The sequence below is a fragment of the Carcharodon carcharias genome, chromosome 10, assembly GCF_017639515.1.
Source record: "Carcharodon carcharias isolate sCarCar2 chromosome 10, sCarCar2.pri, whole genome shotgun sequence".
Lineage (NCBI taxonomy): Eukaryota > Metazoa > Chordata > Chondrichthyes > Lamniformes > Lamnidae > Carcharodon > Carcharodon carcharias.
Genome location: NC_054476.1, coordinates 83,664,522 through 83,908,314, shown reverse-complemented (window position 1 = coordinate 83,908,314; position 243,793 = coordinate 83,664,522). Strand labels below are relative to the sequence as shown.

Genomic DNA, 243,793 nt, shown 5'->3' with positions numbered 1-243,793 from the left:
AGAGGGTAGTGGGCCTGGGAGAGAGAGAGCACAGTGAGAGGGGAGAGGGCCTGGGAGAGATAGGAAGTGAGAGGGGAATGGGCCTGGGATAGAGAGCACAGTGAGAGGAGAGTGGGTCTGGGAGAGAGAGGATAGTGAGGGGGGAGTGATCCTGGGATAGAGAGCACAGTGAGAGGGGAGTGGGCCTGGGGGAGAGGGCAGTGAGAGGGGAGTGTGTCTGGGGGAGAGGGCAGTGAGAGGGGAGTGTGTCTGGGGGAGAGAGCAGTAAGAGGGCAGTGGGCCTGGGAGAGAGAGGGCACAGTGAGGGGGGAGTGACCCTGGGAGAGAGCGGATAGTGAGAGGGGAGTGGTTCTAGGAGAGAGAGCACAGTGAGAGGGGAGTGGGCCTGGGGGAGTGGGCACAGTGAGAGGGGAGAGGGCTTGGGGGGGAGAGCGCAGTGAGAGGGGAGTGGACCTGGGAGAGAGAGGATAGTGAGAGGGGAATGAGCCTGGGGGAGAGAGGATAGTGAGAGGGCACAGTGAGAGGGGAGTGGGTCTGGGAGAGAGAGCACAGTGAGAGGGGAGTGATCCGGGAATAGAGAGCACAGTGAGAGGGGAGTGGGTCTAGGAGAGAGAGGAAGTGAGAGGGGAGTGACCCTGGGAGAGAGACGATAGTAAGACGGGAGTGGGCCTGGGAGAGAGAGCACAGTGAGAGGGGAGTGGGTCTGGGAGAGAGAGCACAGTGACAGGGGAGTGGGTCTGGGAGAGAGAGAGCACAGTGAGAGCGGAGTTGGTCTGGGAGAGAGACGATAGTGAGAGGGGAGAGGGCCTGGGAGAGAGAACACAGTGATAAGGGAGTGGGCCTGGGAGATCAAAGTGAGAGGGGAGTGGCCCTGGGAGAGAGGGGGCAAAGTGAGTGGGTAGTGGGCTTGGGAGAGCGAGGATAGTGAGAGGGGAGTGATCCTGGGATAGAGAGCACAGTGAGAGGGGAGTGATCCTGGGATAGAGAGCGCAGTGAGAGGGGAGTGGGCCTGGGAGAGAGACGAAAGTGAGAGGGGAGTGGGCCTGGGAGAGAGAGGGCACAGTGAGGGGGGAGTGGGTCTGGGAGAGACAGGATAGTGAGAGGAGAGTGGGTCTGGGAGAGAGAGCACAGTGAGAGGGGAGTGGGTCTGGGAGAGAGAGAGCACTGTGAGAGGGGAGTGGGCCTGGGAGATCAAAGTGAGAGGAGTGTGGACCTGGGAGAAAGAGCACAGTGAGAGGGGAGTGGGCCTGGGGGAGAGGGCACAGTGAGAAGGGAGTGGGCCTGGGGGAGAGATCACAGTGAGAGGGGAGTGGGCCTGGGGGAGAGATCACAGTGAGAGGGGAGTGGGCCTGGGGGAGAGATCACAGTGACAGGGCAGTGGGCCTGGGGGAGAGAGGATAGTGAGAGCAGAGTGGGTCGGGGAGAGAGAGCACAGTGAGGGGGGAGTGACCCTGGGAGTTAGAGCACAGTGAGAGGGGAGTGGTTCTGGGAGAGAGAGCACAGTGAGAAGGGAGTGGGCCTGGGACAGAGAGCGCAGTGAGAGGGGAGAGGGCCTGGGGGAAAGAGCACAGTGAGAGGGGAGTGGGTCGGGGAGAGAGAGCACAGTGACAGGGGAGTGGGTCTGGGAGAGAGACGATAATGAGAGGGGAGTGGGTCTGGGAGAGAGAGGATAGTGAGAGTGGGTGGGCCTGGGAGAGAGACGATAGTGAGAGGGCAGTGGGCCTGGGAGAGAGAGCACAGTGAGAGGGGAGTGGGTCTAGGAGAGAGAGCACAGTGATAAGGGAGTGGTCTTGGGAGAGAGGGCACATTGAGAGGGGAGTGGGTCTAGGAGAGAGAGGAAGTGAGAGGGCAGTGGGCCTGGGATAGAGAGCACAGTGAGAGGGGAGTGACCCTGGGAGAGAGAGGTTGGTGAGAGGGGAGTGGGCTTTGGAGAGAGACGATAGTGAGAGGGGAGTGGGCCAGGGAGAGAGGGCACAGTGAGGGGGGAGTGGTTCTGGGAGAGACAGGATAGTGAGAGGGGAGTGGGCCTGGGAGAGAGAGCACAGTGACAGGGGAGTGGGCCTGGGAGAGAGAGAGCACAGTGACAGGGGAGTGGGCCTGGGAAAGAGAGAACAGTGACAGGGGAGTGGCCCTGGGAGAGAGAGCACAATCATAGGGGAGTGGGCCTGGGGGAGAGGGCACAGTGAGGGGGGAGTGGTTCTGGGAGAGACAGGATAGTGAGGGGGGAGTGGTTCTGGGAGAGAGAGCACAGTGAGAGGGGAGTGGGTCTAGGAGAGAGAGGAAGTGAGAGGGGAATGGGCCTGGGAGAGAGAGAGCACAGTGAGAGGGGAGTGGTTCTGGGAGAGACAGGATAGTGAGCGGGGAGTGGGTCTGGGAGAGAGAGCACAGTGAGAGGGGAGAGACCCTGGGAGAGAGAGGATAGTGAGAGGGGAGTGGGCCTGGGGGAGAGAGGACACAGTGAAAGGGGAGTGGGTCTGGGAGAGAGAGGACACAGTGAAAGGGGAGTGGGTCTGGGGGAGAGAGGATAGTGAGAGGGGAGTGTGCCTGGGGGAGCGGGCACAGTGAGAGGGGAGTGGGTCTGGGAGAGAGAGAATAGTGAGAGGGCAGTGGGCCTGGGAGAGAGAGCACAGTGAGAGGAGAGTTGGTCTAGGAGAGAGAGGAAGTGAGAGGGGAATGGGCCTGGGATAGAGAGCACAGTGAGAGGGGAATGGGCCTGGGATAGAGAGCACAGTGAGAGGGGAGTGGTTCTGGGAGAGAGAGCACAGTGAGAGGGGAGAGACCCTGGGAGAGAGAGGATAGTGAGAGGGTAGTGAGCCTGGGAGGGAGAGCACAGTGAGAGGGGAGTGGGTCTGGGAGAGAGACGATAGTGAGAGGGGAGTGGGCCTGGGAGAGAGAGCACAGTGAGAGGGGAGTGGGCCTGGGAGAAAGAGCACAGTGAGAGTAGAGTGGGTCTGGGAGAGAGAGCACAGTGAGAGGGGAGTGGGCCTGGGGTAGAGGGCACAGTGAGAGGGGAGTGGGTCTGGGAGAGAGAGCACAGTGAGAGGGGAGTGGGTCTGGGAGAGAGATCACAGTGAGAGGGGAGTGGGCCTGGGAGAGAGAGGATAGTGAGAGGGGAGTGACCCTGGGAGAGAGAGGATAGTGAGAGCATAGTGGGCCTGGGGGAGAGGGCACAGTGAGAGGGGAGTGGGCCTGGGGGAGAGGGCACAGTGAGAGGGGAGTGGGTCTGGGAGAGAGAGGATAGTGAGAGGGAAATGGGTCTGGGAGAGAGAGCACAGTGAGAGGGGAGAGGGCGTGGGAGAGAGAGCACAATCATAGGGGAGTGGCCCAGGTGAAGAGGGGGCACAGTGAGTGGGGAGTGGGCTTGGGAGAGGATAGTGAGAGAGGAGTAGGTCTGGGAGAGAGAGCGCAGTGAGAGTGGAGTGGGCCTGGGGGAGAGGGCACAGTGAGAGAGGAGTGGGTCTCGGAGAGAGACGATAGTGAGAAGGGAGTGGGCCTGGGGGAGAGGGCACAGTGAGGGGGCAGTGGGCCTGGGGGAGAGAGCACAGTGAGGGGGGAGTTGGCCTGGGGGAGAGAACACAGTGAGAGGGGAGTTGGCCTGGGGGAGAGGGCACAGTGAGGGGGCAGTGGGCCTGGGGGAGAGAACACAGTGAGAGGGGAGTGGGCCTGGGAGAGAGAGGATAGTGAGAGGGGAGTGGGCCTGGGGGAGAGGGCACAGTGAGAGGGGAGTGGGTCTGGGGGAGAGAGCACAGTGAGAGGAGAGTGGGACTGGGAGAGAGAGGATAGTGAGAGGGGAGTGGGCCTGGGGGAGAGGGCACAGTGAGAGGGGAGTGGGTCTGGGGGAGAGAGCACAGTGAGAGGAGAGTGGGACTGGGAGAGAGAGCACAGTGAGAGGAGAGTGGGACTGGGAGAGCACAGTGAGAGGGGAGTGGGTCTGGGAGAGAGAGCACAGTGAGAGGGGAGTGGGCCTGAGGGAGAGGGCACAGTGAGAGGAGAGTGGGCCTGGGAGAGAGAGCACAGTGAGAGGGGAGTAGGTCTGGGAGAGAGAGGAAGTGAGAGGGAAATGGGTCTGGGAGAGAGGGCACAGTGAGAGGGGAGTGGGCCTGGGGGAGAGAGGATAGTGAGAGGGGAGTGACCCTGGGAGAGAGAGGTTGGTGAGAGGGGAGTGGGCCTGGGAGAGAGAGCACAGTGAGAGGGGAGTGGGCCTGGGAGAGAGAGCACAGTGAGAGGGGAGTGGGTCTAGGAGAGAGAGCACAGTGAGAGGGGAGTGGGTCTAGGAGAGAGAGGCCACAGCGAAAGGGGAGTGGGCCTGGGAGAGAGAGGATAGTGAGAGGGAAATGGGTCTGGGAGAGAGGGCACAGTGGGAGGGGAGTGGGCCTGGGGGAGAGGGCACAGTGAGAGGGGAGTGACCCTGGGAGAGAGACGATAGTGAGAGGGGAGTGGGCCTGGGAGAGAGACGATAGTGAGAGGGGAGTGGGCCTGGGAGAGAGAGGGCACAGTGAGGGGGGAGTGGGCCTGGGAGAGAGACGATAGTGAGAGGGGAGTGGGCCTCGGAGAGAGACGATAATGAGAGGGGAGTGGGCCTGGGAGAGAGGGCACAGTGAGAGGGGAGTGGGCCTGGGAGAGAGAGGATAGTGAGAGGGGAGTGGGCCTGGGAGAGAGGGCACAGTGAGAGGGGAGTGGGTCTGGGAGAGAGAGGAAGTGAGAGGGGAGTGGGCCTGGGGGAGAGGGCACAGTGAGAGGGGAGTGGGTCTGTGGAGTGGGTCTGGGAGAGAGAGGATAGTGAGAGGGGAATGGGCCTGGGATAGAGAGCACAGCGAGAGGGGAATGGGCCTGGGATAGAGAGCACAGTGAGGGGGGAGTGGTTCTGGGAGAGAGACGATAGTGAGAGGGCAGTGGGCCTGGGAGAGAGAGCACAGTGAGAGGGGAGTGGGTCTAGGAGAGAGAGCACAGTGATAAGGGAGTGGTCCTGGGAGAGAGGGCACATTGAGAGGGGAGTGGGTCTAGGAGAGAGAGGAAGTGAGAGGGCAGTGGGCCTGGGATAGAGAGCACAGTGAGAGGGGAGTGACCCTGGGAGAGAGAGGTTGGTGAGAGGGCAGTGGGCCTTGGAGAGAGACGATAGTGAGAGGGGAGTGGGCCAGGGAGAGAGGGCACAGTGAGGGGGGAGTGGTTCTGGGAGAGACAGGATAGTGAGAGGGGAGTGGGCCTGGGAGAGAGAGCACAGTGACAGGGGAGTGGGCCTGGGAGAGAGAGAGCACAGTGACAGGGGAGTGGGCCTGGGAAAGAGAGAACAGTGACAGGGGAGTGGGCCTGGGAGAGAGAGCACAATCATAGGGGAGTGGGCCTGGGGGAGAAGGCACAGTGAGGGGGGAGTGGTTCTGGGAGAGACAGGATAGTGAGGGGGGAGTGGTTCTGGGAGAGAGAGCACAGTGAGAGGGGAGTGGGTCTAGGAGAGAGAGGAAGTGAGAGGGGAATGGGCCTGGGAGAGAGAGAGCACAGTGAGAGGGGAGTGGTTCTGGGAGAGACAGGATAGTGAGCGGGGAGTGGGTCTGGGAGAGAGAGCACAGTGAGAGGGGAGAGACCCTGGGAGAGAGAGGATAGTGAGAGGGGAGTAGGCCTGGGGGAGAGAGGACACAGTGAAAGGGGAGTGGGTCTGGGAGAGAGAGGACATAGTGAAAGGGGAGTGGGTCTGGGGGAGAGAGGATAGTGAGAGGGGAGTGTGCCTGGGGGAGCGGGCACAGTGAGAGGGGAGTGGGTCTGGGAGAGAGAGGATAGTGAGAGGGCAGTGGGCCTGGGAGAGAGAGCACAGTGAGAGGAGAGTTGGTCTAGGAGAGAGAGGAAGTGAGAGGGGAATGGGCCTGGGATAGAGAGCAAAGTGAGAGGGGAATGGGCCTGGGATAGAGAGCACAGTGAGAGGGGAGTGGTTCTGGGAGAGAGAGCACAGTGAGAGGGGAGAGACCCTGGGAGAGAGAGGATAGTGAGAGGGTAGTGGGCCTGGGAGAGAGAGCACAGTGAGAGGGGAGTGGGTCTGGGAGAGAGACGATAGTGAGAGGGGAGTGGGCCTGTGAGAGAGAGCACAGTGAGAGGGGAGTGGGCCTGGGAGAAAGAGCACAGTGAGAGTAGAGTGGGTCTGGGAGAGAGACGATAGTGAGAAGGGAGTGGGCCTGGGGGAGAGGGCACAGTGAGGGGGCAGTGGGCCTGGGGGAGAGAGCACAGTGAGGGGGGAGTTGGCCTGGGGGAGAGAACACAGTGAGAGGGGAGTTGGCCTGGGGGAGAGGGCACAGTGAGGGGGCAGTGGGCCTGGGGGAGAGAACACAGTGAGAGGGGAGTGGGCCTGGGAGAGGGAGGATAGTGAGAGGGGAGTGGGCCTGGGGGAGAGGGCACAGTGAGAGGGGAGTGGGTCTGGGGGAGAGAGCACAGTGAGAGGAGAGTGGGACTGGGAGAGAGAGGATAGTGAGAGGGGAGTGGGCCTGGGGGAGAGGGCACAGTGAGAGGGGAGTGGGTCTGGGGGAGAGAGCACAGTGAGAGGAGAGTGGGACTGGGAGAGAGAGCACAGTGAGAGGAGAGTGGGACTGGGAGAGCACAGTGAGAGGGGAGTGGGTCTGGGAGAGAGAGCACAGTGAGAGGGGAGTGGGCCTGAGGGAGAGGGCACAGTGAGAGGAGAGTGGGCCTGGGAGAGAGAGCACAGTGAGAGGGGAGTGGGTCTAGGAGAGAGAGGCCACAGCGAAAGGGGAGTGGGCCTGGGAGAGAGAGGATAGTGAGAGGGAAATGGGTCTGGGAGAGAGGGCACAGTGGGAGGGGAGTGGGCCTGGGGGAGAGGGCACAGTGAGAGGGGAGTGACCCTGGGAGAGAGACGATAGTGAGAGGGGAGTGGGCCTGGGAGAGAGACGATAGTGAGAGGGGAGTGGGCCTGGGAGAGAGAGGGCACAGTGAGGGGGGAGTGGGCCTGGGAGAGAGACGATAGTGAGAGGAGAGTGGGCCTCGGAGAGAGACGATAGTGAGAGGGGAGTGGGCCTGGGAGAGAGGGCACAGTGAGAGGGGAGTGGGCCTGGGAGAGAGAGGATAGTGGGAGGGGAGTGGGCCTGGGAGAGAGGGCACAGTGAGAGCGTGTGGGCCTCGGAGAGAGACGATAGTGAGAGGGGAGTGGGCCTGGGAGAGAGGGCACAGTGGGAGCGTGTGGGCCTCGGAGAGAGACGATAGTGAGAGGGGAGTGGGCCTGGGGGAGAGGGCACAGTGAGAGGGGAGTGTGTCTGGGAGAGAGAGCACAGTGAGAGGGGAGTGGGCCTGGGAGAGAGGGCACAGTGAGAGGGGAGTGGGTCTGGGAGAGAGAGGAAGTGAGAGGGGAGTGGGCCTGGGGGAGAGGGCACAGTGAGAGGGGAGTGGGTCTGGGGAGTGGGTCTGGGAGAGAGAGGATAGTGAGAGGGGAATGGGCCTGGGATAGAGAGCACAGCGAGAGGGGAATGGGCCTGGGATAGAGAGCACAGTGAGGGGGGAGTGGTTCTGGGAGAGAGACGATAGTGAGAGGGCAGTGGGCCTGGGAGAGAGAGAGCACAGTGAGAGGGGAGTGACCCTGGGAGAGAGAGGATAGTGAGAGGGTAGTGGGCCTGGGAGAGAGAGCGCAGTGAGAGGGGAGTGGGTCTTGGAGAGAGAGAGCACAGTGAGAGCAGAGTCGGTCTGGGAGAGAGAGCACAGTGAGAGGGGAGTGGTCCTGGGGGAGAGAGAGCACAGTGAGAGCAGAGTCGGTCTGGGAGAGAGAGCACAGTGAGAGGGGAGTGGTCCTGGGGGAGAGAGCACAGTGAGAGCAGAGTCGGACTGGGAGAGAGAGCACAGTGAGAGGGGAGTGGGCCTGGGGGAGAGAGCACAGTGATGAGGGGAGTGTGTCTGGGAGAGAGAGAGCGCAGTGAGAGGGGAGTGGGCCTGGGGGAGAGGGCACAGGGAGAGGGGACTGGACCTGGGGGAGAGGGCACAGTGAGAGGGGAGTGGGTCTGGGAGAGAGATCACAGTGAGAGGGGAGTGGGCCTGGGGGAGAGAGGATAGTGAGAGGGGAGTGGGCCTGGGAGAGAGATGATAGTGAGAGGGCAGTGGGCCTAGAAGAGGCAGTCTGAGGATTCCGAGCTGACTGACTATGTTCAAAAGGAAGTCAAAATATAATCTCACATGAAAATACGGAAGGGATTATTGGGTATTTTTATCTTTTCTCTCTCTAAATCATTGCTTTTATTTCAAATTAGGAGCTGGAATTGAAAATTTCAATTAGGGTTAGCATATCAGTAACTGATTATAAGCACAAAGCAGGTTTATGTATTAACTAAATAGCTCAAACAGGGCATTCGCTAGGTTGTTAAAGAGAGAATAGTGATTTTTATTTTGATCATAGGTGGGCAGCTGAGACCCGTTGCAATTCCTGTGCTATGTGGGAACTTCAGGATGCTTCCTGTGTCTTCAGTGACCATGTGTGTAGGAAGTGTCTCCAGCTGCTTGAGTTCAACTCAGGATTTCTGAGCTTGAGCGGCAGCTGGAGTCACTGCAGAGCATCAGGGAGGATGAAAATTTTCTGGACCATATGTTCCAGGAGGTGGCCACCCCACAGGCAGTAAGAGTTCAGGTTAGTGGGTGGGTGGATATCCAAAGTGTAGGAAGAGGCAGGAAACATAGGAGTCTTCAGGGTGTGTGCCACTCTCAAACAGATACTCAGTATTGGAGCCTGCTGGGAATGAAGATATCCTGAAGGAGTACAGTCCAGGCCATAGCATTAATGAGCAAGGGACTGTACAGGGAAAAACAGCAAAGAGTAGAAACGCAGTTGTTATCAGATAATCCACAGTCTGGGGACAGGTCAGCATTTCTGTAACCATCATTCTGAGTCCTACATGATGTGTTGCATCTCTGGTGCTGGAGTAAAGGGCATCATGGAGAGGGTGCAGAATATTCTTCAGCAGGGTGGGAATTAGCCAGAAGTTGCAGTACATGTTGGTCCCAATGACATAGAGGAGACAGGCATCGAGGTTCTTTGGTCAGGTTTTCAGGAGCTAGGGGAGAATTTAAAAAGTAGGATTACTCCCAGTATCACATGCTGGACGGAGTGAAAATAGAAAGGAAGTGAGGGTCAATACGTGGGCTTGAATCGTGGTGCAGGAGGGAGGGGTTCAGGTTCCTGGGGCTTTGGGACCAGTTTGGCACAAAAGGCACCAATTCACAAGGGACAGTTTAAACCTCAACAGGACTCAGGGAGGGGGGGGGGAGGGCAGGTGGTGTTAATGTCCTCATGGGGAGGTTCACTAGTGTGGGTGGGGGCAGGGTGTTAATCTAAATTCACAGGGGGTGGGCAGCAGCACAGAGAAGTCAAAAAGAGGAATAAGGTGCATAAAGGGACAGTGCTGGAGACACTAGAGAAGAGAGTAGTACCATATTTCATAGGAGGGGACAAAGAACTATGAGGGATGCAGTGATAGGATTACAATTCATGTGTGTAAACACACAAATTGTGGTGAACAAGTTTGGTGGGCTACCAGCATAGGGATGTGATGCAGTGGCAATAGTGGAAACATGGCTTAAAATAGTGAGGACTGGGTGCTTAATGTACAAGAATATAAAGTATGAGGAAAAGATAGAGGAGAAAAGGGAGATGGGCTGGCTGTACTGATTGGGGAAGGCATTGTAGTGTTAGAAAGAGGGGTTGCACTTGAGGCTGCAAAGAAAGATCCCTTTTGATTAGAATTGAGAAATAAAACGAGTTTGATCACTCTACTGGCGGTATTATATAGGCCTTCAAATAGTGAGAGATGGAGGAGGAAATCAGCAGGGAAATCACAGAAATGCAAGAACCATTGAGCGGTAGCACTGGGCTGGGCTTTAATTACCCAGATAACAATTGGATTAACGTTAGAGTAAAGAGAAATGGAGGGACTTGCTGAATTGTGTTCAGGAGAACATTCTCGATCAAAATGTTGTCAGTCCAGCCAGAAAGGAGGCATTGCTGGAATTGGTGCTGGGGAATGAGGTGGGCCAAGGGTGGTGTTCAATGTCCTCCCCCATGGCTAGTGTGGTGACGGGGACATATCAGCAGGTGGGAGGGTGATGGGTGGGGGGGACCCACCAGTTCCCGATTCCACGCCAATTAAGTCTGCAGCTTCTACAGTATATAAAAAGGAGAAGAGTAGCTAAAGTATGTGTTAGTTATTTAGAGGTAGGAATTAAAACAAGGAAATGGCAGAGGCTTTGAGTAAGCTTTTGTATCTGACTTCACAGTAGAAGACGTAGAACACACCCAAGAATAGCAGAAAATCAAGAGGCAAAAGGGAGGAACTTAAAACCATCCCAATCACTAGAGAAAAAATACTGGGGAAACTAACATGACTAAAGGCTGACAGTCGCCTGGACCTGATGGCCTGAATCCGAGGGCCTCAAAAGAAGTTGCTGCAGAGATAGTGAAAAAATCGGTTGTAAAAATTCCTGGGATTCTGGGAGGGTGCCAGGAGATTGGAAAACCACAAATTTAACCATTTTTTAAAGAAAGGAGGGAGACAAGAAGAAGGAAACTTTAGGCCAGTTGGTCAAACATCTGACATTGGGAAAATGCTAGAATCCATGATTAAGAGGGTAACAGCTGGACATTTAGAAGATCATAATATAACCAGGCAGAGTCAACATGGTTTTGTGAAAGGGAAATTGTGTTTGACAAATTTATTAGAGTTCTTTGAGGATGTAACAGGCAGGGTGGATAAAGGGGAACCGGTAGATGTAGTGTATTTGGATTTCTAAAAGGCATTCAATAAGATGCCACACAAAAAGTTATTACACAAGATAAGGGCCCATGCTATAAAACAGAAAGTGCTAGAAAAACTCAGCAGGTCTGGCAGCTTGTGGCAAGAGAGAAACAGAATTAATGGCCTGTAACTTCCGAGCTCCCCAGCGCCGGATTTGGGGGGTACTCCAAAGACGCTCTGGGGAATCCCTCCGGCAAGTTCCCAGGTAAGGGTTTGCACAGCAATTTCCCAGAAGTGTTAACTACCTCTGGACAATTACACTGCGCTGGGAACCATCCAAAAATGTGATTTAAATCGCAAACTTCGATGGTTCCCAGAAAATAGTTACCCAGAAAAAGTTAAAAAGAATTAAAACCTCTTCTAACTTCTGAGTAATTATTGTAAAGACCCAGACCGACCCCATTGGACTCCACCTAACCTCCAACAGCCCCCAACCCCCCGACCACCAACACAGTCAAACCCACCCCCCACTTCCAAACCCCCACCCCCGATCACTCCTCCTCCGACCTCCGAGCCCCCACCCCCAACCTCTGACACCTGCCAATCCCCCGGCCCTCACTCCCCCAAACTCCGACATCCCCCCCCCACCCAACTTCTGATACAACCCACCACCCTCCCAGGCCTCGGACCCTCCTTCGACTGACTTCCACCACCGACCTTGGACCCACACCCTGCCACCCCCCCCAACCACCCAACTGGACATCCAACTGACCCGCCCAACCCTCCTGTACCTTCGACAGACCACCCTCCCCACCGCCCCCCCCACCCCCACACCATCCCTGGATCTCCAACAACCCCTACTCCCCTGACCTTCGTCATGTCCCACCACGCCCCTGGCCCGCGGATTTCTGAAGCCCTATCACTCCAAACCCCACCCCAGGACCTTTGACTTACCTCCGCCGCTAACCTTGGATCCCACCTCCCCGTGACCCCACTGAGCCTCCAACCCCCTACCCCCAATGTCTCTAACCCTGACCTCAGACCACACCCCACTTCCTATGGACCACTGACCTCCTCCCAACCTCAGCAGCCCCCCACCCACGAGCCCCCTAGGACCTCCGACTCCCACCCACCGAACCTCGGAGCATCACCCCCACCGACAACCACCCCCACCCTGGACCTTGGACCCCCACCTCTGCACAACCACTTCCAGACCTCACACACCCCACCCCCCCGACCCCTCCAGATAGCAGATCCCCCCCCCACCACACCCCTTGGTCCTTGGACCTCTTTCACAACCGTCCCAGATTTCTGACCACCTCCCCACGATCCCTGGACCTCCAACTGATCTCTGCCCCCCCCACCTAACCCGGACCCCCAACATGGACCTCCGATCCCATCCGCTCCCCCCCACCAGCCCTAGACCTCCAACTGAACTCCCCTGGACATCTGACCCACCCCCTCCCCCGAATTGCCCCCGACACCCTTAACTCCCAAATCCTATTCGCTTACCTTAGACACTGACCTTCTCCCCGGCCTGTCAACTTCTCTGGCCCTGTAAACGTACCTGCTTTACGGCAGCAAGTGTCATAAAAATGGGGGCAGGGCCTTGTTGAATCTGCTGGATCTGGACTTTACTGGGGCCTGTGAGGAGCCTTTCGATGTAGGCCCCAGGCAGCTCCAGCAAATGGAAGTTTCAACGTTATATTCAAGACCAGGTAAGTAGGTGTTTATTTCTTCTTGCTCAGACACAACAAGTAATTAGGAAGGCAAATAGAAGGACAGAGTATAAAAGTGGAGAAATCTAGCTGTACAGGGAGGGTATTGGTGAGACAAGCACATGGAGTATTTTGTACCGTTTTGGCATCCTTATTTAAGGAGGGATATACTTGCATTGGAAGCAGTTCAGAGAAAGTTCACGAGGTTGATTCCTGGGACGAAAGGGTTTTCTTCTGAGGAGAGGTTGAGCAAGTTGGGCCTGTACTCATTGCAGGTTAGAAGAATGAGAGGTGATCTTATTGAAACATCTAAGATTTTAAGGGGGCTTGACAGAGTAAATGCTGAGAGGATGTTGCTTATGGCCATTCTTTTCTGAATATCTGATCTTTGAAGCTAAGTAGACTTAAGCTTGGTTAGTGCACAGCTGGGAGTCTGGATGGGATTACCAGGTACAGCAGTCTTTAAGTAGCCTGGTTAACTTGATTGAAAAATAATATCAGAGATTATGAGCTCAAATCCTATTTTGGGCAATAAACATTTAAAGGCAATTTGATAGCTCAATTTGATAGTGCAGCAGCCTTGTAAACCTGTTTAGCTCAGCTTTTACAAGACCCGAAGGGAACTTGAAAAGTAGTTTCACCATGTGGGAGAGATTATAAATTGGGTACACAGTTTAAAAATGAGGGGTCTCCTTTTTAAGGTGAAGCTGAGGTGAAATATTTTTTCCCTCAGAGGGGAACTCTCTTTCCTGGAAACCGATCCAGGCTGGGTCTTGAATGTTTTTAAGGCCAAGTTAGATAGATTCTTGATTGACAATGGGGTCAAAGGTTATAAAGGGTAGGCAGGAATGTGGAGTTAAGGCCACAATCAGATCAGCCATGATCTTAATGAATGGCGGAGCAGGCTCAAGGGGCTGAATGGCCTACTCCTGCTCCTAATTCGTATGTTCGCATGAATGTTTCTTCTCCTGGGGAGATTTAGAACTAGGGGGTGTCCTATATAAGATAGGGATGGGAAAGAATTTCTTCTCTCAAGGATCGTTAGTCTGTGGAATTCTGTTCCCAGAGCATTGGAAGCTGGATCATTAAATATATTCAAGGCAGAGTTAGACAGAGTTTTGATCGACAATGGGGTCAAGGGTTATGGGGGAGAGGCAGAAAATGGAGTTAAGGCCACAGATCATCCATCATCTTATCAAATAGCAGAGCAGAGCAGGCTGAATGGTCTGAATGGCCTACTCCTATTTCTCTTCCTTATGATTCAGTAAGTGAAAGTTCCTACATACAAACAGCCGAGATAGAAAGACTGTGAGATTGTGTGTGGTGCCACATTTGTGCAGGAAATGATGCGAGTGCTTGTAACTACATGAGGCCTATTGTTGTAGCGACTATTTCAAGTTAATGAAAGTTTGATTGATGTTGATTTTGGTTGGTTTGTTACAGTAACAGTTTAAGAAGTGAAATTGTGTTCATTGGTTTTCCTTCTCTTGGCACCTTGGAAAGTCCTTGTTTTTATAAGAAGTTGTCAATCTCTATGGGGACCGGAACAAGGCCCACACTAACTGCTTTGCTGGCCGCAGCTTCGATGCTGAAACATTCCACACCAGAGGTCGCATCACAAATTTATTGGTCATCGTGAGGTAATGAATCCAATATTGTCAAACTGCTGCTGCACATACACAGGGGACAGGGGCAGGGATACAAGAATGTCCTCTCAATACAACAGACCTGGAAAGGCACAAGTCCGACTGATAGAAACAGAACAAGATCATGTGGATTACAAAAAAAAACATTTCCAGGACAATCTGTCACTTTCCAGTCACACGACTGGGAGCTCTCCAGCGTGCAGCCCACTCCCACCAAACAGACACCACTCATTCCGCCAATCCTCACACTTTCTTCGGCTTCCGGCCAACTTGGTAATAGAAGTAGACACTGATGAGGAGGAAGAACCCTCGGCTCAGTTGCAGTAATATTGCGCCCTGTGGTAATGCTCCCTTTTCAAACAATGGCACGATTGTAACTGGAAGAGGGTGGAAAATGTCATTGTAAAAGTTAGAAAGAAGGAATCGCTGGGCTTATTAGTAAGGATTCGAATCATTAACCGTTACTTTCTAATGTGAAGGAGAGCCAGGCCAGCATTCATTGCTGACAATGTCAAATATGAGTCCATGCATCATGGACAATGGTTTAATGTCAAACACGAGAGGATATCTGACACATTAAAAAGTGATAGAGCTGGTGTAATTGTGAACAAAAGAAGTGGGGCTTTCTAACCCGGTCTCACAGTCATTAAACCGATGTCTCTCACACCAACAGTGACAAGCAGATGGTGCTGGGGTCCTGCTGTTTGGGAGGTGGGCGGAGGGGGTGAGGGGGTGGTGGCTATGGAGCTATGGGGCTGAGTTTTCAATTGCTGGTGGGGTTGGAGACAATCTGTAAATTGCATTTCCCAAGGGCAGCACTGGATCTCGTCACCTCCAGAACAAGATGTGATTTTCAAAGAGAGGGGGATTCTGCCACTTGCGAGGCTCCAGTTAAGTGTTTGTTGAGCTCATTGATGAGCAGGCCTCAGGGATGGGGATCGCCCAGTGTCTGGGACACATCAGGGTATAGGTCTATACACAGCAGGGAGACATGTGGGCCAATGGATAAATTGGTCAACTCATTTAACAGAGGGTGAACAAAGCTTGGCTGCACAGCCAGTGACACAGAGTTGTCATCATTGGTGCTGAGAGGCGTATACTTCTCACTAGTGAGAAGTTGGAATCCTGATAGGGGCACAGGCTGCTGACATTGCTTGGGCATTAGAGACTGGCAGAGGGAAACCCTGCTGAACAAAGGAGTGCCAGCTGAAGGAGTGGGGCAGGTTACTTGGAAAATGGACCAAGTATCGAGCAAGAGTTTCAGCAGAGATATCCTCCTGGTCAGCTGAAGGCCAGTAGAGCATCGAGAGAGGCTGCAGAGGAGGAAGGTGTCACCCGAGACATCAGGGGCACAGCCCAAGAGTCAGTACCTTCAAATGACAGGGTTCCAGTGCTGTAGGGAGGCTGCGTCTCTCCAGGCAGTTAGTCTTGGACATTTGTGCTCTGGTCCACAATGACCTTCATCAATGCCTCAGGAGAGGAATCGGGAAACTATGGCACTACCTGTGGATGCCTGCCCCTGCCAGCTATGCCCAGTAACCACCCTTCTGCAACAGCAAACAGCACTGACCCAATGACCACCACAGCAAGCCCTGTGATGTCTGCCACGCACCTTTTCAAAAGACCCGCTGACGAGGTGCCAAACCCACCCCCAGGCCAATTTTATGTTTTAAATTTGAAAATAGCATTGGGCAGGGTCAGGAGCTGGAAATTATCCAGGCATCAAGTTCCCATCCCCAGATGGACAACCCTGCCCCACGATATGAATGGGAGGGTTAAGCTGGTGTTTGGGAGGAATAGAAAGGAAGGAGGGAGCTGGAATGTTAGAACAATGAAAGCGGGAGGTTTCCAGGGTGATTGGGGCTTTGGTCTGTTGGAGATAAGTGCCTAACTGAGCCATCTATATTTATAATATACTATATAATCCTGAAGAGGCAGGGGTTCGAGCCTTTGAGGTCAAGATCCAGGAGTATTATGTTCAATAAAAGACGATATAATAAATACTATTTATTCTTAGAAAAGTACCTGATCAAATTGAATCACCTGAATCTAGTCACACAACAAATTCAATTGCAGTGTTGTGCCTGATTTTCATGTTGCCACATGTGGACACCAGGCAAGACAGGTTTGGGCTAACTCTGATGCTCCTTGCAGCCAAATAACCTTCTGATTTTCACAGTTGTGGATCACACTGCTGCAGGGTTACAGGCTGCCTGCCTGTTCAGTCTGCAGTAAATACTGGGCACTGCTGCCACCATGTGGCCACCCTCTGCTACAGCAACATGAGAATCCATTCCTCACCGAGGACCAGCTCACTCATCCTCCCTCAGAAGCAATGGCTCTCCCCATCACAACATCCTGTGAAATTCTGCAGAGCTCTTGTCTCCAGCACTTAACGAAGAATCCCGCTCCAGGGATCAATCACATTGCCTCACACCCTGATCTCGGAATTTTCTGACTTGTTCCCTTTCTCCCTGGGCACGGGGTTAACTGATTTTATTCCATTTGACAGCACATTTCCCTCGAGCAGATTTCTCCTACTCGCCTCCCTCTCTGGCTGATGTTCCTTTCCTCATGTTCTCAACCCTTTTGCAAAGTTGCCTCCTGGCCTCGGATGATCCCCTATTGCTGAAGGTGAGCTCCGAGTGCAGCAGAGCTGAGTGTCCACACTGACCCATTCATTGGGGTTGGCACTGAGCCCAGCAGCCTGCAGCCAACTGTGACTCTGCAATGGCAATCGTCTCCTGACCATGGCCAGCCTCTCCCGCCACCCCCCCCCCCTCCCCCCCACCCATCCCCATACTCAGCAAAGCTTTATTCTCAGTGGTCAATGTGTTACCGAGTTTCATCTCCGGCTGATTTAACAATGCTGCAGGAAACTCCTCCTCAGCATACTCCGAGCTGCCCACAATGCCATTCCTCCCCTTGGCAGCAGCAGCAGCAGCAGGCAGAGTGAACAAGCGGCTGGCTGGAGAGCAGGGCACCCATGGCAGAATCGGCTCCGGCCGTTGTTCGGAAACCTCAGCAACAAACACACATCAAGGAACCAGTGAAGCCCACGCCTTCACTGGGGTTCTCGGACACACCTCGACTAACTCAAGCAGAGATTCCAACAGGTCACAATGACCCAGCTCTCCCCCATCTCCAAGATCTCCGATAACTGCAGCTGGTTACTGTGCACTGCCAAAGAGGGGAAAAACCGGGCAGGTGAGCAACAGGAGGGGCAACAAGACCCTGGGCTGGAACGGGAGGGGCAGCGGGACCCTGGGGAGGAACGTGAGGGGCAATGGGATCCTGGGGAGGAACAGGAGGGGTAGCAGGATCCTGGGGAGGAACAGGAGCGGCAGCGGGACCCTGGGGAGGAACAGGAGCAGCAGCGGGACCCTGGGGAGGAACAGGAGCAGCAGCGGGACCCTGGGGAGGAACGGGAGGGGCAGTAGGACCCTGGGGAGGAACAGAGTTTGAAGCAGGACCCTGGGGAAGAACCGGAACGGCAGCGGGACCCTGGGGAGGAACGGGAGGGGCAGCGGGACCCTGGGGAGGAACGTGAGGGGCAGCGGGACCCTGGGGAGGAACAGGAGGGGTAGCAGGACCCTGGGGAAGAACAGGAGCGGCAGCGGGACCCTGGGGAGGAACGTGAGGGGCAGCGGGACCCTAGGGTGGAACTGGAGGGGTAGCGGGACCCTAGGGTGGAACTGGAGGGGTAGCGGGACCCTGGGGAGGATCGGGAGGGGTAGCGGGACCCTGGGGAGGAACGGGAGGGGTAGCGGGACCCTGGGTGGTTATGGGAGGATTTGGTCACGTGCTGAAATTGATTCTTCATTGTTAACCCACCTAAAAACTGCACTGTAAAATAGAACGCTTCTGTGAGCAGTGTCCATTGGATGACGCTCTTTTCCGCTGTATATAAAGCATGCCACATGATCACCGAAATACCTGGAGCAGAATGGAGAAGAGAGTGAAACATCAGGGTGCTTCTCTGAGACAGGGTTTTCGATACAGGGCACTCAGGTGCCTCACTACACACAAACCGTGAACTTCTTCCACTGCCCGGACACGGAGCCTGACCAGGCCGGCTGGGGGTGGGTGCGGGGGACAAAGTCTCAACATGACTTGGATTAATATAGAGCCTGGCTATAAAGTGTTCTTAGAGAAATCAGACACAGGAGAGAGACAGGAGGATCCTATAAAGGGAGGGAGAAATTTCGAAGCAGACATTTAGGAGAAGGAATTTCAGAGTTTAAAGCAGGTGAAGGGCATGGTCACGAATGATGGGCTGAGGGCAGTGCGGACACACACCAGATGAGCTGAGGGAGGAACAGAGATGGGAGGAGTCGCAGAGATGGAATTAGGCAGTGTCGGTGACAGAGGATATAGGTTCAGAAAGTCAGCATGGATGTGCCAACTTTGCCACCTACTGCAGCTTCAATCACTGGGCACTGATGGTTTGATGTGAGGGGTGGCAGAGGGAGGCTTGGGGCAGATTGCGCCAAAAACAATGGTTGTGGAGTTCCCAGTGTTTAACTCGAGGACATGGACACTGATCTAGGACTGGATTTTGGACAAATAGTCTGGAGAGGTGAAGAGAGGCGGTGGAGAAGCCAAAACTGCATCCTGTCAGTGTACATCACAATGCACATTGGCTATGTGTGTAATGGGTTTAAGGTGGACTGCTCCCTGTCCTGTGTGTAATGGGTTTAAGGTGGACTGCTCCCTGTCCTGTGTGTAATGGGTTTAAGGTGGACTGCTCCCTGTCCTGTGTGTAATGGGTTTAAGGTGGACTGCTCCCTGTACAAAAATAAAAACAAAAAAACTGCGGATGCTGGAAATCCAAAACAAAAACAGAATTACCTGGAAAAACTCAGCAGGTCTGGCAGCATCGGCGGAGAAGAAAAGAGTTGACGTTTCGAGTCCTCATGACCCTTTGACAGAACTGTCGAAGGGTCATGAGGACTCGAAACGTCAACTCTTTTCTTCTTCGCCGATGCTGTCAGACCTGCTGAGTTTTTCCAGGTAATTCTGTTTTTGTTTTGCCCCCTGTACAATGTGTGTAATGACTTTAAGGTGGACTGCTCCCTGTACTGTGTGTGTAATGGGTTTAAGGTGGACTGCTCCCTGTAGTCTGTAATGACTTTAAGGTGGACTGCTCCCTGTACTGTGTGCGTAATGGGTTTAAGGTGGACTGCTCCCTGTCCTGTGTGTAATGGGTTTAAGGTGGACTGCTCCCTGTAGTCTGTAATGACTTAAAGGTGGACTGCTCCCTGTACTGTGTGTGTAATGGGTTTAAGGTGGACTGCTCCCTGTACAATGTGTGTAATGGGTTTATGGTGGACTGCTCCCTGTACTGTGTGCTTAATGGGTTTAAGGTGGACTGCTCCCTGTCCTGTGTGTAATGGGTTTAAGGTGGACTGCTCCCTGTACTGTGCGTAATGGGTTTAAGGTGGATTGCTCCCTGTACTGTGTGCGTAATGGGTTTAAGGTGGACTGCTCCCTGTACTGTGTGTGTAATGGGTTTAAGGTGGACTGCTCCCTGTAGTCTGTAATGACTTTAAGGTGGACTGCTCCCTGTCCTGTGTGTGTAATGGGTTTAAGGTGGACTGCTCCCTGTAGTCTGTAATGACTTTAAGGTGGACTGCTCCCTGTACTGTGTGCGTAATGGGTTTAAGGTGGACTGCTCCCTGTCCTGTGTGTGTAATGGGTTTAAGGTGGACTGCTCCCTGTAGTCTGTAATGACTTCAAGGTGGACTGCTCCCTGTACTGTGCGTAATGGGTTTAAGGTGGATTGCTCCCTGTACTGTGTGCGTAATGGGTTTAAGGTGGACTGCTCCCTGTACTGTGTGTGTAATGGGTTTAAGGTGGACTGCTCCCTGTAGTCTGTAATGACTTTAAGGTGGACTGCTCCCTGTCCTGTGTGTGTAATGGGTTTAAGGTGGACTGCTCCCTGTAGTCTGCAATGACTTTAAGGTGGACTGCTCCCTGTCCTGTGTGTGTGTAATGGGTTTAAGGTGGACTGCTCCCTGTAGTCTGTAATGACTTTAAGGTGGACTGCTTCCTGTACTGTGTGCGTAATGGGTTTAAGGTGGACTGCTCCCTGTCCTGTGTGTGTAATGGGTTTAAGGTGGACTGCTCCCTGTAGTCTGTAATGACTTTAAGGTGGACTGCTCCCTGTACTGTGTGTAATAGGTTTAATGTGGATTGCTCCCTGTACTGTGTGTGTAATGGGTTTAAGGTGGACTGCTCCCTGTAGTCTGTAATGACTTTAAAGTGGACTGCTCCCTGTACTGTGTGTAATGGGTTTAAGGTGGACTGCTCCCTGTACTGTGTGTGTAATGGGTTTAAGGTGAACTGCTCCCTGTCCTGTGTGTGTAATGGGTTTAAGGTGGACTGCTCCCTGTAGTCTGTAATGACTTTAAGGTGGACTGCTCCCTGTACTGTGTGCATAATGGGTTTAAGGTGGACTGCTCCCTGTCCTGTGTGCGTAATGGGTTTAAGGTGGATTGCTCCCTGTCCTGTGTGTGTAATGGGTTTAAGGTGGACTGCTCCCTGTATTGTGTGCGTAAGGGGTTTAAGGTGGACTGCTCCCTGTACTGTGTTTGTAATGGGTTTAAGGTGGACTGCTTCCTGTATTGTGTGCATAACAGGTTTAAGGTGGACTGCTCCCCGTACCATGTGTGTAATAGGTTTAAGGTGGACTGCTGCTTGTACCAGGTGCATGATAACTTTCTCCTGGGGTGGATACTTACTGAGAAGGGCCCCTCCATAAAGTCTCACAGACATTTTACTGTTGGATCCCTCTTCTTCAAAGACAGCTTCATAGAGGAGCTTGGGAAATGTGAGAGCCTGGAAACATGAGACACACATCTATTTACTGTTAACATTCAGCACAATGCAAACTATCCCTATACAACACACAGGTAAAATCTGGTGTCTCCTGTACAACACAAACTGTAAAATGGGAAGGTCGCAAGAATGGAGGAGCTCATTCTGCCTGTCAGGAGTTGCTGCATTTAGTACCCCCGGACTCTGTCACCAGAAATGTGGGGTCCCTGCTTCAACCCAAAGAAGCCAGCTCCAAGCAGCACCCAGATTTCCAGGTCATCAGCTTTCAGACAGATCAAACAACAGACCAAGAGAGGAAGGCAGCTGAGCAACTGAGGGAGGGGGGAGGAAAAGAGTGAAATGAGAGAGTTTGTGAGGCACCAAGGGATGGAGGGAGGCAGCGAGGGTGTTAGTGATGCAGCAAGGGAGGGAGGCAGCAGAGTAAGAAAGGGAGGCAAAGAGGCAGCGAAGGAAGAAAAGGGAATGAGGGAGAGAGGGACAGAGGCAGGAAATGACAGAACTGCACAACAGGTGCCATGAACTCAAACAGATACTAAATTATACAAATAGTTCTCAGCAGACAGTTCCCAGAGATGCTCAAACAGATAATACAGCTGAATAACACCAGATATTTTTATTCTACAGTTACCTCCACTCAATTACAAATGCTAATTGGTTAACTCACAGAGACCACAGTACTTACTTCATTGTTCACTTTATAGAAAATTTAATATCAAAATCCTCTAGGAATTGAATGTTCCCATAGTCGCTGTAACATTTAGCAAACAATTCCTTCCAAGTTGGGATTAGCAGCTCCCCATAGGGGGGAGGTGGTGGCACTGGGGTATTGTTACTGGACCAGTAATCCCAGGTACAAATCCCACCATTGCAGAATCCTGCAGTATATTTATTCCCAGTAAATGGAATCCTGCAGATTATTCATTCCCAATGTATGGAATCCTGTAATATATTTATTCCATATATAAGAGATCCTGCAGTATATTTATTCCAAATGTACAGAATCCTGCAAGATATCCATTCCCTGTGTCTGGAATCCTGCCATATATTTATTCCCAGTTGTGGAATCCAGTAGCACTGAAGCTGACTAAATATTGGTCGAAATGGAGATGGTCGAATGCCATAATGAACAAGGTGCAAACTGGTAGGCAGGATGTACTGGGAATGTTGACTGTGCTTAGAGTGGATAAGTCTCCTGATCTAAATGGTTTGAATCCCAGTTTGCTTAAGGAAGTGGGAGTGGAGTTGGCAGAAGGGCTTCCCATAATCTTTCAATTTCCTCTAGAAATGAGGGAGGTGCCGGAGGATTGAAGAGGCAAATGTAACCCCCTTATTCAAGAAAGGTTGTAAAGACAGTCCTAGCAACCACAGGTAGTTTAACATCAGTTCTGGGGAAGGTTTTGGAATCCATAATCAAGGGGAAAAAATCAACAGCAACCTGGTGAGGTTTGAGTTAATGAAGGAGAGCCAACACAAAATTGTAAAAAGTAGCTCTGACAAAGGATCATACGGACTCAAAAATGTCAACTCTGTTTCTCTTTCCACAGTCTCTCTCTCACTGTCAGAACTACTGAGTTTTTCCAGCATTTTCTGTTTTTGTTGTAAAAGGCAGTTTGTGCTCGAATAATCTGCCTTTTCAATGAAGTAACAGAGAAGATTGATGAAGGGAATGCGATGGATGTTGTCTATATGGATTTTAAGAATGTGTTTAACAAGGTACCACATAAAAGGCTGGTTAACAAAACTGAGGCTCACAGACTAGGATTAGTGTCACCTTGGATAAAAAATTGGCCTAAAGACAGAAAACAGCAAGTTGTGGTAAGCAGTAATTGTCCAGACTGGCGGATGGTAGACAGTGGTGATCTCCAAGAGTCAGTGCTGCCAACATGTTTATATATATGCTTTGAATATTGAAATACAGAGTAAAATTTCAAAATTTGCCCATGATAGCACACTTGGAGGTGTAGCTATCAGTGAGGGTGATCCAAACAAATGCAAAAGGACATAGATAGGCCAGCAGAATGGGCAGACAAGTGGCAGATGGAATTTAATACAGAGAAGTGTGAGGTGATGTGTTTTGGCAGAAGGGATAGAAAGAGACAATATAGACTAAATGGCAAGGTTCTAAAGCATGTGTGGGGATGGAGGGATCTGGGGGTGCAGGTGCATCAATTTATGAAGGTGACAGGACATACTGAGAGAGGAGTTAGCAAAGCATATAGGATCTTGGGGCTTCATAAATAGAGGTACTGAGTACAAAAGTGGGGAAGTTATGCTGAATCTTTATAAAGCTCTGGTTAGGCTCCAACTAGAATATTGAATCCAGTTCTGGTCATCACACTTTAGGAAAGGTGTGAAGGTCCTTGAGAGGATGCAGAGGAGGTTTACAAGGATGGTTCCAGGGAGGAGGACTTTAGCTACAAGGCTAGGCTGGAGAAACTGGGGTTGTTCTCCCTGGGGTAAAGGAGATTGAGGAGAGATTTGATAGAGGTGCACAAGATTGTGACAGGTTTGGATCAGGTAGACAAGGACAAACTGTTCCCATTTGCTGATAGCACAAGGACTGAAAGGGCAAGATATTTTGGGGGGGGGGGGAGGGTGTGAGGAAGAGCTTTTATATGCAGTGAGTGGTAATGACCTGAAACTTGCTGCCAACAAGGGTGATAGAGGTGGAGACAGTCAATGATTTCAAAAGGAAATTGGATTGGGGCTTGAGGAAATTAAACCTGCAGGGGCTATAGGGATAGAGCAGGTGAATGGGACAGACCAAATTAATCTACAGAGATGAACTTGATGGGCAGAATGGCCTCCTTCTGCACTGTAATGGCTGCATGATTCTCTGTGTATTTCTCGTATGAGGAATCCTGCAGTTCATTTATTCCCTAGCTTCAATTAGTATCAGTTAGCTGTAGGTACAGGTCGGGAGAATTCTACATTCCCTCTCCTTCCTCCTGTCTTCTTGCAGTATCTGTATCCCAATCGTCTGAAATGTCAGTGTTTGACTGAGGAACTCAAATGCATCAACTGTATTGCAAATTATTCATTAATGGAAATCCCGGAAAAGCAACCCATAAACTGGTGGAAAAAAATCACCCACTCCAAATCCCCTGTAAATCTGAGCAAAGTATTTCTAGCAGTGGTTGGTTTTTCTTGTTAGCATTCCCCATTCTCTGCTGGAAGCACCTATTTTGTAAATTATTAGCTTATGACTCATTAAGTAATTTACTAACCAAGCTAAATCAGACAGTAAACTCGCTCTCCTCCATCCCACACGATGAAAATCACAGCAATCTGAACAGAAATGATACTGCTTTGGTCCCTACCTTTCTCCATCAGCACTGTGATGATGTGTACAATGAGAACTAAGATTGGGACCCTCAGAGAGAAGACTTTGATAAATGACCTGTTTCACAGTCATAGGCCCTTCATCCACTCACTCCTGCATCCTTCTTTCACGTGGTAAATAATGTTAAACAAATGTAAACTTACTATTATGGCAACGAGACTGAACATGATGGCTGACATCAGTTGCCATATCCTAAAGAGAGTTAAACAGATAAATTAGTGCACTCAGCGAGACAGATACAGGTGCAATCTCACATATAGACACCGTGAAAAGTACATACACCCGCACTGACGCATACACAGGCAGTGACACATGCAGTGATACACACACAGACACACACACATGCAGTGATGCACAACACATTCACACACCTGTAGTGATACACATACACATGCAGTGACATACACACATGCATGCACACGTGTAGTGATACACACAGTCACACACACAAAACTCAGTTGCACACATGCAGTGAAAAGCATCTCACACAGTCCCATACAGTGACACACGTGCAGTTACATACACACATGCACATAGTGACACACACAAAGACATGGACAGATGAGTTCACAATCTGGCACAAGTCACAAAATCTCTGTAGATCAAAGTTCACACTGTTAACAGTCTTTTAATAATGAGGCTGATAGATGGATGGACAGAAGTGTAAAAAACACTAAATGCCTGAGCTGGATCCTGGCTTGAGCTGCTGTTTTTGAAGATGGAGCTGGCTGGTGGGGGGGTTGGTTGTCTGATGAGTATCCGGGACTCAGACCTGCAGAGGCAGCAGGCTCCCTATGAGCAAAGTTCCAACATACAACTCACCCTCACTTAACCTGCTTGTTTCAGAAATTGGATTTTGTTTTGAAATGAAGAAGTTTTATTTAAGTTTTTTTTTAACTGCCATACTCGGCTATTATGCCTCTCGTAGTTCAATATCACTCCTAATGTCATTGCCCAAACTTGAAACCAAAGAACACAGCCATGGGCAAAATCCCAGTGAGCTGCTCACACTGACAGCAACTTCCTACAGAACTCAGCGCAAGGCTAGTGGCGCATCCCTACCCTCAGAATGTCCCTCCTCTGCACCCGTTCCTCCTCCTCCTCATTCCTCCTCCTCCTCTTCCTCCTCCTCCTCCTCATTCCTCCTCCTCCTCCTCATTCCTCCTCCCCCTCCTCATTCCTCCTCCTCCTCCTCATTCCTCCTCCTCCTCCCCATTCCTCCTCCTCCTCCTCCGTCTCCTCCTCCTCATTCCTCCTCCTCCTCCTCTTCCTCCCCGTTCCTCCTCCTCCTCCCCGTTCCTCCTCCTCCCCATTCCTCCTCCTCCCCATTCCTCCTCCGCCTCCTCCTCCTCCTCCCCATTCCTCCTCCTCCTCCCTCCGCCTCCTCCTCCTCATTCCTCCTCCTCCTCCTCATTCCTCCTCCTCCTCCTCCGCCCCATTCCTCCTCCTCCTCCGCCCCATACCTCCTCCTCATCATTCCTCCTCCTCCTCCTCATTCCTCTTCCTCATTCCTCCTCCTCATTCCTCCTTCTCCTCCTCATTCCTCCTCCTCCTCATTCCTCCTCCTCCTCATTCCTCCCTCTCCTCCTCCCCACTCCTCCTCCTCCTCATTCCTCCTCCTCCTCATTCCTCCTCCTCCTCCTCCCCATTTCTCCTCCTCCTCCTCCTCCCCATTCCTCCTCCTCCTCCGCCCCATTCCTCCTCCACCTCCTCCTCATTCCTCCTCCACCTCCTCCTCATTCCTCCTCCACCTCCTCCTCCTCATTCCTCCTCCTCCTCCTCCCCATTCCTCCTCCACCTCCTCCTCCTCCTCCTCCGCCCCATTCCTCTTGCTCCTCTGCCCATTCCTTCTCCTCCTCCACCTCCTCTGCTCATTCCTCCTCCTCTGCCCCATTCCTCCTCCTCCTCCTCCTCTTCCACTACCCCTCTCCCTCTTCTGACATGTTTATGTCCTGAGATCCCTTTTGTATGACAGTGAATGATCACCAGAAATGAAGGTGCCTTTCATGACCACCAGATGTCTCAAAGTGCTTTCCAGCCAATGAAGAGATTTTGAAGTGTCGTCTAATTAACTTCCAACAAACTCCCACGAAGAGCAATCTGATAATGAGCTGCTAAACTGTTTCAGTGATGTTGACTGACGGATAAATATTGGCCTGGGCACTGGAGACAGTTTCCTGCTCTTCCTCAAAATGTGTCCACTTGTGAAGGCAGGTGGGGCCTCAGTATAATATCTCATCCAAAAGACGGCACCTCTAACACTTGCTCAGTTCTGCACTGCAGTCTCAGCATTAGTTTATGTGCTCATGTCTCTGAGTGGGACTTGAGTACACAACTGTTTGACTCAGAGGTGAGCGGGCTACCACCCGAGCCACAGCTGGCACCATGAGATATGGACTGTGCTGAACTCTGGCAGCTGGAAACTCTTTCTAGTTGTAACAGACACTCCCATTGGATAACTACTGACACAGGGACAAACTTGGCAAATAGCCGCAGAGGACTCGATAGGAATAATTATCCCAGGTCCAGGCGAGTGGGCATACATCAGTGAACAGAGTGCAAATGTGGAAACACTCCTCACTATCATCGCAGGAACCAAATTGTGCCAGCACTTGCTAAATAATCACATAATACTTTAACACGGTATCCCAGACTCCAACATCACTATCCCTGGTAATGTCCTGTCCCAGTGGCAGGACAGACCCAGTAGAGGTGAGGAAGTTGCTCTGTGGGTTCTCAACATCGAATCCGGACCCCATGATGTTTCATGGTATCAGGTCAAACATGGGCAAGGAAACCTGATTACCACGTACTGTCCTCCCTCAGCTGATGAATCAGTGCTCCTCCATGTTGAACATCACTTGGTGAAAGCACTGAGTATGGCAAGGGTGCAGAATGTTTTCTGGGTGGGGGACTTCAATGTCCGTCACCAAGAGTGGCTCGGTAGCACCACTGCTGACTGAGCTGGCTGAGCCCTAAAGGACATAGCGCTAGACTGGGTCTGCAGCAGGTGGTGAGGGAACCAACAAGAGGGAAAAACATGCTTGACCTCATCCTCACCAACCTGCCTGCCGCAGATGCATCTGTCCATGACAGGATCAGTAGGAGTGATCACCGCACAGACATTGTGGAGACGAAGTCCTGCCTTCACATTGAGGACTCCCTCCATCATGTTGTGTGGCACTATCACACCAATGGCACTATCGTACTAAATGGGATAGATTTCAAACAGATCTAGCAACTCAAGACTGGGCATCCATGAGGCACTGGGGGCTATCAGCAACAGCAGAATTGTACTCAAACACAATCTGTAACCTCATGGCCTGGCATATCCCCCACTCTACCATTACCATCAAGGCAAGGGATCAACCCTGGTTCAATGAAGAGTGCAGGAGGGCATACCAGAATCAGCACCAGGCATACCTAAAAATGAGGTGTCAACCTGGTGAAGCTATAACACAGGACTACTTGCATGCCAAACAGCATTCGTAGCAAGTGATAGACAGAGCAAAGTGATCCCACAACCAATGGATCAGATCTAAGATCTGCAGTCCTGCCATATCCAGTCGTGAATGATGATGGACAGTTAAACAACTCACTGGAGGAGGAGGTTCCACAAATATCCCCATTCTCAATGATGAGAGAGACCAGCACATCAGTGCAAAAGATAAGGCTGAAGCATTTGCTACAATCTTCAGCTAGAAGTGCCGAGTGGATGATCCATCTCGGCCTCGTCCGGAGGTCCCCAGCATCACAGATGCCAGTCTTCAGCCAATTCAATTCATCCCATGTGATATCAAGAAACGGCTGAAGGCACTGGACACTGCAAAGGCTATGGGGCCTGACAATATTCTGGCAATAGTACTGACGACTTGCACTCCAGAACTTGCCATGCCCCTAGCCAAGTTGTTCCAGTACAGCCACAGCACTGGCATCCACCCGGCTATGTGGAAAATTGCCCAGGTATGTCCTGAGCACAAAAAGCAGGACAGATCCAACCCAGCCAATTACCACCCCATCAGTCTACTCTCCATCATCAGTAAAGCAATGGAAGGGGTCATCAACAGTGCTATCAAGCAGCACTTGCTTAGCAATAACCTGCTCACTGATGTCCAATTTGGGTTCTGCCAGGGCCACTCAGCTCCAGACCTCATTACAGCCTTGGTTCAAATTTGGACAAAAGAGCTGAACTCCGAGGTGAGGTGAGAGTGACTGCCCTTGACATCAAGGGAGCATTTGACTGAGTGTGGCATCAAGGAGCCCAGGCAAAACTGGAGTCAATGGGAATCAGGGTGAAAACCTCTGCTGGTTGGAATCATACCTAGCACAAAGGAAGATAGTTGTGGTTGTTGGAGGTCAATAATCTCAGTTCCAGGACATCACTGTAGGAGTTCCTCGGGGTAGTGTCCTAGGCCCAACCATCTTCAGCTGCTTCACCAATAACATTCCTTTCACTATAAGGTCAGAAGTGGGGATGTTCGCTGATGATTGCACAATGTTGAGCACCATTCGTGACTCCTCAGATACTGAAGCAGTCCATGTCCAAATGCAGCAAGACCTGATCAATATCCAGGCTTGGGCTGACAAGTAGCAAGTAACATTCATGCCACACAAGTGCCAGGCAATGACCATCTCCAACAAGAGAGAATTCAACCATCGCATCCTGGGGGTTACCATTGACCAGAAACTGAACTGGACTAGCCATATAAATACTTTGGCTACAAGAGCAGGTCAGAGGCTGGGAATCCTGCGGTGAGTAACTCACCTCCTGATTCCCCAAAGCCTGTCCACTATCTACAAGGCACAAGTCAGGAGTGTGAAGGTATACTCTCCACTTGCCTGGATGAGTGCAGCTCCTACAACACTCAAGAAGCTTGATAACACCCAGGACAAAGCAGCCGCTTGATTGACATCACATCCACAAACATTCACTCCGTCCATCACCGACGCACAGTGAAAGCAGTGTGTATCATCTAGGCAACTGGGGAAAGCCAATAAATGCTGGCCCAGCCAGTGATGCCCACATCCCATGAATGAATAAAAAAACATTAAAGGCTGTACCTGAGACCCAAAGGTTCTCGCATAGCGAACTTCATTTCATTCCCCAGGACTTGGCTGATCTGCAAAAGAAGATATGAGGATAAGACATCTCAGAGCTGTCTGAAGTATTTAACCTTTCCAAGCCGATCTGTCAACCAGTTTCTTTTAGAAATCTTCCTTCCCTTCTCCTTTCTAGGATGGACAGCACTCTGCTTCTGAAGAGGCAAAAGCTTTACAAGTACCAACTCAAGTGATGTTTATTTTAACAAAGTTATGAGATTCTGAATAGGCCAATGGCTTTCCAAATGCCTGTCAAGAGATGTTTGCTTATTTTGACAGACTTCTGAGATTTTCAACAACTTCTGAATGCTCTTATAGGGCATGTAACTTCCCTTTATAAAGCAGATGCTGGGTGACTGGGTGAGGGGAGAGCTGAGTGGATGAGGACAGGTGTGTGGGAGTGGGAGGCAGTTGGGAAGGATGGGGGGGTAAGGCCAAGGGACTGAGGGTGAGAGGGTTTGAGGTGGGCTTGCACTGATCTGTAGGTTTAACTTTATTAGATAAACCACTGATGGTACTGAAGCACTGGGCCAAGGTTTCTGGGAATAAAGGCAGGTATTCTAATCTGGTCACTTCCACACCAGCCGGTTTCCACATTCACAGTCAGTCTGACTGAAGGTCATTCTACTCCATCACACAAGAACATGCTGACAGCCAGCTCTGCCGGAGTCAAAATGGGAGTATGATGTTGGCATTGATTGCACCAGCTGATTCACACTCCAATGAGAAAATTCTGGCCTCAGTGACTACTCAGTGTGTGCTCGAGCATCAGCATTTACTGAGTGTGTGTGATCCAGCATCAGTGTTTACTGAGTGTGTGTGATCGAGCATCAGTGTTTACTGAGTGTGTGTGATTGAGCATCAGTGTTTACTGAGTGTGTGTGATCGAGCATCAGTGTTTACTAAGTGTGTGTGATCGAGCATCAGTGTTTACTGAGTGCGTGTGATTGAGCATCAGTGCTTACTGAGTGTGTGTGATCGAGCTTCAGTGTTTACTGAGTGTGTGTGATCAAGCATCAGTGCTTACTGAGTGTGTGTGATCGAGCATCAGTGTTTACTGAGTGTGTGTGATCGAGCATCAGCATTTACTGAGTGTGTGTGATCGAGCATCAGCATTTACTGAGTGTGTGTGATTGAGCATCAGTGTTTACTGAGTGTGTGATCGAGCATCAGCATTTACTGAGTGTGTGTGATTGAGCATCAGTGTTTACTGAGTGTGTGATCGAGCATCAGCATTTACTGAGTGTGTGATCGAGCATCAGCATTTACTGAGTGTGTGTGATTGAGCATCAGTGTTTACTGAGTGTGTGTGATCGAGCATCAGTGTTTACTAAGTGCGTGTGATTGAGCATCAGTGCTTACTGAGTGTGTGTGATCGAGCTTCAGTGTTTACTGAGTGTGTGTGATCAAGCATCAGTGTTTACTGAGTGTGTGTGATCGAGCATCAGTGTTTACTAAGTGCGTGTGATTGAGCATCAGTGCTTACTGATTGTGTGTGATCGAGCTTCAGTGTTTACTGAGTGTGTGTGATCAAGCATCAGTGCTTACTGAGTGTGTGTGATCAAGCATCAGTGTTTACTGAGTGTGTGTGATCGAGCATCAGCATTTACTGAGTGTGTGTGATTGAGCATCAGTGCTTACTGAGTATGTGAGATCGAGCATCAGTGTTTACTGAGTGTGTCTGATTGAGCATCAGTGTTTACTGAGTGTGTGATTGAGCATCAGTGTTTACTGAGTGTGTGTGATTGAGCATCAGTGTTTACTGAATGTGTGATCGAGCATCAGTGTTTACTGAGTGTGTGTGATCGAGCATCAGTGTTTACTGAGTGTGTGTGATTGAGCATCAACATTTACTGAGTGTGTGTGATTGAGCATCAGTGTTTACTGAGTGTGTGATCGAGCATCAGTGTTTACTGGTTGTGTGTGATGTAGCGTCAGTGTTTACCGAGTGTCTGAGATGGAACATCAGTGTTTACCGAGTGTGATGCAGCGTCAGTGTTTAAAGAGTGTGTGATGCAGCGTCAGTGTTTAAAGAGTGTGTGATGGAGTGTCAGTGTTTACCGAGTGTCTGCGATGGAACGTCAGTATTTACTGGTTGTGTGTGATGGAGTATCAGTGTTTACCGAGCGCCTGTGATGGAGCGTGAGTGTTCGCTGGTTGTGTGTGATGGGGCATCAATTTTTACTGTGTATGAATGATGGAGTGTTAGTTCTTACCAAGTATGGCTCATGTAATGTCTCTTTTTACCGAATGTGTGTGATATAACATCACTGTGTGTGTGTGATGGAGTGCCAGTGTTTACTGAGTGTGTGTGATGGAGTGCCAGTGTTTACTGAGTGTGTGTGATGGAGTGTCAGTGTTTTCTGGGGTGTGTGTTGGAGTGTCAGTGTTTATTGGTTGTGGGTGATGGAGCATTAGTGTTTACCGAGTGTGTGTGATGGAGCGTCAGTGTTTACTAAGTATGTGTGATGGAGCCTCAGTGTTTACTGAGTGTATGATGAAGCATCATTGTTTATTCAGTTTGCCTGTTGGAACATCAGTGTTTAGCGAGGGTGTGATGGTACATCAGTGTTGACTGTGTATGTGTGATGTAACATCAGTGTTTACTGCATTTGTGTGATGGAACATCAGGGTTTACTGAGTCTGTTTGATAGAATGTCAGTATTTCCTGAGTGCGTGTGATGGAGTGTCAGTGTTTACTGAGTGTGTTTGATGGAGCGTCAGTGTTTACTGAGAGTGTGTGTGATGGAGAGTCAGTGTTTACCGAGTGTGTGTGATGGAACCTCAGCGTTTACTGAGTGTGTGTGATGGAGCGTCAGTGTTTACTGAGTGTGTGATGGAGAGTCAGTGTTTACCAAGTGTCTGTGATGGAACGTCAGTGTTTACTGAGCGTGCGTGATGGAACGTCAGTGTTTACCAAGTGTCTGTGATGGAACGTCAGTGTTTACTGAGCGTGTGCGATGGAACGTCAGTGTTTACTGAGTGTGCGTGATGGAACGTCGGTGTTTACCAAGTGTCTGTGATAGAACGTCAGTGTTTACTGAGCGTGTGTGATGGAACGTCAGTGTTTACCAAGTGTCTGTGATGGAACGTCAGTGTTTACTGAGCATGCGTGATGGAACGTCAGTGTTTACCAAGTGTCTGTGATGGACGTCAATGTTTACTGAGCGTGTATAATGGGGCGTCAGTGGTTACCTAGTGTGTGTGATGGAATGTCAGTATTTATTGAGTGTGTGTGATGTAACTTCAGTGTTTACTGAGTGTGTGTGATGGAGAGTCAGTGTTTACCAAGTGTGTTTAATGTGTCATCTATTTTTATTGGGTTTGACATGTTTACTGACTTGCCATCATTGATCTATTGAGTGCAGTAGTTTTGGAATGTGCTATTAATGCTGATTTTGACCTGTTAAGTTTAGGTGTGCTTTGTCGTTTTTTGTTTTTATTTCAGCCGGTGCAAATTATTTCTCTTCTCTGACTAATGCCATTTGTTCTTTAGCAAAAGAAAGTCTGCTGCTGGTTGCTCAGTGCTCCTGCAAAGTGCAGCTGTTTGGCTTCACTCTGTCAGCTTTACAGCATGATTCAGCAGTCAATAAGCAAAGAGCATACGCACCGTCACTCAAATACCCAGGCTCCTGAAAACTTACTGTTCAATTGAATTGTCAACTGGCGTTAAATTCCCATCAATCAAATAAAGAAACTGTTGCGTTAAATTCCTGGTCAATACAAGTCATGTTCTACGCTTACCTTGCAGGAGAAGAACTATTATGCGAGTACACTCAATCCCACTCATTTACTGTCCTCTCCCTTGCTCTCTCTACTCATCACAGTTGCTGGATGGTGAAGAGATATTTTCTCAATGCTGAAATTAGTTTTCTTTTGGTTTTGTTCTATTAATAAGCTTACAAATGGAGGGGTATTAACAAAGATGGAAGTCGGAAAGGCTGCAATGGCCACAAGCTTTGTTGCGATTCAATCAGGATTGTTTCTGTTCGGGATCAATCTGGGAATGTAAATATGGGGTTATAACCACAATGCAGCAGAAACGGTTTTGCTGACATTGTGATAGGATAAGTGGCTCGTGTCCTCTAACCTGATAGCTGTGGCCAATCCTTTCCATTGGAAGATTAACTGAATCTGAATGTTAATGGTCTCAGCAGAGATGATTATGAAGAGAGTATTAAAACAAACAGGTGAGGACATTGCTGATGCATTTGTCATGATTTTCCTGACTGCTCTCCAGATTTGAAAGCCATGCCCTTTGGAACGTATAATTGCAAATGTCACTCCGTTTATTTTTGAAGGGAGAGACCTGTCAGTTGTGTGGAAGTTACTTTAATCTGTTTGAATTCCACGGCGTGCCGGGGTTGGGGGAATTTCTGTAGCCCATGGGAAATCCAGACATAAGCACAACACATCTGTCAGCAGCTGGTTAACCCAGCCATTGCATTGGGATATCATTCCAACGTTTTCCAACCAAAGTGTGAGCGTGCATGATCATGACCTGCGTGAAGCGATTTCAGCTCCAGTATTTAAAGGGACATCGCGAACACAAAATTGAGTCAATTCTGGAGTTGGGAGCACAACAGAAGGAATTGGTGTGTTTGAGCCAGGCATTGAAAGGCTGTACCCCATTCAACTGACAAGCTGTTGGGGCTGTAAGGACCTTCAGGAAGATACTATTCCTAATGATAGGAGGAAGAAACTTCCCAGTGAAACCTAGAAGTTATGGCTGGAGTTTTCCCCTGAGGTCAGCAGCAGGAGTGTGGTATCAAAGTCATGGATTCAACGCCAGGAGTGTTTGAATGACCTAAGCAGAGAAGGAAAGATGAGTACAGTGCCCCATTGGCCTATTGCCTGTCCTGAGTATCACAACAAGCCCCTCACTCTGCCTTCTCAAACCTACTCTAGCACATCACTCCTTGTACCAACTTTCCTTGGACACATTACTCTCTGTCTATTCACTTTTTTACACCCCCTTCTGTCCATCTACCACTGGCATTCACCCACATCTTTATATAACGTCATGTCTCTCCCTCAGATACACTCTCAACAAATGAGCTCCTTTCATCCATTCAACAGATGTCATTGCTCTCACTCATAGACCTCTTCATTCCCTCAATGCAGTATGGAGGACAGAACACGAGGGAAAGGCAGAGAACTGGAGGCAGCCGTTCAGCCATCTTGCAACCAACAGATGCAGCGGAGGAGGTGCTGGACATTAGCAGAATCTCAGTGTGCTTGGCCTTTGGAGATGAGGACCTCATAGCTGCATGGTGACAAATTAAATATCAGACAGCCACATGGCATCCAACACTCACTCATGTTGATTTGATGTTAGCAACAAGTGAAAAGTCCATAATAGCCACTTAAAACATCGTTAACTTGACAGTTTTAATTTACGTCTTTAATCTCCCACAGGTCCTTCAAGTGTCTAACAGGAGGTGGTCCAGGAGGATGACAGCTCCTCAGAGGTCACTCCTTCTGAGGGTGCACTGTCACAAGGCTCATGCAGATCATGCACCAGCTCAAATACACACTCTTCAGTGGGACCAGAAAGGAAGGTAGCTAGGCTTTCACCTGGTGACTCACACATCACAAGTGAGCTTGAGCATATGGCAGAAACAGGGACAGCAGTAGACTCCACATTGAAGGCTGCAGGATGCTCCAAGCTCTGCTCAGCTGGACGCTGTAGCTACACTTCTGGGGCTGTTGACAAACTGACTACTTCCAGTGCAACAACAGAGGCTAAACAATATATGGGCAGTCATTCCAGATGCACTGTGCATGTTTGTAGAGATATGGAGAAGTTTGTCTTAAGCATGAATGGTATGATGTCGCAAGCTTTTGCTAAGATTAAGGAAAGAGGGTTCAGCTACATGGAGCATCAAATATAGCAATCATGCAAGTACATGCAGATATTCATCAATGACTTGCACATTATGAATGCCACCTTAAATAGGATGACCAATACCTTAGCCTTGACCATTCATCACCTCACTGATGTGCAGCAAAGTGTTCTCCAGCTCATTGCTAGCAGAAAGTGCAGTTGGCCATGAGAGGAATAAATGTGAAATGGGAGACTCCACTCAAAGCACTTCCACTTCTCACTCACTGTCCCAGCTAGGTCACTGTTCCACATGCTGTCTTGTGTACCGATTGGCTAAGTCTGCCCTGGACAGGTAGAGGTGGGACAGTTCTTTGACAGCCCCTCAGGGGCTTCAAAACCCAGAGGCTTCCAGCCAAAACCATCTCAGAGCAGGGATTTGAAAAGCTGCCTCGAGCTCTGCAGAAATTAGGGCCATGTAGAAGCGAGAGGAAGAAAAGGACTAAAGATGTGTAATTGCAAATATTAGACTATATCAGATTGTTAAGCTTCAGTTTTACTTTAGAGCTACAAAATAATTATTTCTTTTCACCAAATTCTCATGTTGTCCACTGGTGGTTGCTGCCTGACAAGTGCCCTTTTCACATGTGATGAATGGTAAGGCATGAACCGGCACAGAATAACAGCACGGCTGTGAGAGAGAGGCCTGGCTGTTTGCAGGACCGAAGGACCCTGTTAGTGTCATGGGGAGGTTAGCTGGTTATCAGATCAATGGACTGGTGGAACTTCAGTCACAATAACAGCATCCTAGGGTAGCAATAAGCACCCCTGTTGATGCATTGGCCACAAGATATTCCACCAACCCCTGTGAGGAGGCTCTGAGACCTTGTTCCTCCTCCAGGTTTAATCCTTGCAGCTGTGCAATGTTGTGCAGGGCACAGTACACTAATGATCACTCCGGACAGCCTGGTTCATCAAAGGTCACCGCCAGATCTGCCCAGGCTCCTGAAGCGCATCTTCAGCACACCAATGGACCCATCAATGCCATCTGCTGGTCATATCGCTTGCACTGGAGCACTCCTTGTTGGGGCCCTCATTGGTGTCATGAACCACGTTTTAAATGGGTAACCCTTGTCTCCAAGCAGCCAGCTAGTAAGGCAAAAACAGGTTAGGCAGGGTGGACTGCTACAGGGCAAAACCATCATGGCAACAGCTGTCACCAGCAGGAAGATCTTTCCGAGGTGATGGGCTGAAAAGCCTCCTTCCATGCTGTAACAATTCTGTGATTTGAAGACTGTTTTTTGTTAAGTAAAGGGATAAAAGGATATGAAACAAGGGCAGGCAAATGCAGTTGAAGCACAGATCAGCCATGATCCAGCTGAATGATGGAACAGATTCAAGGACTGAACAGATCCTCAGGCTAGAGGGGCCAAATGGCCTACTCCTGCTCCTAATTCCTATTAAAGGGGCTGAATGGCCTACTCCTGCATGGGAGACCTGGACAATGTGTAAAAGATGATTTGTCAGCTGATTTAATGCGAAGATCACAGCATTGCTTCTTTGAGCTGTTTGACCGATAGTTCTTTATTCAGAGGCATAAATTCCAGACAATGGGTAAAACAGGCAGTACTTCAAGTATTTATGTCACCTGATCCAGATGGTTTGAGTCCCAGGTTGCTAAGGGAAGTAGAGAGAGTGGAAAGGTTTGCTGTAACCTTCCAAGCTTCCTTAGATGCGGTGGAGGTGCCAGAGGATTAGAGAGTGGCAAATGCAGCACACTTGTTCAAGAAAGGGTGCAGAGACTTCTACAGGCTGCTCAGTTTAACATCACTTTGGAAACAGTAATCAGTGAAAAACATTCACAGGTACTTGGAGAGGTTTCAATTAATTAGAGAGAGCCAGCACAGATTTGTAAAGGGGAGATTCTGCGTGATTAATTAAATTGAATTTTTTGGTCAAGTAACAGAGGAGTTTGATGAAGGGAAAGGAATGGATATTCTCTATAAGGATTTTAAAAAGCATCTGCCAAGGGGCCATATGAAGAGCTGGTTAACAAAATGGAGGCTCACGAGGGTCAACAACTGGGATTTAAAAGTTGCCTTCAGGGCAGAAAACAGCAAGTTGTGGTAAATGGCTGTTTTTTATTCCCCAGATTGGAGGATCGTAGACAGTGGTGTTTACATATTAGGGTTTGTAAGGGTTAATGCATGGGACTGTATAATTAGCACCTCCCATAATAATGATGTAATAGAACACATGGCTAGGTGTCAAGGGCGAGATTGTTCATGGCTTCAGCAGTGTAACACCTCATCCTGTATAGCTGGGCATAGTTTAGTTGTATATAATGAACCAGTTGTTGTTTGAACATACCAATGTCTCAGTGATCCTTCCGAAGCTAGACTAATCAATATACAACAAGGTTCTCCAAGGGTCAGTGCTAGGTGCTTGTGCTTGACTATTGATCAAATAACTCAAGGAAGCAATGCTGCACTCTTTACATCAAATCAATTAACAAATGTCTTTACACATTGTCCAGGTCTCCCATATAGGAGTAGGTAACATTCAGCCCCTTCAACAGGAATTAGGAGCAGTAGTAGGCCATTCTGCTCCTCGAGCCTGAAGATCTGTTCAGTACTCAAATCTGTTCCACCATTGTTTTTTTGATATATTAAAAGAAAATCCACGTATATATCTAAGTTTGTTTATCTATACGCACATACATAGATGTAATAAGTGCAAACGGTGAGGATGATTAAAATCAACTGGAACAGGACATGGATACACTAGCAGAATAGGCAGACAAGTGACAGATTGAGGTTGATGCAGAGAAGTGTGTGGTGATGCATTTTGGCGGGAGAGACAATATAGACTAAATGGCACAGTTCCAGAGAATGTACAGGGGCACAGGGACCTGGGGGTTCATGTGCATCAACCTTTGAAGATGGCAGATGGCATATTGAGAGAATAGTTAGCAAAATAAATAGAATTTGCAGCTTCACAGTTGGAGGTATTAAGTTAAAAAGCAGGGAAGTTATGCTGAATCTTTCTAAAGCTTTGGTTAGGTTCCAACTAGTGTTATATCCCGTTCTGGTCACCACACTTTAGGAAGGGTTTGAGGGTGCAAAGGAGTTTTACCAGAATGGTTCCAGGGAGGAGGGATTTTAGCTACAAGGTTAGACTGGAGAAACTGGGGTTGCTCTCCTAGTTAGTCAAAAGAAAGCTGCTCCCATCAGCTGGTGTTACAAGGACTGGGGAACACAATATTAAGAGATAGAATGGGGATGCGAGGAGGAACTTCAATGCGAAGCAAGTGGAAATGAGCTGAAGCTCACTGCCTATGAGGGTGGTGGAAACAGAGATGATGGGTGATTTCAAAAGGAGATTGGATGAGCACCTGTGGGAAATAAACTTGTAGGGTTATGGGGATAGAGCAGGGGACTGGAACTTACTGGTTTATTCTACAAAGAGTTGGCATCGACGCTTATGGGCCAAATGAACACTCTTTGTGCCACTATCACTCAATGGGCCAGAACTTCTGAGCAGTAGTAATCACAGTCAGAATGCCACTCTGCCCCTTTGTATTTACGCTAAAATGGAGCCGTAGCTTTTGCACCTGACTTTCTGACTCAGGCCTGCTCAGGAGCAGTGCAGCAGATTCCCGAGGTCCCTGCCACTTTGAGAAGCCAGGGAGAACGTAAGTGGGTAGAATTGTGGTGGTGGGGGGGTGGGGGGGGGGTTGCGGAGGGCGTAATCAGAGGGAGAAGATTCAGGTGGTCAGTGAGGAGGTTGTAGGGTGTTCAGTGGGGGGCAGATGGTCAGCGGGAGATGGTTCGGGCAAACAGTGGTGGGGGGGGAGAGGGGGGAGTCAGATGGATAGTGATGGGGTGGCTGGATGGCCTTTGGGGGAGTCAATGGTCAGTAGGATGGGGTTCTGGTGGGCAGTGAGGGGGTTGGATCAGGTGGGCAGTGGAGGGAATCGATAGTCAGTGGGATATTGGTCAGGTGGGCAGTGGGGAGGTGGGTCAGATGATCAGTGGAGTGGGTCAGATGATCAGCGGAGGGGAGTAGGATGAGTTCAGTTGGTCAGTGGGTGTGGATTGGATGGTCAGTGGAGAGAGTAGGATGTGTCGGGGGATGTTCAAGGGGTTAGGTGGTCAGTGGAAGGGTAGTCAGTGTGGGTTCCCGTGGGGTGTCAGGGAGAGTGTGGAGTTCAGTAACTTACTTATCCAGGACCAAGAGGTGGAAGTGGTTTTAATTGTTCTAACTTTCCCTGGCTAACTATTCTGGTGAGACAGTTAGAACCATCTGAAGTCTGCGATTTAAATCAGAGTATTGGATGGTTACACGTGCAGGGTAATTGACCAGTGGAAGTTTGAACTTTCTTGGGCAATTCTCATGCAGTCCTTGCATGGGGACTTCAGGTGTGGGGAGGCCCCCAGCACATCTTCTGGGGAGGGGGTACCTCCCGGGTACAACCCCCCACAGAAATCAGAAGTTACGTGTCTGTAACTTTCTTCACACTAAACTGACAATGGTTGGGAAGTCAACGAAAGTCTTATTGCCCCATTGTCTTGCTAGTTATTGGTCCATAAGAAATACATTTGAAAATATTTAGGGGTGAAATTACTCTGCAGCAGCATTATGAAAACAGGTTTGTTGTCAATCAACAGCCGATTTTTCACCATGTCCAATTTCCTCTTCACTGAGATTCACAGAATGATCGCTCAAACTCTGTTTACAGACTCACTTCCTGGTGTCACTGTCCTTTCTCCTTGGATTGAAATTAAAAACCTTGGCAATGTTTCTCCAAGTCCATAGAAAGTGAAACCTGCTGTGATGGTAAGACTGCTGCCCATTTGGTTGCAGGCCCTTTCACACTTCTGCTGTCAGCCAATTACACCCCTTCAACTCATGTGGTCTGATTCAATCTTTTGTGTTTTCCACACACCTTGCAGCTTGTTTTTGTTTCTCTTTAACTATCTCACTTGTAAGTAAGTAGGTCGGTGGTTTCAGTCTGAAATAACAGCATTGCAACATGACAGTGACCATCTTCTGTGCCCACTAGGCATTTCCAGCACACACCAGGGCTCTAAGGCAGCGAGACTCTTAGGCTACTTACCCATTTACAGTTGAAGAATAGGTTGAGTTCAGATCCAAAACCTCTACTCGTTGGTTTTACTGGCTAAAACTGCAAGTGGATGAGCACCAGCTATCCTGAGGGAAACTTCAGGGGCAACCAGCTACTAGATGGTTTGAGTAGTCTTCCACTGCCTATGCACAGGTCTGAGACCAATTTGCACATCAGAGCGTTATGAACTTCCACCAGAGTTTCCCTGGTCCATCCTGCCTGAGCTTTCAACATCATCTATTGTGGTTATGTCAATGGGTGGATATTCCACACGGTGACCAGTGCACTGACAATAATCTGAAAGAGATTTGTGAAACCTTGGCTTCCTATCACACTCATAGCATTCGTAAAGATGTGAGTTTCATTTCATATGGGACTCAGACTCCTTGTAAAAACTCATTCTGCAGAGTGCAAATTAAATTCATTATGATAAAGTCCCAACTGTAAGGGTGGTATTGTCTGCACCTGTGTGTGTATTAACATTATCTGCTGTTTGCGGGAACTTGCTGTGCACAATTTGCTTTTCCTACATTATAACAGTGACTACACTTCAAAAAATACTGTAAAATCAAGAAATTGTGAAAGGCGCTATAACAATATAAATTCTTGCTTTCTTTCACTGGGATCTCTGTTTGAATGGGGCACTGGACTACCGAAGAATTTTTTTTAAAAAATTCATTCATGGGATGTGGGCTTCGCTGGCTGGGCCAGCATTTATTGTCCATCTCTAGTTGCCATTGAGAAGGTGGTGGTGAGCTGCCTTCTTGAACCGCTGCAGTCCATGTGGTGTAGGTACATCCGCAGTGATGTTAGGAAGGGAGTTCCAGGATTTTGACCCAGTAACAGTGAAGGAACGGCGATATATTTCCAAGTCAGGATGGTGAGTTACTTGGAGGAGAACTTCTAGGTGGTGGTGTTCCCATCTAGCTGCTGCCCGTGTCCTTCTAGATGGTAATGGTCTTGGGTTTGGAAGATGATGTCCAAGGAGCCTTGGTGAATTCCTGCAGTGCATCTTGTAGATGGTACACACTGCTGCTACTGTGTGTCGGTGGTGGAGGGAGTGAATGTTTGTGGATGTGGTGCCAATCAAGCGGGCTGCTTTGTCCTGGATAGCGTCGAGCTTCTTGAGTGTTGTGGGAACTGCATTCATCCAGGCAAGTGGAGGGTATTCCATCAAACTCCTGATTTGTGCCTTGTATATGGTGGACAGGCTTTGGGGAGTAAGGAGGTGAGTTACTCATCGAATGATTCCTAGCCTCTGACCTGCCCTTGTAGCCACAGTATTTATATGGCTAGTCCAGTTCTGTTTCTGGTCAATGGTAATCCCCAGGATGTTGATCGTGGGGAGTTTAGTGATGGTAATGCCATTGAACATCAAGGGGCAATGGTTGGATCCTCTCTTGCTGGAGATGGTCATTGCCTGGCACTTGTGTGGCGCGAATGTTACTTGCCACTTGTCAGCCCAAGCCTGGATATTGTCCAGGTCTTGCTACATTTGGACAGAGACTGCTTCAGTATCTGAGGAGTTGCAAATAGTGCTGCACATTGTGTATTAAAACGACACTGTATCTGATTAGGACATTAGGAGGATCCCTGCTTATATTAAAAGAGGGCTCCTTGATCTCTGTGTAAAGCAGCATGTAACAAAGATACATTGTACAGCCACATGTGCTTTAACATTGTTTGGATCATGGTGTATACAAAAGGGGCACTGTACAGACCTATGCCTGTATGAAAAAGGCTTTGTGTGGATTGTGCTGTGGTTTAAAATAGGCATTGTAGGGAAATGTGTGTGTATTAAAAGAGCTGAGAGAGAGTCTGGGCATACAGTGAAGGACATTTTCCAGACTTGTGTGTGCATTAGAGTTAAAATGCATGGAGCTCAACAAGTACTAAACGGGACAGTGTAGTATTGTAGACTCAGGTCCAGGAAAAACCTGCTGCCAAAGCTCTGTGCCAGCACTGGCTGATTGCACACTAGCTGATAAGTGATTCATTCCAGTCAAATGTATGATTCTACTCTTCTCTTGAACTGAAGCTAGTAGAAATGTTGTCGTTGACACCAATTAAGTTAGGAACAGGATCATTCCACTGCCTGGCTGAAAGGCTTGTCAGTTTGGTTACCAGGCCAATAAGGCATCTTTAATGGTCAAACTTTGGAGGTTGCCAGTTCCATACTTTTGGCTTTTACTCTGGGACACTCTAGAATATCCACAGGACAACAGTTTGGGGTTATTTTTGTCATGTAGATCACGGAACAAGTGTTGCCCCTATATTGATCCGTGAAGTTAATGGTATTAAGAGCAAGTTATCGGTGGGATGTGAAGTTACACAGACTCAATGCTGCAATAACAAGTTGTACTTATCTAGCACCTTTGACAAAATAAAACATTCCGAGGCACTTCACAAGGTTGTTATGCAGCAAAATTTGACACCAAGCCACATAAGGAGATATTAGGGCAGGTGATCAAAAGTAATAGGTTTTAAAGAGTGTCTAAAAGGAGGAAAGAGAAGTAGAAAGGCAGGGTGCTCTAAGGAGGGAATTCCAGAGTTTAGGGCCTTGGTAGCTGAAGGCCAATGGTGGAGTAAATAAAATCAGTGATGTGGGCCAGAATTATAGGAGTAATTTAATCACAGAGTGTAGAGGAGATTACAGAGATAGGGGTGAGGTGATGCCATAGAGAGCTTTGAAACCAAGAATGAGAATTTTAAAATTGAGGTGTTGCTCAATTTGCAGCCAGTGTAAGTCAATGAGCACAAGGGTGATAGGTGAATGGGACTTGGCAGCAAAGTTTTAGATGACCTTAACTTTACGGAAGTTAGAATGTGGTTGGCCGGTCTGGAGTACTGAAATAGCCAAGCTGAGGGGTAACAAAGGCACAGATATGGGTTTCAGCAGATGAGCTGAGGCAGGGGTGCAGTGCAGTGATGTTACAGAGGTGAAAATAGGAGGTCTTAGTGATGCCAAGGTCAGAAGCTCATCTTGAGATCAAATATGACACCAAGGTTGCAAACAGACTGGTTCAGCTCAAACAGTTGCCAGGGTGAGGGATGGAGTCAGTAGCTAGGCAATAGAGCTTGTAACTATAGTCAAAGGATTCAGTCTTCTTAGCACTGTATTTAATTCAAGTAAATTTCTGCTCATCCAATACTGGATGTCAGATAGGCAGTTTGATAATTTAGCAACAGTGGAGGAGTAGAGAGAGGCAGTGGTGAGACCAAGCTGGTTTCCATTTCTGATGATGTTGCCGAAAGGCAGCAAGTAAATGAAAGATAGGAGGAAAACAGCAATGGATCTACGGGGGACACCAGGAACAGGAAGAGAAGACATGATATACTCTGGATATGATTAATAGATACGAATGAGGATAGGAAGAACAGTGCCACCCAGCTGGATGACAGTGGAGAGGTGCTGGAGGAGGGCTTGTGCGGTCAATCATGTCAAAGGCTGCAGACAGACTGAGAAGGGGAGGGGATGGGAAGTTTACCTTTGTCATAGTCACATAGGATGTCATTTTGTGATTTTGATGAGAACCATTTTGGTACTGGGATGAGGCAGAAACCTGATTGCAAGGATTCAAACATTGTGTTCGGGCAGGATGGGTGCAGATTTATCAGGTGGCAACACATTCAAGGACTTTGAAGAGCAAAGGGTGGTTGGAGATGGGGCAGTGGTTTACAAGGACATTGGAGTCATGGGTTGGTTTGTTGATGAGAGGAGTGATGATGACAGATCTGAAGGAGGGAGGGACAACCCTGAAGAGAGAGAACTGCTAATGTACAGCTAACATGGGAGCCAGAAGGGGAAGCTGGTTGGTGCGCAGTTTGGTAGGAATAGGGTCAAGACTGCAGGAGGTTGGTCTCATGGGCAAGGTGAACTTGGATAGAGCACGAGAGGAGAGAAACTAGAGAATGATGGGAGTTCAGGGCTAGGGGAGCAGGAAGCTTTCGAGAAAGTTTGGTTCATGAGTCAGGGAAGAGAGAGAAATGGCAGAGGCAGCTGATTGGATGGTCTTGATTTTAGTGACAAAGGAATCCATGAGCTCCTAGCACTTATCGATGGAGGTGAGGGTACAGGAGACAGGAGAGAGGGGTTTAAAACGATGGTTTGCAGTAGAGAAAAGCCAGGAGTTATCCATGCATTCCAGAGAGGATCCTGGAATAGTGAGCAGTTTAGCAAGTTAGAACAGGGCTGTGGTCCAGCCAGATCTGGCAGTGAATGGTTCAGCCATTCTCTGCAGTTCAGAGATGGTTTACTAATCCAGCACCTGAATTGGGCAGGTTGTCTTATGAGGAAAAGTTGGACAAATTAGGTTTGTATCCGCTGGAGTTTAGAAGAGACAACTTCATTGAAACATATAAGATCCTGAGGGGTCTTGACAGGGTGGATGTGGAGAGGAATTTTCCTCGTGTGAGAGAATCTATTACTAGGGGTCACTGTTTAAAAATAATGGATAGCTCATTTAAAACAGAGATGAGGAGAAATTTTTTCTCTGAGGGTCATGAGTCTTTGGAACTCTCTTCCTCAAAAAGCGGTAGAGCAGAGTCTTTGAACATTTTTAAGGCAGAGCTAGATAGATCCTTGATTAATAAGGGGGTGAAAGGTTATTGCGGGTAGGCAGGAATGTGGGGTTGAGGTTACAATCAGATCAGCTATGATCTTTTTGAATGGCAGAGCAGGCTTGAGGTACCACTGCTCCTAATTTGTATGTTCGTATATATGTATGTTCATATGTAACCAATTGTTCACCATAACTGTTCAAGCGCGTCTCTCTTGGACTGAAGGAAGTAGAGATGAGGGCCGTACTGGGGATCAGCTGGGATGAGAGAGAGTAATGGTCTGATTGGACAAAGGTGGAGGCGAAGGTATAGAACAGCCACAGGTTAGATAGTTGGGATTTTGAAAGTACGGTTGTAAGTGAATTGGGGAATAATTCTTCCAAGGGATGGAGGTAGGGTTGGGGTGGAATATGGAGACTGATAGAAGGAAGTGAGCAGAGATGGTTTATCTGCGATTAGTACAATGAGAGTAATGAGTCCACGTGAGATAGCAAGGTCAAGGGGCGGCTGCCCACGGATATGTGCTGTGGAGTTTATATGGAGGGTGAGATGAAGAAAGAATAGTAAGTCGGTGAACTCAGAGGAGAGAGAATGATGAGTTAAGATGGAGATTGAAATCACTTAGGATGAGCAGTAGCTCAGTGCAGAGGCTGAGGGAGAAAAGCAGTGAAGATACCTTGGAGAAGATGTTTATGGGTGGGCAGTAGAAAACAAGGATCCCAAATGTGAGGTGAGAGGGGATGAAAGGAAAGGTGTCAAAAGGAGGAGAAGCAGGAGGTCAGGCTGAGGTGTGATTTGGTGATAAGACTTACTCAGTCACTGTGATGGTGATGGAAGGTAGAGCGAGGCAGGGAGGCTTCATTCCAAAAGAAGATGCCATCAGCTCTCAGCCATGATGATGATGCAATCACCCACAGTAAGATCACGGATGGCAAAGACCTTGTTCGCAAGTGAACAGACATTCTGGAGGGTTGGAGAGAATCCACAGGGTCAGCAGTGGGAGGGGTGAGTTGGACAGAAAGGAGATTGGCAAGATTAGCCCATGCAGGAAATCTGGCGAGAGAGTTGGTGGGGGCAATTGGAGTTGCTTCTCCTAATGAGCCAGCGTGGAGTACCTCGATGAGCCCTTTGGAGAATGCAAAGATAGTTACAGAGGGAAGCTGTAAGCTTATCCAAAACAAATCGAGTCACACACTGGGATAGCAGAGAGAGAGAGCAGGAAAGTTGAGTAGTATTAAAGGGTTAGGGTAGGAAGTCTTGTGGTGCAGTAGGTAGTATCCCTGCCTCTCAGGCAGAAGTTTCGGGTTCAAGCCCCACTCCAGGTGGCCAAGGGAGGTGCTTTCATAACACGGCTAGACAGGTTGACTATTGAGCTGCAAATCCTGGGGAGCCAGTTGGCTCAGTTGGTTGACATGTGGATCAGATTGCTGTCAACAGTGTGGGTTTCAATCCCCGTTCCTGCTGGGGAGGATTCAGGGCCTGCCTCCTTGCCCTACCTGTGGCGAAGTTTACTGCGCTGTGGGTAGGACCCGCCTTTGGACAGAGTACCTGAGAGGGAGAAATCAAAGGACGCACAATGACAGGAGAGAGGGATCAATGAGGGGGTGGAGAGAAAAGAAAAAAAAAACGGAGATTGAAATGATGGGTATATAGAATTAACCAACAGTACATGGAATCAGTGGTGTATAGAGTTATCTAACAGAACTTGGATGCACATTATCACAAGGCTGTAGTGAAGAAATGCTAAATTAAAGCACTATAGCACTCAAAATCTAATGCTCCTCCATTTGTAATTGGAAATCTATGAATGGAGGGGTTCCCAAACTGTGATTCAGGGCCCCTGGTGGGGTTGTATGACAGCAACTATGGTCATGAGCGCCCTCGACTGAGGCAGCATGGTGTCTGTGGATGTTCACTCGGGTGGGGCAGCCCTGACATCGGCTCCGAGGCCCGGTGACTTGTGCACACAGGTTCTTTTTCTTGTCAAGGTTCGGGTGGGCAAGACCTAATGAAATAAGCTCCGAGGCCCGATCACTGCATCCCATAAAGCCTGCAAAATGGTAGGGGTAGAAAACACAGCTGTCTGCTCTCTAATCTCCCACCCACCTGCTCTTACAGCCCTACCACTGGCCATCCCCACAGCTCTCCAGTCACGCCCACCCCTCCCCACAGCTCTACCACCCCCCAACCCCCACAACAGCTCTACCAGTCCCCCCATTCCCTCCCCACAGCTCTCACAGCTCTACCACCCCCCCCCACAACAGCTCTACCAGCCCCCCATGCCCTCCCCAGAGCTCTCACAGCTCTATCACCTCCCCCACATCACTCCCCACAGCTCTACCACACCCCCCATTAATCCCTCAGCTCTCACAGCTCTACCACCCTCACACCCCTCACTACACCCCCCCACAGCTCTACCCCCCTCCCCCCCACACACTCCCAGCTCTACCACCCCCACACCCCTCACCATACCCCCCACAGCTCTACCCCCTTCCCCCCACCCCACACATTCCCAGCTCTACCACCACCGCCCCCATAGCTCTTACAGTTCTACCCCCACCTCTTTCACTCTGGGGTCACGGCAGTTCTCCTGTCTTAAAATGGGGTCTCAGCGGGGAGAAGTTTGGGAAGGTCTTCATTAATGCAACAAGTCTAAAGGAAACCTGATTTTAGAGACAACAACAGGAACAACTTATATTGCGCCATGAACATGATAAAACTTTCTAAGGCAATTCATAGGAGCATTATCAAATGAAATTTGACATTGCTTTTGTCTTCCGCTCTAGTGGGTCAGTCTGACCCCAAACCTTAACTGGGCAAAATAAATTGTAACATGTTGACAGGCCAGGAAACTCAACCAACCAAAAACCAATGGGGAAATAAATAAAACACGTGGCTTGCACAAGTGCAAAGCCTTTCCCAGGTTTACCTTTCAGCAGACATGTGCTGCAGCATCATTCTCACACCATACACACAGAAGATATGGATGTGGCAATGCTAGAGAATATGTTAAAAAGAGACACAGAGAATACAACATCTTCATACAACTAGCCTCATTAACATGCACAGTGGGTCAATCTGAGCTGCTCCCTTCCTTGTGGAAACCAGGCAAGCATTGTGAGGGCAATTAAAATGAAATGGGGTATTTATCCATCCACCTGCAGGCCCAATCTAGCCATTTGCACCTAAAACACATGTTAGGACCCTGATAAAAATGAAAAGACGTCTGCAAAGTCACCTTTATCAATAAACAGTGCATAGCACAGGAAAAAGACACTGCACCAAAACCAGCCCTTTCCCACCCAGAAAATGGGTCCAGCAATGGCAAATTTCTACCTTAGTAGCTTCAAACAAATAGCCCCTGACAAACACATGTTCAAATGACTATAGCAAATTCAGAAGTAACTGCAACGACATCAAACACAACTGCATCATAAATAGACACACACACCCAACTTGCAAAAATGTTGTTGCCCTGCGTGTGGTGTTTAACAAGTGAAATGTTCCCCTACACACATCTATCTAGAAATAGTAATTTTATGTTTCTGCAATGTGGTCTTATTCAAATAAAGACCAGCTGTAGAATGTTCCAGATTTTACCGAGCAATGCACAGAGAAGTCCTGGGTTTGATGAGGGTGAAATAAAATCTGTTAAATAAAGGGCTTTTAACCCATTTGTTGTAGAACTGTTCCATCTCTTTGCAGGATCAGTGTAGCTCCTTGCTCAATGGTTGCTTGTGCTGTGTAGGTGGGTGGAACTGTTTAAATAACTACAGAGAACAGTGTGATCTGAAGCAGACCCCAGCTCTAAGAAGGCAAAGCCAGTGAATTAATTAACTTATTGAAGGCTGAACAAACTCTCATTTCTCGTGCCTGGCTGCATTTTAACCCAATGTTGAAATGGCCGTTCTAGAGGACTTGCATACAAGAGTTTCATCTTCCCTGACCACCCTGAACTCAAACCTGGCTGCCAAAGAATGAAATGATAAAACTGAATATTCTCACTCTATCCCAAAGAGAAAAATTCCCACTCGTATGCCCCCATTAACAATCGACCCAAAAGCTAACCTCTTGTTCCCAATAAATACAGATGGATTAGCCATGGAAAAGTTGGTGTTCAAGTCATTAAAAATTGTGCCAGCACTACAGCAATAATATCAAGTGACTTAATCTAAACTGACTATCGAACAAGTAGCAGCTGTGCTTCCGGACAGAGTACTTAAATGAAAATTACTCCAATAAATCAGCAATTCAGTGTGATTTGGGATTACTCAGTGTGCAATAAAAGCCTATTACACTATCAGTCCTGCAGTTAAACCAGCAGGAACAGTTTCAGCAAGTGTTTATTACATCGCTCGCAACAACTCATCTCAAGATATTGGAGATCAAATTAAATGAAATATCTTTACAAAAATATAGACAGGAAAAAAATCCCACCTCAAAAACTGTATGATCTGTTATCTCATTGCTGACAGGTAAAAGACATGTGGTATGAGAGGTAGCGAGGGAGCATGGTTAGACTTCCCTCAGGCTCCTGGTCCCACCACTCACCTATTCAACTCTGCCAATAACCCACCCTGGGGTGGCTCTAATGATGTGTTTGGTGCAGTTGAAAAGAGGTAAAGCAATTGCTCACTGGATTACCATCTTTCTTGGAAGGGAAAGAAATGAAGTTGCACTGCAGCATTTAAAACTGAGTTAGAGATGGCAGTTTTTCTGCCCTAATGAACATCAGTTGAATCTGATGAGCTTGTACAATAAACCAGCAGGCTAGATAATCATTTCTCTAGGGCTGACCCAGAAATAAACTGATTTATTTTATTCAATTCCACACAGTGCCTTGATGGGATTTGAACTCTAAAATTCTAGATCATGAGTTCAGGGCCATAGCCACCACACAAGAGTCTGCTATAATACGACACAACTAATGCTTTGGTATATTGATGTCATAATGCAGCCAATGATGCGTCAGATGCAGTAACGTGATGGAGCTACGCAGTGACGGATGCTTTTCTGCAACTGACTTCATGTGACTGATACCAAGACATGATTGATGCTCTGGTATGATTGACATGACAACATGATTAATGCTTAAATCCCAGTGTTTTTTTTCCCTTCACGTTACTGTAACCTCCTCCAGTCAACTCTGCCTTTTCAGAATCCTGTTTCTGGTGCCTTCTGTCTCTTCATCTCATCATAGAAGGCTGTGCTTAAGGTCCATGCCCTGTAATTCACTCTCTAAAGCCCCCTACCTCTCTTCATTCAAGCTGCTCTTTAAAATCCACCTCTTCAATGAAACTTTGGCTTCATCTCTTCATTTTTTTCCCTTACAAAATTCCTTGGAATAATTTCCTTTGTTAAAGCTGTATGATAAATTAAAGTTGCTGATGCCACAAATGATGCAGTGATGGAATTGTCTCCTGTAGCAGATATTTTTAACTAAGAAGAGTTGAGAGAGAGCTTTCTATCACATCTGTGCATTCTGAACATGGACAGCTAATGGCTTTGCCCAATGTGCAGCCTGTGCATCAAAGCAAAAGGGTAGAATGCTGCATTCCATCAACTCGTGAGGATGAGATTTTATTTGTTTCAAAGAATTTTTAGAGATATGGGAGATTGAACTCTCAAAGCTAACCCATTAAACTTCAGTGTTTTAAAAGGTATCTTTGGTTTGTTTACTATAGATGGTATAAGCCAATCAAATTTCTAATATTTGGTGCACATAAGGCCTGCAATAAAAGAAAAATGCCGTGGATTCTGGAGATCTGCAATAAAAACAAAGTGCCGGAACAACTCAGCAGGTCTGGCAACATCTGTGGAGAAAGAAAAACCAGAGTTAACATTTTGAGTCCAATATGACTCTTCTTCAGAACTGAAGATAGGCAGAAAAGTGATGGGTTTTATACTGTGGAAAAAGTGGGGAGGGTCAGGTGGAACAAAAAGGAAGATCAGGGATAGGTTAGAGCATGGGGGAGATTAAATGACAAATATATCATGGAACAAATTGCAAGGAGAATGGTAACGATGGGAAATGAAGAAACAAAGCATTGGTCCAAAGTATTAAAAGCAGAATAAAGGTCAGCTCCATCTGAAACCAAAAACATGAGAACGAGATACAGATCTTCATATAAACCTCTGTACTCCTGAGGTGAGACGAGAGTGACTGCCCTTGACGTCAATGCAGCATTTAACCGAGTGTGGCATCAAGCAGCCCTAGTAAAACTGGAGTCAATGGGAATCAGGGGGAAAACTCTTCACTGGTTGGAGTCATACCTAGCACAAGGAAGGTGATTGTGGCAGTTGAAGGTCAATCATCTCAGTTCCAGGACATCACTGCAGAAGTTCCTCAGGGTAGTGTCCTAGGCCTACCCATCCTCAGCTGCTTCATCAATGACTTTCCTTCCATCATAAGGTCAGAAGTGGGGATGTTCGCTGATGATTGCACAATGTTCAGCACCATTCACATCTCCTCAGATACAGAAGCAGCCCATGTCCAAATAGTGCTATGATCCACAGCTGAGGGTACCACTGGACAATCCTGATCCCAGGATGGAACACAGCTGATAGATCCTAACTTTATTTTTATATTTAGACACGTGGAGAGTAACTGAACAGAGTTACAGGAGTTAGCTGATGAACTTTTAACAAAAGAATAAGGCGTTTATTAAACAAGAAAAGGTGAACTATATTACAATACTCCTTCACCTATAACTATTCCTTTACAGATATATACAGATTTGTAAGGATAACACAAGTTAAAAAAGCTATCTTATACTCTAATGTCCACAGCAAGTACACAACCCATGTACCATTAGGTACCCTATGATTAGACACACCACACTCTGAAACCAAGTGACAGATGCCATCTCAACCAGATGCTATGGATCTCTCAACTCCCCTCAGACGTTTGGCACGCCACGAGCCAGCCAGTCTCACTGAACTCCATCTTTCACATGAGGGTTTCCAAATTCCACTCTCCAAAAACTCACTTTAGAATCTTCTCCCAAACCGATGCTTTCTCAGATATTTTCTGCAAGGGTTCACCTCCAGGGTTTTGAACTCTCCTTCCGATGTTCCTCTCCCCGGGTCACCACATGCACTCAAGCTCTCCCTCACTAACTCAGCTGTCAACAGTTCACCACTGCTTCTCCTGCCCATAGCAAAGAGTTACAAATCTTCAGTTGTCTCTTTGGACCTCCTTACCTCTTGCAAGCTGTTCTCGCTTTAAATTTGCTTTCTGCAGCTTTTTTTTGCTAAATCTGATGCTTGGAGCTTTTCTCTCTGCCGTTCACTCTTAACTTCATTAACAGGCCCTTTTCCAGGTTTCTGTCCTTCCTTTGACTAGAACGTCTGGTTGGGACTTTCTCTTGCTCCACTCTGCTGGATTCTTGGGGTTTTCCTTTAGATTGGTACTTGCTCCAGTCTCTCCTGGCAGCAACTTTCAAAAAACCAATTGAATTCCACAGCTTCCAAATCAAAACTGCTGTCTTTCTTCTTCTGTGTGCGCCTGTGGGATAGACTGGTCTGTCTGGCCCTTCTGTTGCTAGGCAACAATCCAATTCTTCTAATCCTGTTTGTTTAACTTCTTAAGTTGTAAACTCTCAGTAGAAATGAAAGCACCTTTTTGAAGTGAAAGTAAAACACCATTTAACCTTAACACACAGATACAGAAATACAAATCAAACTTAAACTTTAAAGCTAAAACTCATTCCTAACAACCAAAAATACAAATATAACTTATTTAAACTATCTCCATTTCCTAAGAGCAGCAAGACCTGGACAATACCCAGTTTGCCCCAAACAAGTGTCAGGCAATGACCATCTCCAACAAGAAAGAATCCAACCATCGCCCCTTGACATTCAATGGCATTACCATCACTGAATCCCCCACTATCAACATCATGGGGGAGGTGGGAGTGGGGTTACCATTGATCAGAAACTGAACTGGACTAGCAATATAAATATTGTGGCTACAAGAACAGGTCAGGGGCTAGGAATCCTGTGTGGGTAACTCACCTCCTGACTCCCCAATGCCTGTCCACCATCTACAAGGCAGCTCCTACAACACTCAAGAAGCTTGACACCATCCACGATAATGCAGCCCACATGATTGGCACCCCATCCACAAACATTCGCTCCCTCCACCACCGACGCACAGTGCAGCAGTGTGTACCATCTACAAGATGCACTGTAGGAATTCATCAAGGCTCCTTAGACAGCACCTTCCAAACACACGACCATTACCATCTAGAAGGACAAGGGCAGCAGGTACATGGGAACACCACGACCTGGAAGTTCCCCTCCAAGTCACTCACCATCCTGACTTGGAAATATATCGCCGTTCCTTCACTGTCGCTGGGTCAAAATCCTGGAACTCCCTCCTAACAGCACTGTAGGTGTACCTACACCACATGGACTGTAGCGGTTCAAGAAGGCAGCTCACGAACACCTTCTCAAGGGCAACTAGGGATGGGCAATAAATGTCGGCCTAGCCAGTGAAGCCCACATCCCCTAAACGCGGTCACCCAGTCTGCGTTTGGTCACCCCAATGCACAGGTGGCGGCACAATGCTATACAGTTGGGAGGGAGTTGCCCTCAACATCGACTCGGAACCCCATGAAGTCTCATGGCATCAGGTCAACTATAGGCAAGAAACCTCCTGCTGATACTGCCCTCCTCAGCTGATGAATCAGTGCTCCTCCATGTTGAATATCACTTGGTGGAAGCGCTAAGGGTGATAAGGGCGCAGAATGTACTCTGGATGGGGGACTTCAATGTACATCACCAAGAGTGGCTCAGTAGCACCACTACTGACTGAGCTGGCCGAGTCCTAATTGACACAGCTGCTAGACTGGGTCTGCGGCAGGTGGTGAGGGAACCAACAAGAGGGAAAAACATGCTTGACCTCATCCTCACCAACCTGCCTGCCGCAGATGCATCTGTCCATGACAGTATCGGTAGGAGTGATCACCACACAGTCATTGTGTGAATTCCACCTTCACATTGAGGATACCCTCCACATGTTGTGTGGCACCATCACCATGCTAAATGGGATAGATTTCAAACTGATCTAGCAACTCAAGACTGGGCATCCATGAGGCACTGTGGGCCATCAGCAGCAGCAGAATTGTACTCAAACACAATCTGTAATCTCATGGCCTGGCATATCCTCCACTCTATCATTACCACCAAGCCAGAGGATCAACCCTGACTCAATGAAGAGTGCAGGAGGGCACCAGGCATACCTAAAAATGAGGTGTCAACCTGGTGCAGCTACAACACAGGACTACTTCTGTGCTAAACCGCATAGGCAGCAAGTGATAAACAGAGCTAAGTGATCCCACAATCAACGGATCAGATCTAAGCTCTGCAGTCCTGCCACATCCAGTCATGAATGGTGGTGGACAATTGAATAACTCACTGGAGGAGGAGGAGGTGCCACAAACATCCCCATCCTCAATGATGGAGGAGCCCAGCACAGCAGTCAAGGAATGATGTATTTGCTACAATTTTCAGCCAGAAGTGCCAAATGGATGTTCCATCTCGGCCTTCTCCGGAGGTCCTCAGTATCATAGGTGCCAGTCTTCAGCTAAATCGAATCATGCCACGTGATATCAAAAAATGGTTAAAGACACTGGATACTGCAAAGGCAATGGACCCTGACAATATTCCAGCAATAATACTGAAGACTTGTGCTCCAGACCTTGCTGCGCCCCAAGCCAAGTTGTTCCAGTACAACTACAAGACTGGCATCCACCCAGCAATGTGGAAAATTGCCCAGGTACGTTCTGTACACAAAAAGCAGGGCAAATCCAACCCAGCCAATTACCACCCCATTAGCCTACTCTCCATCATCAGTAAAGAATGGAAGGGGTCATCAACAGTGCTATCAAGTGGCACTTGCTTAGCAATAAGCTGCTCACTGATGCCCAGTTTGGGTTCCGCCAGGGCCACTCAGCTCCTAACCTCATTACAGCCTTGGTTCAAACATGGACAAAAGAGCTGAATTCCCGAGGTGAGAGCGACTGCCTCGACATCAAGGCCGCATTTGACTGAGTGCGGCATCAACGAGCCCTAGCAAAACTGGAGTTGGTGGGAATCAGGGGAAAACTCTCCGCTGGTTGGAGTCATACCTAGCACAAAGGAAGATGATTGTGGTTGTTGGAGGCCAGTCATTTCAGATCCAGGACATCACCGCAGGAGTTCCTCAGGGTAGTGTCCTAGGCCCAACCATCTTCAGCTGCTTCATCAATGACCTTCCTTCCATCATGAGGTCAGAAGTGGGGATGTTCGCTGATAATTGCACAATATTCAACACCATTTGCGACTCCTCAGGTACTGAAGCAGCCCATGTCCAAATGCAGCAAGACCTGGACAATATTCAAGCTTGGGCTGACAAGTAGCAAGTAACATTTGTGTCACACAAGTGTCAGGTAATGACCGTCTCCAACAAGAGAGAATCTAACCATCGCCCCTTTACGTTTAATGGCACCACCATCACTGAATCCCCCACCATTAACATCCTGGGGCTTACCATTGACCAGAAATGGAACTGGACTAGCCATATAAATACTGTGGCTACAAGAGCAGATCTAAGGCTAGGAATCCTGCATGAAGTAACTCACCTCCCACCTCCCAAAAGCCTGTCCACCATCGACAAGGCACAAGTCAGGAGTGTAATGAAATATTCCCCACTTGCCTGGATGAGTGCAGCTCCCACAATACTTAAAAGCTGGACACCATCCAGGACTAATCAGCCTGCATGATTGGCACCACATCCACAAACATTCACTCCCTCCACCACCGACGCACAGCAGCAGTGTGTACCATCTACAAGATGCATTGCAGCAACTCAGCAAGGCTCCTTTGACATCACCTTCCAAACCCACAACCACTACCATCTAGAAGGACAAGGGCAGCAGATAGATGGGAACACTACCACCTGGAAGTTCTCCTCCAAGCCACTTACCATCCTGACTTGGAAATATATCGCCGTTCCTTCACTGTCGCTGGGTCAAAATCCTGGAATTCCCTTCCTAACAGCACTGTGGGTGTACCTACACCACATGGACTGCAGCGGTTCAAGAAGGCAGCTCACCACAACCTTCTCAAGGGCAACTAGGGATGGGCAATAAATGTTGGCCCAGCCAGATAAGCCCACATCCCGTGAATGAATGAAGAAATATTGTGAGCAATGAAGGCAGTGGACCAAATTGAAATAAGTACAAGCAAATCTCTGCTTTACCTGAAAGGAGTCTTTAGGCCTTGGATGGTGAGGAGGTAGGACATAAAGAGGCAGGTGTTGTACCTCCTGACATTGCATGGGAAGGTGCCGTGGGAAGGGGATGAGGAGTTGTGAGTTATAGAGGTGTGGACCAGGGTGTCAGGGAGGGAACGGTCCCCACAGAATGCTGACAGGGGGGATGAGGGCAGGATAAGTTTGGTGGTGGCATCATGCTAGAGTTGGCAGAAATGATGGAAGATGATCCTTTGAATACAGAGGCTGGTGGGGTATAAAGTGAGGACAATAAGCCCTGCTCTCCAATGTGTCTAGAATTCTTGGATTACTCCTTCACTTTCCATGCCTGTCAACTGAGATATCTCAACCCAAAATATTGTCAGATCCCCTGAGATTCCATGCCAAGACAGCCAGATCTTGAGCCACCCCTAGTGCTGATAACCCCATCTCCCTTATAATACTATGTCACGTTAAAGCTCCTCTTCCTATTAGAACTCACTGTGAGCAAGCCACAGAAGGTCTGCTAGTGAGCCAATAGACTACACTCAAGGACGAGAAAAGGGCAAACATTCTGGAGTTTCCGTTAATCTACGTTCAGACTAAGGTGGCATTTATTCGTGTTTACTGCATTACAATGTGTGGGGAGATCGTGGTGTAGTGGTAATGTTACTGGACTACTAATCCAGAGGCCCAGGCAAATGCTGGGTGCATGGGTTCAAATCCTACCATTCAATTAATCAAATCTGGAATTGAAAACTAGTCTTAGTAATGGTGACCATCAAAGGATCAGTGATTGCTGTTTAAACCCATCTGGTTGACTAATGCCCTTCAGGGAATGAAATCTGTTACCCTTACCCAGTCTGGCCTATATATGACTCCAGACCCTCAGCAATATGGTTGACTTAACTGCCCTCTGAAATGGCCGAGCAAGCCATGCAGTTCAAGGGCAATTAGGAATGGGCAACAAAATCCAGCAACTCCCACATCTCATGAAAGAATAAATAATTTGAAATACAGTAACTACACCTCAAAAGGTAATTCTTTGGCTCCAAAGCCCCTGGATGTCCAGTGGTCAAGAAAAGAGCTCTATAAATGCAAGTCTTTCTTTTGTGTTTTTGTAGAGTGAAAGAGAGGTGGCAGTGGGAATGGCTGATTAAAGCCTGCCTTCCGTTCACAGACTCTGCTGAAGTGTTTGTGCAGGAAGTCTCACATCTGATTCCTTTACAGGAAATCTGCTGTCAATCGTAGGAAATTGCATTATCACAGAAATTACTCAAGAAAAATAGCAGCTGGGCTAGTTTCATAAAATTAGAAAGGACCTCAGTTTCTGCGCAAAGTTTACCTCAGATCCTCACAGTTTTGCAGCTGGCTTGTATGGATTGTGTCCTCTCTACGCAGGGACACTTTCACATCAAACTAGAGAATATTGTAGAAACATAGTAAATAAGAAATATGGAACAAGAAGCAACTAATTGGGAGTACTGAAGGTAGCAGGGGATTGGTTTGTTTTTGGCCTTTCCATTTCTCAATCAGTTGGGTGTACACAAATTACTAAACACGAGTGCACAAACACATCAAACAATCAAAAAAGTCAACAGAATATTGATCTCGTCTCATGAGGGATGGAATATAAAGGGGAGGAAGCTCTGCTTCAGTTATACAGAGTCTTGGTCACACCTTATCAGGGCTACTGCATTCATTGCTGGCTACCACACCACAGGAAGGATATGTTGGCCTTGGAAGGGGTGTGCTGCGAATGGTGGCCGAGTTGGTACTATTGATAGAGTTGATCAGCAGAGACTTCTTGGGTGGAAACTTAAAGTTTATTTACAAGGTACTCAGCAGCTACTACATGTGTGCTTTCAGCTCAAACCATATCTCTAACTAACTACAGAGGTAGCCCGCACTACTCTCCTATTAGGTAAAGATCATGTGATCTTCCTTAACAAATATTATTCTTAAAGGTATAGACACACTAAATAAAACCAAATTACTACATCCCTCTCCCTTTACTTGGATATACATTTTATATTTACAATTACAAATTTCTCAAGATAGCAAATTATTTACACAGATAAGTAATTTACAAGCTCGTCTTTCTGGGGGTTTCCTTATACGTGTAGAATGTCTCAGCTCTACAGCTTCAGATGCTTTGTCAGGAACCTCCTTTCCTGGAGTTGCCTGAACATCAGGCATTTCAGTGGGCTCCTGCAGCTCTGTATCCTCCACTCTTACATCAGACATGTCTGTACAGGGTTGAGTTTTCTCAACAGGAAACGTTGACCCGGTCATGAACACTGATGGAATCATGTCTTGGTGATTGTTTCTCTCTTCCTTAAATGATCCATATGTCTCCATATGATTTGGCTTTCCACCTTCATGTAGTAAGATAGGGGTCCAATCACTGCACTTATTTCACCCGATAACCACTTTGGTCCTTCTCCGAAGTTCTTAACATATACTGTCTCTCCCACGGTAAATTTCCTCACGTGGCTATGCCAGTTGTGTGTGGCTTTCTGGCTTCCCTGACTCCTTTCCAGCTTCCCCCCTAAATTCGCAATATTAAGCTCAACCTCATCCTCTGACAATGTTTCACCAATAACTCCGCAGGTGTGACACCCGTCGTTGTGTGAGGGGTGGTCCGATAATGAAAAAGAAAGCGTTTTAACTTGGTTGCTAAGGAACCTCCACTTAGCTTCTTCATGGCTGCCTTGAACGTTTGAACTGCCCTTTTGGCCAGTCTGTTTGAGGAAGGGTGGTACGGCGAGGTTTTTACATGAGTGATACGGTTGAGGCTGATAAACGGTTGAAGCTCAGCACTCGTAAATGCTGTGCTGTTATCAGAAATGATCACTTCTGGTGGTCCATGAATGGCAAAACTTTGACGTAGCTTCTCAATTGTAGCAGCCGATGTTAGTGATTTCACCTCATATACATCCAGCTATTTTGAATGGGCACTGACAATGAGCAGAAACATTGTTCCCGGGAAAGGTCCTACATAGTCAATGTGTAACCGAACTCAGGGCCTACCTGGCCACTCTTAAATAGAGCTGTTTAAGGTAACTTTTGCAATTGCTGACATTGCATACAATTCTTCACTAAATTCTCTATTTTGCCATCCATCCCATTCCACCATAGATAGCTGCGTGCTATGGTCTTCACTTGTGAAGTTTCTGGATGTGCGCTGTGTAGTTCAATTAAAAGTGGCTCCCTTCCCTTTGGAGGAACTATCACTTGTACTTCCTGCAATAAGATACCATCCTGGCTGGTTATTTCATATCTTCTGCTGAAGTACGGTTTCATTTCATCAGATATGGGCTCTTGTGACCAACCATGAAGCACTTGTTCTCACATTTGAGATAGGACTGGGTCCCGACTTGTCCAGTCTCTGATCTGTCAAGCACATACCGGCGAGGAATGAGAAATTCAACAATAAAACAAGTCCCTGTGGAATTGGGACGTGCTCATCATTTTCTTGTAAAGGCAACGACTAAGGGCATCAGCATTTGCGATTTGATTGCCAGGCCTATGTACGAAAGTGTATTTGTATGCTGCCAGGATTAAAGCCCTATTTGTATTTCTGTATCTTCTTTCTACATGCCTTCTTCTTTCTCATGCAGACATTAATCTCAGCCTACTTTCTGGCTTCACTGTTGGCCGGACTTCTCTCAGATGCAAGCTCAGTTTGCCTGAGCTCAGTGGCTGAATCTCCCAACAGTTTATTATCTGTCTGCTTCTTGGAAAACTCTGCGACTTTTGCTTCCAAAGCCTCTTTGGCTTCCTTTAGCTGATTCTTCAGTTCTTCCGTCTCTTTTTTGTATTTGTTTGCTGCCTCTTGGAAAATAGAACATTGTCATGTCTTCTCTGCCAAATCATTCTTCAGTTTGTTCAGAGAGGTGCTGAATTCTTTCTGTTTGTGTTCACACTTTTCCAGAGGTACAAACTTTGACCTGAGGGAATCGTGTAGAGTTGAAAGTCTTTCAACAGGTTTTCTTTTTCCTTTGCTCATCTCAAATGCTGTCATCAAGGAGGGTTTCTTCAAGATTCTTCTGCTGTCCTTCCAGGTTTTAGCTTAAGACAGTCTGCATTTCTTCAGTTGTTGAGTCCTTACACACTCCTTTTTCAAAACAGGAACACTTCCAGCTTCTTTTGGAATCCCAGTAGCCAATTTCATTCTAGGAGGCTTGGTCCTCTGCCTCTCAATACCAACACTGATAGCTTTGCCGATTGGCTTCCATAATGGACAGTTACTCTGCTTATGTCTTTGACTTGAATGTCTTCACCCATGTATGTTTTTAATTTGGCAGCTGTTTCTTCTAAACGTAATTGATGTCCACCATTATTCAAATGTCTGAAGGTATGTTCCCCAATTACTGTAGTGGAAGATCCTATGTCCACTTCCATTCTAACAGGTTTGCCATGTACTTTCACTATGACAAATATTGTTTCTGCCTTTCCAACTTCCAGATTAAACAACGAGTAAATGTCTGAATTTGTTGTTTCAGGCTCTTCTACACTGTGGATTTCATTGGATTTTTTCTTTTGTTTACGAGCCTTCTTGAATCTTTCCTTGCAGTGCCTCATCATATGCCCATTTCTGTGACACTAGTAGCATTTGATTTTTTTAAACTGCCAATCCTTAAAAGACTGCTCATTTTCACCTCTACTGAAATTCTTTGATTTCGCTGCTAAGTTATTTTCTTTCATTCTTTCTTCTCGGCAGAGTCTCACATTTTCACGCCATTTTCAGCTGGGGTTTCCCACCCGATGTGGAGGACAGTGCCATTTTGCACTCCCTGTATGGCTTTTGAATCTCTTACTGCACTTTCCATGGCCAGTACTATCTCTAGCACCTTCTTGAAATCTAAATTCACTTTGCAAAATAATCTCTTATGAATAGTGTCCTCATTCACACCACACATTAAACTATCTCTGAGCATGTCGTTTAGCGACGTACCAAACTCACAATGTTCCATTAACTGCTTCAAATTTGCCACATAGCATGCAACTGTCTCACTCAGGGCTCTATTTCTCAAATCAAATTTGAACCTTTGCATCGTTATTGAGGGTCTTGGTTGATAATGACCCTTCACGAGGTCCACCAGTTCATTGAAATTTTTCGAATCCGGGGCACTCGGTGCCGTCAAACTTCAAATCAAGCTGTAGGCTTTACTCCCACATGAAGAGGATTGCTCGCCTCTTCTCTTCCCCCTTAATTTCGTTTGCTTGAAAAAAAGAACGTGAGGCATTCAACGTGATGAGACTAATTGACTGTGGCTGGGTCGAAAGGATCAATTCTTCCGAATTGTGGTAATTTGAGAGGGAATATCTTCTTAGGCTTTCTACTTAAAGTCACTGGGTGAGGTGCAGTGCCAATTTCTTTTCACTTGAGTTCTTCTGTTAAACTTGTTGTTTTCTCCTTGTCGCTAGTTTGTTGTGACTGGTGGCCGAGTTAGTACAATTGATAGAGTTGATCAGCAGACACTTCTTGGGTGCAGACTTAAAGTTTATTTAAAAGGTACTCAGCAGCACCTACACATGTGCTTTCAGCTCAAATTCTATCTCTACATAACTAACTACTGAGGTAGCCCACACTACTATCCTATTGGGTACTAATGATCATGCGATCTTCCTTAACGAGCTTTAATCTTAATGGTATATTACACACTAATTAAAACCATAATTAATACAGGGTGCAAAGCAGATTTACCAAAATGACACTAGGACTTAAACAGTTAAATTGAGAAGGACCGATTTTATCAGCAATCTGTTTATTCCCTTGGAGTTTAGAAGATTAAAGAATGAGATAATAGAGATATTTAAAATGATAAATGGATTCAATAAGGTAAACAATAAGGAGTTATTCCCTCTGTTGGGGGAATACAGAATGAGGGGACATAACAACAATTTACACAGTACCATTACCATAAGGGAATGCCCTAAGGTGCTTCACAAGGGCATTCTAAAGCAAAGTATGGTACCGAGCAAGTCAGATGACCAATAGCTTAGTCAGAGAGGTAGATTGGAAGGAGTGCCTTCAAGGGGGAAAGCAAGGTAGAGAGGCAGAGAGGTGTAGGGAAGGTATTCAAGAGCTTGGGGCGTTGGTATCTGAAGGCACGCCCACCAACGGTGGAACGATTAAAATTGGGGATACACAAAAGAATATCTCTCTCTCCTTTATTTAAAGGAGCACAGGTATTTTAGTGGCTTGTAGGGCTGGAGGAGATTACAGAGAAAGGGAGGGCCAAAGGCATGGAGAGGTTTGAAAATAAGCTTGAGAATTTCTAAACCAATATGTTGCTTGACCAGGAGCCAATGCAGGTCAGAGAGTGCAGGGATGATAGGAGAATACATTTCCTTGCAAGTTAAGACATGGGCAATAGAGTTTGGATGACCTCAGGTTTATGGAGGATAAAATGAGAGAGACCAGCTAGGAGTGCATTGAATAGCCAAGTCTAGAGGCAACAAAGGCATGAATGAGGATTCAGCAGCTGATGAACTTAGTCAGGGGAGAAGTCAAGCAATGTTACGGAGGTGGGAACAGGCGCTATTAGTGATAGCACAAATATGAGGTCACAAGCCCATTTCCGGATCAAAAGTGACACCAAGGTTGTGAACAGGCTGGCTTGATCTCAAGAGTGTTGTTAGGGAGACGGGTGAGTCAGTAGCCAGGGAATGGAGTCTAGAGTAGGTACTGAAAATAATGCCTTCAGTCTTCCCAATATTTAATTGGAGGAGATGTCTCCTCATCCAGTGCTGAATGTTGGATTGGCAGTCTGATAATTTAATAAGAATGGAAGATTATAGAGAGGTGGTGGTGAGGTAGAGCTGGGTGTTATTAGTTTATATGTGAAAACTAACGCTTTGCTTTCGGATGAAGAGTAGGACATAGATGAGAAATGGAGAGGGCCAAGAATCAAACTTTGGGGGGCACCAGAGGTAATGGTGTAAAAGCAGGAAAGAAGCCACTGCAAATGATTAGATAGTTAAAAATGGAACCAGGAGAAAGCAGTCCGATCCAGCTGGACGACAGTGCAGAGGTGCTGGAGGAGGATGGTGTGGTCAACCATGTCAAAGGCTGCAACAAGTTGAGAAGGACAAGGAGGGAAAGTTTGCCTTTATCCCAGTCACATAGAATATCATTTGTGACTTAAAATCGATCTTAAAATTTGAGCTAGAGTGGATATTGGGACACCAGGAGCTTCCGAGAATGAGGCTGATAATTTTCAAATAACGGGTTCAAGGAAATTGGTGCTAAGGTGAGTAAATGGGGTTGAGGTACCTTTCAGCCATGGTCTTAGTGAATTTAACTGGATCATGAGGGGCTGAATTGACTTGCTGCCTGTAAACAAAATCAGCTTAACAATTTGCATCTGACCTTGGATCAGGGAGTGTTTCAATGAGTCTCCAGAAAATCAGAAAACCTGACAGTGATCAATGTCTAAACAATGAGAAGCCCATGTGAGGGCATGTGGCTGACATGATATCCAATTCAAATCAAAATTGTGGGGGGGGGGGGGGGCGGTGATGGTGTTCATTGTTCCAACCCTGGGCTACTCTCTCATAGTTATCAGATGTTGGTTAGAACAGGCAAAACCACAGAAGTCCTTCTCAACTTTTAGAAACCGCTAGATAAGTCTCAGCTGGAGAATGGCATACAATTCTAGGCACAGCACTTTAGAAAGGATGAAAAGGCCCTGGACAGGGTACGAGGAGGTTTGAATAGTACCATTTCAGGAACACCTATCCCTCGTGACCCTTTGCACTGTTATTTCCCCAGTCTTTACCATTATTTCCCTGGTCCATACCATTACTACCCCAGTCCATACCATTACTACCACAGTCCATATCGTTTACTTCCTCAGGTCTGTACCGATACTTCACCAGTCTTTGCCGTTACTTCCCCAGTCCAACCGTCATTTTCCAGATCTATACTGTTACTTCCTCGGTCTTTACCATTACGTTCTAGGTCTTTACCGTTACTTCCTCAGTCTATACATATACTTCCCCAGTCTTTACCATTGATCTCCCAGTCCATACTGTTACTTTGCAGGTCTATGCTGTTACCTCCCCAGTCCATACCATTACTCTCCAGGTCTATAGCATTACTTCCCGGTCTACACCATTACTTTCCTGGTCTATATCGTAACTTCCTTGGTCTATATCGTTACTTCTCTGGTCTATATCAGGATAATTGAAGTCCCCCAACTTGCACCTTTTCTCAATTTATCTGCAAATCTGTTCCCATCTCCTTCCCACTATTTTGTGACATATAGTGTACAACAGAATACTGTGTCTTAAATATAACCTGATGGAACTCTCAAGACCTTTCTAATTCTGCCATCGCCCATTTTATTTATCCTGCCCCACCTTTCCTGAATACATTGCAGCTAGGAACATTAAGTGTCCAATCATCCCATTGTTTGAGCCTGATCTCCATTATTGCCATCATATCAGAGTCCCATGCTGCTACATATACCTGCAGTTCACCGACTTCAGTGACTGCTCTCCATGCATTTATGTGCATACACTCTAAACCAGGGCACTCATATTTTCTAAACTGAGTCTGGGGACACACAGGGTGTGAGTACAAAACAGCCCCAATGGCAAATGTAGGTAGTGCAATGTAGCAAGGCAAAATTCTCAAGTAGCCTATATTTTAACAGTTACATTTATAAGCTGAAAACAAAAAACAAATGTGCATATAATAACCATGATTCTGCATTATAAGCACATTCAGACTTTCTTCATAAATACTACAGTAACATTGTACAGGAACATCAGATTTTTCACACTCACTGTTTATACAGCCTAATCTGTGAACAGGACCTGAACTAGCAGGTGCTGTGAGAGCAGCTTTATGTTTAGTGGTACCTTTATGTTTTTTTAGAGATGTCCTGCAGCTGCAATAAATGGAAAATACTGACTGACACTTTGAACATAATACAGATGTTTCTTTTTTTTAAATTTCCAGTTGGTTGTAAATATGAAAAAATCCTATTGAAGCTGGTTGTTAAAGCAGCAAATTACACGTTGGTGACAACACCATTTTCACTTTACACTGAATCGCCAATCCTGTGTGCTCTAAATCAAACACCATTCAGTTCGTGTCATAGCTTTGACAACTGCAATAGTGATATACCACCCATTATAGCTAATATTTCTAGCTAATATAGGATATTTCTCTCTGATGCACTTACTATTATTGTTATTTAGACATTTAGCAGGCACGTTTATCCAAGGCAACTTACATAATGTGTTCTACCTCACTTATCACAGAATCCTTACAGCGCAGAAGGAGACCATTCAGCCCATTGTGTCTGCACAAGCTCTCAGAATGAGCATTTCACCAAGTGCCATTCTCCTGCCTTCTCCCCATAACCCCATACACTCCTCCTTTTCAGATAATAATCTAATTCCTTTTTCAATGCCTCATTTGAACCTACCTCTACCACACACTCAAGCAGCGCATTCCCTGATCTTAACCACTCTCATGAAAAGGTTTCTCCTCATATCGCTTTTGTTTCTTTTGCCAATTACCTTAAACTTGTGCTCTCTCCCTCTTGATCCTTCCACCAATGGGAACAGTTTCTGTATTTATCAGTTAGAAATATTCCAACATTTCAAAAGTTAGGATGTTCGATGATGAATTTCCTGAACTGGAGACTCTTCTGGAGATGTGGTTTTCTGCTGATATGGTTTTCTGGGGACACAGTGCCTATTCCAGGGAATGTCCTTGGAAAATAGGGATAGGCCACCCCTACTCTATCCTTGCATTCTCCCCTCGGATTTCTGAACTATTCTTTGTCCTAATGCTGTTCTCTCTCCCAGTCCTCAGTGCATTTTGTTCCTCTTCTCTAAAGCTTCATCCTGGTGCTCCTCACGAGAACATTAGTTTCCCCCCATCATTTATCAATTTGCTACTTTTCTCTCTCTGCCTCTCCCCAAAGTTGACTTCTTGCTAAGCTACTATCCATTAGTGCTGATCACCTTCAGTACTGATCCCAAACAGCCCTCACTGATCTGCATGATCTTACAATGAGCAGTGGTGGGCTCTTTGGCTACAGAGGCATCACAGCTGAGTTGAATCCCATTTTCACCCAACAGTGATTGCTGGATAGATATCACAGTTGGGAACCTGCAGCTTTTCATTGAGTTATTGGGCAAGTCCCAATACTTCAGCTTTTAATAAATGTTGTTCGAAGATGGCAAAACTGAGAATACGGTGAGACTTTCACCCAGGGCTAGGTGGGAAACCACAGTATTGTATTCTTCAGCCAAGCGGCTGGGAAGAGTTCTCACAGCTGACCCTGCAATGCAGTAAAGTCCAAGAGGATCTAATTGACATTTACAAATTATGGTAAAGAGTCCAAATATCAAAAGGCACAAGTTACATTGAGGAAATAAGGAGGAATAACCAAAATTAAAATGGGGAGGAACTTCCTATAGTAAGCAATGAGTTGTAGAGCTAGTTACCAGGGAAAGACAGTGAAGCTGACCATGGTAATAAGTTCAAGCAACTCCTGGAAAAAGAAAAACACCCGAGATATAAGGAGTTGTGGTCCTCTGAAATAAAACCACCTTAAATGGCCTGTTACTGCACTAATTTTTATGATCTTATTCCTATGAGTGTCAAAGGTGAAATAAGCTGAACTCATCATTCTGAGAGATCCCAGGTACACGTCCTGTAAAAGGCACAAAAGTCATTACCTTTGACCTGTGAATCTCTCCATCATCGTCCTTTCCACCTACTCCGAGGATTTTCCTGGTCTTCAGCCGGCTCACCAGGTCACTTTGACTGTGCTTTTTTATCAGAGGAGGTTGTTGTTTGGCAGCCATGGTTCCCAGCGAGAGCCAGACCTGATCATACACCGAAACTGAGGGAAGAAAGAAGTCATCAGATGGAGACACAAAGACAGATCAGAGACACATTATGAACCCTGCAATAACCCACGTACCAGGCCAATCTATCAAATACATGCTTAGATATCAGGCATAGCTCAGTTGGTAGCATCCTTGCCTCTGAGTCACAAGGTTCTAGGTTCAAGTCCCACTCCTAGGTCTGAGTACAAAAATCAAAGCTAATATTCTATACTGAGGGGGTATTGCGTTGTCAGAGGTGCCATTTTCGAACGTGACATTAAACCAAGGCCACATCTGCTCACTCGGGTGTAAATAAAAGATCCCATAGTGCTATTTTGAAGAAGTGCAGGGAGGCAATCCCTGTTGTTCTGGCAAATAATTATCCCTCAATCAACATCACAAAGAACAGATTACCTGGTCACTATCACATTGCTGTTTATTGGCGTTTGCTGAGCACATATTGACTGCTGTGTTTCCTACATTACAGCAGTGACTACACTTCAAGAGTGTACTTCATTAGCTATAAAGTACTTTGAGATATCCAATGATCCTGAAAAGCACTTTATAAATGCAAGTCTTTCTTCTTCTATCAGATAACCAAGTCATTATCACATTGCTATATGTGGGAGCTTGCTGTGCACAAATTGACTGATACATTTTCTACATTACAACAATGATTACACTTCAAAGCATTTCATTGGTTGTAATGTGCTTTCTCTCTTTAATGATGATTATTTTGAGCAAGCTGTATTACACACAAGGATGATCTCCAAAGCAGTACTGTACTTTATTTCAATAACAATCCTGTGCATTACCATTATACCGAGGAAGCAGATAATAATTATCATTTGAATACAGCACTAGTGAGAAAATTCCCTTTCATTATTGTGTTCATGATTATAATCTCATTGTAGGATGTTTGGTCTTTTTAAAAAAGCACTCACTTTATAGAAGAACTTCAAGGGGTGATTAGCAAGATGTGTAGTACTGTATTGTTTACTTAAATCAAAGGCATGGAGCACACTCTATTACTATCGAGATGATGTGACATTGCGCAGACTATTGGGTCTTGGGAGGAGGCATCCAAGTGGTAATTTTTTCTTCAAGAGAGCCAGCACAGACTCGATGAGCAGAATGACATCCTTTTGTGCTGTGCTATTCTATGATTCCATCAGAGAGATTAAGCAATATATGGACAAGACATCTGGATAGAAGTGGAAACAAAAGTCCTGGGTGAGGGGAGCTTTCTGAAGGAACGAATGAACAAACAAATGATGGGCTGAATGGCCTCATCAGTAATTATCGTGCGGTTTATGATATGACACCAGTGCATTTCTTCTGCAGGAGCAACAGGACATTTCCTGTCTGGAAATTGAATACTTTATTCAAACCACTGAAATGTGACCAGATTAGGAGGGGAGATATCAGTGTTTTCAATCATTTCTTTGTTAGTTATAGTCACAAAGCAGTGCAAGGAACAGGTTTTACACTTCTTCGCAAAAAACAAAAAGTCACAAAAATCCAAATACTGGTGACACCTCCAGTTGTCCCAATATTTTATTCTTTGTCATGTCCTCTCCTGCAGGTGAGATCCTCACTGGGCACCGCTCCACAGGCACCTAATCCAAATATTTAAAACGTTAAAAAGCATCCAGTCAGTTAGATATGGAAGAACTCTGATGAGGGAATCCAGAACAAGAGGGCATAATCTTAAAATTAGAGGTGAGCTAGTTAATGGGAATCTGGAACTCTCTCCCCCAAAACTAAGATGTTTGGCTAGGTAAGGACATCAAACAATATGTTGCAAAGGCAGGAAAATTGATTTGAACTGCACATTAGCCATGATCTAACTGAATGGCAGAGCAGACTTGAGGAGTTGAATGGCCTATTTTTCTTCCCATTTCATTCTCTGATATCTCAAAGAGACCATTCTCTACATGTGATAATTGACCAGGTTTTCTGCAGCCTATTCACTGACTGTGGGAGTAATCACAGTGGAGCCTGATCCTGTCTGGCCTCACATTCAGTCACCTCCAGCAGAGGCTCTGGATATAATCCAAAATGAAGAGGCTGATTGAATATTCTCCCCTCCTATGGCCCAGAATCCTGTGCCAAATTGCAACATATCATCTGATGCTCTGGTTCAGGTCAATTAACTCAGTATAGATCAGGGTTCAAACCAGGAAACTCCAAGCCTGTGTAACTTTGTAACATTTAAGATGGCTCAAATACCCATTCAGCCTCTGGAGGAATCACTGTCCAATTACAATTGGTTCATGAAGTTTAACATAAGCTGCTTGAAAACAACGCTAAATATGGAAGGCATGTTATTGTGAAAAGTGACAAGACCATAATGCATTCATAGCCCAAGTTGAGTCTATTTGTTTCAACACTGACACTGCAAACTGTCACCCTTGGAACTTTTGGCTGCAATAAGAGTTCATTTTAAAAACGAATACTGACCTCATTGTCCTCCCACTCATCAGACCAAACAAATAAATGGTCCCTTGTTATATCTTTTTGAGGTCAGAACAAATAAAATGGAAATTCCAGAAGTTATTCCATTCTGACTACTGTGACATTTAAAGGTCTACCTTCTCTCCAGTGGCATGGGATTTGGGACACTGGACATATTAATTTTAGAATGGATTGAGATATTCCCCCTCCCCCTCCTTGCTCTCATCTCAATTTTGATTGATAACTTTCTATCCTTTTAGACCTCAATAAGATTTTACTTGAAGACTTAGACTCATTCAAAAGCCTGGGCTTTCACTTGATATTTTTCCAGAACTGTGACTGTCGACAGAAGACAAGTGCTGCTGTTTGACCGCAGATGGTCAGCTTCATTTTCCAGGCTACGTCAGTAGCATTTCAGCTAGTTAAATATTTCTTTTATTACTTATCAGTTATTGAAATGGAACGTGAAGACTTTTCAACAGATTTATGCTGAAAATAAATTAGTTGGGAATTTCTTTCTTATAGTTGACAAAGGGAAAAATTGAAACCTGATTAAGTACCTACTATAGCTTCAATTTTTTATGCAAATTATAAACTGCTTGTGCTTTTAGAAAACGTATTAAGCTGAGAGATTGAGACCCAGAGTCCTCATGTAAATTTGAATAAAGAAGTTAAATGTTGACACCACTGTTATTACCCACATTTTGCTATAATTACTAATTGTGAACATTGTCATTACTGAGACCAGTGTAACATTGGGAAAGAAACCCACTTGTACATACTTCCAACAATCTATATAACTGATGTTATGAATATGGGAGAGGGGCAAACTGAACTCCTTTATTTTCTCCCCATCGGCCCATAAGCAGATGTGTCTTCATTTTTGAAACAGGCTGCGGCGTGTTTCCCTCTGTTTGTGAAGTCAATGTTTAAAGTGACTCGCAGCAAACTCTCTTTAGAGTTAAATCAGAAGTACTGTTTATTCATACATTCCATGTGGGGAGGGAATCATTGCAACTTCATACACGCACACAATAAGAAGATAAGGAGTTTTTATAACTGTGAATAACTCAAAAGTAAAAGAACCACAAATATGGATATCAATTCACATGATTGCCAGAGTCGAGAAAGTCAGAGTCCGGTAAGGGTTCCTTCACCGAGGAGTTACAGTTCAAGTGGGTTCAGCTGACAGAAGCAGGAGCTGTGGAATCCTTTAAAGTTGATGGTGACACAGCGTGATAAGGCTGGAATACAGATACTTGGTCTGTTCAGCAGTGATAAGAATTTTCCAGGGAAACAGGCTTCGAAGAGACTTACACATAATGTAGGCTGTTGCTCAGTCTGGAATCCGACTGTGGTGCTTGCAGGCTGGAGGGTAAACAGCAGACTGAGTTGTGAGTTCAGAAGTGTAACATTAAAACTTTCCGAAGGCCAGAAGCTTAAGTCATGTTGCCCATTAGCGAGTCAGCTGCAGGCTAACAAGCAATTTCTATTCCTCTGGTCAAAATCTATATGAATTATTTCACTTTAGGAGATTGATGGTGGCTGTTAGTGCCTCTGCAGGTATAAGAAGTTACAATGACTCCTTAGGGTGAGACAGATCATCTCCTGGCCCTAGTTTTGTTGATTGCAATGTATCCTCAATGAGAGGAGTGAGATTCCACAAGGATGAGGGTTCAGCTTTCGTCCTCTAACTGTTGTTGAAAATTTCCAGAAATTGTAGCCAACTTGTGAATCTTGCGACCCGTGGCAGCCATCTTTTGGTTCAGCATATCCACTTTATAAATAATCAAGAAAGTAAGGTTTGATTTAAACAGATTATGATCTCTTTCATGGCTTAGAGACACGGCATTGAACACTAGATTTATGTTTGCAGACATCTATTAGAAAGTTATAAAACCGTGCTGTTAAACCTGGTATTCATCCTCCTGCACTCCCAGGCACATTGTCTTCCCTTATGTCTGTCAATGGAATATTGTTGTTGCATTTTTTTTAAAACTTAAAATTATATTAACCAATCTAAAAAAAGTGACGCTGTGTGCAGCAAATGAACTGTAAAGATTCTAGCATTTGGAAGACTTCAATCAAAATGACGTGGAGTCTTGCAATGTGCACATGGTCAGTGAAGCCTTGTCATCTTTGGCACATCCACACAAAATGGTGAGAATTCTCTAATTGTTGTCAGGCTAAACAGCCTATGACTGACATTAACAGGGATTCTTTAGTCACGAGGAAAAGACTGCACAAAAATTACAAGGCCAGGCCTCAGGTCAGAGCATTCCAGATCCTTGGGATTGAGTTAGAGAATGCTGTGGGGGAGGGAGATGTAGGATTCCCTGCATCCACAGGCCGATCATACTGGCTTTTGCTCAAAGATCAGAAATAGATTCTGCTTTTTGTTTTGGAGGTCCAATTCTCTAAAGAGACTGTCAACATGTGCCAAACAGGATTAAAATAAAATGCAGCAGGAAAACACACTATAATTCTCACTCTAATCTCCACAGAAACTTGAAACAAAGGTTTTCAAAGACTGAGGGAAGGGCCAAGTGCCAGAAACATACCTCACCACCACAAGCATTTAGGCTGGAACATAAGCAAGATGTAAAATACGGCAGGTCCTCACTCTCTCTCTAGAATCTCCCTCCTCAACCCCAAACCCAGATGAAGGGTGAACAGGTGTGTGGGTTATTGTCCCACCAATCTATCAGAATACACACTCTCCACAATGTGCTCCAAATGTTTCACCTTGCTGCGTACTCTCAGCTTTAAACATGGCAAGGGAGATTTTAAAAAATGAAATGCATGGAGAAAATGTCAAAATAAAAGGCCACTCATTTACTGCTTTCATACAAATAAAAACAGATGTGGAAATCTATCGAGAGCAGCAGTATAAACCCCAGAGTACCTTTTAGTAAGAAATGGAATTTAATTTATTCAGCAGTTCTAATGATATCTCCCATATGGTATAACTATCCTTATTGCAAAACAGTCAATCTTGATTCACTATGAACAATGTCACAGGAGGTTCATGTTTGTGCGAGAATGAGTGTGCCAGGGACATGCAAGAGCGAGGGGGGAGCAAGTGCACCCGTGGGTGCCAGTGGCTGCGTCCGTCTGTCTATTTGAATTCCCCTCCCCGAGCTCAGTAAGCCAGTTCCTCTTCCAATCAGAGCTCACTGCTGAAATGATATTATTAATTCCAAATAAAATTGTAAAATTGACATGAAGTGAAGAATTCAAAGATTGTAAAATCAGGCCCTTTTTAAGAAAGACCATATTTAGGTGCTCACTCTCTATTTAGTTTCTATTTTCCAACATTGTGCACTAAAAGCAGAAAATGTTGGAAATACTCAGCAGATCTCGCAGCATCTGCAGAGGCAGAAACATGGGCCTAGATCTGGGCAGCGTCTGTGATGTTTGTAGTGACCCGATGATACTCCCCACTTCTTCTTCAGCTGGGAGCGGAAGATGCTGGAAGAAATGGACAGCAATGCATAGCAAAGCTGGAGGAAGGAGAGGATACACCTCTTTTTATGGCCGTAGCTGCTGTATTCACGTAAGTTTTTAAAGCTCCAAGTCTTTTCATGCATGAATGTGGGTTAGTGAATAGGGTGAGTGAATGAGCAAATGGGGTAGATGGGTGAAGTAGGGAAGGGGTTAGCTGGGTAGTCGGACTGAGAGGGTAGTCGGGTCGGGTCAGGAAGTAGTTGGGTCAGTTCAGGGGGTGCTAGTCGGGTGATCAGGCGGGTTTGCTTGTGTTGCTCAGTTGAGTTACCCGGTTGCTAGACCAGATATTAAGCTGTGTATCGCTTCGAGGGTAAGTATCCAGGTAGGTCTCACATGTCTGGTCCATTGCTTTGCCCTGAGCTCAGTATTAGAGACTTTCACGGAGGGTTCAGGGCAGCAGGGAATCAGCTGATTGGAAGTTTAAACTTCCCACATCTGGAAATCCTGACCCGCATCTCCCAACACATGTTCCATCTCCAACGATCCAGAGACCAGAAGATTTGGGCCAGAACTGATGCTTCAGGTCGATGACCTTCTGTCAGAACTGTTATGGCTGAGGTGTGTGACCATGAAGTTAATGGGGACAGTGAAACTCTGGGTAACAACAACAGACAGAGATAAATGTAAAATAAGAGAGCAGGATTGTACAAAGCACTTTCAAATTTCAAATCATCTCTGCGGGTCACATCTCTCTGATGGAAACAAAATGAATAATCGCCTGCCACTATAAAAATAACTACAGACTCCAGGACTTATCTTCTAAGTTGCAGTATTGGAAGCATCGGCAGGGTGAAGCAGCAAATAAATCTTCACAAAGAAGGGTAACCAACTGTGCATCGGGGCTGCTCGCTATGGCAATACCACTCATTGGGCTGCTGAAGAAGGATGTAGTCTAATACTGCAGTGATGATGGGTACTAGGGTACAGCGCAGGGCGCCACAGGATGGGTGGGTCAATCACCTACTAACTAACTGTCAGTAGACACATTCTAACACCATCGATTATCATCAATACCTGATCACAGGTTTGCCAACCCACCAGGATAGTCCTAAGACCTCCAGGAATGACAGGTTAATCCTGTGACTGTGAAGTATCTGGAAGAAAAATTGTACAACCATTTTAAAGGGAGTGCTTTCTTTTCTTCATTTTCTTTCAACACTTTTCTTTATTAATTTTAAAAACATTGCAGAAGGAGCAAGTATTTTTTCTGACTGTGCAGGAAGTTTGGTGGCGGGAGTTCATGTGATGACACCTCTCTATATATCTGCCTTCAGGTGCCATGCCCTAAGAGGGAGTTGGCGACCATGGACTTCCATTCGATTGGTCCATGACTATGCTTGGCATAGTGCTGCAGTGGTTTGCTGTTGTCTTCTGCAGTATGGCTGACCAGGGAACTGGTTTCCTGCTCTTACTGTTGCCATCAGTCGTTTTGGAAGGACTTATAGGCTGACAATCAACCTGTTTGGCCACATTAGGAGCACACCTTCCACGGTAATCAAATCCTGAAGTGGGACTTGAATCCCATCACCCTCACAGACCACACTGCATATCTTCAGCTGCTCACCAGCCCGATAGTTCACAGAGACACAGAAAACTACAGCACAAAGGAGGCCATTCTGCCCACTGTGCCTGTGCTGGATCTTTGAAAGAGTAGTTGTTTCAGTTTTTCTCCATTTACTCGAAACAAAATATCTCATCATCTGGAAACCTTTATGAGGTCGGATACAAGGAGAACTGTCTTAACTTTCCCATGCCTCTTCTCATGACTGTCGTTGGTCCCTGTAACATAGTGCTCTAGCTGAGGCTTAACCAGAGAGTCATAAAGTTCTAGCCCGATCTCTTTGCTCTTATATTTATAAATCCAAAAATAAATCTTCTATTTATAAATCGAGTAATCTTTTAGTAAACTTCATCAACTTGCCTTGCTGCATTGAAGGATTTGTGTATGTGGACAACAAGCCCTGTTTCCTCCTCTGCACTTTTCAAAATTGCCTCATTTTTTTGAATACTTGGACAAAGTAATGGACCCACAACTGATCTTTGTGGAATAGTTCCAGTGGAATACCACTGCAAATGACCTTCCATTCTGAAGAACATGCATCCTCTGCCACCTTTTGCTTTTAGTCACTGAGCCAATGTTGTATCCATACCACCACTTTCCCCTAGATTTCATAGGCTTTCATCTACTCGGTAAAGTCTCCTGTTGAATGCCTTCCAAAAATTCCGTGGACATAACATTACATTGAATATTATTATCTCGTCAAAGAATTTGATCAAGTTAGTTCAGCTTGATTTGGCTTTAACAAATCTATCTTGGCTTTCCTTGATTAACCCATACCTCTCCAAATGAAAGTTTGTTTTGTCCCTGAGAACACTTTGTAATAACCTGTCCACAGATGTTAGACTGACGGCCAAACAGGTTCCATGGGTCAGATTTTCATCTCCCAGTGGCAGTGGCAAATCAGGTTGCTGAATGCTGAACTTAATCTCTTTTTGCTGAAAAGGCTGGTTTCCACCACCTTCCCGACCAACTCCACATCATTTTCATGTGGCCTTCCCAAAAGTCGGGGAGGTCTTGGGTGCAAACGTACAGGCATCTCTTCTGAGATTGAGGTCCCCATTATGAGGACCACAAGAAAATTGTATTTCCTCCTGCACATTATCTTCTTGTGCTTTAAGAAGCCCTAAAAAAAAATCCACAAACCTCCTTGACGAGTTCATGAGCATTGGGAGAAACCTACTGAGGAGTCCAGGACATTCTGAATGTTAAGTGTAAAATGTTTTGGCACCTTCACGTGTCACTATTAGATGCTGCATTATAATGTAGATGTGTCTTAAAGCAGTGATTCACAGGGCTCTGTCCTGCAAACATTGACCAGCATCGTGTAATTATTGTCATGTATTGCAGTACTTTTCCAACTGTCCAAAGTACCATAATGCATTTTTAAAACACATTATTAAAAAGTGCTGTCAGCCTCATCTTTCATGTTTTGTGCTGTGATTTAAATATACTGACAGCTCTGGCTGTTTAAAAAAAAACCCTTACTTTTGAAAGTTGAATAAAAATGCCTGCAGCTGGTTGGTTGAAAGGCACTCTCTGCTGAAATGGAAATGGGACATCATTCTATTCTGCCAGTTTCAGGCAATGTAGCTGTTTCGTTATGACATGGGGATGGGTAAGGTGTGAGGGGAGCATGGGTGATCAAAGGTGGCATGGGGTTGGGTGAGGGAGCATGGTTATCTGAGGGGGCATGAGGTAGCATGTGGTGGTCGGGGTGAGCAGTGAGGTTTCGGGGGCCTTTAAGCACTGCCGGGCTGCTGTGTTGGAGAACGGATGTGGGCCATATCCGTATGCAAACTTTTCCCACATTCCATTGCCACTGGTAAGGTGCACTGCAAATTCAATCCTGTATGAAAAGACAAAACTCCCAGGTAAAGTCATACATGGGTTAGGCGTGAGTTTTCAAAGGCCTGAAAGTGCACTGGCTCAATGTGAAGGCTCAAGAGAGGGAAATGGCAAGTGAGAGGAAGGGTTGGTGAGCGGGAAAGTCAGGAGGGAAGCAGAGAGCTGAAGGTCGACAAGAGCGAGAGGCGGTGAACAGGAGGGGCTAGGAGAAAAATTGCAAATGGGTCGGGAAAGGAAGCAATGAGAGGGAGGGAATCTGTAAGCAGAGGGGTCAGTGAGTGGGGGAGAGGCGACGAGCGGGGGAGAGGCGACGAGCGGGGGAGAGGCGGTGAGCAAGTCAGGATGAAAAAAAAGCAAGCGGGAGGGTTGGGGAATGTGAGTGTCAGCAAGCAGGAGAGATCGCAAGCGGAGGATCGGGGAGCAGGGAAGGTAGTGGGGAGGGAGGGCAAACGGTAGGGGTAGCGAGCGGGAGGGAATTGGCGAGCAGGAGAAAGTTGAAAAAGTGAGTAATTTATTGAGAGCCAGTAAATTAAGAGGACTTTTGAGCCAGTTATGTTCAAGGCAGCCAATGGGTTTTTAATGTAAAAGTTACAGGTCAGACACCTTATTACATCATTTCTTAGGGGGAGGTCATTTTCATTTAGCACACTTTTGTTTAGTGTGCTGTTTTTTAGGAACATATTAGGAGTGATTGAAAGCAATAGGGCAATATTGGCAAAAAAGGAGAGATTACAGAAGGTTGGCCATAAGCCAAAAATCTATTACATGTCCGGATGCAGTGTTTGGAAGTGGCAGGTGACAGAGAGTAAGCAAGGCAAGAGTCAGAGCACAGAGTTCAATGGAGATTCATCAATTCTTTTTCCTTGCCAGGTCTCCTAATATATCACTTCTCACAAAATATGAGACATATCACTCTTCTAGAAATTTGTTTGTTCGAAATAAACTGGAGCTCACAGTCAGAAACAGAACACTTCAGTTCACAGATTGCCACCACCTTTGTTAGAGTGAATACAGTAGACTTCCTTCGTGGAACAATTGGATCGCAAAACAACCTTTGCAGCTGCTCTGGCTCTGGCAGCAAGTGTATTGATCTTAATTGCTGAAAGTTTAAAACCTCAAACCTATTTTCAAAAAATAATGTTGCACATATTCTGTGGGGTGTGTAAATAGTGGCTTGATTGCTCGCAAAAGTCTTCTGGACATGGAGCTAAAAGGGATATTCAAAATTGGGAGAATTTTGTACATTCCAAATAACTGACCTTTTGTAAATTTCTTTATCATAACTAAGGTGAAAACAAATAGTTGAGAAACAGAGTGGTATATAAAATGTGGTGGACAGGAACTAAGTGAAGGGCATAGCGATATCATATAATAGGCAATCTACTGTGGTGACGCACCAAAAGGATCAAGTCCGTTTTTTGTTTTTATCTATTTACATCCTGTCCTGGCTGCTTACATCTTATCACTAAAATTTTCTTCACAATGGCCTCAGACAGTTGGATTCATTATTTGTGTGCATTTAATATTATTTGTACAGTGTAAGCAAAGCAGATTTCACAGAGGACTTGCAGAAAAAGATTGAACAAACACATAAAATGTGCTGTGAAGATCTGATTAATGTGCAGCTCCTGGGGAATTATAACATTTTTGCGCAGTGTGTGGGGTAGCTTTTCTCAATTAATTATCTTAATTTTGGTTAGCGCAGTCGGAGTCTCATTTAATGTCATGTTTCACACAGAAACTGTGAGGAAATCCAGGTTTACCAAGTTTGCTTTGAAGATGGCAGTTTGTGTTTGGGAGATGATTCAATTTTATATTAAGCACGGCAATGATTTTACACAGAGTATGTGGCAAAGCAAGATGACATCAGGTTTCTCAGAACAGATACTGTAATTTATTGATACCCAAGGCAGAATGATTCATTTACTTATTCAATTATAATCGTGGATGTTAGAGCTTATTGTGGAAAATTGGCAAGTGTATGCAGATATAAGATTTTAAATATACTAAACAAAAATTGAAATACTGGCTGTAGGGAACTTGGGAGACACAAGTAACAAAGACAGAGAGAAAGAGAGACAATGAGAAAAGACAAAGAGAGTGAGAGAGAGACACAGAAGCTATCATTATTATTTGTTTTATACTCATCAAAAAGTCAAGATCTATCCTCAGAACCTCATTCAACTTTGACACAGCTTTTATTTCTGCTAGATATCCTCCTCAGGTTCCATGTCACTGACGTCTCCTGTGAGTTAACTCATGTGCTCTATTAACCAGGCTAACATTTGGCCAAATGGCACAAGGAATTTGGGGGACCCTTGACTTCACAATCTGTAACTAGAAATTATCACTTCCCACTACATGGTCTCCTAGTCTTTGGTAGACCGTGAACAGAATCTGGATCAGGCCGAGGTTCAGGCTCTAAACTAGCAACGTTATTCAACATTAACCAGTTAAATGAACCATCCACAGGGAGGACAACGGGGTCAGGTGTAAAACCAATTCTGTGCATCAGCCTGTGAAAGCATCCCATTTCCACTTGTATTGAACTCAGTGGGAATGATAATCAGGAGTACTCGATGTTGAGAGGTCCACAACCCAAGGGAGGTGTGGGTATTAGACAAACCCCTCAGTGGAATTTTTATTTCCAACCAGGATGTAGATTTGTTGAGAATTACCAAATATTTTTTTGAATGTTCACCACTGCTCTTCTACAATCATACCTTTCAACCTAATTTCCTTATCTAAATATACCAAACCTACTGGTTATTCCAAAAGTAGTATGTAAAATAATGTTCATTCACAGCTAACTATTTAAGGCTACCAATGTGCATGCAACAAACAAAGTGGAACCAAACTTCTGCAGTCAGGGGTCAGTCAGTGAACTCAACAGGAACAGACCTCATTTAAAGTGTAACATGTTAGTGGCTGAACAATTATCTACCTTGGTGCAGTATTCTGCTTCAACCACATTTACACTTGTGGCCTACATTGACATCACAGGAGATGATGATCATGACTAAATGTCTCAACTAAAGGTTTCTCGAATGGTGGAAATTCAGAATTCCCCAGTAACGCCTCATTTCAGTACAAGAATCATTTACATCAACAGCTCTTCTCCATCCAATCCCTAGTCACGAGGCATTAGTGAGAATATCTGTCGTTTATGCTTTAAACATTGTGGTGGTCGACTAGTTCTCTAAATGACGGCAGCAGCCGTGGTACTTATGGCACAGAAGCGCATGATTTGGCCCCACAGGTCCACACCAACAAAAACAACTTGCATTTATATAATGTCTTTAACTTAATAAAATGTCCCAAGGCATTTCATAGCATAAACTATGACACTAAGCTATATAAGGAGTAATTAGGGTAGGTGAGCAAAATATTTGTTTATGTGGTAGGTTTTAAAGTAGAAGAGAGAGATAGGGGTTTATCGAGCGAATTCCAGAATTTAGGGCTGAAGTAGCAGAAGAAACAGTTGCCAAGCTTCAAAAGAAAGGATTGAAGTGAAGGCTCAGTGAAAACTGATTCTGAATCCTGCTTATCAGCAGTAATTTTCCAACTTTTCTAATTGCAGCTCAATGGACTAGGCCCGTAGCTTTGATGGAACTGTGTGGATAAAGAGGAGGAGCTGCTCATGAATCTAACCCATCGTCTACATGTCCTGGCAGCGATAAACTCATGTAGGAAAGATGTCCACTTCTTCCCACACCAACAAAATTCATCTCAACCTTCACAACTCTCATCTGACACACAGTCCTTTAACACCGCCCTGAGACCTTTGCATCTCTGCAGTATGAAAACTCAACGGAAGAAACAAACACCCAGTGAGGGCTTAGCATCTCGTAATTAGCGTTTGTAGTGAATATTTTATTTTGACAAGTGCTGCCGCATTAAGGTGTCGATAATTCAAGACAATCTTGCCCTGCTTCCTCCCACACTCAGGGGGTTATTTTATAATTCAGTGATTCATCAAAGCCGGCTCACTATATACTTAGTCACAGAGCTCCTGCCACTACAGGTCTTCCAACAGATGACAGCTTGAGTAAGCTGAGAGCTCCCTGTGGCTCTTTAAACTGCTGCAAGTTCTGGATAACACGAGTACCACCATAATGTACTGACTCTCGAGTTCAGGGGCGACAAGAGCTAGCTACCTGACATCTGTTTTCCTGAACAGTCAATCTTGGCATTTTTGCAAAACAGAAACTAGGGGTGCATAGGGAATGGCCAGTCTGCTCCCTCTTCCATCCCCCTCCCCGAAGGAGTCTGCTGCAGACTCGCCCTTCACATACACCCTGGCATGCCTTGTTGTCGTCTGGAGGTGGAAGTCCCCGTTTGGGGGCCCTCTATGGAGGTGTCCTCCCGCTTTCCGTTGGAGACCTGGGGTGGAGGGTGTTGCATGCAGCAGTCCCATAATCGTCGAATGTGTCAGTTCACGGACTCCCAAGATACTTGCCCTTTTTGTGGGCTTGTGGAGTCCGTAGACCATGTCTATATGAATTGTTGTAGGCTGCACTCCCTTTTCAGTTATTTAAAAAACCTTTTATTACTGTTTTGTTTGCACTTCAGTCCCACACTCCTGATCCACTGGCACCTGGTGCGGAGGGGGGCTGGGAAGGAGGAGGACCTCCTTGTGAACCTGCTCCTGGGCCTGGCCAAGTTGGCCATTAACAGGTCCAGGCAGTGGGCGATCGAGGGGGTCGTCCCACCCGACTGTTTGCCCCTCTTCCGCGGCTACATTTGCAGCCGGGTGTCCCTGGAGAGGGAGCACGAGGTGTCTGCCGGCACCGTCGAGGCCTTCTGTGCCGGGTGGGCACCGCGGGGACTGGGGTGCTTTATCGCCCCCCTCTAATCACATTTTGGTTTGATGTTGTAAGTTTCCTTTAAATTTTGTCTTTAATTTTGCAGTTAGGGGCTGCATTTTATTTTATCTCTCATTTTGTTAATTTAGTTTATTTGGTTGGCTTTAAAAGGGCTACCCACTCCAAGCCACAACAGAAATGCCTCTTCCTCTTAAAACCCAAGCCCATGGCAGACCTTCCTCAAAGTCAGAGCAGATCTGCCCCACTTTCCTGCTGGAGACTTTGCCCTCCTGCCAGGGTCTACAGCAGCTCACCGGTTCCTGCCTCTCTTTCAGTAAAGTGCTGGTGCCTTACACATCACAACCAGGAACCCTTACAAGTTTTGGTTTCAATTATTATTAAAAAATCTCTTCAAAGTAACCAGTGGGTGTAAATATGCACAAGAAAGAGTAATTAAAAAATGCTCCTCTCCCCCACCAATCATAAACAATAGTTCACTTTGGACTCTGCTGCTAAGTCCCCACCCACCACCCTTACCAAATCTCACTGCTCAACCACTGAACGTGTTCAAGACAGAAATCAATAGCTTTTTGGGTACTAATAACATCAAGGGAGATGGGAAGAGTGGGAAAAATGGCATAAGAGGTAGTGTTATGGCACAGCTGATGGTAAATGCTAAGTTGTTCAAACCCAAAAGGGAATTTGTAACAACTACCACAGCTTATTTTGCAATTTACATAAATTTCAAGATGGGTGCCTTGAATTCAGTAGTAATAAAACCACCAAGTTCTTATAGGTTTTTACAAAACTAGATTAAACATTTATTATAAAGAAAAATAATTTTAAGCACATACATATGACTACATATTACTATAATAACTTTTAAATCCCCCAGTTAAATTAACCCTCAGTTACAATTTAATTAAGGCAACAGTAAAACACACAGATTTTAAAAGACCCAGGCAAAGAAACATCATACCCTGAGCCAGTGGAATTCAAAATGAGTTTTCTTAACTTCAGTTCTTTGAAAACAGCAGCTTGAGGCATAGATGCTTGAAGGCTTTTCACACTTGTTAGATCTTAAGATGCCTACCCTTACACACAGCCTTCACTCCTTTATACATATTTTCCCCTTTAAAAGCAAATTCCCATTGTTTCACTATGTCTTTGGACTTTATCTTTCTGATCATAAACGTCTCTCATAGCACTAAGATTTACAGTAATCTTTGAGAAAAATAAACACACTTTTTTAACTGTACCTGGCTAGGTGACACATTTCACCCCTCCTTTGAAAACAATCTAGTCTGGTTTATTTAAAAATACAAATGTCCTTTTACACCTTACATTCTAAACTTCCCCCATGTTTACATCAAAGCCTTCAGACTAGCTGATTTAATCCAATTAAGTCTCATACACAAAGACACAGATACCACTTTTTAACAATAAATTCCAATAACATTATGAGAATTATATCTTCCTGACAGGTAGATGATCAGCCATAGCCTGTTTGAATGGCGGGGCAGGCTCAACAGGCTGAACGGCCAACTCCTGCTCCCATTTCCTATGCTTCCTGGTTCATCCACAATCCCTACAATTTAAAATCCTACTCCACTTGACCTTGGCAATTTCCTCCAGCTTTATCTCCTGAGCTGTGCCAGATTCTCAATCACTACTCGTCATCCTCATACCAGCATCCCTTCCAGACACTAGCATCCATTCTTTGGAGCTCTGACCTTCAAACATTTTGCCATGCAACCGCTCTCCCTTGGCTAAGTTACCGCTCTCTCTTGGCTAATCTTTACATATCATAAGACCATAAGACATAGGAGCAGAAATTAGGTCATTCGGCCCATCGAGTATACTCCGCCATTCAATCATGGCTGATAAGTTTCTCAACCCCATTCTCCCGCCTTCTCCCCGTAACCTTTGATCCCTTTACCAATCAAGAACCTATCTATCTCCGTCTTAAATACACTCAATGACCTGGCCTCCACAGCCTTCTGTGGCAATGAATTTCATAGATTCACCATTCTCTGGCTAAAGACGTTTCTCCTCAACTCTGTTCTAAAAGGTCTTCCCTTTACTCTGAGGCTGTGCCCTTGGGTCCTAGTCTCTCCTACTAATGGAAACATATCCTTTGGAATCTCCTGCTACATGTCGTGATGGTGAGATACTTAGATGTGTTCCTTCAGCCTGAAGGGAGCTGTCCAAATTCAAACTCATATGCTATCCACGTTTTCAGATCTAACAGCATTTGAGTTTAAAGGCAATACTTGTGAACATCTTAGATGTGGCCCACTGCAGATTCTTGGTTACTTCCCTTGGAAACTCATGCCTTGGCCTCGGCCCCACTAATGAGCACCATCACAAAGGGTGTGACTAGACTATCCACTGCAATGAAGCAATGGGCACAGGGCCCATTCCCCGTCCTTCTGACACCGCAGAGTCTCACTGCTGTGGAGTGTGTGTAGACTGGAGCCAGGCATGAGAGAACATCACCATCGACAAACTCAGCTGAACAAATACTCAAGCTCACAGCTCCATCTCCTGAACTGAAACAAAGTCAAATTGAATGTCTGTTTTTAAACAAAAAACATACACTGGACTGATCCCGTTACCATGCCAACAGCTAATCTGGTTCATTTTGGTTGTCTGAGGAAAGATCAGAACTGCCAGTTTGTGAGAGGTTGCAGATGTTTATCCGGTCACCACTATTTCAAACACTCAATATAATATTTCTGGATTATCTCACTTAATGGGCAGAATTTTCCATTCCGGAGATAAAGTCTGGTGGTGGACAGGAAAATCGGTGTGATTCCTGCTGGGCAGTGGAGCAGGTCAACACACGCAATCTTCTGCTTTTGAGCTCATTAATTAAGCATCAGCCAGCCGCCCCGCTGTCACCTCATGGAGTCGAAGCCCCTGCCACCATTTTTAAGGGCACCTGGGCACACATTCACTCATTGCAGGCCAGGAGCTCTGCATTATTTCTCAGATCCTTGTGGCCACCGCTCGCATCGGAGAAGCTGGCAGATGTGAGCAACCAAACCTCGGGACATACAAGGCACCTCCGGCATTGCCTTTCATTCATCTCTAGATAAGATCACCGTCAGCAATACACCCACGGTCAGGCCAATTCTCACTGTTACAGTGGGCCATGTGCACCAGCATCTTGATCTTATAGAGACCCTGCTGTCTCCTGCTGCTTAGACCCTTGCTCCTCCTGGTCCCATGCCAATCAGTGACAGGCCTTCCTTCTACTTATCTGGATGTGTTATGAAAGCATAATAACTTTCATAACATTTTTCTGGTTTGTTGTCAATTAGGTTTATGGGTGTCAGTATAGATGGTTCTGTCTGGGTGATTTCATTACATTTGGAGTCAGGTAGACTGCAAGCTTGAAATGATCAAACAAAGCTAGGTGTAGAAATGTTCTTGAAATGCGAATGAGTATATGTGGATGCTGTCTTAGCATGTAAGGTGTGAAGGGAATTTGCATTTTTAAATAAATGAAAGGATTATTTTGATTTCAAAGGGATGTTAGCCTGTTTACAACTAGCCTGATAAGCAAGGCTAAGGAGTATGTTTATTTTTCCCCAAAGATTACTGACAATATTGGCAACATGGAAGTTTTTATATTATGGGAAAGGTACAGTTCCCAAAGACATTTGGAAAAATGAAATTTACATATTAAAGAGAGAAACATATATAAAGGAGAATGAAAGGCTATGTGCTGGGGGCCATGTAAGATCTAACAGCCTTGAAGAAGCCACCAGCCATTTGTGCATGAGTCTGTTGTGTCCAGTAACGAAAGTTGGATAAAGCCATTTTGAATTCCACTGTCAAGTGGGTACTGTGTTAACTTTCTTTTCTTTTAATCTAAAATCTATTTGGACTGTTGCCTTAAAGGAGTTGTGTAACTGGGAATCAGATTAATTCGGAATTTTAGGATTTGTTATAGTATTAATTAATAGTAGTCTTATGTCTGTGTGTGTAATCTTTTATTTTGTTAATAAATATTTTAATTTAATTTTTAAAATCTCTAAAGTTCTTAGTGGACTCCTTACTTCTGAATTCAGGCACACATCTTCTCATAATAAATACAAATTGCATTTGTATTTCTGACAGTGTGACCGAGTTTCCCTTGTGGATTTGGTCTGCCTGGCATACATCATCTGCTCCGTCATAACAGATGGGAGTCACTACCAAGGCAGGGCTGCCCGCAGCCTGCATCGTCGATGCCTCCGTGGATCTGTGAACGAATTGGAGTGATATATTAAGTCAGCATGTCCTTTACAGATTTCCCTCCATTTAAAATCCAGCAGGTAAGTGCTAAGCCCTTCACCTGGCTTCTGTCTAGACATAGCATCCCAATTCCACCCCTTCCAGGTGGAGGACATTCTGTTCATACATGGATGTGTATATAGAGACATTGCTCTTTGACAAGGATGATGAGTACATGTGTAAGCAGCCTCACATGGACACTTTTCCGTTTGTCTCCACAACCCTCAAAACTTTAGAGAGGGACCATTGTCTTGTCTTAGAAAGGCTAACTGCGTGGTCCCTTGTCAGCCATGGCCGTACACCCAGGAGGATGGAGTTTTGGAGTCACAAGTTGGCTGCCATCCACCAACCATGCCCCTTGGAGGCATCTATCTCTCTCCCTTCCTCCCTACCTGACTGCAGCAAAAGGCACAGAATGAACAGTAGCTCCACAGCTTGCTGAGATCTCGATGTTATGAGACCCATTAGTTGGGAACAAGCCTGCTGCAATGGGGGCTTCACCACAGACAGAAGTACAAAAGTGAGAATCTTTGCCATCCAGTTGCCTCATAATTATTAGAGTGTCCCTTTAGTCAGCCACTTGTGCTGACCTCAAATTCCACCCACCTGAGAAGACCCTCCTCCCACCTCGAGGGATCTCACTGACTGACTGTGGTCAAGGTCAGCTTGGAAAAATGGTGCGTATCACCTTTCAAACTCACTCCACCACCTTCTCCCTGCCCCCTGTCACCAACGACTTCCCCCACCATCATAGATCCACCCAATATTATCATTCCTCTCCCTTCTGTCACCCTTGAACCTTCTCCGTTACCCTGGACCCTATCACGATCTATCTCCATATGCCTTTCCTCCCCTCAGAGCCAACACCTGTTACCATGCTCACCCACCATGACCCTGACCCCTCCTGTTATTCAAGCCATCTGTATTGTCCCCCTTTGTGACCCACCTGATGAGATGTTGACCTACCAGACTCTCACCCAGGACCTGCCCTACCACATCCCACTCCCCCCTTTATAACTGTTCCCCCCATCACCTGTATCCTAAAGATCCTCCCCCACAAGGGCAGCCCCTGCCTCGAGGACGCTCCCCTAGCCCCCCCAGACATTCCCCATCCCCTTCCCCAGGCACTCTCCCCACTCTACCCTAATAAACCTACCCCTCCTGTCTAGCCTGTGCTCCAGCCTTCCATCTTACCTCCCTGTTTCCTGCCTCCCTTGTCCAGTTGGCGCACTGTTTGCTAATGACACTCAAGTGAAGTTATGCGAGGTCCCCAAGAAGGAGAATGCAACATGTATAAACCTCAAAGTTGTGGAAGAGGTGCATGCCCACCCATATACAGTCATAAAACTGAACTTCCTAAATTCTCATTGACGGGGCATTTAATTTGAAGGGTGAACTTAATTCTGGCCAGGTGGCTTTTTACTGAGCACACACGAGATGCTAACACACGCAAAAGGCTCCCCGATACTGTTCGCTGGGAAGCTCGACCCACCTTTAACCAGCTTTGGAATTGGGAGAACTAAATTCCAACAGGTTATCCTGCCCTGGGGAAGTGGATATTTTGCCTCCCACCAAATTAAATGCCCCTGCCTGACAATCCCCGCTGCTGGCAGGACCAGAAGATTCCACCCAATGTTATTGGCTAGAGAGGGGAGTTCATAGACAATACGTAACAGCGCGCTCACACACACACACACACACACAGACATAGACACACACACACACACACACACACACACACACACACACACACACACACACACATAGACACACACACACACACACACACACACACACACACACACACACACACACACACACACACACACACACACACACACACACACACACACACACACACACACACACACACACACACAGTGCAAGGTAAAGCCCATTCATTTTTTTAAATTCATTTACGGGATGTGGGTGTCGCTGGCTGGGCCAGCATTTATTGCCCATCTCTAGTTGCCCTTGAGAAAGTGGTGGTGAGCTGCCTTCTTGAACAGCTGCAGTCCATGTAGTGTAGGTACACCCACAGTGCTGTTAGGGAGGGATTTCCAGGATTTTGACCCAGTGACAGTGAAAGAAAGGCGATATATTTCCAAGTTAGGATGGTGAGTGGCTTGGAGGGGAACTTCCAGGTGGTGGTCTTCCCATCTATCTGCTGCCCTTGTCCTTCTAGATGGTGGTGGTCGTGGGTTTGGAAGGTGCTGTCTAAGAAGCCTTGGTGAATCCTGAAGTGCATCTTGTTGCTGGTACTCACTGCTGCTGCTGTTTGTCAGTGGTGGAGGGAGTGAATGTTTGCGGATATGGCGCCAATCAAGTGGGCTGCTTTGTCCCTGGATGGTGTCAAGCTTCTTAAGTGTTGTAGGAGCTGCACTCATCCAGGCAAGTGGAGAGCATTCCATCACACTCCTGAATCATTGGAAGGTACCAGATGTGTGGAAGGAGAGAGATGATTAACTCAGGCCAGGGAGATGAGGTGACAGAAAGCCAATTGTTTTTCTTTCTTTACCCAGTTATGGAGCAGCCATGTCTGAGGCCTGGGAGCCGAGCTCCACCTGCTTACCTTGCTCTCTAAGATACTCTCTCACCTTTGCAGTGACTTTCTTTCTGGTGGTGAGGGATTCATTTTGTGTTGTATTTTGTGTTCCCCTCCATCAAACACCACCACAATGTGTTACCTGCAGGGTCATGGAACAAACCCAGCAAGCAGGCAGCAACTCCACATTCAGATAAGCAATGGTGTTGGGCTGAGAGTGGCCATCGGCAGCGAGGCACAGTCGCAAAGTGAAAAACATCAGCACCACCCCTCACCCCCCAACAAATGTTATCTGACACCAACCTCACTGCTCAAGTGAACAAAAACAAGATTCAAGGGTTCCTGATGCTGTTATTCTACTTTTCAGTCAACCCCCAAACTCACATCAACTCATTCCACTGTATTTTCAGAATGATCACATTAACATCCAGACAAAAAAATGCTAGCATTTTGAGTTCTATGCAAGGGATTTTACTCACATACTCACTGGCAGACATACTCAGTCATTGACATATTTGTAAACTCAAACAGACACCAGATTATATCTGAGACAGCTAGGGTTGCCAACTATGATGAAATGTATTCCTGGAGGTTTCATCACATAACTTGGCCCCATGCTCCAGCCATTCGTTGGCCAATGCATCCTTCCTTATGATGTACTGCCTTCCTACACCAATTAGAAAGCAAATGGACTCAATACCCAATTGGATGATGCTTGACTGTCAGCCAAACAGCCTTTATTTCCCATTTTCAACATTTTTATATCTGATAAAGAGAACTGTTCAAAGAAAATAACTAAAAAATCATCAGGGCATTAAGAAATATTTTTTTCTCCAGGGTTGCATACAGCAGCATCGTGGACACTCCAGGTCAATCCTGGAGGGTTGTAAACCCAATGTACCATCCACGCACTGAGGGAGTAGAATTCCCAGAAGTTTAATAAGTCTATGGGGTTTTGAGGTAGAGCCCTTGCGTTAATTACACTGAGTGCCATTACATCCCTTAGACCCTGGGGAAGCCAACACTTAATATAAAAATTTTAGAAAAATACTATCAATTAAGGTGGCCCATTGGATAACAGTTTGGGGAGAATGACTGATTCCACAACCTATCAATATCACAGTGGGATGCCTGCCAGTTCACTGTTTGATTGACAGTTCCAGGTGTTTATAAGGTCTTTGAAGTTGGGGTGCAAATGCAAATTCTTATTGTTATAAGGGATTAAGTGGCTGAATTGAAATTTAGTGAATAGGTTTTTATCAATGGGGACATTTCTTCTCAAATAGTGAATTCATCAGTAGGCACTCAGATTTTATATCATTGCCTCTCAGCATGGATCAATCAAGCAGGGGGCAGTAGTTGTGAGCATTGGAAGAAATAGAAAGTATAGGTACCTGAGCTTGAGAGCAAACAAAACTGGCAGGTACATGCAAATATGGAGTGAAGGAATTTGGCAACAGAAAAGCTAACATGAAGTAGGGCCTGAATGTACAGAAGGAGAGGACCCCTGGCTTACCTAAAATGGCACCAGAGCCCTAATTCCAGTAGTCCAGTCCTGAACCCAGCCCCCACTATTTCACTGGGGTTTGGGAGGGTGGGGGGTGTGGGAAGGAACAGAGGCAGGTTGTGTTTTGTACACCTATGGTTCATGGAGGCAGCTGCACATGTCACAGATCCAACTTTTGTCAGCAGGGTTACATGACTTGTGCAATTTGGACCTATCAGGAGAGCATCTGAGGTTAATGGAATTATTTGGAAAGTTAGGGTATGCTTTTGGAGAGATAGGATACCTCTTTGGATATGGTCCTGGGACACCTTTAAGAGAGATGAGGTGCCCTTTCGGAGGGGTAAAATGCCCTTTGGGAGAAGACAATTTCCCTTTGGGATTGTTAGAAGTAGACATGAATGTGTGTGAAAAGTAGTTAAATTCATTGGAATTGTCAAGCCAAAAAACTTAAAACTCCTTCACTTTAAATATCTGAATCAAAAAAGTGCCTGAAGTGTTAAAAAAAATCAGTCCTTGTTATTTCACTCTGTCTGTTGACATAAGCCTGAGAGTTATCAATATAGGATTAGTGCTGCATGACTGATTCCACAACCTATCATTATCACAATGGGGTGCCTGCCAGTTCACTGTTTGACTGACAGTTCCAGGTGCTTTGATACAAATGTTTATTGTTATAAGGAACTACCTGGTTGGATTGAAATGTAGTGAATAGGTTTTTATCAATGAGAGCGTTTCTTCTAAAATAGTGAATTCATCAACAGGCAATTAGAATTTTACTTTATTTCCTCTCAGCATGGATCCTGAACCTTGCCTATGGTTGGTACAGGCTGAGTTGTCATAGAGTAAGAAGGGTAGTGGGTGGGAGGCATGGGTTGCCATGAGTTAGTCCTAAGTTAGTATATGGGCTTTAAAAGGGTCTTGGAGGTGGGTGGAGGAACATAGGTTGGCATGGAAGGCATGAGGTGGCATGGATTGGAATGGATGGGACATAGTGAGTGTTAAAAGGGTGCAAGGATGTGAGGGGGTGAGGGCTAGAGAGTTGTTTTTTGTTTTATTGGGTTTTTTTTGCAGTCGGGACAAAGTGCTGAATTACCAAGGCCAGCCTTTTGCCCAGTCCACCTCCGCACCCGGCAACCCCTGTGCTTCCTCCAAACTGTTTCTGGGGTCGGCGGCCACAATTCCTGTTAACAACTACCTTCGTGGAATGAAAATCCCACCATTCGGGACAGTTTTTCAGGAGTCAGGTTGGAGCCGGGAATTCTCTCGACTCTGTGTTCTCCATCCAGGAACAAAAATTCAGGCCCAGGTGTTCATCCCGAGGGTTTCAGCACAGGAGAGAGAGAGAGCTCACAGAATTTGGACAGACAGGTCAGTATCACCTTCAACACAGCATACCCAGGTCATAACAAAAGTAGACAACAGGCAGGCTACCAATGGTGGTTGGGTCAGGAATGGCAATGGAAAATCAAACCGGTGGATATAAAAGTTGTATGTGGCCATTGAGGTAGAAAGAGGAATAGGCCATTCAGTCCTTTCAGCCTGCTACGCCACTAAATCAGATCATCACTGATCTGCACCACCCTCTATTTCCTACCTTTGTTCCATATCATTTGGCACCCTTAACAAAAATCTGTCAATCTCGGCCTTGGAAGCTCCTATTAACCCAGCAACTGCAGACTTTTAGAAGAGTACCAATTTTCCACGAGCTGTGTGTGAGAAAGTCCATTCTGATTTTCTTCTTAAAATAAGATAAGGCTATTTAAGAAAGTGTCCCTGTTTCTTAATTCCCTGAGGAAAGGGTTTCTTTCTATCAACCCCATCAATCTAATTTAACATTTTAAGCATCTCAATCAATCACCACTCAATTTCTATTCTCAAGGGACTACAAGCCAAATTTATGTAACCTGTCCTTTAACCTGTTTAGAGTATCGGATATCATTCTGATGCTACACCCTTCCAAGGCCAGAACATCCTTCCTAAGGTTTGGTGCCCAGAACGGAACACAGTATTTGAGCTGTGGCCTGAGCAAGGCTCTATACAATTGAAGCAGAACTTCCTCCCCTTTGTCATCCAGCCCCTTTGAGATCAAGTTATTCTTTGGAAGTTTTTTCTAAAAATATACTTCTTTTAGATGCTACATCTGGAGAGTTGTGTCCACTTCAGATTCACGAACTTCAAATAGGAATGAACAAAGATCTGCAACAGATCTCAGGGGGCTGAGCATGATTTCCCTACTGGTAAGAGGACTTATACAATTGGGAAAGTACTAACCATATAAATGTTGGTAGAATATGGATGTTGGTCTGTGATGCCAACACAACTAAAGCAGCAGGAAAGAGAGATGTAGTTCTGAAAATAGAGAAACTTTACAGCCTGTGGTATAGATTCAAGTTAAAAATTTACATAGAATTTCTTTACCCAAAGGACAACAAGTGGGACAAAACTGTCAGAGCAGCTGGCTGAACAGAAAGTTTTACAGCATGTTGATGAGGAAGTTCTCAACTTTTTAAGGGACTCACGGGCCAGAAATTTCCCCGTTGGGGGGTTGTGCGGGGGCAGGCAGGAACCTGATCGGCGCTCCGGCGCCATTTTACATGGGTGGGCCAATTATGGCCCGCCCATCGTAACGCACGACCGGAAGCGCTGAGCGCTCCCTGTGCAGGCGGAGGAGATTCCTTGAGTTGTTCCCTGCGCTCTTTCACGCATGTGCACAAAAAGTGCAGAGATCTCCCCAAGGCACAGAGGTGCCTCAGCTAGATTTGTTTCAGTGCTAAAGTTTTAAATAAAGGATTTTAGACTTTTAAAACACGTCCCCTCATGTGACACTATCACATTAGCTGGGACATGTCAAAGAATAAATGTATAAGTTTTTATTAGATTTTAAAACATTTCATGAAACCTCATCCCGCCCGTGAATGAGGTTTCATGAAAAATGCGAAGGCTGCCTGGGCTCTTCATCTGCCCGCCAACCTTAAGATTGGGCTGGCAGCTCATTAAATTGAGTTAATTAGGTTTTAAATGGCCTTAATAGGCCTCTGACAGTTCAGCGGGAGCGCAGCCAACTCGAGTGCGCGCCTGCCGAACTGAAAATCGATATGACGTGCAGTGATGTAGGGACGCCCACCCAACGTCACTGTGCGTCATTTCACGCGTCGGTGGGCAGGCCACACCCCCTACTCACCGACGGGAAAATGCTGCCCACAGTTACCGGATATGGGCCAGGAAAGTAGACAACAGCTGGATGAGACCATTGGATCTCTTGGTGAAAGATGTCACTATGTATAGATGCCCGAATAAGTTCCAGGGAACTGTATAAACTCATGTCACCCCTTTCTCACTGGTGAAACAGTCATGTTGATACTCACTTCAGGCTTATGGTGAAATAAATAGTTAACTAAAATAGCAGAAAGATAGTATTACTTATAAACTTTAGCACAGCTCAGCCACAGCTGTTGGGAATATAAGGGAAGTGGAGAGCAATCAATATACTAAAAACCTGAACAGCCAATTTTACAGTGCAGAAAAGAGTCATTCAGCCCATCTGGCATGTACTGAGCTTCTTCCCCACAAGCCACCTAGTTTAATTCCCCATGCCCTCACCATCTTAAATTCCCTTTAATTATTTTCATGATTAGCTTAGATTTATGAAGAGGGATGAAAGGGGCCCTAACAAAAGCTGTTTTAAAGATTTTTTCAGTAGGTCTTACCAAGAGGTTTAGAGGATTGTAAGGTTGAACAGTGGTGTTTATTGATAACACATAACTATTTACACATGTATAAAGTGTCACCCAAACTAAAAGCTGACTTCTGTTTGACTTTTTCCATACAACTGTCTAGTGTCTAGTATCATGTATTTTTCTACATCACACTGTGCGTGATAATGTTCTCCAGTCCCACATTAACCCTGGCTGTGCCGAACACCCTTACATTACACCTTCCCTCAGTCTTTACCCAACATATTTACAGTACAATCTTTCCCCCCTTCTCCCCGCCTCAAGTCTCTGACTTTATAAATTCAGACAGCCTGGGGTCTTGACAATTCTTCCAGATCTCATTCTGGTCACATTTGGAGGGGGAGTGCTAGGCTCAGTTGCCTTGGGAAAGCTTTGTTGGAGTTGAACTTGCAGTATTCCGTGCTTCTGGCTCTTGGTTGTCTCCATCTTTTTCACTTTATGCGCTCCTTGGAGTTGAACCTTTCCTTTTCAACAACCCACCTGCTTTGTTCAGACACCATGGGGCTGTCCCATCGCTTCTGAAGGGAGTGTTCATTCCGTTCCTTTATAGTCCCTTCTCGCCATGGTCTTTCTGAGAGTTGATGGTGTATCTCCATTCCTCATCCATAAGCTCAGCCTGCAATTTGGCTTTCATCACCACACTGTGTTCTTTCCTGTGCCCTTGTACCTCCCGAAGGTGTGCTCTGGTGAGTTGATAGTGACCACACTCCTGCTCCAGCATAGTCTTGCTGCTGTGCACTTTGGTGGAAATCGCTGTTTCATTGCCATGGTGCTTCTCGTTTGTGTGGCAGCAACTGTTGCAGTCTGACACTGGGACTCATCATTCTGTTGCTGGTCATTCTCATGTGTGTCTTTCACTCGAAGTATGGTGGCACTTAATCTGATGGTTTGGCTGGTCTGACCAAAGAGGAGCTTCTGCCGCCTGCAAGGGAGCTGGACAAACCGGCTCTGCAAAGAGTGAAGACAATTCAGAGCTGAAGTCTCGGTTGAGAATCTCTTCACTGGTGGACCTCTTGGGCTCTTGCAGTTCTGTGTAGGTGATGACAGAGGTTGATGTCTTCTACTGATTTGAGGAGGTTAAGGGCAATGCAGGCACCCTGCTTGAGGGAGAAAAGGATTGGTTTCAGACGACGTACAAAATTTCTAATATTTGCTTATCGCCATATCGGACAGGTTGGAGGAACATGCCTATGACTGGAAGTAGGATTCCTCCAGGGCCATAGAGTGGCATGTCTGTCTTTTGTAGCCAGAGGCCTTTCAGCCACTGTTCCTTTCCCAAGTCTAATTTGAAATTGGTGAGGTGATCGTCTACAGAGCTGTCAGCATTCCAAATGTAGAATCCGGATCCCTGATCTCACCCAAGAAGCTCAACTCTGTGGATTGTTTTGGGATCCTCTGCATCTCTCGGAGTCTTAGACTTGCACAAAGTGTCCCACCCTGTTGCAGTTGAAACACTGCACAGAGATTGCTGGACATTGCTCTCGCCTGTGAGGTCTTTTAGCTCCAAAGTGCTGACAGTCTCCCACCAACGTCTGGTCTGTTTGGTACTGTCTTCCTTGGCCTGGAATCTCCCTGCCCTTTTGTTGCTTTATGAACTGGACTGTTGGGAGTTGCTCTGTGCCGTGGCTTAACCTCACCACATGAAACAGACTGGTATTGTTGGCGAGTTTCAGACTGCCTGGCTATTTGGATGGCCTTTTCTAGAGTCAGGTCTTCTTTTGCCTGTAGTTTGTCTGAAAGGGCATCATCAGCCATTCTGACTACTATCCAGTCTTGTATGAGCTCTGATTTAAGGGCACTATAGTCAGAGCCTTCAGCCAATCTGTATAATTCATTTATAAAAGAGTCAACGGGATCTCCAGGCTGTTGGACTCACTTTTCAAACTTTGCTGGGTCTAAAATGTTATTACTTCTTTAATTAAAGTAGGTCTCGAAGGATTTCAGAACATCTTCAACCTTATATGAAGATTCATTTATTCCTTGCCCTGCAACAGGAGCATAAGAAATAGGAGCAGGAATAAGTCATTCAGCCCTTCAAGCCCATCCTGCCATCCAGTGAGATTGTGACTGATCTTCTTCTTCAACACCACGTTAATGGCTGTCAGGCCTGAGCACAGTAGTGTATTCACTTGTTCAGCCTTTATCTTCTTATCTAATCCAGAAGCTATCCTGAAAATTTTTTTCGCCAAAGTCACCAATTCTGGTCCGGCCTTTGTGTCAGTCCAAATTGATCTGATAGGGTTGGTATATTACCCATGGCTGCTTTTCAGCTCAGGCGAGTACAGCTTTGAATGCTGTTTCACCTTTAAGGATGGCACTGCAGTTCCTGTTTTTTCAATCCTCCTTCCCACGTTTGTCAGGTTTTAGCAGACCCAACCTCCAAGGGTTTGATTTTTTTGCAGTGAATTTTTAAGTCAAAGATTTGAGCCCCTTTAGAATATTTTTGGAGTATTTTAGAGTATTTAAAAGGTGGTTCCAGCTTTGGCTGAGTTTGTAAAAGTTTTTTTTTATGAAGCTCAGCTGCTGCGTGGTATGATGCCTACCCTGGCAGACCACAGAATTAACGAAACGGACTGCTTGCACTGATTAATAGCCTGAAGGCTTTTAAAGGCCAGTCCAACCATGGAACTGAATTTTTGCTCTTCCTTGCTGTGTCCTTTGAATCTGCAATCAATGGGCCTCCACATCAGTTCTTTAGCTGCACAGTGGACTTTCCTTCTGCTTTGCTACCATTTTAGGCAATCTGCAGCCGTGTCTTTAGTCCAGGCGCACTCCAGTCGGGTCACAATGTTGTTCCTTTAGTTTATCAGACCCCAGGTCCTTTGCCAGCTTCTTCATTCCTGGGTTCATTCATGCGTTGCCACCATGTTGTATGAGTTTGTTCAGTAGGACTTATGAAGGGGTTCAGAGGCTTGTAAGGTCAAACAATCAAGTTCATTGGTAACACATGACGATTAACATATGTAAAAAGTGTCGCCCAAACTAGGAGCTAACTTCACGCTGACTTCTCCTTGACCCTCTTTATACAACTCCATCTCCTGTCTACTGCCATGTGTCTCTCTACATCACACTGTAGGTAGTGCTGTTCTCCAGTCCCACATTAACCCTTACTATGCCAAATACCCTGTACTACAAATGCCACAAGGAGATACTATTGGTAATTGAGGAATTTTCACACTAGACACAGAAGGTGCAGTGAATAGGAAAATGAACAAAAAGTGTCAGAAATCTGTCCCTTCAGCAGCAGGTCCCTTATAGCCATGCAGTCAACATGTCTCAATATAATGCCTGCTATTTAACATAAGCACATTTAATAAAGAAGAGCCTCTACATATTATACATGCATGAGTTGCCACCATGTTGTATGGGTTTGTTCAGTAGGACTTATGAAGGGGTTCAGAAGCTTCTGAAGAGACAGCCTGTCATCTATGCTTCCCACTTGGATTCTGCCTGCCCCTTCACCACATGGGCTCCAGTCATTCAAGATGGCAACACCTCCATCTCAAGAGCAACTCATGCTGAGAAATAAATGTTGGGCTTCACCAGCGCTGCCCAGGTTCCAAAAAATAAACTGGCTTTTTTAGCCTGAAACCCATTCCTTAACTCACATAATTTGCCCTGAACTATAGAGAGAGCTCAGCATTGACACAGTCACCTAGGGATTTACAAAAATGTTTTACAAATCCAAACAAAGGTGACTAGGAGGAGATTGCACTCCTCTAAGCCTCTGGCCTATCAATGCTGAGGAGATAGCATCACTAGCTGGCAAGAAAAGCAGAAGCCTCATGTGCTCCAGATATGTGACACTGGTCTCAAGGCCACATTGAGAATCGAGAGTGATGGAGCGCTATGGTACATCCCAAAATTGAACAGTTTCCGGCTAAATCAATCTTGGAACATAGACATCAGCAGAAGGGTAGCTAGTGTGCTCTTAAATGTTCAGTCTAGTTAGTCAGCTCTGAATAATTACAAAAAGATAGGATGGACCATTTGAACCAACTCAGAACTAACCAGAATTGTGAGGGAAAAAAAACTCGATTTTATATAGCACCTGATGACCTAAAGCACTTTAGAATAGAGGCTACATTTTGAAAAGTACTTCATCGGTTGTAATATAGGAAATGTGCAGTAAACTTGTGCATAGCGAGGTCCCACAAAAACAGCGTAATAACGACCTGATAATCTGTTATTGTGGCGTTGGTTAATCAGACCAATCTGAAACATTGACAATACTGCTGCCCACAAAGCTGACTGAACAGTGGGATGCACCCTAACTAATTCCTGCTCCTAAAGGGAACCGTTTAATTACCCAATTGAATCTACAGGGTCACTTGGAACAACAAACTGAAACACTGAATGAATTCTACACAGAAACTGCAAAGCAAAAGGAGAGAATTTAAATTTGATGCTGAGGTAGTGGTTTAAGGGAAAGAATCCATTCAGCTGTGTAGGTCTCAGCAGATTTTCAGTCTTGCAGTTAATTTACAGCTTCATCATGCCCAAGCCCATCGATTAATGGGGGCCTGAAGTTTCTGAGACACTGTATGCAGAACCTGCTGATATCCTGCTTCACACTGTGTTTTGAGAGAATTTTTCAGGGAGTATTTGAAACATAAAGAATGACAAATCTGAAGGATCACACCAATGTGAGCTATGACTACAGTCATGGCAAGTTCTGAAATGTCAGTTAAAAATTGCACACACGAGACAGAGAAGATGCACCTCCTAATATCGGAACATATTCAAAATGTTACAACTGAGATGGGCGGAGTGCACAGTTGATCTAGCTCCACTGCTCCACAGGTCATACCATTAGTTTAAAAGTTTAATTTAATCACCAAAATGGCCAATTGTTAACCTTCACTACTGGCACTACTGCACTACCCAGAAAATAAGAGACTTTAACCAGGCTTCTTTCAATAAACAACAAACTGATTAGTTCATTATAAAATCAGTCTTGTCTAATATAAAGGCAAAGCTTATCAACATTCAGTATGGAATATGAAATTATACTAGTTACTCTTTTGAGATATCCTAAGACAGACACAGCCACACACAGAGACACACACGCACACGCGCTCGCAGTCACATGCGCACACAGTCACACGCACAGTCACAGTCACATGCACACAGTCACAGTCAAACAAAACAATGAAATAAAAATTGAAACAGAGGAATTCTGCCAAAGGTTAAAAGTCAATGGTTCAAAAGCAAAGGATGGTGCAGTCCTTTAAATGGCATCTGGGTTATACAGTTGTCTCTCAGCACTGATACGCAAAACAATCAATGACTCTGGCACTACTTTTCAGATGGGCTTGAGGACCACTTTCAGGTACTCTAGCCAAGCATGTGGCGACTCAGAAGCAGCTTGTTTTCACTTCTGGCTGTGGACTGCAATAAGGCCTACTGTCTTCCTTCTCAAGCAGTTGGTCCTTCACTTCTCAAAAGCAAAATGAAACTCACTTTATAAAACACAGTTTTCCAGGCATGGTTTCTTTTTCAGAGCCATAAAACCCAAGTGACCCCATTTTGCACACAGTTCATTGGGTCAAGAGGTTGACAGTTTTTTTTCCAACTGCTTTGTTACCCTTTCTTGCAAAAGAGAGCTTTTTCTATGAATAGCAATCAGAGTCTTGCATTAACCCTTTAAGGGACAGCGTCTTTTAAAATGCCGATTCTTCCAGAATGTCCCAAGTCCGTGAATATGAACCATTTCCTGTGATGAAGTGTTCATGACAAAATCTGTGTCACTATGGGATCCTGGGGGAGCTGGTGGGGGAGGGGAGAGGCGGGCAAAAGCGGTGGTGTCCCCAGGGTATTTTATTGGTTTATTAACATATTATTTCTGTAACTGATCACTAACTAGCACAATCTCTACAACTTTGGGCAGCCTTTCGAAAAGCCAGGGGTTCCCGGTGTGGTGTCAGTATCTGCAAGAGGTTTCGCATGTTTCAAAATCATTAGCACCAATGGGAATCCCCCTCCCTCCAATCAGCTCTCTTCACTCCCAAATTAGCTGAATGGCTCATTTCAGCCCAAGCAACATATGAAGCAAACTTTGACTACCAGTCACTGAGACAGACTGAGGATTTCTTTACCTTAGGCTACACCTTGGCACTTAACTTTCACAACACTCCATTCTCTTAGTGCCTCGATCAGACAAAAAGACAGAGAAGCATCGAAGTGTCTTGAGAACCGCTCAGAGTCCTTCATGATATGGCTTTCAGCATCATGAGGCCATTATTCTGGGATATTCTACACAACACCATTGAAAAAGTAACAATTCCAAGTGGACTGCAGCTCACCACCATGCCTTTTCATGATATCTAGGGATGGGCAATGAATGCAGGCTTCTCAGCATCTCCCACATCCAAGAACAAACAAGTTAGAAATAAATAAATAGCAAAATAGCGTGGATGCTGGAAATCAGAAATAAAAACAGAAAAGGCTGGAAATGCTCAGCTGGTCGGACAACAGATGAAGCTCATGATAACATCGAGGAACAGGAACATCTTTACAGCCTTCCAGACTCAACACTGAGTTCCAACAATTTCATGAAGTAACCTCTGCCCCCATTTTGTTTCTTTTTTTTTGCTGGTTTTAGTTGAACTCTTTTTCCTTTGCTTTCAGGTGGCAACTGTTCATTATCCTCTCATTCACAACCCCATGAGACACATGATTTTACTGCGCACTGACCCTTGTTCTGGCTATTAACACATTCTGCTATCTTACCTTTATGCCATGATCAACACCTTCTTTAGTCTTTACCATTACCATTAACACTCCCTTTGCTTTGTGTCCATGACGTCTTTGTCAATCTCTCCTGACCGCCCACCTATCCCTGACCACCCATCTTGCTGCACCTGCTCCACCCCCTCTTAAATGGTATAAAATCAACCACATTCCTATTTCTCTTTAGCTCTGAAGAAGTTACATGGACTCAGTGTTAACTCTGTTTCTCTCTCCACAGATGCTGCCAGACCTGCTGAGATTTTCCAGCATCTGCAGTGTTCTGCTTTTACCCATGAGACACATGCCTTTGTTTCTTTACTTGTTTCGTAACCATTCTTTTTGCCAACTCTTTTGTCATTTGATCTGTCTTGTCTTCCACTTGATCACAACCTTCCCTTTTGTTCTTTTCCCCAACCCCAACTCCTCTCATTTGCTTTAAACTGATTGTATTCCAACTTTTCTCAGTCTGATGAAAGGACATTTGACCTGAAACATTAACTGTTTCTCTCTCCACAGATGCTGCCTGACCTGTGGAGTATTTCCAATATTTTCTGTTTTATTTTTAAGGTTGTGCTTTCACTACTAGCCCACTTGGTTACTGGAATATTCCTCACCTTCAACACCAGTAGCCAAAAGGCCATTCACTTGTTCAAATGCCAAGCACACTAATATCTCAATAAACAGCAGCTACCAAATTCAAACATCCTGTGGATGTTTTAAACTACTTTCTCCTGTAACTCTGCTCATCCCTATATGGAACAGAAGACGATGATAAGTAGGAGCAGGACTGAACCCTATGGTCCATCAAGCCAGATCCACCATTCAATACAATCAAGGTTGATTTGCTTCAACTCCACTTTCCTGCCCACTCCCCATTTCCTTTGGTTCCTTGAGACACCAAAAATCTGCCCATCTTCGCCTTAAATACAGTCAATGATGGAGCATTCACAGTTCCGAAAGCAGCCTCATTCGTGCAGAAACCCCTAGGCAACATCAAGAAGAGAGGATCAATCATTGGATACTAAGAAGGTGCCGATGTCGAGGCTGATGTGTGGAACGATGGAAAAGAACAAAGTCAGGAACCAGCACATCAATGGGTGAGTGAAGATTATGGGGTCATCGAAGAAAGTAGCCGAGGAGAGATTGAAATGGTATGGTCACGTTACGGAGAGAGGAAATATGGTGAGGGGAGTGATGGATATGGGGCTGCCAGGGAGAAGGAAAGGAGGAAGGCCTAAGACCAGATTGGAAGGTGTGGTGGCGAGATAGAGTAAGCGCAGCAGGGTTGGAAGAGGAATGGGTGACAAGAGGAGATAAAGATGTGATCAACCAGCATTGTGGCGAGCCCAAGTAAAATGGGAGAAGCTGAAATAAGATGGACATCCACAAGTTACGTAGATAAATTGGAGAGGTTGGGACTGTTTTCTTTGGAGAAGAGAAGGTTGAGATAAGATTTGATAGGAGGCATTCAGAATCATAAGGAGTCTGGACAGAGTAGATAGCAAGAATTTGTTGCCATTGGTGGAAAGATTGAAAAAAGGCAGAGTTAAAGTGACTGACAAAAAAAAACAATGGCAACATAAGGAAAAATGTTTTGGTTTAGGTTGGTTAGGATCTGGAATGGTTAGGACCTGGAATGGTTCAGATCCAGAATGGTTAGGATCTGGAATGAACTGCTTGAAAGTGTAGTGGCAGCAGGTTCAAATGAGGCATTCAAGAAGGAATTAAAAGGAAGAATGTCTAGGGAGAAGGTGGGGGACTGGCACTAGGTGAATTACTCCTTCAGGGAGCCAGGACAGACGATGGGTCAAACAGCTTCCTACTGTGTTTAACCATTCTACGATTCTATGATTCTCTAACCCTCTGGAGTCCAGAATTCCAAAGGTTCACAACACTGAGTGAAAACATTTCTCTTCATCTCAGTGCTAAACTATCAGACCCTTATCCTGAGACTGTATCCCTGTGTTCTAGATTCCTATCTACCCTGTCAAGCTCCTTCAGGATCTTGTATGCTTCAATGAGATCACCTCTCATCTTAAACTCCAGGGAATATAAGCCTAATTAAGTTAGCCTCTCTTCATAGGTGAAAACTCTCATCCAAAAGTGCTTGAGTAAGTGGTCAGATCTCAGACCTCTCCCAACGTCATTCCATCAGAACTGTTTATTCTTTTAAGAACATACATTTTCAAATCGTGACTTCCCCCCACCCCAACCCCACTCAATGTACCTGTTGCAGCAGGCGAGGTCCTTTGACACAAGGAAGAGCAGGGAGAACTTCTACTGATGAAAGGAGATGTTATTCTGCCAATAGCATCTATTGTTATAATCCTTCTGAGGGCAGTCTTCGAGTGTACTCCCTCCACAATCTCCTCCTACAGTGACAAGAATCCATGTAACTGTAATCCCTATAACAAGAACGTACAAAACTGCTAAACCTAGAGGAAGGAAAGCTTTGAGAAATCACCTTGAGAGACAAACTAATTAACACCTATAAAGAAAGAGAGAATGAATCTCTGCAAATATCTTAGTTGAGCAGAGACCCATTTTCAATGCTGAGACGGAACTGTTCCGAGGGGCAAATTAAAATGTCTAGATTGGCAGCACTTTGAAATGGACAAATATGACATAAACTGAGCTAACCATCCAATTGGAAGGCAGCCAAGATTAATCTAAAAGAGGGCTTAAAACCCAAGAAAGACTTCACTTCTCTTCAATTGATCCCTTTGCAGAACCTTTAATAGTCTCTGATTTATAGTGAGTTAAAATGCATGGAAACAGACCACCTAACAAAGACAAAGAAGGCTTTACTTCAGATTAAACTCTGTGAGCTGGAGACTCTGGGATTTAAATTGATTGGTCCTGAAAACAGGCGTGGAGATGGAGATACTTAATTATCATTTAAATGATTTCTGCATGCAGCCAGCACTAACTGCGCTGTTCGTTGGCTGCACACATCAGTAAGCAGCCAATATTGTGCGTGGCTAGCATCACTTGTCTGCTTAAAGCTAGCCTATCCTACTTTAATAAGTCCAGTGCATTGTGGCTGGAACAGGTGCTGGGAGCCATGGTTGAAGAGAATCTTACCTACTTCAGAGTGAGGAACGACACAATATGGGAGAGAGTAGGCTCCAACGTATTCAAACACTTCATTTGGTGGTGGATGTGGAAAGGAGAAGAGATGTCCTATATTTGCAGGGAGTCAGGAGACCCTGGAGACACAGTGTGAGAAAGCAGTGGGAGAGATAGCCGTGGAGATCCGTAGCTGGAGTCAAGGCCCAAGGACCTGGATGCAGTGCTGTAAGATGTTCAATATCCTCGCTTGAGTAGTTAAACTCAGTGAAAGTATCTCCAAATGCCATATCCTGATAAACAGAAGCAGCAGGAGCTAACCAGAGGTGGAGAGGCATGCTTGCATGAGGTGGTGCTGGCAATTATTCAGTCAGCCATTGCTGAGGCAATGGCCAGGGGCAGGACTGAAATCAACAATGACAATGTCTTCATACATAATCCTCCATCTCACATCCCCCTCTTCTCAAGCTCTTTTCTGATTTGCATGCTGCAGATGGTGTAAACATGTGCCACTTACATTCACCCCTGCCCCCACGACCCCCACCCACCTCTCCATATCACCACCTTACCCTTGTAACCTTTAGCTTTGAGATCCCAAGAGGTCTAACCTGGCCAGGCAGTGAGGGAACACTTGGGAGAGAGCGATGATGAAAACAGAACACGGTCGTATGATTCCACACGCGCAGCCACCAGCTCAATTACTGCATGTTGGCTGTGTGAGAGCAACTCAAATACTGACACTCTGGCCTGGAGTTTTGCTTCTGAAGTGGGTGCAGAGAGTCGGGAAATTTTCTGGTTCGCCACACCTACCTTGAGAAAAAATGTCCCGAATTGTAGGACCTTCATTTCGGGGGTGTTCTGGATCTGGATGCACCATCCCTGGAAACAGTTCCGAGGCAGTCACAGAGGCTGCTGAGTGCTGAGTCAGGCAGGTTGCTCTCTGGGGCTTCATCCCAACTGTGCTGTTCAATATTAGATCCTCTAACCCTCAGCCCTCACACCCCTTCACCATCCACCCTATCCAAGACAGCTTATACCCTTCTATTAATAGGATCCAAGCCAGTTGGTGAAACCAAAACCAAGACACAGGGCTTTTCTTTATTGAGTTTATTGACTTGTTCAGTCTGACAGCTCTCCTCCTATACACGCAGTGTCCTAGCTATCACCTATTTATATGTGCTCAAAGACAATCAATACCCATTGGCTTTTTCTCTTAACCTTAACAGTGTAATTGACAAGGCGTTAACACCTTCCACCCAATCCCAATGGCCCTTCACACCCTCTTTGCCAAATCATGCTCTTCCACTCATCCCCATGACCCCTTGTAGCACCATGCCACTTCGTGCAAACCCATGCCAACTCATTCCCCCACCCACCACCCTTGGCCCTTACACCTTCCATGCCAACTCACCCAGTATCCACCAAGAGCAGACATCAGGAGCCATGCTGAGATGAAATAAAATAAAATTCTAAGTATCTATTACAGACTTCACTACATAAGAATACACTCATTGATAAGAGACTATTGAATACATTTAAATCCCTCAAGCACCTAATCCCTTATAAAAAAACATTTATATTTATAACTGCACATCAAAGACTGCTAATCCCTTAATAATCTCTTGGGGCTGGTATTCAAACCATGAATTTACAGCCCCACCCCCAATTGTACTATTGATAGGTTGCGGAAGCACTCAAGTGGTAGTAATGCTATAATGATAGCATTTAGGATTATGTCAACAAACAGCTATTAAAACTGCAAGCACCAATCCTTTTCAACTCAGAGACATAAGCAGGCTTTTTTTACTTAAAGGGCAAGGGGTTTAATTAACTTTGTAGCCTGACAATTATCCAGCTTTCACGAGCATTTATGTCTACTCTAAAAATTCTAAGTCTCACACTGCAGGATAAGACCCTTGCTCCAGCGAGAATTGGGTCTGTCTGAACTCAGCACTGAGTCTACATGGCCCTGCTGGGTTTGGGTTTCTCTAATGTGAGAGTCATGTCTCACCACCCATTCCCAACCAGCAAAAATAGGATGTCTCGGAAATAGGGATATGACTTCTGGATTCAGGGTCCTGGTGCCATTTCTGATAAGGTGCGGAGCCTCCACAACTCTGTGAAAATCCAGGCCAGCATATAATCTAAAGGATAGATTAGGAGCAGAAGTTACACCAGGGTGAAATAGCGGATACGACTGGGCTGCAGCCAGGTTAGGGTGCAAGGATAGCACAGGTACCAGCTCGCTGGAGAATGAAATCACACACGAATTACGCATCAGAGAACTCAGGTGAGGAATTCAACAGTGTAACCTAAAAAAGAACACTCTTGGTAATGCACAACAAAATGCTGGCTTTGGGAAGCCTGCCAGAAAGCCTGCTGCTCATGTTAAGGAACATGGAGGAGACCAGCAGCAACTTGGCACAGGGCTCTGCACAGAACTTGGAGCCCATCCTTTCCAACATTCAAGTGGAGGCTAACTCCATCGACACACTTGTGGACACAACCATGATGCAACAACGTCTCTGCTTCCAACACAGCTCAAACAGCAGCCAAACGTCTTGAGTGCTGCAGGGAAACCTCAGAATGAAGTTATGCAAGCTCAGCTTGCGGTTATTAAAGTTCGGATTGCTGCCATCATGACTGGGGATTAGTGAGCCAAAGGGCTTGCAATGCTGAGATGATGCAGTCCAAAGCTGGGCCTTCTAGGCCCAGAGCTGCTCAAGGGCATCCTGCAAGGCCTTCACCACTGCAGCCTTCCACCAGCCATATTGCAGCCACTGGGCAAGAACTCGAGAAGAGGCAAGGGCACCCAGAATGCAGACACTCAGGAAATGCACAGGACTAATTAGTTGACTTTTGTAGGCAATATGGCATGATTTTATTTATAATCTTGGTGACTTTTACTCTTCCACTGACGCCATTTGGACATGGTGGTGGTCAGGTACAGAGGGAGAAGGGTAAGGTGTAGGACCTGTTGGTGAATGGGGGATTGGGGTTGTGGTTACTGGTATCGCACTTGGATGAGTTCCTCATGGGCAGCCCAGACAGTAAGGGTGTGTCTAGGTTACTTCTTCCTCCTTGTGCTGCTGCTCCTCCTCCTGCTATTCATACTCCTGCTCCTCAGCTGATTACCGTATAGATGCCAACAATGTCTGAAATACTGAGTGCTGTAGAGTTCCTCCAGAGCTATCCAGCTAGCAGCAGCATTGTTTCAACACTCCAATGATCTGATCTATCAAATTTCATGTAGCAGCATGGCTTTCACTGTAGGCCTGTAGCACACGTGTGCCTGGGCTACACACTAGAGTCATCAGCAGTGGTCAGCAGAAAGCCTTCCTCACCCAGGAGCCAGCCTTTGTGATGGTTCAAATGCAGCTGCGGGCACAGCAGGCTGGTGCAGAATGAAGCTATTGTGACTGCTGCCAGGATACTGAGAACTGACCTGTATGATGTGCTGAGTACAGTCCTGCAGTAACTACATAGTGACTGGAATCCCTATCAGGTCCAATACAAGGCACTGCTGACATTCAATGCCTGAAAAGTGACATATATGCAGTCAGTGGCACCTTGCATCATAGGGAAACCTGCAATTCTAGTAAAGCCACATGTTTATTCAGCCTGCTCATCCCAGCTTGGGTAGAGAGAATGAAAACTAGTCTTTGAACAGAGAGCACCAGTGACCTCCCTTGCACAAACAGAGAGATGGTGCACATATCTCCAGCTCTAGGCTGAAAGGAGCTAGAGGCGTTAAAGTTCAAGGCCACAGTCTACTGAACGTTGTCCTCATCCTGCTGAGGTTGCAGTCATGGCTTACAGCAGGGGGTAGCTTTCAGTGAGATGTCTTTATTGAAGTGGAGATGTCTGACATTGTTATTTGCAGAGCTTCAGGTTGCTCCCTCAACACAATGAGTTGATATGGTCTCCTGCTAAAATCCCTTCTCCCTCTGCTCCTACTCCTCCCTCTTCCAGCAGTTTGTCCTACTCAGTGTGGCTTCAGCTTATTCTCCAAATCACAGTGTATTATGAGGGGAATGCCTATACTAGTGCACCATACCCCAGACTAACTGATTTGTACAGTTCCCAGAAGGCCTCATTATGAATTCTTGACTGAGCAATAAGACTTACTAATGGGTTAGTTTAGCAGGACTCTATTTAGACAGGTAGAAATGGAGTGTTGCTTTGATTGATTGAAATCTTCAAAAGGTAATAACTGTCATTTCACCCCTTTCTTGGATTCACTCAAGTTCTGTCGAAGGGTCATGAGGACTCGAAACATCAACTCTTTTCTTCTCCGCCGATGCTGCCAGACCTGCTGAGTTTTTCCAGGTAATTCTGTTTTTGTTTATAATAAATTACTCTTTCTTTAATCTGTTTTTTGCAATGTCTGAATGCTTATTTGGGCAAGATTATGAGGTGTGAAGTAAGGTAGAGCTTCCGTTATTGATACTATAATGGCTCTGTTTGGTTAACACTTTTATAGGGTTGTAAGAACAGCAGATATTTTTCAAAGCGGGTTTCTAACTTTTTCTTTCATCAGAATTTTAAGACTTGCATTGTTATTATTTGGTTCATTGGTTCTCTACATAGTGCATATCAGAAGAGGGGGCTTGGAAGGCAAGGAAGTGATATGGAGGGCATGGAAGGGTGAGGGGGTATGAGAGGCAAGTGCTGTAGACCATAAGAACCTTTAATATAACTGTGGCAAAGTCTCAGGTAACCAAGGCAGGCCTTCTAACCAGCCTACCTCAGCGCTTGCTCACCCACCCCATGGTCACATCTGATCTGCTTCTGGGATCGGCAGGCCTGATTCAATCCCATCACTGCCCCAACCCCCGTGAGTAAAATAATGCACGCGTCATTTATATGAGAAAAGGTCTGCTGAGTTGGAAAATTTCCTGACTTGAGCTTCCCACCTTGTTAGCAAAAATCCAAACTCTCATGACCACAGCAAATGTTAATCGCTGCGCGACTCAAATCCTAGAGGGGACCTTGGCTTACGGGTCATCCCCTTTTTTGTTTGTATTTTGAAATCAAGGAGACAATGTACTGATTTCAGCAGTAAGAGGTCCAGTAACACTTTCGGGATTTTAAGAATTAAAAGTAAAAGTTTCATTAACAAGATAAAAGAAAATTTAAGCACACAAGATTACAATCACTAGCCTTACAAATGTTCCCCCCAAAAAAGACTCCCCACTTGGTCAAACCCACAAGTAAATGCCTTCCAGGCAACATTCCTTTATAGATGTTTAACTATAAGAAATCCAGTAATATTACCCAATGCAAACTGCTGTAGCTTTAATAGAGGCATACCACATGACCTATCAACTTTCTACCAATCTGTTGTGGAATCCAAACTTCAGAATAAAACTGCTTGTTGCAGCCCAAGACTTTTCTGGCTTGACTGGATGGCTGGTTCAAACAGCATCTCCTCCCAGCCCAGAGCTAACAGCTCCCAACTCAGCTCCAGCTGCTACCTCAATAGCTATCCCCAGCTATACCTCAGAGCTAAAATGCCTTTCTTCCCCTTTCATTTCAGGTTCTATTGTTCTCACACCTCTTTGAAACTCAAATATAAAATCTTTCATGTCTCCATTTGTTTTCGGGTCAATAAAATACAATACCCCACTTCTTGTTTACCGATGGAACTCCTGGCACCTCTGACTCTCCCATAATATTGAAACAAACTCTCAACTTATCTAAAAATGCAATTGTGAGATCTAACCTATTTACCTGTATCTCAAACCTAAGACCTCTATCCTTTTCATGTTTCAAAATCCCCAGACAACCTGGCTCCTATGAATCTCTGCCCAGCTTAATTGACTCACTCACTCACGCACGCATGTATACACACACACACACATGCACGCATGCACACGCACATGCCTGATACAAAGGGGACAGGTAAGAGTGACAATACCACTATGCCTTGAACAGTGCCTCAAGTGATTAACTCTACATGCATTCTCACACGCCTCATTGTGGGCTTGTCTCCTTCAACATCAAGTGACTCTCTAATCCTAGTATAAAGTTCCTGGGAGTCTCTGATTTATGTTCACACCTGCCTGCTGGTCACTTTCCACTTTCCAATCAGTCTCATTTGGGATTCAGGGTTCTCCACCTTCCACCATCACATTTCTTAGCTACCTCACATGCTCCTTAGCAGGGTCACTATTCCTGTTTGCTTGGAGTGCATCTATTGATCCTGAAACATGCCCCTTTCAAACAGCTTTTTAATACAACTTAATACTTGGAGTAGGCAGACACAGGAACATGCACATAGAAGTATAGCTTTGATACTTCAAACTGAATATAACTGCACACAGCCTGTAGTTTAAGAGAGACCACAGTTACTAAATGTAAGGCAAACAGGCATTTCAGCATTCAGTGTACTGGGTACAACAACATGTTCAAACTGAGCACTTCCATGTTGCTGTGCTCAGTACACATCCAGGTCGCTGTCATCCTCCCACACCCCCACCCGCGCCCCCTCCCTTCGCTTACCCAGTTCTCCATATTAATTGCATCAGGGGCTGCCCAATGAAGTAATGCTCTCCATTCCTAACAAGCCCAGACTGACCTGGCCAGCAGGCTGGGACTGTTCACTAACTGGACCATTTCCAGTAAGATGTGAATCCGGGTGTTTGGTGGGGAAGTTTGGCCGCAAGCCCAGTGTAAGCCGGATGCAGTAAGCAATCAAAGTCCAACGATAAGGGAACAGTGTATTGTGGTAATGTTGCCGGACTTGTAATCCAGAGGCTTGAACTAATACTCCAGAGACACAAGTTCAAATCCCACCACGACAGCCTGGGGAATTAAAATTCAATAAATTAATGCATCTCATTAAGAATCAGGTAACTATTGGATTGTTAGAAAAACCCATCTGCTTCAGAATGCCCTTCAGGGCAGGAAATTTCCCTCCGGCGAATCACTTGGAGAAGTCGTGGAGATGTCTATGGATCTGATTAAGTGTCATAGTGATTGATGAGACTGAACTCCAGTCTGTCTAAACAGAACATCAAAGACTACAAGCTCAGCTTCCCTTTGAACTCAGAATAAAGATAGTTCCCCTCATATAGATTCCAGAGTCAGCACCAACTGCAGCAACCACCCACCCCCCATCCCCACCCACCAACAGGGGGAAGGAGCAATCAGCAACATCAGGACGCCATCAAATCTCAACTTCAGCAAACCGATGGCAAGCTGCCATTTCCATCAACAAACCATCAACAAACCGCCATCACGATTGACAAATTGTCAACAAACCAACATGATTGTCACCTCAACATCAGCAAACTGCCATCACCATCAACAAACCGCCATCAAACCATTACCATAGCTAAACCATCAACAAACCACCATCACCACTGACAAATTGTCAACAAACCACCATCACCACCAACAAACCATCAACAAACCGCCATTACCACTGACAAATAATCAAAAAACTGCCATCACTACCGACAAACCATCAACAAACCGCCATCACCATGGCCAAACCATCAACAAACCGCCAGTACCATGGCCTAACCGTCAACAAACCAACATCACCATGGCCAAACTGTCAACAAACCGCCATCACCATCGACAAACCGCCATCACAACGGCCAAGCCGTCAACAAACCAACATCACCGTGGCCAAACCGTCGACAAGCTGCCATCACCATGGCCAAACCATCAACAAGCCGCCATCACCATGGCCAAACCGTCAACAAGCCGCCATCACCATGGCCAAACTGTTAACAAACCGCCATCACCATGGGCAAACTGTCAACAAACCAACATCACCATGGCCAAACTGTCAACAAACCACCATCACCATCGACAAACCGCCATCCCCACGGCCAAGCCGTCGACAAACCAACATCACCATGGCCAAATCATCAACAAGCCGCCATCACCATGGCCAAACCATCAACAAGCCGCCATCACCATGGCCAAACCGTCAACAAGGCGCCATCACCATGGCCAAACCGTCAACAAGCCGCCATCACCATGGCCAAACCGTCAACAAGCCGCCATCACCATGGCCAAACTGTCAACAAACCACCATCACCATGGCCAAACTGTCAACAAACCACCATCACCATGGCCAAACTGTCAACAAACCACCATCACCATGGCCAAACTGTCAACAAACCACCATCACCATGGCCAAACTGTCAACAAACCACCATCACCATCGACAAACTGTCAACAAACCACCATCACCATCGACAAACCGCCATCCCCACGGCCAAGCCGTCGACAAACCAACATCACCATGGCCAAACCATCAACAAGCCGCCATCACCATGGCCAAACCGTCAGCAAGCCGCCATCACCATGGCCAAACCGTCGACAAGCCGCCATCACCATGGCCAAACCGTCGACAAGGCGCCATCACCATGGCCAAACCGTCAACAAGCCGCCATCACCATGGCCAAACCGTCAACAAGCCACCATCACCATGGCCAAACCATCAACAAACCACCATCACCATGGCCAAACTGTCAACAAACCACCATCACCATCGACAAACTGTCAACAAACCACCATCACCATCGACAAACCGCCATCCCCATGGCCAAGCCGTCGACAAACCAACATCACCATGGCTAAACCGTCAACAAGCCGCCATTACCATGGCCAAACCGTCAACAAGCCGCCATCATCATAGCCAAACCGTCAACAAGCCTCCATCACCGTGGCCAAACTATCAACAAACCACCATCACCATGGCCAAACCGTCAACAAACCACCATCACCATCAACAAACCGCCATCACCACGGCCAAGCCGTCGACAAACCAACATCACCATGGCCAAACCATCGACAAGCTACCATCACCATGGCCAAACCGTCAACAAGCCGCCATGACCATGGCCAAACCGTCAACAAAACAACATCAACATGGCCAAACTGTCAACAAGCCGCCATCACCATGGCCAAACTGTCAACAAACCGCCATCACCATGGCCAAACTGTCAACAAACGGCCATCACCATGGCCAAACTGTCAACAAACAGCCATCACCATGGCCAAACTGTCAACAAACCACCATCACCATGGCCAAACTGTCAACAAACCACCATCACCATGGCCAAACTGTCAACAAACCACCATCACCATCGACAAACCGCCATCCCCACGGCCAAGCCGTCGACAAACCAACATCACCATGGCCAAACCGTCAACAAGCCGCCATCACCATGGCCAAACTGTCAACAAGCCGCCATCACCATGGCCAAACCGTCAACAAGCCGCCATCACCATGGCCAAACTGTCAACAAACCACCATCACCATGGCCAAACTGTCAACAAACCACCATCACCATGGCCAAACTGTCAACAAACCACCATCATCATCGACAAACCGCCATCACCATGGCCAAGCTGTCGACAAACCAACATCACCATGGCCAAACCATCGACAAGCTACCATCACCATGGCCAAACTGTCAACAAGCCGCCATGACCATGGCCAAACCATCAACAAACCAACATCAACATGGCCAAACTGTCAACAAGCCGCCATCACCATGGCCAAACTGTCAACAAACCACCATCACCATGGCCAAACTGTCAACAAACCACCATCACCATGGCCAAGCTGTCAACAAACCACCATCACCATCGACAAACCGCCATCCCCACGGCCAAGCCGTCGACAAACCAACATCACCATGGCCAAACCGTCAACAAGGCGCCATCACCATGGCCAAACCGTCAACAAGCCACCATCACCATGGCCAAACCGTCAACAAGCCGCCATCACCATGGCCAAACCGTCAACAAGCCGCCATCACCATGGCCAAACTGTCAACAAACCACCATCACCATGGCCAAAATGTCAACAAACCACCATCACCATCGACAAACCGCCATCACCACGGCCAAGCCGTCGACAAACCAACATCACCATGGCCAAACCATCAACAAGCCTCCATCACCATGGCCAAACCGTCAACAAGCCGCCATGACCATGGCCAAACCGTCAACAAACCAACATCACCATGGCCAAACTGTCAACAAACCAACATCACCATGGCCAAACAGTCAACAAACCAACATCACCATGGCCAAACATTCAGCAAACCACCATTACCATCGACAAACCGTCAACAAACCTCCATCACCGTCAACAAACTGTCAACAAATCGCCATCACCATATCCAAACCATCAACAAACTGCCATCACCATCGACAAACTGTCAACAAACCGCATCAGCATGGCCAAACCACCATCACCATGGCCAAACTGTCAACAAACCGCCATCACCATGGCCAAACCATGGCCAAACCATCATCACCATTGACAAACCGTCAACGAACCAACATCACCATGGCCAAAACATCGTTAAACCGCCATCACCTTGGCCAAACCACCAACAAACTGACATCAGCATCGACAACCTGTCAACAAACTGACATCACTGTCACCTCAACATTGGCAAGCCGCCGACACAGAGGCTCATGCAGCATTGAGAGAAAGTAAGAGCACTTTGCTCTAGACCAGAGACACAGTAAAGATTGCGAAGGACTTGAAAATGGATGAATAAGTCCCAGCAGGTTCAGCCAGTTATGTATGTATGGAATTGATCAACATAGGAACAGGGAATGATTTCCAGAAACCTGACCAGAAGTTTTACTTTGCTGCAACACTCAGGACTTTGCCAGCTACAGCGTTCTGCATGGTGAACTCACCAGGCTGTTACTGGGTTTATTCAATATTTACGTACTGATACGGGTGAAAAACCTCCCCACTTCTGTCTCTCTCTCAAGATAAGTACTTGCAGTTATACCACATCCTTAACATGATAAAACATCCTAAGGTGCCTCATAGGAGTGTTATTAAACAAAATATGACACTGAGCTGCATTAGGAGATATCAGCTCAGGTGATTAAATGCTTGGTCAAAGAAGTGGGATCTAAGGAGCACCTTAAAGGAGCTGAGAGAGAGAGAAGTTTAGTTGAGGACCAGGTAACTTAAGGCACAACCACAAATGGTGAGGCAAAGAAAAATCCAGGATGCCCAAGAGGCCAGAATTAGATGAGCACAGATCCCTCGGAGGGTCGTGGAGTTGGAGGAGATTCCAGACAAGTGGGGAGGAGTGAGGTCATGGAGGGATTTGAAAACAAAGATGAGAATTTTAAAGTTGAGTGATTGCAGGCTGGGAGCCAATGTGAGTCAGTGAGGACAGAGGTGATGGCTGAGCGTGGCTTGGTGCACGTAGCAGAGTTTTGGAGGTGTTCAAGTTAATGGAAGGTGGAAGATAGGAGGCCAGCCAATTGGGCTAAGCTTTTTAACCACTTTACCTAATGTCTCCGTCTTTGGCTCAGTGTTAATTTTTGTTTGATATCTGTAAAGTGGAATGCCTTAGGATGTTTGTACAGAGTTTTGATGAGAGCACAGCCGGACATCTGTGCCCAGTTTTGGTCACTTTATTTAAGGAAGGATGTACTTGTTTTGAGGGTGGTGCAGCAAAGGTTCAAAAGATTGGTTCCTGACATAAAGGTTTGTCTTATGATGAAAGTTTGAGTGGAACAAACCCTTTATACTTTCGAGTTTAGAAAAATGAGAGGTGGTCTCAATGAAATAAATGTTTAGTATTCTGAAGGGGCTTGACAAAGTAGATGCTGAGAGGATGTTTCCCTTCACGGGGGAATCTAGAAGTAGAGGGCACAGTTTTAGTGCTATCAAGCAGCACATACTCAGCAATAACCTGCTCACCGACGCCCAGTTTGGGTTCCGCCAGGGCCACTCAGCTCCTGACCTCATTACAGCCTTGGTTCAAACATGGACAAAAGAGCTGAACACCAGAGGTGAAACGAGAGTGACTGCCCTTGATATCAAGGCAGCATTGTGGCATCAAGATGCCCTAGCAAAACTGGAATCAATGTGACTCAAGGGGATAGCTCGCCACTGGTAGAAATCATACCTAGCACAAAGGAAGATGGCTGTGGTTGTTGGAGGTCAGTCATCTCAGCTCCAGGACATCACTGCCAGAGTTCCTCAGGGTAGTGTCCTCATCCCAACCATCTTCAGCTGCTTCATCAATTACCTTCCTCATAAGGTCAGAAGTGGGGATGTTTGCTGATGATTGCACAATGTTCAGCAACATTCGCAATTTCTCAGATATTGATACTGTCTATACCAATATGCAGCAAGACTTGGACAACATTCAGGCTTGGGCTGATAAGTGGCAAGTAATATATGCATCACACTAGTGCCAGGCAATGACCATCTCCAACAAGAGAGAACCCAATCATTTCTCCTTAATATTCAATGGAATTACCATCACTGAATCCCCCACTATCAATATCCTGGAGGTTACCATTGACCTGAAACTGAACTGGACTAGCCATATAAATACTGTGACTACAAGAGCAGGTCAGAGGCTGGAATTCTGTGGAGAGTAACTCACCTCCTGACACCCCAAAGCCTGTCCACCATCTACAAGGCACAAGTCAGGAGTGTGATGGAATACTCCCCACTTGCCTGGATGAATGCAGCTCCAACAACACTCAAGCTTGACACCGTGCAGGACAAAGCAGCTGCTTGACTGGCACCCCATCCACCACCTTCAACATTCACTCTGTTCACCACCACTGCACAGTAGCAATAATGTGTACCATCTACAAGATGCACTGTAGCAACTCACCAAGGCTCCTTTGACAGCACCTTCCAAACCCACAACTGCTACCACCTGAAAGGCAGCAGACACATGGGAACACCACAGCTGAAAAGTTTTTTTAATATTATTCATTCAAGGGATCTTGGCGTTGCTGGCTAGGCCAGCATTTATTGCTCATCCCTAAATGCCCTCTGAACAAGAGCAATTAAGAGTCAACCACATTGCTGTAGTTCTGGAGTCATATAAAGATAAGGCAGGGATTTCCTAATGGACGTTAGTGAACCAGATGGATTTTTACAACAATCTGGCAATGGTCATTATCAGATTTTTAATTCTGGATTTTTAATGAATTCAAATTTGCTGTGGTGGGATTTGTACCCAGGGCCCCAGAGCATTTCACTGGGTCTCTAGAATGCTAGTGACAATACTACTATGCCTCCGTTCCATCACTGTTGCTGGGTCAAAATCTTGAAACTCCCTCCCTAACAGCATCACAGGGACTGCAGTGGTTCCAGAAGGCAGCTCATCACCACCTTCTCAATGGAAATTAAGGATGGGCAATAAATACTGGCCTAGCCAAAGAGGCTCACATCCCATGAGAGAAATTTTAAAAATCAAAATAGAGGGTCTCCCATTTAAGGTGGAAATGTGAAGGACTTTTTTTCTTTCAGAGGGCTGTATAATCTTTGGACAATTTCATCCCAGAGGATTTTGGATGCTGAGTCATTGAGTATGTCCAAGATAGAGATCAATACTGGGCTTTAGTAGAATCAGTGACTGAGGGTAGTGTTGGAAAGTGGAGTTGAGATCAAAGATCAGCCTTGTTGAATGGCAGAGCAGGTTTGTGGAGCTGTATGACCCACTCCAGCTCCTCTTACATTCTTATGCTTTACACATGAATATAGTATATAAACCCAAGTTACTGCTGGTTCATACTGCCCAGTAGACCAACCCCAGACCAACAGGGCTTTACAGTCATGATTCAGGCTATCATCCTGTGTCAACTGTACAGTTTAACCAGCCAAATATTCTAGGCAAACCACCTGGCCACTTTCACATGTCGACATGTGCTGAAAGTGCTGTCTCTGCAGTGGTGTGAAGCCTAGGCCTAGCTTACCCAGTCAGCATACATAATTGGGATTGTACCTTCCAACAGGCTTTGAAGTAGCAAAAAAGTCTTTAATAAAAAAAAGTAAGAACGCCCACTTATATCATGGCTTTCATGATCTCAGGGCATCCCAGCTGATACTTTTGAAACATAATCAGTCTTGCAACATAAGAAAAGTGACAGCCAATTTGAACACAGCAAGATCCAACAAACAGCTATGAGGTGATGACCAGATAATAAACAGATAACAGTGATGTTGAGGGAAAAGTATTAGCCAGAGCATCAGGGAGAATTCCCTAACTTTTCTTCACATTGTCAAAGATCCCATTGCACTTTCACTCCAGGGAATGGACAGAGCCTTAGCTTAATGTCTCATTCAAAAGAAGCAGTGTTCCCTCAATACTGCACTGGAGTGTCAGCCAACATTCCTGTCAGAGATTCCACACTCAGTTAGGCTCCAGGAGAGAAATCCAAGGATTCTAATGTGCTGAGTATATCCAGCATTTCCTGCTTTTATTTCAGACCAATAGACGTAGGAGCAGAAGTAGGCCATTCGGCCCATCAAGTCTGCTCCGCCATTCAATGAGATTGTGGCTGATCTGATGATCCTCAACCCCACTTTCCTGCCTTTTCCCCGTAACCCTTGGTTCCCGAATCAGCAGCACTTTGCTTCTGAGTAAATCTTCATTCCTGAAGTCTGAGTGAAATTTGAATCCAGTAGTCCTTGACTGTGCATGTTGGAATGGAGGGGTGAGGGTTGCTCAGGGTAGCAAAGAAATCCAAGCATCAGGGATCTTTCCTTATTTTGAAATGGCAATGGCTGCAATTGAGGAATTGAATGCAGGTACTCTTTGTAACAGCTGCTGCTGTCTACCTTCAGCTTCAGGTCCACTCAATCAACTTTTTCATCCTACATTGGGGGCAGGGGCGTGATTTAGGCAGAAATGGGGAAATACTCAAAGACCCTAACTGAAAAAGGGTCTTGAAACACCTGTTTCTCCGTCAGGCCAAATTCACATGAAAGTTAAGTGTAGGGTTGCTACTTGTTCCACTGCACTCCTCTCATTCATGCAACATAAGCACTGGTCACACACCAAGAAATTGCCAATCCTTTCTTTCAGTTATTTTCAGTAACTTTCTAGTGATCACCTCTGAGGGATTATGGGGAAAACGGTTCCAAGAGGCATCAATCCATTCCACATAAAGCACCATGGGAAAGGTACAGGCTGAAGACATTTGTTAACCGAGAGGGGAAGAGTGTGTGACAGAGAGAGAGAGGGAGAAAGAAAGGGAGAGGAAAAGGCTGTGTGTGAGAGAGGGAGAGAGAGGGAGAGAGAGGGAGAGAGAGAAAGAAATTAAAGTGTACTTCTGTTCTATGAAGAGAAAAAGTCTTAAAAATGAATGAAAAAGGGAAAATTTGGCAGTGTTTGGCTGATACCACATTACATGTCCACCACACCCCCTCCCTTACTGACCTTTGCCTGATTTTAGGGCTGACTGTCCCCACTTTACCAGAGTGCCTGGCTGATTCTTCCCTTTGCCGGATTGCCTTATTGGTTTCCCGCTAGTCAGAGCGTCTGGCTGACTCTCTCCTGCAGCCTACACCAAGCTCCAGAGTCCAAAATGTTCAAGCTGTAGTATTTGAATGTTGGAATGTGTACTGTTGGCAGTAAGTAGGATGACTCCCACAGTGCCTGCCTGTGAAGCTGTTAAACCACCATCAATCTTTATTGTGTAACAGTCATTTTACAAAATATGAGCTGGGGTGGGGGGTCCTATCTTTCATTCTTTTCTCTGCTACCTTGAGCAACTCCCTTCCCTCCATTCCAACATGTGCAGTTATGGGCTCAAATCTCATTCAGGCTCCAGAAATGAAGATTTATTCAGAAGCAAAGTGCTGCTGATTCGGGAACCAAGGGTTACGGGGGAAAAGTAGGAAAGTGGGGTTGAGGATCATCAGAACAGCCACAATCTCATTGAATGGCGGAGCAGACTTGATGGGCCAAATGGCCTACTTCTGCTCCTACGTCTTATGGTCTGAAATAAAAGCAGAAAATGCTGGATATACTCAGCATGTTAGGCAGCATCTGAAAAAACTGAGTTAATGTTTCAGGTCGATGTCCCTTCATCTCCCTCCACAGATGCTGCCTAACCTGTTGAGTATTTCCAGCATTTTCTGCTTTTATTAAAATGCATTCTCTCTGTCAGTTTGAAGGAGATGTGAACGGAGGCTGAATGTTTTCAATGCAGGCTCTTAAAATCCACAGCTAAAAGTTGGAAAGGCGTTAGCAGTAAATTCACTATCTCACTCAAAAGCACAATGGTGACTAATGAAGGAAATGAATAACTTGCATATGTGGTGCCATTCACAGCCTCAGGGTGTCCCAGTTTGCTATTTTGGACAGTGAGATATTTTAGGAGTGTAGTCGCTAATGTAACAAAGGAAATGTGATACCCAAATTGCACAGAGCAAGCTGCAATAATAAGCCAATCATCAGTATTAATGATGTTGATTGATGGTCAAATATTGACCTGGAGCCCGTGAAGAACTCCACTGCTCTTCTACAAAATAGTGCCATGGGCTCTTTAATATCCAGAAGGGACAGATAGGACCTCAGTTTAATGCCTCATCGATGCCTCTGACAGTGCAGCACTTACTCAGTACTGAATTAGAGTGTCAGCCTCAAGTATCTGAAGTGGGATCTGGTCCCATCAGGTTCTGCTGCAGAAGCAAGAGAGCTACCATTACGCCATGACTGACACCTAATGGGAATGATCGTGTTACAATCTGAATGCTATACAAAGGTTGGGATTGTAAATGGAGCCTTACTTAGCATCTAACTTTCTCAAAGAAATGTAAAACAATGAACAGAGCTGCAGCTTCATTCTCTAGCTGTCTATGATGCTACTAAAACAAAGGAACAAGATAAATTTATACTACAGAGGAAAGCCAAGTCACCTGCAGTCATCTCCACTGATTTAGGATAAAAGCACTTAAAGTCTCCTTATACTGCAACATAACCTTCCAAACGTCCCAACTTTAACGTTAAGGGAAACCTCGCTGGAAAATGTTCCACACGTACGGGAACCAATCACTGGATAGATGCCACACGTACTGGAACCAATCGCTGGATAGATTCCAAATGCACAGGAACCAATCGCTGGATAGATTCCACATGTCCTGGACTCTATTGGATATAATCTATATTGTATAATGAAATGATACAGCACAGGAGGACATCATGACTGTGCTAGCTCATTGGTAGACTTATCCATTTAATCCTACTCCCTTGCTCGTTGCCCATAGCCCTGTAATTTATTTCCATTCATGTATTTATTCAATTGCCTTTCGAATGTTATTATTGAATCTGCCTCTACCAAGCTTTTTCAAGCAGCGCATTCCAGACTAAAATAACTCTGCGCAAAAAAGAAAATCTTTTCCTCATAGCATCTCTCATTCTTTTGTCAATTACCTTCAATCTGACCCTTCCTCCACTGGAGACAGTTTCACCTTATTTACAATTTCAAAACTGTTCATGATTTTGAACGGCTTTGTTAAATCTCCTTTTCACCATCTCTACTCCAAGGAAAACAAAGCCAGCTTCTCCAGTCTCTCCACATAACCGAAGTTCTTCATCCTTTGCTAGAGTTGTTGGTGAGACCACATCTGGAGTACTGTGTACAGTTTTGGTCTCCTTATTTAAAAGGTATAAATGCGTTAGGAGCAGTTCAGGGAAGGTTCGCTGGACTGCTACCTGTGATGGGGGTGTTGTCTTATAAGGAAAGGTTGGACAGGATCCATTGAAGTTTAGAAGATTGAGATGTGATCTTATGGAAACATGTAAGACTCTGATGGGTATATGCTGAAAGGATGTTTCCCCGTGTGGGAGAGACTCGAACTAGGGGAAACAGTTTAAAAATAAGGGATCTCCCATTCAAGACAGAGATGAGAAGAAATGATAGGGGGTACAATGCTTGTATATTACAATGTGTCCAAAGAAATTAAGCTAGTACGTGGTGCCTCTTCATATGGAGAAAGTGCTGTAATCTCTCATGTGTCGGATAGTGGTGAGGAGAGACTCATTGCATTAGCTTTTCATACCCTCAGTGGTAGTGAGCGAAATTATGCTCAGTTGGAATGTGAAGTATTGTCCTTGATTTTCATACTGATATGGCCGTAGTTTCACGATTGAAACTGATCAAAAGCCACTGACTGCTACATTGAATCCAAAGTCTCCAGCACCCATTTCAGTTGCAGCTCGAATGCAAACATCAGGGTAGGAGTGAAAAAAGTCTGAAGTTGAACCAGAAGGTGAAGACGAAAGATCATCATCATAAGTGGCTGAAGTGGCTGCCAGGAAGACTCATGAAAATACGTGATCCTTGCACATATTTAGTCAAGATGTTTGGTAGGGGAAAGATGGGGTTTGTATAGATAGATTATTTTTTACCTTCGGAGGCTCATGAGGAAGAAGGGATTTGGGAAACATCTAATGAGTCTGATGAATTGGATAGTCAGGATACAAGTAGAGTACCAATAGTTAATCCAAAACAAGTTGTGCCTGAAGTCACTTCAGATCTGAGTCAGGCTCTGATGAAGTGGAAAATTCAAGGGCAAAAAAAACAGTCTTTGGAGAAAATTTCTCAGACTCAGGCCAAGATCCTTCCCCAAGTTCTGAAAGTTCGAGTCAAGAAAGGCAGTATCATTTTAGAAATAGGAAATCAGTGGTCAAGTTGGATTTGCAAATAAATGAAAAACAAGAAATGTAGACAATTTGTATGGAATTTGAACATTGTGTAACTTTTTCATGAAGGAGGGAGGAGTATAATGACACCCTTTGTGGCCAATTGTGTATGTATGTATGTATATAAACAAAAAACAGAATAAACCAGTTCAGTTGGGTAATGGAACTCTAAGTGTATGCACCAGTAATTTTGTCCTGCCAAGATACCACAGTGCCACATATCTACCAAGTTACCAGTCTCTCTGCATCTTCCCGAAGTCTGTTACTATCCTCTTAATTCTTTACTATGTTTTCATATCATCTACAAAATTTGAAATTATGCTCTGTATACATAAGTCAAGGTCATTAATATATATCAAAAAGAGTGGTCCTAATACCACCGCAAGGGCACACCACTCTATACTTTCCTTCAGTCAAAAATATGACTGTTCACCACCAGTTTATGCTATCTATGCCTTAGATAGTTTTGTCTCCACACTGCCTCTGCTCCTTTAATCTCGCAGGCTTTTATTTTGCAAAGTCTGTTATGTAGTATTTTGTCAAACATCCTTTGAAAGTCCGTATGCGGATAAATCGCACTATCCTCATCAACCTTCTCTGTTACTTCAAAGGATTGCAGAAGTTCAATTTGGAGATTCCTTGTTTAGTGCTCACATTTAAAATTGCTGGATTGTGCTAAGGTGTCGAATATGGACAGGCTCCTGGTCTAATCTGGGGTTCAGTTCTCGGAAGGAGACTCACCTTTGGAGCAGACGTCTACAGCCTTAAAACATTTTGTGGGCAAGCAGTCATGTTCGGCAGTCTTGATGGCACAAATGGGACATTCCACAGTGTCACAAAGAGCTCGATGATTCTGACATTTCAGGATCATCCAGATACTGGACACAAGCACCAGTACAAAGGAAGAGTTTCAGACTGAAGGAGCAAGGATGAAAACTTTTAGCAGATTTAAATACCACAGCAGATGACAAGATTCGAGCCCAGGGATGAACCCCAGGAATGCCTGGGGAACAGTTAACTGGTGCATTAAGGGTGACTTGAAATATTATTCTGATGAACTATTCAAAGCGGAACAGCAGGTGTTGCATGACACACACAATTCTTGAAGCTGAAGATGATGATCAGTCTGAAGGAACTATACTAGGGAGAAGAAGCTAGCCAAACCTGGTTTGCCTTTCTATATTAATGACTCAGATGAAAGGACTGAGTGTAATGTGTCAAAGTTTGCTGATGATACAAAGCTAGATGGGAAAATAAGCTGTAAAAAGAACACAAACAGGCTTCAGAAGTTGAGTGAGTGGGGGTGGGCAGATATAGCATAGTGTGTGGAAATATGAGGTTATTCACTTCGAAAATAATATAAAAACAGAATAATTTTAAAATGATGAGAAACTATTAAATGTTGGTAGTCAGAGGAATTTGATGTCCTTGTTGTCAAAATAGCCAATGTTAATGTGTAGGTAAAACAAGAAATCAAGAAGGCAATTGGTATATTGATCTTTATTGCAAAGGGTTAACAACCTTTTATATTTTCTGAGCTTCCCAGGCTTCCCACCAAAAATATTATGAAGCCAACTGCACTGGAATGCCCATCAAGAAAATGGGCTCAAGAAGCATCAATGAAAATAATTAATTTCATGTTCTTGGGTCACCCAAGGATGAAATCTGAGTATGCATTTCTCCATATTTAATTTTTGTAATGTTTTATTTGCCCTTAAAACATTCTCAACGGGTGTTTCATCATAGTAGTTAATTCTAATACATCAAGATTAGCACACCACCAATTCAACATAGCAAACAAGTTTTAGAACAGCCTTGTTTCTTCTTTAGATGCGATACCATAGTTCTGTGATGGCCTAGCAATTACTATATCATGTTCCATGTCCAGTTTCATTTATGTCCTTTTAACAACAAAAATACCTCACCAGACATTAAGTCTAATAAAGTGGTTTACTCCAGCTACCTTGCATGGAATGGCCAATATTTCTCGTGAGCTCAATGTGTTGTTATCCCCAAACCTAAAACAAGTAGGGTTTTCATTCTCCCTGACCTTCCATCATTCCTCAGTAGTGAGTGAATCTAGATAACATTTTAACCAATCTGTTACACACACTGTCGAGGTGCAAACACCTACCTATCACTACACAATTAAATGAATTTGTAACAAATACACTCATCACTGGCCAAAAGCTTCTTCTCCCTAGTATAGTTCCTTCAGACTGATCATCATCTTCAGCTTCAAGAATTGTGTGTGTCATGCAACACCTGCTGTTCCGCTTTGAACAGTTCATCACAATATTTCAAGTCACCCTTAATGCACCAGTTAACTGTTCCCCAGGCATTCCTGGGGTTCATTCCTCGGCTCGAATCTTGTCATCTGCTGTGGTATTTAAATCTGCTAAAAGTGTTTTCATCCCTGTTCCTTCAGTCTGAAACTCTTCCTTTGTACTGGTGCTTGTGTCCAGTATCTGGATGATCTTGAAATGTCAGAATCATCGAGCTCTTTGTGACACTGTGGAATGTCCCATTTGTGCCATCAAGACTGCCGAAAATGACTGCTTACCCACAAAATGTTTTAAGGCTGTAGACGTCTGCTCCAAAAGTGAGTCGCCTTCCGAGAACTGAACCCCAGATTAGACCAGGAGCCTGTCCATATTCAACACCTTAGAACAATCCAGCAATTTTAAATGTGAGCACTAAACAAGGAATCTCCAAATTGAACTTCTGCAATCCTTTATACCGTCTATTTAAAATTCATGATATATTCCTCCATGGAATGAATGCTTCCCTTTCAAAATCTATCAACATTTGACCATACCTTGGAGGCATCCAATAGGTCATCTTTCTGGTAAATTTCATCTATGAACCTAATAAAAAATCCAAACCTGCCTCAGTATCCAACTGACAGGCATCCAGCTGACAAAATAACTTGCTTCTGATTTTATTTTTGTTAGGAAGCGACAATGCCAAGGTCATGCCATGTGTCCTCTTCAATAGGGACATAACCCATGTCCACATATCCATTTCATTTTTCCACTGGTCACAATGTTCAGAGTCTGAGAACATCTGTGTATAATCATTCCCTGGCAATTTACTTGCTTTCAGCCATTCTTCCCAAAAGTTACTCAAAATATAATCTTCAGTCTAAAAAGAAAGGCTTTCTTATTTTCCAACCTTCACCTTTAGGCAACTATCCTCTGCTACCATGTTAAACTCCTGACAGCCAATTGGTGAAATAGGACACCAGAGGCAACCTTTACTTAGGTTTCATTTTATTCACAGAGTGAAACATTACAAGTGTATAGCTCTTAACTCTACTCCCACACCAGTGTCAATAAGTGTCTCTTTATATATGCTCAAGCAATCATCCAACCAATGCCCTCCGCCTGTATATACTTAATCTTTACTTATACAATTAACACAGGAAACTATTCAGCCCATTGAGTCAGTGCTGCTGCCAGTTATTCCCAGTCACTCTTTCCCCATATCCCTGAAATTTCTCTCTTTCAATGATTTATCCAGTCCACTTTCAAAGGTTACTATTAAAGATGTATCCACACCCGATTAGGCATTGCATTTCAAAACCTATGCCAATCGCCTTAAATCTGTGCTCTCTGATTATAGATCCATCAGCGATTGCCAGTTTCCCTTTCTTTACCCTATCAGAACTATTTGGTAGTACAAAACTTGAGTATTGCTGAAAAAAAGATTTTTTGTTGAAGCTTTCTGTCTTGCACTCATCAGGACAATTCACAAGAAAATTTCAACGTTAGGGGAAACAACATATTTATACTGTAAGAGAAGAGCATGCCGATTGGTTGGCAAGTGGACTCTAATTGGTCGAGGCATTGTCATGGAGAATGCATCAGTTGATGGTGACTGACAGTTAACTGCCAAGCATTGTTTGACATTTAAACCAGGCAGCTTGACTTCATGATTTTACACAGCTCTATCAAATCTGTTTGTGCCTCCTCTGCTCAAAGGGAGAATAATACCAGCTTTTTCAATCTGTGCATCTGTAATAACCTCTTCTCTGGAACCATTTTACTAAATATCTTCTGTACATTCACCAAAGGCTTCATGTCCTTCCTAAAGTGTGGTGCCCAGAATTGGATGCAATACATCAGCTGGGGAAAAATCAGTTTATTTTTAAAGGTTTACCGTAACTTCCTAGTTTTTGTACCTTATGCCTCTATTTATAAAGGCTAAGATCCCATCTGATTCATTAATTTCCCCAGCTCAACTCAAGAGTATCCAACTGAAGAATGCTCTGAAGAACAGTCAAATGGACTCGAAACATTAACTCTGATTTTCTCTCCACAGATGCTGCTAGACCTGAGTTTTCCAGCATTTTCTGTTTTTGTTTCAGATTTCCAGCATCCACAATATTTTGCTTTTATCAAGAATGTCCAAGCTGTTAATGATTTCATAGTCTTCAATGGGTCTTCTCATGACTAAGAGTCTAATGTGGGATCAGCATGGACCTCCACAGAGCTGGCAGTTCATGTTGTCATTGGTGATGTTTGGGGAAATTTCTACAGCTGCGTCACCCTTGGGCAAGTCAGATGTTGAGAGTTTGTTGTAGATAGTTCTCGAAGCATATTGAACCAAATTTCAGTGCTTGCCTCTATATGGGAAAATACTATGGTCTACTGGTCTAAGAAAATTGGTCTGCAATGTGGAAGTTTGCAAGGCTCTTTTTAGGATGATGTTATATCATTTGTACTGACCACCCTGATATCGTTTGCCCTGACACAGTTCCCCATACAGGAGCTGCTTGCAATTCTGTGAACATCCTTGCAGGAGACATGGCCTTCCCATCGAAGTTGAAGGTGATCTCCATGCCGTTGAGCCCAGCACGATGGAGGATCTTATTGTTTGTGAGTTTGTCCTGCCATTGAATTCTTATGACGGACCTCAGATGACACTGGTGGAAGTGTTCCAGGGCTTTGATGTGGTGCCTCAGGCAGACCCAGATCCTGCGCCATACAGCAGGGTGATGAGAACAATGGCCTGGTAGAGTTTGATTTTAGTTTGCAGCTTAATACTAGCTTCCATACATGATCATGGAGTTCGCTAAAGGCAAAACTTACTTTCTGGATGCGTGCACATCTTCATCAATAGCGGCATTCCAGCGAGCACACTACCAAGGTGCGAGAATTTTTCTACAGCCTTGAAACTGGTACTGTGAATGGTTATATCTGGTGCTTCATAGCCTGTGCTTGGTACTGGCTAAAAGATAACCTCGGTCTTGGACACATTTATTTGGAGACCAAGTTTTTGGTAGCATGAGAATTTGTTTTCCATAGCGCTGATATCTTCCTTCCTGTGGGCACATAGGGTACAGTCATCTGCATACAGAAGCTCTCTAACTGCTGCCTCTGTAACTTTGGTGAAGGCACACAGTCTGGAGAGAAAGAAAGAGTACAAGAGTAAGGAAGTCTTGCTGCAATTGTACAGGACCTTGGTGAGACTACACCTGGAGTACTGTGTACAATTTTGGTCTCCATATCTAAGGAAGAATATATTTACCTTAGAAGTGCAGCAAATGTTCATTCAATTGATTCCTGGCATGAAAATTACCTTATGATCGGAGATGAGTAAATTGGGCCTATACTCTCTGGAGTTTAGAAGAATGAGAGGGGATGTCACTGAAATATACATGATTCTGCGAGAGTTTGAAAGTATTCACAAAGGCTTTTTCCCCTGACTGGAGAGTCTAGAAGTAGGTAGCATGGTCTCAGGATAAGGGAATGATCAATGGTCTGAGATGAAGAGAAATTGCTTCACCCAGAAGGTTGTAAATCTTTGGCTGTGGATGCTTAGTCACTGAGTATATTCAAGGTTGAGATTGATAGATTTTAGAAATCTAAGGCCATTAATTGTCTATCAATTATGGTCAAGTGGTGGGTATTAACTGGGGTCTCTTGAGCTCACAAATATGTAACCATGTAACTACCAGATTGCATGGCATCTTACCAAGTCTGGCCTTTGTGACTCAACTGCCCTCTGAAATGGCCTCCTAAGCCACTCAGTTGCATTCAAGAGGGCAGCTCACTACCGCCATTGCAAGGATAATTAGGCATGGGCAATAAATGCCACTGGAATATATCCAGTGATTGATACCTGAACATATGGAATATATCCAATCAGAGGTAGTACAAGGACATAGCTCAGTGAGCTGAGAAACAATCCTGATTCAAGGATCGATTGTTGGAGACCTGTGGGCTGACATTTAGATCAGCAGGATCCGGTGCTTCCAATGGTAAACGCAGCACAAATCGACAACGATTTGTAAAAAGGAGCTTATAAAAAGAAACCAACAGCTTTTAAGTGTACAAAGCCAGTGCATTGTGTTGTAGGCTCCAGGTGCAGCCAATGAGGGCTCCCTGCTCACTGGTGACAACTGCTACACTGAAACAACTATGATCAAGCTATTCGAGGTGAGTTGCTCTGCCAAACCTCTACCGTGTTGACAAGGAGGCCTGTCTTTTTATAATTGTGAACTCTCCTGGTGTGATGATGCTGGTTCTTGACTGATTGTTAACATTTTGGAACCGTTTATGACTAATTGTTCACACCACTGATCCACAAAAGTTCAACTTATTGTATACAGCATGAGGGAGGAGGAGTCATGGTAGAAGGACTGGGATCAACTCTACTTTGGCTACACCTGGGAAACAAACAGGATCTTGGCTCTAAATGTCAGCCTGTGCTGGTCTACACCAAGGGAACTGCTCTCTCTCTCTCTCTCTCTCTCTCTCACACAATCTCACTCTCTGCCATTACATTTCACTGTGAGTCATCATGTTTTGCATTACCCTGGTTGAGAGATATACCACTGACCTACACAATGGTATGGGAATAATCAGGACAATGTGAAACATTGGTACATTGGGAATCATTAAATCACTTATTTTAAATCAGCTACAAGCAGGGATTAAAGGAAAGTTATCAACACTCAGCTTTGCTTAGACTTTCTGAACAAAATAGAATTTGATACCTCACATCCCTCCAGAATACGTCTGGTGATCGATAAGACAGTAACACATGTGTGGATATAAGCACACACACAAACTAAAATCCCAGGTACTCTCACACACCTTCATTGTAAAACAGTGGTGCAGTACCTGAATCCTGACACTAGAAGACACTAAAGTATTTAGGCAGTACACCAAAACTTGAGGCACTTGAACCAGACAGTGAAGTTAGCAAAAATGGAAAGACAATTTTAACACCTCAAAACAGAAAATAAAATAAGTGGTACAAATTTAGTTAAAAGTTTGCCTTTTCACTATTTGGTTAAAGATGCTTATTTTTGCAAATGTATAGGGACAGTCAGCAATGTGAAGTATTAAGGTAGATCAGTGATCAGATTGAATTGACAAGAAATAACTTGCATTCATTTACCATTGTTTACAACACCAATAAGTCACAAATTACAGTCTATGAAATGCACTTTAAGTGTAGTCATTGTTAGAGATAGGGAACACAGCAGCCAAATTCTGCACAGAGAGGTCCCGCAAACAGCAATGGGTGTGATCATTACCAATCTGTTTAAGTGGCCATGTAACATTTCCTCAGTGCGACAATGAAATGTCAGTGTAGACTTTGTGCTCAAGTCTCTGGATTGGAGCTTGAAGCTACAAACTCTGACTCAGGTGAGTGTGCTACTACTGAACCACGTCTGACATACTTGACTTAGTGAGCAAAGCCTGTATATTCTAGGACTTTGTGGCTCTGGTTCAGGCAGTGCTTCATCTATAGAACAAGGGTCTTCCATTTGTTATAGATCAGAGTGCTTGGAAGAGAATTTGCAAGGTCGTATGGAGACAAGAAAGCCATGTTCAAGGGGAAAAGACTTTCCCAATGCAGTGTGCTCACTGTCACAGACTGCTGCTGCAGCTCATACTTCTCCAGTAACCTCCTCTCTCTCACAAACTGCTGAATATCTGATGGACTCCTGGAAATAAGAGATGATATCAACATGGCAGTGGGTATCAGAGGGTACTTTGTTTGCTTTAAATTAGGCAATACCAGCAGAGACCCACACAATTTGCAGTCAAATTAGAATACATGCTGAGTTCAATTCAATCTGATCACTGATCTACCTTAATACTTCACATTGCTGACTGTCCCTATACATTTGCAAAAATAAGCATCTTTAACCAAATTATCTTATCCACCCCTCCAATGCCATCCCTCCACCCCATGCCATGTCCATCCCATGGCATTCCATACCTCCCATGCCATACCATCTGTGATAAATTTTGACCTGGAAGCAGTGCAGTAATGAAAATTTGTAATTTCTTCATAATGTCTGTGGAATCTGTAATTGGTTTTTGAATCAATGTTCTAAGAGTTTATTTCCAATGTAAACAGATCAATTGTAATTTTCTTGAATAATAAGAAATGTTGGTCTATGTGACCTGGCAACCCTTGATTTGAAAGCAGTGCCAACAGGAAGGAAGCTAACAGAATAGCAAAGGAGTGCTGCAGCAGAGGGGAGAACAGAGAAGGAGCTGTATGTGAGTGTGTATGCGTGTGTGTGCATGTGTAAAATACAGTTAAACAGGACAGAAAGCAGAAGGCAAGGTGGGACTGTGAATTGGACAATTTTACTGCTGCTGCTTCAGTTTCACCAGAGCCGACCAGATCATTTAATGGTTTACTAAAGGGAAAAGATAAAGGAGTCTCTAGGGAATCTGTGCCAGCAAGACTATCCTGAACCGAGCTATGGAGGTTCTTCAAGCTCGTGCTATTCGTGTGATGACTGTCTCCAGGGACCTTAGATTAAATATCAGTAAATGCAACTCAAGGGCCAAATCTATTAAGTTGGGAAGTGAGAGATCCTACCTATCAGAGGCCGAGTTAGAGAATCTTGGAACTGCACACAGTGCCACAAGGTTACGGGGAATTTTGTGGATGCTTGTGGTTGTGTAAGACATATCTTTATTGTACCAACTATTTAAAGTGAAACTTACTGCCTGTTAATGCATGCTTAACTTGCGTTGATTCTGATATATGTCAAATTAAAAGTTACAAAAATTCTTGTTGGTAATTTCTTCATTTGGGGATTGTTTGGTAAATTTGGTTATTTTGGTTTATGTTTGCCCCACAGGGACCATTACAAAAGTTGGGGCTCAAGTCCAGGATATGGATGCAAAGACTGAAACAGATTCACTGACTTTCTGGCATTTAAACAAACAAGACTTCACATTTGCTTTTGCCGTATTTTATTTGGAACTCGACATGAGTACCTTTGAGGCTCAGGCTTTTGTTGAGAGAGATGATCTGAATCTTAGAGACTTACAACAGTCACAAAAAGATGATTTGCAGTTTGTAGCAGAGCACATGGGGATTAACATAAGCTCAGGAACTAAGAGGGACAGGACCCTTGAAGAATTGTTTAGGCCACTGGGTCTCGAGGAAGAAAGGGCCAGTTCTGTTGGTGATCAAGTACAACTGGCCAGAATTGAAAAAGAAATAGAACTAAGAAATACTGACTTAGAAAGAGAGAGATTAGCAAGTGAGGAAAGGCATAAAGAAAGAGAGAGATGAAAAGCTCGAAATGGAACATTGGTTCTGATTACGCAAGCCTGAACTGATGAGCAAAAGTGAGGCTGACTCAGAAAGAACTCCTCTTCACTTTGATATCTTTAAATTTACTGACGAGGAAATGCAGAAGTACTTTCATGTCCTAGAAAATTGCCATGAATCTAAATAGGAGAGTTCTAGACTCTCCCACAAGGGACAACATCCTTTCTCTGAACCTTATCAAATCCCCTCAGGATCTTATAGGTTTCAATAAGATCACCTCTCATTCTTCTAAATAGGTATAGGCCCAAAATGCTCAACCTTTCCTCATAAGATAAATGCTTCATCCCAGGAACCACTCAAGTGAAACTTCCCTGAAGTGCTTAAAATACAATTATATATTTTCTTAGGTAAGCAGACCAAACTGTATACAGTTCTCCAGATGTGGTCTCACGAAGGCCCTGTAGAGCTGTCGCAACGCTTCCCTACTTTTATACTCGAATCCCCTTGCAATGAACATCAACATCCATTTGCTTTCCTAATCATTGCTGTACCTGCATACCACCATTTTCTGATTCATGTACCAGGACACCCAGATCCCTCTGTACCATAGAGCTCTGCAGTCTCTCTCCATTTAAATAATATACTGTTTTTTTATTTTTCCTGCCAAAGTGGACAAGTACACATTTTCCTGCATTATACTCGATCTGCTAAATTTTTGCCCACTCCCTTAACCTGTTTAAATCCCTCTGAAGACCCTATGTCCTCTTAGCAATGTACTTTCCTGCCCACCTTTGTCATCAGCAAATTTAGCTACCATATATTCAGTTCCTTCATCCAAGTCATTGATATAGATTGGAAATAGTTGAAGCCCCAGCACTCTGGCACTCCACTAGTTACAGTTTGCCAACCCAAAAATGACCCATTTAACTCTACTCTCTGGTTACTGTTACCTAACCAATTCTATATCCATACTAATATGTTACTCCCTACACCATGAGCTCCTGTTTTGTGTAGCACTTGATGTGGCACTTTAGTAAATGCCTTTTGGAAATACAAAGTGCACCATATCCACAGGATCCCCTTTTTGCACCATGCTCGTTACTTCCTCAAAGAACTCTAGTAAATTAGTCAAACATGATTTCCCTTTCACAAAACCTCATTCTCTGCCTCACTGAATTATGATTTTCTAAACATTCTGCTATTGCCTCCTTGCAATTGTTTTTATTTAAGCTTAAGACACAAATCTTAGGCTTACAATGCTCATCCTCAAACTGAAGATGAAATTCCATCATTTTATGATCACTGCTGCCTCGAGGCTCCTTTACTATGAGGTCACAATCCTGGCTCATTGCACATTACCTGTTCTAAAATAGCTTGCTCCCTAGTTGGCACCAGAATGTACTCCTCTAAGAAATTGTCCCGAATACATTCAATGAACTCATTTTCCAGGCTACCTTTGCCAATCCGATTCGTCCAACCTATATGAAGATTAAAATCACCCATGATTATTGGACTTCCCTTCTTACAAAGCCCCATTATTTCATCCTGTATACTCTGTCCTACAGTGTGGCTACTGTTAGGGGGCCTATCAACTACTCCCACAAGAGACTTCTTACCTTTGCTGTTTCTTATTTCTACCCAAACTGAATCTACATCTTGATCTTCAGAACTAAGGTAATCTTTCACTACTGTGTATGTCATCCTTAAGTAACAGAGCTACTTTACCTAGCTTCCTGTCCTTCCAAAATGGCAAATACCCTTGAATATTTAGGTCCCAGCCTTGGTAACCTTGTAACCACATCTCTGAAATGGCTATCAGGTCAGGCATATTTATTTCTATTTGTGTTATCAATTCATCCATTTTGTTACAAAACTGCACACATTCAGATACAGAGCCTTTAATTCTGTCTTTTTACTATTTTTACAATCTCTGGCCTTATCTGCTGGTGCACACTTATGTTTATAGGCTCTGTCTCTTCCTCTACACTCTGGTTATCATCATCCATGTCACTACCCCATTCTGTTACTTTGTGCTTTCTCTTTAATGTTCCACGTCTCCCCGCATGCCCTTATGCTCCCCCTCTGCCCGCCCCGCCTGCACGTGTCACGTGCTGCAGCTCTCTGTGCACCCTACATGTCTCTGCATGGATCAGGCTCTGCCCACTACATCAACCCACTGTCCAGTCAAAAACATGCAGCCTGACAAAAGCTGCACATTTGCCTGGATATTATTACAGATGGCGAGATCAGCCTCTTCCGGCGACGATGACAGAATTAGGCTCTGTTCTCCAATCAAACCCACCAATCAATCAGAAAAGTGCTGACAGATAATAACTGCATCATTCGTATTGATAAAGCCACACAATTGGTGAAGAAATGTGATCACACGCATGGTTATGTCACTGGGACTTGGTGATGTCCCAGGGCACTGTCCTGACCATGTCTTCCAATACAACCGTTGCTTTCTCACTGCTCTTCACTGGTTTTCTTTCTTGCTCCTGAATCATTGAGCCCAAGGGTATGGGTACTCTGCACACCCAGGTGAGGTAAAGAGGACCATTAAACCACAGGGGACTGTTGTTGCACATATCCACTGATATCCACTATTATCAAGTTTAGGGTGGTCACTGGATAAGACTATGGGGCAGATTTCCCCTCCCTAACTCAGTTGTAGCATCTAGAGTTACTGCCCCTGATATAAACTGTAATCAAAAGGCCCAAGTCTGAGGCTGGGGCCTCTTTGGTTCGTGAGGCTCTGCTGCAACCTCACAAACTCATCTAAATGATCATTTGACTGCAAACTAAATATTACAGCTTTGTCGAGTGGAGCAGGAACAAGCTGGTTTAAGTTGGTTTTGAGATCAATCTGTCCCTAAACTGCATGTGCTCTGTGCAGAAAGCAGTGAGGATGGGCGTAAGCCAAGCCACTGTTTCAGCACAGCCAGTGTGTCCCTGCCAGAGAAACTCCAGAACAGGGCTTGTGAATCCAGACTGAACAAGCAGCCCTTCGCTTCCTCGTTCACTCCCAGCAATAAGTAAACAATTTGAATGTTTCCCCTAAAGATCTGGAACACAGACAAGCAAGGGAGTCCTCAAAGGTGTTTGCTGACTCCATATGTGGCATCAATTGGCAAGGGATTGGGCAGGCTATTAACGGAAAATAAAAACAGGAAGGAGAATGATTCACCTTTTGGGAAGGCAATTTTAACTCTGAGTCCAGATCCAACATGTTGAAATCCTCTTATTCCTCTCTCGCGATACTAGTGGGCCTACTGAGTATCTGGAGCATTTTTCATGCAAATTCCCAGCACCTGCATTTGTGTCTTTGAAGCTAGTGCTAATAGGAGAGAGCTGCTCTTTAAACTATAACATGCAGCACATCACTCAGTTACCGGTCCTAGCACCACACACTATACTCACAGGTTGAAACAGGAACAGGACAGAAAGCAATGTTCAACCTCACCATTCAAAACACTTCCAATAGCACACAGCTTCCAGTATAGGGGCTCAGCAGCAGGTAGCCTCAGCATTGTAGGTGGGTTTCCCAAACTCAAACTGCAAGTAACCCAGTTTCTGGCTGCTAGGGCTGAGCTCCTAGTTCTGAAGGATAACAACTCAGGCTTCTTCACATTCTGACAACTTGTTTCTCTGTCTTAGTTTGTATAATACGCACCACACGCAGACTGTATAGACACACACACCATCAGTCACACTCTGTCCAGGAGTCAGTCGCACACAGTGTCCAGTCTCGCGCAGTGTCCAGCCTCAGTAACAATCTATCCAGGAGCCAGTCTCGCGCAGTGTCCAGTCTCGCGCAGTGTCCAGTCTCGCGCAGTGTCCAGTCTCACGCAGTGTCCAGTCTCAGTCACAATCTTTCCAGGAGCCAGTCTCACACAGTGTCCAGTCTCAATCACAATCTATCCAGGAGCCAGTCTCACGCAGTGTCCAGTCTCAGTCACACAGTATCCAGTCTCAGTCACAATCTATCCAGGAGCCAGTCTCATGCAGTGTCCAGTCTCACGCAGTGTCCAGTCTCAGTCACACAGTATCCAGTGTCCAGTCTCACACAGTGTTCAGTGTCCAGTCTCACACAGTGTTCAGTGTCCAGTCTCACACAGTGTTCAGTGTCCAGTCTCACACAGTGCCCAGTCTCAGTCACAATCTATCCAGGAGCCAGTCTCACACAGTGTCCAGTCTCAATCACAATCTATCCAGGAGCCAGTCTCACGCAGTGTCAAGTCTCACACACTATCCAGTCTCAGTCACAATCTATCCAGTGTCCAGTCTCACACAGTGTCCAGTCTCACACAGTGTCCAGTCTCACACAGTGTCCAGTCTCACACAGTGTCCAGTCTCACACAGTGTCCAGTCTCACACAGTGTCCAGTCTCAGTCACAATCTATCCAGGAGCCAGTCTCACACAGTATCCAGTGTCCAGTCTCACACAGTGTCCAGTCTCAGTCACAATCTATCCAGGAGCCAGTCTCACACAGTGTCCAGTCTCACACAGTATCCAGTGTCCAGTCTCACACAGTGTTCAGTGTCCAGTCTCACACAGTGTCCAGTGTCCAGTCTCACACAGTGTCCAGTCTCACACAGTGTCCAGTCTCACACAGTGTCCAGTGTCCAGTCTCACACAGTGTCCAGTGTCCAGTCTCACACAGTGTCCAGTGTCCAGTCTCAGACTCTAATCTGGAGACAGTCTCACTCTGTGTTCAGGAGCCAGTCTCATTGAATCAGGGTGTCAGTCACACTCTGTCCGGTGTCAGTCTCTCTATCCTCGAGCCAGTCTCACTGTGTTTAGTGTCAATCACGTTAAATCCTGGATCAATCACACTTTGTCCCAGTGTCAGTCACACTTTATCCTCGAGTTAGTAACATTGTATCTACAGCAGGAAAGTTACCAGCAGTTTGTTTAATGAAACACAGCAGTTAGGATTAGGTTTTAAGCCCTGACCCCGGGATGCCCGCGTTTATCAGAGTTTGTAGCTCACTCACCTCAGGACTCTTGGCACTGGCATGCACTGGGTGGCTGCTTCTCTGCTTGGTGCCACCCCGCTGACCCGTCCCTCAACAGCGGTCCCGAAACAAGAGCAGAATACTGAGGGAGCTGGAGAGGAAAGTGTAATACATCTAATAGAGCCGCATTCCACTACCGTATTACACCCAGGAATGGAGCAGGAGTAATACATCTAATAGAGCCACACTGCACTACCATATTACACCCAGGAATGGAGAGGAGAGTGTATTACATCTAATAGAGCCACACTGCACTACAGTATTACACCCAGGAATGGAGCAGGTTAATACATCTAATAGAGCCGCACTGCACTACCGTATTACACCCAGGAATGGAGCAGGTTAATACATCTAATAGAGCTGCACTCCACTACCGTATTACACCCAGGAATGGAGCAGGTTAATACATCTAATAGAGCCACACTGCACTACCGTATTACACCCTGGAATGGAAAAGAAAGTGTATTACATCTAATAGACCTGCACTGCACTACTGTATTACACCCAGGAATACAGCAGGGTAATACATCTAATAGAGCCACACTGCACTACCGTATTACACCGAGGAATGGAGCAGGGTAATAACCCTAATACAGCCGCACTCCCCTACCGTATTACACCCAGGAATGGAGCAGGAGTAATACATCTAATAGAGCTGCACTGCGCTACCATTTTACATCCAGGAATGGAGCAGGAATAATACATCTAATAGAGCCGTACTGCACTACTGTATTACACCCTGGAATGGAAAGGAAAGTGTATTACATCTAATAGTCCTGCACTGCACTACTGTATTACACCCAGGAATGGAGCAGGGTAATACATCTAATAGAGCCGCACTGCACTACTGTATTACACCCAGGAATGGAGCAGGGTAATACATCTCATAGAGCCGCACTGCACTACTGTATTACACCCAGGAATGAAGCAGAAATAATAACTCTAGTAGAGCCACACTCCATTACCGCACTACACCCAGTTACTACACCAGGAATGGAGAGGGAGTAATACATCTAATAGAGCTGCACTCCATTACCATACTACATCCAGTTATTACACCCAGGAATGGAGCAGGGAGTACAAGTGACAAGTGACATTGTTGGCCATTGTTTTCGGCATTGGTGCTTATTGCCAAGCTGTTTTAGCCACTAGACTCTGTTGCAGTTCACACCAGCACAGTGGATGTGTTACTTTTTCCCTCTTTTGCTAGCTAGTGACTTCCAGGTGAGATAATTGTCGTTTAGGGCCTTCAGGTCATACTTGCAAGCATCTCTGTAATGGAGCCGAGGGCAACCCACAGGCTCTGGCTACCTCACAATGCAGCCCCCTGAGATATGTGTGCTTCTCCAATTCTGGCCTCTTGAGTTGACTTTAATCCCATCACCATCGGTGGCCGTGCCTTCAGCTGCCTAGGCCCTAAGCTCTGGAATTCTCTCCCTAAATCTCTCATCCCTCTATTTCTCTCTCTCTTCCTTTGAGATGCTCCTTAAAACCTACTTCTTTTACCAGGCTTTTGGTCATCTGCCCTAAAATTGCCTTTTTATTATGTTAAAGACACTATATAAAGACAAGTTGCTGCTCTTATTCATCATGCTCCCTCTTAGTTGTCGAGCCCCATCATGGAAATCACTTCAGTACAACTAAAACAAATCCAGTAAAAATAAGTAAAGGCTTGTAAATAATGCAATTTATATTCCATTATGAAAAGAGGAGCATTTAAATCAGCAAGTTCCCCAGGTGACTCAAAGGAGTTTTCTGGTGAATGGTGGATCTTGTAGGCCAAGAAATGTCTCAGATCTAGTCTCAATTTGATTTAGATGGGGCAGCAGTAAGAGAACACCAATTATCCCCAGACAAGGTTCCTGATCCTATTCAGCAGCCAGTGACCCCAGTTAAAAGTTTTTATTTGAGTACATCAGCGAGATGGCACTGTCTCAGTGAGTAAATGACCTTCTCCGCCTCATTGTTAAGCTTCATACATGAAGGAGGCCAGTTGGGCAAGGTCCAGGGAGGTGACAGCTGCCAGCAGGAAACAGTTTAACAAAAGGGTCAACATGTGGGGGAAAGGAGAAGAGAGATACGTTAACTAATGTATGTACAACAATTGGTGAGTGTCATAATTGGTAAAAGAGCTGATGAGGAGATTTTATTTTACATAGCAAGTTATTGTGATCTGGAATGCACTGTCTGGAAGGAAGGTAGAAGCAGATCGATGTTGACTTTCAAAACGTAATTCACTATATACTTGAAAAGGAAGTAATTCCTCAGCTCAACCATCTTCAGCTGCTTCATCAATGACCTTCCTTCCATCATAAGGTCAGAAGTGAGGATGTTCACTGATAATTGCACAATGTTAAGCACCATTCGCGACTCCTCAGATACTGAAGTAGTCCATGTCCAAAATGCAGCAAAACCTGGACAATATCCGGGCTTGGGCTAACAAATGGCAAGTAACATTCATGTCACACAAGTGCCAGGCAATGACCATCTCCAACAATAGAGAATCTAACCATCTCCTTTGACATTCAACACTATCATCGCTGAATCCCCCACTATCAAAAAGGGGTTACCAGTGACCAGAAACTTAACTCAGCCAGCCATATAAATACAGTGGCTATAAGAGCAGGCCAGAGACTGGGAATTCTGCGGCGGGTAACTCACCGCTAAAGTCTGTCTGTGTCATGTTACATTCATCTGTGACTTCTACTTCACCATCTACAAGGCACAAGTCAGGAATGTGATGGAATACTCTCTACTTGCCTGGATGAGTGCAGCTCCAAAAACACTCAAGAAGTTTGACATCATCCAGGACAAAGCAGCCTGCTTGATTTGCAACCCATCCGCCAACTTAAACATTCACTTCCTTCACCACCGATGCACAGTAGCACATGTGTGTACCATCCACAAGATGCAGTGTAGAAATTCACCAAGGCTCCTTTGATAGCACCATTCAAACCAGTGACCTCTACCACATAGAGGAAAGAGGACAGCAGATAGATGGGAACACCACCACCTGGAAGTTCCCCTCCATGCCACTCACCATCCTGACTTGGAAATATAACGCCGTTCCTTCACTGTCACTGGGTCAAAATCCTGGAACTCCCTCCCTAACAGCACTGTGAATGTGTACCTATATCACATGGACTGCAGCGGTTCAAGAAGGCTGCTCACCACCACGTCCTCGAGTGCAATTAGGGATGGGCAATAAATGCTGGCCCAGCCAGCGTAGCCCACATTCCGTGAAAAAATTTTAAAAATTACAATGCTCTGGGTGAAGAGCAGTGCAGTAGGATCTTTCTTGTTGACAAAAGCACAATGGAGTGAACAATTTCCTTCTTTGCTGTAAGATTTTATAATTTGATGATTCTATATATTAAGTATCCTTATACTTACAGATGATTGAAGACACAGAGGGAAGATATTTGTTCATGTAGCACCAGATCTAGCCAGTGAATGTCATGCGGGCCATGCAGATAGCGACTAACAATGCTGCCTTCCCCAAGGGAATCAATGTGAATCTTCATAGCACCCACTAGAAATGCTATTTCGTGGACAGGTTTCTCCCCTCAGAATCTAGAATATGTGGTATGCTGCCTGTATGATACAAATGGAACAATACAGCGTCTTAAGTACATTAGTAGCTATATGTGTAACATACAGATATAACATCCCAATATTCCATAAGTTGTATAAAATAATAAAAGATCATTAAACTCACAGATAAAACACAAGAAGCTGATTACTACCATCATGAAAAAGTAACTGTGCACAGAAAGAGATCAAAAACTGAAGGTTCAACTTTGTGATGTTGATTATCACAACTTTAGTTCATTAAATATAAAAACTGCATTTGAACCTCTTGTAAAAAGTAAGTTTATTGCACATGGATGATTCAGTGTGCTATCTGGCTGCTGCTGAGAAAATTGGACATTTATCCAGGATTTTATTGGTATCAGATCATAGGGTGTAGCCTCATCTAAATAACATGTACTCAACTCAACATGGTACAATTTGACTTTAAAGAGGCCTTCAGAGGGGCATTGTTACAGATTTCACTTGCGATGTACATCTTTCTGAAAGAGTTGGGAGGGGAAGTTGCTATGGATACTTGACTTTGGGCTTTGTAATTTGCGTCATATCACATTCATCTACTTCCCCACTCACCCTGCACCCACCCCCACCCCCGACTGACCCCTAAGGAGAGTAGACTATGACATTTGTGGGAAAGCAGTCTCAGTGTCTGGCCCCTCCCTTTGCCCTTGTTTTTATATGCATTGTGTGTGTTAACCAGACTGTGCCTCCCTATCCCTTCGATTCCTCCACTTCTGCTGTTACTCTATTATATTTGTGACTTGAATTGTTGCTCTGAAGACCGAGAGGTTAGTGGTCGATGTTGTTTGGTTATTGAGTCGATGTCATTAACCGTGATTTATTGCTTCAAAGGAGTGAGCTGCAGGAAGGCTAAAATCTTCCACTCCAGAAGTAGCCGCACTTGTCACTGTCTAACTGAACACTGCAATGTGGCACATCACTCAGATCAACTACCACTCTGGCTGCCCGTGCTCTTATACATTGCTCCCATATCCATTCACCACAACCCTGTGGGAAGTCCAGCGAATTGAGGGAAATAACGTTTACCCATCCACTAGGACCTTAATAACATCCCTCACTAGTTTCTGAAGTCACACAAGTCCTTATGACCCACATACTTACTCTTCGACCATAAGGCTTCAACCCCGATGAAGCCAGGAAAGTCGAATGGAGTTCAGAATAAGTCATAAACACCGTGTGAAAGACCAAAGCAAATGATCCTTGGCTTCGATCTTCCACAAATCTCATGAACAACCCTAAGCCGTATCCACACAAACCGTGGGAGATGCGGACACCTTATGCCCAAATGGAAAATTTACAATTCTTGTGTATGGTCGTCCAGAAAATGTAACGACGCACTGCACGGTTCACAAATACGAAGGAAACTTTGCAATGATATACGCCACTGCATCTGATACACCTGATTGTAAAATTAGTTGTTGCTCTACATTTAACATCAAGCAGAATCAAAGACGATCTTTGTGGATTGCCTTTATATCTGTAGCCTATTAACTGTATTCTCTCTTTAATGGGCTAACTTCAGAATTCCTTTGTTTATTTTTAATAATCTTTCTAGGAATGATGGTTTTGTCATCACCACCTCCGTGTTTTGATGCTCTTTGGACACTATCTGACAGAAGTTGCAATTATGTATGGAAGTTTAATGTCTAGTTTGGAAAGCAAAGTGTGTATAATGAAATGTTCTGACCCTGTCAATTTCTCCTTGCACCAAAAACTTGTTAACGAAGTGCTTCCCGCACATGGTCTAAAAGCTCCCTGTAGTCTGCTGTCACTTGGAAAGATGTGAATTTAACAGCTCAGGTCACAGTAGCGAGTTCCCTTGCACACACCATCTGGAGTTTGGCATAAAGGGTGGGTGTCACCGTTTGAGATTACCCAAACAGGAGGAGTGACAAACTGCCAGAAAAAAGACAGATGGCCAAAGGGGGGGGGGGGTGTAAATAGGACGAGAGAATGAACAGACAAAAGGTTTTAAATTGTAGCAAGATGGAGAAGAAGGAAGGGTACTTTCAGAGTTAAAGGATGTCAAGCTGTATTCAGTTGTAGCACCCTTGCTTCTGAGTTAGAAGGTTAGGGGTTCAAGCCCTACTCCAGAGATTTGAACATACAAATTTCACTAATACTGCAGGACAGCACTAAAAGTACAGCTATACTTTTAGACATACTGTCTTTTGGCTTAGACCTGGACAAAAAGATCCCAATGAAGAATAGGGGCTTTTGTCTGGTGTCCTGGACAATATTTATCCTTCAGTCAGCATCATTAAAACATTATCAAATCATTTAAGTCATTGCATTTTCTGGGACTTCATTGTGCACAAATTAGCTGCTACATTACAAACAGTGTTGTGTTTCTATGTCTGCTTTATACAAACTCATCAATCTCACACACACACAGTTATAAAAGACATACTGTCTTTTGGCTTAGACCTGGACAAAAAGATCCCAATGAAGAATAGGGGCTTTTGTCTGGTGTCCTGGACAATATTTATCCTTCAGTCAGCATCATTAAAACATTATCAAATCATTTAATTCATTGCATTTTCTGGGACTTCATTGTGCACAAATTAGCTGCTACATTACAAACAGTGTTGTGTTTCTATGTCTGCTTTATACAAACTCATCAATCTCACACACACACAGTTGTAAATTGTATGTTGGTTTGGTTTATTTGAAGATACAGCACAGGATGGCTCAGCAGACAAATCTACTCTATGAATTTCTCAGGATCCACCCAGCTACAATTCCTCCACACACAGAATGAGCTGCTGGTCACATGCTGCTCTACATCCTGGTTACTTGTGTTTTTGCATATTGCCTTAAAGTGATATCACAACAAACAACACTTCATCAGCTGTAAAGTATTCACAAGGTCATGAATGGAGTTCTATAAATGCAAATTCCTTCCTTCTTCAGGCACTGAATATGCAAAGGGACCCATAAATCCTTAAAAGTGGGTGGACAACTTTTAAAAAAATAAGTTAAATAGGATTTGGTGTATTATTATTTGGAGTGGTTGGTTGCAGAAGTAAAGTGGTCCAGATAAATGCACAAAATAATCATTAGTCACCCTCTGGAATGCTATTTACAATTTTGGCTTTCATAACAAAAGGATAGATATAATAACCACAGAGAAAGTCCAGTACTAACTTCCCAGGGATGATGTCAGTTCTGAGCTATGAAGAAGGGGCAGGACAATGAGAGCTGTAATCTTTTAGCAGAAAAGCCTGTTGAGGACTGGTTGGTGTAAGAGTTGCTCATAGCAATAAAAAGAACAGATAAACAAGGTAAACAGTTTCTAGATTTATCATTTCCAGCTAGTTTTTTGTGCTAAATTCAAGTTCTGAAATGTAGAATAAGCCACAACTGATGGTTACTTACAAGCTGAACACCAGAAGCAACAAAGCAGCCCCACAATCAGTAGATTGGAGCAACTGTCTACCACTTGAGGCAAGAATGTTGATCAATGATCAGGTCATTAAAGGCAGGAGCAGGTTCCACCATTCTCAACCCATGGTGGAGCCCAGCAGGTGAGTGCCAGCAATGTTTCTAAGCACCCATTTCCACCAAATGACCAAGTGGCCTATCCCACTTGGCCTCTTCCAGAGCTCCTCACCATCATAGGTACCATTGCCCAATATTTCAGTTCACTACATGTGACTTTAAGAAACCATTGAGCAGATCAGATACAGCAACTGTTACAGGCCTGGTAACATTCTAAGTGAAGACCTGTGCACCAGGATTAGCCAATCCACTAGCTAAATTATTGTTAGATGCTGTTGTCTATAGATGTTTGTTGAGTGTTGAAGTTTAAATCAAATCTTCCTTGCATTATGTTGGTGTTTTCTACTATTTTCCTTGTTGGTTGCCACTGGCCAGTTTTGAATTGAAGTTCAGTGATCTACTCATGCAGCCCCAGCCATAGACATTGCTCCTAATTGTAAACTGTCATATATACAAAGGTCAAGTAATTCAAAGTGCTCAAGCTGTGTGACAACTGAGCACCCACTTAATTTACTGGTAACATTTAAGCATAGGTTTCAGACCAGCACAGTACATAAGGATGGCACTAGAGGCTTCAGTCAAATCGTCATTAAGGTACTTCATCAAGATAATTAATTTCTACATAATTAAGAATATAGAAATTGAAATTTATCAACATAAAGCCCAACTGATTTCCTTCCTTCTCTAACTATTTACTTGTGAAATAGCACAGCTATAACATTGGGTTAGGGTAGTGCTGGTCGTTACAGTGTTACGAGAGCCAGTTCAGAATTAAAATGGCTGGGGGGGTGTCTGCTACCAGTCACATCCAGAGTAGTTCAACCTGATCACCATGTGTTTGAGGGCAATGGAGCCGGTGTCCCGTGCATGTGCCAGAAGCATGTAGTATGGGAAGGTTGTGACATCAGTCCATGTAGTGCTGATTTGGTGTCTGACTTGCAATTTTGGGACTTGTTGCCCCTGTTAAAGTGCTCTTGTTAACACACAGCTGAACATGCAGAATCCTTCCCCCTGCCACACCAGTGCTATTGAAACTTGCCATGCAACTTTCAGGTAAAGTGCTTTTGACTATTTGTTTGTTTACTTGGAAGGACTGTGTTATTGGAGGAGTTGTCCGACGTCCTTTCAGCCAGAAGGGAGTCATGCTGGAACCGTGAAAGCAGTGGGGTGCTTTTGAAAGGCTTCTGATCACACCATTTGTCCCCATTAATGAGAGCTATAGTTTCAGTTCTGCTTGGGCACAGGCAGCAGGGAGGAGTAGCTGCTCGCAGAGGTGGGAGGAGAAGGTGGGCTCTCGGCAGAAGGTCTTGCCCACCTGAGGTCTTAATACTTCTCCTACCTCAGCCAGGGGCTTCACCAAAGAAGTGGTCACAGATTGTACAACCTTTCCAAACTAGAGCTACCGGCTCAAAGCTGGGCGAGGATGCCACTGCCAGAGGCCGTCAAGGCCACCGAGGTCCATAATTTCTATACTCATGGACCCTTCCAGGCTGGATTCAGCAACATCACCAATGTCTCTCCATTCAGTTGCTACATCTGGGAGCTCACAAAGGTCCTGCTCACCAGGAAAGGAGACTTCATTGTCTTTTCAAAAGGAGGAGCAGGATGAGTGGATATGTAGCTTTGCTGGTTTAGCCGGATTCCCAATGATGCAGGGAGCCATCAACTGCACGCACTTGCTCTGGGGGCACTTCAGCCCAATGTTGAGATGTGCTATAACTACAAAGATTCCTACTCCTGGAACTGGATTTGGTGTGTAGCATCACCCAGACCATCATATCATGCTGATAAATATCTGCTATCTTGCAACTGGCATGTTGCTCTTCCTGTGACATTCCAGGCATCTTTAAACCAATGTGTCATACTAGAGGGTGGCTGCTTGGTGACAAGTGATGTCCGTTGTAAATGTGTGCCACTCGCCCACCCATGGGCAGTGTTCCCACAATGAGAGCTATGCTGTGACAGGAACATCAAAGAGCAGAACATTGGCGTCCTGAAACAACAGCTCCACTGTCTGGACCACTCGGGAGGGGCCAGAGCATGTCTCCTGATTCGTGGTGGTCTGCTGTGTCCTCCGCAATCCTGGCAATTATGAGAGCACAGCTTTTGCCATCAGGGCTTCAGTAAGCACCTTAGGAGGAGGAGGAAGAGGGAGGGAGGAGGCAGCCGCCTTTGGTGAGTACAAGCACATCATCAGACTCCAGTTCCCCTGAATGAGGCCCCGGGTCCCCATTGTTCAACACATCTCCACTTCCACATGTGCCTGTGACAAACATCACAGTGTCATCTTCGTCAAAGTCTTGAAGTAAAAGACAGCACAGAAGAACCATTCCAAACCAACTTTATCCAACAACACTTGCGATAATCAATACAATACTCAACAATCACTCTTGTACATTCTTTTATTACTTGCCTCGTGGATGTTTTTGCCTGGCCTCGCACTCCTGTGCAGTGCTGCTCCAGCAGCTGCAGCACTGTTGGTGGAAAGTTGCTGACTTTCACTGGCCAAGAGTTTTGCCAGACACCCTCGAGCAGCCCTGGGCCATGAGAGCCTAGCTTTGGACTGCACCATCTCAGCATGGGCAGCAACAGTCTGGACTGGCTGGCTGAGAGGCAACAACAAGGTGGTGGGAGAATGACTGTTGTCATCCTGAGAGACGATGGCAGGTTCACAGTCCATGGAGGCACTGCCTCTCGCCCAAGTTGGCCCTATAATCTCCTGGAGCCCAGATTGCTGGACTGCTGTGAAAGCCTGCATGCCCCTTTGAGCATTGGTATCTGCCACCATGATGGCAATAACAGTCTGAACCAGCAAGGCACCAAACATGCATCTCATGGCCCCACCATCTGAGCTTCCAATGTGCACTGACATGTTGGCTGGTTTTTACCTATGCTGCAGAGGAAACTGAGACATTAGCCACCAGATACTGAGCAACAGTAACACTTGGGTCCACAAGTGTTCTCATGGAGCTGGGCACCACTTCCATGCTGGAAATAATGACCTCCAAGCTCTGTGTGAAGTTCTGTGCTAAGCTGGAGCTGGAGTCCTCCATGCTGCTTGACAGTGAAAGTTGGTTCTCAGCAGGCTGCCAATGCACCATGCAGTTCAGTTCCTGTATGGCACCCTATCAAAGTCATCATCTGAGTCCTCTGAAGCAGAACTCATTTGCAACCTCTCCCCTTCGTCTGGCTGCAGCCTACCCATGCCCAGGGACTTACTATGTCTTGTTCCTGCCTCTATACTACCCTGTAGAGTATGTGCAATACTAGTCTGAGCTGCTGGCCCTGAGTGTCAGATCAAGGCCTGAATTTGTGCACAGAGGCACCTTCTTTGTGCAAAAATGCCGGCAGACTCCTGAATCCAAAGCCCCGCCCCCTAACCCAGCGCCTGTGATTTTCACAGGGGGTGAATGGGGGTGGGCTATAAATGGCACATTCCTGGTTCACAGAGGTAGCTGCCCATATAAGTCAGCAGCTGTGTCCACTCATGTGATTTTGTTAAGGTAGGTGCCTGAAACCTGAGTGTAGTTCTGGTATGATAGCCAAGTGGTTATGGTACTGGGCTTGTAACCCCAAGATCAAGAGTTCAAATCTCACCATGGCAAATTATGAAACAATGTAATTTCATCTGGGCAGGGAAAAGATCCAGAATTGTCATGCATATTACCGTGAAACCTGAGTGTGTACATTAGTCCTGTTTAGAACAGGTCTGGACCTTGTGGGTTCATTTGGATAGCCAAGATATCCTATTGAAGAAGTAAGGTACCCCTTTGAATACAGTCTCAGTACATTTGTGGGAGAGGTAAAGTACCCTTTGGCAGGTACCATTTGGGATTATTACAAGTAGATGTGATTGTGTGTTAAAAAGTGCATAAACCCATTGGAACTGACCAAGCTTTGAAAGAACTGTCAAAACTCAGTGGAACTGTCAATGGGTTTAACTTTACAGGGATTTAAATTTTAAAAAATGTGGAGTTAAAAAAAAAATCAGTGCTTGATGTTTTACTCTGTCTGTTGACATAAGCATGAATTATCACAGTGGTGTGCCTATTAAGCGATCAGTTTGATTGACAGCTCCAAGTGGTTATAGAATAGAAATGTTTGTTTTCAGAAGAGATTAGTTGAAGGAATTTCCATGAGTTGAATTTTCCTTTATCAATGAGAGTGTCATTTTTTTAAAATAGTGACATCATCAATAGGTACATAAATCCATCTTATGTCAGCACAGCTCCTGAGGTTTGCCCATGGTGGATACTAGGTGAGTTGGAGAGGGTAAGGACAAAGGGTGGTGGCTGGGGGGCATGGGATAGGATGATTTGGCACTAAGTTGAAAGAGGGGCTATAAAGGGCCATGGGAATGTGCGGGGGGAGCTGATATGGTATGGCATATGGGGTATGAGTGGTCATAGGGGTGGGTAGAGGGGCAAAGGGAGATATTGGGGCTATGAAGGCCATGGGAGTTGGTGGGGCCATGAGATGCATAGGAGGTATGAGAAAATATAAGGGGTAGGTAGAGGGGCATAGGATGAGTGAGGGCATGAGGTGGCACAGGTTGGCATGGATGGGGCATGGGGAGTGTGTGGGGATGGAGGGGGTGAGGGCTGGAGGGCTGCTTGTTGTTTTGTTCTTTTTCTTTGACTTCAATTTGTATTCAACAAAATGCCAGAACAAAGAGGCAGGCCTTCCATCCAGCTCACCTCCATACTCAGAAGCCCCAAAACTCATTCCAGGGGTGGTGGGTCTGACTTCTGATCCATCCGGCACCCACTACCCATCCTGGTATGACAATACCAACTTTCAGGCTTCTTTCTCCCGGGCCTGGGTCCGGTTAGTGGAGCTGGGGGATGTCCCATCTCTGTGCTCCCGACCCGGGAGTGAAATTATGAACCCAAATGATGGTGCTTCTTACTCAGATGTCTGCATTTGATTTGGGCCTTATTTCTCAGAGACCAACTGACTGACAAGTCGGCAGTTTCTGTAACCAGAAGCATAAATGCACAAGGGGAGTGCTGGGAGAAGAGAAACAAGGGTCTGGGTAAAGCAAGAGGTGCGTCATGAGGATTTGCTGCTGTGCCTGTGCCCCAGCAATTCATTCTTGCACCTCCTTGTTACAAAGCATGTTGAACTTCAAGAAAAAGGGAAGCTTCCCACTGAACGTGTACCATCCGTTTGGGTGATATATTTGTCTTGGTGAATAACGAGTTGTATTTGAAATTGCAAGACGTTGGCGTGAGGATTGAGGCAACGCTAAGGGTGTGAGGGACAGGTGAAGCAAATGAATGTTAAAGGAGTCTTGAGTTAAAGGGTAGAGTGCATTGAGCAGTGTGTGAAGTTGGAAGTGAGATTACTGGGGTATGGGGTGTGGTGCATTGAGCAGTGTATGAAGTTGGCAGTGAGATTACTGGGATATGGGCTGTGGAGCATCGAGCAGTGTGTGAAGTTGGTAGTGAGATTACTGGGGTATGGGGTGGGGTGCATTGAGTTGTGTGTGAAGTTGGTAGAGATTACTGGGTATGAGGTGTGGTGCATTGTGAAGTGTGTGAAGTTGGTATTGGGATTACTGGGATATGGGGTGTGGTGCATTGAGCAGTGTGTGAAATTGGTAATGAGATTACTGGGATATGGGGTTTGGATGCATTGATCAGTGTGTGAAGATGGTCGTTAGATTACAGCAGTGTGGGAGGTGGTGCATTGAGCAGTGCGTGATGTTTTTTAGTGAGATTACCGGGGTCTGGGGAGTGGTGCACCAAGCAGTGTGTGAAGCTGGTGGTGAGATTACTGGGGTATGGGGTGTGGTGCACCGAGCTGTGTGTGAAGTTGGTGGTGAGATTACTGGGGTATGGGGTGTGGTGCACCGAGCTGTGTGTGAAGTTGGTAGTGAGATTACTGAGTATGGGGTGTGCTGCATTGTGGAGTGTGTGAAGTTGGTATTGGGATTACTGGGGAATGCGGTGTGGTGCATTGAGCGGTGTGTGAAGTCGGTAGTGAGATTAGTGGGGTATGGAGTCTGGTGCATTGTTCAGTGTGTGAAATTGGTTGTCAGATTACTGTAGTATGGGAAGTGGTGCATTGAGCAGTGTGTGATGTTTTTTCGTGAGATTACCGGGGTCTGGGGCGTGGTGCACCGAGCGGTGTGTGAAGTTGATGGTGAGATTCCTGCGATATGGGGAGTGGTGCATTGAACAGTGTGTGAACTAGTTGTGAGATTCCTGCGATATGGGGAGTGGTGCATTGAGCAGTGTGTGAAGTTAGTCATGAGATTACCGGGGTATGGGGAGTGGTGTATTGAGCAGTGTTTGAAGTTGCTCGTGTATTTACTATGATAAAGGGGGTGTGGTGCATCGAGCAGTTTGTGTAGTTGGTCGTGAGATTACTGGGGTATGGGTGTGGTGCATTGAGCAGTGTGTGAGGTTGGTAGTGAGATTACAGGGGTATGGGGTGTGATGCATTGAGCAGGGTGTTAATTTGGATGTCAGATTACTAATGTATGGGAAATGGTGCATTGAGCAGTGTGTGAAGTTGATAGTGAGATTACTGGGATATGGGGAGTGGTGCATTGATCAGTGTGTGAAGTTGGTCATCAGATTACAGCAGTGTGGGAGGTGGTGCATTGAGCAGTGCGTGATGTTTTTTAGTGAGATTACCGGGGTCTGGGGAGTGGTGCATCAAGCAGTGTCAAGCAATGTGTGAAGTTAGTGGTGAGATTACTGGGGTATGGGGTGTGGTGCACCGAGCTGTGTGTGAAGTTGGTGGTGAGATTACTGAGTATGGGGTGTGCTGCATTGTGGAGTGTGTGAAGTTGGTATTGGGATTCCTGGGGTATGGGGTGTGGTGCATTGAGTGGTGTGTGAAGTTGGTAGTGAGTTTACTGGGGGATGTGGAGTGGTGCATTAAGTAGTGTGTGAAGTTGGTAATGCGATAACTGGGGTGTGGGAGCTGTGGCGCATTGAGCAAAGTGTGAAGTGGGTAGTGAAATTATCGTGGTATGGGGAGTGGTGAATTGAGCAGTGTGTGAAGTTGGTAGTGAGATTACTGTGGCATTGGAAGTGGTGCATTGAGCAGCGTGTGAAGTAACTAGTGAGATTACTGCGATATGGGGAGTGGTGCATTAAGCAGTGCGTGAACTAGTTGTGAGATTATCGGGGTGTGGGGTGTGGTGCATTGAGCAGTGTTTGACGTTAGTTATGAGATTACCAGGGTATGGGGAGTGGTGTATTGAGCAGTGTTTAAAGTAGCTCGTGGTTACTGTGATGCATTGAGCAGTTTGTGTAGTTGGTCGTGAGATTACTGGGGTATGGGTTTTGGTGCATTGAGCAGTGTGTGAAGTTGGTAGTGAGATTACTGTGTATGGCGAGTGGTGCAGCGAGCAGTGTTGAAGTTGATAGTGAGATTACTGGGAAATGGTGAGTGGTGCATTGAACAGTGTGTGAAGTTGGCAGTGAGATTACAGGGGCATGGGATCTGATGCATTCAGCAGTGTGTGAAGTTGGTATAGAGATTACTAGGGTAATAGTTGCATTGCATTTAGCAGTGTGTTAAATTGGATGTCAGATTACTAGTGTATGGGAAGTGGTGCATTGAGCAGTGTGTGAAGTTGATAGTGAGATTACTGGGATATGGGGAGTGGTGCATTGAGCAGTGTGTGAAGTTGGTTGTGAGATTACTGGGGTATGGGGGTGTGGTGCATCAAGCATAGTGTGAACCTGGCAATGAGATTACTGGGGTATGGTGTTGTGGTGCAGTGAGCAGTGTGTGAAGTTGGTAGTGAGATTACTGGGGTATGCGGTGGGGTGCATTGGTAGTGAGATTACTGGGGTATGCGGTGGGGTGCATTGAGCAGTTTTTGAAGTTGGTAGTGAGATTACAGGGTATGGTGAGTGGTGCATTGAGCAGTGTGTTAAGTTGGTAGTGAGATGACTGGGGTGTGGGGGTGGTGCATTGAGCAGTGTGTGTAATTGTTACTGAGATTAGTGGGGTATAGGTTGTGATGCATTGAGCAGTGTGTGAAGTTGTTCGTGTGATTACTGGGAAATGGTGAGTGGTGCATTGAACAGTGTGTGAAGTTGGCAGTGAGATTACTGGGGCCTACGGTGTGGTACATTGAGCAGTGTGTGAAGTTGGTAGAGAGATTACTGGGGTATGGGGGTGTGGTGCGTCGAGCAGTGTGTGAATTTGGTAATAGGAATCCTGGGATATGGGATGTGTGTTGAATTGAGCAGTGTGTGAAGTAGGTAGTGAGATTAGTGAGGTATGGGGTGTGATGCACCGAGCAGTGTGTGAAGTTGGTGGTGAGATTACTGGGGTATGGGGTCTGGTGCATCGAGCCGTGTGTGAAGTGGGTAGTGAGATTACTGGGGTATGGGGAGTGTTGCATTGAGCAGCGTGTGAAGTTGGTAGTGAGATTACTGGGGTATGGGGCTGTTTTCATTGAGCAGCGTGTGAAATTGGTTGTGAGACTACTGGGATATGTTGCAGTGTGCATTGAACAGTGTGGGAAGTTTGTAGTGAGATAACTGGGGTATGGTGTTGTGGTGCATTGAGCAGTATGTGAAGTACGTTGTGAGATTCCTCGGGTATGGGGAGTGGTACATTGAGCAGTGTGTGAAGTTGGTAGTGAGATTACTGAGATATGGAATTTGAAGATGCACTCATGGACGTATACCATTTATGTAAGATCATTGAACTTTTATGGCACTCATCCAGGTCCTTGGGGCTAGTCTCCTGACATTGGTCTCCATGGCTGCCTGTTCCCACTGCTTCGCACTGTCTATCTGGAAAGCTTCCTGCTGTCCTGCAGGGAACTCTCTCCACCTTTCAACCTCCAGCTCTGAGACTTTTATTGCTACATTGGATATCCTGGGAGTGCATACCCTCTCCTATCATGCCATTTCTCCAGGTTGCTCTTAATTCATAAGTGTTTCCCAGCCAGTTCAATGAACCTCTGCAACCAGAATGCACCTCCCTTTTAAGAGGTGCAGCTGGTTTTAGGAAATGAAGGCTAGCTTCAGTTGGTGAGAACATTTTGTGAGCTTGGTGATACTGCCTTCAGTTCCTTCAATAGGTTTGGGTTAATCAAGCATTATGCACCTATTAATGGGCCTTATCCAATTTTCAGCCTAGAGGATGAAGATGGTGTGTGTTTTAATTGGATCAGAGTCAACCTACAAAATTATTGAAGTTATCAATTATTTTATATAATCACATTTGTCTGTGAGCAGGTGGATTGTCCTGCCCCAGCTCCATTACACCAGTATGGGCTCTGTGTTGCCTTATTCTGGTGAAAAAATGTTAGCCCAAACCCCGAATCACAACCAAACCACAAAGGCATGATTCAGTTAACCTGAAGTCCCATCTTTGTCTGTTTATGTTTCATATTGTAATAGAATCTTATAGCACAGAAGGAGGCCATTCAGCCCAGCAAACCTAGGCCAGCTCTTTGAAAAGCTATCAAATTGGTTCCACACCCATTCTCTTTAACTACAGCACTTAACATTTATTTGATTATTAATGTTTAACTCAGAAGGCAAGGGTAAGTGCACTCATGAAAGTTATAACGTGCTTCCTTAAGACATAGAACATTTTTACTGGTGCAACAGATAGGGAGGAGCCTTCCAATACACATCAGATAGGTGTTGAACAAGTCAATCACCCGTTACAACTGTGTCTCTCACTGCTGCAACTCCCAAAGTATCTGTACATCACTCACGCTTTTCACTCTCAATTTTGAAACAGTCCCTTTCGATCAACATTTCAACTGCTTCTGACAAGTTGCTGCTGCTTATCGCTCAACAATCGTATCTTTAAATTGTTGGATTTCTAGGTCTTCCATTTCTATTTCAAACTCCTCTCCTTAATTTATTTTTCCTGTTAACTCATTGATGTAACATTTAATTCTGTGGGACAGGTTTTTGGCCACACTGAAGACTCTATATATCACAGGAGTCTCAGACCTGTCCTCTGGAAAACATCTTTCAACTGCTTACACCGTTTCATCGGACCTTAATTTGTTTTGTACAGGGTTCTGACTATCGTAACAATAATCCTTATATTGTGGTAGATCTAATCCTGTCCTATTTGTGTTTGCTGTTAAAAATTCTTCTTGAGCATCGTTTCCAATATCTCTTGTGGAGGTTTTATTTCACCCGCTAGATCTCTAATAGTTGAAGAAGGCACCACCAAGCATTGTGAGATACTAGGCTACATGCTGCTCTAATTAACTCATTGTTCAAATGCTGGACAGGAGCAACTTTATTGCCTCGACTGCCACATGGGACACATCAAATCAGAATTGACCCCCTGCCATCCTTCTGACATTCAAGCAACTGATAGCCTTAGCTCCAGTTTGGCTCTCTAAACCATTGGATTAGCTCTTTACCCTTAAAGAAATTCATAAAGTGAGAGACTGTATTCTGTTTGACAATTCACTTCATTTATTATTGGCAAGTATTAATCTTAATTATCCTGACCAATAATGCACAGCAACTCCACATCTAGATGCAAATGCATGGATTTTGATGCAAGGACTTGTGGCCACAGTAAACGATAACACATGATGCATGGAAATGACCAGCTGACAGGGAAAATGCTAAAAAGTTTATCATTTCACATTCAAACTATCTAATAGTTGGTTGTATCATTCATTCCCAGTTTATATAGCATGTAATAATCTTGTAATATTTTGTCAAGCAGTATTATTAGTCACACTGACTTGTCAGCACTGGGAACATCCCAACAATCTGAAAGTATTGGCATGTTTTGCACGATCTGGCAGTGTTATGATTTGGTATCGGAGTCAGGCAGTGTTTCAGGAAGGACCACGGGTCTGTGAGGACTGGGAAAACCCAAGGTTTCTGGAAACAATGCAGATGGATCTTCTAGAAATACTGGGATCTGGAATCATTGGGAGAAGGAGCCAATCAATAGTTTTTATAGACACACGTTTCCATAAACAAACAAATTACCTCATAAGACAATCAAACATTAATCATTTATTATGTTTAAAAATTCCTTAAACCACAAAAATGTTTCAGGAGAGATTTTATTTAACCAAATATAAAGAGAATGAGCGACAAAAAAGTGATCCATTCATTTTTACAAATGACATTACTTACTGTCTAACCATTAGCAAAGAAGCCAGTATCTTACATGTTCTCATCACTGATCTTGGAGGTCACTAGTATTGTTGCTCACTATTGCTATTGGTCACTGGTGCTGCTGGTCACTGGGTGCAGTTGGTCACTGGATATTGCTGGTCACTGGAGTTACTCATCACTAGGAATACTGGTCACTGGCGATACTGGTCACTGGTGCTTCTGGTCAATGGTGTTGCTGGTCACTGGAGTTATTAGTCACTAGGGATACTGTTCTCTGGTGTTACTGGTCTCTGGTGCTGCTGGTTACAGGTGAAACTGGTTTTGCTGGTCACTCTTTTCATAGTTCACTGGTGTTGTTGGTCATTGGTTTTGTTGGTCACTGGTTTTACAGGTCACTGGTGTTGTTGGTCACTGGTTTTACTGGTCACTGGTGTTGCTGGTCACTGGTTTTCCTAGTCTCTGATGCTGCTGGTCACTGGTTTTCCTAGTCTCTGATGCTGCTGGTCACTGGTTTTACGGCTCACTGGTATTGCTGGTCACTGGTTTTACTGGCCACTATTTTACTGGTCACTGGTGTTGCTGGTCACTGCTTTTACTGGTCACTGGCATTGCTGGTCACTGGCGTTGCTGGTCACTGATGTTGCTGGACACTTGTTTTACTGGTCACTGGTTTTACTAGTCACTAGCCTTGTTGGTCACTGGTGTTGTTGATTACTGGTTTTACTGGTCACTGATTTTATTGGTCACTGCTGCTTTTTCTCTGACCATTTCATTACAGAAGAGGACATTTGTTAATAAATCTTACCTGAAATTAAGCTTGGGAACTCATTCTCAAATTCTTTTCAAAATCTTTTGTTAATAGCAAAGAAATGTGTAAATCATTCCTTTCAATCTGTGTTCACATGTAGGCTACCTGGGAAATCTTGCAAACGGCACATCATCCAGATACAGAGATTTGATTGGATGCTTTCACCAGCCAATGGGAAATCAAAATATCCAGTCGCAGTTCAAAAATTGTACAACAGATTGCAACCCTCTAGTTAAAAAACTGTTCAAGTGTTAAGTAAAGCAAGAGTCATTTTGCACATTAAAATTTCAGCTACTGAGAAGAAAGTGCAGTTCAAAATGTATTTTTAGAGTTTCAATTAGTTCAGGAACAAATTGTGATGGCTAAAATGTCGACATGTAATATAGGGATTTTTCCACTATAAAGGTTAACATAAGCTTACCGTACGCACCCGTGTAAAAGTTGAATTTTTTAAACCAAGTTTTTAGGCAAAGTTTTAACGGGTGACTTTTACACAAACAATATTTTTGAGGGGTTGGGCCCACACTACATAAAACAAAGACCAAAGAAAAACCTTAACAAGCATTTAAGGATTCTCTTTGTATAAACACTTTACTGTACTCTCTGCCATTTCTGCACTGTTACAGTACTGTTATGGAGAATCTGATCAAAATCAAAAGTCCTCCATCATGCTGGCTCAGAAAGTCCACATCATCTTGAAGCTTCAAACAGAAGGGATTGCCTGGGACTACAGGCTCAGCACCTCCAAAACCATCAAGAGAAAAGAGCAGATTCTGGAGGAATGGTTGTGCAGTGAGAACCTGGAGAACAAGTGCAAGGGGAAGGACCACACCTACGACAGCAACCTGCTCATCTGGTTCTGGATGGCCATCAAGGAGAAAGGCCCTTTTTCATTCTTTCACAGGATGTGGGCATCGCTGGCTAGACCAGCATTTTTATTGCCCATCCCTAATTGCCTTTGAGAAGGTGCTGGTGAGCTGCCTTCTTGAATCGCTGCAGTCCATGTAGTGTAGGTACACCCACAGTGCTGTTAGGAAGAGAGTTCCAGGATTTTGACCCAGCGACAGTGAATGGACGGCGATTTATTTCCAAGTCAGGGTGGTGAATGACTTGGAGGGGAACTTACAGCTGGTGGTGTTCCCATGTGTCTGCTGCCCTTGTCCTTCTAGGTGGTAGAGATCATGGGTTTGGAAGGTGTTGTCTAAGGTGTCTTGGTGAATTCCTGCAGGGCATCTTGCAAATGGTACACACTGCTCCCGTTATGTGTCGGTGGTGGAGGGAGTGAACGTTGAAGTTGGTGGATGGGGTGCCAATCAAGCAGGCTGCTTTGTCCTGGCTGGTGTTGAGCTTCTTGAATGTTGTTGGAGCTGTACTCATCCAGGCAAGTGGAGAGTATACCACCACACTCCTGACATGTGCATTGTAAATGGTGGACAGGCTTTGGGGAGTCAGGAGGTGAGTTACTCACTGTAGAAGTCCAAACCTCTGATCTGCTCTTTTAGCCACAGTATTTATATGGCTAGTCCTGTTCAGTTTCTGGTCAATGCTAGCCCCCAGGATGTTGATAGTGGGGGATTCAGTGATGGTAATGTCATTGAACATCAAGGGGAGATGATTAGATTCTCTCTTGTTGGAGATGGTCATTGCCTGACACTTGTGTGGCATGAACGTTATTTGCCACTTGCCAGCCCAAGCCTGGATATTGTCCAGGTCTTGCTGCATATGGGCATGGACTGCTTCAGTAGTTTTGAGGCCAGTGCTGATGCCGAAAGCCAAGGCCCTCAGTGAGGAAATGGTGATCGAGCTGAAACTAACATTGTTGGTGGAGAACATTTTAGGGACAATAACCAGGAACAAAATTAATTGTCACTTGGAAAGGCATGGTTTAATCAATGACAAGCAGCAAGGATTTGTTAAAGGCAAAATGTATTTGAGTGATTTGATGGAGTCCTTTGATGAAGTAATGGAGAGGGTTGATGTGGGTGCTATGATTGATGGGCTTTTGGACTTCCAGAATGTTGTTGATAATATACCACATAATAGACAGATCTAGAAACTCAAGACTGGGCATCCATGAGGCACTGTGGGCTGTCAGCAACAGCAGAATTGTACTTGAACACAATCTGCAACCTCATGGCCTGGCATATCTCCTACTCTATCATTACCATCAAGCCAGGGGATCAATCCTGATTCAATGAAGAGTGCAGGAGGGCATGCCAGGAGCAGCACCATGCATACCTAAAAATGAGATGTCAACTTGGTGAAGCTATAACACAGGACTGTGTGCCAAATAGCATAAGCAGCAAGTGATAGACAGAGCTAAGTGATCCCACAACCAACAGATCAGATCTAAGCTCTGTAGTCCTGCCACATCCAGGCAGGAATGCTGATGGATATTAAACAACTCACTGGAGGAGGAGGCTCCCCAAATATCCCCGTCCTCAATGATGGAGGATCCCAGCAAATCAGTGCAAAAGATAAGGCTGAAGCATTTGCCAGAAGTGCCAAGTGGATGATCCATCTTGGGCTCTCCGGAGGTCTCCAGCATCACAGATGCCAGTCTTCGGCCAATTCAATTCACTCCACATGATATCAAGAAATGGCTGAAGGTACTGGATACTGCAAAGGCAATGGGCCCTGACAATATTCTGGCTATAGTAGTGAAGAACGTGCCATGCCCCTAGCCAAGCTGTTGGCACAACACAGGCATCTACCCAGCAATGTGCAAAATTACCCAAGTATGTCCTGTACACAAAAAGCAGGACAAATCCAACCCGGCCAATTACCGCTCCATCAGTCTACTCTGTAAGGTAATGGAAGGGGTCATCAACAGTGCTATCAAGCGGCACTTGCTTAGCAATAACCTGTTCACTGACACCCAGTTTGGGTTCCGCCAGGGTCACTTAGTTCCTGACCTCATTACAGCCTTGCTTCAAGCATGGACAAAAGAGCTGAACTCCTGAGGTGAGGTGAGAGCGACTGCTCTTGACATTAAGGTAGCATTTGACTGAGTGTAGGATCAAGAAGCCCTACGAAAATTGGATTCAATGGAAATCGGGGGAAAACTCTCCGCTGGTTGGAGTTAAACCTAGCACAAAGGAAGATGGTTGTGGTTGTTGGAGGTCAGTCATCTCAGCTGCAGGACATCACTGCAGGAGTTCCTCAGGGTTGTGTCCTAGACCCAATCATCTTCAGCTGCTTCCTCAATGACCTTCCTTCTATCATAAGGCCAGAAGTGGGGATATTTGCTGATGATTGAACAACGTTCAGCACCTTTCACGACTCCTCAGATACTGAAGCAGTCCATGTCTAATTGCAGCAAGACTTGGACAATATCCAGGCTTGGTCTGACAAGTGGCAAGTAACATTAACACCACAAAAGTGCCAGGCAATGACCATCTCCAACAAGAGAGAATCCAACCATTGCCCCTCAAAGTTCAATGACATTATCATCACTAAAGCCCCAGTATCAACATCCTGGGGCTTACCAGTTATCCAGAAACTGAACTGGACTAGCCATATAAATACTGTGGCTACAAGAGCAGGTCAGAAGCTGGAGTCCTGTGGCAAGTAATTCACCTCCTGGCTCCCCAAAACCTGTCCACCATCTACAACACACAAGTCAGGAGTGTGATGGAATACTTGCCACTTGCCTGGATGAGTGCAGCTCCCACAACATTCAAGAAGCTTGACACCATTCAGGACAAAGCAGCCCACTTGATTGGCATCCCATCCACAAACATTCACTTCCTCCACCACTGACGCACAGTAGCAGCAGTGTGTACCATCTACAAGATGCACGGCAGGAACTCACCAAGGCTCCTTAGACAGCACCTTCCAAGCCCATGACCACTGCCACCTAGAAGGACAAAGGCAGCAGATAGATGGGAACACCATCACCTGGAAGTTCCCCTTCAAGTCACTCACCATCCTGACTTGGAAATATATCACCATTCCTTCACTGTTTCTGGGTCAAAATCCTGGAACTCCCTCCCTAACAGCACTGTGAGTGTACCTACACCACATGGACTGCAGCAGTTCAAGAAGGCAACTCCCCAGCACCTTCCCAAGGGCAATTAGGGATGGGCAATAAATGCTGGACCAGCCAGTGATGCCCACATCCCATGAAAAAAAAAACATTAAAATACAACTGGAATGAAAACGTCTTTAAAGCAGTTACTGCCTCCGATGTATTCAAAAGAATGCAATGAAAAGTTCCATCTATAGAATTGCATGCACATTGGTAATTAGTGGTTCCTTTGGGTCTGTCTTTTCATACAGCCTATAATTGCTTTTTATAAGGTGTTTTTACACTTACCCTGATCTAAGGGGGAGTGACAGAAGGCCTACATCGCTACATGTTCCACTGAGTTTATATATTTTCAGGACCCTATTCAGAAAGGGTTGTCGAAGCAGACTCAATAGTAACTTGCAGAAAGAAATTTGATAAATATTTCTAAAGGAAAATCTGCAGGGTTATAGGGAAAGAGCAGGGGACTGAGGCAATTAGACAGCTCATTTGAAGAGGCAGCACACACATGATGGGCTGAATGACCTTCTTCTTTGCTCTGAGATTCTATGGTAATTTTCCCATAGGCCTATTGGAGGATAAGTGGACAAGCATTTGCGACTGAAATGACGAGAGGTTTCTTCACTCTGAAGGTTGTGAACCTTTGGAATTCTCTACACTAGAGGGTTATGAATGCTCTATTGCAGGTGATATTTAAGGCTGAGTTGATATTTTTTTGATCTCAGGGAATCAAAGGGTATGGGGAGTGGGAGGGAAAGTGGAGTTTAGGCAGAAGATCAGCAATGATCATTCTGAATGGCGGGGCAGGTTCGAGGGACCATAAGGACCACTCGTGCTCCAGTGACTAATGTTATTATGTCATACAAGTCGCTTTCCTGTTTTAAAACCTTGCCTCTAAGATACTAAAGCCTTTCCTTCCTTGCAACAAAAAACAGTCCTCTATATTCTTATTCACCAAAAAACATCCCTGTTCCCTTCCACTTAGTCTCTCTTGTATATTCTATGCTGCTGTGATTGACAGCTAACCACAACTCAGATGTTGTCTTTTTCTCTTTAACATTGACTGCAGTGTTTCTGCATAAGGTGAACTCATTGGTGGATGCAGGGACGCAGAGTGCATCCAGGAGATGGGCTGACACTGTGGTCTGACCAGGTGGGACACTGACACATTGCACCCATAACCCCTACAAAGTCAAATCCCACCATGGAGGAGGGGTGGAGGAAGGGGCATCAGAGGGGGAAGGCTCCCAGTAGGCAATGGGCACAGGGAAATAATCATTTGGCTACACTGCAGTGACAAAAGTTTTCAGTCAGTAAAAGACCAGGAAATTCTTGTCAGAGCCTGCACATCATTCCCCATTGTCTGATTTTTTTTTTGCTTTATTTTCACCAGAATATCTTTTGGGAAAAGAAAAGGTCAGAAAGGAATAAAAAGGCAGCACGTTTTACCTGTCACTAGATACGGGTTCAATGACAGTGGGTAGAATGAAGTGACAGAGAAACAATACATCATCTAAATGTGCAAAGGAAGATACATTAAATTAGCCAGAACCTTTTGAACTGATTAATGTAAAGGAAGCATGATGAATCTGGAATCACTGTTGTTTAAATCCATCTCTACTTAAACCAGAGACGGTTAATGACAGTGGCTTCAGTGATCTGAACATGCATGTGTTTATGTTGTGTATATCTGCTTGGGTATCTGTGAATGTGTACATGTATATGTGCATATATGTATGCACATGCATGCATGTATATCTGTGTATATTGCATATATCTGACTACTTGCGTGTATGCCTATGTGTGTGTGTTTATTTAACTTTATTCTGCAGTTACTAATCTTATCCACTGTTTATGTTCCCTCGCTGTTTAAGTGCTCTTGTTATTCCTATTCTTTTGCATCTGTCACATGTAAAAGCCATTTATTAGAAATCTTTCCAAATATAAAGGGATCTTTTTATCACAGGCAGGGATGCAGGTGCAAAGAGTGAAACACTATGTATTCAGTGTCAATGTTGACTGCTCCCATGTCAGGTATAAGTGATTAGGTGCAATACAAAGTTCTTTTAGCATTGGTGCAGCAATAAAACTTAACCATAGCCCGGCACTCACTACTGCATCATGAATTTTCCATTTCCCTGTTTTGTCTCTGATCCTGTCCTCTAATATTAAGATAATTGGTGCCAATGCTGTTCATGTGTTACTAAGGGGATTATGTCAGACTGTTTGGGTTTATTTACTGATATCTCTCAGCTTCGCCTGGTTGCTTTGCATAATGCATTTGCTGGAGGCACCTTGATAGGAGAGGTTCTATCTGGAGGATTTCCCAACCTTTGACACTGTGATTGAAAGTAGAGAGCTGCAGACAGCAATCTCCATTCTGGTGTTTAAGACCCTCCATTAAAACTACCTCTGATCAAACTTTCAGTTACTTGTTCAAAACTGCAAAATTCAGGCCCTATCACTGCTCGAGTTGGCACTACGGCTGCTCCAAATTCCAAAAATATCATCCGGAATGTTTCTGGCTCCTTTGTGTGTTGCCAGAATGGCATACTGACAGAGCGGTAGTGCAGGTATGCCACATGTGTGCAGGACGCACAAAAAGTGGGTGGATTGTGTCTTCAAATAGCCTTGAATGCTGATTTGATGCAGGACTGCCATTCTGGACCACACATGTCTTGTTAACACCCTCTCCTAATCATTTGCAAATGGACAGGTGTTGATGTGCCAGAGGGAACCACCGCACACCACCACCCACCCCCCAACCCCAGCACCCCCTCTCCCCACCACCACCACCAACCCCCCTCCCCCACCCCCCCGCCCCCACCACTAACATTATTTAAAGGGCCAAACATCCAAATTTCAGGTGAGGTGTTTTTGACTCTTCCTGGTGCAGAGTTACTGGAAGTTCTACACTAATTGCCACTGAAGGAGTACTGCAACCTCCTTGGATTTTCAAAGGAGTGATACTGGACCTTGTCAAGGAGGTCAGGGGAGTTGCTTGAGCTGTCAAGACAGAGTCTGCTTCCGTAGCAGGTACTGTTCCATTTGGCCTGCTGCTTGATTTGAAAATGAAGCACAGCCAGCAGAGAGGGGAAACAGTGGGCAGAGGGAGGAGGAGGACGAACAGGAGGATGCATCCAGGGTCCCTTCACTTTGTGAATAGATTATCAACACAAAATCCCTTGAGATGTCATCACCCACATCAAAGTTACTTCACAATTCCCAACCTTTCAATCCATTTGCCATTGATTATCAGAGTGCCCTCTTGGTCAAAATCCTGAAATAAAAGGCACCCACAAAAAAAAACATTCCACAACAACTTTATCCAACCACACTTCCACTAATATATAAAAACTGAACAATGCCTCCTAGTGCGGCCCCTTAGTGCCTTTGTCTGTCCCAGTGTTCCTAAACAGTGCTACCTCAGTGATTGCAGCATGCTGAGACAAGGCTGCTGACTTCCACTGGCAGGGACTGCAAATGGCCTTGCAGGACACCCTGAACAAGGTCAGAAGGCTTGGCTTTGGACTGCACCATCTCTGTATTGGTGGCAACAATCAAGGCTAGCTGGCTGCGAGGCAACAGCAAAGGCAGTGACAACGTGGCAGTGGTGGGAACAGGAATGCTGCCACCCTGAGCCAGGGCATAGCAATTTCAAGTGCCACAGAGCTGCTGCTACTCCCCTTGTAACACTGGTAATCTGCTGGAGCCCAGATTGCAACTGGAAGATCTTCCCCTCGCCAGTCGGGCACGGTGGGTGGGCCTGGGAATGGCTGCACAACACTCTGCCACCACCCGTGTGGTCTGCCCGTGTGGTTTGCTGCCCATGTGGTCCGCCCATGTGTTCCGCCCATGTGGTCTGCCTGTGTGGTCTGCTGCCCGTGTGGTCTGTCCGTGTGGTCTGTCCGTGTGGTCTGTCCGTGTGGTCTGCTGCCCGTGTGGTCTGTCCGTGTGGTCTGTCCGTGTGGTCCGCCCGTGTGGTCCGCCCGTGTGGTCTGCCTCTGTGGTCTGCTGCCTGTTTGGTCTGTCTATGTGGTCTGTCCATGTGGTCTGCTGCCCGTGTGGTCTGTCCGTGTGGCCTGCCCGTGTGGCCTGCCCGTGTGGTCTGCCCGTGTGGTCTGCCCGTGTGGTCTGCCCGTGTGGTCTGCCCGTGTGGTCTGCCCGTGTGGTCTGTCCGTGTGGTCTGTCCACGTGGTCTGTCCACGTGGTCTGTCCATGTGGTCTGCTGCCCGTGTGGTCTGCTGCCCGTGTGGTCTGTCCGTGTGGTCTGTCCATGTGGTCTGCTGCCCGTGTGGTCTGCTGCCCGTGTGGTCTGTCCGTGTGGTCTGTCCGTGTGGTCTGTCCGTGTGGTCTGTCCGTGTGGTCTGTCTGTGTGGTCCGCTGCCCGTGGTTGAGCCCTGACGGCGATTTCATGCTGGTTTGCCAATGAATGGCTGGCCAGCGTCACATGAGCAGGAACATGTTGGAAATCAGTTCTGAAAACTTTTATTTTATTTTTAAACTCATGGATGAGGTTTCCTCAAAAATCGAAAGGCCGCTTGGCTTATTCACCTGCCCATCAACCGTAAGGTAGGATGGGCAGGGAAAAATTCCAATTCATAAATTGATTAATGGGCTTAACAGTCCTCCTAATTGTTGCCGGGTACGCTGCCAACTCATGCCCGCGCCCACTGACCGAAACGCGGCGTGAGTGTGCGATGATATTGGGACACTTGCCCAATGTCATCGCATGCTATTTCACACTCATCGGGCATACGCCCACACACCGAGGTGAAATCTCAGCCCATAGCTTCGGTAAGAGCGTGCTCCCCATGTTGAGCACAGGTATCTGAATCACAGAATCCCACAATTTTAATGGCACAGAGGGAGGTCATTCGGCCCATTGTGTCTGCATCTGCAGCCATGATGGCAACACTCCGAACCTGCATGGCACCAAGCTGGGTTAGCATGGTAATAAGTTTGGATCTGAGGACCTCAGTCTGAGCTTCCAGTGTAGTTCTGAGACATTGGATGGCCTCTTGCTGTACTGCAATGGAAGCCAGGACCTCAGCTATCAGATGCTGCATCATTGCTTGGCCTGCCAGTTGAAGTTGGTCACCACTTCCACAATGGAAAGGTTGGGCTCAAAGCTCCCTGCAAAGCCCCGTGCCAAGTTGGAGCTGGGCTACTCCATGCCTCTTGACTGTAACAACAGACTGTGTGGCAGGCTTCCTAATGCATCCTCATCAGCGTTCTTCAGTATACCACTGTTTCAAAATCTACATCGGAGTCACCTGAAGCAGAATTTATCTGTGATCTCACCCTCTGGCACTTTGCAGTCTCTGTTTCTGAGTTGGGGGCTAAGAGTATCAGGTGAAGTGAAAGGGTTTCTTCATTGGAGATCTGTTGTGAATTTCTCCCTTCATACTGAGGCTTCATAGGCTGGTCAGGCAGCCAATCCTGGATATCTAGAAGCAAAAGTGAAGCTGGGGAGTGTAGAGTGAGGAAAGGATTAAAAGCAAGATGTCCATGTTCACACCACGTGAAGCTTCAAGCCAGAATCAGGATGAGAGTGAAGTGAAATTTGAGAAGGGGCAGAAGGCACACCCTTCTGGGTGGCACCACATGCAATGGGTTCAGTCACGCCCAGCCCCATGAATGCAGAGAACAATCTGCTCCAGAGGGCTCAGGGGGTATTTGGCTGTCTGCCCCAGCTGGATCTCTGATGCTGCCTGTAGTTATGGACCACCATTTCCTGCTAAAAAGAGGGAAGAAGATTAGTGATTGTGTTGAATGTGTTTGGATGATGCGCCTGCCCTATAGCTGAGTATGTGGAAGCTGTAAGAGGTGGTTGTGAGGCTGGCAGCATTGGTAAATGTGTGAGAGTGGAGCACTGGATGGCTGCTGGGTGCCTGGTGGGTATGTGGTGTATTAAAAAATATGAAAGGTTGGTGGTGTAGTGGGTAGGGGATGTCATGTGAAGATATATTCACTGATCTTGACTAGCCACGTGAGTTCATTGAGTTTCTTTCAGCATTGTTGCTGGGCTCTCTGGACCAGATTCCAGTCCCTGACCTTCCCTGTGAGCTGCTGTATGTTTATTTGGTAGATTGAGCAAAGGGCTGGTCTAGCAGAGTCCTCAGACTTGACAGGATAGCAATGGATCCTACAATGGCTTGGGACCTCACTAAGGGATTCTTCATAATGGGCCAACTTTCACAGGGCAGCAGTGATGTCAGCAATGAGAGTACGTATTTACAGGTCAAAGTTCAGCCACCTGTTGCAGCGTTTCCAGTCACTCCCTCAGCCATTTTCCTTGAAGTGTAGCGTACACAAAAAGATGGCACCTGAGGGGGGCCTCTTACCGGACGTGGAATGGGATGAAGCCACCTCTGCCCTGACACCATTTCTGCCCCCGATTACACCTCCACCCTGCTTTGTGAGGCAGTGTGCCATCTTCAGCCTGCCACTCGGTGGGGTGAAAATACAATGGGTGGGCATAGCCATTCAGGAAGTGGGATCACAAAGTCCCGATTCCTGCATCAAACAGGAAAATCTAGCTTGGCATCTCTTCTTTTCCATCTCCATTGCAAATGCCTTTAGTGCTGCATCTGAACACCTTAAAACCTCTTTTTTTTTAACCTGTTACTCTATTTGCTGTGCTTTTCCTTCCAAACAAGCATTTCAGAAACAGTAGCATTAGCTCCTGTTGAATCACTTAAAAGAGGGACAGGCTGCCTTTAAGAGGGCAGTCGAACTGAAACATGTGTTACCCACACCTGCTGCTGAATCTGTAGCCTGCCTGCAGTGTAGGACATGCTGGGCTGCACATTGAAATTATTTTGAGGAGGAGGCAACATGAAGTTTGCCTGCTGCCTGCCTCGATGTAACCGATTGTGAGGCGATTGTACCTTACAATGCATGTGTCCAAAAATCAAGCTTATGGAACCTTTCCCTCAAACGTTCCTCTCCTTTGGCTCAGTGACAATTTTTTGGCTTGGAACGTTTTACTATATTAAAGGTGCTATATAAATGCAAATTGTTGTTGCTGTGACTGACAGCCATGATATTGTGGCTGTCTCTCATGGGAATGAGGCCTACATTAAAATCAAGCCTTCAGGGGGTGCTTCATTTGACTTCCAACATTTTGGCTGCAGCTTTCCAATCCTCCACCATTTAAATCCCATTTGGTTGGCACTGTATCACTGGTGAAGAAATTAATAAAATTACCTTAGCATTAAAGAGCCCCTAGCTTCAAAGGAAGTGATTGCTTATGCCATTTATTTGTTTGTGACATGTGCTTCCAGAGAGTGATTGCACAATATTAATTAGGTACCACCCACAAACAGGAATATATTGCACTTCCTACACATTTAATCCATCTCACTTGTGCTTCTTGCTCAGGTTCCTGAGAATGTCACAGAATCCTGTCATTCCCAACCCTCACCACCCCCACAAAAAAACAAGTCCTCTTAGCTATTTCATCGCTTTCCGTAAATATATTAAATTTCATCCTCCAGGTTTGGCTGCTCTGCCAATTCAGCCTGCACCAAAAATATACTGAATCTAGTCATTAAACTGACAGGCACAGCCATAGTTCAGTCATTCAGCAAACAGCAAAATCATCTGCTCAAAAATTCAAGTAACGTAAAAGCCACCTGCTGACCAAATACATAGTGGCTGTTGCTTTTAAATAAGATATGTATTACCCATTAGTTCATCTGCTTTTAAATCTGTGGTTTGCAAACTTCTCCAGTGGCATCCTTGTGTAAGTATTAAGATGCTCCCAGACCTATCCTAACTTTACTGCAATGATTAGGATGATCCCATATTTTGTTGTATATTCTTTCATGGATGTGGGCATCGCTGACAAGGCCAGCATTTGTTGCCCATCCCTAACTGTCCTTTAATTGAGTGGCTTGCTAGGCTATTTCAGAGGGCAGTTAAGAGTCAACCACATTGCTGTGAATCTGGAGTCACGTGTAGGCCAGACTAGGTAAGGATGGCAGATTTCCCTTCCTAAAAGGATGAGCAAACCAGCTGGATTTTTACAACAATTGATGGCAGCTTAATGGCCACTATTGCTGAGATTAACTTTATATTCCAGATTTATTAATTGAATTTAAATTCCATCAGTTGCTGCGGTGGGATTTAAACTCACATCCCTACAGCATTAGCCTGGATCACTGGTTTACTAGTCAAATGACATTGCCACTGCACCACACACTGCCACTAACCCTAGCTATACAGTTTAACCTATATGCAATGTAATGGTTATCCTCCACAGGTAATCGCAATACATCAAAGACTTTGCCTTGTACGCAGATCTGGACTAGCAGGGTTCTGGATAAACATTGAACTTATTTATAATTCAGCTGACACTGGAAATAGTATAGAGCACCACTGTACATTTAATATATTTGCATCTGAGCGTAAACACTACACTGACTGACCATGGGTAGAATTTTACAGATCCCCATGGAGTGGGCCGGCTGGGGCTGGTGCGGGGAGGGGTGTAAGATCGAGTGTTCTGTGGTGGCATCAGGCCTGTCACCCACCCGCCTCCCCTTGTATTTTACTAGTGATCTGGGAGGTGTCAGGAAGCCCATACCCCTTGGGCCAGTTGAGACCCTTGTCCAATTAATGTCCACTTAACCACCTCTAAACACCCTCACTGGTATTTTATCAGTGCTGGGAGGTGCCCACGCCACATGCTGAAACCTGGAAGCCTTTGATTGGGCTGAGGGGATTGGCCACTCCGTTTGAGAAACCTGTGCTCAATAGATTCATGTTGACATCTGGCTCCATGTCTTCTTGGTGCAGGGACTGCAGGCAGCCTGCTCTTGGTGGTGCTGCAGGTTAGAAAGCTGCTAGCCACCTGATTGTCCAGTAACTCCCAGAGTCAGGACTTCCTCCCTGATGGGGGTGGAAGTCTCGCCCTAAACCAATTAACAACCCGACAGCTGTTAAATGGCTGTGGACTGTCATGTTGTTATAATGATATAAAGACACCAATCGCTCGTAAAGGATTGTGTAAACAGGCTGTTGCTTCATTTTTTTAGACTAGGCACCTGAGAACATTTATATATATGAGCAGAAAGCTTGAAGGGATCAGCAACACAACTGTGGGCTGAATTCTCCAGTCAGTGAGCGGGAGTGGGGCCCATTCGCTGATGTGTAAAATGATGGATAGTGACATCGGGCAGGTGTCCCAACGTCACTGCCGTCATTAAGATTCTCAGTTAGGCGGGCGCCCACCAAACTGTCAAAGGCCTATTAAAAACTAATTTAAACAATTAAATGAGCTGCCATCCAACCTTAAGGTTGGCGGGCAGGGAAAGAGCCCAGGCGGCCTTTGCATTTTCATGGAGCCTCATCCACGGGTGGGATGAGGTTTCATGAAGTGCTTATAAATTGAACAAAAAATTTTTATTAAAAATCATTGATATGTTCTAGCTCATGTGACACTGCCACATGAGGGGACATGTTTTAAAAAATTTCAAATACTTTATTTAGAAGTTTTAAACTTAAACACATCTTCCTGAGGCACCCCGCCCCCCCCCCCTCCCCCCCCACCCCGCACAGGGACCGCTCAGCACTTCTGAGCGAGCGTCACGCTGGGCGGGCCTTAATTGATCCGCCCACATAAAATGGCGGCACGCACCTGATCGGGGGGTGCCGATTGGGTTCACTCTTGCTCCCGGCTGCCCTCACATAACCCCACCAATGAGGGGGCAATTCAGCCCTGTGTGTGTGTGTGTGTGTGTGTGTGTGTGTGCGCGTGTGTGTGGTCTGCTCAGCAGCAAAAGTGAAACCAAAACTGGATCACATGATGCACTTCCCTTCCAGTGATTTCATGTTGCTATCCTTTAAAGGCATATTACAATATGTCCAACCCAGCCAAGCAGGGCCGGCTCGTCCTTAACTTTTCAACCACTTCTACCCTGTAAAATTCTGGCCTGGGTGACTGGAAATCTATAAATCAAGTTGACTGAAAAGTAACATTGAATGTCAGTAGCAGTAGAAACAGAAATTTTAACTAGATTACAGGATCAGTTTTTAATTTACTCCAGTTATAACAAAACAATTAACCCTCTAAACCTGAAAATGAACCCCAAGGGAACCTTCTTTTACTGCAGTGACTCAGACACAAAGTGTCCAGGTGAACAAGCAAAGAATAACAGGAGATGGCTCACGTGACAAGAGGAATATTCTTGAAATTACAACAAAACTCTTTAATTAGAAGGTAGAACAATGAGCATAAGTTACCTAAACAGGTTGGCTTGTATTCCCTTGAGTTCAGAAAAGTAAGGGTAAATCTAATCAAATATTTAAAATAAATAAATAAATAAGTGTGATGAGTAGATACAGAGAAAGTAGTTCATCTGCTGGACTAGAACAAGGGGCAGAATTTTCCCATTGACGAGCGGGGTCAGGTCCCGCACGCATGTGTAGTGATGTAGGGTGAGCATCACCGCGTGCCATCCCGATATTTCATTGGGCGGTGCGCAATGATCTCCAATGCGTGCCCGCCATGAATTAACAGGCCACTTAAGGCCCTTAACTCACCAATTGACCGCGGTTTTTTTGGCGCCCGTGCAATCTTTGGGTCGTTGCATGGGCGCAATGGGCAGGCGGGTAGGATACATTTGTATTAACCTCATCCACGGGCGGGCGGGATAAGAGGGCTCAGTGGGGGTCACGAGTATGCTCTGTCAAATATTGGTTTTTCAAATTCACTGATACTTGCCTTTGTGAGCTGCAATACTTCAAAACACATACCGGCTGTTTGGTCTCGACTCACAACCTTTAGGTCAGCACTCTGCAGTGAGGAATCTTTTTTGGGCCTGCATGTACAGCAAGCCTACCCTTAGACTGGGAATGGAAGCTGAACTGTCCACTGGAGGCAGCTCCTTTGAGGAGGAAGGGAGGGCTAGAAGGGGGAGGAGGCCAGGAGTGTACATTCAGCCTCAAGTGGAGCCACCTTTGGGAGGTCAGGCATGGGCACAAGGGGCGCAGGGCCAAGAGGTAGTCCAAGGCAGAAGGGGCTGCAGAAGACATCACTATCCTGCTGCCAGGGTATGCAGGTGGTGAAGCAGCTACCTCAATATGACTGAGGTGCAGTACCGAAGGAGGCTCTCAAGGGAGACAGTCAACTATATCTGTCAGATGATTGGGCCTGAGATCTCCCCTAACTGTGTGGGTGGACACCGCATGCCAGTGGCTCTGAAGCTCACAGCTCCCCTCAACTTCTATCCCTCTGGCTCTTTCCAGGGCTCAGTGGGTGATCTTTGCGGTGTCTCCCAAACAGCTGTCCACACTTGTGTCAAGCAGGTCACAGATGCTTTGTTCACTCGGCCATTGACTTTCATCCATTGCCTTTGGGACCAGGCAAGTCAGGCACAGCGAGCCAGAGGCTTCGTGGCCATTGCTGGCTTCCCCCGTGTCCAGGGTGCTATAGACTGCACACATGTGGCCATCAAGGCGCCAGCAGGTGAGCCCGGTGCCTTTGTCAACAGGAAGGGCTTCCACTCAATGAACGTGCAGATAGTGTGTGATCACAGGATGCAGATTCTACACGTCTGTGCGAGGTACCCAGGCAGCTCCCACGATGGCTACATCCTCAGACACTCCCAGATGCCGGGGCTCTTCAGTGCTCCGGCTCGGCTGGATGGTTGGCTGCTGGGTGACAAGGGCTATCCCCTGTGAAGGTGCATCATGACACCTCTCCGCCATCCAAGAACAGAAGCTGAGCAGCGGTACAATAGGAGCCAGGGCACTATAAGGGTGGAGAGAGCCATCAATCTTCTCCAGCTGTGCTTCCGGTGCCTGGACCATTCGGGGGGCACACTCAAGGACCCCCCAGATCGTGTGTCACTGATAGTGGTTGCATGCTGCACTCTCCACAATCTTGCGCTGAAAAGGGGCGACGCTGTGGATGAAGAAGATGTAGATGCAGTTGCTGAGGCTGCACACAGAGTGCAGCAGTGAGTGCGAGAATGAGCATGCACAGGGAAATGATGAGGTGGTAGACGCTGACCCAGGCATACTCCAGGGAGGCAGGGACACCCAGGAGGCTTTAACCCAACGAATCTTTAGCTAGAACACCACAGATGGACCTCCAGGACAAGCCTGGGCTGTAGACTCCATATTCAAGACCTAAGTGCAAAATCTGCCTGGTTAGGAACTAAATAATTATTTAAATTTTTTAAATAAAGCTGAATGGCCCACAAAACACACTTTTACATTATTGGAAACCATCCGCCTGCAGAACAGAAGAGGCAACCTCAGCCATGGTGACATGTCTGAATTTAAGGTTGCAACCAAAGAAACTTAATGAAACAAAATGACAAAGGTGTTAAAAATCACACCAACTCATAAAGACCTCATCTTGGACGAAAACAAAAGCACCAGTCATAAACCCATGATGTGCCTAAGGTGCCTTATGTTTACATTTTTGGGTGCTATGTCTTGGTGCTGACCACTCGCTGGGAGTAGCATCTGAGACAGCCTGCTCACTCTGCTGTCCTGTTGGCCTCGATGACCTTGGCGGTTGTCCTCTGGCCCGTGGGGCCTGTGCTGGCCCCGACTGGGAGGAATCTGCCAGTTCCACAGTTGGCATCTCCCCAGTCATTGCAGCTTCATCAGATGCTGCGGTAACTGGGAAAGGGGCGGAGGAGCTGCTGCCCTCATCCGGAGCGCCCTGAGAGGAACCCGCAGAGAAGACAGTCAGCTGCCGTGCCGACATGAGGTCGCTTTGGACCTCCCTGCTCACCGTGGATGGATGGGCACCGAGCTGGGAAACATGGTGCCCACACCATCTCCCACACTGGCACTGACCAGCTGAGGTCAATGCCAATGTGAGGGCTTGCTGGTCCGAGCGCATCCCCTGGAAGCCCTGATTGGTCTCTTGGAAGAGGCTTTCCACAAGATTCGCCACATGGAGGACGCTTGGGGCTTGGACATGAGACTCATTGCATTGGCGATAGTCTGCGTAGACTCCTCCGCCACGGAGACCGAGCCAAGCATAGCCTCATGTATCCCCTCCAGATGGTCCTGCACACCCGGCTGCACTTCCTGCACCTGCTGCATCGCGGACAACTCCAGAGGCACATCATTAGACACTGACTGAGCACGTGCCTGGTTCCCTGCAGTCCTCTGGCTGCTGGTGCCATGGGCACTCCCTGTCTCTGCCAGCTCCTCCAGTGACTGTGAAGTGCCCTCACCGCTGTGCCCCGGGACACTAGCCCATGTTCTTATTCCCACCAAGGCGCTAGTATCTGCCCTGGTGCCTGCCAGGCAGAGATGGTGTGAAGCTGGTGAGTTCATGACTTCAGGGCCCTCAGGTGTGAGAGGAGGCCTCTGCTGCTCCTCTTCCCGGCCCCGCTCCAATGATGCTGAAAGGAAGAACAAGGACATTGGACCAGTTAACATGGAGACAATGACAAAGTGCATCCAGATCATTATGCTCTCATCCTTCCATAAGCAATGGTCAAGCCATGTTGCAAACTTCAACCGCTGAACATTCAGCACTGCCATGGCTGCTGGGACACTAATGGTGACCTCACTGCTGGGCAAACATTCCTGTTCGTGGCACCCCAGCCTCACTGACTCTGGTGGACCTGGGCGCATGGCACCTCTCCAAATCAAGGACCTCCTGCTCGAAGCGGCTGAGAATCGCCAACTGTGCCGGCCCTCTGCCAGTCCTCACCTGCTCGGCAGCATTATGTGCATTCTTCTCCTGAACAGGAGAGAAGAGCATTGATTAGAGCTACTTGTACCTGGAATCTCTTCGCGGACGGCCCACCCCAACCAGAATGGGACATTGCAGGGCTCCAGTGCCTTCTCACCCTGCTGCTGCTGAACACTCACACAAAGATGCTAGGCCTGTCCCCCCACCCTGTTGGCCAAATGCTGCTACATCACATTAGGCACCGCATGGTCTAACCTTCCATAGCAAGGAGGCACAAGCACGTGGAGTGCAGAGGACAGCAGATGGATCAGTGCCCTTCTTGAACACAACAGGTCATTGAAGCGCTTGCGACACTGGATCCAGGTGCACCGCACCATATCGCGGGAGCTCACTACCTCCGCCACCTCCTCACAGGCACGGTTGGTCATGTGGGGGGCCTCCTCCTCCTGGCCCTCAGAATGAGGAACTCCCGCCATGCTGCCACCTCCTCGAGGAGGGCAGCAAGGCAATCATCAGTAAAACGAGGGATACAGTGCCCTCCTGCCCTACCCTTCTGTCTGGCCTGCTCACCAGCAGCGCTCTGAGGAGCCCTTCCACTGGCCAGAATTCACAGCCTTTGAAAGGCTGCAGCAGCTCTTGTAAACAGGCCGCCAGGTTGCCATTGGACACGGCGGCCATTGCAGTCCCTCGGGCGCCGCGATTCCTGCTGGGTGGGCTTTAATTGGCCCACCCGCGTAAAATGGCAGAGTGGACCCAATTACGGGCGGCAATCGGGTCCGCGCCCGCCCACGCCCGGTCTCCCCAGCCCCCACCCCCCGCACCCCCTGCCAGCCAGAAAGTTCTGCCCAAGGAGTAATTATCTTAAAATTAGAGCCAGGTCACTTAGGAGTGAAACCAGGAGGTATTTTTCACACAAAGGGTAGTGGAAATCTGGACCTGTCTATCCAGAAAGGGTTGTGGATTAATTATAAATTTTCAGACTGAGATTCATATCAGCTCTGGTGACAGGTCATTAACTTAAGATGTTAATGCTATTTCTGTCTCTCCACATGCTGCCTGACCTGCTGATTATTTTCTAGCATTTTCTGTTTTTAATTTCAGGTTTTCCAGCATTTTGCTCTTGTTTATTTTGATGGGTAAGGTTATTGAGGGGTAAGAACGGGTTAATGGGTTTGAGGTACACGTCAGTATGATCCACCTGAATGGCAGAACAGGCTCGAGGGACTGAATGGCCTTGTCCTGTTTCTGTGATCACCAATCATAACTGATGTTTTCTTTTGTCAGGAGATGTTGAGGTTGACATAAGCTGCAGCTGGCTGTCTTTTGAAAAACAAAGATTGTTTTGATAGTTCAGCCACAGGAAACAACAATGATGCCTCCCTCATTAAGCAAGTTTAGTTGAAGAAACCCTAGCCAGTCTTATAATAAGGAGGTAAACAAATTATTAATGAATTGGATATTTCCTATTCAGGCACTGATGCAGCAGGCAGTTAACACACACACATCTGTGGAGATATTTACGTCACTTGTCCTGACTGACAGGGAAATCAAAACAAAAGAAATCACACCCAGAAAGGCGTTGCTGATATTTCAGGCTTTTTAAGACGATTGTTTAGAGACACAGTGGTGAGGTGATGATGGACGGGCGAATGAGAGCCCGCTCACCAAGGAAACAGCGTGTTTCTCAGGAATGCATAAATAACGTGGTGGGTCTGGGACAATACAGTGTGAAAACCCGCCACTCTGTTTCACCCACCTGTTACCCCACTTAGGGCAAATCTGGGACAATTCCACCCATAGTATCATAAGTTTAGGTTAGGCATGGAAAAGGACAAGGAGCAATCTCAAGTAAAAAATACTCAATTGGAGGAAAGCTATTTTGGTGGGGTGAGAATGGATCTGTCCCAGGTAGGTTGGAATCACAGTTTGGCAGGCAAAACCGTAACAGAACCAATGAGCTGCCTTTAAAGAGGAGATGGTTCGGGTAAAGTCAAAGTATATTCCCATGAGAGAGAAAAGTTAGGCTAACCAAAGCCAGAGCTGCCTGAACAACAAGAGAGAGTGAGAGTAAGATAATGCAGAGAAAAGTGGCTTACAGCCGATGTAAGATGGTATTGAAAACCAGGCTGAATATAGAAAATTCAGAGAAATGAGAAAGAAAATCAGAGAGGCAGGGAGAACATGTGAGAAGAGACTGATAGCTAACATAAAAAGGAATCCAGATATCTTCTATCAGCATATAAATAATGAAAGGGTAGTGAGAGGAAGGATGCAGCTGATTAGGAACCAAAAAGAGGATTTACGCATGGATGTAGAGGGCATGGCAGAGGTGCTAAATTAGTACTTTGCATCTGTCTTTAGCAAGGAAGAAGATGCTGCCAAAGCCATAGTGAAAGAGGCAGTAGTTGAGATACTGGGTGTGCTATAAATTGTTTATCGGGTGGTACCAGAAAGCTGGCTGTACTTAAAGTTGACAAAGTGGCAGGAATGTGTGGGATGCATCAAGGATATTGAGTGAAGTAAGGGAGGAGAATGCAGAAGGCCTGGCCATAATCTTCCAATCCTCCATAGATACAGGGGTGATGCCAGAGGACTGGAGAATTGTACGTATTACACCCTTGTTCAAAAAAGGGTGTAAGAATAAACTCAGTAATGGCAGGCCAGTCAGTTTAACATCACTGTTAGAAAAGCTTTCAGAAATGATTAACAGGGATAAAATTAACAATCACTCGGACTCATGTGGAATAATTAGAAAGGCAGCACTTGTTTGTTGAAGGCAATTTGATTGAGTTTTTTGATGAGGTAAACGCGGGTAATGTGGCCTGTTAAAAGTGGTTTGATGAAGTGCCACAAAATAGACTTGCCAACAAAATCAAAGGCCATGGAATTAAGGGGAAAGAGATAGCATGGATACAAAGTTGGCTCAGTGACAGGAAGCAAAGAATACTTGTGAATGGTTGTATTTCAGATTAGCAGGAGGTCACAGTGGAGTTCCCGAGAGTTCACTATTAGGATCACTGGTTTTCTTGATATATATTAATGACCTAGACTCTGGTGTGGAGGACGTGTGATGACTGCCACTTTAAGATCAGTTCAACTGAGTGGGGGTCACATGAAACAAAAACAGAAAATGCAGGAAAAACTCAGCAGGTCCAGCGATCCTCTGTGGAGAGAGAAACAGAGTTAACGTTTTGAGTCCATATGACCCTTCTTCTCTGAGTTTTTGCAGCATTTTCTATTTTGTTTCAGATTTCCAGCATCTGCAGTATTTTGCTTTTATCCTAGGGATCACATGATTTGTTCAACTAATATGTGGCTGACATGAGGGAATAAATTCTTTGACAGGAGCTTCCTAGAAAATGGCTGTATAAGGAGCTGGCAAGATACAAGCAGCCACAGAAGTGTGTTTTGTTTAACTAAGAAGCCTCCCATTTCTACATTTGGTGATGAGGATAATCTATCCTGGCACTATCTCCCGCCTGCATCTATGAGTATCATGTTTAATCGATTACTATGAATAGGAAATTATATTATTCACTAACATGCCTCTTTTAGGCCGGATAGGCCCATTCAACTCCTTTGCAGAGGAATGGGGTTAATACGTTGAGCACCTTGGATTATACTTTCAGGCAAATGAAATAAGGGATGAGGGGAAGCATGAGGCGATCTTCCTGAGCTTTTGTGGAAGCCAGACTTACAGTCTGATCCACATCGTTACTGCTCCAAGCGTACCTGACTCCAAATCATTCAGTGAGTTAGTGGATCTTCTTAAGGGTCATTTCCAACTGAAATCTTCAGTCATAATGCAACATTTAAAGTTTAAATCATAAGTGAGAGTCCTGGGGGAATCATTGTGAAACTCAATTATCAGAGCATTGCAATTTTGGTATGATCCTGTGATACGCTGCAGGATCGATTAGTCAGTGACATCTGTAATGATGCCATACAATGTTGGCTGTTAACGGAAGTTGATATCGATTTCAAACATGTAATGGAGATTATGCTCGCTATGGAAAGCACTAAGGCAGATGCATTGGAACTGCAGGGCGCGCAAAGTGCCAACACACATCAATTAGGGTGGGGATCACCACCAGCCATGGTGCCAAATCGGCCAAAGCCACTGCAAAAAGGGAAGTACCACCAGTAAGCTACAGAACTAAAAGATACAGCGGATTCAGTCAGGCAGTGATTCCCAATGCCCAATGTTATCAATGCAGGAGTAACCATACTTCTGAATCTTGTTGATTTAAGGAGGCTGAGTGCCATTATTATGGAACAAAGACACCTGAGGAGACAGTGCAGGACTAGGTCTAGGCAGCTGAACAGCCAATCCAACAAGATGTTAAAAGTACACAGTGTAGAAGACCCTGGTACCATTAAGCCTGATATTTATTCTCTTTCCAACCTCAAGCATGTTAAGCCAATCACTGTAACACTCCATGTAAATGGGAAGACTTGAAACACCACCATTGTACCTGTAAGCTAAGGACAGCAGTCTGCCCAGCTACCTAACATAGTAGTAGAGAGTGAAGGACCAAGCCTTCTGGGCCGTGACTGGCTCAAAAGAATAAAGCTAAATTGGGCTGACATTTTCCAGATGAGGACAGAGGGTTTGTCAGAATTGTAAAGAAAATATGATAGTGACTTCTGTGATGAGTTAGGCAAAATTAAGGGCTTACAAGCCAAAATCTACATGGATCTGGAAACCACTCCCTGATTTTTCAGAGCAAGGCCGGTACCATCTGCCCTGCGTGAGAAAGTGGATGTTGAACTAAAGAGGTTAGAAGAACTAGGTATTATCCAGCTGGTTCAATTTTCGGAATGAGCTGCACCCATTGTCCCCATCTGAAAACTCTACAAAACTATACGCATTTGCGGTGATTACAAACAAACTGTCAATCAGGATGCAAAGCTGGACAAGTATCCTCTTCCACGAATCAAAGATCTTTATGCAAAACTGGCAGGAACCAATCATATACCAGACTGGACATGAGTCACGCCTACCAACAGCTTGAGTTGGAATACGGTTCCTGAGGTAAGCACCCACAAAGGGCTTTTCAGGACATGTGCCTTCCTTTTGGTGTCTTGTCGGCATGTGCTATATTCCAATGGACAATGGAGAGCCTACTTCTGGGGTTTGCCACAGATTGTGGTATACTTCAATGATGTACTGATCATTGGGGCCACAGAGGCCAAACATCTGGCAAATTTAGAAGAAGTGCTAAAGAGATTTCAGGAGGCCGGAGTCCGCCTCAAGAAAGAAAAGTGCACTTTTCATGTCAAGGAGGAGACTTATCTGGGACACAGGATCAATGTTCAAGAGTTACACCGTGTCAAGGAGAAAGTCAGGGTCATAAAAGAAGCACCTTCCCCCACGAACGTGCCTGAAATTAAATCGTTTCTAGGAATAGTCAATTATTATGGGCAATTTTTGCCTAATCTATCCACTGTGCTGACCCCTTTACATGCCCTACTAAAGAAGCACCACTGCTGGTCTTGTGGAACTCCTCAGGAAATGGCATTCAACAAGATGAAGAAATTACTGCAATCTTCCAGCCTTCTTGTACATGTCGACCCATCGAAGAAACTAATACTGATGTGTGATGCCGTTCCATAAGTTGTTGGGACAGTGTTGTCCCATGAGATGGCTGATGGCTTGGAAAGGCCAAAAGGATATGTGTCAAGAACACTATCAGTAGCTGAAAGAGGCTATTCACAAATCAAAAAAGAGGGCCTATCAATAGTTTTCAGAATCAGAATGTTCCACCAATATCTACACGGGCCACACTTCAGTATTGTCTCAAACCACAAGCCGCTGTTGAGCCTTTTTAAGGAGGACAAGGCTACTCCACCAATAGCCTCTGTGAGGAGTCAGAGGTGGGTATTGATCCTAGCTGCATATGAATACACCTTCAAACACTGACCGGGGTACATATTGCGAATGCAGATGCCCTGAGTCGCCTGCCCTTGAGAGAAAGTATTACATGTACACCTATTCCACAAGAAATTGTCTTGGCCTTAAACTTTTTGGATATGCTACCAGTTTGTGTGAAACAAATCAAAATCTGGAGCAGTCGGGATCCACTGTTATCCGAAGTGCGAGATAAAATCCTTACGGGATGGGGAAATGAGGCAGTTTCAGAGGATGTGGAACCCTACTCCATCCGTAATCATGAATATAGTTGTCAAGATGGTATTGTGCTGTGGGGAGCGCAAGTGGTCGTTCCTGTGCCGGGCAGGGAGCTACTCCTGAAGGAATTACTCAGTGGCCACACTGGTATCTCGAAAATGAAAATGCTAGCCAGGAGTTATGTATGGTGGCCCAGAATCGACATGGATATTGAAAACCTGGAAAGGCATTACCAATAGTGCCAGTTGCAGCAAAACCTGCCAGCCACAGCTCTGTTACATCCTTGGCTGGCCATGGATCCACATCCATGTCAATTGTGCAGGACCATTTATGGGTACATTGTTTCTCCTTATAATTGATGCACACTCTAAGTGGATAGAAATTATTGTGATGAAGATGGCGGCCATCAAAAAGCTGCAGCACTGTTTTGCAGCACATGGTTTGCCTGAAGTAATTGTGTCCGATAATGGGGCAGTGTTCAAGAGTACGGAATCTCAAAACTTCACCACTCTCAATGGCATAACATACAAAGTCGGCATCCTGCCACCCAGCATTGAATGGCTTGGCCGAGAGAGACATCCAAACTTTTAATTCTGGCATGAAAAAACTACCAGGTGGATCTTTAGCAACAAGAGTCACGTTTTCTCTGGGTTACCGTACCAGCCCACATGCAATGACAGGTGTTCCTCCTGCTGAACTGTTGGTGAAACATTATCTCAAGATGAGGTTAAGTCTTGTGTTTCCAAATTTGCAGGGGAGGGTAAAGTCAAGTCAGTGCAACCAGAAGACATGTCATGATTCTCACAATAGAACTAGGAAGCTCTCGACTAATGAAAATGTGTAGGTGAAAATCTTCAGTAGCAGTCCTAGGTGGATTCCCGGAAGGGTAGTGTCGTAGACCGAACCTCTTTTGTATCAAATAAGGATAGAGGGACGGATCGTTTGGAAGCTCATAGACCACTTCAGGGATACAGAGGCAGTCTTGTAGTCAGTGTTACCACTGAGTGTTGGTGAACCTCTGCGCACCAAAGATGCTGGTCAACCTGTAATAAATGTCAAGGACATCCCTGTGGAAGTTAATGGTAATGAATTGCTCATACCAAATGTCCACACCAAGCCTAAGGCGGCTGGGGCTGAGGACTGCCAGGGAGCAGGAGGCGACCTGTCCCTGCACCTGCAAGAGGAGGAGCCCCAGGCAGGGGGCAGCAAAGTCCGAAGGCCCACTCAAAAGGGCCAGGACTGAACAGGAGCTAATGGCCATCCAGGAGGTACCCATTAGTACAGTTCCAGAAAATGTCAATCCAGTAGAAGCCTCACAACCTGTCGAACTACGCCGCTCAGCGTGAATTCGAAAACCACCCCTAAGACTTAATTTACAACTATAGGGTCTATTGTATGTATTGTGTAATTGAAGTCTGGGCTAATGGCATATGTAATTATTTCTAGAATTCAGAAAATTCTTGGTTCACTTGTATAAAGCAATTGTTAACTGAAAAGATGTACAAAGGAGATAAGGGAGAAGGGATTGTCATGAAGCTATTAATCTATATAATGTTGGAAATTATTTTTTTAAAAATAGAAGGTTAGCCTGTGGGTGTGTCTTAATTGGGTTAAAGCCAACTAGTCTGGGTCCTTTGATGTATACTAGTTTTGAGATGTAAGACAGGTAGAATGCATTTGCATTTTGTTGAATAGAGCATTCAAGAAGGGGAGTGAAATCTGGCACCTAGCTAGCAGAGACCAAGCAATGTTTATATTACTAACCAAATTGGTACTATGAAAGTGGTTTTATTGTTACAAGAGGTGGAGTTCAAAGGGGCTGGTGATACAATGAGAATTTACATTGAATGAGATGTACTGGGTATAACCGATAGCGGTTTTTGTGTGTGCAGAGCAGAGGCAATATAACATCAAAACCTGTAAGCCTACCTTTGTGTCTGCAAATGAACCAAAGTGAAAGGAACCTCATTTTGAATTTGTAAGGTGAAAATACTTTGCCTGTTGTCTGTTTAAAGTCTATGGGTTGCTGTTGCCTTAGTGGAGATTAGTCTGGGAATTTGTTAAAAGTTATGATAGTAGCAATTTGTAGCCATATGTATATATCTATCTTGTGTAAATTAATAAATGTCTCATGTATTTTGATATAAAAAACCTCTCGATAACTGGTGGTCTGATTCCTGAAGTTAGAGCTGCATCTCAAACATACCACTTAAAAATATAGGTTATGACAGTTGTTTAAAGTTTCTCTCTGGGATTTTTCAATAACTAAGCTTTATCAACGGCTGGGTCATAACAGGCATGTAATGGCTGTCACTTTAAGATCAGTTTAACTGAGTAGGGGTCACATGATTTGTTCAACCAATGTGTGGCTAGTGCAGGGGAATAAATTCTAGGGAGAGGTTCTGTAGGAAAAGATGGCTGTATGAGGGACTGGCTGGATATAAGCAGGCACCAAAGCTTTTGTGTAAATAAACTTCATTTTGTTTGACTAAGAAGCCTCCCAGAACATATTTCTACAGGACACATTTTCAAAATTTGCAGATGACACATCATTTGGAATTATTGTGAATTGTAAGGAGGATAGTGATAGTGAAATGGTACAGTTGGCAGGAAGAACTGTGTGTGTGTGCTCTCCTGAATGCAAAAGCACAACTAAAACTGGATCACATGACACACTTCCTTTCTATTGACGTCATGCTGTAATCCCTTAAAGGCATATTACAACAGTTGTCTGTCAGCCAACCAGCTCAGATTACTGTTGCCCAGGCCAAGATGGTGCAGTCTGAAGCCAGGCCTTCAAGGCCCTGGAAGCTGCTCAAAACCATCTTGCAAGGCCATCTGTATCCTTCCACTAGCTGATCTGTAGCCACTGGGCCAGCAGTAGACGAGGCAACGATACCACAAGACAGGCACTAAGGAATGCATGAGCGTGATTAGTTGAATTTTGTGTAGAATAATAGATAATTTGATTGATAAAGCTGGTTTGGAATGTTTGTTTTGTGGCAACTTTTATTTCAGTTTTGAGGCAAAGAGAACGCTGTGATGGTCAGTGACAAAGCGAGGGTAAGGTGTGGGACTACTGTTGAATGGGGAATTGAGGTTGTGTTCACTGGTATTGTAGCTAGTTGAGGTGATCATGGATGGCCTGGCCAGAAAGGAGATGTGTTGGTTGCTTCTTCCTCCTGTTCTGCCTCTTCCTGAGCTGTCCACATATGAAATTATGAACAAGGAGCAGGCGTAAGCCATTCTGCCCCTCAAGCCTGCTCCGCCATTTGCTCAAATCATGGCTGACCTGATAGTAACCTGAAATCTGCATTCTGCCTACCCCTGATAACTATCAGCTCCTTGCTTACCAAGAATCTATCCACCTCTGCCTTAAAAATATTCAAAGACTTCCACCACCTTTTCAAGAAGAGAGTTCCAAAGACTCACGACCCTCTGAGTGAAAAAATTTCTCCTCTTCTCTATTTTAAATGAGTGACCCCTTATTTTTAAACAGTGACCCCTGGTTCTAGATTTTTCCGCAAGAGGAAACATCCTCTCCAAATCCACCCTGTCAAGGCCCCTCTGGATCTTATATGTTTCAATCAAGTACTGAAGTACCAATACCTGGAGGTAAGGGCTGTTTCCTTATGATGCACCATGACGCAGATCTCCATGGTCTCACCAGGATGCACAATGACAGTGTGGTGAATTTAACTAATGACATGTTCTGATCCATTTTAGATTTGCCAGCACGCAATTGATCCGTGGACCCTGAAGGGCCACCCCTGATGCTGGAGGACCGCCAGGCTTCACTTGCACCTGTGTCATACCCGCTCTCTGAACCAGGCACCAGTACAGATACCAGCACCTTGGTGGGCATTAGCTCGGCGGGTAGAATGTCAGTGCACAGCAGTGAGGGCACTTCACACTTGCTTGAGGTGCAGGAGGAGGCAGAGAGTCCCCAGGGCAGAGGACTGCTGGAGGCCAGGACGATGCTGAGTTGAAGGCAGATGATGAGTCTTTAGAGTCGTCCATTAGGCAGAAGATGCTGGATGTCCAGCAGGATGACCTGGCGGAGATCCATGAGGGTCTGGGTGCCATGATCTCTGTGATGGAGGAGTCAAGCGGAGCGTTGACCCTCATGGTCGAGCACACTGCCTCCTTTATTGAGAGAGTGCTGACTCTCATGGAGAGGCAGCTGCAGGGACAGAATGAGGGGTCCCTGCATTAGTGCTCAGACCTCAGGTGGTTAGTGTCAGTGTGGGAGATGGATGAGGCACCCAGTATCCTAGCTAGATGCCTGTCCACCAGTGGTGAGCAGGGAGGTCCAGAGTGACCTCACGTTGGAGCACAAGCTGCTTGTTAACCTCTGTGGGCTCCTCTCAGGGTGCTCCAGATGACAACAGCAGCTCCTCCGCCCCTCTGACAGTGACCATGGTATCTGATGAGGCTGCGGTGATTGGGGAGATACCAGCTGTGGCACTGGTCATTCCCTCCCAAGCAGGGCCAGCACAGGCTCCACGGGCCAGAGGATGACTGCCAAGGTCATCAAGGCCAACAAGACAGTAGGGTCAGCAGACTGTCTCCAATGCCAGTGCCAGCGAGGGGGGTGGGGAGAGGGGCACCAAGATATAGCACTCGCAAATGTAAGTTAAAGGCACCATGAGCACAAGAAGGACAGTTCATGTGTGATTTTCTATTCATTTATGTTTGGTTTATCTTTACTGATCTGGGGATGTAGACCAGAGAAGGTTATATAAAGTATTTTGGATTGTCAAAATGAGACATTTTATTTTTGTTGTAATGGCCTGAGTATGCTTCACCTTTTTATTTTCTTGGTGCAGGGTATGCCAGTATGTAATGTAGAGCAGGTCATTGGCAGCCTACCTGAAAGAGCATTGGATCAAGGCATCACTGGTATCCCTGCTTCCCGGGAGGTTACCGAGGTCTGCCTCCATGCCCTCAGCATTCTCCTCTCTGTGCTCCTCTTCTGACTCACTGCTGGACTCATCATCTGTGGCCTCTGCAGCTGCTTCAAGAACCTCTTCCTCCAGTGGATCTCCTCTTGCCAGCGCCAGATTGTGGAGAGTGCAGCATGCGACGACTATCAGTGACACCTGTTCTTGGGGTCTTGTAGTGCTCCCCCCGAATGGTCCAGGCATTGGAAGCACATCTTGAGAAGGTCTATGGCCCTCTCTATCAACACCCTTGTGGAGGCATGACTTGTATTGTGACACTGCTCTGCCCCTGTTCTTGGGTGGCGGAGAGGCGTCATGAGCCACCTCTTCAACCGATAGCCCTTGTCACCCAGCAGCCATCCATCCAGTCGGGCTGGAGCAACGAAGAGCCCTGGCTCCTGGGAGTGTCTCAGGATGTAAGCGTTATGGGAGCTGCCGGAGTACAGAATCACAGAATCTTAATGACACAGAAGGAGGCCATTTGGCCCATCATGTCTACACCAGCTCTCCAAATGAGTATTATGGCCATTGCTCTGCCTTTTCCCCGTACCCTTGCACATTGTTTCTATTCAAATAATCATCTAATGCCTTCTTCAATGCCTTGATTGAACCTGCCTCCACCACACTCCCAGGCAGTGCATTCCAGGCTCAAACCACTCATTGCGTGAAAAAGTTTTTTCTCATGTCACACTTGTTTCTTTTGCAAATCACTTTAAGTCTGTGTCCTCTCGTTCTTGATCCTTTTACAAGTGGGAACAGCTTCTCCCAATCTACTCTGTCCAGCTCCGTCATGATTTTGAACACCTCTATCAAATCTCCTCTCAGCCTTCTTCTCTCCAAGGAGAACAGTCCCAACCTCTCCAATCTATCTTCATAACTGAAGTTTCTCATTCCTGGAACCATTCTTGAAAACCTCTTCTGCGCTCACTCCAATGTGTTCACATCCTTCTTATAATGTGGCGCCCAGAAATGTACACAATATGCCACTGAGGTCTAACGAGCGATTTATATAAGCTCAGCATAATCTCCTGCTCTTGTACTCTATGCACCTATTAGAACAAAGAACAAAGAAAAGTACAGCACAGGAACAGGCCCTTCGGCCTTCCAAGCCTGCACCAATCATATTGCCCGTCAACTAAAACATTTTGCACTTCCGGGGTCCGTATCCCTCTATTCCCATCCTATTCATGTATATGTCAAGCTGCCTCTTAAACACCACTATCATACCTGCTTCCACCACCTCCTCTGGCAGCGAAACCCAGACACTCATTACCCTCTGCGTAAAAAACTTGCTGCTCTGCATATGTCCTCTATAGTTTTCTCCTCTCACCTTAAATCTATGTCCCCCAGTAATTGACTCTTCCACCCTGGGAAAAAGCTTCTATCTACTCTGTCCATGCCACTCATAATTTTGTAAACTTCTATCAAATCGCCCCTCAATCTCCGTCACTCTAGTGAGAATAATCCGAGTTTCTCCAACCTCTCTCATAGCTAATAACCTCCAAACTAGGCAGCATCCTGGTAAACTTCCTCTGCACCCTCTCCAACACCTCCAAATCCTTCTGGTAATATGGCGACCAGAATTGCACGCAATATTCCAAGTGTGGCCTAACCAAGGTCCTATACAGCTGCAGCATGATTTCCCAGCTTTTATACTCAATACCCCTGCCAATGAAGGCAAGCATGCCTTATGCCTTCCTGACTACTTTATCCACCTGTGTTGCCACTTTCAGTGTCCTGTGGACCTGTACACCCAGATTCCTCTGCCCCTTGATGCACTTAAGGGTTCTGCCATTTACTGTATAATTCCTGCCTGTATTAGACTTTCCAAAATGCATTAATAAAACCTAAGATACTATTTGCTTTACTAACTGCTTTTTCCACCTGTCCTGCCACCTTCAATAATCTAAGCACATATACATCCAAGTCTTTGCACCCCTGTCAAAATTCCACCCCTTATTTTATATTGTCTGTCCTTGTTCTTCCTACCAAAATGCATCACCTCACACTTCTCTGCATTGAACTTCATCTGCCACCTATCTGCCCACTCCACCAACTTGTCTATGTCCTCTTGAAGTTCCACACCATCCTCCTCGCAGTTCACAATACTCCCAAGCTACGTATCATCCACAAACTTTGAAATTGTCCCCTACACACCAAGATCTAGATCATTAATATATATCAGCAACAACAAAGGTCCCAATGCCGACCCCTGGGGAGCTCCACTACAAACCTTACTCCATCCCGAAAAATATCTATTGGCCATTACACTCTGCTTCTTATTTCTCAGCCAACTTTGTATCCACGTTGCTACTGTCCCTTTTATTCCGTGAGCAATAACTTTTTGCAAAAGTTGACTGTGTGGCACTGTATCAAATGCCTTTTGAAAGTCCATGTACACCACATCAACAGCATTACCCTCATTGACCTTATCTGTTACCTCTTCAAAAAACTCCAACAAGTTAGTTAAACATTTTAGGTCCCAAATCGGCCCTACTCCCGCTTTTACCATCCTTTTACTATTTATATGCTTATAGCAGACTTTGGGATTCGCCTTTATGATGGCTGCCAGTCTTTTCTCATAATCCCTCTTTGCTTCTCTAATATGCTTTTTCACCTCTGGACCTTCAGTATTCATCTTAATTTTCAATTATATTTTCTACCTGATAACTGTCATAAGCACACTTTTTCTTCTTTATCTTAATTTCAATCTCCTTTTTCATCCAGGGAGCTCTGGATTTGTTTGTCCCACCTTTCCCTTTAGATGGAATATACCTTGACTATGCCCAGACCAATTCTTTTTTGAAGGTAGCCCATTTTTCAGCTCCAGTTTTTCCTGCCAAACTTTCATTCCAGTTTCTCTGGCCCAGCTCCATTCTTGCCCTGTTGAAGTCGGTTCTTGTCCAGTTAATTATTTTTGCTCTGGATTACATATCATCCTTTTCTATCATCATCTTAAAACGTACAATACAATGATCACTGTCTCCCAAATGCTCCCCCATTGACACTTGATCTACTTGGCCCACATTATTTCAAAGAACCAGGTCTTTTCTTATTTGATTGGACACACGCTACTGTAGAAAATTCTCCTGAACACAATCTAGGAACTTTTGCCCCTCTCCACCCTTTACACTACCACTGTCCCAGTCTATATTTGGGTAATTAAAATCCCCCATTATAATTACTCTATAATGCTTGCATTTCTCTGTAATTTCCCTGCAGATTTGTTCTTCTACATCTTTCTGTCCTCACTATTTGGCAGTCTATAGATGAAACCAAGCAATGTAATTGCACAACAAAAACAGAATTACCTGGAAAAACTCAGCAGGTCTGGCAGCATTGGTGGAGAAGAAAAGAGTTGACGTTTTGAGTCCTCATGACCCTTCAACAGAACTGAGTGAGTCTAAGGAGAGGGGTGAAATATAAGCTGGTTTAAGGTTGGGGGGGGGGTTTGGGTGGGGGGAGAGAAGTGGGGGTGGTGGTGTGGTTGTAGGGACAAGCAAGCAGTGATAGGAGCAGATAATCAAAAGATGTCACAGACAAAAGAACAAAAGAACACAGAGGTGTTGAAGGTGGTGATATTATCTAAACGAATATGCTAATTAAGAATGGATGGTAGGGCACTCAAGGTACAGCTCTAGTGGGGGTGGGGTGGAAAGGCTAGCAGGGCATAAAATATTTAAAAATAATGGAAATAGGTAGGAAAAGAAAAATCTATATAAATTATAAAGGAAAAAACAAAAGGAAGGGGGAAGAAACAGAAAGGGGGTGGGGATGAAGGAGGGAGTTCAAGATCTAAAGTTGTTGAATTCAATATTCAGTCCAGTAGGCTGTAACATGCCTAGTCGGAAGATGAGGTGCTGTTCCTCTAGTTTGCGTTGGACTTCACTGGAACAATGCAGCAAGCCAAGGACAGACATGTGGGCAAGAGAGCAGGGTGGAGTGATAAAATGGCAAGCAACAGGGAGGTTTGGGTCATTCTTGCAGACAGACCGCAGGTGTTCTGCAAAGCAGTCGCCCAGTTTACGTTTGGTCTCTCCAATGTAGAGGAGACCGCATTGGGAGCAATGAATGCAGTAGACTAAGTTGGGGAAATGCAAATGAAATGTTGCTTCACTTGAAAGGAGTGTTTGGGCCCTTGGATGGTGAGGAGAGAGGAAGTGAAGGGGCAGGTGTTGCATCTTTTGCGTGAGCATGGGGAGGTGACATAGGTGGGGGTTGAGGAGTAGGGGGTGATGGAGGAGTGGACCAGGTGTCCCGGAGGGAACGATCCCTACAAAATGACGCCAGAGGGGTGAAGGGAAGATGTGTTTGGTGGTGGCATCATGCTGGAGTTGGCGGAAATGGCGGAGGATGATCCTTTGAATGCGGAGGCTGGTGGAGTGATAAGTGAGGACAAGGGGGACCCTGTCATGTTTCTGGGAGGGAGGAGAAGGCGTGAGGGCGGATGCGCGGGAGATGGGCCGGACACGGTTGAGGGCCCTGTCAATGACCGTGGGTGGAAAACCTCGGTTAAGGAAGAAGGAGGACATGTCAGAGGAACTGTTTTTGAAGGTAGCATCATCAGAACAGATGCAACGGAGGCAAAGGAACTGAGAGAATGGGATGGAGTCCTTACAGGAAGCGGGGTGTGAGGAGCTGTAGTCGAGGTAGCTGTGGGAGTCGGTAGGCTTGTAATGGATATTGGTGGACAGTCTATCACCAGAGATTGAGACAGAGGTCAAGGAAGGGAAGGGAAGTGTTAGAGATGGACCATGTGAAAATGATGGAGGGGTGGAGATTGGAAACAAAGTTAATAAATTTTTCCAAGTCCCGACGAGAGCATGAAGCAGCACCGAAGTAATCATCGATGTACCGGAGAAAGAGTTGTGGAAGGGGGCCGGAGTAGGACTGGAACAAGGAATGTTCCACATACCCCATAAAGAGACAGGCATAGCTGGGGCCCATGCGGGTACTCATAGCCACACCTTTTATTTGGAGGAAGTGAGAGGAGTTGAAGGAGAAATTATTCAGTGTGAGAACAAGTTCAGCCAGACGGAGGAGAGTAGTGGGGATTGTTCGGGCCTCTGTTCGAGGAAGAAGCTAAGGGCCCTCAGACCATCCTGGTGGGGGATGGAGGTGTAGAGGGATTGGACGTCCATGGTGAAGAGGAAGCGGTTGGGGCCAGGGAACTGGAAATTGTTGATGTGACGTAAGGTGTCAGAGGAATCACGGATGTAGGTGGGAAGGGACTGGACAAGGGGAGAGAGAATGGAGTCAAGATAATGCAAAATGGGTTCCACCCTTTTTTTCCCTTAGTTGTAGCCAAATTGATTCTGTCCCTGAACACTCTGGGGGCACCCTCTTTCTCCAGCACTGAAATGCTCTCCTTAACCAATACTGCCACTCTTCCTCCTTTCCTTTTTTCTCTATCTATTCTGAACATCTTGTACCCGGGAATATTTAACTCCCAGTCCTGCCCTTTCTTGAGCCAGGTCTCTGTTATCACCACAATATCATATTTCCACATGGTAATCTGTGCCTGTAACTCCCCAATCTTATTTACTATACTCTGTGCATTCACATGCATACATACTAACCCTGATTTAGATTTTGTTACTTTCTCCCTTACCCCGACTTTAACTATTAACTTACTATTCTCTATACTGGTGCTACCTGTCCCTCCCGGTATTTTATGCACCCTGGTGTTCCTCTCTAATATTTTCTCTTGTTTCCCACATCCCTGCTGAGTTAGTTTAAAGCCTTCTCAACAGCACTAGCAAAAATCCCTGCAAGGAACTCAGCCCCTTCTCAGTTCAGGTGCAACCCATCTGGCCTGTACATGTGCCATCTCCCCCAGACCCAGCCCCAGTGTCCCAGGAATCTAAAGCCTTCCCTCCTGCACCATGTTTCCAGCCATACATTCATATGCCTTATCCTCCTATTTATGTACTCACTGGCATGTAGAACTGGGAACAATCCGGAGATTACTACATTAAAGATCCTGCTTGTTAATTTTCTACCTAGCTCCCAAAGTTTTGATTGCAGGACCACATCCCCCTTCCTACTTAAATCATTGGTACCAATGCGGACCATGACGTCCCCCAGAAGAATGTCCTGCAATTGCTCTGTGACATCCTTTACCCTGGAACCAGGGAGGCAACATACCATCCTGGAGTCATATCTACAGCCACAGAAATGCCTGTCTGTTCCCCTAACCAATGAATTCTCTATCACTATAGCACTTCCTTTCTTCGTTCTCCCCTCCGGTACAGCCAAGCCACTTGTGGTGCCATAAACTTGGCTAGGACTGCACTCCTCTGAGGAACCAGCACCCTCATCAGCTTGCAAGACAGAAAACTGACTTGTAGGCATGACCTCAGAGGACTCCTGTGCTACCTGCCTACTTCTCTTGGACTGCCTGGTTTCACCTATTCCCTCTCTGTCTCCAGGCCCTTAAGCTGCGGTGTGACCACCTGAACATAATATCCACATAGCTCCCAGCCTCCCGGGAGTGCCACAGTGACTCCAGTCACCGCTCGAGCTCTGAAATCCGGAGCTTAAGTTTCTGCAGCTGACAACACTTGCTGCACATATGGTCATCTAGGACACCAGTACCGTCCATGACTTCACACATATTACAGGACACGCATTCCACTTGACTGAACTGCCCTGTCATGTCTTAACTCTACTTCCCTTACATTAACTTTATTCTACTTTGGATTATTTATATTACTTTAGTATATTGGCCCTTAAATTTCCCTTATTCCTGGTGCTTCATAGTTAAATCCAAGTACCAGAACTTTAAAAATATTATACTTTACTAATTTACTCACTATTTCCTACTTACCAAGGCCGCTGCTCTTCTTTCTGAGCAAAGGTAGAAAAAGAAAGGATCTGCTCCTCCCTTCTCATCAAACTCCCTCAGACACCAAACTCTAACTGAAGCACTCGAATGCAGCCAAACACAACACTCCAGTGCAGACCTTGCACAGACTTGCAGAATCTGCATCCTGTGGTCTCATACTATCTGCATGCTCATGGAGTGGAAACCCTTCCTGTTGACAAAGGCACCTGTCTGACCCGCTGGTGCCATGATGGCCACATTTGTGCATTCAATTACACCCTGGATGCAGGGGAACCCAGCAATCTCTGCAAAGCTTCTGGCTCAGTCAGCCTGGCTGGCCTTGTCTGTACAGTAAAGAATAAATGTCAGTACCCACCTGAACAGAGCTTCTGTCACCAGCTTGATGCAACTATAGACATCTGATTGGGAGATGCCGCACAGATACCCCACTGACCCCTAGAAATAGCCGGAGGCATAGAGGTTGAGGGCCGCTGTGACCTTCAGAGCCACTGACATGGAGTTTCCACCCACACAGTAGGAGTTGATCGCAGGCCCAATCATCTGACAAGCAGAGGTCACTGTCTGCCTTGAGAGGCAAAGCCTCCTTCAGCATTGCATCTCAGACATATTAAGGTAACAACATCACCACCTGCAAACCCTGGCTGCAGCCCCCTAACACCTTGGACTTCCTGCTGGACCTGTGCCCCTTGTGCCTGCACCACTCATCCCACAGTTTGCTCCCCTGGGAGCTGCGTTGGGCCACCTGGCCTCCTCTCCCTTCTGCCCCTCTCTTCCTCCTCAGAGGAGGTGCCTCCAGCTGAGACCACAATCCCCATTACCAGAGTAATAGAAGGGTCCACAGGGTCTGAATCTTGCGGAGGCCTTGGAAACACCAGTGAGTCCTGAAATGAAACCTGAAGGTGCTAACAATGAAGCCCCGAACAGAGATGAAGCTGCCATATACCAATAAGTAACCAGCAGCAAACGATCTAACAAACTGCCCACTACAGACACAAGCATAGCTGTTCACACATTTTATCAGGTCAGTGGATGAGGTTATTGAAAATGTCAGCCTCCCACAAGCCCGTTTTGTCCAAACAAGCACAAAATCGCACGGGTAACAAAAAATAGGTGTCAAATGGTGTTTCAATGAACACACTACAGTGCAAAAATTAAGCCAGATGGGAATCACACTGCAGTGCAAATGCTATACCACATGGGAATCATACTGCAGTGTAAACATTATACCAACTAGGAATCACACTGTAATGTATGCATTATACCAGATAGGAATCACACTGTAATGTATACATTATACCAGATAGGAATCACACTGCAGTATATACATTATACCTGATAGGAATCGCACTGCAGTGTATACATTGTAATTAATAGGTATCACACTGTAATGTATACGTTATACAAGATAGAACCTTAACTGCAGAATATATGTTATACCTAATAGGAATTGCACTGTAGTGTATACATTATAGTTAATAGGAATCACATTGCCGTTTAAACATTATACCAGATGGTAATCACACAGCAGTGTATACATTATACCAGATAGGAATCACACTGCAATGTATACGTGAGACCAGAAAGTAATCACACTGCAGTGCATACATTATACAAGAAAGGAATCGCACTACAGTGTGTACATTACAGCAAATCAGAATCACACTGTAGTGTATACATTATAGCAGATAGGAATCACACTGCAAGGTATAGATTATACCAGAAAGGAATCACAGTGCAGTGTATACCTTATACCAGATAGGTATCAAACTGCAGTGTATCCATTATAGCAGATAGGAATCAAACTGCAGTGTATAGATTATACCAGAAAGGAAAGACACTGCAGTGTATACATTGTAGGCGATGGGAATCACACTGCAGTGTATACATTATACCAGATAGGCATTGCACTGCGGTGTGTACATTATACCAGAAAGGAAATACACTGCAGTGTATATATAATAGCAGATAGGCATTACACTGCAGTGTGTATGTTATACCAGACAAAAAACACACTACAGTACATACATTATACCAGATGGGAATCACACTGCAGTGTGCACATTATACCAGAATGCAATTCACACTGCAGTGTATACATTATACCAGGTAGGAATCACAGAGCAACATAGACATTATACTTTAAAGGAATCAAATTACAGTGTTTACATTATAGTTTGTTGGAAACACACTGCTGTTCAAACATTATACCAGATGGGAATCCCACTGCAGCGTATGCATTATAACAGCTAAGAATCACTCTGCAATATATACGTTATACCAAATAGGACTCACACTGCAGTGTATACATTATATCAGGTAGGAAACACATTGCAGTGTATACATTATACCAGGTAGGAGACACACTGCAGAGTATACGTTATACCAGATAGGAATCACACAGCACTGTATACATTATAACAAATAGGAAAAACAGTGCAGTATATACATTATACCAGGTAGGAAACACACTGCAGCGTATATATTATACAAGATAGGAACCACTCTGCAGTGTATACATTATACCAAACAGGAAACACTCTGCAGTTTATACAGTATACCAAGATAGGAATTACACTGCAGTGTATACATTATACCAAATAGGTAACACACTGCAGTTTATACATTATACCAGATAGTTATCACACTGCAATGTATACATTATACCAGATAGGAAACACACTGCAGTGCATACGTTATACCAAATAGGAAACATACTGCAGCGTATACATTATACCAGATGGGGATCTCACTGAAGTGTATCCATGTTACGAGATAGGAGTCACACTGCAGTTTACACATTATACCTGTTAGGAATCACACTGCAGTTTATACATTATAGCAGATAGGACTCACACTGCAGCATATACATTATAGCAGATGGGAAACACACTGTAGTGTATAAATTATACCAGGTAGGAAACACACTGCAGTGTATACATTATTCCAAATAGGAATCAACTGCATTATATAGATTATACCAGATGGGAATCTCACTGAAGTGTATATATTTTACCAGATGGGAAACACACTGCAGTGTATACATTATACCAGAAAGGAATCACACAGCACTGTGTACATTATACCAAATAGGTTTCACACTGCAGTGTATTCATTATAGCAGATAGGCATTATACTGCAGTGTGTACATTATACCAGATAGGAATGACGCTGGAATGTGCACATTACACCAGGTGAAAATCACACTGCAGTGTGTGCATTATAGAAGATAGGAATCACCCTGCAGTGTACATTATACAAGGTAGGAATCAAAGTGCAGCATATACATTATACCATAAAGGAATCAAATTGCAGTGTATACATGATAGTTTGTAGGAATCACACTGCTGTTAAAACATTATACCAGATGTGAATTGCACTGCAGCAGATGCATTATAACAATTAAGAATCACTCTTCAATGTATACGTTATACCAGATCAGAAACACACTGCAGTTTATACAGTATACTAGGTAGGAAACACTGCAGCGTAAACATTATACCTGATATGAATCACACTGCAGTACATACGTTATACCAAATAGGAATCACACTGCAGTTTATTCAGTTCATTCCAGGAAGGAAACACACTGTATTTTATACATTATACCAAATAGGAATCACACTGCAGTGTATACATTATACCAGAAAGGAAACACACTGTATTTTATACATCCCACTAGATAAGGATCACATTGCAGTGTATACATTACACCAGGGAGAAATCACACTGCAGTGTATACACTATGCCAGGGAGGAACCTCACTTCAGTGTATATATTATACCAGAAAGAAAACACACTGTATTTTATACATTATACCAGATAGGAATCACACTGCAGTGTATACATTATACCAGAAAGGAAACACAGTGTATTTTATACATCCCACCAGATAGGAATCACACTACAGTGTATACATTACACCAGGAAAGAAACACACTGTGTTTTATACATTATACAAGATAGGAATCACCTTGCTGTGTGTACATTATACCAGATATCAAAAACACTGTAGTTTATACATTACACCAAAAAGGAATCACACTGTTGTGTATAAATTATACCAGACAGGAAACACACAGCAAGTTTATACATTATACCAAATAGTGATCACGCTGCAGTGTATACATTACACTAGATAGAAAACACACTATTTTATACATTATACCAAATAGGAATCACACTGCTGTTTATACATTATAGCAGGAAGGAAACACACTGTTTTTTATACATTATATCAGACAGGAATCACCCTGCAGTGTGCACATTATACCAGGTGAGAATCACCCTGCAGTGTGTGCATTATACAAGATAGGAATCACCCTGCAGTGTGTGCATTATACAAGGTAGGAATTACAGTGCAGCATATACATTATACCTTAAAGGAATCAAATTGCAGTGTATACATTATAGTTTGCAGGAACCACACTGCTATTCAAACATTATACCAGATGTGAATCGCACTGCAGCAGATGCATTATATCAATTAAGAATCACTCTTCAATGTATACGTCATACCAAATAGGAATTACACTGCAGTTTATACAGTATACCAGGTAGGAAACACACTGCAGCGTAAACATTATACCTGATAGGAATCACACTGCAGTATATACCTTATACCAAATAGGAATCACACTGCAGTTTATTCAGTATACCAGATAGGAATCATACTGCAGTGTACACATTATGCCAGAAAGGAAACACACTGTAGTTTATACATTATGCCATGCAGGAAACACACAGCAGTGTATACATTATACCAGAAAGGAAACACACTGCAGTGTATACATTATACCAGATAGGAATCACACTGCAGTGTATACATTATACCAGAAAGGAAACACACTGTATTTTATACATCCCACCAGATAGGAATCACACTGCAGGGAATGCATTATACCAAATAGGAAACACACAGTAGTTTATACATTATAACTGGTAGGTAACACACTGCAGTGCATACATTATACCACAAAGGAAACAAACTGCAGCTTATACATTATACCAGGTAGGAAACACACTGCAGTGTATACATTATACCAGAAAGGAAACACACTGCAGTGTATACATTCTACCAGATAGGAATCACACTGCAGTGCATACATTATATCAGAAAGGAAACACACAGTAGTTTATGTTATAACTGGTAGGTAACACACTGCAGTGCATACATTATACCACAAAGGAAACAAACTGCAGTTTATACATTATACCAGGTAGGAAACACACTGCAGTGCATACATTATACCAGAAAGGAAAGACACTGCAGTGTATGCATTCTACCAGATAGGAATCACACAGCAGTGCATACATTATACCAGAAAGGAATTACACCACAGTGTATAAATTATACTAAATAGGAATCACACTGCAGTTTATACATTATACCAGATAGGGATCATACTGCAGTGTATACATTATACCAAATAGGAAGCACACTGCTGTTTATACATTATACCAGATGGGAATCTCACTGAAGTGTAAACACTTTACCAGATAGGAATCACACTGCCGTGTAAACATTATGCCAGATAGGAATCACACTGCAGTTTACGTATTATTCCAGATAGGAATCACACTGCAGTGTATACATTATACCAGTAAGTAATCACACTGCAGTTTATACATTATACAAGATAGCAGTCACAGTGCAGCATATACATTATAGCAGATGGGAAACACACTGCAGTGTATACGTAATGCAAGGTAGGAATCACACTGCAGTGTATACATTATAGAAGATGGGAAACACACTGCAGTGTATACAGAATGCAAGGTAGGAATCACACTGCAGTGTATACATTATAGCAGATAGGAATCACACTGCAGTGTATAGATTATACCAGAAATGAATCATACTGCAGTGTATACATTGTAGCCGATGGGAATCACACTGCAGTGTATACATTATACCCGATAGGCATTAAACTGCGGTGTGTACATTATACCAGAAAGGAAATACACTGCAGTGTATACATTATATGAGATAGGCATTACAGTACAGTGTGTACATTATACCAGGCAAAAACTACACAACAGTACATACATTATACCAGATGTGCACACTGCAGTGTGATACCCATTATACCAGAATGCAATTCACACTGCAGTGTATACATTGTACCAGATAGGAATCACAGAGCAACATATACAATATACCTTGAAGGAATCAAATTGCAGTGTTTACATTATAGTTTTTTGGAAACACACTGCTGTTCAAACATTATACCAGATGGGAATCCCACTGCAGCGTATGCATTGTAACAGCTAAGAATCACTCTGCATGTATACGTTATACCAAATAGGAGTCACACTGAAGTGTATACATTATATCAGATAGGCATCACATTGCAGTGCATACATTATACCAAATAGGAACCATACTGCAGTTTAAACATTATACCAAACAGGAACCACACAGCAGTTTATACATTATACCAAACAGGAAACACACCGCGGTTTATACAATATACCGGACAGGAATCACACTGCAGTGTATACATTATACCAAATAGGTAACACACTGCAGTTTATACATTATACCAAATAGGAATCACAATGTAGTTTATACATTATACCAGAATGGAAACAAACTGCAAGGTATACATTATACCAGATAGGAATCACACTGCAGTGTATACATTAAACCAGGAAGGAAACACACTGTATTTTATACATTATACAAGATAGGAATCATATTGCTATGTTTACATTATACCAGATATCAAAAACACTGTAGTTTATACATTACACCAAACAGGAATCACACTGCTGTGTATAAATCATACCAGATAGGAAACACACTGCAGTTTATACATTTTAGCAGGTAGGAAACATACTGCAGAGTATACATTATACCAGATAGGAATCACACTACAGTGTATACGTTATACCAGGTAGGAATCACACTGCAGTGTATATATTATACCAGAAAGATAACACACGGTATTTTATACATCCCACCAGATAGGAATCACACTGCAGTGTATACATTACACCAGGAAAGAAACACACTGTATTTTATACATTATACAAGATAGGAATCACATTGCTATGTATACATCATACCAGATATCAAAAACATTGTAGTTTATACATTGCACCAAACAGGAATCACACGGCTGTGTATAAATTATACCAGATAGGAAACATTCTGCAGTTTATACATTATACCAAATAGTGATCATGCTGCAGTGTATACATTACACTAGATAGGAAACACACTATTTTATACATTATACCAAATAGGAATCACACTGCTGTTTATACATTATACCAGACAGGAATCACCCTGCAGTGTGCACATTATACCAGTTGAGAATCAAACTGCAGTGTGTGCATTATACAAGATAGGAATCACCCTGCAGTGTGTACATTATACAAGGTAGGAATCACAATGCAGCATATACATTATACCTTAAAGGAATCAAATTGCAGTGTATACATTATAGTTTGCAAAAACCACACTGTTGTTCAAACATTATACCAGATGTGAATCGCACTGCAGCAGATGCATTATAACAATTAAGAATCACTCTCCAATGAATATGTTATACCAAATAGGAAACACACTGCAGTTTATACAGTATACCAGGTAGGAAACACACTGCAGCGTAAACATTATACCTGATAGGAATCACACTGCAGTATATACCTTATACCAAATAGGAATCACACTGCAGATTATTCAGTATACCAGATAGGAATCATACTGCAGTGTACACATTATGCCAGAAAGGAAACACACTGTAGTTTATACATTATGCCATGCAGGAAACACACAGCAGTGTGTACATTATACCAGAAAGGAAACACACTGCAGTGTATACATTATACCAGATAGGAATCACACTGCAGTGTATACATTATACCACAAAGGAAACACATTGCAGTTTATACATTATACCAGGTAGGAATCACACTGCAGTGTATAGATTATACCAAATAGGGATCAGACTGCAGTGCATACATTATACCAAATAGGAATCACAATGCAGTTTATTCATTATACCAGAAAGGAAACAAACTGCAATGTATACATTATACCATATAGGAATCACACTGCAGTGTATACATTCAACCAGGAAGGAAACACACTGTATTTTATACATTATACAAGATAGGAATCACATTGCTGTGTATACATTATACCAGAAAAAAAACACACTGTATTTTATACATCCCACCAGATAGGAATCACATTGCAGTGTATACATTATACTAAATAAAAATCACAATGCAGTGTATACACTATACCAGGGAGGAATCACACTTCAGTTTATAGATTATACCAGGTACGAAACACTCTGCAGTGTATATATTACACCAGAAAGGAATCACAGTGCAGTTTATACATTATACCAGATAGGGATCATACTGCAATGTATACAATATATCAAATAGGAATCACACTGCTGTTTATACATTATACTAGATGGGAATCTCACTGAAGTATAAACACTTTACCAGATAGGAATCACACTGCCGTGTAAACATTATACCAGATAGGAATCACACTGTAGTGCATACATTATACCAGTTAGGAATCACACTGCAGTGTATGCATTATACCAAATAGGAAACACACTGCCGCAAATCCATTATACCAGATGGGAATCTCACTGAAGTGTAAATACTTTACAAGTTAGGAATCACACTGCCGGGTAAACATTATACCAGATAGGAAACACACTGCAGTTTATATATTATACCAGGTAGGAATCACACTGCAGTGTATACATTATACTGGTGAGGAATCACATTGTAGTTTATACATTATACAAGATAGGAATCACACTGCAGCATATACATTTTAGCAGATGGGAAACACACTGCAGTGTATATATTATGCCAGGTAGGAATCACACTGCAGTGTATATATTATATCAAATAGGAAACACGCTGCAGTGCATACATTAAACCAGGTAGGAAACACACTGAAGCATATACATTATTCCAAATGGCAATCTCACTGCAGTCTCTACATTATACCAGATGGGAAACAAACTGTAGTATACCAAATAGGAATCAGACTGCAGCGTATACATTATACCAGAAAGGGAACACACTGTAGGTTATACATTATACGTGGTAGGAAACACACTGCAGTGTATACATTATAACAGGTTGGAAACACACTGCAATATATGCATACCAGATAGGAATCACACTGCAGTTTATACATTATATCAGAAAGGAAGCACTCTATAGTTTATTCATTTTACTGGGTAGGAATCACACTGCAATGTATGCATTATACCAGGTAGGAAATATACTGCAGTGTATACATTATACCTGAAAGGAAACACTCTGTAGTTTATATATTGTACCACATAGGAATCACATTGCACTGTATACATTATACCAGGTCGGAAACACACTGCAGTGTATACATTCTACCAAATAGGAATCACACTGCAGTGTATACATTATATCAGGTAGGAAACACATTGCAGTGCATACATTATACTGAATAGGATTCACCTTGCAGTGTATACTTTACATTAGGTAGGAATGACACTGCAGTGTGCACATTATACCACGTAGGAATCACATTGAACTGTATACATTATACCAGTTTGGAAACAAAATACAGTGTATACATTACACCAAATAGGAATCACACTGCTGCATAAACATTATACCAGAAAGGAAACACACTGTAGTTTATACATTATACCAGGTAGGAAACACACTGCAGCATATACATTATACCAAATAGGAATCACACTGCCGTGTATACCTTATTCCGGATAGGAAACACCCTGCAGTTTTTACATTATACCAGATAGGAAACCCATTGCAGTATATACATTATACCAAATAGGAATCACAATGCAGTGTATACATTATACCAGATGGGAATCTCACTGCAGTGTGTATATTTTACCAGATGGGAAACACACTGCAGCATATACATAAAACCAGATAGGAATCACACTGCAGTGTATATACCTTACCAGATAGGAAACCCACTGCTGCTTATACCATTAGACCAGATACGAATCACACTGCAGTTTATACATGATAACAAATAGGAATCACACTGCCGTTTATAAATTATACCAGAAAGGAAACACACTGCAGCATATACATTATACCATAAAGGAATCACACTGCAGCGTTTGCATTATGCCAGGTAGGAAACACAATGCTGTATATACAGTATACTAAATAGGAATCACACTGCAGTAAATACATTATACCAGGTAGAAAACATGCTGCAGCTTATAGATTATACTTTATAGGAAATGCGCTGCAGTTTATAGATTATACGAAATAGGAAACACACTGCAGTTTATACGTTAAACCAGGTAGGATTCACACTGCAGCGTATACATTATTCCAGATGGCAATCTGACCGCAGTCTATACATTATACGAGACAGGAACCACAATGCTGTGTTTACATTACTCCAGGTGGGAATCTCACTGCAGTGTATACATTTTACCAGGTAGGAATCACACTTCATTGTATACATTATACTAGGTAGGAATCACACTGCAGTTTATACATTATACCAGAAAGGAAGCACTCTGTAGTTTATTCAATTTACTGGGTAGGAATCACACTGCAACGTATGCATTATACCAAATAGGATACATACTGCAGTGTATACATTATATCAGAAAGGAAACACACTGTAATTTATACATTATATTACACAGGAATTACACTGCACTGTATATATTATACCAGGTCGGAAACACACTGCAGTGTTTACATTCTACCAAATAGGAATCACATTGCAGTGTTTACAATATACCAGTAGGAATCACACTGCAGTGTGCACATTATACCACGTAGGAATCACATTCTACTGTATACATTATACCAGGTCGGAAACATACTGCAGTGTATACATTCTACCAAATAGGCATCACACTGCAGTGTACACGTTATACCAGGTAGGAAACAAACTGCAGTGTATACATTACACCAAATAGGAATCACACTGCAGTATATATATTATAACAGAAAGGACACACACTGTAGTTTATACATTATACCAGGTAGGAAACACACTGCAGCATATACATTATACCATAAAGGTAACACAATGCAGAGTATACCTTATCCCGGATAGGAAACACCCTGCAGTTTCTATGTTATACCAGATAGGAAATACACTGCAGTATCTACATTATGCCAAATAGGAATCACACTGCAGTGTATACATTATCCCAGGTGGGAATCTCACTGCAGTGTATATATTTTACCAGATGGGAAACACACTGCAGTGTGTACATTATATCAGATGGGAAACACACTGCAGCACATACATTATACTTGGTTAGAAAAACACTGCAGTGAATACATTATACCAGATAGGAAACATACTGCAGTTTATACATTATACTAAATAGGAATCACTCGGCAGTGTATACATTACACCAGGTGGGAAACACACTGCAGTGTATACATTAGAGCAGATGGGAAACACACTGCAGTGTATATTTTTTCCAAATGGGAATCACACTGCATTGTATACAATATATCAGTTAGGAAACACACTGCAGCATATACATTATGCTAGATGGGAATCTCACTGCAGTGTATACATTTCACCAGGTGGGAAACACACTGCGGTGTATACATTATACCAGGTAGGAAACACACTGCAGTGTAAAACTTATATCAGATCGGATTCACATTGCAGTGTATACATTATACCAGATAGGGATCATACTGCAGTGTATCCATTGTATCAGGGAGCAAGCACACTGCAGCGTATACATTATACCAGGTAGGAATCACACTGCAGTGTAAACATTATAGCAGTTAGGAATCACAATGCAGTGTGTACATTAGACCACATAGGAATCATGCTGCTGTATATACATTATACCAGGGAGGGAAGACAATGCAGCATATACATTATATCAGATAGGCATCACACTGCAGTGTATACATTATACCAAATAGGAATCACACTGCCGTGTATACCCTATCCTGGATAGGAAACACCCTGCAATTTCTACATTATACCAGATAGGAAACGCGTTGCAGTATATACGTTATACCAAATAAGAATCACAATGCAGTGTATAATTTATACCAGATGGGAAACACACTGCAGTGGATAAATTTTACCAGGTAGGAATCAGACTGCAGTGTATACATTATACCAGATAGGAATCACACTGCAGCTTATACATTATACCAGGTAGGAAGCACACTGCAGTTTATATATTATACCAGGTAGGAAACACACTGCAGCCTATACGTTATACCAGATGGAATCAAACTGCAGTGTATACGTTATACCAGATGGGAAACACACTGCAGTATACACATTATACCAGGTAGGAAACATATTGCTGTCTATACATTATACCACATGAGAATCACACTGCAGCGTATACATTTTACCAGATAGGAATCGCACAGCAGCGTATACATTATACGAGATAGGAATCACACTGCGGTGTATACATTATACCAGGTAGGAAACACACAGCAGCGTATACATTATACCAGATGGGAATCTCACTGCAGTGTATTCATTCTGCCAGATGGGAAACACACTGGAGCGTATACATTATGCCAAATAGGAATCACACCGCAGTGTATACATAGTACCAGATAGGAATCACACTGCAGTTTATACATTATACCAGGTAGGAACCACACTGCAATGTATATATTATATCGGGTAGGAAACACACCGCGGCGTATACATTAAACTAGATCGGAATCTCACAGCAGAGTATGCATTAGATCAGATCGGAAACACACTGCAGTGTTTACGTTATACCAGATGTGAATCTCAATGCAGTGTACGCAGTTTATTCGATGGGATACACACAGCAGAGTATACATTATACCAGACAGGAAACACATTGCAGTGTATACATTTTCCCTGATAGGAAACGCTCTGCGATGTATGCATTATACCAGATGGGAATCTTATTGCAGTGTATGCATTTTACCAGAGAGGAAACACACTGCAGTGTATACATTATTCCAGAATGGGAATCTCACTTCAATGTATGATTTATACCAGGTAGGAAACAAACTGCAGCCTACACATTATACCAGATGGGAATCACACTGCAGTGTATACAGTATACTGGATGGGAATCACACTGTAGTGTATACATTTTATCCGATGGGATGCACACTGCAGTTTATACATCATACCAGACAGGAAACACATTGCAGTGTATACATTTTACCTGATAGAAAACACTCTGCGGTGTATACTTTACATCAGATGTGAATCTCACTGCAGTGAATTCATTTTATCTGGTGGGATAGAGACTGCAGTATATACATTATACCAGATAGGAAACAAATTGCAGTATATACATTTTACCAGGTAGCAAACACACTGCAGCCTATACATTATAACGGATGGGAATCATACTGCAGTGTACACATTATACCCGATGGGATACACACTGCAGTGCATGCATTATACGAGATAGTAAACACATTGGAGTGTACAGATTATACCAAATACGAAACACACTGCAGTGTATAAATTATATCAGTTGGGCTCATACTGCAGTGTATACATTATACAAGGTAGGAAACACACTGTAGTGTATAGTTATGCCAGGTAGGAATCTCACTGCAGTGTATACATTATACCAGATAAGAAACACTCTGCATTGTATACATTATACTAAATAGGCTTCACACTGCAGTGTATACATTAAACCAAGTAGGAAACACACTGCAGCGTATACATTAGACCAAATGGGAACCACACTGCGGACTATACATTATACCAGATGGAAATCACACTGCAGTTTATACATTATACCTGATGGAAACACACTGCCGTGTATACATTATACCAGGTAGGAAACACGTTGCAGTGTATACATTATACCATACAGCAATCACAGCACAGTGTATACATTATTCCAGGTGGGAATCTCTCTGTTATCTATACATTATACCAAATGGGGAACACACTGTAGTGTAACATTATACCCTGTAGGAAACACACTGCAGCGTACACGTTATTCTAGGTAGGAATCTCACTGTGGTGTATACGTTATACCAGGTAGGAATCAGTCTGCACTGTATAAATTATACCAGTTTGGAATCACACTGCAGCGTCTACATTGTACCAGATAGGAATCACACCGCAGTGTATACATTATACCAGATAGAATCACACCGCAGTGTATACATTATACCAAGTAGGAATCACACTGCAGTTTATACATTATAACAATTAGAAATCACACTGCATCATATACATTATACCAGGTAGAAAACACACATCAGCGTATACATTATACCAGATATGAAACACACTGCAATGTATACATTATATCTGGTAGGAAACAAACTGCAGCATATGCATTATACCAAATGGGAATCTCACTGCAGTGTATGCATTATACCAGATCGGAAACACACTGCAGTGTTTACATTATACCAGATGTGAATCTCACCGCAGTGTATACATTTTATCCAATGGGATACATACTGCAGTGTATACATTATATGAGATAGGAATCACACTGTGGTGTATACATTATACCAGGTAGGAAACACACAGCAGCGTATACATTATACCAGATGGGAATCTCACTGCAGTGTATACATTCTACCAGATGGGAAACACACTGCAATGTATACATTATATCGGGTAGGAAACACACCACAGTGTATACATTATACCAGATGTGAATCTCAATGCAGTGTATACAGTTTATCCGATGGGATACACACAGCAGTGTATACATTATATCAGACAGGAAACATTGCAGTGTATACATTTTCCCTGATAGGAAACACTCTGCGGTGTTTACATTATACCAGATGGGAATCTTATTGCAGTATATACATTTTACCACATAGGAAACACACTGCAGTGTATACATTATTCCAGAATGGGGATCTCACTTCAGTTTATGATTTATACCAGGTAGGAAAGACACTGCAGCCTACACGTTATAACAGATGGGAATCACACTGCAGTGTACACAGTATACTGGCTGGGAATCTCACTGCAGTGTATACATTTTACCAGATGGGAAACACACCGCAGTTTATACATTATACCAATTAGGATTCACACTGCAGTGTATATATTATATCAGATAGGAAACACACTGCAATGTAGTCATTATATCGGTTAGGAAACACACCGCAGCGTATATATTATACCAGATGGGAATCTCACTGCAGTGTATGCATTATACCACATCAGAAACACACTGCAGTGTTTACATTATACCAGATGTGAATCTTACAGCAGTGTATACATTTTATCCAATGGGATGCACACTGCAGTGTGTACATCATACCAGACAGGAAACACATTGCAGTGTATACATTTTACCTGACAGGAAACACTCTGCAGTGTATATTTTATATCAGATGTGAATCTCACAGCAGTGTATACATTTTACCAGATAGGAATCACTCTGCAGTGTATACATAATACCAGATAGAAATCACACTGCATTGTATACATTATACCAGGTCGGAAACACAGTGCAGTGTATAATTTATACCAGATGGGAACCTAACTGCCGTATATACATTTTACCAGATGGGGAACACACTGCAGCGTTTCCATTATACCAGATAGGAATCACACAGCAGTTTATACATTATACCAATTAGGAACCACACTGCAGCGTATACATTATACCAGTTAGGAATCACACTGCAGTTTATACATTATACCAATTAGGAATTACACTGCAGCGTATACATTATACCAGGTAGGAAACAGAATGCAGCATATACATTATACCAGATGGAAAACACACTGCAGTGTATGCATTATACCAGATAGAAAACACACTGCAGTGCATGCATTATACCAGATAGGAAACAAATTGGAGCGTATACATTATACCAAATAGGAATCAAAGTGCAGTGTTTACATTATACCAGATAGGAATCACACTGAAGTTTATACATTATACCATTAGGAAACACACTGCAGCATATACATTGTACCATATAGGAAACACACTGCAGTGTATACATTATATTGGGTAGGAAAAGCACTGCTATAAAAACAAAAAAACTGCGGATGCTGGAAATCCAAAACAAAAACAAAAACAGAATTACCTGGAAAAACTCAGCAGGTCTGGCAGCATTGGCGGAGAAGAAAAGAGTTGACGTTTCGAGTCCTCATGACCCTTCGACAGAACTTGAGTTCGAGTCCAAGAAAGCGCAGAAAAGAACAGAACTTCTTCAAGGAGGTAGGCATTTCTTGAAGAGCAGTGGCAGTCAATTAAACACAGAGATAAAAACAAAAATACTGCGGATGCTGGAAATCCAAAACAAAAACAAAATCAGAGTTACCTGGAAAAACTCAGCAGGTCTGGCAGCATCGGCGGAGAAGAAAAGAGTTGATGTTTCGAGTCCTCATGACCCTTCGACAGAACTTGAGTTCGAGTCCAAGAAAGTGCAGAAAAGAACAGAACTTCTTCAAGGAGGTAGGCATTTCTTGAAGAGCAGTGGCAGTCAATTAAACACAGAGATAAAAACAAAAAAACTGCGGATGCTGGAAATCCAAAACAAAAACAAAATCAGAGTTACCTGGAAAAACTCAGCAGGTCTGGCAGCATCGGCGGAGAAGAAAAGAGTTGACGTTTCGAGTCCTCACACTGCAGTGTATACAATATACCAGATGTGAATCTCACTGCAGTGTATGCATTATACCAGTTCGGAAACACACTGCAGTGTTTACATTATCGGAGGGAAAAACACTGCAGAATATACATTATACCAGATAGGAATCACACTGCAGTTTATACATTAAATCAGATAGGAATCACACTGCAGTTTATACATTAAACCAGATAAGAATCACACTGCAGTTTATATATTATACCAATTAGGAATCACACTGCAGTGTATACATTATACCAGGTAGTAAACCAACCGCAGTGTATATATTATACCAGATAGGTAACACACTGAAGTGTATACATTATTCCAGATGGGAATCTCACTTCAGTGTATGAATTATACCAGGTAGGAAACACACTGCAGCCTATACATTATGCCCGATGGGAATCGCACTGGAATATATATATTATACCGGATGGGAAACACACTGCAGTGTATACAATATACCAGATGTGAATCTCACTGCAGTGTATGCATTATACCAGTTCAGAAACACACTGCAGTGTTTACATTATCGGAGGGAAAAACACGGCATCATATACATTATACCAGATAGGAATCACACTGCAGTTTATACATTAAACCAGATAAGAATCACACTGCAGTTTATATATTATACCAATTAGGAATCACACTGCAGCGTATACATTAGAGCAGATGGGAAACACACTTCAGTGTATACACTATACTAGGTAGGAATCACGCTGCAGTGTAAACATACCAAATAGGATTTTCACTGCAGTGGAAACATTATACCAGGTAGGAAACACACTGCAGTGTATACCTTATACCAGATAGGATTCACATTGCAGTGTATACATTATACCAGATAGGAAACACATTGCAGTGTATACATTTTACCAGATGTGAATCTCACTGCAGAGTATGCATTATACCAGATTGGAAAAACACTGCAGTGTTTTCATTATACCATTTGTGAATCTCATTGCAGTGTATACAATTTATCTGATGGGATACACAATGCAGTTTATACATTATACCAGACAGGAAACACATTGCAGTGTATACATTTTACCTGATAGGAAGCACTCTGTGGTGTATACATTATACCAGAAGGGAATCTTACTGCAGTGTATACATTTTACCAGATAGGAAACACACTGCAGTATATAGATTATTCCAGATGGGAATCTCACTTCAGTTTATGAATTATACCAGGTAGGAAACACACTGCAGCGTATACATTATACCACATGGGAATCACACGGCAGTGTATACATTACACCAGGTGGGAAACACACTGCAGTGTATAAATTAGAGCAGATGGGAAAGACACTGCAGTGTATACACTATACTAGGTAGGAATCACGCTGCAGTGTAAGCATACCAAATAGGAATTTCACTGCAATGGAAACATTATACCAGGTAGGAAACACACTGCAGTGTATACCTTATACCAGATAGGATTCATATTGCAGTGTATACATTATACCAGATAGGGATCACACTGCAGTGTATCCATTATATCAGGGAGCAAGCACACTGCGGCGTATAGATTATACCAGATAGGAATCACACTGCAGTGTATACATTATACAAGGTAGGAAACACACTGCAATGTATACATTATAACAAATAAGAATCAGACTGCAGTGTATACATTATACCAGCTAGGAAACACACTGCATTGTATAAATTATACCAGAAAAGCAACATACTTCAGTTTATACATTATACCAGAAAGGAATCACACTGCAGTACATATATTATTACCAGGTAGGAAACACAATGCAGTGTTTATGTTTTACCAGATGGGAAACACACTCCAGTTTATACATTATACCTGATAGGAAACACACTGCAGTGTGTACATTATAGCAGTTTGGAATCACACTGCAGTGTAAACATTATAGCAGTTAGGAATCACAATGCAGTGTGTACATTATACCACATAGGAATCATGCTGCTGTATATACATTATACCAGGGAGGGAAGACAATGCAGCGCATACAATATACCAAATAGGAATCACACTGCCGTGTATACCTTATCCCGGATAGGAAACACCCTGCAGTTTCTACATTATACCAGATAGGAAACGCATTGCAGTATATATGTTATACCATATAGGAATCACAATGCAGTGCATAATTTATACCAGATGGGAAACACACTGCAGTGGATAAATTTTACCAGGTAGGATTCAGACTGCAGTGTATACATTATACCAGATAGGAATCACATTGCAGTGTATATATTATACCGGACAGGAAACCCACTGCTGCTTATACCATTAGTCCAGATATGAATCACACTGCAGTTTATACATGATACCAAATAGGAATCACACTGCCGTTTATACATCATACCAAATAGGAAACACGCTATAGCGTATACATTATACCGGATGGAAATCTCACTGAAGTGTATCCATTTTACCAGATAGGAATCACACTGCAGTGAATACATTTTACCAGATAGGGATCACACTGCAGTGCATACATTATACCAAATAGGAAACACATTGCAGCATATCCATTATACCAGATGGGAATCTCACTGAAGTGTAAATACTTTACAAGATAGGAATCACACTGCCGGGTAAACATTATCCAAGAAAGGAAACACACTGCAGTTTATATATTATACCAGATAGGAATCACACTGCAGTGTATACATTTTACAAGATAGGAATCACACTGCAGTTTATATATTATACCAGATAGGAATCACAATGCAGTGTAGACATTTTACAAGATAGGAATCACACTGCAGTTTATACATTTTAGCAGATGGGAAACACACTGCAGTGTATATATTATGTCAGGTAGGAATCACACTGCAGTGTATATATTACAACAAATAGGAAACATGCTGCAGTGCATACATTAAACCAGGTAGGAAACACACTGAAGCATATACATTATTCCAGAAGGCAATCTCACTGCAGTCTCTACATTATACCAGATGGGAAACAAACTGTAGTATACCAAATAGGAATCAGACTGCAGTGTATACATTATACCAGAAAGTAAGCACTCTGTAGTTTATTAATTTTACTGGGTAGGAATCACACTGCAATGTATGCAATACACCAGGTACGAAACATACTGCAGTGTATACATTATACCAGAAAGGAAACACACTGTAGTTGATACATTATACCACATAGGAATCACATTGCACTGTATACATTATACCAGGTCGGAAACACCTGCAGTGTATACGTACTACCAAATAGGAATCACACTGCAGTGTATACGTTATACGAGAAAGGAAAAACCTGCAGTTTACATATTACACCAGGTAGGAAACACAATGTATTGTATACATTTTACCAGATAGGAAGCACACTGCAGTTTATATGTTATACCAGGTACGAAACACACTGCAGCTTATACATTATACCAGATGGGAATCAAACTGCAGTGTATATGTTATACTGGATGGGAAACACTGCATTATACACATTATAACAGGTAGGAAACACACTGCTGTCTATACATTATACCACATGAGAATTACACTGCAGCATATACATTATACCAGGTAGGAAACACACAGCAGAGTATACATTATACCAGATGGGAAACACACTGGAGCGTATACATTATGCCAAACAGGAATCACACCGCAGTGTATACATAATACCAGATAGGAATCACACTGCAGTTTATACATTATACCAGGTAGGAAACCCACTGCAATGTATATGTTTTATCGGGTATGAAACACACCGCAGCATATACATTAAACTAGATCGGAATCTCACAGCAGAGTATGCATTAGATCAGATCGGAAACACACTGCAGTGTTTACGTTATACCAGATGTGAATCTCAATGCAGTGTACGCAGTTTATTCGATGGGATACACACAGCAGAGTATACATTATACCAGACAGGAAACACATTGCAGTGTATACATTTTCCCTGATAGGAAACGCTCTGCGGTGTATGCATTATACCAGATGGGAATCTTATTGCAGTGTATGCATTTTACCAGAGAGGAAACACACTGCAGTGTATACATTATTCCAGAATGGGAATCTCATTTCAGTGTATGATTTATACCAGGTAGGAAACACACTGCAGCCTACATGTTATACCAGATGGGAATCACACTGCATTGCATACAGTATACTGGATGGGAATCACACTGCAGTGTATACATTTTATCCAATGGGATGCACACTGCAGTTTATACATCATACCAGACTGGAAACGCATTGCAGTGTATACATTTTACCCGATAGAAAACGCTCTGCGGTGTATACTTTACATCAGATGTGAATCTCACTGCAGTGTATTCATTTTATCCGGTGGGATAGAGACTGCAGTGTATACATTATACCAGATAGGGATCACACTGCAGTGTATCCATTATATCAGGGAGCAAGCACACTGCAGCGTATAGATTATACCAGGAATCACACTGCAGTGTATACATTATACAAGGTAGGAAACACACTGCAATGTATACATTATAACAAATAAGAATCAGACTGCAGTGTATACATTATACCAGCTAGGAAACACACTGCATTGTATAAATTATACCAGAAAAGCAACATACTTCAGTTTATACATTATACCAGAAAGGAATCACACTGCAGTACATATATTATTACCAGGTAGGAAACACAATGCAGTGTTTACGTTTTACCAGATGGGAAACACACTCCAGTTTATACATTATACCTAATAGGAAACACACTGCAGTGTGTACATTATAGCAGTTTGGAATCACACTGCAGTGTAAACATTATAGCAGTTAGGAAACACACTGCAGCCTATACATTATACCAGATGGGAATCAAACTGCAGTGTATATGTTATACTGGATGGGAAACACTGCATTATACACATTATAACAGGTAGGAAACACACTGCTGTCTATACATTATACCACATGAGAATTACACTGCAGCATATACATTATACCAGGTAGGAAACACACAGCAGAGTATACATTATACCAGATGGGAAACACACTGGAGCGTATACATTATGCCAAACAGGAATCACACCGCAGTGTATACATAACACCAGATAGGAATCACGCTGCAGTTTATACATTATACCAGGTAGGAAACCCACTGCAATGTATATATTTTATTGGGTATGAAACACACCGCAGCGTATACATTAAACTAGATCGGAATCTCACAGCAGAGTATGTATTAGATCAGATCGGAAACACACTGCAGTGTTTACGTTATACCAGATGTGAATCTCAATGCAGTGTACGCAGTTTATTCGATGGGATACACACAGCAGTGTATACATTATACCAGACAGGAAACACATTGCAGTGTATACATTTTCCCTGATAGGAAACGCTCTGCGGTGTATGCATTATACCAGATGGGAATCTTATTGCAGTGTATGCATTTTACCAGAGTGGAAACACACTGCAGTGTATACATTATTCCAGAATGGGAATCTCATTTCAGTGTATGATTTATACCAGGTAGGAAACACACTGCAGCCTACATGTTATACCAGATGGGAATCACACTGCATTGCATACAGTATACTGGATGGGAATCACACTGCAGTGTATACATTTTATCCAATGGGATGCACACTGCAGTTTATACTTCACACCAGACTGGAAACGCATTGCAGTGTATACATTTTACCCGATAGAAAATGCTCTGCGGTGTATACTTTACATCAGATGTGAATCTCACTGCAGTGTATTCATTTTATCCGGTGGGATAGAGACTGCAGTGTATACATTATACCAGATAGGAAACACATTGCAGTATATACATTTTACCAGGTAGCAAACACACTGCAGCCTATACATTATAACGGATGGGAATCATACTGCAGTGTACACATTATATGAGGCAGGAAACACACTGCAGTCTATACATTATACCAGATGGGAATCACACTGCAGTGTATACATTTTACTAGATAGGAAACACACTGCGTGTATACGTTATTCCACTGCAGTGTATACATTTTACCTGATGGGATACACACTGCAGTGCATGCATTATACCAGATAGGAAACACATTGGAGTGTACAGATTATACCAAATACACTACAGTGTATAAATTATATCAGTTGGGCTCATACTTCAGTGTATACATTATACCAGATAAGAAACACTCTGCGTTGTATACATTATACCAGATAGGCTTCACACTGCAGTGTATACATTAAACCATGTAGGAAACACACTGCAGTGTATACATTAAACCAAGTAGGAAACACACTGCAGCGTATACATTAGACCAAATGGAAATCGTACGGTGGACTATACGTTATACCAGATCGAAATCACACTGCAGTTTATACATTATACCTGATGGAAACACACTGCTGTGTATACATTATACCAGGTAGGAAACACGTTGAAGTGTATACATTATACCATATGGCAATCACAGCGCAGTGTATACATTATTCCAGGTGGGAATCTCTCTGTAGTCTATACATTATACCAAATGGGAAACACACTGTAGTGTAACATTATACCCTGTAGGAAACACACTGCAGCATACACGTTATTCTAGGTAGGAATCTCACTGTGGTGTATACGTTATACCAGGTAGGAATCAGTCTGCACTGTATAAATTATACCAGTTTGGAATCACACTGCAGCGTCTACATTGTACCAGATAGGAATCATACCGCAGTGTATACATTATACCAGGTAGGAATCACACTGCGGTTTATACATTATACCAATTAGGAATTAAACTGCAGCGTATACATTATACCAGGTAGGAATCTTACTGCAGTTTATACATTATACCAAATAGGAATTACACTGCAGCGTATCCATTAAACCAGGTAGGAAACAGACTACAGTGTATACATTATATCAGATAGAAAACACACTGCAGTTTATACATTATACCAGATAGGAAACACATTGCAGTGTATACATTTTACCAGATATGAATCTCACTACAGTGTATACATTTTACCCGATGGGATACACACTGCAGTGCATGTATTATACCAGATAGGAAAAATATTGGAGCGTACAGATTATACCAAATACGAATCACAACGCAGTGTATACATTATACCAGGTAGGAAACACATTGCAATGTATACGGTATATTGGGTAGGAAACACACTGCAGTGTGTACATAATACCAGATGGGAATATCACTGCAGTGTATGCATTTTATCCGATGGGATACACACTGCAGTGCATGCATTATAGCAGATAGGAAACACATTGCAGTGTATACATTTTACCTGATAGGAAACACTCCGCAGTGTATACGTTATACTAGGTCAGAAACACACTGCAGTGTATACTTTATACCAGATTGGAATCACACGGCAGTTTATACATTATACCAATTAGAAATTACACTGCAGCGTATACATTTTACCAGGTAGGAAACAGAATGCAGAGTATACATTATACCAGATAGAAAACACATTGCAGTGTATGCATTATACCCGATGGGATAAACACTGCAGTGCATGCATTATACCAGATAGGAAACAAATTGGAGCATATACATTATACCAAATAGGAATCAAACCGCAGTGTTTACTTTATACCAGATAGGAATTACACTGAAGTTTATACATTATACCATTAGGAAACACACTGCAGCATATACATTGTGCCAGATAGGAAACACACTGCAGTGTATACATTATATTGGGTAGGAAAAACACTGAAGTGTATACAATATACCAGATGTGAATCTCACTTCAGTGTATACAATTTAACCGATGGGATACACACTGCAGAGTATACATTGTATTAGTTAGGAATCACACTGCGGTTTATACATTAAACCAGATAAGAATCACACTGCAGTTTATATATTATACCAATTAGGAATCACACTGCAGCGTATACATTATACCAGGTAGTAAACAAACCGCAGTGTATATATTATACCAGACAGGTAACACACTGCAGTGTACATATTATTCCAGATGGGAATCTCACTTCAGTGTATGAATTATACCAGGTAGAAATCACACTGCAGCCTATACGTTATGCCCGATGGGAATCGCACTGGAATATATATATTATACCGGATGGGAAACACACTACAGTGTATACATTATTCCCGATGGTTATCTCACTTCAGTGTATGAAGTACACCCGGTCGGAAACACACTACAATGTATACATTATACATGATGGGAAACACACTGCAGCATATACATTATACCAGATAGGAATCACACAGCAGTGTATACGTTATACCAAATAGGATTCAAACCGCAGTGTTTATATTATACCAGATAGGAATCACACTGCAGTTTATACATTATACCAGGTAGGAAACACATTGGAGCGTATACACTACACCAAATATACATTATACCAGATTGGAATCTCACTGCAGTATTTACATTATGCCATTTGTGAATCTCATTTCAGTGTATACATTTTATCCGATGGGACACAAAATGCAGTTTATACATTATACCAGACAGGAAACACATTGCAGTGTATACATTTTACCTGATGGGAAGCACTCTGTGGTGTATACATTATACCAGATGGGAATCTTACTGCAGTATATACATTTTACCAGATAGGAAACACACTGCAGTGTATAGATTATTCCAGATTGGAATCTCACTTCAGTTTATGAATTATACCAGGTAGGAAACACACTGTAGCCTATACATTATACCAGATGGGAATCTCACTGCAGTGTATACATTTTACCAGATGGGAAACACACTGCAGAGTATACATTGTACTAGTTAGGAATCACACCACATTGTATACATTATACCAGATAGGAATCACACTGCAGTTTATACATTATGCCAATTAAGAATCACATGGCAGTGTATACATTATACCAGGTAGGAAACACATTGCAGTGTATATATTACACCAGATCGGTATCTCACTGCAGTGTATACATTTTATCTGAAGGGATGCACAATGCAGTTTATACATTATACCAGACAGGAAACACATTGCAGTGTATACAGTTTACCTGATAGGAAGCACTCTGTGGTGTATACATTATACCAGATGGGAATCTTACTGCAGTGTATACATTTTACCAGATGGGGAACACAATGCAGCATTTCCATTATACCAGTGAGGAATCACACTGCAGTTTATACCTTATACCAATTAGGAATTACTCTGCAGCGTATACATTATACCAGGTAGGAAATAGAATGCAGCGTATACATTATACCAGATAGAAAACACACTTCAGTGTATGCAGTATACCAGTTAGGAAACACATTGGAGCGTATACACTACACCAAATAGGAATCACACCATGGTGTTTAATTATACCAGACAGGAATCACACTGCAGTTTATAGATTATACCAGGTAGGAAACACACGGCAATGTATACATTATATCGGGTTGGAAACACACTGCAGTGTATACATTATACCAGATGGGAATCTCACTGCAGAGTATGCATTATACCAGATTGGAAACACACTGCAGTGTGTACATTATACCAGATGGGAATCTCACTGCAGAGTATGCATTATACCAGATCGGAAACACACTGCAGTGTTTACATTATACCATTTGTGAATCTCATTATCTGAAGGGACACACACTGCAGTTTATAGATCATACCAGACAGAAAACACTTTGCAATGTATACATTTTACCTGATAGGAAACACACTGTGGTGTACAAATTATACCAGATGGGAATCTTGCTGCAGTGTATACATTTTACCAGATAGGAAACACACTGCAGTGTATACATTATTCCAGATGGGAATCTCACTTCAGTTTATGAATTACACCAGGTAGGAAACACACTGCAGCCTATACATTATACCACATGGGAATCACACTGCAGTGTATACATTATACCAGATGGGAAACACACTGAACCTATCCATTGTACCAGATAGGAATCACACCGAATTGTAAACATTATATCAGATCGGAATCACACTGCCGTTTATACAGTATACCAATTAGGAATCACGCTGCAGCGTATACATTATACAAGGTAGGAAACACACCGCAGCCTATATATTATACCAGATAAGAAGCACACTGCAATATATTCATTATATCAGGTAGGAAACACACTGCAGCGTATATATTATACCAGATCGTTATCTCACTGCAGTGTATGCGTTATACCAGTTCGAAAACACACTGCCGTGTTTACATTATACCAGATGTGAATCTCACTACAGTGTATACAGTTTATCCGATGGGATGCACACTGTAGTGTATACATCAGACCAGACAGGAAACACATTGCTGTGCATACATTTTTCCTGATATGAAACACTCTGCAGTGTATACATTATACCAGATGGGAATCTTACTGCAGTGTATACACTATTCCAGATGGGAATCTTACTGCAGTGTATACACTATTCCAGATGGGAATCTCACGTCAGTGTATGAATTATACTAATTAGGAAATACACTGCAGCCTATTCATTTTACCAGATAGGAATCACACTGCAGTGTATACATTATACCAGGTAAGAAACACACAGCAGCTTATACATTATACGAGATAGGAAACGCAATGCAGCTTATACATTGTACCAGATGGCAATCTGATTGCATTGTATACAATATACCAGGTAGGAATCACACTGAAGTTTATACATTACACCAAGCAGGAAACACACTGCAGCATATACATTGTAACAGATAGGAAACACACTACAGTGTATACATTATACCAGATGGGAATCTCACTGCAGCGTATGCGTTATACCAGATTGGAACCACGCTGCTGTGTTTACATTATACCAAATGTGAACCTCACTGCAGTGTATTCATTTAATCCGATGGGATATACACTGCTGTGTATACATAATACCAGATAGAAATCACACTGCAGTTTATACATTATACCAGGTAGGAAACACACTGCAATGTATATATTATAGCGGGTTGGAAACACACTGCAGTGCATACATTATACCAGATGGGAATCTCACTGCAGAGTATGCATTTTATCCGATGGGATGCACACAGCGGTTTATACATTATACTAGACAGGAAACACATTGCAGTGTACACATTTTACCTCATAGAAAACTCTCTGTGGTGTATACATTATACCAGATGGGAATCTCACTGCAGTGTACACATTTTACCAGGTAGGATACACACTGCAGCGTATACATTATTCCAGATGGGAATCTCATGTCAGTTTATGAATTATGCCAGGTAGGAAACACACTGCAGCCTACACATTATACCAGATGGGAATCTCACTGCAGTGTATACATTATACTGCATGGGAATCTTACAGCATTGTACACATTATACCAGATGGGAATCATACAGCAGTGTATACATTATATCAGATGGGAAACACACTGCAGTGTATACATTATACCGGATGGGAATCTTACAGCATTGTACACGTTATACCAGATGGGAATCATGCAGCAGTGTATACATTATACCAGGTAGGAAACTCACTGCAGTGTATACATTTTACCAGATGGGAAACACACTGCAGTGTATACATTATTCCAGATGGGAATCTCACTTCAGTGTATGAATTATAACAGGTAGGAAACACACTGCAGCTATACATTATATCAGATGGCAATTGCACTGCAGTGTACACATTATACCAGGTAGTAAACACACTGCTGTCTATACATGATACCAGATGGGAATTCCCTGCAGGATAGACATTTTACCAGATTGGAAACACACTGCAATGTATACATTATTCCAGATGGGAATCTCACTTCAGTGAATGAATTACACCGGGTCGAAAAACACACTGCAATGTATACATTATACAAGATAGGAATCACACCGCAGTGTATACTTTATACCAGATAGAAATCACACTGAATTTTATATGTTATACCAGGTAGGAAACATACTGCAGCATTTACATTATACCAGGTAGGAAACACACTGCAGCGTTTACATTGTACCAGATAGGAAACACACTGCGGTGTATACATTATACCATATGGGAATCTCACTGCAGTGCCTGCATTATACCAGTTAGGAAACACTCTGCAGTGTATACATAATACCAGATAGAAATCACACTGCATTGTATACATTACACTAAGTAGGAAACACACTGCAGTGTATGCATTATACCAGTTAGGAAACACATTGCAGCGTATACATTTTACCAGATGTGAATCTCACTGCAGTGTATACATTTTACCCGATGGCATTCACACTCCATTGTATGCATTATACCAGATAGAAAACACACTGCAGCGTATGCATTAAACCAGATAGGAAACACATTGGAGCGTATACACTACACCAAATAGGAATCACACCACAGTGTTTACATTATACGACATAGGAATCACACTGAAGTTTATACATTATACCAGGTAGGAAACACACTGCAGTGTATACATTATACCAGTTAGGAAACACATTGCAGCGTATACATTTTACCAGATGTGAATCTCACTGCAGTGTATACATTTTACCCGATGGAATACACACTCCATTGCATGCATTATACCAGATAGAAAACACACTGCAGTGTATGCATTATATCAGATAGGAAACACATTGGAGCGTATACACTACACCAAATAGGAATCACACCACAGTGTTTACATTATACCACATAGGAATCACACTGAAGTTTATACATTATACCAGGTAGGAAACACACTGCAATGTATACATTATATCGGGCTGGAAACACACTGCAGTGTATACATTATACCAGATGTGAATCTCACTGCAGAGAATGCATTATACCAGATCGTAAACACACTGCAGTGTTTACATTACACCATTTGTGAATCTCATTGCAGTGTATACATTTTATCTGAAGGGACACACACTGCAGTTTATAGATCATACCAGACAGGAAACACTTTGTAGTGTATACATTTTACCTGATAGGAAACACTCTGTGGTGTATACATTATACCAGATGGGAATCTTACTGCAGTGTATACATTTTATCAGATAGGAAACACACTGCAGTGTATGCATTATTCCAGCTGGGAATCTCACTTCAGTTTATGAATTATACCAGGTAGGAAACACACTGCAGCCTATACATTATACCACATGGGAATCACACTGCAGTGTATACATTATACCGGATGGGAATCTTAGTGCATTGTACACATTACACCAGATGGGATTCACACTGCAGTGTATACATTATACTGGACAGGAATCTCACTTCAGTGTACACATTTTACCAGTTGGGAAACACACTGAACCTATCCATTGTACCAGATCGGAATCACACCGCATTGCATACATTATATCAGATTGGAATCACACTGCTGTTTATACATTATACCAATTAGGAATCATGCTGCAGCGTATACATTATACGAGGTAGGAAACACACCGCAGCCTATATATTATACCAGATAAGAAGCACACTGCAATATATTCATTATATCAGGTAGGAAACACACTGCAGCGTATATATTATACCAGATCGTTATCTCACTGCAGTGTATGCATTATACCAGTTCGGAAACAGAGTGCAGTGTTTACATTATAATAGATGTGAATCTCACAGCAGTGTATACATTTTATCCGATATGATGCACACTGTAGTGTATACATCACACCAGACAGGAAACACATTGCTGTGCATACATTTTTCCTGATATGAAACACTCTGCAGTGTATACATTATACCAGATGGGAATCTTACTGCAGTGTGTACACTATTCCAGATGGGAATCTCACGTCAGTGTATGAATTATACCAATTAGTAAACACACTGCAGCCATTACATTATAGCTGATGGGAATCGCACGGCAGTGTATATTTTATACCGGATGGGAAACACACTGCAGTGTATACATTATAGCAGTTACGAAACACACTGCTGTCTATACATTTTACCAGATGGGAATCACACTGCAGCCTATACATTTTACCAGATAAGAATCACACTGCAGAGTATACACTATACCAGGTAAGAAACACACAGCAGCTTATACATTATACGAGATAGGAAACACACCGCAGCTTATACATTGTACCAGATGGGAATCTGACTGCAATGTATACAATATACCAGGTAGGAATCACACTGAAGTTTATACATTACACCAAGCAGGAAACACACTGCAGCGTATACATTGTACCAGATAGGAAACACACTACAGTGTATACATTATACCAGATGGGAATCTCACTGCAGCATATGCATTATACCAGATCGGAAACACGCTGTTGTGTTTACTTTATACCAGATGTGAATCTCACTGCAGTATATTCATTTAATCCGATGGGATACACACTGCAGTGTCTACATTATAGCAGAGAGGAAACACATTGCAGTGTATACATAATACCAGATAGAAATCACACTGCAGTTTATACATTATACCAGGTAGGAAACACACTGCAATGTATACATTATATCGGGTTGGAAACACACTGCAGCCTATGCATTATACCAGATGAGAATCTCACTGCAGAGTATGCATTATACCGGATCGGAAACACACTGCAGTGTTTACGTTATACCATTTGTGAATCTCATTGCAGTGTATACATTTTATCCAATGGAATACACTCAGCAGTTTATACATTATACCAGACAGGAAACACATTGCAGTGTACACATTTTACTTGATAGGAAACACTCTGTGGTGTATACATTATACCAGATGGGAATCTTATTGCAGTGTACACATTTTACCAGGTAGGAAACATACTGCAGTGTATACATTATTCCAAATGGGAATCTCACTTCAGTTTATGAATTATGCCAGGTAGGAAACACACTGCAGCCTGTACATTATACCAGATGGGAATCACACTGCAGTGTATACATTATACCAGGTAGGAAACTCACTGCAGTGTATACATTTTACCAGATGGGAAACACACTGCAGCGTATCCATTGTACCAGGTAGGAATCACACCGCAGTGTATACATTATACCAGATAGGAATCACACTGCAGTTTATACATTATACCAATTAGGAATCACGCTGCAGCGTATACATTATATGAGGTAGGAAACACACCGCACCATATACATTATACCAGATAGGAAACACACTGCAATGTATTCATTATATCGGGTAGGAAACACACTGCAGCGTATATATTATACCAGAACATTATCTCACTGCAGCATATGCATTATACCAGTTTGGAAACACACTGCAGTGTTTACATTATACCAGATGTGAATCTCACAGCAGTGTATACATTTTATCCGATGGGATGCACACTGCAGTGTATACATCATACTGGACAGGAAACACATTGCTGTGCATACATTTTACCTGATAAGAAACACACTGCCGCCTATACATTATACCAGATGGGAATCACACTGCAGCGTATACATTTTACCAGATCGGAAACACTGCAGTGTATACATTATTCCAGATGGGAATCTCACTTCAGTGTATGAATTATACCAGGTAGGAAACACACTGCAGCCTATACATTATACCTGATGGGAATCACATGGCAGTGTATATATTATACCGGATGGGAAACACACTGCAGTGTATACATTATACCAGGTACGAAACACACTGCTGTCTGTACATTTTACCAGATGGGAATCACACTGCAGCCTATACATTTTACCAGATAGGACTTACACCGCAGTGTATACATTATACCAGTTAAGAAATACACAGCAGCTTATACATTATACGAGATAGGAAACACACTGCAGCTCATAAATTGTACCAGATGGGAATCTGACTGTGTCGTATACAATATACCAGGTAGGAATCACACTGAGGTTTATACATTATACCAAGTAGGAAACACACTGCAGTGTATACATTATATTGGGTAGGAATCACACTGCAGTGTATACATTATACCAGATGGGAATCTCACTGCAGTGTATGCATTATACCAGATTGGAAACAGACTGCAGTGTTTATATTATACCAGATGTGAATCTCACTGCAGTGTATTCATTTTATCCGATGGGATACACACTGCAGTGTATACATTATAGCAGAGAGGAAACACATTGCAGTGTATACATAATACCAGATAGAAATCACACTGCATTGTACACATTATACCAGGTCAGAAACACACTGCAGTGTATACTTTATACCAGATGGGAATCTCACTGCAGTGTATACATTTTACGAGATGGGGAACACACTACAGTGTTTCCATTATACCAGATAGGAATCACACTGCAGTGTATACATTATACCAATTAGGAACCACACTGCAGTGTTTACCTTATACCAGGTAGGATACACACTGCAGTGTATACATGATATCAGATAGGAAACACATTGCAGTGTATATATTATACCATATTGGAATCACACTACAATATGTACATTATATCACTTATGAATCACACTGCAGTTTATACATTATAGCAGATGAGAATTACATGCCATTATTTACAGTATACCAGAAAGGAATCACACTGCAGCGTACACTTTATACCAGATAATAATCAGACTGCAATGTATACGCCATGCCAGATTTTGATTTGGACCTGAAAATTTGAGAATCAATATCAAAATTTTGATTTTGTCCACCTCAAACCGCATATCACCTCTCCCATCTCCAATGCTGCATCCTTTTACTACCTCAGTGTCAGCCTAAAGAAGGCAATGCAACCCCAAACATATCTTCTCTATGTCTAACCATCCTGTCCTAACTACCTTTACATTGAACATCAAGTCCAGAATGCTTAGAGCTTTTCAATTCAAAGTTGTCTATAAAGCTCTTTCAGCCTTAGCTCCCTGTCACAGCCATATCCTCATCTCAGTCCTGACTTTCCCCTAATTCCCCCAACCCCATGACCTTCTCCTATATTGACCCTGACACTCTGATTGCCTTCTCCTGTTCCCTCACCCCCACGCCACCCAATTATCTTTCCTTGCTTTAATGTTCATGCTCCCACTGCCCTTCAAGAGTGCTACCTCACCCTCAAAATACCAACACTTAACACTGCCATCCTTGCAATAAATTCCACTTTTCTTTAGTCAAAATTTATTGATGCTCCACCTTTTAAAGCATGGAAATCAAAATTCTCATCTAGATACATTTGCCTTGCTCCAACCTTAATTCTGGAACATGGTACCCCAGGCTATTCCCTTTGGTCCTTCAACTCAGGCCTCTGCCTCACCCTCCCTTCTTCCTTGTGTTCTTGTGTCATTAGTGGCAGAAGATTCAGCTAGTTTGGTCCTATTGCCTGGAACTTCCTGTCTAATCCACTCATACATTATATGAACACCTTCGGTTTGTCTGCAAGCATGACCCAGACCTCCCTGTTGCTTGCCATTTCAACACACCACCCTGCTCTCTTGCCCACATGTCTGTCCTTGGCCTGCTGCATTGTTCCAGTGAAGCTCAATGCAAACTGGAGGAACAGCACCTCATCTTCCGATTAGGCACTTTACAGCCTTCCGGACTTAACTTTGAGTTCAACAACTTCAGATCATGAACTCCCTCCTAAATCCTCACCCCTTTTTGATCTCCTTTTTTTAAATATTTATTTTTTAATTTTTAAGTATATATATTTTTCCCACCTATTTCTGCTATTATTTTTAAAATTTATTTCCATTCATTGTTTTATCCCCACCTTTTAGCCTATTTTGATCTTTTCTCCCACACCAACCCCTCCCTCAACCACCCCCCCACCCCCCACGCACCCCCACCCCCCCTCCCCCACCCCACCAGGGCCATCTGTCACTTGCTCACCCTGCTTTCTACTCTTAATGCCACCATTAGCATCTTCTTTAGCCAGCATTACCAGCATCAACACCCCTTCGACCTTTTGTCTATGACATCTTTTGCAATCTCTCCTTTGCCTCCACCTATCACTGGCCCTCTCTCCAGCTTCACCTGTCCTACCCCCTTAAATAGCTTATATTTCACCACATTTCTATTTCTCTTTAGTTCTGAAGAAGGGCCATATGGACTCGAAGCATTAACTTTGTTTCTCTCTCCACAGCTGCTGTCAGACCTGCTGAGTTTTTCCAGCATTTTCTGTTCTTGTTTCATATATTACACCTATTGTCTTTAAGTGAATCATCAAACCGCGCTCTTTCAGCAGCTTTTTGGTTGTCACTCTTGATTTGTTTTTATATAGTGATGTACAGTTTATTGTTATGAAACACCGGGTACATAGACTACTTTAAAAGGGATAAGATTAATGAAAGCCATTGACTGTCGTTGGAACCCACTGAGCTTTAGCTGGCATCATTACAGTGGAGGAACAGTGATAGAGTTCCAAGTCAGGAAGGTGTATGATTTGAAGCAGAACCTGTAAGTGTTGGTATTCCTGTTCCTCTGCTGCTCTTGTCCTTCTAAAGTGTTAGATGTCATGAGTTTGGAAGGTGATGTTGAAGGAGCTGGGGTGAGTCACTACAGCGCATCTTGTATATTGTACACACCTCTGCCACTGTGCACTTGTGGTGGAGGGAGTGAATGTTTAAGATGATGTTTAATGGGGTGCCAAACAAGTGGGGTGCTTTGTTCTGGATGGTGTCTAGCTTCTTGAGTGTTGGAGTTGGACCCATCCAGACAAGTGGAGAGTATTCCACCACACTCCTGACTTGTAGATGGTGGATAGTCATGTGGTGAGTTGTTCACTACAAAATTCCCAGCCATTGACTTGGTCTTGAAGCCAAAGTATTTTTATGACAAGTTCAGTTCAGTTTCTGGTCAATGGTAACCCCCTGGATGCTGGTGGCTGGGGATTCAGTAACAGTAAGGCCATTGACTGTCAAAGGGTGATGGTTAGACTCTCTCTAATTGGAGATGGTCATTGTCTGGGCACCTGTGTGGCATGAATGAGCTTTATAAATAGGAGCTTAGATTACAATAACAAGGAAGTTATGATGAACCTTTATCAAACACTCCTCAATCTCAACCCCGAGGTTCAGCCTCAACTAGAGTATTGTGTCCAATTTTGGACACCATACTTTAGGAAGGATTTGAAGGCATTTGAGAGGATATAGAAATGATTCATGAGAATGGTTCCGGAGTGAGGAACTTCGGCTGTGTAGATAGATTGGAGAAACTAGGGGTCTGCTCTATGGAGAAGAAAAGGTTGAGAGGAGATTTGGTAAGAGGTGTTCAAGATCATAATTGGTCTGGACAGAGTAAAGAGGAAGAAACTGATTCCATTGACGGAAAGGTTGAGAACCAGAGGACACAGATTTAAGATCATTGGCAAAAGAAGTAATGGCAGCATGAGTAAAAACCTTTTATACAGTGAGTGGTCTGGTCTGATCTGCCTGAGTGTCTGATGCAGGCAGTTTCAATCATATCTCCCCAAAGAGAACTGGGTCTTTATCTGAAAGGGAAACATTTTCAGGGGAAAAGACAGGGGAGTGGCTCTAGGTGAATTGCTCTTGCGGTGAGACAGCACAGACATGATAGACTGAATGGCCTCCATTCTGTAATCATTCTATGATTCTATAAATGTTACATGCCATTTATCAGATTAAGCCCAAATGTTGCCCACGTCTTGCTGCATTTGGGCACGGACTGCTTTAGTATCTGAGGATAAAATTCTCAATGTCCCCCTTTGGATCTGCCCTCCCAAATGGATCCTTACATGGAGTCAGTAGTTTATTGGTAAAATGACTGACAATGTACTTTGCGATATCTCACTGCCCTGTACTAAACCACTTTAGTGATTCATGGGTGGAATTTTCCATTAATGAGACTAAGTGCAGAGGCAGGCAGTTTCGGCATTGCCCACCCTACTGGCCAGAATGGCGGCAACCCACACCCAATTGCCTACTTGGAGGGTCATTAATTATGCAAAGGCATGTATCGGACCGAATCACATGGAGGGTCAGGAGATGATTCGTCTGCCCACTGTCAGCTGGCGGGTTCATAGGTCCGGGCTCGGTATTTAAAGGTCAGTACAACACATAATCTCATTCTCTCCAGCCCACCAGAGATGTCTGGTAGCCAGAAGAAGAAGGCCGAGAGCCTCTTGAAAAAGGCAGCACCCCACTTCATGCACCAGGCCCTCCAGGCCTTGATCAGAGGGTTGCAGGTGCACAAGCAAGTCCGGTATCCCAGGGATGGCTGCATGAAGCTGGCAACGGCACCTGAAATGCCATCCAGTGCAGGAAGAGGATGATTGATCTCATCCGCTCCGCCAGGGTAAGTCACCCTTCAACTCCCTCCAATATCAAACTCTCATCACGCCATCATGCACGCAAACGGCTACCCTCTTCAGGGTCTCATGCAACCATTAGCGGGAGACACATATCAACACTCATTCTCTCACCAAAGCTTTCACATCACCACCGTCCCATCTATCATGTTGCTCACACTCCATCCTCTAGCCCTTCTGGGCAGGGCTCACCACACACACAGGGGACATGCATCACACCCAACCTCTGCCCCATCCCTTCTCATCACATGCCTTTCTTTCTTCTTCATACAGGCCAAGTTGGTGCACAACAGGCACAAGAGGTCGCAGACTGTGGGAGGGATGGCTGACACCATTGCCCTCTCTGAGTTCGAGGAGGCTGCAGCCAAGCTGGCTGGGGAGGACAAGGATCGCTCCTGTGGAGAAGGGGAGATCGGCCTCTTCCAGCAACCTGGTATGGATCACAGCTCCATCACCTCATCAAATCCTGACAATCACCGTGAGTTGTGTGCAGTCTTATCTTGCTCATGCTCAGTAACTGAAACTCTATTTTCTAGACACCAGCAGGTCAAGATCCTCAAGCCAGTCCAGCACCAGTGTGAGCCCCCGACTTCATTTGAAGAGGAAGCTCCAGAAGACTCATCACGATGCTCACACTCACCCTCCACCAGCTCAGAGACACACACATCAATGGGGCACAGCTGTAGATTAGGGTCGGGCTCACTTTCTGGGGAACACCTCACTGACACATCTCCAAAGCAGTTCGAGGCAGGGTCAGCCCAGGTCTCTGGTACTCAGAGGGCTGCTGGAGACCAGCCACGTGCTCAGTTTGAGTCAGATGATGAGCCTCTGGAAGCAGCCACCAACCCAGTGCTGGAGATGCAACGACAGGCGGCAAAACATCAGGCAGAGATTCGACAGTCACTCAGCAGACTAGAGCGAACAATGGATGAGTCTGTCTGTATCCTGTCTGATGTCATGGCTCTGACATGCGAGCGCCTCAAAGTCCCCATGGGAAAGCTGGCCACCACCATGGAGACCTTGGTCCAGCAGGTCTTGCCAGATTTACGCTTGGCCCCTGCACTCCATGGCCACACACCCTGATGGGCACCATCAAGATGTAGGTGACATGGGGACAAGGCACCTTGACCACCTTCCCGGTGCCCCTTCTCCTGCAGGAGTCAAGACACCCATGTGGAGGATGAACATCATCGGACACCCCTGGGGCCTCCTCTCAGGACACTCCAAGGGTGTGCAGCTGCTCACAGCCCCCTCTGCCTGTGACCCCATCCACTCCAACTGCTCAGGCCACTGAGGATGCTTCTGCCCCTGAGCAGTGACCCTTATCAGGCAAGGGTCCTCCAGGCCTCGGGCCACCAGAGGACATCCACCAAGGTCATCACAGACATCAGGACGTAGCAGTCAGCAGGCTGCCTCCCTCTCTGCTGTGGATGTCAGGGCTGCACCCAGGTGTAGCGGTAGATTTAGGCAAGTTAAGAAAAGTTGTTTCACTTTTGGGTCACAGGTGTTATACATGTAACTAAATTGCACTTTCATTAATGCATTTGATGATTATGTGAATGTTTTGAGCAACTGAAAGTGTTGTGATATTGTGCTTTGGAATTCTCTTATTTCATGGTTTAGCTTTCCTCCCACTCAGTGATAGTGTCTCACTGTGTACACAATACCTTTACTTTGGCTGTGAGGCCTCTTCTGTTTGGTTAATCCCTACTTGTTCCCCCCAAGGAACTGCCTACTCTCTTTGGCAAGACAGAGGCAGGGCCCATATGGCTGGTGTTTGCCCTTGCGGCTGGCATCCATAGGCAGCTTCCATCTCCTGGTTATGCTCGACACCACGAATTGGGTGACAAGCTCACCTACTGTCCAATGAGAGCACCTGCATTTCAAAATCATGTCGTGTGAGCGACATAGTGTCGACCTGTGGCCAGGACCTAGAAATTATCCAGGCATTGGATTCCCAACACTGCTTTGAAAACCTGACTCCTTAACTCTGTTTCTCCCATCACAGATGCTGCCATACTTACTGAGTGTTCCAAGCATGTTCTGTTTTTATTTCATGTTTGGCGTCATTACAGCCTTGCTTCAAACATGGACAAAAGAGCTAAACTCCTGAGGTGAGGTGAGAGTGACTGCCCTTGATACCAAGGCAGCATTTGACCGAGTGTGGCATCAAGGAGCCCTAACAAAACTGGAGTCAATGGGAATCAGGGGGAAAGCTCTCCACTGGTTGGAGTCATACCTAACACAAAGGGAGATAGTTGTGGTGTTTGGAAGTGAATCATCTGAATTCAAGGACATCAGTGCAGGAGTTCCTCAGGGTAGTGTCCTTGGCCCAACCATCTTCAGCTGCTTCATCAATGACGTTCCTTCCATCATAAGGTCAGAAGCGGGGATGTTCGCTGATGATTGCACAATGTTCAGCACCATTCGTAACACCTCAGATACTGAAACAGTCCATGTCCAAATACAGTAAGACCTGGACAAGTGGCCAGTAACATTTGTGCCACACATTTGCCAGGCAATGACCACCTCTAACAAGAGAGAATCTAACCATTGCCCCTTGACATTCAATGGTTTTATCATCATTGAACCCCCCAGTATCAACATTGTGGGGGTCATCATTGATCAGAAACTGAACTGGACTATAAATATTGTGGCTACAGGAGCAGGTCAGAGTGTTTTGATCCCCATCTGAGGTTACCACTGGACAAACCTGATCCCAGGGTGGAACCCTGCTTGATAGATCCTAACTTTTATTTCTTTTAGATACATGGAGTCTGAACAGAATCACCAGTGTCAGCTAATGATTTTTTAACAAAAACATAACACACTTATTCCACAAAATAAGATGAACTATATTAAAATACTACTTCACCCACAACTATACCTTTATAGTTATATACAGATTTGTAAGGATAACACAAGTTAAAAAAGCTATCTTATACTCCAATGTCCACAGTAAGTACACTGTCAATGTACCAATAGGCAGCCTGTGGTCTGACATACCTCATTCTGAAACCAAGTGACAGATGCCACCTCCATCAGATGCTATGGATTTCTCCTCAACTCCCCCAGATGCTTGTAACACCGTGAGCCAACCGGTCTCACTGAACTCCATCTTTCACACAAGGGTTTCCAATCTCCACTCTTCCAGAACTCACTTTGGAATTTTCTCCCAAAACCACGCTTTTTCTCAGATATCTTCCACAAGGATCTACCTCCAGGTTTTGAACTTTCCTTCTGATGTTCCTCTCCCCTGGGCCACCACATGCATTCAAACTTTCCTCCATGCAATCTCTCTCACTGACTCAGCTGTCAATAGTACATCACTGGTCCACATGTACATAGCAAAGTGTTACAGATCTTCACTCATCTCTTTGAACTTTCTTCCTCTTACAAGCTGTTCTCACTTTAAATCTTTTTGCAGCTTTTTCCTCTTTAAATCTGATGCTTAAAGCTTTTCTCTCTGCCTCTCACTCTTTACTTCACTTAACAGGATCTTTTCCAGTTTCCTGTCCTTCCCTTTGACTAGAAGGTCTGCTTGGGACTTTCTCCTTGTTCCCCTCTGCTGGATTTTGTGATATTTTCTTTAGCTTGGAATTGGCTACTGTCCCCTTTGCTCCAGTCTCACCTGGCAGCTAATTTAAAAACCAAATGAGCTCAAACAGCTTCTAAGTCAAACTGCTGCTTCTAGTTTCTTCTGTATGTGTCTGTGGGAGGGACCTGCCTCCCTGGACCCCTATTGCTAGGCAACAACCCAATTTCTATCTGCTTACTTGTTTAACTTAGCTGCAACAGTTGTAAAACTCTCGTTAGAAATGCAGGCACCTTTTTAAGTGAAACTAAAACTCAATTTGACCTTTTCTTAACACAGATACAGAAATACAAATCAAACTTAAACATTAAAGCTAAAACTCATTCCTAATGCCCACAATTACAAATATAACTTACTTAAACTATCTCTATTCCCTATGAAGAGGCTAGGAATCCTGTGGAGAGTAACTCACTTCCTTACTCCCCAAAGCCTGTCTACCATTGACAAGGCAGAAGTCAGGAATGTGATGGAATACTCTCCACTTGGCTGGGTGAGTGCAGCTCCAACAACACTCAAGAAGCTCAACACCATCCAGGTCAAGGCAGCCTGCTTGATTAGCACCCCATCCACAAACATTCAGTCCCTCCATCACTGACGCACAGTGGCAGCGGTGTGTACCATCTACAAGATGCACTGCAGCAACTCACCAAGCCTCCTTAGAAAGCACCTTCTAAACCCATGACCGCTTCCATCTAGAAGGACAAAGGCAGCAGACACATGGGAACACCACCACCTGGAAGTTCCCCTCCAAACCACTCATCATCCTGACTTGGAAATACATCACCGTTCCTTCACTGTTGCTGGGTCAAAATCCTGGAACTCCCTCCCTAACAGCACTGTGGGTGTATCTACACCACATGGATTGCAATGGTTCAAGAAGGCAGCTCACCACCACCTTCTCAAGGGCAATTTGTGATGGATAATAAATGCTGCCTAGCCAGCGTTGCCCACATGAATGAATAAAAAACAATAACTTGACTGAATTCTTTGATGAAGTAACAGGAATGGTTGATGATGGTACTGATTCTGTGTGTATGGATCTCATAAGGTGAATAACAAAGTACCACATAATAGATTTGTTGGCAAAAATAAAGCTCCTGGGAATAAAGGGACACTGGTAGCATTGGTACAAAGCTGGCTAAGGGACCGAAAGCACAAAGTAGCGGTGTACAGTTATTTTTCAGACTGCAGGGAAGTAGGCACTGATGGTCCCCAGGAGCTCTGCTTTTTTCCACTTGGGCTGCTGTATTCAGGCAGCATTTCAAACTTTGCAGATGGTGTGAAACTTGAAAACACAATAAAAAGTGAAGAAGATCATATCAGACTCAGGAGAACTAATGAAAACCAAGGCCAGATTTCTGTGAGCCATGAAAGCGGGGAATCAGTGTGGTAATCAGAAGAATTGGGTCTAGGGAACCTTAGATTTGAATTTTCCCCTCAAAAAGAGTCCCGCACAATTCTCTGATAGGTGGGGAAACATTCGGTATAGGTTCTGGTTGCAATCCTAAATGTACATCCTGTAACGTCAGACTTGTCATTGACAGGCCTCGGGGAAATATGTATTCAATGCCCCTCAGTACTTTTGTCAGGTTGGGTGGGTTTTGGAAGCCTTTGGAAAACCCAACAGTTAAGAGAGTTTGTGAAACTGTGTGAAAACCTGCTGAGGAGTCAGGAACAATCTTTCAGGTAAGTGTGAAATCTTTTGACAACTTCAAGTGTCATTTTTAGATGCTGTCTTATAAATTAGATGTGCTTTTACTGCAGTGATTGAGCATAGGGCTCTGTTCTGAAAAGATAAGTTGACCATTACATTGACCAGCATTGTGCAAGAGTTGAGATGCATTAAAGTACTTCTCCCATTTGAAAAAATGATACTATGCGTTCAAGATTGTAGAAACTAGTGCTTGGAATTATCCTGTCATGATGCTAACAGTGATTTAAATGTCCAGAGTGCCTTAACTTAGAAACACATTGACCTGTTCCTTAAACTTAGAGATAAAAACCCAGCCACTTGCTCATCTCCTTGGATTAACAAGCCACTTACTTTGAAATAGAAAACAGACTATCTGCTATTTCAGTTTCAATTGGCTCCACTGCCTGGAGCTGCAATAGCTTGTTTTGATAGCTGAGCCTATTATGAACACTTGGCTGATTTTCTATCAGGACGTGGATGAGGAGGGAGTGGAGAAAGTGCATAAAATGAAGCAACTTGCCATCATCCTCAATGGTCTCTGGCTTTTCTGCCAGTTGTGTGTTGACTTCTCCTGTAGGAGAGAAGGCAGAATGACAGTCACTCTGTATATCAGTGTGCTTGGGTGCTGTGCTTGTTGTAATTGAATAGCTGTAGATTTGTGAATGCATGAAGAAGTGTGTTTATGGCTGGCATGAGTATTTGAGGTGTAGGATAAGGATAATAAGGGTGAGTCCTGCCAGGGAATGCTGATGGGTGAGTAATAGGGGAAGTGGTGCATTAAGCAGTGTGAGAGGCCAGTGATATAGTGTGTCTGAGATGTGAAATAGAAATACATTCACTTGCCTTGACAACCCGAGTGAGGTCATTTAACTTCTTTCTGCACTGCTTTCTTGTCCTGATGCTGACTCTGGGCATTAACCACCATTGTGCTCTGTTCCATTCCTTTTGAGGTACTGCTGGAAGTCTTCCTGCCACCCAACAGCAATATGACCTCCCCTAGTCACCTCACTGACCAGTACTTTCAGGGTGGCATTAATGAAGTAGGAACCCTCTCCTTGGTGTGCTGCAATATTCCTTGTCCATGAATGTTGCAAAATAACAATCCAGCTGCCTGTGATGAATTGCTGCACCTCCTCTTTTAGAGGGTCCGTGCCTTTAAAAATGGAAGTCTGCCTGATTAGTTCAGAATGAAACATGGCCTCTGATGATGCTCAGAAGTTGCAGATAGCGCTATAGAGAGAGATTCAGTGTGGGAGCTGCTCAGGGCAACCATACAATAATGGAGATGAGATGGCTGCACCAATTATATGTGCTGCCCAGGCCATGAGAAATTGGAGAGAGCAGTTACTAATCACGATCCTCGTGCCTAAAACACAGGGTTGTCCAAATGCTAGCCTCTGGGATTGTATAGAATCATTTAAAAAGGCATTTCCAAATTCCTGACAATCCAAACTTTCGTTCTCCATTTACCACCACATCTCTGCAGCTACTGATCTGTTTAATCATATCCTCATTTCTACCTTTGATGTCCTTGTGTTTTAAAATCGTTACTCTCCCTCATCCTAGTCATTCATCCTGCTACAGCCCTCATCTCTTTACCCTGAAGTTCAAGGGTTGAAGAGTCAAGTGGTTATGGCGTTTAACTGGTTTAGACATTCATCGCTGGATCTGGCTGGACCACATTAAGCACTGGCCTCTTCTGCCAGAACTACTCAATATTCCAGAACCATTCTAGAATGCAGAGATGACCCTGGGCTTCTTTTTTCCATTACAAACTATCTAATTACATCCCTCTTTCCTGCACCTTCCACCCTCACTTCCATCCTCACCTCCACCCTCGCCTCCACCCTCACCTCCAACAGCAATTTGGAGGGGCTGATGGACTTGGTTGTTACCAAGATTGAGATCATTTGTTTAGCTGCCTCTGCTCCACCCTTCCCTCCCATTATCCCACCAAGCCAAATTTTCTCTAGAGTCCCTCCCTATCATTGCCTTGAACTCATACCCTTCTCTGGTTTATCTCCTAATTCCCCTCATGGCCTCTCTGAGCTCACCTTGTCCATGAAACCCACCTCCTGTTCACTCAACCCTATTCCTATTGAATTGCTGACCACCCAACCTCCCTTCCTGACCTCCATCTTACATGATATTTCTATTGATTCCCCAGTTTGAGGTACTATTCCCCTCGCCCTCAGCTCTGCCACTGAACCCCTCTCCTCCTAAAACCCACCCTGACCCCTCTGTCCTTGCAAACTACCGCCCCACTTCCAAACTTCCTTTCCTCTCCAAAGTCCTTGGACATGTTGTCACCTCCCAAATTCATGCCTATCTTTCCTACAACTCTTTTTTTGAATTCCTCCAGTCAGGTTCCACTTGCTACAATGCTAAAATGGCCCTTATCAAAGTCACAAAGTCCTTTATGGCTGTGACTGTTGCAAACTATCCCAACTCGTCCTTTTTGACCTGTCTGCAGCCTTTGATACAGTTCACCACAGCATTCTCCTCAAAGCCTCTCCACTCTTGTCCAGATTGATGGGACTGCAATTGCCTGGTTTAGTTCTTAACAATCTAATTATAGCAAGAGGATCACCATCAATGTCTTCTCTTCCCACTCCAGCACTATTACCCCAGGTGTCCCCCAAGGATCTTTCTTTGGCCCCCTCCTATTTTTCATCTATGTGCTGACCTGTGGTGATATCATCTAAAAACAAAACACCAAATTCCACATTTGAGCTGATAACACCCTCATTGTAACCTCTTACAACACCCCCAATATCGCTAATTTGTCAGACTGCTTGTCCTGCATCCAGTACTGGATGAGTTGATATCCTCCATCTAAATTTTGGGAGGACTGAAGCCATTGTCTTCAGTGCCCATCACAAACTCTATTCCCCAGTAAACAGGTCAAACCCTCTCCTCTGTCACTGAGGCTGAGCCTGGCCTTTCAAATTCTTGGCGTTATATTTTACCGAAGATCAGCTTCCGACTATGTTTCTGCTACATCAACTATTTTCCCCTCCGTAACATTGCCTCAGATCACTGGCTGCTGAAACCGTCACCCATGCCTTTATTACCTATGGACTTGACTATTTCAATACTCTTCTAGATGCCTTTCCATCTTCTATTACACATAAACTTGAGGTCATCCAAATCTCTGCAACCAAATCCTAACTCATGCCAAGTTCTGCTTACCCCTATGCTTGCTGAACCACATTGGCTCCCAGTCTGACAACACTTCAATTTTCAAATCCCCATCCTTGTTTTCAAATTCCTCCATGGTATTGCTACTTCCTATTTGTAAATCCCCAATTTAAACCTTCACTGGTCCAGGCCCTGAGCTTTGAAGTTCCATCTCTAAATCTGTCTGCCTCCCTACTTCTCTCTCCTCCTTTAAGACATTCTTTTAAAATAAACCTATTTGACCAAGCTTTTGGTCACATGTCCTCATATCCCCTAATGTGGATAAGGCACTATATAAATGCACATTGTTGTTGTTACTGTAAAAATGATTTATTAACTGCGGAATTATAATTAGCGATGACAAAACATCCAAGCTACATTTAAATCTGAAATGAATTACAGCTTGTAAAGAGAGTTAGCTATTTCACAGTAATTCAGCATTTCCTGGGTTGCTAATTAACAATTTATTTTCAAGAATATTGTCTGAGATTGATATAACTTGGAGCAATTACTTTAAGCCAATGGTCCTTAGATGGTGACAAGTTAATAGAATTAAACAGGCAGCTGTAATTAGATAGATTAGACTCCAAAGTTCTGGTAATTAGCAATGTTTTCAGTACTTGCATGGCCTCACACTTATGAGCTTGAACTGGGCCTCCATTTTCTCCTGAGACTGCAATGATTGTATCTGAGACATTGGATTAATGAAGAGATGCAATCCATGCCTCTTGGATATTCTGCTCCTGGCAAAATCCACTTTCAGCATTGGTATCTGTATCAGTAGCTGGCTAAATCTCAACTCCTCTCAGTATGCAAACACCAGCTATTAATACTGATAGACATGAGAGTCAAAGGTTATGGGGGGATAGGCAGGAAAGCAGAGTTGAGACCGCAATCAGATCAGCCCTAATCCTGTCGAATGGCAGAGCAGGCATGAAGGGCTAAATAGCTGACGCTTGCTCCTAAGTCTTATATACCAATATTCCTACCATGTGCTGAGGTTATATCTGTCCCCAGTGGTGTGAAGGGTAGTTCTGACCACATTGCCATGGAATGCTTCACTTGGACTATTTCTACCCTCGTAGAAATGTTAATGCAGAAAAACACCTTCCATCACAAGTCCATCAGGCAGCAGTCGACATATAACTTCCCCAAGACCCTGTGGGAAAAGGAGATGGTTTCCTGAGCAGACTGTCAAAGACATTTGGCGGGATGCCTCATCAGCAGAAATGTCAAACAAGTGCCAAGATGTGGCTTGGCTGGTGGTGAGAACGGCCCTTCCTGTCAGATCCTTCCTGCATGCCCAGGGTCTCATAGTTGTTGTAATATGACATTAAGTGGTATCAGCATGACATCACTAGAAGGCAAATGTGTCATGTGATTTAGTCCAAGTTTTGCTTTTGCTTTGAGTGGAGCACAGGCACAGCTCTGATGCCTTCAAGCTTTATACCTATTGATAACTGTTTTCCTGTGCCTAGTCTTAGTAAATGAACCCACAAAGTGTTTACCAAATCCCTTATGACCAAATGGTGGTCAAGGTATTATATCATCACAAAAACATGACACATATTACCACCAATCGAATAACACGACACGGTGATCAGCAGCGGTCAGACAGGTGGCAGCAAGATTAAGCACAGGTACGACATGGTGAGCAGCCTTAGATCATGCGACATGGCATGAGACAACCCTTGATGTCTGTTCAGCCCGCAACAAAGTTATAGCTTCAGAGAGTGCTGAGAATGCAGAGTGATGACTGCAAAGAAACGTTTTGAAGACACAGTGCCAAACTAGTGCTCAGGTAAAGAGCTGGTAAGCAGACGGATCCCTCATGGTGAGATTGCAGCACATAGCCTGTCAGTTCGATGAGTGGAACAGTGCATCAAGAGGACCAGTGCCGGGGTAGTTCAGTCGGGAAAGGTGAGTGACCAGGGTCTGGGTCAGGTCAATAACGAATGAGAGAAAGTGGAACAAAAAAAAGTCATCATAAGAATCGGGCCAGAGAATTGATTATAATGGGCGGCTTCAGGATGTGCTGAGCAGTAAATTGAATAAAAAGCGAAGACGCCATTACTCCATGGTGCGTTCCCGCCACATCTCATCTTCATGGGCGGGGCTTCAAAGAAACACATGAAAGCAGCTACGACAACCCTCATCCCAAGTACTACAGAAGGACGAAGGTAAAAGGGATATTGTCAGTATGTCCACAATTTGAATTGGGACGCCGCTGACCTACTACCTGAATCCACAATGTTTAAACACCATACAGAGCTATGGTTTCCTGATTCAGATATGTTTGAACTAGACAAGCAAGCCATAAAAATTCATCTAGCAATTGGGAATGAAGGTCTACACAGGCTCAACACATCAGGAATAACAGCAGAAGAGTGAAAGGATTCCCAAAAGATATGGACTACATTGGAAGACCAGTTCAGAATCATGTTAAACTTCCGTATTCATCAACTAGGGTTCATGTCATTTCGACAGCAGATACAGGACCCATAAACCACTTTGTCAGTAGATGCTGAGAAAAGGGTGCAGACTGAGATTTTTCAAATGCAGAGTTAGCAGCCAGAAGTGATGAGTTGGTGATCGCATCCATTCTCATGGAAGCATTCAGAAAAATCTGTTCAAAAAGCCCAAGATTTTTAGCATCAAAGTGTTACTCAAAGATGAATGTAAGTAAGAAGCGAGCCTCAAAGGTCAATGAAGTTACAGATCCTAAGCACAATCCCACATATTACTAAGACGCCTAATCCTAGCAAGACATGTGGAAGATGTAGCCTTCTGCACACACCAAGAAAATGCCCAGCTTTCTGGCAATTCTGCAAGGTATGTGCCAGAAAGGGCCATTGGCAGTGGCAATGCAATGGAGCAAAGGCTGATGCAGCTACAAGGAGCCGTGCACTGATCCAAACAGACCATACACAACAGGTGCCTTCATGCAATAAGAATGTCCACCCGGTATCCTGTCAAGAACATATACATGAGGCAATTAACAAATCAGGAAATGGTGATGATGGACACGATAGATGAAGAGCAGTGAACACATGTTTCACACCGTCAATTTCATGGAAAACATTGATGCCACCACACTGTCTGAAGTGTTTGCCAAGATTCGAATTATCTGTCCTAAGAACTACTGGTAACTATTCGTTATTGGCCAAGACTGACAAAGGGACAAGTGCCAACATACTATCTGTGTGACTTCTAAAAGACATGTATCCACAGAAATGGAAGGCCATGGTGAAATCTACTGATGTGAATCTTTCTAGTGTACAACGATTCACTAATTCCTTGTGCAGGATTCATAGTCCTGGTGTGCAAGTGCACTCAATCCTGCTGGGAGTCACAGACATTCAACATTGTAGAAATTAAAGGCCCAGTGATTGCAGGTCTACCAGCATTTTGTGACCTCACACTAGTAACAATCCATGGACTCAGTCAGATGTCACAAGGCTGATCAACCTCAGACACTACTCCTATTACCTCAGATCATGACCTAACACTGAAACATTCAGTGCCTCAACAAAATAGGCAGCTTCAAAGGAGCTGCCAACATTATACTTGCAGGAGAATGCAAGTCCATCAATTGATGCTAGTGCAGCATCTACATCACAAGACACGTTAAATGTCGAACTAAACAAAATAGAGAAAGAAGGCATCATTCAAAGAGCAGAAGAACACACAGATTGGTATAGCTCAATCACACGTGTCATAAAGAAAGACAGATCATTGAACATATGCCTCAATCTATGATATTTAAAAGCAGATTTGAAATGCTGTCCTCGCATAATTCCTAGATTAGAAGAGTTAAATCTGAGATTTACAGATGCAAAATTCTTCTTAAAGCTTGATACCAAGCATGGTTACTAGTCAGTACACCTCGTGGAGAAGTCCCAAGGGCTTATTACATTTTGTATCCCATTCAGACAATACTGTTTTCAATGATTTCCATTCAGGCTACCTGTTAGCCAGGGTCTCTTTCAAGCTGACATGGACCACACTACATGCACTGTACCAGGCAGCATCTGTATCACAGATGACATAGCAGTTGTACAGAGAATGAAGCAAGAACATGACCATAATCTGCATTAATTGACGCAAGAAGCACGTAATGAAGGATTGGTGCTCAACAGTCTAACATGCAACATCAACATGTAGCAGATCAATTTCCTTGGTTCTATTTATTCCAGTCCTGATCCAAGTGAATTAGGAGGTTAAATATTACAAAGCCAACTCAAGATAAAGACAATCCTTGAAGATGTATAGGTCTCTTTAATTCCTGTCTCCGTATATTCCCAAATTCATTCAAATACCTTCATCGCTAAGGGAGTTGTTGAGAAAGGATGTGCCTTTCCTGTGGCACGAAGACTGCCAATACCTCTTTGAAGCACTGCAAGTCATTGTCAGAAGCTTCAACAGTGCAATTTTACAATCCTAGGGAGACAACTACCCTGGAGTTAGATGTCTCTCAGAAAGGTCAGGGAGCATGCACGCAACAAAAAGGCAAACAGATTGCATTTGAGTCAAAATCTCTGTCCGTAACACAATCCATCTATTCCAACATTGAACTGGAAACATTAGCTTTAGTGTTTGGAATCATGTGTTTTTATACCTATCTATTTGGCAAAAGGTTTGTGGTAGTGACTGACCACAAGCCACTGGAGATGATTTGGTGAAAACCATTGACCAGTGCACCACCAAGATTGCAACATCTCTTGATAGAGATTCAAAGTTACAACTGTGAGATAAGATACAAGCCAGGTAACTTAATGGTCACATTGGATACACTTCGCAGATTGCCAAACCCAGCAAAAATAGAAAATATATCCTTAGCTCTACAAGTTGACTCAATTGACATTGAACTTGAAGATGCTCTCCAAATTGATCTGGTACATTTTGTGCAAAACAAATGTCAACAACTACAAGAAGAAATGGTGATAGATTCGACAGTGCAGAAACTGTGGAAATCTATCATCGAACGCTGGCCTAATTCAATTCAGCATCTCCAGGAACACATGAGACCATTTTGGCCTTTTTGGGATGAACTAAGCATCTCCTGGAGAGTCATTTTTAAAGCAGGCAAGGTCATCACACCAGAATCTTTGTGGCCTGACATTCTTCAATAACTTCATCACTCACACATGTGTACAGATCAGATAAGAAGACACGCAAGAGGGACAGCCTATTGGATAGGCATGAACAATGATATTGAAGTCATTGTCAAGAAGTACGAAAATTGTCAATAGCATATGCCAAGTCAGCACAAAGCACCATTGATTCCACATCAATTTCCTACCCAGGCTTGGTCCAAAATTGCATCCGACCTCTTTAATACCCATGGCACTGACTTCATCATCACCGTCAACTACTTTACCAAGGGCCCCATTATTCGACAATTGCACAATACGTCAAGCACAACCGATGCACTCACTCTAAGTGCTGTTTTCAGTTTATTTTGTGTGCCTAGAGGTCACGGTCTGCAATTTATTGGTAAGCCATTTCAAGATCAGTGTGAGAAGTGGAACATCGAGCTTCTCCACATTACCCTAGATCTAAGAGCCTTGCCGAACAGATGATTTTCACAGTGAAATTCCTAATTCTCAACTGTAGACAGACCAAGAAAGATCAACACATTGCAACGTTACATCTGAGAGCGACACCTTTAAGTACAACAGTTCCATCACAGGCAGAGCTCATGTTTGGCAGACGAGTGCTGCTTTACCTACTCTTACCCGCTATACTCTCTTAGGAGTTGGAGGGCAGCTTTTAAAACTACAAGAGAGGATGGTCAACGTGCATGATAAAAATGCAGGTACAGAATTGCCAAGTTTACAGTTGGGACAACAAATTCACATCCAAGATCCCACAAAAAGTGCCTAGCAACCAGCCAAGGTGACAAGGATTTGTTGAGAACCAAGATCCTATGAATTCATTACATACAAAGGCTCAACGATGAGGTGTGACCCATGACAAATCATTCTTGCTCCTCAACCATCATGCAGTCCTATAGCATCTAGGACAAGATCACAAATGCAACCAGGAACAATATCCCAGAATGACAATCCCACAGATCACTGTGAGCAATTAAAGGCACCTCCAGACAGCTTACCATTACAAGATCTAGGTGCACCAGCAGATTACCTTTGCACTTTAGAGACTCATAACTTCATCAGTTCTTTGCACTTATGTAATGGTAACTAAACATGAACATGTATTGTAAAAAGTTATACTTCATTGGAAGGAAGGAAAGCATCTTTAAAAAGAAAGGGTGATGATGTAATATGCCTTTAAAGGATATCAACATGACATCACTAAAAGGGAAATGTGTCATGTGATCCAGTCTTAGTTTACTTTTGCTTTGAGCAGAGCACACACACAGCCCTGATGACTTCAAGCTTTATACCCATGTATAACTGTTCTCATGTGCCTAGTCTTAATAAATGAACCCACAAAGTGTTTACCACATCCCTTATGAGTGATTAGTCTTTATGTCTTGAGCAATAAATAAGCCCAAGTATTATATCATTACAATAATGTATCAACCACCTCAAGGCAGCTGTTGTGGGGAGGAGACCATCATCCACCTTCTCCTGGAGCCTTTGCAAAGCAGCTCTGGAAAGTCAGGCAGTGGTTTTTGTCGAGGTTCATCCCGAGGAGCTCCGTAATGCAGGATTCGTGCTCCATGAGCTGTTCCCATTTTTGCATGCCAAGATAAACATCAATTACTGTGATAGGAGCCCTTTTGTCTGTCCGAAACTTGCTGGTCTTCCAATGCAGAGGTGACTAGGGGTGGAATTTTACTGCCCTGTCATGGTGGGGGCAGGACTGTAAACTGCGCCGAGCCACTCAAAAATCTATTGACTTTGGCAGGACCATAAAATCCCACCGGCGTAAAATTCCACCCAGACTGCCACATTCCAAGTTCCAGGATTACATGCTGAAGGACACATTAAAGTTTGAGGGAGCCGCTGCAAAGGCTCAATGGGAAAAGGCTACTGTTTAAGGCCCTCCTTCAATAGTATACCAAGAGCCTGGAACCTGTAGAAAACCCATATGCACAAGAAAATGTTTGACATAAAATGTATATTGTGGATATGATCTCTAAGTGCAAGTGTAGTCAGGCATCTCAGAGTGCCACATACTGTATTCACAGAAATGTAACTATGCTACACTTTATGCAATGTCTAATTTCACCTTTTATAAATTATATGAATTAAGTGTATTTATGGAAAAAAAATCTCAACTCTTCTGAATGATCTCAGGAAAATGAAGTAACATGCTTGGATCTGCCTATAACTTCCTGGTATAGGAATACAACCCGAATTCTGTAATATCTCTGTCTCTCTCTCTCTGTCAGAGATGTCATCCCTGCCTTTAACAGAGATACCCTTCCATAAGCTGTGAAAAGAGGACCGGCTTCACAAGCTGATTATTAGTCATGCAGAGGCAGTGTGCAGACCAGTGGAGCTGATCTTGCATGATCATGGTTGCAATGCATGAGGAATTGGCTGCAGTGAGAACGTTGGAGTTTGTTTGCCTGTATTCTACCAGTCTTTCAGTAGGCAGATCCTCTTTTCACAACTTAAGGATGGCACCCAAACCCAAGGAGGGCAGAGAGAACATTTTTAAGGACACCATGCCATGTGGCAGTGCCTTATCCAACAAGCTACAACACAATCAGAAACTGACTGTGTAAACTCTGCTGCAGAGAAGTGACGAAAGTGGGAGAGAGCAGAACCCTGGCTTGAGAACTCCCCTCCCCTTGAGATCCTCCCTAAGAGCAACTCCTATCCTCAATGAGGATAGACTTGTAGCTCCAGGACTACTGAGTCGCATGAGGACGTCATCCTTATTTCGAGAGGCTGATGATGACAATGACACTTCTGCATTAGTTAGGTTGAAACTCCAAAGTTTAACAGCAAAAACAAGAAATAAAGAGAAATAAAGAAGACTGAATGGGTCAAAACCACTTGAGAACTGAAAGGCTTCAGAAATTTTCATATAAA

General features: G+C 44.5%; 1 protein-coding gene across 5 annotated transcripts; it reads right to left on the bottom strand.

Moving 5' to 3' along the window:
- Positions 1-14,031: 14,031 nt before the first annotated feature.
- LOC121282799 (tumor protein p53-inducible protein 11-like) lies at positions 14,032-136,175 on the bottom strand. Of its 5 annotated transcripts, none has more exons than XM_041196610.1 (8): positions 136,019-136,175; positions 85,207-85,391; positions 66,812-66,978; positions 29,312-29,370; positions 24,394-24,442; positions 20,811-20,928; positions 17,902-18,003; positions 14,032-14,444 (listed from the first exon to the last, which is right to left on the bottom strand). In XM_041196610.1, exons 1-8 carry the CDS (start codon positions 136,039-136,041, stop codon positions 14,311-14,313), a joined length of 837 nt encoding a protein of 278 aa, XP_041052544.1. In that variant the 5' UTR covers positions 136,042-136,175; the 3' UTR covers positions 14,032-14,310. The 5 variants fall into 5 exon arrangements, with proteins under 5 accessions (XP_041052544.1, XP_041052545.1, XP_041052548.1 ...); XM_041196611.1 differs by having other exon boundaries at positions 20,811-20,907; XM_041196614.1 differs by lacking the exon at positions 85,207-85,391 and having other exon boundaries at positions 20,811-20,907; positions 136,019-136,138.
- Positions 136,176-243,793: the final 107,618 nt, after the last annotated feature.

Bases quoted from the DNA above. Each gene is read 5' to 3' on its own strand.
- LOC121282799 (XM_041196610.1), bottom strand. From the start codon at position 136,041: ATGCCAGTGCCAAGAGTCCTGAG. The intron at 66,979-85,206 runs GTAAGGAGTCCA...TTCTTCCCTCAG, and splicing joins ATGTGTGCCTGAATTCAGAA to TTTCGGTGTATGATCAGGTC. The intron at 20,929-24,393 runs GTAAGTTTACAT...AACAGTAAATAG, and splicing joins TCAGTCTCGTTGCCATAATA to ATGTGTGTCTCATGTTTCCA.